The sequence below is a fragment of the Heptranchias perlo genome, chromosome 7 (genome assembly GCF_035084215.1).
Source record: "Heptranchias perlo isolate sHepPer1 chromosome 7, sHepPer1.hap1, whole genome shotgun sequence".
NCBI classification, from domain to species: domain Eukaryota; kingdom Metazoa; phylum Chordata; class Chondrichthyes; order Hexanchiformes; family Hexanchidae; genus Heptranchias; species Heptranchias perlo.
Genome location: NC_090331.1, coordinates 54,174,345 through 54,462,702, shown reverse-complemented (window position 1 = coordinate 54,462,702; position 288,358 = coordinate 54,174,345). Strand labels below are relative to the sequence as shown.

At 41.5% G+C, this 288,358-nt stretch overlaps 3 protein-coding genes across 9 annotated transcripts; 2 read left to right on the top strand and 1 right to left on the bottom strand.

Annotated features, from left to right (window-relative positions):
- Window positions 1-23,101: 23,101 nt before the first annotated feature.
- On the bottom strand, window positions 23,102-134,765 carry LOC137323728 (juxtaposed with another zinc finger protein 1-like). Of its 2 annotated transcripts, XM_067987589.1 has the most exons (6): window positions 134,394-134,765; window positions 93,055-93,108; window positions 39,927-39,999; window positions 33,608-33,804; window positions 29,966-30,135; window positions 23,102-23,513 (listed from the first exon to the last, which is right to left on the bottom strand). In XM_067987589.1, the coding sequence occupies exons 1-6, from the start codon at window positions 134,506-134,508 to the stop codon at window positions 23,337-23,339; spliced, it is 786 nt and encodes a 261-aa protein (XP_067843690.1). In that variant the 5' UTR covers window positions 134,509-134,765; the 3' UTR covers window positions 23,102-23,336. The 2 variants fall into 2 exon arrangements, with proteins under 2 accessions (XP_067843690.1, XP_067843691.1); XM_067987590.1 differs by lacking the exon at window positions 93,055-93,108.
- A 22,860-nt stretch (window positions 134,766-157,625) lies between these two features.
- On the top strand, window positions 157,626-188,006 carry LOC137323727 (ATP synthase F(0) complex subunit C3, mitochondrial-like). Its single transcript, XM_067987587.1, has 5 exons — window positions 157,626-157,701; window positions 157,878-157,960; window positions 160,384-160,461; window positions 171,119-171,321; window positions 187,747-188,006. Exons 2-5 carry the CDS (start codon window positions 157,922-157,924, stop codon window positions 187,859-187,861), a joined length of 435 nt encoding a protein of 144 aa, XP_067843688.1. The 5' UTR covers window positions 157,626-157,701; window positions 157,878-157,921; the 3' UTR covers window positions 187,862-188,006.
- A 9,735-nt stretch (window positions 188,007-197,741) lies between these two features.
- Window positions 197,742-273,508, top strand: atf2 (activating transcription factor 2). 6 transcript variants are annotated; one of them, XM_067987586.1, is made up of 14 exons: window positions 197,742-197,817; window positions 199,227-199,474; window positions 204,878-204,904; window positions 221,499-221,568; window positions 222,334-222,430; window positions 225,704-225,822; window positions 227,375-227,503; window positions 234,438-234,502; window positions 235,465-235,579; window positions 237,109-237,216; window positions 255,848-255,997; window positions 262,050-262,256; window positions 264,397-264,502; window positions 271,378-273,508. In XM_067987586.1, exons 4-14 carry the CDS (start codon window positions 221,521-221,523, stop codon window positions 271,611-271,613), a joined length of 1,380 nt encoding a protein of 459 aa, XP_067843687.1. In that variant the 5' UTR covers window positions 197,742-197,817; window positions 199,227-199,474; window positions 204,878-204,904; window positions 221,499-221,520; the 3' UTR covers window positions 271,614-273,508. The 6 variants fall into 6 exon arrangements, with proteins under 6 accessions (XP_067843687.1, XP_067843682.1, XP_067843683.1 ...); XM_067987581.1 differs by having other exon boundaries at window positions 234,327-234,502; XM_067987584.1 differs by lacking the exon at window positions 197,742-197,817 and adding an exon at window positions 197,836-197,928 and having other exon boundaries at window positions 234,327-234,502.
- Window positions 273,509-288,358: the final 14,850 nt, after the last annotated feature.

Sequence of the window (288,358 nt, the reverse complement as noted above, 5' to 3'; positions counted from 1 at the left end):
CAACAGCATTATCGCTGCAAGGAGCCAGGCAAAATGCCATCAATGTGTTAATTGAAGCTAGATGTGTAAACTGTCACTTCTCATCTTTTTTAACACCACCTTTGCCAATATCATCCACATAATTTCTGTATGTTACAAAAACAGAATTATGTCATGTCTGGTGGGGTGATTTCCCCCCATTTGTTGAATGATATGCATTTTATTGGTGCTGCATTGCATACCTTTAAAAATGGTTAATTTTATGCTTCGGGATATTATAGTGGCCAATCCACTGTTTATACTGGTTGTAAAATCACACTCACTTATCTAAAATGTAATAACTGCATTGATTTTACATTATGCAGATATCCCCAGACTGCATGTGAAGTTGTAAAGTTACCTCCATGCACCCCCTATTATGCTAACAGTTAATATTTCTTTATGAACATATTTGATGTCGGTTTTACGTTCTTTCTGTATATAATAATGTTGATATGCATAACAGGAGTTGCAAACTGCCAATTGCTTTGTACATACTCAACAACTGTACCAAAAATCATGTGTTCCGTCCACCCAATGAGGAGGCCTGATCAATTTTCATGGTCGGGCCTGATTTGAGTGCAATGCGCAAGTGATGAGTTGCATGTACAATTTAACTATCAGGCAGCCGCTGTCCAATCCTTCACCTGGGAGGCCCACCCATTTTGAGGATACACGCGGCAAGCTGCACGTCCTGAACGGGCGCCCTGATGCAGCATGCTGGCTCTTGGCCAGATTGCCGCAGGGGAATCAATAATATTAGCGTGTCTGCATGCTTGCATTAAGCAGATGACTAACGCCATATTTACTAAAAGCAAACATTTTCACCACCTTCTCCATGGGCAACCGGAAGAGACAGGATAAGTCACTAGGTTTTGCACAGATTGCAGGCGCCACTCATAGGCCCAGAGGGAGTGGTGTTGAAATATGCAGAGACCAAAATAAGAGGTATAGTTAATTCTTTACAAAAGCAAAGGAAGCTGCAATGGGATATTGATAAGATGGGCCAATGAGATAAAAAGTGTTAGATGGAATTCAAGGTCAGTATGACGTGATGCATTTTTGATTTAAAAAAGCAGTAATTATACTCAATGGAGATAGGCTCAATGCTGTGGAAGAGCAGGGGGATTTGGGGATACAGGTTCACAGAGCATTAAAGGCAGCACTTCCTGTTGATAAGGCTGCTAAAAAAAGCTAATGGAATTCTAGGTTTTAGCAGCTAGATAGTTAAAATCCATCCTTAAGTATGTTGTCCTGGGCCTATAAAGGTTTCCTGTGAGCATGATTCCTTCTATTTGGTCTCTCTGCAAATGCAATTCTGTTTGCTCTTCCTCCTGTTACTGCTCCTTTTCGTTCTCCTCCTCTTGCCAGAGTGGAATTGCCAGAAGGACCCCGATGAAGAATAAGTGCGTTGCCAGATGCCCCTTAAGAGTTGAGAATGTTGAACAGACACTACAAGCATTTCAAAATACAGCCCCTAATTAAAATGATGGCAGATGAAACAATGGCAGTAAATTCTGCACTCTAATTTTGAGTACACTACTGCCCCATTCTGAAGTGTCAGCTGTGGATCAGTAGTCAAAAGGATGTGGGTTCAAACACCACTTGAAAGACTTCACCACATAATCTAGGCTGACACTTCAGTGTAGTAATGAGGCAGTGCTGCATTGTCTGTGGTGCTGTCTGATTCCTGGGATGGCAGGACTGTCGTATGAGGAGAGACTGGGTCGACTCGGCCTGTATTCACTCTAGAGTTTAGAAGAATGAGAGGGGATCTCATTGAAACATATAAAATTCTGACAGGGCTAGACAGGCTAGATGCAGGGAGGATGTTTCCCCTGGCTGGGGGGGGACCAGAACGAGGGGTCACAGTCTCAGGATACAGGGTAGCACATTTAGGACTGAGATGAGGAGAAATTTCTTCATTCAGAGGGTGGTGAACCTGTGGAATTCTCTACTACAGAAGGCTGTGGAGGCTAAGTCACTGAATATATTTAAGAAGGAGCTAGATAGATTTCCAGACACAAAAGGCATCAAGGGGTATGGGGAGAGAGCGGGAATATGGTATTGAGATAGAGGATCAGCTATGATCATATTGAATGGCGGAGCAGGCTCAAAGGGCCGAATGGCGTACTCCTGCTCCTGCTATTTTCTATGTTTCTATGTCTTTTGGATGAGATGTTAAACCAAGAATCCGCTTGCCCTCTCCGGTGGGTGTAAAAGTTCCGAAGAGCAGGGGTGTTCTCAGCGTGTCCGAACCAATAATTATCCTTCAGCCGATACCTAAAACAGATGATCTGGTCATTTATCTAATTGATGTTTGTGGGACCTTGCTGAGTGCAAATTGGCTGTCGCGTTTCCTACGTTACAACAGTGACTACACTTCAGTAGTACTTGGCTGTAAAGCACTTTGGGACATGCTGAGGTAATGAAAGGTACAAGTCTTTCAGGCCAAAAGCAGGAATGAAAATTGCAGTCATAGTGTCTTTGAAATGATGGGAGCAGGTGGAGCTGGGAACCAAGCATATAAACGAAGGAAGCAGAGAGTGAGATTGGACCTCTGCGAAATTGGACTTTTCGCAGAGAGTGATTGACCAGTGGAACAGGATTCCAGAGGAGATAGTGAAGTTTGATTCTTTACAGTCCTTAAAGAAAGTGATGCATGTCTAGAAAAAAAGGTAATCACCTGTACATATGAAACAGTAAAACATTCTGGAAAATAATTAATAGATTAGGAACTTTTGGGACTTGCCTGGTCAACCATGAGGGGTCAGAGAGGAGCTTTTGACAGAGAACTCCTTAATTAGGCTACAGGTCTCTGTTTTTATCCCTCCAAGGAGGTTGAGGGAAGGGATGAGGGCTCCCAGGAACTTGAAGGAAGCAAGGGTTTGTATTTGGGGATGCAATCAGTCGAAGGATGGGGTGACCATGTATGGGCCTTTTCTTACACTGGATGCATAAACATAAAAGAAAAAGAACCATTTAGAATCCTCCAGTTCATAGAAGCAGCTCAAAAGTGAAATAATGCAACATTACAAACTCAGCATTTTTACTTGTAATACCTGAAAAATAGAATTCTTTAATTCAGCCATTCTGAAACGTGTGGAAATAATACTGGCCTAGAAATGGAGCACACTAATGAGTCTCTGGAAGTGTGCATTAGGATGGGGAATTGGCTTCTGCATGTCAAGATTCCTTTATCACACAATACTGCTAACAAGGTTTTTTTTAAAATGTCCATCAGTACTCGCCACAACAATGCCACCATCCAAGTGCCAGTGTATATCTGTAACTGAGATTCACTACAGCCCTCAAGCAAGATTTTACTCCTATTATCTGGTTGCTAAATGATGTTAGTACCATGGTAAGTGGCACTGACTATTTAATGGTAATTCCCCTCCAAGCAGCAACGCTAATGGTATTTAGCAGGGTTTTTGCATTGTTACACTAGGGATGTTGATTAGCAGTCTTCTGCAATGCTGTGTTACAGGCAGTGCCAATGGTATTCGAAAGCTTTTGCACTAATATACTATTTTCAGGTTGGTGTCTTAGAGCAACATAGGCAGTGGCCTGGGAGCAGGTTAGACGCTGTCTGTCCAGTCTTCCTTTTGGCCAAAAGGTGACACTAGCTCAGGGAGAAAATACCTCAAAAAGAGAGTTGATGCCACAGTGGACCAGTGGATGAATGCACTTTGTGGTGTAGTACTGAGTCACAATTACCAGGAATGTCCTGGAGCTACTCTGGGTTAGCTAATGTTTGCCTTGATCTTGATGGTTAGAACATGCAATAAGATACAGCATTAGTTTAGTAATAATTAGTATTACAGCATTTTTTTGGTGAGTTAGTTAAGGCACTGATGGTGCAATACACTCGTCTTCAGTGTATGCATGCTAGGAAAATATATGTATTTTTTTCAAATAAACCTGCTGGAAAGCACGTGTGCAGACATTGGGTTGAAGAGGATCAAGCTTGGTCACAATATCCTTCTTGTAGCTGAATAGTCTACTAACATTCACCGTCTAGGTGCACAGTTGAAGGCAGCTAATTAAACAGTACTTTATTCCTAACAAAGATTTTTTTAAATGCCCTTCAGGACTCACTACGACAATGCTGCTGTTCATCTGACAAGCAGGGCTGCTTGTACTCATAGAACCATACCCCAGCTTGAGCTTGAGCCATCAAAAATTGGGGGGAGGGGGTGGGTGGGGAAGTGAGAATCTATGGGGTAGATTTTAACTTCCACCGCCGGATGTAAAATTGGTGGTAATAGATCGGCCGCTTGTTAAACACCCTGCCACATTTTCCTTTCCTATAAGGGTGGATTTTAACTACTGGGCGGCGGACCAAAAGGGAAAGTGGGCCAGCCACCTGATCCCCCACCCAGGTGGCCCAGTCCATTTCAAGGGCCAGATCTCATTAACATACCGCTGGTGAGCTGAATAGGCATCCAGCTGCAGATCGCCAGCTTGGGTGGCCTGGAGGCTGGCAGGAAGATAAGTCTGGGGGAGGGGTTGCGTTTGCTGCCGGGTGGGGGAGAAGCCCGGGGTGGGGGTTGGGGGGGGGGTGGAGGCAGCAGCCCATATTATTTTTTGTAGACCAGAGATGCTATTTTGCTACTCCTGGTCGGCAAAAATAGCTTTAACACTTTTTGGGCTTCTTCTGTTGTATCGCTAGGTTTTACTTGGCGGAACAGCCATCCAGTGCACCGTTAAAACTGCATCAAGATCCTATGTACATCATAGGTCCCTGATTAATGGGACTTCTGTTTGATTCAGGCAAGTGCCTTGGCCGCCCAATGGAAGACCCTGGGAAAAATGGCAGCAGAGTTTGAACTGGGCGGCAAGTCCAGCACCTCCATTTTAACTGTTATGACCGCATTTCTGCAATGCAGAGGGAGGTAAATTCTCCCCTCTAAAATCGACTATAATTTCTATTCCAAACCCTAGTAAAGGATTCAACTTGCATTAAATCCTAGCTTCCAGCATAATTTTGAGTATATATTCAAGTGAATACAATTTTGAGGTAATTTAACAATGTACAATGCTTATTCTATCAACAACCGATAGATTGCTGAGATACCGACAGTTTGGAATCTATCCCTTTACTTTTAAATAATCTTGGCATGAAATCTACCCAATGAAAGGACAAATTCAGAGGACAAAATTTATAGCTGTTTACAGTGTGCGGGTTCAAGTAGATTCTAGCAGATGTACACCAACTTGTAGTCAGGAAAAACAGAAATACTGAATTTATGGGGAAGACACATGAAGCTGCCTACAAGAGCTTCACAGGAGGCACGATGAAATTGGGCAACGGCCTCCATGAGCTGTGACCGCCTCGATCTTGAGAGTTAGAATATGTGGCAAGATCTTGTATTAACCATTTAAAAGTGATCAGAATTTTAGGGGGTAGGTTTTAACCTCCAGTGGGTTTTGGGCAGGTAGCGGGGTGGCAAATGCGAAATGTACTCACAGGCCTAAGTTTGAGGCCCGAGATATTTACATCCAGTCACTTGTCTGCAGTGGCAGGTCAGTTACCCGTGCAAAATAGACAGAAAGGAGCAGCTGGCCGGCAGACAGGAATGGAAGTCCAGGCAGCTGCAGCCCGCCGGCTGGCATCAAAGGAAGGCTCACTGGCAAGCAGGGGGTTTTGAGATGGCCTCGGAGGAGGGAATGGGGAGAGTCTGGGGCAGGAGGTGACCCAATTTCCAGGTCTTCGTCCTCCTGACAGCTGCAGACTTGGTTAAAATGAAATCATTGACGTCATGTGATCCCCATTTTCACTAATTCATGAGGCATCTGCCTGACTCCAGATTTATACTAACTCCATGGCAAACATTACTTCCCTCTTGACATTTTATTACTGTAAAATTATCTCTTTCCTGTAGATTATATTGTTGCATTGCACTTCCCCACCTCCCCCCAGCCCTCCCATTGGCTTCAAAGTGCTTCAAACTAACCCTCATGTCCCTCACCTTTGTCTGCCTGACAATAGGTTGCATCCACTTCTGTCCACCTTCTCCATCTCAGCAGGCAGTCCTACCCATCCTTAAATCATGTTGAGGCTAGGAGTGGGAGATGGGTAGCGGGCACTCAGGAAAATCCACGATTATGTGGCCTAATACCAAGTGACAGCTAAATAAGAATGAGGACATCAGGTTGTCCTTTGCAGAGATTCAGGAACAGTCCATCCACACTTGTCAAAGATTTTCTGGGGAAAAAGTTTACAAGAAAAAAAATCGAAACCTTCAAAATCAACAGAAAATCCCCAGTCTCTGCTCCAGCCCCGAGTCCATCCAACCAGAGAAAATGGGAAAAAAATTAGATGCACTGGATTCAATATTTTACATTTTATTCAGGTGTCAAATTGATCTTTAAGTGACTTATACATGCAAACTAAAATACATTAAGAGGGAAGGTCCAGCTAGACAAAGTAAGCTCCAGAAAAGGAACAAAAATCAACCCCAAGGCTCTCTCTCTCTAGGATAAGTCTTTGTGAGTTAAAGGCATTGGACAGATTTGCAACAGGACATGAGCAATTTTATGGGCAAGTTTAAAGATTTTATGCATTCATTTAGTTTTTGTATGTTGTTATAAATTTTACTTTTAAGGTGGATAGAATGTGCTGAATGAGGAATCAAAATGGTCGCCTCAAAGAAATTGGGGGGGAAAAAAATTGTACAATTTAATTGGCTGCTTTTGTGGTAGTTGCTGGTCGCTGATTGGCAGCTACTGAGTGAATGTACGTCTTTGAAGAGATAGTGTTTTTTTCAAATGGCTACAGGTTTTTGATTGGTGCATTTTTTAAAAAAAAGTCAATAGTGGTTTGCGACTCATTGATTTTTTTTTGCCCCATGGGCATTTACTCAGCCTATGGGGACTTTTGAGGCAAAATGCAGAGCTTTTAATTATATAGGTTTGTCACACAGAGTTTGCATTAAGGCTCTTACAACCTAATTTGAAACCTTCTTTTACTGTATAATTCTACTTGCATGAAGAACACTAAATAAAAGTCATTAGAAAATCCAGATCATACAAGATTGAGATTTGACATTAGTTCAGAATGTCTCTGATACTTCAGGTGTACAAACTTATTTAAAAAGATCAAAAAGGAAAAGAAAACCAAATGCTTGAAATCTGACCTAAAAACAGAAAATGCTGGAATTTTTCTGGTCAGAAAGGGAAAGAGTTTGATGAAGGGTTCTACCCAAAATGTTAATCTGCCCGTCATTCAAATGCTGACCATTTGACTGAATATTTCCAGCACTTTTGTTTTTATTTCAGATTTTTATGCAGTTTGGTGACGATCTATATGAATTCAATTTTATAAAATATAAAACCTTTTTGTATCAAAACTTTTCTGCTTTGAGTAATTCTAAACGAACGTTTTGAAAAGTAGGATAACATTAGATGTTAACTTTAAGAGTTTGTTAGACATACAAAAAATATTTCAAATGCCTACAACCTATAGAAAGCAGTTTCTATAAATTGTGTACTTATTATGTCACACTGACAAGAAATGCAGACTGTAACTCAATAAAAAATAGCTTCAAAAGTGAATAAAAAAGCTGGCAATGATAAATAATGCACTTAGATTGAAGTTCAAACAATATCACTTTTTAAAAACTGCTTCATTTAATACTTTTATCCACACCTGATCATTTCAGATAATGGAAGCTCACAAGGGAATAAGAAATAAAGTAAATGTAGACTAATTATAAAGATGGAGTTTGGTGAAATTATTGAAACCCGCTCAGTTTAAATAAATTTATTAGCAAAATATTTTTGGTCGGGGAAATATCTGGAACAGTCATTGTGTGGTATAATCTATACACATACACACATATGGTTAAATTCAGAATATAGAAATAATATTCATCAGTACAAGGGAATTTCAACCCTTTAGCATCCTGGGCCCTCTATTGGTAGGACAAAGGCAGGAGCCAGCATCAAGAATTGTTTACCAAGACTGCACAAAATAACATGGCCCCTTTCAGCCTTACTATGCTATCCAGTCTTGATCCTTTATTGTGTAAGTTTGAATACAACAACTTGTATTTATTTAGCACCTTTAATGTAGTAAAACATCCCACAGATAAAAGTCAAGTTTCAAAATAAGTTTATCCATTATTAATCAGGTGCACAAAGAAGGATTCAGTGTTAGTCGCTATCCTTATTAGGTTACACCAACCTTCATGTATATAGCAACTTTAACATAAAAAACATTCCAAGGTGGGAGGGGCAAAAAGTAAAAATAAACAAAATAAATAGATTGTTCTTGAAGCATCACTTAAAACAGTGAGACGAAAGTTTTAAACTGTCCACGGTAGCAGGACAGCAGATTATCACGTTCACGTACAAGCTGAGCTATTGGTCACCTTATGGGGCTGCATTAGTGAAACTAGGTGAACAAACCTGAAGTACCAATGTGGGGCTGCTGATACCCAACTAGGTGTCATCATTTAGCAGGGTGTGCACTATTGTCAGGAACTATACTTAAATGGCTCAACTGATTTAGTTTTTGTGTGAACTGGATTTTTTCGCAGAATGTATTAGAGGTCTGCTTGTTATCAAGCAATTCATATAGTGTCCAAATTTTTCAATTTTCATGGCAATATACATTTAAGGTTAATGCTGATCAAAATTTTAATAAACTGCCTAAAATAAAATTTTGAACATTTGTAACCTATTTAAATCACTTATGACGCAATTGAATAAAAATTAAAACATACAAAATGGGAACTTAATTTGGGTGGTTACTGTGTAAAAGATGATTGGCATATGCTGGGCTGACAATATACAGTGTGTTGAGCAAAGCAAATCTAAATAATTGGAACATTTTATGCATGGATCAGGATAGTATATTTAAATACTATATTCTGCCTGGATCAGGAATTCTATACAAGAAGACTGAATAGGAAGGGTCTGGTAAACAGTAGAATTCTATGGTGGGATAAGGTGTGTACCTATCAGGAGTAAATTTGCATTTAAATTTTGATAAAATACTTTCATAAAACCTTCAAAGATTATAGCCTAGAAATTCAGCAGCACAGCGCCAATTTTTCAAGCACTTAACAGCCTCTTAAGCCACCAACATAGTGGGCAGGAAGCAGATGCTCATTACGAGCCGGAAGGGCGCCGCCTGCCATATTGGTAAAAGCCAAAAAATTGGCATGCAGTGCCCATGTCTGAAACAGAAGTTAGCCCTTTTGGATATGCAAATATTTGTTTGCTGAGGCAGCCAGCTCTAGCTACAATCAGGAAAACCAGGTCTACATGTGGCCTAACAGCCGGGCCTTAAAAGGGACCGCTGCAGGCCGCAATCAACAAGGTAAGATTTTAAAATATACTTACCTGAATGCGGAGCTGGGAGGAGCTCACATTCAAAAAACGCAGACTACTGATGGCCATTGCTGTCTTCTCCCCACCCCGCCCCTCCCCACCCTTCTCAGGATTGTCCCCCTACGCCCCTCCCTTCCCGATCACCGTTACCTCCCCACCCCCCTCCCCTGGCCACCGCTTCGTTACAGACCTGATCAGTCCCCTTCATCACTTACCTGAGGGCCGCTGCTGGCATTGCAGCAGCTGGATCTTCAATCCTGCTCTTCCGGTGAGCTGCCCGTTACTGTCTTGCTGGCTCGATGGTAATGAGGTCCGAGACCTAATATCAGTTGTGCTTCAGGACTCACTGTTCAGACACAGTGATCATTCCCTGCACCTCCGCACATCCAATTTCTAGGCCTATATACCTAAAGGTGTCAGTCAGTACAGCATGTTAATGGGATGAAATAGCTTCCGGCCTCAATTTCGCACGTAGAAAGTTCTCATCTTGGGCAGCCTGAAAAGGTACAAATGGAAATATAGGGCACGTCAGTACAACTCGTTTTTTTGACAGGACAGCAGGGTGGAAGGATGTGTGTTTTTACTTAAAGTAACATTTTACAACTTAAAGCATTTCATATTGAATGCATTATAGAGAAAAGTACTCCCAAGCAATTTATAATAGTTTATTGTATGCCATCTATCAAATCCCCAATCCAGAGAATTACTGGAATTTATCTTTGTTTACTCTGCCATTGCTAGTAAACTTACCATGTAATCATCACCTGACCTGTAGATAGGGCATTTTACAAATGCCAGACAATAGGTACAATAGGGGAGGAGGGGTCAGCTTGTTTTAATGAGAAACAAACAATTAGTTTTACAAAGTTAAAACACTAGCAGAACAGATGGCTGGGAATTGGAACAAGTTTATATACAATATACAGTGAAAGATTTATCTCCTTGGAGACAAGTTACAAAACCAGTCTAAATTGGAAAATTAAACTTAAGTGAAAAATTCAAAATCCAACTCACTTACAAGAATTTTATTAAACATGTAAAAAGGTGTTACATAGACCATGTACAATATGTATAAACAGAAGCATCCTTTAAGGCTTTATGTTTCTAGGTCTCATTTGACCACACATTGACATTTCATTGGCAATCATAATTTTTTTTTGGAAATAAATCTGGTGCAAGTTCTTGATACAGGTAAACACTGTAATAAGGCTTGACCATAAATTTCTGCCAAAAGTTTTAAAAAGTTACAATAAAGGAATTGTATGACAACATAAGAGCAGCATTCAAACAAAAGTTTTTTTTAGCAGCAACAAAACAAAGTTATTTCACTCAGTTTGGTCTATACTGAACAATTAACTGTACAAGTGAAACACTCTGTTTGGTACATTACAGCTCACAAACACTGGTATATAAATGTCTGCATGCTTCCCTGATTTTTTTTGAACTGTCAATGTGCAGGAATAGAAATTTAGCAGGACATTAGCCTGCATCTTGCCTTGTCTAGCATCAAAAATCTTGACGCTTCATTTGACAGTTAAACAGAATTAATTAGCTGTATTAAAATGCCAACATTTAGATTGATTGTAGATTTGTACTTTAAAATTTCAAAATATTGTTAAGCCCTGTTTATGACTAAAAAGAAAATTTAAACTGAAGTAGGTTTATGATTAATATTCCTATTTTTCCTGTAAAATGCTCATGGAAGAGATCTGCACCAAATAGAAATGTTCAGCCTAGTTTAGTGACTGACACAGGAGGAACAAAATTAAAAACAGAAGCATAAAAATGCAGAGTTTAAGGTTTACAAGCACAATTTACATAGGCATTGCATTGTCCCATCTTCATAATAGATTTCAGTGCAGTTAATATTCGGGTGATAAGTTTGTGGAGTGAAGAAACATGTAAATCAATATGCTAGAATAAGTATTTCATACACATATTGTACAGGAAATCTGTGCAATACTGGAAGACAACCTTGCAGTAGTATAATGCATGGATGTTAGCTTTTTAAACATTTTTTAAAAAGAAACTGTCTAAAATGTCAGCATGCAGGAACTCTAAAATGATTCACATAATTGACTATTGCTGAAAAGCTAACTTAAATAAAAGCAGGTCAAACAGAAAGCACTTATTATTTAAAATGCACCTGTAGTAAGTACCTTTAAACAATATGCAGTATAAAAATGCTTCCAGGCAGAAATTCATCTTAAATGGCATGATTACTTGGAGAAAATGTCCATTAATGTCAGTGTAGAGATTGCAACACAACATAAAAACATCTTTTTAGTCTCTTTAAAGTCATCCATTAACTAAACTATAGAGAAAAAATGCACACAAAAGACTCACTGTAAACACACACACACACTCCTCGCCCAATATACAATCATCTCAAAAATAACATTATAAGGGTGTTCTCCCATTATCCTAACCAACATTTATTTCTCAACCACCACCACCAAAAACAGATTAACTGGTTATTTAATCAAACTCATTGCTGTTTGTGAGATCTTGCTATGCAAAAATTGGCTTGCTGCATTTGCCAACAAAACAACAGTGACCACATTTCAAAAGTAATTCATTAGCTGTAATGTGTTTGAGATGTGGTGGATATGAAAGACGCTATATATGGACGTTCTTTCTTTAGTTCTTTTATTAAGAAAATAAACTTCCTCTCCAACATATTCTCACTATAACACTTCAAAAGAGATTCCAGAGGAAAATATGTACTGCATTATGAATTAGATGTCAGCCTTGGTTCAGTGGTAGCGCTCTCGCTCGAGTCAGAAGGTTGTGGGTTCAAATACCACTCCAGAAACTTGAGTGCATAATCTAGGCTGACACCTCAGTGCAGTACTGAGGGAGTGCTGCACTGTCAGGAGTGCCCTCTTTCGGAAGAGACATTAAACCAAGAATGCTCTCTTAGGTGGACGTAAAATATCCCATGGCACTATTCGAAGAAGAGCAGGGGAGTTATCCCCGGTGTCCTGGCCAATATTTATCCCTCAACCAACATCACTAAAAAAAAAATTATCTGGTCAATATCTCATCGCTGTTTGTGGGACCTCGCTACTGCGTTCCCCAACATTACGAGTGACTACGCTTCAAAAAGTACTTCATTGGCTGTAACGTGCTTTGGGGTGTCCTGAAGTTGTGAAAGGCCCTATATAAATGCAAGTCATTTCTTCTTTCTATTTTAACTTTTTTATTCATGGTTTCTATAAACCTTTAAAAAGGATACAAATAGCTGTTGCCAAAATGATATACTTTCAAATGGTAAATGTCCATAACTTCATGCAAGAATTTAATGACTATTTGTTCACTGCTACACTAGAGACAATTTGATCACTAAACATTACAAATACAACAGCTGCACCTGGTTAAGTGAAATCTCTACCCACATTTTGGGATGATGTGGAGATGCCGGTGATGGACTGGGGACTACACGTTTTGGGAGTTATTTTCTCAAGTTCCTTCCTTCTTCCCAACACCCTAAAGGGCACAAGGAGGCAACTTTTTCCCAAGCCTATGCCAGCTACTGAGGTGTGCATTGACTTTCCCTCCATTTCTTTTTAGAAAATATCCTACATTCATTTGGCATTTGTACAGACATCCAGGGAACTCAGTATGTGGGAAACATGAAGGGGCTAAGAGGGAAAGCCTAAACACATTACTAGGCAATTGTTGTGCATCAATGAACTACACTACCAGGATATGAATGCCATCTAAATTCTTAAAATTCAAATACTATTTCAAAACATCTTTCACAAAACAGACTCCCTGGTTAAGGCATATTTTCAAGAGTATCTGAAAAAAAAAAGTTCTGCTCGAATGGATCTCTTCTCTGCTTTTAAGGACTTGATACCATAGATTTTCTTGGGCAAACCTGGTACTTCCAACAGTGATTTTGTGCTTCTTGAATTAACAGCAGTTGTACTACTACTCAGTGACGGTTTTTATAGTGTTAAACAACATTATTGCACCAATTAATTTAATCTGTGCAGATCATACCGTATTGGCACATTTATGTTATTTACAGATTGACACCACTCACTGAATAAATTTGGTAATTTTTTTAAAAAGCTATGAAATAAAGCACTTTTGAATGCCAATTTATGAAAACCAAGTCAAGCAGAAGCAATCTTTAGCAATATCTCAAAGTTTTCACAGAGACTAAATAGACTTGTTTCATTTAAAACCCAAACTAACATTTCAAGATACAGACTACCCAAGTATACCACAAATGCTCATTTCTTCAATATTTGTCTATACTTATAAAAAGTAGAAATACATGTCATTGGTCCAGAGATAACATTTTGTGAATGTTTTTATGACATGCAAACACAGGAGTGAAATTTATACACTGATATGATTGAAATTTTATTGGCCAGTGGATAAGTTATAGAAGTGACTAATACACTGAAATTTTCACAATGCATACTTAATATTTTTGTGCAATTGAACATACTACCTGAAATGACAAAACAGAATATTTAACACAGGTGGGATTTAAGTATGGCTTGCAGGGTTACCCTTTCAATTATTTGAATTTTACTCTATATTCTGTGTATAAGTCATCTAACAGTATTCATTACTGTAGACATCATGAAGGAAATTTGCTCAGGTACTCAACTAGATACTCCTGACTGACTGATCTGTTTATCTGATTGAATAAAGTATGTCATGTACATCAGAAAATCTGGCATTGACAAGATTTGCAGCTGTAGCTGCAAGTTTATTAATACGGCAGTATTTAAGGTGAAGTGCATTGTACAAGTGTTTCCATATTTTTTTTTTAAAGTCTGCATTAAATTAAGCAGCTTAATTCCCTCAGACAGGTGAACTACTGTGCTTAATAGCAAACTTGTTTCCACAACAGCTGGTACCTTATTTAATAGGATACTTTCCTAGTATTCAGTCAAACAGAAAAACTTGATATATTAGCCTGCAATAAATATGTATCTCACATTTGAGAGACGTTCAGAACCCCATGCACTGCAGTTTGAAAGTTTGTCGGGATTATTTGCATTTAATGAAGTTCAGCATATAATCTTCAAGAAACTTGTAAAACTGTCATTATCTGAGCTATTTAATTTTTTTAAAATGCTCTTTGGTTTATTTCTAATTTAAAAATATATTTATCAATGAGTACTGACTACATTGGACGAATTGAACAGTTTGATAAAGTGCCGCATGGTAGGCTTATCATCAAGATTGCAGTCCATGGAATAAAGGGGCCAGTAGCAACATGGATACAGAACTGGCTAAGTGACAGGAAAGAGAGAGTAGTGGTGAATGGTTGTTTTTCGGACTGGAGGGAGGTGTACGGTGGCGTTCCCAGGGGTCGGTGCTGGGTCCACTGCTTTTCTTGATGTATATTAATAACTTGGACTTGGGCGTACAGATCACAATTTCAAAATATGCAGATGACATAAAACTTTGAAGAGTAGTGAACAGAGGGGAGGATAGTGATAGACTTCAAGAGGACATAGACAGGCTGGTGGCATGGGCAGACACGTGGCAGATGAAATTTAACACAGAAAGATGCAAACTGATACATTTCAGTAGGAAGAACGAGGAGAGGCAATATAAACTAGAGGGCATAATTCTAAAAGGGATACAAGAACAGAGAGATCTGGGGGTATGTGCGCACAAATCGTTGAAGGTGGCAGGGCAGGTTGAGAAAGCAGTTAAAAAAGCATACGGGATCCTGGGCTTTATAAATAGAGGCATAGAGTACGAAGGGTCTAGACAGAGTAGATAGAGAGAAACTGTTCCCATTGGCGGAAGGGTCAAGAACCACAGGGCATAGATTTAAGGAGATTGGCAAAAGAACCAAAGGTGACATGAGGAAAAACTTTTTTTTTTAAACACAGCGAGTGGTTAGGATCTGGAATGCACTGCCCGAGGGGGTGGTGGAGGCAGATTCAATCATGGCCTTCAAAAGGGAACTGGATAAGTACTTGAAAGGAAAAAATTTGCAGGGCCACGGGGATAGGGCAGGGGAGTGGGACTAGCTGGATTGCTCTTGCATAAAGCCGGCGTGGACTTGATGGTCTGAATGAGCTCCTTCTATGCTGTAACCTTTGTATGATTCTATAAAATGAGTGGACCATGCAAGGCTGCTGAAGTATCACTGATTTAAGGATTCTCTCTACTTCTGTTAACTCAGCTCCCTTATACCAATGAGCTCCAAGAGCTACTCATGATGTTATCAACGCTCACTATTTAAATATATTTAAAAACTAAAAAAAGGAGTAAAGGAAGTTAATTCTGTGCAACTAATTTCTAGAAAGGGATCTGGATGTTATTGTGGCCCTTCAACAATTGCATGATGCAGGTTTGTCCCCACAACTGCCTACATATTAAGAATTTTCAGTCTCATCTGTGCTTTGGCAATGGTGCCAATGAACTTTTAATCAACCTACATTGAAGCAGGAATTCTTCACTGCCTCATATGCTATGGGGAGATTAAGAGCAGGATATACCTTAAACAGAGAGTCTCCAGAAAACTGAAACATGCACACATAAAATCACCTGTCAAAGTTAAACTTAAACTTGTAATATCCAGATTGGAACCAAGAACTCAAAAACATTTAAGCTATTATACCATCTCCAGTTAATAGAGCTAGAATGTTTACATACAACTTTTGTGTTTAAAAGATTCAGAAAGCTTGAGCGAAAAGATTACAATCTTCGAAAATCTGAATGAAAAAATAGCATTCTGATCACGTATTGGATTTTTTTTTCCTCCTCAAGGTATGGAATGAATATTTACACTTTTGGCACTCAGTGTCAGCATCAGTCATCAGGTCAAGTACAGCATGGGTTAGATGCAGAGTGAAGACCCGTGTATTCTGCCCAACTTCAGTACAGCATCATTTCCCATGCCAACCATCCTTATAACCTTTGAGTGAGATTGCTTATGATTTGGCACTAAACTGGCAGTTTTGTGCTGTGGACCCATACCAACTAGGAACTGGATTTAAACTTGGTAATAAAATTTAATTTAGGATCTTTACAGCTTGTACAGAGGAAAATTTCATTAGCTCACCAGACTAGATTTAACCCAAATTGCAGACATGAAAAGGCAGTGTGCTACTCTAGTAAATCACTCACACAATAAAGAAAAATATTCAAAACTATACAATAAAATTAAAATTAAATATGTATATTAACAAGCAATCAAAAATGTGCTGGTACAGACAGTAAAGGGTCATCATGAACTAAAAAGGTCCATTTTACAGTTTTAAACCTACACAGTAGGTTTCTCCTTTTCTGGTGCTTGCAGATCATGATGCATTTGTATTGGGGGTACACAATGGGCTGGAATTTGCTGAAAAAATAATGACATGTGAACAGACACACACCATTATTAATGTGCAAATCGTCCAGCAACTTGTGGCGGGTAAGAGATACCTCGTGAATTATGAATTGCCACAAGTTGCTGGACGATTTGCGCTGCTCCGCCGTTAGCTTCGCGAAAACGGCATCTCGGCCTTAACCTCCCCGTGAGTTTCATGAAGTTGCTGCATTTGCACATTAATTGTCCTTTAAACTCGCCACAGAAAGTTAAGTTTAGTAATTAAGAGTGCAAGTACCCTTTTAACATGAAAATTGTTAATGACTGCCAATCAACTTCTCTGGCCCAGAAAATGAACAATTAAAACTGTGGAGTCTCATTCCTTCAGGTAGTGAATTGCTCTTGGAGATTTTAAAAATGTCAAATTTAAAATTTTTCTTACTTTTCCTTTCTTTCTCTTTTTCTCTCTCTCTTAATCCAATCTTTCTTTCCCTCTCTTTATTTCTCTTTCTGTACCTGATTTGACAGTGAATTCACCCACTCTAATTCACCCTCCTCCTCAGTCCTTCCTGTTTATTTCTCAATCCTTAAATCTCATCGGTTAAGGAGATACACTGTTGGTCCCATCGTTCATTAAGGTCCCAGGTGCCCTGCTGCCGTTATCAGCAACTTACAGGGCAAAAAATATTTGAGCTGAAAGGTGCAGGTAAAAGTCTAACTAACTGCCCTGCTCCAGCAAATTCTGGCCCAATAGCATTTTTGGAATTACACATTTAATATTGTGCAGAAAGTGAAAGTTGCCACTATAATTGTTTTTCAAATGATTTGAGTGTCCAAGTCACTAAAAACTTGATTAAAATTTGCTGAATTCTAACTTAATATTAAAATTAAATATTCATGGCTACAGTAACATATGTCATTGTTTCGAGCTTAGTATCAAAGGGAAGCAACAATCAAGTGAGAAATAAAGTTCCTTATTGATTTTAACTCAATATTTGACCATAAACACTGCCTTAGAGGAGCAACTCCTTTGCCATTGGTCTGCCCACCAGTGGATAAATGGGGCATAGTATGGTATGGTATTCTAGCCCACAAAAATATTGAATTGAGTTCCCCATGTTAGCACAAGATTTGTAAATTCATCCCCCTCCCCCACTCCAATCTGACGATTCACGTTCTTGGGATACCTGGTGTAGGACTAGGGTATGTCATATATGCATACTTTAGTCTTTTAGCACGTCTCAGTGCTGCCTGTCTAGCACACATGTAATCTATTCCTGTCTCAGCAGCATGTCATGGCCAACTGCGTCATGACAGGTGCTGCAGCAGTAAACATACTTTAGACACTACAGGTTTGGGTGGGATTAGCTGTATTGTTCCTACCTGGTGTCTTTGGCTGTCAATTAACAATGTGAAATGAAGTTCAGCACCTTGCTGAGAAACAGAAAGAAGAATCTACGTACAATATCACAGGAGTGAATTTCCGTAAGGGTTCTCCTGATTGTCCGCTGTAGCTTCAGCGTTTACGTTGTTTTTCCAGGGTTCCGCAGCTCTTCCGCCAAAGTTACAGCAGGGATCGGAAGAACCCCCACGGAAATTCAACCCCCAACTCATTGGCTCTGAGGGTTGCTCAGTCCTGCTCCCTCAATGTTATACTTAAGTTGGTGTAACATAGAAAATGCAGGAAGACGGCCGTACATTTATGTAGTTGATCATGTTAAGTAAAAAAAACACTAAAATAATTGAGTGCTATGCATTCAACATTAAATTCAGATGATTCATTAATGTTTACAAATGGATGGGGGTCACGTGTTCAATGAGAATTATTCCAGTAATTAGTAGCTAACAATCTAGCAAAAAGTAGGAAATTTATTCACCAGATAAACATTGTTTAGCACATTCGTAGTTTGTGTTACGGGCTGCCGTTGTACTAGATACATTATACTACAGCTATGCATTGGAAACCACTTTAAATCATTGCAAAAATGAATTCATAACAGCAGCCATAAATATAACTGCACTTTAAATCAACCCTTAGAATACCACAGAGCATTTTTTTTATTATTCGTTTTTGGGACGTGGGTGTTGCTGGTTAGGCCGGTATTTATTACCCAATCCTAGTTGCTCCGAGAAGATGGTGATGGACCTTCTTCTTGAACCATTGCAGTCCATGTAGTGAAGGTGCTCCCACAACGTTGTTAGGTAAGGAGTTCTCGTTATTCTTTGTAGTGGTACAACTGAGTGGCTTGCTAGTCCATTTCAGAGGTCAGTTAAAAGTCAACCACGTTGGTTTGGGACTGGAATCACATATAGGCCAGATTGGGTAAGGACGACATGTTTCCTTCCCTAAAGGACATTAGTGAACCTGTTGGCTTTTTACGACAATCCGACAGCTTCATCACTTTTACTGATTGATACCAGTATTTTTATTTCCAATTTTTAAAAAAAAACAAATTCAAATTCTCAAAATGTTATGGTGGGTTTTGAACTCGGGATTATTAGTCCCGGCCTCTCAATTACTAGTCCAGTAACATAACCACTACACTACCGTGGCCCTATCTTTAGATTGGTTTGGTTGCTTGAGAACACTGCAAATAAATATTCAGTGGTTCTTTATATTTTGCTTTTTCTACCACATGTGCAGAAATGGGGAGCATCAGATTGAATAAAAATATTTTGAACACAGCAAAAGGCATTCAAATACTTAAGGATCATCAACCTGCACTAAAAGTCTTGGACACCTTTAAATAATAAAGTTCACCAGTTTTTGCATCAAATACAATTATTTTAGTGCTTTTTAAAAAAAATTTAATCTGCTCAACTGCATAAATGTACAGTTTGAGGAAAGGTCATCGACCTGAAAGATTAATTCTGTTTCTCTCTCCACAGATGCTGCCTGATCTGCTGAGTGTTTCCAGCATTTTCTGTTTTCATTGCATAAATGTACAGCTGACTTCCTGCATTTGCTATATTATATCAACTGTTACTGAGAACCTGTTATGTGGCTGGAAAATTATGTTCAAAGTTGTTGTTAAACTATATTTTAACGATAAGCATCTTCATTTTTGTATACTAATTTAGCAAATAATCAGAGTCCCTGGTAGTTTTTCTAATGGTTTAAAGCTCTAGGTTACTTCTTTAAAAACCACAAACTAGGAACATTTGCCCTAGGCTCCACAAAGCAAACTCCTTACATATTTTTCAGTGAACTTATATTGCCATCATTCCAGATACTGCCGTTGATAACTGGAGATGTAACATTAGATAATTAATTCTTTAAACCTTGGGATAAATACATTTACATTCCATTAAAAAAAAGCTCATTCATAATCCAACCCTTCCCACCCCCCAAAAGAGACCAAATTATTTTTATCAATAGAAATTGGCACAAGAGCTCAAACACAAATTGTGCTTTTATCAGATTTGTTTCATGGATAGTCATATTTAAAGTTTTCAGAATTGAAATAAAAACAATGGTTTCTATGTTGTTCCACATTCCAGCCTGATAATTGAGAAGGTCTTTTTTTTTTGGGGGGGGGGGGGGGGGGGAGGCTGGTGGGGAGAGAGGTCCAATGCACACTTCACAACCTGAGTATACTGCACATATTCCAAGGTTCAAGGTTTTGTGACCCTTCCAACTACTGGAGGGGGGGGGAACTATTTTGGGAAAAAATTATGATAAATTTGACCTAACAATGTAAGCTTTTAACTCTGACAGTTAAGATGACCTTATCAAAATCACGAATTTGAATCATTAATTGTATTGCTCAAGTTATGTTGGTCCTCGAATTGCTTTCTACTTGATCAGGTCAGTAGACTAGATGATTGTTTGGGATTAAATCCAGATCAGTAACCAGTCCATTTGGACTGGAAACAATACCCAAAATATTTAGATAATTTAAATATATTTTAATTTAAATGATATGTTAAGTTTATGACTGTCTAAAATCCCATTGTATGCAAATTTTCAAATATTTGCTATTTATAGTTTAACTTGGGAATTTACTTCAGTCCTGATTTGGTTAATGTTTAACAGTGATTTTACCAGCTATAAATATGGGAGTCCTGCAGTGTTCAGCCATCTGTTGCTCAATACATAATATGCATATTTTACAATTCGGACCACCTCTACTCATCTTACCCCTTAGAGGATCTCAGTAATATTCTAGCATCAGAATTAATGTTGGGATTTTTCAAAGGACTGAATTACAAAAAATTACAGTATAAAATCTAAATGCCAAAGATATGTACATTTTTGAAGTTGACTGAATTAATAAGGTTTTTGCACAACTATAATGTTTCGCCTGACTGCATCTCTCCACAGTTTCTGTGCAGCCTTTATTAAAGAACTGCATTTTACCAAGATGGAAAAAAAGATTCATCTTAGCAGGGATTTGAATCATAGATCTAAAGCAAGTTCTTTGTGATAAGAATTTCTCAACCCAGTGATTGACTGGAAATTAGAATATTCTAAGTCAGTATTTCTGCTAATATATAAGTGATTTCGCTATTTAATATATATATTTATGATACAAGGCCTTAATTTTTAAAACATATATCTTTCACATTTTTATTAAAAATGACAAATTGTTGCGTATCTTTATTAAAGGGCAAGGGCGGGATGCACTGCATAGAGAGTCTATCAATACTTATCTTTTATACTGGTTTTAGTCCATATAGAAAAGATGTGGAATTGGAATGCTGAAGTTAGGTTTTCTGGTTCAGGTAACAGTAGTTGTACAAAGCTGAACACCCTTTCAGAAGAGAGTTTCAAACCCCAGCCTTGACTGTCTTTTGACCTCTGCTACCCTCTATGGGTGGGTTCTGCCAAATGTCAGCAGAGCTGTTTCAGAGCACTTTGCAGCAGTGGTGAATTCCATTTCCAGCATAGGTGGAAGGAAGAAAGTCAAAAGACAAATACAGTCCCTACTAACTCCCAGAGTCACATGATTGCATCTATAAAAGTACTCGATCTAAACTGATCAACTCTTCCCAGTTGGAAAAACGTGAAAAGGGGAGGGAAAACAGCAAATAAGGCATAGAAATTCAGGTCAGTTTTTATTCTATAGGCCGTATTTAGTACACGCAAAATACTTACCAGTCAGCAGTAGCACACAGTGTTTTAGAATTTGAAGGTGCAGTTTCAATTCTTCTGAGAGGTGCCTTCACAAAATCTCATCAGTGGCTAGATTTTAGGTATTGACTTGTGAAATATCATAATTCGTAAGTGATATTACAGTAAAGAAAGCTATAGTATGGCTGTGGCAATCTGAACAGTTGTTGGTCAGTCCTTTTTATTTTTAAGAGAAAGAAAGAAGAGCAAGAGTTATATATCTTTTCCTGCCAGGGTCAGAATTCATTCTGTAAAATAAGTTGGGGCACATCTCTATTTTCTAAACTATGGAATAGAGTTTTTAAACCTCTCAAAGTGCACAGTACTGTAATACTGCATTATAAAAGCAGAACTAGGTCAGTATTGCCTCTTAGGCAGGCATCCAAAAAAACTAACCAAATTGCCATGGCTTAACTTGCTGACAACAGAATTTTTTTAATGCAGCTGTACATTATTTATTTCAAACAGACTAACCTTATGTAGAAGCATATGATGCATATTCTTCTTTAATTAAATACATAACTGATTTAGCAGACTAAAGACCAAATACGTCTCAAGAAATGAAGTATCTTCTAAGCTGGGAACAATGATTATTACATTCAGTTTTACACATCTTTATGAACTACATAACTAGTGCAGTCATTCCTTCTCTACTTTCAAGACAAAAACTACTAACAATGATGTCCTGCGTCAGAATACCAGATCAAGTAAATCTAATTTCCAATCTTAGGTTCTGACATTAAAGTAACCTATCTAACCATGTTTCAAATTTAGATTGTTCATTGAGACTTGTTGAATATTTTTTTCTTCAAACTGAGGAAAGATGAATTTGGGCTAGAGGTGACTTTGTAACAACTGTCAATGCCACCTGTGGATTGATTTATAGAAAGTATCTTATTGCAAGATGACAGGATTACTTCCTCCAACCCCCCCTCACCCTCCCCAAAAAAAAACTTTCATTCCAACATAGCATGGCACTCAATCTAGTGATATATGACAAAAGGGTCTGTTAGGGTGATTCCCCCACCAAAATAGGCTGCTACTCTGCAAATTACAATGACATATGCAGCTTGCCTTTATTAGGAGCGCATTGACCTGTAAGTTTGTAACATCTAAGTTTAAAGTATAGCAGCACTGTAGTATACAACTGATGACATTTTTCAAAAACTTCGAGATACAGTAAAAAAATAAAACTATTGTATAGTCAATTTTAAGTTGTGACCTAAAATTGCATATTGTAGAGTAATAAAGAAAACGTGCTTTTAGAAGCAGTGAAATCATTCAAAGTACTTTCCTTGGAATTCAAAATTAATATTTAAAATACTGTATCTAATTTGTTAGCAGCATTTGATGCCATTATGGGAACACAATTTTCCAACTAAAGAAAAGAATTTATTTCATACAGAAACAATTCATTTAAAAATAAACAATAAGGAACATTTTCCCAAGACCAAGACCTGTAACAGTGAATCTTGAGAAAAAATTGATTCTCTTCACACACTCCTGCTAGCAGAACATTGGAGTCTGCAATTAGCAGATCAATCAGGTGCAGGGGATAATGCCTCACAACTGCATCTTTCTAAGCATATCAACTGATACTGGTGGATGGAAGGTGATGGTGTGGTGACGAAGCCCATGAGCAGTCTTGTAGCTTTTTCCACAACGGCACTTGAAAGGCTTCCGGACACGGGTTTGAGTACGATGGCCATTCTTGGCATGGTACTTGATTCCATTAACATTCTAACAAAAATACAGAATGGTTAGAATTATCTCGAAAAATGTGTTCAGGTATTTCATTAAGTACATATTTTCAAACAGAATTTGCATAATTACTTATTTTTGAACAGAATTTGGTTGACATTTCTATTTTTGTGTTTTTAGTATAAAACAAGACCAATACTTGCAGCCAATAAACCGCTGTTACACTAAATTGGAGACTATTAGCTTATAATACCAACAAGAGGTTAAAAATTACACATTTACCTATTATGCACAACGCAAATGTCAGCTGCTTTGGGCCTCACTTGCATAGTTTGTATTAAATTATATGGTTACTTTCATTTTAGAGATCAGCATTTCAAACATTTCTCCAAGTAAAATTTAAATGCATTGGCAGATATGGGAGTCGAGAAATTTCTATTAATTGTAGCTTACCTTTATGATTCTAGCACAATAAAATGCTGATGAAGTCCTAAACCTTGTGATTAACCAACTCAACTACGAGTACTATTAGTTCAAAAAGCATAATAAAGTTCACAAAAACAAGCTGAATGAAAAGTAATTAGCTGATATAAAAGCTAATTAAGATATTTTTTTAATATTGTTTCCACAACCTGTCTGAAACAGTCCACCTCACTGTGCACTTGAAACAAAGTTTCAAAACTGACATTTGTCATTTTTTGCTTCCCATTCCCAAAAATGTCAATTTCTAATACCCTATATCACTCCTTCAGACAGTGGAGTAATCATTACCAGTCTCACAAGAAATCTAAAGTTGCAGGAAAAATGCAAAACGCATGTTATAGAAAAGGCAATTAATCAAAATATGATCCTTTCACAATGGTTTGCAGGTTAAATGGCTTTGTTTTTTGTTTTTCATTTGTATTTTTTTCCATGGGTAGATTTCTTTCTCACTTGCCCTTCCCCTCCCCAGGTATGTTTTGTGTTTAATATATTTAACAAGCAGTAACCCTGTCAACTCCGCAACACAGGGTTCTAATAGATCTAACTGCAGTTGTGGGTGGGCTAAGCTCTGCCTCCAACTGCCATAAAATACTTGGAATTCTAAGCACCTCTTAACAATTATATCGTCCAGGAACCAGACGAAAGGATTAGGTTTCTCTGCTGTCAAAAAGGTATTCCAATTAACAAATTAATGAAAAATTGTAGTGGTTTTGATTTCCTTCCCCCGACAAAAGTATATATTTATAAATGGACAGGAAACCAGTGAAATTTGCAGTCAGTTAGTGAACACTAGGTTAAATGGAATTTTCTAGTCTGAGAAAAAAATAGAAATGAAATCAAATGGTGGGCATTATAAGCAAGGCCCCAAATGTATAATAATGGACATAGTTTGAACTTCAGATATTAGATTTTTTTTTGTTAACAGATTGCAAAAAGTTAAATGTTCCTTTGTCATTACTGGACTATATAGTAGGTGGTACCAAGCTAGAAATAAGTGTAGCAAGAACTTGCCAAAGGCTCTGCTGCCCATTAGGTTTCAGTTACCTTTGGGTTTTAAGTAGGAGTAAAGTCATTGCTAAGCAGTGTTCACTTGAGTTGATATAACTCATTACAGATACTGACCATCTCTACAGAATCACGTTCATAACCAACTATTCTGGTGCTGCAGTTACATCGAGTCTACAGCAATGAAATAGGCCATTTGGCCCAACTAGTCTATGCCACCGTTTATGCTCCACATGAGCCTCCTCCCACCCTACTTCATCTAACCCTATCAACATATCCTTCCATGTGTTTCTTCCTCATATGCATATCTAGCTTCCCCTTAAATGCATCTATGCTATTTGTCTCAACTACTCCTTGTTGTAGCGCATTCCACATTCATACCACTTTGGGTAAAAGGTTTCTCCTGAATTCCCTATTGGATTTATCAGTGACTATCCTATACTTATGGCCCCTAGTTTTGAACTCCTTCAGAAGTAGAAACATTTTCTCTACGTTCTCCCTATCAAACCCTTTCATTATTTTAAAGACCTCCATCAGGTCACCCCTTAGCCTTCTCCTTTCTAGAGAAAAGAGCCCCAGCCTGTTCTGCCTTTCCTGCTAAGTGTATGCTCTCAGTTCTGGTATCATCGTTGTGAATCTTTTTTGCACCTACTCCAGTGCCTCTATATCCTTTTTATAATATGGCAACCAGAACTGTGCACAGTACTCCAAGTGTGGTCTAAGCAAGGTTCTATACAAGTCGGACATAACTTCTCTACTTTTCAATTCTAACCCTCTAGAAATGAACCCCAGTGCTTGGTTTGCTTTTTTCATGGTCTTATTAACCTGCGTCGCTATTTTTAGTGACTTGTGTATCTGTACCCCAAGATCCCTTTGCTCCTCTATTCCATTCAGACTCTTATTATCCAAGCAGTATGTGGCCTCCTTATTCTTCTTACCAAAATGCACCACCTTACACTTATCTATATCGAAATTCAATGCCAATTAATGGAAGTTCATTAATGTCGACTTGTATTTTGTCGCATTCTTCCATTGTATTAATTACACCCCCGAATTTGGTGTCATCTGCAAATTTTGAAAATATACTTCCGATTCCCAAGTCCAAATCGTTAATATAAAATGTGAACAACTATGGTCCCAGTACCGATCCCAGTGGAACACCACTTCCCACCTTTTGCCAGCCTGAGTAGCTACCCTTAACCCTTACTCTCTGTTTTCTGTTTTATGGCCAGCTTGCTCTACATTTTGAAACCTGTTCCCTGACACCACATGCTCCAACCTTAGTCATGAATCTACAAAGCAGTACCTTATTGAAGGCCTTTTGAAAATCCAAAATATATTACATCTATTGCATTACCCTTGCCTACTCTTTCTGTTACTTCTTCAAAGAATTCAATAAGGTTGGTCAAGCATGACGTTCCCTTTTGAAATCTATGCTGACATCTCTGTTATATTTTCGGTTTCTAGATGTTTTTCTATTAGATCTATGAGTAAAGATTCCATTACCTTTCCCACCATTGACATTAAGTTAACTGGTCTATAGTTCCCTGGACTTGTTCTATCTCCCTTTTTAAATATAGGAATAATATTAGTTCTTGCACTACATAACTCATGAGCTGCTACACATTCCTACACATCAAAATATTATTGTTTCAAATGGTTATATCATGGCAGATATTTATCCACACTTCAAGTTAAATATATGTAAAATATGTATAAACACACCCTTTCTGCACAATTTAGTGCATTTTTTAGCATGGGAATCAAAGTCTTTAGCAAAGGGAGGAGAGAAAATTGAGGGAAAATGAAAAGATGAAAGAACAAGGCATACTAATTTCTGTAAGAGTTGTGTCTGACCTTATTAAAATAACTTAACAACATTTGATAACTGATGCATTTCATTCTCCTTGAAATAAAAGCTCAATGGAGAAATTAGTTTTCTAATTTAAGTACAAGTTGCTATTACAACGGGTCATGTTTTAGAAACCAATTCAAAACAAATCCAGATCATCAGCAAGTCTTGTACATGAATGGCATTCCTGCAGTAAAAATTATTGTAATAATGTAGGTACTTGGACCTTTTCACAGTGTCAGAAATATTTTCAACTGTTTTTTTTTAAATTCGTTCACGGGATGTGGGCGTCGCTGGCAAGGCCGGCATTTATTGCCCATCCCTAATTGCCATCGAGAAGGTGGTGGTGAGCCGCCTTCTTGAACCGCTGCAGTCCGTGTGGTGACGGTTCTCCCACAGTGCTGTTAGGAAGGGAGTTCCAGGATTTTGACCCAGCGACAATGAAGGAACGGCGATATATTTCCAAGTCGGGATGGTGTGTGACTTGGAGGGGAACGTGCAGGTGGTGTTGTTCCCATGCGCCTGCTGCCCTTGTCCTTCTAGGTGGTAGAGGTCGCGGGTTTGGGAGGTGCTGTCGAAGAAGCCTTGGCGAGTTGCTGCAGTGCATCCTGTGGATGGTGCACACTGCAGCCACAGTGCGCCAGTGGTGAAGGGAGTGAATGTTTAGGGTGGTGGATGGGGTGCCAATCAAGCGGGCTGCTTTATCTTGGATGGTGTCGAGCTTCTTGAGTGTTGTTGGAGCTGCACTCATCCAGGCAAGTGGAGAGTATTCCTTCACACTCCTGACTTGTGCCTTGTAGATGGTGGAAAGGCTTTGGGGAGTCAGGAGGTGAGTCACTCGCCGCAGAATACCCAGCCTCTGACCTGCTCTCGTAGCCACAGTATTTATATGGCTGCTCCAGTTAAGTTTCTGGTCAATGGTGACCCCCAGGATGTTGATGGTGGGGGATTCAGCGATGGTAATGCCGTTGAATGTCATGGGGAGGTGGTTAGACTCTCTCTTGTTGGAGATGGTCATTGCCTGGCACTTATCTGGCGCGAATGTTACTTGCCACTTATCAGCCCAAGCCTGGATGTTGTCCAGGTCTTGCTGCATGCAGGCTCGGACTGCTTCATTATCTGAGGGGTTGCGAATGGAACTGAACACTGTGCAGTCATCAGCGAACATCCCCATTTCTGACCTTATGATGGAGGGAAGGTCATTGATGAAGCAGCTGAAGATGGTTGGGCCTAGGACACTGCCCTGAGGAACTCCTGCCGCAATGCCCTGGGGCTGAGATGATTGGCCTCCAACAACCACTACCATCTTCCTTTGTGCTAGGTATGACTCCAGCCACTGGAGAGTTTTCCCCCTGATTCCCATTGACTTCAATTTTACTAGGGCTCCTTGGTGCCACACTCGGTCAAATGCTGCCTTGATGTCAAGGGCAGTCACTCTCACCTCACCTCTGGAATTCAGCTCTTTTGTCCATGTTTGGACCAAGGCTGTAATGAGGTCTGGAGCCGAGTGGTCCTGGCGGAACCCAAACTGAGCATCGGTGAGCAGGTTATTGGTGAGTAAGTGCCGCTTGATAGCACTGTCGATGACACCTTCCATCACTTTGCTGATGATTGAGAGTAGACTGATGGGGCGGTAATTGGCCGGATTGGATTTGTCCTGCTTTTTGTGGACAGGACATACCTGGGCAATTTTCCACATTGTCGGGTGGATGCCAGTGTTGTAGCTGTACTGGAACAGCTTGGCTAGAGGCGCAGCTAGTTCTGGAGCACAAGTCTTCAGCACTACAGCTGGGATGTTGTCAGGGCCCATAGCCTTTGCTGTATCCAGTGCACTCAGCCGTTTCTTGATATCACGTGGAGTGAATCGAATTGGCCGAAGACTGGCTTCCGTGATGGTGGGGATATCGGGAGGAGGCTGAGATGGATTATCCACTCGGCACTTCTGGCTGAAGATGGTTGCAAACGCTTCAGCCTTGTCTTTTGCACTCACGTGCTGGACTCCGCCATCATTGAGAATGGGGATGTTGTTTATAAACCAAAATTCAGACTAATATTAGCAGCACTAACCAAAAGGAAGTGTGCAATTATGACATTTAATAATAATAGCTACCACCACTTGAAAGACAGCCACCAGTATCCATTAAACAAAGGGGAAAAACAACTGTGAAGCTGTGATCCAAGGAGCAGGTTATTAACATGGAAATTATCTATAGGCAAGATTTCAGTGTTACATGGGATCTCCCTCAAATGTGTATACTGATAAGGTGGTAACAAATGAAGATAAAAAGTCACACTTAACTAAATATTGAATCAGAAATTTAGACAAAACATAAATCAGAATTGAAATTGGGAAAGTTAGCTTTTTGAAATATTGCAGTTTAGAAGTAATCAATTTCCAACATATTTAACGATTCAGTTCTTTTTACTCCAGTTTACCAAAATCAAAACTCAGAAGCCTAATGCAAAAAATCTGCTAAATTAGTTAAGCCTAGCTCCATACCACTACTTCCTTCTCAGTCACATAATAGCAGCTCATCAAAAACAGCAAGTTTGCCTTGTATTATCCCCTACAGAGGATCTGGTTTAGGCTTCCGTCTAAACCATTACCCTTTATTTGTTGTTCACTCCATCGTACCAGGCATTCCAGTGACTATTAATCTGCCGAGTCTGCCTGCTCTTTCAATAATGATGTTTGAGCAATTCAGCTGGACGGCTCTCGTGCATCAGACATGGAGCCAGAAAGATTTCAGAATAACATAGAATAGCTTTGTTATACTGGTAATTAAGACAGGACTGACATTCAAACAGGACCTGGACAGGATGTGGCAAATTACTGTATTCTTTGTGTGAAAAGCTGTTCCCACTATGGTTTGTCTGGCCTCCAGGGAACTCATCATCTTCACTAACAGTCAGAATGGGATTTTGTACCCTCTATTCCCTCTCCAAAACCTCATTCTAATACACATTTCTGATTCATAGCAACACCGTGAGCAAAAACTTGTTAATTTGTAAACTTGTGAAAAATGAAATCTCTGATCTTGGCTTCTATTATGCATTGCGGAACAGTGTAAATAGAAAGGCATCATCTTTTGTTTAAGTGCATTTTATTAACATCTCCAAGGACAGCTAGTTTGCTTGACACAATACATACCTTGTACCTCTTTTTACAGCCAGGTACAGGGCAAGCAAATGGCTTCTCATCATCCCCATTCAAGCACATTGAGCTTAGAATAGTCTCAGAGCTAATAGCACTTTCTGTTGTCCATGATTCGTCACTGTCGGAATCTTCACATTCCATTTCTTCTTCATCTAATTCACTGCCTAAAGATTCAGGACAAAAGGTAAACACATGGAAAAGGTTAAGAATTTTTTTAATATAAAAGATCCATATTTAGCTGAATTGCTTTAAACCAAGATTCTTGTCCACTTCACTGCCCCTTTGAAACCATTATAAATAAATGGCATTCACAACAACTCTCAATATACCCATAGCAAACACACTTGTGTTTTGAACTGCCAAAAGCATCCTGGGTAATTAGCCATTACAGTTTTGTCACAGAGGGTTCCACAGTCAATACAGAGATAATTTGGGCAATGGTGAATGACAGTGCTGTCCAGACTTTTGGGATGATCAAGGACACATCCAGCTGTACCAGACATCTGTCAGGGCCATGAATCATTTCAACTAGCAGCACACTAACCAAGCAACTGAAGCAAGAATAAACATTCAACAAGCACCACAGACAGAGGAAAGAGAAATCTACAATGATGTGCAAGAAAAAGAGGGAAGTGGAAAAAGGAAGAGCATGAGCAAAAGAACAAATGGGAAACAGCAGTTTTCGTTTTAAACTGAAAAACAGATACTGTGTTACAAAACGTTAACTGGGAGCATAAAGATGCAAGGGACACAAGCAGGTACATACTTCTGCTTCACTCAGAAAAACCTCAATCTCCTGAAATGTTGTAAGATAGTAACAACCAAGTTATCTGGAAATAGAGAATTCTATAGCATTCTACTTTACATTTCACTATCTGATAATTCAGAACCTCAGTAACAACCTGTAAACAAAAACTACCATTGAAAGCCTTGCTTTATGCAGAAGGGTGCATTGAAAATATTGTAATTATGAAAACTACCCACTTAACATTATAATGCAGTCTGTAAATGTTATTGCTGCAAACAGCCAATATCCAACTTAAATTTATGTAGAACGTTGTTAAGGTCCTATTGGCAGCGTAGTGCAATCTTGTTTTTAACACCAACCAAATGCGGAACTGAATCATCATGTTCAGTCACATAACTGTGCAAAGTGTCTGCTAACATTTCCTTTAATTAAAAGATACATAGGGGCTGTTTCAGCTTTGCATATTCTGATGGTAGAACATTGATACTCATTATTTTCAGACTCTAAACACGGAAACAGTGTCAAGAATGCATCCATCACAAGAAGGCTACTGATAGCGAAATTTTCAACCGCATCAGCAAATTTTGCATTTACAATTTCTGTAAGTGACATGTTTTTTATTGGATGGAGATCATTTTCAAACAACAAGATCATGAGTCTGATGCTTTGTTGCACCTCTTAGCAGCCTACCTAATGACAGTAATTAACAGTCTGCAATTAGCATCCACTTCAGAAGACATTCAAATGTTAATTTGCCTTCTCTAATGTGCTGCACAGCTGTGCAACAAGATGCATGCCATGAATTGTACATGAAACGGGGAATCTGATCTTTCGGCTTGAATTTGCCTGGCAAAATCTAGCTATTGTGAGTATAAACAGATTTTTTTCTACCAACACAGATTTAAAAATAACCAGATATTATCACAAACATAGCTACATTAACAGGTTATGCTGATACTGTATTTTTTACCCAAAATCGTTCTGGCAAAACAATTGATTCATTAACTCTTTGTATTCCGTTAAAAATCACATAATTTTTACATTGGAAACTTCACTGCTCAGAAAATGTTAAACATTACAGTACCTCATGTATAGCTTTGCGTGCGAGCAATTGTGGCTGCAGCTCTCAGCATGGCGATCAGATTACAACCTTATTAAACTACTATACAGCAGCACCAGGTCACCCCCAGGGCTCCCATCTGCCCCACACAGTGCACCTCCCTCCAGGAAAACACTTCACTACAACCTTGTGCTGAATCAAAATGGTCTGCTTTAAATGATCAGATTATATAAAACAAGTTTATTAAAACATTACTTTCATGCTTTAGCTGTTGTGATCAATCATGGATCACAGCGGCATGTGATCTACATATTATGCTGAGAATCTGAATACACCGTACTTTACTTGAATGGTTAATACCTCAGGTTGATGTTACTTTCTTCAGATGACTAGCTACACATTCACTGAAATGTATTTTATGGAGAAGGAAGAGAGTGTCTAAATTTGTATTGATTCTGCCTAAAGTTTATGACTTGGAAGTTTAAAAACTGGAATACTGCGAAGCAGGCATCTGATAACAAGCATTTTTCTCACCCCCACCAAGAAACTTATATAATAGAAAATAAAACTTGGGATTACTATTATGACTCCATAAATCCTGCAGGAATATCTGCCATAAACACAGGCAATATAATAGTTGCTAGGCTCTGATTTGAGATTGCAATGGTTAGTAAACAGTGGGTTAACACCAGGAATGAACTGTTGCCATATATGCATTATTTGCATAAAGAGAACTGCACAAACCAACATACTTCAGCTGTGGTAAAACTTCCATTTTCCTACATTGGATTAAAAATGGCTCCAATGCAAGTCCAGGGCCAGCCCAATTTGTATAGATGCCTCCCTGTTGCACAGTCATTATTAAAATATGCTACAACCAACACCCTAATTCAATAATCATTTTATTTTTGGCTCAGTTCCTTCAATATTTCTTGCTTGGTTTCTCACCCCGACAGTAATTACCTCAAATTTAAAATCTTTCTCCTTAAATCTATCAATGGCCTTGCCCGTCCCTTTCTCCATACCTCCTCCAGTTCTAAAATACCCCCTCTCCGAACTCTCAGTTCCTGGATCCAGCCTCTTGTCATCTTCCACTCCTTTCACCCCACTGAATGCTTTCAACTTCCTAGATCCCACTCTCTTAAGTTCCCTTCCTAAATCCCTCCACCCCCCTCTCTCCTCCTTTAAGATCCTCCTTAAAACCCATCTCTTTCACCAAGGCTTTGGTTCCCCATCTAACCTCCTTTTCTCTAGTTCGGCGTCCGTTTTCCTATCTCTGTAAAGCATCTTGGGACATTTTTTAAATGTTAAAGGCACTCTATTAATACAAATTATAGTTGTTGTTTCCCTGTGCCTTCCATTTTGTTTTTTTGACTAAAGGCCAAACTGTAATTCCTCTGAAATCACATTAAAGTCAAAAGGTCATCTAATCACCAGCTCTACCGGCATTCATTAGATTCCATTGCTAGCAAGACAGGATATTTAGTTCAAATTACTTTTGTCAAAATAAATAAATCTACCATCATTTACAGCTGCCTAGCACCATATTGCTGGTAGAATTCAGCCATGTTAGAATTTAAAGAAATCAAAATGTGTTTTGCATTGTATACAGCTTTTGCTGATTTTTCATAATTTGTTGCTTCAGTAAGTAAGCTCCACTTGCTCAGCACATAGATATCCTGTATAAACTTGAATTAAAATGTATATTTATAAAACACTGAAGAACATTTATTGACAAAATTACCCAAATCTGGCTGCTATAAGACTACTGCACATTTATTTTATTGAATTACATATATATATATATATTTTTTTTTAAAGTACCTACCAGTTGGTGTTCCACTGCACGCAGAAGAGGATGGTGTAACTGGTGGCGTCCCTGGAAAAGCTGAGCTCCCATTGCCAGGGTGAGGTGATGCGGGTGTGCCCCCTCTTCCCACAGGACTGGATAGGGCTGGTGTTAACTTAGCCTGATGTCTTTTTCTCGTCTGCTCACGTTCACGGCGGGCAGCATCAGTCATAAACCTGAATTGGTTCAGAAATGTGAAAAAGAAAAAGAAAAATGGCTACATGGTTACTGATCCTGGAGACCAGACCACAAATTCCATGATAACTACATGCTACTTGTTGCTGGTCACTTTTAATATTAAGGCATTTACTGCATCTACAAATAGGAGTTAAACTTGAAAGATCTGATTACAAGCCTGTGGGGGGCTTCTAGCCTTACTCGGTGAATCTGGGGATCACCACTTTCAAGGCAAGATGAAACAAAACAAGTTCCAAAACACCCATAAGCTGTGTGCAAGAGTTCTGACTGGATTAACATTTATTGACGGTTTAAGCTTCCCAATCTTTTTTTTGCTCGAGGACAAAAATACACAAGTTTAAGCTAGAATTGTAGTGCAGATAACAGAGCCACAAAAGTAAGCATCAAAATTTAAACTACTGTAATCTCTTTTCTTGATGTTTGACTGAGAATTGTTATGTTTCTATAACAATGCAAATTAAAATATTTCTGATCTTATGCAACCAACGAGTCTGTTTTGATCTGAAGTTTAAACTGTTAGATCCTTGTAAGAGAAAAAAAAATACTTATTAAGGATTTACGCTGACTTGGCATGTTGTATTGATTTTATGATACACAGGTATTATGATTTATGGAGCGGCCATGTCAGTTTAACAAGCTGAAGGACACACAATATCTCCAACATCATTAAAATTCAGAAGCCTCTAGAGCTAACTTGGTACACAGTCATGCACTATATTTGGACAGCAAGGGCCCTGGGCACATGAGATATCACCATTTCCTTAGATAAACTTACAATAAATAAGGCTAAGCTTTGCTCTAGGTATAAGAATGCAAAACAGAAGGAAAAACAGTTTTTTGCCATTTATAACTGATGAGATCCCTTATCCTTGAGGTAAAAATATGATTTTAATTACAGGAACTCATCATAAATGGATAAAAGGCCATTCAGTGATGTACCAGAGACCCCTATGGGTTATTGTGAATAATGACAAATATGCACTTAATACATTCAACAGTACAGTCCAACTGGTTATTTTTCTGATATCCTGTAAAATGATACTTAGAAAAAAAGGGGGTTCATAATGAGCTGCTTAACATTTAAACATAATTTTTTACTTGTGCAGGTAGTGAGAATTGTATTTCAATAAGTTATTGGAAATCAATAATTAAAGCACTACCTATTCTCTTTCCAGGTGATATTGAACTCTCACCAATGGTAGAATGGGGGAAAAGGCTGATGTGCAGTATAGAAAGACTTTAGGCCATAGGCTGCGACATAGCAGTGGGAGGGATTGCACAGATAGGCTTAGTAAGGTCATGCAGGAATTGTAAACAAGGATAGGGGACTTTGAATGTATTGGGGGATGGTGAGATAATGCACATCTGTAAGTACTGGAATGATGAGCGGGTGGAACTTAGTGTGGGACAGGGTGCGGGTGGGGAGTTTTAGATGAGTTGCAGTTTATGCAGGATAGAGTCTGGCATGCCAGCAAAGAGAGCATTGGAGTAGTCAAGCCCGGAGGTAATGATAGCATGGATAAAGGTTCCGGCTGCAGTGGGGGTGAAGTGGTGAAAACAGGCAATGTTATGGAAGTGGAATTAAGCAGTCCTGTTGATGGATAACATTTGGGGATTTAAAGCTCATCTATGTCACAAACAAGACACTGAGGCAGCACACAGTTGGGTTTAGCCTGAGTGAACAGCTAGAGACGGATGCAGCTGGGACTAAGGATAGAGAGTTTTTGGTGGGAGCTGAACAAGGTGGCTTCAATCTTGTCAAGTGAGTTGGAGAAAGTCTGGCTCACCCATGATTTGATGCCACACATGCCATCTGATGATAGTGATTGCTGTGGGGTCGTGGTTAGTAATGGATTGTTAGAGCTGGGCATTGTCCATGAAAAGGGACAACATGTAAATGAGAAATAAAAGGTGGCAAAGGATGGAACTTTAAGGACAGTGGAGAATACCATGCTGTGGCAGGAAGAAAATACGCTGTGGGTAGATGTGTCGGCTACCACAGAACACAAAAAGCTTTCCAGTTCCAAAACATTGTGGGGCCGAAAATCCATGGGATGGGGCCACCGCCAGCCATAAGTCCTGGTATCTGCAAAGTGGCAGGGTCAAGAGAGGTCCCTTAATTTGCATGGCCAAGTTAGCTGCCTATGCCACTATGGGTACATCTCAGGCGCCACCTTCCCCGGAAGACTGCAATTTGTACTGGAAGTGTGCTTGTCCAGGAGGTGGGGAATAAACTTTGATCTGCTGCCAGCGGCCCTCTTTGTAAGGGGGCTGCATTTAAACAAAAAGTAAAATTGAACTGACTTTTTTTAAAATTGGGGTGGGGGGTGAAAAAGTCCAGGCCACAATCTCATGAGCCCTTTGGTACAAATGAGCCCACTAGGTGCACGGGCTCCAATCGTGCCCCTGTTGTGCACCCCCTCGCCTATGCCACTGGCATTGTTTTGGACAGCCGGCTGCTCTGTCCCCAACAAGGCCAAATAAGAACTCCCGTGCAAGGCTGGGACCTAGTGTAAGTGGCGTAAATCCAGCCTTTCTGGCACATTCCCATTGAAGCTCCGATGGGACTGTACTGTAGGAGCTGCAGATTTCCAGCCCCTTTTTTTAAGCAAACAAAACCCCTCCAAATGACGTGATAATGCATCAAACACAATCTATGTCAAATACCAAAGATTTGAGATGATTTATTTAAGAGGTTTTATTTCCCCCAAATTAAGATTGTTCCCCCAAAGGCTACCACTAGGTAAGTAAAAGTAATTAAGATTTTATAAGATCTAATAATAATAAACCTCGTGTTACATAAGTGAAACTAAAAGATACTTTACTTGCAGAATTTTGCAAGACAAAGACAAGTGTTACAGGGCATTCCCCCTAATTTTTTTCTAAGCTTTCAAATTCAAAACAAAAGTGAATTATTACAAGCAACAGAGTAGGTATTTTAAGCATCCAAGAATTATGAAAGAGCTTCCTTTTCCAAAGTTGGTTTTGGTGTACATTTTGAACTTTAAAATTCTGTGTGAAATCCCAATAGTGCTCTGTAGTAAAAGTTTCCATCAACAGTTAAACTATGTGGGAAATGTAGGATGCAGTCATTCTCACTAGACAGCCAGCACAGTACTTGAATCTCCAGCAAACTAAGAGAGCTGGCCACGACAGCATTAATGCAAAAAAAAAATTAATGCCAAAATGCCCCCTGCTGAGTTTTGGCTGGTCTACCCATCTCTGAATACATACTGCAAAACGTCCATAAAACCCAATGCCACAAATAAATACATACACTTCTCAGGTCCTACTGTGATTGGCGTACCCAATGGACAGTTGGAGAATATATGAGAAACATTTGGTGCCAAAAGCTGGCTGCACCGTGTCCCATTGTTTTTGCAACTGGAAAAATAGCACCCCAACCCCAATTATAGGACACTGAAATCTAAACAGGTGGATGGTTAACTTTTTTTGCTTCACCCTTCTTTAATGTTCTATGCAGAAAAAGAGTCAGATTTCATAAGCAAATTAAATGAGAATAGCAGAAAAAATAAAGGAGGAAGAGAGTGGAAATAAGCAAAATAAAGGGGTCTTTTTTTTGATAAGAATGATTACTGTGTTCAACATTTAGGGACTAGAGCTATTTTCCAAAATATCAAATTAGCACTGTAAACATTGAAATCAGACCTTTCAAAATTCAACCTATGGCCCAATTTTCTCTTCGATCTTAGCTTAATCTCAATTCATCAATAATGTACACTTATTATAGGATTCTGACAGCAAGCTACAGCTTTTGATAAATTATACATCTCAAGCCAGATTTAAAATTTGAAGCACAAGTGCTAATTATCTATACAGGCCTAGTTAATAACGAGATTTCTTGTTGAGTATCTGATCACAGCATGGGTGTCATTTGTCAAGAATGTTCAAGTCTACCTTAGAGACCAGTTTCTGTAATTCTCCCATGCCTACCATATGTAAAATTGGGATCTTTGTTTCTATAATAACCTTTTATTAGGGAACTGACATAATGATTAAGCTCACGGAAGACACATACAATGAATTAGACGATTACCCTTGCTGCTTTAAGCTACTCAGAATTGCAGCAAGACAAAATAATTAATATTGAATTTTAATTTGATGTGTTCCACATTTAAACCCCAATTTGCAAAGTACACCTGGAAAGCTGCCACTGTTCACTTGCAGTTTAAGCTGATGAAAGAAAGGCTCCTGCAGTTTGAAGTACAAGAGCGCATAAGGCACGATGCTTCTCTGTGGAGCAAAGAATATGGGCAAGGTAATTACTGAGCCCTGATTTTACAGTCTTACCACAACACACACACACAGATTTTAAAAATGAGCCACTGGTCTTTCAAAAAAAAAGTTATACACCAACTGGTTTAGAGAAATAAAATAAAATTCCTTGCATTACTATTTGATGTTGATATGATGAAATTGTTAATGTGATAAAATCATTAGGATACATTTATAAGTTCAATGTTATTGTTGCAAATATTTCACACATTTTACTAATTCTATTTTAAAACTATAGATATGATGTTAGTCTAGCTGAATTGAATAGTATATCGATTTCAAAACTTCAGTTTAAAAAGTGCTTGTTTTTTTGTAAAAAAGCTATTCAAAATGTGTGTGTGTGCAGCCAAATTCTAATCTAGTACAGCTTCCAGTTCACCCTACGAAACTGGATCAGCCCTGAGCATTCTAACAGCTAGCTTAAAAATACAACACTTGTTGTTCAATACATATCTGCACTCCTCCCGCACCAATTATTGAACTAGCGATTTCCAGACATTGATTTTAAAAAATGCATAACCATGCTTCACGCTCACTGAAACCTTCAATTCAACGCTTATTTTTAAGCGGGCAATTCTCCTCTAAAACTGCAATATCAACAATGCTAAATTTTAAGAATCAGATGCTAAAAAATTACATTCCAGGTCACTTGGGGTTTATTGTTTACAGATATAAAAAATCTAACTTATATTTCTTGCCAAAAATGGTTAAGAATCAGTCGGCATGCACCGTTAAGAACTCTCACAATGCCATTTGTGAAAGAACATGTTTTGAAACAGCACAATATGCTTTTTCCCTGAAATTTATGGGCCGAGTGTGTCAAGTACCTCCAAATAAGAACTACAGGAGGGAACAGTAGAAATCATATCTGATTGTTCTCACACACCTTATATCTCCCAGTTCAAGAACATCATTAGCAGAGACCTGGGAGAAGGCTGTATGCCCGAAACATGGTCTGAAGACAAATACCACATGGGACACTTGGAGTTGTGAAAAACAAAGAGAAAGATACAGCGGTTACATCTTGTACTGCACATATGAAGCAACATTCCCTTCCAAATTATATTCTTATCAAACTGCTTTTCCTTTCATGTGGAGGAGCTAGATTCCCTCACTAACCTACTCAAGAGTGAAAAATAAACATTGTCCTTTGTGCCAACTTGTTTACAAAGAATAAACAGGTAGGAAAATATCCCCTTCTCCATTCGTCCTCCCAAACAGCAGGGATGCACTTGTAACAATTTTCCTCTATGCAAAAATCAGTCTCCAGTTTCACCACCATTAGCTCTCTTTTCAGTTATAATTCAAATAAGAAGCCAAAATAGCAGTTGTGAGTGTTTTCTCAAGCAAATATCAACTGTCTCCAAGTCTGATATATCACTAGCACAATAGGAATATGTACATTTCAACACAGGAGCAAAGGTAGCTGAAGCCTATGGAAAGGAAAATGCTGTAAGTCAGGTTTAGGGAACACACGATATTAGATATTAGCTATTAGGATGGAAGTCTCAGTGCATAAATTTGAAATTAAACTTATGCTGAAAACATTGGAACATTATTTAACAAAAAGCTGTTGAAATGAATGGACTGCAGCAATATAAAACTGCATGTTATTTTTATTTGCATATTATATAAGCAAACCAAGTTATTACATGCAAATATATTGGTTCTTTCTTCTTTTAAGTATATTCACAAAGCATTTGAAATATTTAATAAGCTACTTTTTATAATACATCCTGCAAAGCTATGTGCTGCTCAGTACAGATTCAAAATTCTGTTTAAGGGTAAAATCTAAAATTTATACCTGTTGATATAACTTAGTGCGATATATGATGGCTGCTGCTGTTCTTGCCTTTCCAAAACCTTGGGGTCGTTTTCTGTTGAAAGAATGCACCATAAACAACTAGTTTATTAACAAGAATCTTACTGTCGTATAATTTTAAAAGCAGCTATTAAATAGTTGGTTTGAACTGAGATAGCAGATTTATTTTACCTGGAGTTTACATTCACACAATGTATTCAACTCTGAGGGGATGTCTGCCTCACTACACCCTGTTTATCATGTAAACAGGGGGGGTAGCAAGACATTTTTTTAAAAAAACATACCGTTTTCTTCTAGTCAGAGGCCCACCTGATCAACTTTTGAGTGGGCCTTGAAATAGGTGCTCAGCACTACCACTCTGATGCAGGCTGGAGTCTCATTAAAATATTTGAATCACAATCCTACGCTGTATTTAGGACCCTGATGCAATTTTGATCTACCACTGGGTGAAGTGTATGATCTGCCCGGTGGAACTGAGCACTGAGCAGCGGACTGCAGGCCACTCAGGAAAACTCAACAATCTACTAATGATTATTGTACGGCCAGCAGGAGTATGAATGCTCCTCTTGGCCAATAAAATCTTCCTGCCCTTTGCCTTTTCTGCTGTGCCCTCCCACTTCTCGAATTGCCTCACCCCTCCCCATAATGCATCACTTCCACTTGGCCATGTGGATGAGCCACCAGATTTCCCACTTCCCCAAATCGGTAAGCTGCCTATCAGCGCTCGTTCAGCGCCGGCAGCTCACTGATATTATTCTAATGAGGTCCAACCAAAAAAACAGTTTAGGCTTCCAGTCAGCTTCATCAGGCAAGCGGTAAGATTGCTCCGACCACTGCACATCCCATTAACATCGAAAATGGAAATCTATGTGTTCATATCTGATACATAAATGGAAAATTAAAATATGAAACCACTTCCATTCATTGATATTCACTTTCATCAACCAAAATTATAGGTGTTTGCTGCAGTTAAGTGAATATGTTACCTAAGTTACATGTTTTATTCAGGTTTACAAACAACTTACTTGTTGCAGTCCAAAATAACAATATGTGCAAATTTCATAATAATTTTCTACAATTTAAAAATACGTCTTATGAATTTCAGAAATTGGACTAGCACCAGCACTTTCAATATATTACTTCTACCTCTCTTCTGTTCTCTTCCCACCCACCCCCACAAAAAAACATTTACATACATTAAATTCTTGACAATGCCCATTCAAAAGAGTAAGGAAAACAGTTTGCAGCTGAAAGGTTGAAACAGAGCTTCCTGTACGAGAAAGAATATTTTTTAATGAAAGCTGCAGCACTATTTAATTCCTTGTTTAACTTCAGGTTCAGTTTTTCACAGCTGGAGAATTAGACATTTGTAAAGTTATTTTTAATAATCAGCTTACTTCAGAGAAACATTTATGCTGAATTCCCCCAGTGTGCAGGTTATAATTTAGTGTTACTGCATATCATATTCTTGCAAGACTATGAAGTCTGTCATTCTCAGTCATCATCAAATCCAGTAGGGCTTTTTATTGCTTTAGTGAGTAATCAGTCGTAGTCACCTGTTTTTTTCAAGCTCCAACATAAAATTGCCCAGAAATTGTCCAGTTTTGCTTCCTCTTCACAAAATGTTAGTACTCCTTAAAAGATTTCTTCTTAAAACATTCCAGTTAAGACCACTTTTGCTGTGATTTTATTCCTAATGCCCAAGGAAAGCCCATTACATTAGTATTGATTTGTTTTTATTATGCCAGAGAAACAACCTTCTGTAAAAAAAAATACATCAGGCATCTCTCAGTTGGGCCTCAAGCAGCACCGACATTTACATGTAGATTAGTTACCTCACCAAACAACAAGACGACATAAATACCGTGGAGTGTTCTATATCAATAGATTTTAGCAATGTCCCCATTTCCCAAGGAATTGGGTTACATAGTGGACTAGACACTGGCCATTCATATCTAGGACCTGAGTTAAAATACAACCCATATTGATGGGATGAAAGAGTTATCTATTTGTTGGCACTAAAGGCTCAATGTGAAATGAGTTTTGACACCCTCAACCCAGTTTCTAATAAGCATGAACCCACGGCACAGAACTGTCCCCTAATTTATGGTCTAAATTGGTAATTCACTTGTATTCATAAACTGGTACAGGAGTGAATTAAAAAAATCACTCTGCTGCATTAGAGAATGTATTCTGAGATTTGTTGGGACAGAGTATAGTTTTGCTTTACATCTGCAGTAGATTATCTGACCTGGGAAACACAGGGCAGTGAAAGTATTCCATTCTTCAGCACTGACAACCTTCACGTTGATGAACACAATTTTTTTTTTGTTAAGTCGGCGCTGCTTGAGGCCCAACTGAGAGATGCCTGATGTATTTGCCTCTGTCTCAAACTTCTACATAGTACTCCATTTCATCCTTCAAATGAGACTGTGACATAAACAGAAGACATTTCAAGATTTATGCTCATTATTTGAGAAAATCCAATATTGTAGCCATTGGCTTGTATTGTGCAATATACATATCTATATAATTAAAAGTCTTTTGAAGAGCACCCATCCATAGGATGAGAGAAAACTGTCCGTCACATTGCGTCACACCCCCAGAATGTCCATCACATTTGGCAAGTCCAATGAGACCAAAAAAATCCTAATATAATGAAATATGTTCAGAAGAAAAATAACAAATGACTTAATTCAATGATTCTGAATGCCTGAAATTTGACTAACCAGGTAGGAATGCTACCAATGAACAACCAGCAAGGGGGAAGAATAGTTACAAACTATTAGCAACCAGGAGAAACAGCTCAAAATGCTTCTTGAAAGTGCTTTCAGCTGTCATCTTGGTTTCTTCATGACCCAAGGATGTAATGTTAACACAATAAATGCATAAAAAATTAAATAATTCACAACAAGATCATTAAATTTACCCATATTGAGTTACCTTTTCTGTATTTGAGATATTTTCAACGTTTCCCTCCATAGGCCTGCCTAACTCAGGTGCTCCAGTTTGAATTTTAGCTATTTCCTGCATTGCCCTTTTTGTTTTGGGCTTTTTCACCCATTTTTTGCCTAAAAATTATCATGCACAGATTCTGACTCCAAGATGCATGCATACACTATTGCATCTTATTTTTCATCAAACCTGAGTTTTTAAAAAATGTTTTATACCAACTCAGTTTTCTTCTACATTTATTTCTTATTTATATTTTTCCCTCAACCATTTGACTTTTAAAAAAAAAGCAAAGGGGACTGATCCCGAATGTCTGATCAATTGATCCCCATTTTCCATTAGATTTTTGTTTCATAATAGCAACACAGCTTTCCTGTGTATTTAGCTGTTCATTTCATTTTAAAGCATTGGCAGTATATTTTCTGCCTCCTCCCCACATATATGTGATCCACTGAACTTGTGACCTGACCTTGGATGGCCTGTGCTCCACATGGATCTTTATATTAGTTTGAAACAAATAAAGTTTGTTGTACTTCTAATTGGTGGAAATATCATTATTTTGACATTTTTTTTGGGAAGTGTTTTAGACTTAATTTTTAACTATTACTGGACTGAAAATCTGTGTTTATAGTTCCTTAACATAGCTGTTTGCTTGCTGTCTGATTTGCAGGGATCACACACTTAGGGTCTGCACATGTGCAACTGGCCCCATCATTACAAAACTGTGTATCTTTCTTTAATACATTCGACCTGTGGTCCTCAGTAGCCCCTTTCCCCTCTATGCCACCCAATCAAAAGGAAAGCAGTAAACAACAGACAGAAAAGGCCAAAGAGAGAAATTGAAAGGCAGAGAGAAGCAAAAGACACAGGGGGAGGAGGAGAAGATAATAATTGGGATATGCAAAATGTAGGGAAGTGAGGGGGATAAGAGAGTGAGAAAGAAAGAAAAAGAGAAAGTGAAAAAGAGAACGAGCAACCCAAAGACGACAGTCAAGTAAGAGGGACATTGTAGTTATGTTTTTGGGTCTTTTCTACCCTTCTTCGCTAGATTTTGTTGGCTCCTGTATCTCAGATCACTCTCATATGCAAGTCCCAATTCTTTATGCCTTTGAGAATATCTTCACTAGTCTTGATATCTAGGTAAACTTTCCTTAATGAGCCCACAATAACAAATAGAAGTATCTTTCCATTAATTATTTTAGCTATTTGAAGTATCCTATGCATTCACAGGATCTATCGCCCGTCTTCCATATGCGGAGGATTATAGTAGCATTTGACCTTTAGATTGTAAATAAATTCACTTATTAGTTTCAAATGCTGAACGAAATTTTGTCCTATGTCAAATAGGGAAAATTTCTGTATTGTATCTTTTGAGAACACGTAAGACTGCCATTTTCTTTATTTTCCATTTTTATAAACTATTTTTAGCATTTTCTCTTTACCAGCTGCAAGGGGGTGGGTAGTCTAGGCCACAAACTGCCCCAGCACATCTTCCCAATACTTTCAGCCAATTTACATTTACCTTCTTAAATAATTAGTTGACTGTGAAAAAATAAATCAGTTATCAGCAGAAGACTGCTGGATGGCTTTAATTCTAAAGTGAAGAAAAACTTAACTTTAAGGGCTATACTTTTACAAACAATTCAGCAATCTGTGCAATGGCTGGTAAGCAGTGAATATACGGCATGAAGAAATGCTCTTGCTCACCCCAACCAAAGGGGTACAGTCTGATTCACTGTTTGTTTGATTGACCTGACTAAAAATTGGGCAAATGACAGCCGGCAAGTTTAAATGTTAGTTAAACCTGGGACTCTCTAGTAATTGTTTTACTATTAAAGATATAAAAAATATCCTTATTGCAAGTGTTTATTGGAATGGAGAACATAAACTCTGAGAAACTAAAACTTTCCTACAAGCAGAAAGAAAATGTATAGTTTCAACATTAAATTCTTATCAGGAAGTTAGCCCTATTGTTTGTACTGGAACTACATCTGGAAATACTATCTTGGCTGGCCTTATCTTCAAATGTACTACGTTATTATGTGTGTAGCATTCAGCTGCATAATTTTGTAGTATTAGCATCAATCATTTCTTTCTCTTTTCTATAAATATATAGTTTATGTAAAACTCCTGAAATAAGTTGCTCAATAATCATGCATACTGGGTTTTACAGATGAAGCTTCTTGATATTTCTCTTGATGAAATATTTGCTGACTTCAATCACCTAGGGGACTTCTGTACTGATGAAGTCACTGATATGTGCTCCATTAGTCTCTGTGGATTTCCCCTATCCCACTTCTCACCTCGTTCTTGCCAATTAAGGAGCCGAATTATGTATAATAGTTGGAGTCACTTTTAGTTTTGAGTCCTAGTATGCAGTGGAAGCTTTGACAGAAACATACTGGTGAATAATTAGAGCGAATTTTTAAAGCCCTGGAAACTCCATCTTTCTTCTGCCTATTTTTATCTGAATCTTTTAACAGCACAAGAACAATGAGCACTGCACTCCTAAAAGCAACTGAAATATTATATCTTTGAGTATACAATTACATAGTGGGAAAATAGTCAAGTAGACACATTTATTAAATTAGTTTTAATGATTACTAATGCAACCTTCTATTCATTTTTAAATATGCAGCTTCCTATTGAAAGGGAAGGCAGCCACAAAAATTCTGCTTTTAAATGATCTATTAAGGTATCCTCTTCAAAAAGCAGAGTTTATAATCAATTCTCCATCAAACTTTGTTATGCTAAATGCACATTCTGTACCTAGCACTGCAGAAGTGGTATCAACCAATTATGCACACAAGTGTAATCACCCATTACCCTCTTATTCCAGATGGATGTACTTGTAGTTTAAAGAAAACACCAGTAGTAGTAATGATGCTTTGGAATTCTTGTTATCTCAATTATACCCATAATACATTTAATAATTATTTTGCTCTACAAATGTGGTTACTGTTAATTTGGGGCGGGGGAAACATAGTGACTGCACAACGCAACAATGTACTATTGCTTATTGAAGAGAACTGAAGCTTCAGTTGCTGCCCGTAGAACAAAGTGGCTGCTCAGTTTTTGAATATGTGCCTTTTTACAGAATTGGGGCAGGAATTTACATACAATCTGCTCTTAATTCCAAGTTGCTATATTCAAATTATCTGATAATTCAATTTTTAGCATAAAATGTTCACTTTGCTGTGTCACTTATATTGCTTAATTCAAATCATTGGATAATTCAACATTTTTTCACACAAAAAATGACTTTGAATCATAACATTGTACATACTCGATATTTTTAACAGCAGCCACTAAAATCCAACCAAAACTAGCCATTCCATTCAAACAGAACAAAATAAAATGGTAAAAATGGTTAACATCAGAGTGGTTTGGCTGCTAATCTTCAAAAAGAGCAATAATGTTTAACCACATACAACTGTGTCATTAGGCTTAGTGCATCAATGTGCGCAAAATATAGGCCAATAAAATATACACTGACTCAACTAATATGTAAACCAAAGTAAAACTCTGAAAACTAATGAAAAAAAAAGAATGTTGTCTCAACAGAATTGTATCTGAAAGAAGACTACATAAACCTTGATTTAGAAAAAATGTAAATCAGAGCAAATGGCCGGAACGGCAACAGTTTTCTGAAACACCAGATGAATCACCTACAGTTACTAGAGGTATTTGGTTGTTTAATTGAATTTTTCAGAATGGAATATTAATGTTTTAATTTAACTGCAACCTATTTCAATGCTGGAAATGTTTACTCTACAAGTAATAAATCTCATTTAAATCAGTTTCTTACCCCTGTCCTTAAACCAGTAATGATTTTATTTGTGCTGGTAAGTAATGGAATATTCTCCCATTTCAGATATTTAGTATAGGCAATAAGTACCAGATGAAGTCTAGCATAACTGGTTGCAGAGTAATCTTTCTTTTACTCTACTTTGCCCTATAAATGGTGTTAACATGAACCTCATGAAAGCATTCCCTCTCAGACTGATTCCGACAAGTTGGTATCAAATTAGGGACGGTTTTATGCTGTAGGCTTACATCCACTCAGAACTCAGTTAGTTAATTTCACATGGGGCCCATACACCTAGCAAAGAGAATAGATCTTCATGTCTTCTGTCTAGTCCAGATCTGAACTAGGATTTTTCTCTGCAGCTAAAAATACACTACTGAATTGAGAGTCAGTCTACTTTAGCCCACGGTCGTGTTGGGCAGCAGCTTGTGTGAGCTGCCATTTTTATCTGGAAGCACTGGTCCACATACAATGCAACTGACTAGAAATTGACATTGGACGTGATTACTTCAAATCATTTTGCTCCTGCACGTGTTCATCAATGCCTTAAATAAATTGATCACTCTTCTTTCCCTTAAACACGTCCCAAACCGAATTTCAGTGAGAATTCTAATATCTGGAGCAACCACTGGTGATGGTGTGGAGCCTCACAGTGAATGAGCACAGGATGGGAACTGGACACGGACACATACACTCAATTTGCAGCAAAGAAAAATATCAGGCAACAGTTAAGGTGCACTGTTGGCCAGTGCAAGCCTCACTGTGAAGCAATTGTATGAGGTCACGTGTAAATTTATTTTATGGCAAGCTGCCACCTTGCCTCTATAAATTGTATGCTGGCTTGCCCTGCTGAAGTTAGGTTTCAGCTCTAAAGAGCATTCCAAACTTGCACTTTTTTTTAAGAAGTAGTATCGCTTTGCTTCCTACATTAGTTTCTTCTGCAATTCAGGGTATCACTTTTGCATATTTATATTGTTTCTTTACCAAACTTACTACAGTATTGTTGCATGTTGCTGCAAATGAACTTGTAATAAACAAAGTCCTGAGGATGGGAATTCCTTTGTGTCTTCCTATTACACTCCATGACTTAGATGAGGAGACAGCAAAGGCATGTAATAACAACAGTCACTGCCCCAGGAGCCATATTTACATACTCAGACATTCCAACTTGTTAGAAAGATCTGTCTTGGCTGATTCTGCTTCAGAAGAGGGATGGTTACCAAGAAGTGCCATCTGCTCTAGCCTGATCAGCAGACAACTTATAAAACAGGGATGGCTTGCCCCATACTTGTGAAGGTTATCATAGCATTCTTTGCTATGGATCCAGCTGGAGAAGTACCATCCTATGGATCCTTCCAAGTCACCAAAGGGGGCAACTGCCAAATCAGCTAGTTTGCAGTCCATAGATGTATCAAGCAAGTGGCAGGTGAAATATATGCAAGAAGCAACAACTTCAATATTTTCACAATGAAAAGTAGCCATCAGCTGAATAGAACACAAAGCTTTCAACGGGTAATAGGATTCCAAAAAGTACATGATGTAGTGGATGATACCCACGTGGGCATCAGGGCTTCCATTCAATTAACCAGACACATCATAATGCAAGTCAATGTGTTATCCAGGAAGCAGCCATGATCCCTTCATTATGTGACAATCCATATTATTTGAAGGCTTACATAGTTTGGATGGATAACTGCTGGAAGAGCAGGGCTGTTGTCTGCTAAGCAAAGATTCTGCTATTTCCATCACTCAGGTTGGGTTCAGCTCTTCAGCTCAATAAAGATGTCCAGAATAATCACATTCTGTTCCATAATTATTCAATACAAAGAACAAGCATACAGCAGGACAAAGAGGAGGAAGATGAAGAGGAAATGGAGGAAGCAGATATGCAACCAGGAGGATTAGCGCTGCAGTCACTCATGATAATTGTGTGCAGTAATTCCCAATTCTGGCCCATGCATGAGTATTGCAGATGAATGAAACATTATAGACTGTATCCAGAACTAGCATAATGACGTACTATCAATGCCTATCACCATGGTGACCCTATAAGATGTGTTTTGTTTACAGCCTAACCAAATACTTCCTGAATGGGTGGAGCAAGCATGGTGGCAGGCTGCTGTTGGTCAGTACAGGCTTCAAGGGATGTAGATGGATTTTCACCTATGCTTGTAGTGTCATGAGATGGTACTTCTCCAGCTGGAGCCACATTTGAGAAGGCAGTAGCTGCCAATGCCTGCCTATTAACTAGCACCTCAATACTTTGCAGTGGCTGACTGGTTTGGATGAATGTGGAGTTGTCCCAAGTAGAAGCTGCCTCATCTGTCTATTTTCCCTGTAGGGTGACCAGTGATCTGCATGAGAACAGACTGTAGGTCATTACCAAGTATATGAAGCTGTCATGGCTGTTTTGATCATTTGGTGTCATAAGGGAGAAAATGTTAAATAAACTTAAGGATCTTATAGAAAGAATTCATACAAATGGTTGGTACTGAAGTTGTTTTATGGCCTCATTGAGCATCAAAAGGTTGTCTACGCTTCTCTGGTTTTCAGTTGAAACTGCTCTTAATATTGCTACAAATGCATGACTGAGTACAAATAGTTCATACAATTTCCCTAGATCAAATCATTTATGATTTTGGCAATTTCTCAGGACACAAGATTGGAAACAAGCTGGAGATCATTGGCAACTCTGCTTTCTGAACATGTATGCTGTGAAATATTCAGGATGGAATTTCTCTCCTCTGAGCTTTTCATTGTTTTGTAACTGGCTACTTCAAGGTGTGGTAATTGTATGGTAGTGCTTTGTCACAGGAGCAATGTGACAAAAGCACAACCAAACAATATTATATATAAATGGATCTGTGCTGAGATAGAGTTGAACTTGTTTTCAGCAGCTGTAATTCAGGTATGATGCAATAAAAACGGGTTTTCCAATAGATTCACAAAAGTATCTTAGGAGTAGGAAAGGAATTAAGTAAAGCCTGCAGGAAAAATTACTACCCTACTAGGAACAGACCAGACAAATTCTTCAAGGTTCAGTATGTCCATTCCTGCAAAGTGTTCAGGATCTCTCCCTCTCTCTGTAGTGTCTCAGCTCTGGCAGTTGGTGACCACTGCGCTACTCACTTTACAGTCTCTGCACAGCTAGACTGCATCAAATCTTGATGTTGCATTTGCTCATTCAATGACATAATCTTGCCATATTGTTCTTTGCCTACTACTGGATCTATTGATATAATTTTTTTCAAACAGTAACATCCTCAGTAATGCACAAATAATAGGACCAATTCTGCTATGGATCGCTGACAGAGTGTACTTTGCATTCTGGGAGTTGGGCGAATAGACACGAGCACCTAATTTGCAGGGAGCTGAATTCCCGGATATTAAAATTTAGTTGAAGTTTGCAGGCCTCACACAGAGCATGCAAAAGCCTTATTAGAGAACTGAAATTAATGCTAATGGGTCCCATAATGAGTTTAACGATGTTTCTCACCTCATCACTCTTTGGCGCTGTTTGCCCGTTTAAAATGAGCACTGCTGGGATTTTCTAGTCTGCCTTAGAGAAGTTGAATTCTTAAAGTGATTGTTGACAGTTTAGGACAGGTTTTCAAATTATTATTTTTTTTGTGGTTTTCAAATACCTCAATCTGCATTATACTTCTTCTCTAACTTGCTGATGCGTTGCTGGCACTTGCAGCTGGATTGTTGCATTTTCAAGATGATTTTGCACAAACGTTTTCCCATTGCACAGTTGCTTACAGCAGCTGCTTCATTAGCATTAACCACAGTGTTAAGCAGGGCACTTTTATTGCACACTCCAATGGCTGTTCTGGATTTGGAGGAGGAAGAGGATTGCATGCAGAGGGAACAAAATGCACGTCCAATTGCACCTCAAGCTTACAACAGCTACTTGGCTTGATCGCAGGAGTCAAGTTTTAAGACCTAGGCAAATCTACTTGCATACAGATGAAGAGACCTGCCTTCCTCATCGACACTTCATGAGGGAGGCTGTCACAGAGTTATACTGTTATCTGGAACGCAACCTGCAGACAAGTTTGACCACAGGGAAAGCGGTGCTGGTGAAGGTTACCATAGTATGAAGTTTTTACGTTATCAAATTTTTGCTAGCCACCACAGGTGATATTAGTCGTGTCAGTCAGTCATCAGTGCAGCAATGCATCAATCAAGTGAAAGAAGCCTTCTTTGGTTGGAGAAAATTTTCATCACTTTCCTTATGGAAAGGAGGCAAAAGCACAAAAGGACGCAGCATTTTTACTACGGGGCAGATTTTCGTTAGGTGCAGGAGCACACATATAGCTATCAGAATCCTTAGTAACTACTCCATGGCCTAGATCAATAGGAAACAATTCCATTCCATTACTGCCCAGGTTACGTCAGAACACTGAAAAAGAATAATGCAAGTAAACGTGCAATATCCTGGCAGCAGCTAAGATGCCTTCATTTTGCACAAGTCCATTATTTGGAGAACCAGGCAGGCTGGACAGCTGGCTGCTAGGAAACCAGAATACCCACTGCAGTCGTGGTTAATGATCTCATTGAGAAAGCCCCCATACAGGGGCAGACAAAAATACAATAAAGCTCATGCCTCATATGAACAGTGACAGACAGGCTTTCCAACACAATTGTGATACCTTGTGTATCACAATATAGACACTCCCCAACCCACCCAAAAACATGTGATCTCCTGGGAGAGGTGAAAAAACAATTTGGGGGGAAAAAAATCTGGGAAATTCCTCTCCAACCACTTTGACGATCGAAGCTAGTCCAGGAGATCACTCTGGCCCTGATAATTCTGTGCATTACCTACCGCATGAGCCAGCAGCCTGTTCCAGAGGTCCACTATTCTCTGGGAAAAGAACCACCTCCTGACATCTAACCCATATCTGCCTTGTACAACTTAAAATTGTGGTCCCTGGTCCTCCCTAATCTATTTAATTGGAACAATCTGTCAATTTGAAATCAATCTAGTCATCGTCTTATAAACCTCGATTAGATCACCCCTTAGTCTACACTTCTCTAAAGTGTAGAGTCCCAGCTATTTTATCCAATCTTGATAACCAAGATACTTTAAACTGGGAATTAGTCTAGTGGCCCTCCTCTGCACCCTTTCCAAAGCTTCAATATCACCCACCATGTGAGGAGACCAAAACTGGATACTGAGGCCTGACCAAGGTCTTGTACAAGGATAAAATAGTATGCTTAGTCTTATAGTCAATTGTCCTATAAATGCACCCCAACACCCTATTCGCTTTAACTACCGCTTCACAGCATTGCTCATGAACCTTTAGAGATCTGTGCACTAGAACACCCAAATCTCTTTCTTATTCCATCTGCATTAATACTGTTCCCTGAAGGGTGTATGCATTTTGAGCGTTTGCCCTGCGCGCATGCATAACACTGCACTTTTCCAAATCAAACATAATTTGCCAGTTCACGAGCCCCATCCCCCAATTCATCAAAATCCAACTGAAGCAGTCGAGCATCAGGTACAGTCCTGACATTCGCACAGATCTTGGTATCATCTGCAAATTTGCAGATCATACCCCCAACACCTACATCTAGATCATTAATAAAAGTGGTAAAGAGCAACGGTCCCAACACCGATCCCTGTGGGACCCTCTGGGGTCCAAACAGATCCAAATCCATCTACAACTACTTTTTGCCTACAGCCTTCCAGCCAGTTCTCAATCCAGCACAGCATATTACCCTAATACCAGAGGCTTCGATCTTGTAGAGAAGCCTCATGTGCGGTACCTTATCAAAAGCTTCTTGGAAGTCTAAGTAGGCAATGTCTACTGGGCATTCTTCATCCACCATCTTGGTGACTTCTTCAAAAAATATAATCAAATTTGTTAGACATGACCTTTTTATGAAGCCATACTGGGTGTCCCTAATATGTCCCTCTCTATCCAAGTAATCATATATTACATTGACTAATGATTCCCTCAAGCATCTTTCCTATTGTTGCTGTTAAACCAATGGGCCGATAGTTAACCTCCTTCCCAATTCTGTTGGAACATGGAATTAGCATTTTAAGCAGAGGGTCAGATGTTTGGACAGGTCAAGTGGAGCTGATTCTACTCTATAGCTCAGTCACCATATCTAAAATTAGGTGGATATGATGCATATTGCACAATTTTGCCATACAGAGAGGTTACAGAGGACATGCTCGAGGATGACCGCACCCAGGGAGACTGGTGTTTCCCACATTACATCAGTGACTACATTTCAAACGTGATTAATTGGCTGTAAAGTACTTTGGATGTCCCGAGAAAAATAGCTAGAAACCGAAAATATAATAAAAAAAGAGTAGTCAGCATGGATTTCAAAAGGGAAAGTCATACTTGACCAACCTTATTGAATTTTTTTGAAGAAGCAACAGAAAGAGTAGACAAGGGTAATGCAGTAGATGTGATATATTTTGATTTTCAAAAGGCCTTCAATAAGGTAACATATTGTAGACTCATGACTAAGGTCAGAGCACATGGAGTCAGAAGACAGGTAGCAGAATGGATAGCAAGCTGGTTACAAAACAGAAAACAAGTAGTAAGGGTTAAGTACTCAGACTGGCAAAAGGTAGGAAATGGTGCTCTACAGGGATCAGTGCTGGGACCACTGTTGTTCACAATTTACATTAAAGATTTGGATATTGGAATCGGAAGTACAATTTCAAAATTTGCGGACGACATCAATTTGGGGGGTGTAGTTAATACAAAGAAAGAATGCGACAAAATACAAGACAACATTAATAAACTTTCAGAATAGACGTGTAATTGGCAAATGAATTTCAATATAGATAAGTATGAGGTGGTGCATTTTGGTAGGAAGAATAAGGAGGCCATATACTGCTTGGATAATAAGTGTCTAAATTGGGTAGAGGAGCAAATGGATCTTGGAGTACAGATACACAAATCACTAAAAATAACGACGCAGGTTAATAAGGTCAGGAAAAAAGCCAACCAAGCACTCGTGTTCATTTCTAGAAGGATAGAATTGAAAAGCAGAGATGTTATGTTACACTTGGACAGAACCTTGCTTAGACCATATTTGGAGTAGTGTGCACAGTTCTGGTCTCCGTATTATAAAAAAGCTATAGTGGCATTGGAGAAGGTGCAAAAAAGATTCACAAGGATGATACCAGAACTGAGAGGATATACTTAGCAGGAAAGGCAAAACGGGCTAGGGCTCTTTTCTCTAGAAAGGAGAAGGCTGAGGGGTGACCTGATAGAGGTCTTTAGATAATGAAAGGGTTGATAGGGTAGACGTAGAGAAAATGTTTCCGCTTGTGGGGATATCCAAAACTGGAGGTCATAAATATAAGATAGTCACTAATAAATCCAATAGGGAATTCAGGAGAAACAACTTTACCCATAAAGTGGTATGAATGTGGAACGTGCTACCACAAAGAGTAGCTGAGGCAAATAGCATAGATGCATTTAAGGGAAAGCTAGATAAGCACATGAAGGAGAAACAAATAGAAGGATATGAAGATAGGGTTAGATGAAGAGAGGTGGTAGGAGGCTCGTGTGCAGCATAAACGCCAGCATAGACTAGTTGGACCGAATGGTCTGTTTCTGTGCTGTAGACTCTATGGACGTGATTTTAACTTGGAGCCGGGAACCCAGCCTGTTTCTAGATATTCACGTGGGGAACCCGGAAGGCAAATCTGTGCGTTGCAAGCTGCAATCGCAACTTAATTGAAGGTGAGTATTTGAGGGTGGGTTTCCCATGCACCAGACAGCCAGATTAACAGGCTGGCTGCCTGTCAGAAGGGAAAGGAGTGGCGAATCAGAGAGGGGAGGCAGGAGGGAGAGATCAATCATGGGCCCTGGAACAAATTGGAGGAGGGGGGTGAAAGGAGGGAGTCCAGCATCAATAGGGAGAGGGGCGCAGGGGCGGTGGTTGGCTGATTGCAGGATTATGTTTCACCATATGAGCTTGTTCGGTCTGGAAGAAGCACTTCTGCTTCTCTGGGACCACAAGTAATGCAAATAAAGGCACTCGCCTCATGGATCCGGCCCTTCTCACCGGCTTTCACCTAACTTGAATCAGAAGCAATGGGAAAACTGAACAGGTAAGGTTAAATTCATTTTACTTTTGTAATACACAAAAACTTAAGTATCTCAACTATTTCAATGAGGTACACTGCCCCTTTAAATATCAGCCCGCCAGCTTTAAGTGGGGGCAGGACTTCCGGGTGTCTGTTGTGCAACGCATCCAAACACCCTGCAAATTAGTCCTCTTCAAGTACATGTCCAATTGCCTTTTGATAGTTCCTATAAAATCTGCTTCCACCACCCTTTCAGGTAGTGCGTTCCAGATCTTAACCCTCTGTGTGAAAAAAATTCTCCTCATTTCTTCTCTAGTTCTTTTGCCAATTATTTTAAATCTATGACCTTTGGTTACCGGCCCACTTGCCAGAGGAAACAGTTATAGGTATGTGTTTCTTCCCTTTCCCTTTGTTCCGTTATTTGTCAAATGTTGTATTTTTCCCGTTGTATTGAAGCTTTATATATGAACGGTTAACTTGTCTGTTCTATCCACAGACGCTGACTGATCTGCTGTTTGTATCGGATTTCCTGTCACAATGTTGTGACATCCCAAGTGATGGCACTAGCCTGACTTTAGGGTATTCCACTTCTATTTTACCGTGGATTTGAGAATTCAATATGCAATAATCCCTTCTCTAACAATTTGACACTTGCCACATTCAAATATTCCCCCTACCAAACATGACGGGAATGTTCCTGGCTTCCTCCAGTTTTTTTTCAGATCTGTAGCCGCTTAACAATACAAGCAAACCCATGCCAACAACTCAGTACAGAACACTGCACCATTAGTTGGAGGTGCAATGTTTTGTAAAATATTTTTACCAAGAGTCAGTGTCGCAAAAGCTGGACACAAAATGGTTTTCAAAGGTACAACGTGGAAATAAGATGATAAAATGCTGCTTTCACCCATCGACACCACCTAACAACGAGACTGTGTTTCCTTTCTGAATTGATACATTTAAAACTTATCAAAAGATTGTTACCGTGTACAGGGCTGAGGGATCTTGCTGCATGGTTACCTGAGCTCGTCCACTGCTGCTCCGAACACTGCTTCCTTTTCCGCCTCTTCGTTCAACTTCAGCTCAATCAAACTTCTCCAATCTCCCCACATAACTGAAGTCCCCCATCCTTGGTATCATCCTGGTAAACCTCCTCTGTCTCCAAGGCCTTGACAGCCTTCCTAAAGTGTGGTGCCCAGAATTGTACACAATACTCCAGCTGAGGCCTAACCAGTGCTTTGTTTTTGTATTCAGTGCCCCTATTTACAAAGCCAAGTACCCCATACGCATTCTTAACCAACTTATCAACTTGCCCTGCCACCTTCAAAGATTTGTGAATATGCACCCCCAGGTCCCTCTGCTCTTGCACCCTCCTCAAAATAGCATCATTTAGATTAGACTGCCTCTCCATGTTGTTCTCCCCAAAGTGCAACACTTCACACTTATATGCATTAAATTACATCTGCCACATGTCTGCCCGTTTCACCAGTCTGTTTATGTCCTCCTGAGGTCTGCTACTATCCTCTTCACTCTATACTACGTTGCCAAGTTTTGTATCATCTGCAAAGTTCAAAATTGTAGTCTCTACACCCAAGTCCAGGTCATTTATATATAACAAGAAAAGCAATGGTCTTATTACCGATCCCTGGGGGACCGCACTGCATACTTCTCTCCAGTCAGAAAAACATCGGTTCACCACTACTCTCTGCCTCCTATCCCTTAGCCAATTATGTACCCAAGTTACCACCATCCCTTTAATCTTATGTGCTTCTATTTTCCGAATAAGTCTGTAATGTGGTACTTTATCAAATGCCTTTTAAAAGTCCATATATACAACATCTACTACACTACCTTCATCAACCCTCTCTGATACTTCATCAAACATCAACATAGTATAAGATATGCGATTTGAGAACCTTTTCATTCATTCATCTGACGAAGGAGATAATCTCCGAAAGCTTGTGATTTTAAAATAAATTTGTTGGACTATAACCTGGTGTTGTAAGATTCCTTACATTTGTCCACCCCAGTCCATCACCGGCATCTCCACATCATGGCTACTATCGACACCACAAACTGCCGGCTCACAGTGTTAAGGATCTCCATGAAGATTGCGCATATCGACACAGACATCAAGTTTTTACAGAGCTGCAAGAAAGCAGACAAGATCCCGAAAGGACTACAGATCAAGAACCCACTCAAGTCCACATACAACTCGGATTACGCTGAGAGACTCTGCCGCCGTACCTCTCGCACACTCTGCAACCATCTCATACACCAACTCTACAGCAGACGCCACAACCTCGAAACCAAGATAGAGTCCATACTCTCAACCTGTACTCAGGACACAGCAGACCAGCTACGATATACCGCCAAACAGACGAGGCAACGGAACTACACTGCCTACATGAAAACCAAGAGCAGGAAGCTTGAGAAACTCGGCATCACCACCAGCATCAACCAAGCCTCCCCCGGTACCACGGTTACAACCACAGGGAAGTCTATCATCAATTTGTCCGACCACACCCTTCAACCAGACGAAATCGAGGTTCTCAGCCGAGGGCTCAATTTCTGCCCCACCACCAAAATGGACCGCATCGGTCTCGCGGCGGACACAGAGGAATTCATCAGGAGAATGAGGCTCCGGGAATTCTACCACAAACCCCAAGATTTCAACAGCGAACCCAATGAGACAATCAATGATCCAGAACAGCAGACAGAGGGATCCACGGTACAGCAACCGAAGAGGAAAGAGTCAAACTGGACTCCTCCGGAGGGTCGCTACCCTCAGCTTGACATGTATGCCCAAGCTGTCAGGAAATGCGTCAATGCCAGATTCATCAGGCGCACTCAGAAGACAGTCCAGAATGTCACCCGAGCACAACGCAACGCCATCAACGCTCTCAAGACCAACCGAAGCATCGTCATCAAACCAGCGGACAAAGGAGGAGCCATTGTCATACAGAACAGAACGGACTATTGCAAAGAAACATACCGACAACTGGACAACCAGGAACACTACAGACAGTTACCCGCAGATCCGACCAAAGAACACACCCACCAGCTCAACAAACTGATCAAGACCTTCGATCCGGACCTTCAAAGCATCCTACGCACTCTCATCCCACGTACTCCCCGGGTGGGAGACTTCTACTGCCTCCCAAAGATACACAAAGCCAACACACCCGGACGTCCTATCGTATCAGGCAACGGAACCCTGTGTGAGAACCTCTCTGGATACATCGAGGGCATCCTGAAACCCATCGTACAGGGAACCCCCAGCTTCTGTCGCGACACTACAGACTTCCTACAAAAACTCAGCACCCACGGACCAGTTGAACCAGGAACACTTCTCACCACGATGGACGTCTCGGCACTCTACACCAGTATCCCCCACGATGACGGCATCGCTGCAACAGCCTCAGTACTCAACACCAACAACAGCCAATCTCCAGACGCCATCCTACAACTCATCCGCTTCATCCTGGATCACAATGTCTTCACCTTCGATAACCAGTTCTTTACCCAAACACACGGAACAGCCATGGACACCAAATTCGCACCCCAATACGCCAACATTTTCATGCACAAGTTCGAGCACGACTTCTTCACTGCACAGGACCTCCAACCAACGCTATACACCAGATACATCGACGACATTTTCTTCCTATGGACCCACGGCGAAGAATCACTGGAGACTACACGATAACATCAACAAGTTCCATCCCACCATCAAACTCACCATGGACTACTCCTCAGAATCGGTTTCTTTCTTGGACACACAAATCTCCATCAAAGACGGGCACCTCAGCACCTCACTCTACCGCAAGCCCACGGACAACCTCACGATGCTCCACTTTTCCAGCTTCCACCCCAACCACGTCAAAGAGGCCATCTCCTATGGACAGGCCCTACGAATACACAGGATCTGCTCAGACGAGGAGGAACGCGATGGACACCTACAGACGCTGAAAGACGCCCTCGTAAGAACGGGATATGACGCTCGACTTGTCGATCGACAGTTCCGACGGGCCACAGCGAAGAATCGCATAGACCTCCTCAGAAGACTAACACGGGACGCAACCAACAGAGTACCCTTCGTCGTCCAGTACTTCCCTGGAGCGGAGAAACTACACCATGTTCTCCGCAGCCTTCAACATGTCATCGATGACGACGAACACCTCGCTAAGGCCATCCCCACGCCTCCACTGCTCGCCTTTAAACAGCCACCCAACCTCAAACAGACCATCGTTCGCAGCAAGTTACCCAGTTTTCAGGAGAACAGCGTCCACGACACCACACAACCCTGCCACGGCAACCTCTGCAAGACATGCCAGATCATCGACACGGATACCACCATCACACGAGAGGACACCACCCACCAGGTACATGGTTCATACTCCTGTGACTCGGCCAACGTTGTTTACCTCATACGTTGCAGGAAAGGATGCCCCGGAGCATGGTACATTGGCGAGACCATGCAGACGCTGCGACAACGGATGAACGGACACCGCGCAACAATCGCCAAACAGGAGGGTTCCCTCCCAGTCGGGGAACACTTTAGCAGTCAAGGACATTCAGCCACCGATCTTCGGGTAAGCGTTCTCCAAGGCGGCCTTCGAGACACACAACGCAAAATCGTCGAGCAGAAGTTGATAGCCAAGTTCCGCACCCATGAGGACGGCCTCAACCGGGATCTTGGGTTCATGTCACGCTACACGTAACCCCACCAGCAAAAAGGGGGGGGGAAAATTATATGTTTTTTAAAATTCTCTCTCTCTCTCTCTGCCATTTTGAGTTTCTTTCTGCCTGCCTGTGTAATAGACACAATGTATATCTAGTGTACTGGGACGTGCTGTTCTCCGTGACTGGCCTGTTTGAATAACAACGACACCTTTTGATTGGTGTGATGCTGTCCCAACATAGTATAAGATATGCGATTTGAGAACCTTTTCATTCATTCATCTGACGAAGGAGATAATCTCCGAAAGCTTGTGATTTTAAAATAAATTTGTTGGACTATAACCTGGTGTTGTAAGATTCCTTACATTTGTCCACCCCAGTCCATCACCGGCATCTCCACATCAATCAGGTTAGTCAGACACGATTTGCCTTTAATATTTCCATGCTGGCTCTCCCTTGTTAACCCATGCTTCTCCTAGTGGTCTCTAGAAGTTTTCCCAACACTGACGTTAGACGGATCGGCCTCCAGTTACCAGGTTTATCCCTTGCCCTTTTTTGAAGAGGTATATAATTTGCAATCCTCCATTCCTCTAGAACCACTCCCATATCCAAGGAGGATTGAAAGACTGGTCAGAGCTTCTGTTATCTCCACCCTTGCTTCCCTCAACAACCTAGGATGCATCCCATCTGGACCGGGTGACTTGTTAACTTTGAGCGATGCCAACCTATTTAGCACCTCCTTGCTATCTATTTTTATCCTATCCAATATCTCTACTCCCTCCTCCTTTACTGTGACATTAACTTCATCCTCTTCTTTTGTGAAGACAGATGCAAAGTATTCATTCAGTACCTCAATCATGCCCTCTGTCTCCACAAGAAGATTTCCTTCTTTGTCCCTAATCGGCCCCACCATTCCTTTAACTATCCTTTTACTTTTTATACGTTTATTAAAAAAAAATGGATTCCCTTTTATGTTACTCGCTAATCTTTTCTCATGTTCTCTCTTTGCCCTTCCTAGATACTTTTTCAATTTCCCCCTGCACTCTCTGTATTTTGCTTGGTTTTCTACTGTATTCTGTACCTGACATTTGTCAAAACTCTCCTTTTTCTGTTTTATTTTAAGCTCTATTTTCTTTGTCATCCAGGCAGCTCTAGCTTTGGATGCCCTATCTTTCCTCCTTATGGAAGGATGCTTGGCAGTGCTTCCCATGCTCCTTTGTTGAGGCTGCAGCATGTTCAGCCAATGGTGCTTGTGATATGCATATTATGACCGTGGACTTAGAATTTCACACAGCGGGCAAACTTACCTTGGCACTCTTCCTCAGCCTGAAAATTTATTTTGCATCCGCTCCTATGATCTATGGACATTAGGCACAAAGTTGATTATATGACACCTCCTGCCATGCTTGCTGTCCACTCACCAAAACAGGAGACTTCTCCTCCTCATCAAAGTCCACTAGCCTCCTGCATTGAGTCTCTTCAAGCAGCTCTTAAGACTTCAAAGTGGATAGTTTGACCCACTTGTCCTTATCAACTGTGCATTCATCCGCTCCAAGAAACCAGAATAAACACCAATGTTTTCATGGAGTAGCAGCCTGTTAAAAGCTGCTGAACTCCCGATTTCCTATCCTCTTTAATTCAATGTACTCATGAAAAATACACAGAGCATATGCTAATTATTAAAATATGAGCTGACCTTGCTGAATTCAGTGAAATCAACTCCCCAAGTATGAAACATTGTGCTCATTTTTGCTTGGATCATAGAATAAATTCTAACGTGCTTCATGCTCATAATAATCAGGATAACTAATTCTATCTTCTCATGCTTCTTCAAGGACCCTCTCATTAGTCATTCTACTGCAAAGCCTGGAGTGTGCTTTGAGGGGGAAATCCCAGGGGTGGGAAGGGAAGGAGGGGGCCAGCATTAACTGAGGGGGAGTGGGGAAGGGGAGGGCCAGCATTAACTGAGGGGGAGTGGGGAAGGAGAGGGCCAGCATTAACTGAGGGGGAGTGGGGAAGGAGAGGGCCAGCATTAACTGAGGGGGTAAGGTAGAGAATGAGTTCCAGCATGGGAGGGAATTAGAATTTCAGCTTTAATTAAGGGGGCTGGAAGGGGAGAAGAGTACTAGCTTTAGCTAGGGGGAAGAAAAAGGGAAGTGTCAACTTAAACACAGTAGGGGGAGGACGGAAGAAAAGTTGCAGCACAAAACTGGAGAGGTGTGGAGTAGAAGAACAGCTCCAAGTTGCGATTGAGGGGGTGGGGGGGGGGAAAGAAGAAATTGTGTCAGGTTGAATTGAGCGGTGAAGAGCGGAGAGTGTGCTGGCATAAACAGAGGCAGCTGAAGAATAGAGCATCTTTAAACTGGGTGGGGATTTGGAGAAATTGCAGTATGTCTCAATTGGGTTTAGAAGAGGTAGAGTGCATCGATGATTTAGGGCAGGGAGTTGCAGGTTAGAGAGACACTATTGAGGTAGCTTTCAGGGAAGTGATGGTCTGATGAAAACTCAAATGTCACTTTGTTTTACATTTTTGAGATTAAAAATAGATTTGGGTGAAGGCATTGAGATTTAGTGTGCACAATTCTAAGTTTGTTGCCTTTAGCCCTGACTGAAATGATCCAATGACCAACAAGATGGGGTTCACCTCTACTATATGCCATTAGGCTTTTTTTTTGAAGAAAATTAATTAAAACCTTTTTCTCCTCCCAGTAATTGTTTATCTGCCACTATTGGCAAAAAGTAGTTTTAAGATACAAGAAAATTAATTCATTCCCAAATGGGAGAGAGAGATTAGTTTTCAATAAAATTAAGCAAATGTTCCTTCCTTTTTAGATGGAAAAATGCATTGTTCATTGTAGATTCCTAAATACCAGAGAATGCATCAAATAAATTGTCAAAACTCAAATTTTTAGGGTCCAAATCCCCTAGGAAATTAAACCTTGTATCTTCAATATTTATATCCCACCTCAGTTTTACATGTACTTAGATTCAATTTGAAGGCATTTTGGGTATCCTACAGCTTAAGTAACATCTCCCTGCTCTACTGCATTTTCAGTGTAATTACTTGTTTTCAAATGACCTGGTCTACAATTGGGACTGGTCGGTATGTTTTGAAGCTATTGGTCAGTTTCTGCTAGTTTTCTAGGTTGGTATGTATGCTCTAACTTTCTTATTACAGCATTCAAGATCCAATTTTCACATCTATGTAATGCCATTAATCTCACACTTCAGCATCCTCAATCTTATCAGTGGCTTCATTTTATAGTTGTGCAGAAACTCCATGTTGTAAAATTGCTATCTTCCATTTAACTTGTTCATTACTTCAGCCATCTGATGTTAGTAGTCTTTCAAAGTAAAACAATTTCCTTGCTCTATTTCCATATTGTTCACTAAGATCAATTTTTGGGAGGTCCTCTTCCTCTACAATTGCCATTGACTTCATCATTCTAGCATTTATTGTCAATCTATATTCCAAACTGGTCTGATCTATCTTGTAATCTCTCTTTCGTATATGCAGTTAGTACCGTATCAATTTTCCGTTGATCTTAAACTCAACTTCTAAATCATCCAGTGTGTGTTTCAATGAGTTCAGGGTGTAAGTTGAAATGTTTGGGTGAGGATACACTTTATCTCACTCCAATTCTAATCATCATACATGACTTTGATTTAAAATATTTACATTCTTTCCATCTCTTCTATAGATTTTGTATGTTGCCCTTCTGATTTAAGCTTCCCATATTTGTGTTCCAATTTTTAGGCATTTCTCCTGAGTTATCAGAGACAATCTCAGCTGGTTGATTTTTCTTTGAGCTCACCTACATCCCACATCCCCATGTCTGCTCTCGCTTATATCTATTTACAGTCCATGAAACCACCACAGGGAGCCCAGTGTTCCCCAGTTCATTATCTTCATTATTAATTTGTGGCATCATGAATGCTCTGCTTAACAAGGGTGAAATATATATATGTTCCTTTAAAATCCCACTGCAGTGCCCAGCCACAACCTACTTCAAGTCAAACTTATGTCCTTTGTATTTCACAAATTTTGCTGTGATGACTTTGCTGCCATTGACCAACTGGACTGGTTTCTCTGCCAGCTCCACCTCACTCAATTTTTATGCAATGTAGATTATTCAAACCCTCTGCTCTCACCTAGTTTAGCCCATCAAAATAGCTTCTAGAGTGTGGCTACTGTTGTACACCAAAAGTTCAAAGGAGCCAGAGTGAAGTCTAGGTATAGTAAGGGGACCAATGTTCATAGGAACATAGAAAAAGTAGGCCAGCAAGCCCCTCGAGCCTGTCCGCCATTCAATTAGATCATGGCTGATCTGTATCTTAACTCCATCTATCCTAGCTCCTTGGTTCCGTAACCCTCAATACCCTTGCCTAACAAAAATCTAGCCTCAACAGCTTTTTGGGGAAGAGAGTTCCAGATTTCCACTACCCTTTGTGTGAAGAAGTGCTTCCTGACATCACACTTGAACACCTAGCTCTATTTTTAAGATTATGTCCCCTTGTTCTGGACTCCTCCACCAGAGGAAAGAGTTTCTCTCTACCTACCCTATCAACTAGATCACCCATTAATTTTCTATACTCAAGAGAACATAAGCGTAGTCTATTGCAACCTGTCCTCATAATTTAACTCTTTTAGTTCAGGTGTCATTCTGGTCAATATGCGCTGTAACCCTTCCAAGGCCAATATATCCTTCCTGAGGTGCGTTGTCCAGAACTGAATGCAGTACTCTAAATGGGGTCCAATCAGAGCTTTATGTAACTGTAACAAAACTTCTACCCCATTGCATTGCAGCCCCCTTGAGATAAAAGCCAACATTCCATTGGCCTTTTTAATTATTTTTTGTACCCGTCCACTAGCTTTTAGTCATTTCTGTACTTGGACCCCTAAATCTCTTTGTTCCTCTACAGTTCCTAGCTTCTCACCATTTAGAAAATACTCTGATCTATCTTTCTTAGGCCCAAAGTGGATGACTTTGCCACTCATTTAATCTATCAATGTTCCTTTGCAATTTTCTGCTCCCATTTACAATGCCACCTAACTTGGTGTCATCAGCAAACTTGGATATATAGCTCTCTATTCCTTCATCAAATTCATTTGTAAATATAGCAAAAAGCTGAGGCCACAGTACAGATCCATGGGGGACACCACTAGTCACATCCTGCCATTGGAGTACATACCCATTATTCCTACTCTGTCTCCTGCCTCCTAACCAATTCCCTACCCATGTCAATAGGTTGCTTCCAATTCCATGTGCTCTCACTTTTATTAGCAGTCTCTTATGTGGAACCTTATTGAATGCCTTCTGGAAGTCCATATAAACAACATCCATAGACACTCCCTTATCTAACACATTGGTTGCTTCCCCAAAAAAACTCAACTAGGTTCATTAAACATGACTTAACAGTTACAAATTCATGTGGCTCTCTCTGATCAGTTCATGTTTGTCCAAGTGCTCAGTCACTCTATCCCTAATAACAGATTCTAGCAACTTCTCCACAACAGACGTTAGATTAATAGGCCTATAATTTCCCAGTTTATCTCTCTTACCCTTCTTAAATAAAGTGACATTGGCAATTTTCCAATCCGAGGGGACAAGTCCTGAATCAAGAGTGTTTTAAAAGATCATGACTAGAACATCTACAATTTCTTCAGTTACTTCTTTTAATAGCCTGGGGTGGAATCCAGCAGGTCCTGGAGATTTGTCTATCGTTAGTCTTGCTATTTTCTCCATTTCCTTTTTTAAAAAAAACTTATATTAAATCTAGTAAGTTACTCCCCTTGATTTATTTTTTACTTTTCCTCGTATCTCTGGTACTTTATCTCCATCTTCTATTGTAAAGACCGATACAAAAGTAAGTATTTACCAAGTCTGCCATTTCCTGATTTTCAATTACAATATCAATATCCTTCAGTGCTTGTGTAGGAGTATTAATTCCCAGTTACTGAAACTCAAGTTGAAGTAACCCATAAGAGGGGAAAATCAGTTCTGGAATGAAATACCACTACCTATGCATGACAAACTTCTGAGAACTTATGCAATTTTATACTAAGAACATACGTAATTTCGACAGGCATTAAAAGTGGATCCAGGGTATGGATCCCACATGCAGCCAATTACACATAGCTAAGTGCTGGTCATTGGAGACTCAACAGTAGAGAAAGCCTCCCCAACTAGCACAACACCAACAAAAGCTTCAACAAAAAATGAGCCGGGCTTTCTGTTCCTGATTACCATCTAGTGACCTCTGTTGAATAGTAAGATTATGGATATCAGGTGAGAAGTTCAGCCTTGCCTGCAATGCCCTCTCCCCACAGTCAAATATCTGCAAACATTCATTGTACCAGTTCTGCCACTACTCATTCTAAAGTCACACAAGAAGATATCCACTTGAGCCATCAGCTGGCTAATAACACCCTGGATCCACACCCCCAGAATGAGTTATCACATGCAGAAAAGGAGGGAAATAAATTGTGTAATGCAAAAAATATCCTCAACCATACAAGAATACACAGGCTTCTTTCCACCAGTGGTCAGCTAAGCCACAGAGCAAGGACCAGTTACAATCTCCTCCATGCCCAAGTCTTTCTCTGATCTTTTTAAGATATTCACATCTGAGCTTTTTAAATATGGATGAATTTGATTCAGAGATCTCAATACAGAATGAGAATTGAGAGGCACCAGATTAAGGAAGTTTGTTGAGAAGTTGATCAGGTGTTTGAAATGAGTTCTTCAACAAACATAAGCAGGTTTCATCACTGCTGAAAACACATCGGAGTCGAGTTTCCGTTTGTTTCTGCTAGTTACATCAGGGCAATCTGGGCAGAATCAGCTGAATCAGTGCAAAAGATTGCAGAATTTAAAACTTAAGTGAATTACGCCCAAAACCACTTACCCTCGTGTTTTCTGCGACCTTTTACACTAGTTCAAAAATCACTTTGCCCGAAGCAGGCAAAATTAGCTAAGCCCCCAGGTTGAAATAGTGGGAATGGCGAGTTTCCGCTGATTGCGCCCGTTCGGAGGGGTTGTCAAATTACGCTCAGTTCTTTTGGCGCACAGGCACCAGTAGGCACCCGCTACTCTTAAAACTTATGCATTAATAAATTAAAATTAATTTAAATCAATCAGATCAATGCTCTTAAGGCAGGGCACATGGCAGTAAAATGTTTGCTGAGAGAGAGAGAGAAAAATATCCTTACCTTTTGATCTTCAGCTTCACCCTGAAGGAAATTTTGTTTCAGTGGCTTCTATAGGACCTCTCCCCAGATATCTGAGGCCTGATTGGCTCTGTCCCCGGTCACTAATCGATTATGCTCATTCACACTGCTCGGTTGTGCTGATACACGGGAAATTTTACATTCGGGATTATGCAAATGAGTTTGGAAGGAAACTTGAAGCATAACGTCAAATTGGAAAAACAGCACAATTTCAAGCGCCCAAAGCAGAAACTTGACCTCATGATATGGCGAATGGGTGAATCTTGATATTGGCAATCAAAATAAGCTTTAAGGCAAACTGGACAGAAGCTTGACTGGAAAAGTGCAACCAATACAAGTTCTGGACAAAGAATGCAAATACTTTTAATTTTTTTTAAAAAAAAGTTCAATTGGAAAAGATTGGGATGAAACAGAAATAGCCCAGATGCAGAGAATTTGGAAGAAAAAATTTCATGTAACGCAAAAGTTCGGTATTTTTCCTCTGGACAGTGTGGCTGCTGCCAATGAAAACAGCAAGAACTGACAGAAGATTAGAACCATGCATACATGTTAGGAACAGGCAAAATCAAGGAGTCTTGCAAGCCTATCAAAAGCTAAAAGTCTTGATGGGACAGGGATCCATAATTTCCCTACTCCAATAGTAATGTTATATTCTAATATATAACAAATGAGTAAGAATGAAAGAAAGTTTCAGCAAGACTTGAATATGTCATCTATAACCAGCCAGCATGGTGTGCAGAACTGCAGATGTTAATTACAACTCAGTCTTCTAGGGTGGGACTGGGACTCCTAAGTGCTGCATACCTTATTTCTTATCCTGTTGGAAAGATGGCACACAATCAATACACCTAAAGTATAATTTTGGGGGGAGGGGAGAATTGAATGATATTGTTGAAATCTACTGTTGATAAGGGCTTTACAGGATGCCAATTACAGAATCACCTTAAAGCTAATAATTCAATTTAATTAAAAGGACAGGCCTACTACTGAACTCAGCTACAAATCACAAAAAGGATTTACAATGAAAAATACCCTAAGCAATTACACTGATAATTAAGGGCTTAAGTGCAGAACAGAGATCAAAGCACTTATCATGTGCAATAAAATTCATATAGTTTTAAAGATTCAAAAGCTTTAGCTTGTGCTTTATTGCACCAGCCATTTGCTGTGTACCCATGATACCCGCAAACATGTTTTCCCTGTGGAAGGCAAGATGTGAAACTGCAACAGCTGTTCTTTCATTAGACTGCTGCTATGGACACTGATTGCTGCAACAACTATCTCAAATACAATAATATTTGGATGCATTAAGTATTGTTATCAATAAACCTTAAAACCTAACAATTAATGATCTCTAAGGATGGACAAAGACTGATTAAAACACATCAGAGCAATACAATTATTGCTATTTTAATCATTAAAATGGATTCATATCATGCAATTAAAATTTCAGGGGTAAGATGTTTCCTAGAGCTTGTCGGCATCTTTGTATTTATCACTTCTAACTACAGTAGTTAGGAAAGTAATGAACTAGCTGCAGCTGTTAATTATTTCTCTTTGGGACATTGTGCGTTTGTAATTGCATTTTGTCACCTACAGAGGGTGTTAATCCCTATTAAAGGTAGTAGGAATGGTCCAGAGACATCTCACAGCAGCCATTATTGTACTACAAATTACTGGGTACAGCAATATAGAAGCTGTCAGACAAGGTTAGTGAGAAATTGTGTGAGGAAATGAACCATTCAGCAATTCATCACAGTATAATCCACTGACTCTGAATTGAAACCACAAAACAACATTAATATTCTAATGCATTGATGTTACCTTTGGTTATAGCATTAGCTGAAAAGGGACAAGTTTAAATAACTGCTGTAGAAGGTTGTATACAATAAGAAATATATTCTACATTAAATAAGGATATTAATCCTAAACTGCCTCCTACTTAATCTGTATAGTACAAGGCGTTAAGAAAATTAAATGAGATTTTTTTTACAGCAAAACAGATTTAAACTGAGCATATTTTCTGACCTGCCCAAACTGGTTTCAGTCCTATTATATTTAAGCAATAATGGCAATAGCTACTTTTTGAAATTTTCATATTGTTTTGCCCAGAACAGTCTACAGAACAGTATTGTCATGAAATAACTAATTTGACAAGACCTGGCAAGTATCTGTGAATACTATTAGAAATCAAAATCATTTCTATTGTCACCAACTGATAAAATATTAATTTTCAGTTCAATATAGAAGAGACCCATCCCATATCACAGCCCTACTCCCCCAATCTCCATTTTCTACTCCCTTCTCAAGTGGAACAACCACAACAACATGCATTTATATAGTGGCCTTTAACGTAGTAAATCGTTCCAAGGCGCTTCACAGGAGCATTATCAAACAAAATTTGACACCGAGCCACATAAGGACAGGGCTTGGTCAAAAAGGTAGGTTTTAAGGAGCATCTTAAAGGAGGAGAGAGAGGTAGAGGCTGAGAGGTTTAGGGAGGGGATCCAGAGCTCAGGCCCTAGGCAGCTGAAAGCACAGCCACCAATGGTGGAGCGATTAAAATCGGGGATGCGCAAGGGGCAAGAATTAGAGGAGCGCAGAGATCTCGGAGGGTTGTAGGGCTGGAGGACGTTATAGAGATAGGGAGGGGCGAGGCAGTTTTGAAAACAGTTTTGAGAATTTTAAAATCAAGGCGCTCCCACACCGGGAGCCAATGTACGACAGTGAGCACAAGGGTGATGGGTGAACGGGACTTGGTGCAAGTTAGGATATGGGCAGCAGAATTTTGAATGAGCTCAAATAATGAAGGGTGGAAGATGGGAGGCCAGCCAGGAGAGCATTGGAATAGTCCAGGCTGGCGGTTACAAAGGCATGGATGAGGGTTTCAGCAGCAGGTGAGCTGAGGCAGGGGCGGAGACGGACGATGTTACGGAGGTGGAAGTAGGCCGTCTTGGTGATGGAGCGGATCTGTGGTCGGAAGCTCACCTCAGGGTCAAATAGGACACCAAGTTTGTGAACGGTCTGGTTAAGCCTCAGACAGTGGCCAGGGAGAGGGATGGAGTTGGTAGCTAGGGAACGGAGTTTGCGGTGGGGACCAAAGACAATGGCATCAGTCTTCCCAATATTCAGGAAGGTCGTACTTCAAGAAAAAGGGTGTGAAGGAGAAATTCTGCAAGTTGGACCGCAACAGTCATTGGCCCGGATTTTGCTGGGGCAGGGAATCTAAAGACATCTACCATTAATTTGACTTGCCCTTGCACATTTAGGTTTTTAAAATTTTTGTATGGCAAGTTGCTGAAAGTGCGAGCTGATAACATCGCAGCGAGGGAAACAGGGCATTTGGAACCTGAGTGAACAGGGCAAGCAACTGTATATCTCCTTAACGAATCAGATTGAAGGATTGTGACGTTAACAGCACAAGGACTGAGAAGGAAGTGTAAATTAGAGCGGGTGAATTCAGTATCAAATTAGGTACAGAAAGAGAAATAATGAGAGGGAAAGAAAGATTGGATTAAGAGAAAGAGAAAGAGAGACAGAAAGGAAAAGGAAAAAAAAATTAAATTCAAAATTTTAGATTTTTTAAATCTCCAACAATTAAAACCTGAAGGAATGAGACTCCACACTTCTAACAGTTAATTTTCAGTCCCAGAGAGGTTGATTGGTAATAATTAACACTTATCGTGTCATTAAAAGGGTACTTACACTTGAAATGGCTTAACTTTCTGTGGCGAGTTTAGTTCGTATCTAACGCACAAATACAGCAACTTCATGCCATTCAATGCATTTCGATGGTGAGGCAGCCAGCGAAATGCAGTTTTCACAAAGCTAACAGTGGAGCGGCGCAACTTTTGGATATTGATCTTTAACCACGCATCTGCTCCTAGCCCAAAGTTGCTGTACCATTTACACATAAATAACATACCATTAGCCTCACCGTTATTTTAATAGCAAATTCTGGCCCATGGAGACTGGCTTATCTTGTTCAGTTATAAATTTAAGAAAGGTCTCTATTGGTCCATTATAGTGCAGAACATAACATACATAAACACAAATTCATTCAATTGCAAAATTAAGAGATTCTCCAGGAAACAACTTTAAAATGAACACAGATGAAAATATGCCTTATAACAACAATTCCCCAATCATCAATTGTGTTCTCTAAAGTCTTTGGGGTGGCTTTTGAAGTTGAAGGCAGTATTTAATCATAAAGGACAGTAGTTTCAGTAATATGAGCTGGTACAATTTAGTGACAGCTCTGATTGAATAATAACAGAAATGTAATTGTTCACTAAATTAATTCATCTTTTCCAAGCAAATTGCCAATATTTATGGAGTGTTTTTTAACTATAGGACGAAGTAATCAAATAGCTCAGTAACTACCAATAAAATTACTTTTTAAGATCTGTAACAGCATTTACATTCCACTAAATCCTGGTTTGTCACAACTTACAAAGGACTGCCTAGAAAGTAGGTATGCTTTTTGAAAGTGCGGTGACTAACTATACATTCCATGCAGCCACAAAAAAAATGTTTGCTCCCTTTCCGTTTTCAATGTCAATAGGTTTTGTGAACTAATTATCTTAAAAATGTGGAAAGCTGCTTTTGACCTCAGTTTAATAAGGGATGGTGTCGCTTTAGTTTTGGCAGACCTTAAGCACAGAAGTGAGCTTAAATGTTGCAGTCAGAGATGGAGTGTGATTACAAAGCCTTAAAACTGTCTTGAGAAAGTTCAAATATATGGCATTATAGTTCTTGCTGCAGCACAAAACTGCCATGCAGCCAGCATAACTCTTCACTGGTGGAGCAGGCTGTTCTAGAAATTAAACCTGCCTACCCAAAATATTCCTTACTAGGCAATTCCTCCTTAAGTACCACTGCTTTTAACCAATTGGATTATCACTGTATGCATCTTCTCTCTGAATATCTAAGTTACAAAGCAATGTGCATCTAATATCACATCCTTTATGGTAAATGTTTTAAAAATCTACTTTGCAGTACAGATCTGACGTGGTTTTGGTTTGAAATGGTTTAATTGAATTCATAATTTTTGTTGGTGATTTCATGGTGATCCAACATACTTTGTTAATACAATTAACAAAATTTGGCTAGTTGATGTGGAATTCTTTATGACTTTGCACAACGGTTATACAAGCAGCTAATTCATGAGATAATGAATATTTCAGAATTTTACTTTTAAAAATCATCTCTAAACAATTTATTCCCCCTCCCCTGAAGGCACCTCACGCAAGTGATAATGGGCCAGATTTTTCTGTGAGCGGCAAACCAACACGCTAACACTTGCCCATAGACTTAATATGAGCTTTTGCATGGCAAGTTCCTGGAAATTAGAGATCCAAAAAGCACGGTGCCCTCTACAGGGCATCTAGGACCTATGTGAACAGGGCAAGCAGCTGGATAACTCCTTAACCAATCAGATAGAAGCATTGTTAATAACAGTGCAGTCAGAACCAGGAAGTGTAAGTCAGAATAGTGGATTCAATGTCAAATCAGGTACAGTAAGTAAAATAAAGAGAGGGCAAGAAAGACTGAATTAAGAGATAGAGATAAAAGAGACAGAAAGAAAAAAGTTTTCAAAAATTTATTTAGATTTTTTTTAAATGTCCAACAATAAATAAAATCTGAAGGAATGAGAATCTACACTTGCAAAAGTTAATTTTCAGTGCCAGAGAGGTTGTTTGGCAGTAATTGAGACTTACCATGCCATTAAATGGGTACTTAAGATTTGAAATGACAACTTTCTTGACGAGTTTAGTTTGTATGTATCAGGTAAATACAGGAACTTCATGCGGTTGAATACATTTGAAAGGGGAGCCAGCCAGCGAGATGCCATTTTCGCGCAGCTTTTGGTGGAATGTCGCATTTCGACCAGCAACTTCTGGACTTCCACGTTTAACTGTACATGTGCAGTCGACAGAAGTTACTGTCTTTGCACACGAATAACAGTGAACACTGTTGGGCTCACCGTTATTTTTACAGCAAAATCTGGCCCATTGCTTACTTTCTGAAATTTGACAGTGTAAGCAGGGGGCCCTAAGTGAACCTAACTGTATCCTCTCCCATTATCTAAACACATGCACCTCTAGCAAGAGTCAGTGGCTAACTATGTAGGGTGGGAACTCTGGATGACCTTCTCCTCCCTATCTCAGGGACACTATGGACAGCTACCGCACCAGCTGAAATTAGGTAACAGCACTGACCTGACACCTTCCTGGTTTGTAGGGTTCAACCACTCACTGCATAAATGCACTGACCCATCATTTCATTTTTTAAATGTATTTTTTACTGCAAAGTGTTAATGCTGACTAGGACTGGTATCCATGCAGCCTGGGATTCTTAGTTATAAACTCAGTAAGTCTCCAGATCTTGAACCTTTCTGTGTCTCATTTATTACTACATACAATAAACTTTATGACAACAAAGCTCCACATCCTTATCGGTACACAAATTGTGTTTACAGTAGCACAAATCCTAAAAATGCTTCAGAGTACAGTATATAATTCCTCAAATCACAGCACTCATGTTCACCACAATGTTGCATAACAGTACAGCAAAATCTGTAAATTAGGGCCACCTAAGGGACTTGCATCAGGTGTCCTTTATTTGGAGGTGTCCTTATTTTCAAAATGATCGTTGTATGTACAGTAAACCAGATGAACCAAATTTCCCGGGACTGTCTGTATCTCCTGCAGCGTTCATTCTTTTTTTCACGTGACTAATTCTGGAGCCCTGCCAACAGGATGTGATTTCAGTTCATTGGGTTTCCCAGTTCATTGCCATCCTGGGGTCCTTTTCCATTGAAGGAGGTATGTCCTGATCCTGGAATCTGCTACGTTGGGAGCCTGTACACGGCGAGATGGCTGCTGATGCTGTTATGGCTGGGGTGGCCTGGGAGATGCCAACCAAATTGGGGAAGGGGAATTAATATCCTGCATATCGCTTTCCGGGACCATTCGCTCCTAGGGTTGCCAACTCTGGTTGGAGGCATTTCTGGAGGTTTGATCATGTGACATTCTGACCACGTGACACCCAATTGCATGACATTCGATCACATGACTTCTACAAATGTTACTGTGTTTACCTTATAAAGGTTGGGTCCCCTGTATTTTTGCTTGTGGTTTTGCACCAACAGTTGTTGTGCGACAAGTTTCAAGAACCAAGAGGTGACCCATAAGCAGGCGAAGAGGGGAAAATCAAGGAACCCCCCGCCCCCCCGAGACTTCCCGATTCCCAACTCTTTAGCCTCCTGCCAAGCGTGCTCACGCGGTCCTAGCTCTCTGCGGTTGACGACACCGAGCCGCAGGGCTCTCCAACAGCAGCCGGTGATATCATGGAACGGGGTGGGGGAATGCACTGCGGCGGGAAATTTAAATCTTTAAGACTCCCGGGCTGCTGGAGGCAGCGCTCAAAGGAGGAACCCCCAATTCCAGGAAACTCCGTCATTTCAGAAAGCGTTGGGAACCCTACTCCAGCTGAGTGCTGCAGCTACTAATGTTTGAAGTGCTGGAGGGTGGGAAGGGGGCTTTTAGCAGCTGGAGGGAGCTGTGATGTCACCCAGTGGAGTTACCGGCTTTTGTGGAATGAGGAGTACTTCACCCAGCATCCATAGCCACAGAGAAACCGCTCGATCCCTGAAAGTGCCGTGCAAGCATTCAATCCCAGATATAGAGCGGTTTCTCTGCCGCTTTAGTTACATTGAAGACTGTTCATAGTTTGAGCGTGTCTGTGGTTTCAAGGTGCAGCTTGTGTCTATTACAATATAAGTTATTTAGGACTGTCAGTAATATCCGCTTTTGCAGGTGTCCATTTGTACAGGTTTCACTATACTTGAAAAACAACAGCACTGTTAAGGATGGTCAAAAGGAAGCTTTGTTGCAAGTTGGATTCTCAACCCAACAGTCAATACAATTTTTTAAAATGGACATTACTTGAACAGCTAACCAAACACCTTCTCAACAAATTTGGGTTTAAGAGTATGGTAAGTTTCTCAGCAGACAGGAGTACAAGTTCAAATGGAAGTTCACTCAGTTACTTTCTATTGTATACACAATGTAATTTGCAGATTTTAAGTGAAAAATTGAAAGGTGTTCAATCTTATTCGTTTAAATCTATATAGTAGTAAGTGCATACACTTTATTGCGATAATCACTTTGAGTTAAGACAATTGCGGAAATGGATTCCATCAGATTAAAAGAATTACAAAGATTAAGTATTTTCTATATAAAAATGGAATTCAAGACTGCACAATACAAAACTATACTAGAATCTGAATGTTTAATCCAGATTGCATCTCTATTTCCAACACAATTTATACAAAATTTAAGACCTCAAAAATGTAATAAACATTTTGTTTTTGACAGCACCTATAATTACCCTGACAATGACTTAAATTTAGGAATTTAAAAAGGCATCTACCTTTCATGAATTACTGTTTGTATAAATAAACAAAAAGGTTTGACAAACAAATGACAAAAGGGCCTCAAAATGCATAAATACAAAAATGACAACCAGCTCTTCTGTGTCTTGTTGCTCCACAAAAAGTGTTTTGCCAAATAGTTTTTCCATGGAGACACTGCCACTTTAAGCTAGTCATTTAATAAAAATGATTTTCACTAGGCATATATAGAAAATTTGCCAAAGTAGATCCACATAAATTGTGTTATTCCTTAATCACAACAGAGTCAGTCAAATGTTGGCAGTGTGCACGATTGTATTTATTTTTTGCGACAGTGCGTTAGACATAATTAGTCGATGAGTTCTTCAAAAATAAAATTGATGTGGCATACATCAGGTTGTACAAATGAAAATTTCCACTGTGAAAACATATCAGAAGAAAGTTTCATATTATGGTTAGTGTTTCTAAATACAAATTGAATTATTCAGTAACCTAGTACTAGTGCATTCCAGAATCTGTTAAGCTTTATTTAATTAGTCGCTATTGACATAGTGCAGTTACAGGACTTACAAAGACCAAATTTTATTAGCCATTTGAACTAAAAAAGGTCAGGCAATCAAGGTCAAAGCAGAAAAATTGCAGACACTGTTGGCAGTGCTTTTGTCACAAATATAGAAAGAAACCTCTCGACACAAAGGGATTCAAAGGCAGTATGTATTTTAAATATTTATGGAAACCAAAAAGTGAAAGCAGAATTTACAGATCTATTACAAACTGTGCAAATTATTGCAAAGGTCAGACACGTTTTATTAACAAGTTTAAAACCATTTTTTAAAAAATCTGTTCTAACACATCCTATTAAGGAACCATAAGTGATTTTATTGTAAATCTGGATGACCTTGAAGACTATTAAGGAAGCACAGGGCTGTAAAGCAATCACCACATTGCCATGCCAGTCATCCACACATTTTTACAGGTGCTGTGAAAATGTATTCTCCAGAATTGATTGAAGAATCATAAAGATTGCAGCAAATGAACAAAAACCATTTGGATACTTGATGGTTTTTGATGTTGTATTTTAGCAATCTTGGCTGATTATGGTTCTGTCTTTATTATTAAAATTGTTTTACATCATATACATTTTATGAAAAATGTATTCTGTTTGAGAAAATACTGTGCACTTTTGCAGATACATTTTATATTCACACACAAAAGACAGTAAATAAATGCCAACAACTCCCCTCTTTAAAAGGGGGAAATCTAAACTAAGCTACTTTGGATAAGTGGATAACTTTCAAGTACTTTAGGCGTGCAATTTTTCAGTCAGAGATTACATTTCCTGCCAGATAAAGCTGATGAAATCTACAGTTACATAGAGCCTGGTGTGTGGTCATATAATATCAATAACAGTTTCATGGCAGGTTGTCATATCCAAGAGAATTTTAGTATTTGGGAGGAGGTGTTTGAGAGTCAAGGTACTGTAAGATTTACAAGTACTTAAACTGAAAAACAGCACATTTCTTCCCTTCCTCCATACTACTGCAGGGTTTCAAATAGGAGGTTTTTTTTAGAAACCCAAAACTTTGGGATGGCAGGGAGTTTCTCCACACACACATTTCCCAAGCTCACGTGTATTTTGCACATTTATTGAGTTGAGCACAATCACTTAATTCATTCACTACTTCTAACTAATAATACCTGACTTCAGTCCAAGTGACTATAACGCATCTCACCACAGTTTGAATTTCAAATCTTTACATTTCTTTTATATAAATAATTGCAAAGATAAGGCACTACAACATAGTAGAGTACTGCACAAACCAGTTTTCTTTAAACCTATCCTAACAATGATGAAATGCTGCTACTGTCCTTACTATATGGCATTGACTAATCATGATTTTTAAATTTAAAACTTAATCTCCACCATGTTACTATACTCTAAGTGAAGCAACACTGTGAATAGTAGTTCTGAGTTCCCATTGCCCTGTCTGCATCTCATACCCCATTTATACTAGAGGTTTGACATCATTGTCCTTGGCACCAAATTTATATGATGTAACAAGCAATGCAGTGGAAGTCAACAAGCATCCATTGGTTTCCAGCTGTGCATGGAACAGTGGTGCCACTTCCAGTTTGTCCTTCTGCTGTCTAAAACAGAAATCAATCCAAGTTTCCCAGAATAAGTTTTCAAATTCCACATTATATTCTGAAAATTAAAAGTATAATTTAACACAGAAGTGAGGGCAACGACAAACATCACTCATTTTCTGAACTAATTTGTAACAAAATGGGCTAATGCTTGTAGTTTGGGTTGGGGGTGGGGGGATTCTAATCCAACAAATTATATTTAGTTATTGATTTTCAGAACATCTTTATTTTTAAAAAGATAGAGTAAGAGACTCAAGAAGTAAGGATTCATTTGATCCTGCTTCACACATTGTACCTCACAGGAGTTAATACTAAATAGTTAATATAGTGCAGCCTAATAAACCCCCATGTCCTAAAATCATTTCAATTTTCTCTTCACTATTTTATAAAGCACTTTTATGATAGTGGTATTTATTTCATAGCAATGGTAAAGCTGCAATGTAACACTGGAGTCAAACACAACCCTAATCCTAAGTCCAATGCTATGAAACCCCTGGAGGAGGTAGTCTCACATAGCTTGGCTTTAACATCACATGGAGTTTAACTCTGTCAAACCTGGTTTACCTGGTCCGAGGAGCTCCGGAACTCCTGAACATTTAGATTTTAACGTCTGGCACGGGAACTCCGTGCATACATGTAAGCAGCATGTGCACAGCTTTCTCTTGGGGAGGGGAAATGCAATGGAAGCGAGGCTGTATCAATGGGCTATCATGTAGCTAAAGCTGCCATTGCAGCTACCAGTCTCACCATTAGCTGCAGTGTAAATGCAGCACTAACATGATTTGAACTCTAATAGGATCACTGTCTTTAATATAATTTGTTCCCCTCCCCCATTAAACTGATTCACCTTTACCAGAATTTGATATTTAAGATAAACTTCAGAAATATGCAACTCTGCTGCAAAGGGTGTAACACAATTTGCTTGATTCTGTTCCGACAGTTATTTCCTATTGTTATTATATTTGAATGTCTTGACATTAGTTCAAGATGTATATATACTTGTGGACACAGACTGTATAGTCCAGTGTATTATTATTATAATACTCATTTTACTATGAGAAAACTTTCCATAGCTTCACATTTGATACAGATCCACCAAAGCGCAAAATTGGAAAAGAGCATACAGAATATGGGGGAGATCAATCCTTCAGAGAAGAAATAATATCTGGCCTCAGTGGTTAGCAAAAATAGCAAAGCAGAATTCAAGTTAAAAATCTGCACAGAAAATATCCAGTGTAACATCTATAACTAGTACAATCATTATATTTAAAGTTGCAGCAGTCACCAGCACAGGAACCCGATACGTTCTGTAAGAAAAGGCGAATAAGCTAAGAAATGAAGAAATATGAAATTAACTGTAGACGGATTAAAGAAACTAAGATTAAGCAGCCAAATCAGGAGTGTGCAAAAAAACCATGAACCAGCAGCCTCATTAACCCTGCTAAAAGGAGAGAGTGTGTAAAACATTATGAATCAACAGCCATTAAGCCTGCTGAAAAGGGGTGTGAAGGCTTCAGAAATTAGCAGGCCATCAACTCACTGGAAGAAAGAATGCAGACACACAATGGGTCTGCCACCTGGGGAAACATTAAAACATTAAAAGAGGAATGTGGTTGTGTATCAAAAACATGCAATGGGGACAGCCAAGATCAGCTTAACACAGGCTGAGAGGGAACACCCTCTACCTGGCCAAATCACCTGCGAGACAGAACATGCAGGACTGGGCATGTCCCAGGCAGAAAACAGTGTATAAAGATTGACCAATAACTACCAGAAGCACAGATGGAATATTGAAGGGATCAGATATTTCCAGGGGATGTGAATGCTGGCAAAACAGCCTAACCCTGTGTGGTCCTAAAAGGGGAAACATAACGGAAGCAGATGTAACGAGGAATATAGAAGTGCCACCCGCGCTGGCTGTCCAGTCCTAGACGGGTAACATATTTCCAGTCTGGGGCTATTAGTTATCGTTCGATGATGTGTGTATCATTTGCTGTCTGTGAACAATAAAGCCTCAATTCTTTACCAATACGGTTTGGGTCGAATTGATTAAAATGAACTATCGTACCTCGTTACAGGATTCCAACAGTTAGCTAAACCTGGTGTATTGTTGGCTGAAATGATCCTTACAGAAAAGGGATGGGGTAGTTCAAAGTGCAGCTTTTTTGAGGAAAAAAAAATAAGATGCATTCCAGTTTTCCATTTATTAATAGCCTTAGAAATGGGGTTACCCAAGTTGAAAGGAAAAAAACTAGTTGCTTAGAAGTACACTGTGATCCTTAGTTTCATGGTGTAGCACAACTAGAATTTTATTAACACAAAATCTCTATTTGAATGCTGCAACGCAAGATAGAGTTTTAGTACCATATTCTAAATAGATGAAATTTTGACATGATCTTGAGCAGAAATTTGACAGGGTCAAGAACAGGCCCATCTGTGTGCCATAAGTATTATGGTGGGATTCACAATATCCCAAGACCTGAGCATAAAGTGCACCTGTTTAACAGAAACTTGTGAACAAGATTAAAGCCCCAAACTAACGTAAGGCCCGGATAAAATCTCCACACAATCTATTGTGAAATCACTATCAGGTTGTGTAATCCCTGTTAAACAATTCACCAATCTCAATGAGGAAATTGACAACTATAAGCATAAGACACAATTTAGCTTTGAGGACGTTATATAATTTAATCTGGAGAAGGGAAGCGAGCCATTAGTATCGCCTACAATTATTTGCTTTGTTCAATAGCTCATTTACAGTGCATTTACACTACAAATGTAGCACAACGGTCTTCACCAATACTATAGTTATAATGCCTCAATTTTATAAATTCTCATGCTCGTGTTCAAATCCCTCCATGGCCTCGCCCCTCACGATCTCTAACGTCCTCCAGCCTACAACCCTCCAAGAACTCTACATTCCTCCAACTCTGGCTTCTTGTGCATTCCCCACTTACTTCGCTACACCATTTGCAGTCATGCCTTCAGCCGTCTAGGCCTTATGTTCTGGAATCCCCTCTCTAAACCTCTGACTCACCATCGTGCTCTCCTCCTTTAAGATGCTCCTTAAAACCTACCTCCTTGACCAAGCTTTTAGTCACCCATCCTAATATCTCCTTTTTTGGCTCGGTGCCCATTTTTGTCTGATTGAAGAGCCTGTGAAGTGCCTTGGGATATTTTACTACATTAAAGGTGCTATATAAATGTAAGTTGTATGTGTAGCCTGGATCCAGTGTCAGCGCTTTGCTGATTTTCCTTTATTCTGTGGGAAGACAAAACACTTGGGAGCTGATGAAATTCGGCTGTTAACTCCTCAAATGTCTGGAGGTGACTTTTGGAGATTCTAACAGAAGTCAAAAAGATGCAAACCAACAAAATACTGGAAGGCATTAAATGTGACCAGAGTACAAGAGAAAGATTTTCTTATAGCTAAATGTTGATGTGAACTGGCTTAAGATCATATCATGGGGAGTGTTAAGATGCCATCGTTCCTTTGAGGGTGAGGAAAAGGGAAAAGGCAGCCAGGTTCTCCCTTCTTTTAAAAACTGTGTACTTTTGTAGCTAAGAAAATATCCAGTCAAAACAAACTTTGCTACTAACAAAAGTTTGCTAGGTGCGACATTTTCTAATCCACTAGATTAATTAAAATACATGAAGTTATAATACTAGTTGTAAACATTACTGAGCAAGATTTTGGCAATATGAAATACTCACACTGATAAATATTTTTGTGCTAAGGATTCCATTGGGATAAAACATTTACAAACACCTTATACTTTAAAATCTTACCAGTGCAGTACCTATACTATAATCAGATCATAAAATTTCTTTGTTAGATGACGGGATTGTCTGAAGGTATTAAACAAAACCATCAGCATCAGCAATCTGATGTTTCCTAAAGCATTTAAAAACTGTGAGCTCCAAACTGCTGTATTCAAAACATTAGACAACTTTCAGTGGGCTCCACCTACTGGCAACAAAAATGTTTTCTGCCAAAATTACAATTGCATACCTCCAACACTAAACCAGTAGCATTATAAGTCCAGTATCCACAATGTTAGTACAGTGAATGTAATTTACATTAAAAAAATAATTCTCAAGTGTTACCACACACAACTCGTGTTTAAATTCTACCAACCATTTACTTTTGTAATTTACTATTTTAAGACTTAGAACTGCAGCTCATTCAGCAAGATGTTGCTGTGCAAGATGCAGTCAATAGCATAAGAGAATAAGTTAATTTGGACTTTCCCCATAATAAATACATATTTGGCAGCAACAACATAAATGCCAAGCTAGAAACACATTTAAGCATTTGCTGAAGAGTCTTCCACAGAAGACACTACACAGTACAGTGAAGCCTGTACATTAAGGACACCTAAAGGACCTGCATTTGCAGAGGTCCTTTATTAGCAGGTGTCCTTATTTTCAAAATGGTCATTGTATGTACAGTAAACCGGGTAAGCCAAATATCCCGTAATGCAGTAGATGTAATATATTTGGATTTTCAAAACGCCTTCGATAAGGTACCACATTGTAGACTCATGACTAAGGTCAGAGCACATGGAGTTGGGACAGGTAGCAGAATGGATAGCAAGCTGACTACAAAACAGAAGAGAGTAGGGGTTAAGGGTAGCTACTCAGACTGGCAAAAGGGAAGCGGTGTTACACAGGGATCGGTGCTGGGACTATTGTTGTTCACAATTTACATTAATGATTTGGATTCGGAAATTTCAAAATTTGCAGACACCAAATTGGGGGGTGTAGTTAATACAAAAGGAAGAAAGCATCAAAATGCAAGATGACATTAATAACCTTGCAGAATGGGTTTATAATTGGCAAATGGATTTCAATATACATAAGTGGGAGGTGGTGCATTTTGGTAGGGAGAATGAGACGGCCACATACTGCTTGGATATTAAGAGTCTAAATGGGGGTAGAGGAACAAATTACTAAAAGTAGCAATGCAGGTTAATTTTTTAAAAAAGCAAACCAAAACTAGGATTCATTTCTAGAGGGATAGAACTAAAAATCAGAGAAGTTATGTTAAACTTGTATGGAACCTTGGTTAGACCACACTTGGGAGTACTGTGCACAATTCTGGTCTCCATATTATAAAAAGGATACAGAGGCATTTGGAGAATGTACAAAAAAACATTTACAAGGATGACACCAGAACTGAGAGGATATACTTATCAGGAAAGGCTGAACAGGCTGGGGCTCTTTTCTCCAGAAAAAGAAAAGGCTGAGGGGTGACCTGATAGAAGGCTTTAAGCTGTTGAAAGGGTTGGATAGGGTAGATACGTGGGGGAGTTTAAAACTAGATGTCATAAATATAAGATAGTCTCTAATAAATCAAATAGGAAATTCAGGAGAAACTTCTCTACCCAAAGAGTGGTAAGAATTTGGAATGTGCTACCACAAGGAGTAGTTGAGACAAATAGCATAGAAGCATTTAAGGGGAAGCTAGATAGGCACATGAGGGAGAAAGGGGTACATGGGGGTATGCTGACAGGGTTAGATGAAGTAGGGAGGGAGGAGGCTCGGGTGGAGCATAAACGTCGGCATAAACCAGTTGGGCTGAGTGGCCTGTTTTTGTGCTGTAGACGCAATGTAATATTCAAATGCCTTTAGGATTCTAGAGTTCAACAACTTTTTTTTCAAATGTACTACTCAATAAAAAAAATGAGTGGTTCCCTCATCCACACGTTTGACAGGAAGGTTCAACACAGCTACTGTTGGAAGCGGAGTACATAACATCTCTAGGATATGACAAAACCAAAACTCTAGTGGTTCTGCTTTGATGAATGCAAGTAAATTCTCTGTACTGGAAGAATTTTTGTACCAGGTAAATCTCCAGTTTAAATCTTTGTCAATGCCAAGGATAGCAAGTTACATTAAACATTACAGTCTGCAACTCAAAATACCTTACAGCAAGAAAAATATCCAAACAAGAAACTACTGGTTATTTAGCAGTTTTTTTTCATAAATATATCTTGTGAACATTTATGCCCAATCAAGGTGAAGGACTTCAGGCAGTTTGTCAGCATCAAGGATTCCCAGGTCAGATATAGCACAGCTAGATCTCAAAAAGATATTATTTGGAAGGTACAAGTGACATTTATCCCCATTGTTGATTCCTATCTCCACACTGGAATAAGTTCTTTGGGACTGATTTGAAAAAGGAACAAAGAATGCTTTGATCTTTCTCATTTCTCTTCAATGGCAGTCTTCTCTTCAAGTCCCAATACAAGTTAAGCTTGAGGTATATAATATGGAAGACCAAACAGTTTACTGCTATGGTTCAGAGCTCCTAGATATACAATAGGAGGACTTGCTGCAGTCCACATGGAAGACCCAGGGTCAATCAGTGGAGAAGATTTGCTACAAACAGGGGAAACAACTACAGGGAAGGAAGGTTTAACCTGCACCGACCTATCATTGAACAACCAGGAGGAGGAAATTAGCATCACATCAGGAAAATCTTCTTAGAGAGCCTAGATTGAGGAGTTGATGACATGGCCTGCAGAATTGGATTTGGACATCAAAGCAGCTGGCACATCACAAACTGTCCAGTATAAACTGTTATCTAAGATTAGAATTTATATTCCTGTTTGGGGCTCAAAATGATTAATCATGATATACAGAGATCATAAATTTCCACCTAGCAAAGCAGACTCACCAAAGACAGTAAACCCAGCATTTCATTATACCAGTGCTTTCCTATCAGGTATTCTTCCACTCCAATAGCACAGTGATGCCAACCGTCTCTCCCAACTCCAATCTAAGGACCCAAACAACCTTACTCATTAATGAGATCTACAGGGATAGACTGATCACTGGAGCTGGGATTCTTCTGACTCAGCTCCACATATATCATAATAGGTAGGATGGTTCTATAGTTGACAAGCTCCATATCAGACAAAAGCTTTAAAATCGGAGACAGCCCAGCAGGGACAAGAGATTTAAAATCAGCAGTAGGAGCCAGAACTGAAATCAGTAGGGAGAGCTAGCATTTAAATATCACAATGGTGGAAGAGTGAAGCAACAGGATTAGCCTGGATGAAATAAGAAAATGCATTTGATGATGCCTGTCTATGAAAGTGTGAATCTTGGTGAACAGAAGCTTTTTAATATTGACCATCGTCTTATAGGAGGATAATGGAATTTTTTGGATGTAATTCTTATATAAATGTAAATCTTGCATGCAAGTTGCTTTATAAATAGTAGGGTCTTCCTTTCCAAGGCGGAAGCCTGGCATAGTGGTAGCACTCTCATCTGCGTCAGAAGGTTGTGGGTTCAAGCACCAATCCAGAGACTTGAGCACAAAATCTAGGCTGACACTTCAGTGCAGTACTGAGGGATTGCTGCACTGTTGGAGGTGCCATCTTTCAGATGAGATGTTAAATCGAGGCCCTGTCTGCCCTCAGGTAGGCACAAGAGAGCCCATGGCACTATTCGAATAGCAGGGGCGTTCTCCCCAGTGTCCTGGCCAACATTTACTCTCCAATCAACATCACAAACAGATTATCTGGTCATTATCACATTGCTGACTTGGGACCTTGCAGTGTGCAAATTGGATGCCACATTTCCTGCATTACAAGTGACTACAGCCAATGAAGTACTTTTTTGAAGTGTAAAGAGCCTTGGGATGTCCTGAGGTAGTGAAAGGCGCTCCATAAATGCAAGTCTTTTTCTTTCTTTCAGTGATTTGGGCACATAATTTAGGCTGACCCAGTGCTGCACTATCAAGAGGTGCCATCTTTTAGATAAGGCATTAAACTTCAGACCTATTTGCTCCCACAGGTGGATGTAAAATATTCTATGGCACTATTCAAAAAACAGGGAAGTTCTCCTGGTGTCTTGGCCAACATTTATCCTTCAACCAATCCCATTAAAAACAGATGATCTGGTCATTTATATTAATGCAAGATCTTGCTGTATATAAATTTGCTGCTGCATTTGCCCAATTACAACTGTGACTACACTTAAGTACTTCATTGGCTGAAGTGCATTGGGACAGCCTGAGGATGTAACAGGTACAATACAAGTTCTTTCTTTATCATTTTAAGGCAGATAGCTCGAGTATCCCACGAGAAAACGAAAACTTGGGGCAACATGCCCATGTTATCCAGAGGGACGGTATAGGAACATATGCTGATATATCCAGGGTTTAATAGCTACTTTGATTAGGTGTTAGAGAAGCAAGCAGTTGATGCTGAAACTATGCACTTTCAACTGATGAATTCACTATTCAAAGGGGGCACGGTGTTTGCCCATGCGGTGAATGTACTTACATTTCACAATGAATTATGCTGGACAGAAGTCATCCCTGTGGCCAGCTGTCCACACAGCAAGAGCTAGAAGCATACACTTGTTAGTTCACTAATGACCAATTTCTGACTATATCTTCCCAGGTGGAGAGGGTGTGCAGGGAAACTGACTCCAAGGTGAGATTCCCAGCAATGGGAGATGGGAACCAAGATAATCCTCAGGTGATGGATTCAATAATCCAATATCGGAGTCAGAGAGACCCACACTACTCCAGGGCACCACTGTTGACTGACCAGCCAACCTTCTTCATTGATGGGATCTGGAGGGGCAGAGTGGTCACTGGAACTGGATGAGGATAATGGATTTTTGGGGAAAATATTCCTGATGTAATTCAGTGGAAGGGACATCTTATATACAAATTGGTTTATATATAGTAGGGCCTTCCATCGGAAGGTGTCGGCTTTGGATCAGTAGTAGCACTCATCTGAGCCAAAACGTTGTGCGTTCAAACTCCACTCGAGACTTGAGCGCATAATTTAAGGTGACACTTCAGTGTTGAGGGAGTCAGCTCCAGATATATCTTAACTGGTAGGGCTATCCTATTGTTAGTAGCAGGAAGCTTACCAGTACTCTGTACTGTTAAGCTTTACAGTTGTAGCCACTTAAACTCCAGCATTACTTGTGGGTCCCTGAACCCTGGCTATTGCCCATCTGTCCCTCTGGACTTAGGCAAGTAAGGTCTCCACAAAGAAAGTGAATGTCCACTCCATATCAGGCAGATGCTCTGCCACAACTATGTGCCTAATCTCAGAAGGGCAACCCGTAGTGCACCAGTGTGACATTTCTATTACCCACATCAACCATCCTTTTAGCCTTGGGATGAGAGTGCCAATTTTAGTATCAATATTTTGTTATTATTATTCATTCTTGGGATGTGGGCATGGCTGGGAAGGCTGGCATTTATGCCCATCCCTAGTTGCCTTGAAGGTGGTAATGGGCCTTCTTGAACTGCCACAGTCCATATGGTGAAGGTAGGGAGCTATAGTGACTTGATACAATTGAGGGACTTGCTAGGCCACTTCAGAGGGCAGTTAAGAGTCAACCACCTTGGTGTCAGACTGGAGTCATATGTATGCCAGATCAGTTGGTCTTCCCTAAAAGACATTAATGAACCAGCTAGGTTTTTACGACAATTTCCAAGCTTTTTATTTCAAGATTTGTTCACAACCGAATTCAAAAATTCTCAAACAAACAGTCACGTTCTCTGGATTATTAATCCAAGGCTCTAGATTACTAGTCCAATAACATGACCACTACAATATTAGGGGTGGGCTTACACTGTAGGCTATGCCAACTGAGCACTAGTTGAAACTGCCCAAATGCACTGGCCTCAAACCTAGGAGCCAAAGGTGAAAGGACAGCCCAACTCACTCCAACATTTTAAACAGAGTATGTACAATTGTCACTAGACTGTTAGTTCATTTTCTTTTCAGATTGTGTCAATTCTTAAACATAAAAAATTCTTAGTATCAAGCATTTATAAAAGGTAGCTACTTTATCATAGAACTACATATTGATCCTGCAGGTCAGTAAGCTTGAACAAATTTTCAATAGAAAATCAATCACTTTTAAATGACAGTTAATTAAACTTGGCACAAAAACATAATCTCTGGTGTGCCTTTACAATATAAATTGGTAAATTTCTCAACATTTAATTATGGTAGAAAAAAGATTTAACACTATAATACTAACACTTCCAACCAAGTTAGTATCAAAAGAAAGTTAGTTTGATGCTGGAAGTGCTCCAATTCAAATTTTGGAGAAATTTACTCTTTGAACCTCATAGTATCATTAAGGGATAGATCAGTTCTACATCTAACATTTCTCACAGTACTCATTGCCTTTCTGCCCTAGTAGTTGGCATGTAATAAATCAAGCAAATAAAGTTCTTCATATGAATTGTTGCACCTTGCACCACAGATGTGGACAAAGATTTGTTTACTTGAGATATTAACTTATTGCAAGAATCATAAATGCCAATGTAATTACAACTTTAACCTCCTCTGAAGAGGAGATACAAATATTAAGTAAATACATGTTTTTTTGCCAGACTGTTATTCTTTTGATCCACAGTTGCAGAGTTAATTTTAGACTTGGCTTTGGTCTGTGTTATCCTTGTCCTCTACAGGTCAATCTTTGGATTCCCATCTTTTGTAAAGGAAAGTTATATTTATTGTAGGGCTGTTACTTCAATTACGGCCCTATATTGAGAATTTGCAAATGTTGCAAGTTTAATATCAAGCTTCTAATACAATTTAATATTCCCACAGTCTTAATAAAACCAGAATGAAAACACAAAATTCTCTCCATTTCTGCAACATTAAAATCTTAGAAGTAGAACACAGTGCTAAAAGGATCTATTGAATTTTTGTCCCCAGAGGTAAGGGAGGTCAATGCTTGGGAATGAATTTTTCCCACTTTTGCACCCAGCATCAAAATCAAGCAATCCCTGGTGAGATACAACACAGGCAAGATGCAAAGCTCTCTCCACACAGCGCCAGGGTTTAACCTCAACCTCAGAGCAGTATATCCATTGTACTGTGAATTCTCTTATTCCCCCTCCCCTTTGTCAGTTCCAACATCAGCCATCCTCATGGCCACAGGTGAGTCAAGTTAGGTCACAAACAAACAAGGAACTGGACCAAGATCATACAAAGGCTGGGCTGGAATCAAAGCCAGGTCCTAGGAGGTGAACAGCCAGCTTGCTCATCCAATTCACCTCCCTGTTTCCCTACACAGCAGATCTTAATCCAACATCACCCACTGAGAGTGGGTGGGAAAGGGAGAAAACAAAAAAAAAACCTAGATGTTTCAAAACATGAGATTTTAGAATAATTTATTTTATATGTAAATTACACTTTCCTGAAAAAAAGCAAAGTATTGCAGTGTTAACCAACTTATAGTTAGTGCTTGTCTAAGAAATGATGACAGTTTCAGGTTAAAATAATCAAAAATTTATGCTGAATAGCAATTTCAAAAAATCTATTAACAAATTTGCTTGTTAAGTTGTGCCTTTTAAGATAGTCGCTTGTTAAGATAGATAGGATCAGCTGGAGTACTGCATCAGTTTTTGCTGCAGCAGAGCTGTGTTGCTATGCTACACCTGACACAGTACAGTACTCCAGCTGATTCCTGCATTCAAGGCTACTATCTCAAAAGGCCTGGTCGGGGCAAAATCATGCTGGGCACTAGTATATTACAAAAATCAGAGACTTGCTAAAGTGTCACAGCATAACAAATAACCAACCTCAATCATAGTCTAGTCTAATTTTACTCAAGATCATGGCTAGAAATATTCAATCAGCCAATTCTAAACCTGGTTCCATGTTGGTACTTGAACCCAAGATCTGGCATTTACTAGAGAAGTGTTTTAGCCAAGTAAGCATGGCACGAATACTTAAGATAAATAAATAAGGAAATTGCTCATGAAATAACAGCAAGGCTAAAAGAGCTCACCATGATTTCAGGGCAAATGGATGAGCAAGTTCCAGTGAGCATGAATACACAGTCCAACATAGAAATCCAGAAATTGCTCTTCTATTTGCCCAGCTCGTTTGAAAGCTTCATGTTAAAGAGATCTCAATGGCTGAATGAATGGACCAGTACAAGCTTGCTGCTCTGCCTAGTTGGAAATGAATTAATCTCTCCTTAAAGTACGCCGGGCTTTTTAGGTCTAAACTAACTTTTAACGGCGTGGTAAGTATTAATGACGGTCAAACAACCTCTCTGGCACTGAAAATTAACTTTTAAAAATGTGGAGTCTCATTCCTCCTGATATTAATTGTTGTTGGGGACATTTAAAAAAATATATAAATTAAATTTTTTTAAAACGTATTCTTTGTCGCTTTTACCTCTGTCTTTTAATCTTACCCTCTCTATATTTCGCTATCTGTAACTAATCTTAGAGAATTTACTAATCCATCTGACACTTCCTGGTTTTTAGTCTATGTGGCCTGTGAAGGAGTCTCTCACTTCCTGGTTCTGACTACACTGCTTGTCAATGCTTCCAGCTGATTGTTGGGGGTGGGGGGGGGGGCGGGGGGGAGGGGGAGAAAGAGAGAGATATCCTTCTCCTCTCAGCTCTGATAAGCCCAGGAAAGACCGCTGCACATCCTGCAGGTCTCAATGAAAGCAAGTTGGCGCCCAAAAGCCTGCGAAAAGTTTGTGGGTAAGTTAGTTACTTACGAGTGGCAGGTGACGTCCGTTTGCCACTCTGCGCAATTTCCGGGCCATAGTATTTTTGAAATGATACAAACACCACGTTACATTGATGTGTAAAGTAAGATCCACGCGAGACAAGAGGGACACATGCAAGATGTGATTCCAGAAGCTCTTGGACCTGCACCTGAATTTGCAGTGCCAATTTGTGGCTATGTCACATACAACTTATACTGTAAATGTAACTGAAAATTCTATCATAACCCAAGATTTTCTAAAAATAAAAACTTAAGATTTTTTTTACTGCCAACAAAAAAATCTATTAGCATATAAAACAGCTACAATACTAATCAAACAGGGGGATTTCACAGAAAGAAGTTTTTTTTTTTAAACTATTATTAAATACAGCCAGTTGTCCAAGTCATCTCAAATAACAAGTTTTGAACTAGTTCATGAAAGTTTAAACAGCTGTTACAAATTTAGATATTCTCTCAGGCTAGTCATTTCCAAAAGCAATACCAGTATCTTACATTCAGGAGTGTTCCTGTAATGCTTAATATCTAATTGTACAATAGCATAACCCAGGGGCTTACTGAAAGGACCTCCTTGTAATCGGAACTGGATATTGTGGCTTTCACACATGCCCTCCAATCGTTCTAAAGGTGGACCGCCAAACAGTGACTGAGACAAAGCCAGATATGAATTGTTGAGCTGCTTTATCTTACAGACAGCAAATGAATGTACAGAATAACAGGTGTAATCAATGCTCACCTTCATCCCACTAACTACAATAGCCTCCTTGAGAACAGTGAATATAGTAAAAAAAACCTACACTATCCTTGTTATTGGGCTCACTTAATTTTTCCTGGTCAACCTTTCTCATTCTGACTAGCTCTGGGCAAGATTCCCTTCACGAGACTTCCTCCATCTTCAATGCCTGCAGCCTATGGCTTTTTTTTTAAAAAAATGAAAATTCACTGTGCTTTAAAATACTTCAAACATTTCTTATTCTCAAATCCATGAAGTAAAAAAATCAAAAATCTTGACAATGGTTATACCAGTCAGTTGAACTCCTGTGAATGGCTTTTCAAGTAATAGTGATGTATACGTAGTTAACATCTTGCCTCCATGTCTGTTGCAGCTAGATCAAAATCCTAAGTAACTAGAATATCAAATATCCTAACCTTACTCTTCTTGCACTCTGATGTATAGCATTGCCAATCTGTGAGATTAAGGCAACTTCTCATACAATCGACCAACAGCTACATTAACACATACACAAAGGCCTATTGAAAACCATTGTAAACAATTTTACAACACCAAGTTATAGTCCAACAAATTTATTTTAAATTCCACAAGCTTTCGGAGGCTTCCTCCTTCCTCAGGTGAACGGTATGGAAATGACATGTTAGTAATAAAAAGTTTGACTGGCTGGTTTATTGATATGCTTCAGGCAAAGCCAGAGCAACATGGCCAATTTTCCAGTATGCAGTGATAAAAGCTTTTTTTTTTAAAAAAAGCGATATAATGTGGCAACTACAGACAATAATATTCATTTTGTCACATCAGCATCAACCAACCCCAGGAAAGGCATAGCAGTTAGATGTAGAATAAAGTTCCCTTCAAGTTACATTTCATGATTGCTATCGTTTGTCACAGAAGAGTGTGGGTATGATTATACTGAAGTGTTACTTTTCAGTTAAATTTTGCTCACACAGGTTTGAAATCCACATTGTAGCTAAAATCTTAGGAGAGTAACTGCATACTGGAAAATTGGCCAAGTTGCTCTGGCTTTGTCTGAAGCATATCAAAAAACTAGCCAGTCAAGCTTTTCATTACTAACAGACAAAGCATCTAAGGAAAGTAATGATCTGAATTCTAGAAACATGTGTATTCAAGCTAAACCAGACAGGTCTGTGGAATATTGTCCATTGTTCAGCTCAATGAAAACCCATTTATACCTTCCTTTGAACCATCCAGACCCAGTGCGCGCGGATGAACCTATTAATTTTGAGAGCAGCAGGGAATCATTTCTAGGACGTTCTATCCTAGGGAAGTGGGGGGGGCAGTTGTCGGATGATTGGCAGCTCTACTGGTCAACTCCTGGACAGGGAGGGAGTCTAGAATAACTACTCTGTTGAATCATAAGTAATCTGTAAAGTAAACCAGCTTTCTGATTTTTCATTGAGCTCATCTCACCACAGCATTCATCACTTCCACCTCTTGGGAGATTGCAGAAACCCATGCAGTCGTGCACGTGAGATTACAGTTACTTCATACAACACTTTTACTGTTATAGCCCCAGAACATACTATTGCAATACTAGATAACTGGGCAAGCAAGGTAAACTCTCGATCATAAGGGACGTGGGACCTGCTTACAGGAAAGATCAGTGATGCTGAACTCAAGAAAATATCAAGAATAGACCAAAAATTTGTACACGCCATTATGGTCCAACCTCAGAAAATTACCCCTACCAAATGGGTTTCATTTTTCCATTTCCTACAACAGCCTCTATGAGACCGTCAATTTAGTATCAATTGTTGTCAAATTAGGGGTAATTTTGTGCTATGAGCTCACGCTAAGGAACTGGATTTCTACTGCCAAAGTTCATTTCATTAAGGGCCTTTACAATCAGGATATCAATGAAAACAATCAATGCATGCAGTAAGGTGCTAAAATAATTCAAAATGATACAAATTGAAGGTAATATAAACACAGTAAACTTCCAAAGTGGACAATTTATTAGAATTCTGTTGGCTGATGAGCTGTATACATTATATATTTATTGGTGTTCCACAACACTAGATGAAAAACCTCAAGAGGAATCCTTAACAAAGACACACTCCAAAGAAGCCAACCTCAAGATGAGTAGCACATCAGCCAAATGTTAAACTGGCATTCCACATCTAACTGCAGATTTGAATGGCGACATGCTGGCATCTCACTTGTGCGTGCATCAAGTCAACTACAAACAACTGGATTCCACAATACAATAAACATTTTGCAACATGCTTATGCATTTGACTGAAGCCAAGTTTTAATGACCAGCAACATATCTAGCCTCTGACATATGGGGGTAACATCAAATCCTGTCCACTCTGGAAAAATAGACGACAACACGAAGAGGCATTCGTGTGGATCCCCTTCGTTTGCAAGGGTCCTGTGGAATCTATCTCCAAAATCGACCGACTTGAACCACCTTCCCCTCCCTTCCAAAACACACAGTCAGGCATTTGTTCCCCACAAGGACTTTGTTGTAATATCTTGTGTTTTCAAGCCTTCTTCAGTCATAACAGGTTTTACCTCCAATAGTTTGCTGTTTTTCTGATCCAGGGCATGAAGATTTGGCTAATTCCTCTGTTGAGACACAAGAAGAAGGTTTGTCTTTGTTAATGACGTAATGCACATAAACTTGAGCTATATAGAAAAAACACACTTTACAGACATTTGAACCAAAGAATTCGACTGTCTTGAACTTAAACAACTAATTAAAAACCAAAGATTTTACATACACTTTAAATGATTTGCATGATACAATAATAAATACTGGGACTGCATTACACAAAAAGAAATAATTTTAATAAAAAATAAAAACTTACCACAATTGTTGAAGTAAGATGACTAGTCAGGTCCTTGTTCCACAAGCTGAAAAGCTGGGCCACCCTCAATTCAGCCCAAGTCATTTGAATTTTTATCTTTTTGGCCATGACTGGGTCTTTTGAATTTACTGTTTTACTGTTAAACTCAACTTTTTTTTTTGCTCCACCATACCTACAGTCTTCTGGTGCTCTACTAACTCCAGAAACTTCCCTAGAGGGGGGGGGGGGGGTGGTGAGAAAGAATTTACCTGAGCCGTTTCAACACATCTTCTAGTGGCCAACATTAGTGACATTGACAAAGACCCAAGAGGAAGTTGCCTTTTATTTATGTGAAATGCCACATAGCTAGACATAACCTACACGAGGGAGGGGGAAACAAAGAGGGAATTGTATATTTTTTTCAACTGCACTGTAGAAAATTATGAGGAAGTTATGCACACGATAGCTTTTTTTTAAAAACCATCTTTACAACCTGGTTGAGTTCTTGAGCACAAAGAGTAAACTTAAATAATAATGAATGTATTAAATGGATCTTTCATATTGGATGAGGTCTCTGCAAAAAATAATCCGATACTGGTTTATGAAGAAGGGCATCCATTCTACATGCAATCCAAAATAAGTTTCTCAGTGTATTGGAATCCAGTAGAGTTTGCTCACTTAGGTCATGGTCTAATGAAAGTTGACTTCAATGGCCACTGAAAAGTTTTTAATTTCACCCATCATGGATTCCTAGTACTACTGCTGCAGTCAAACTAAGATTTCCAATATTGCACCATAATTTGATAATTATGGGACTAAACTGTATGTTACAGGTACGGATGAGGCACAGTTGAAATCACTCTACGATGTTTCAATTTAAATAAAAGAAACAATCTCACATTTGAGACCATCATCCAGCCAACTAGCTACATTTGTAAGATGATCCTTCAGTTCACTTAGCCATAGAGGGCCAAACATCAGCCCATGCTGTAATAGAGAGTGTAAAACAGTCACTTTGGGAGTATCATAAAGTGAGCCTCAGCACAGACTTAAAATTCTCCCTGCCTTGGTCTTTTGAATCTAGATATACGAGAATCTTTGTCCCTCAAAGAACGACCATTAACTTCAAAAGTTGAAAGCCTTTTGAGGCCACAGTTGAGGTAACTGGGGTTTGCAGGTATTTCTTACAAGAGCTCCAGTATCTCTAAAAATAGTACACTTCCCTTATTTGGTGACATTAAAAGAGTTTCAATATAGACTTGAGATTTGTAACCAAGCATGCCTGCGCAACAAGAATCCCTGGAGAGCAGTTTCTGAAGCCAAGTCATTAGTATAAACGCACAAAGCGTAGTAAACAAGGTTGGTGAGCGACAGACGCAAATAGCCACATGGGAATATGACGACGTGGTGATAACGGAACCTGGCTCAAAAAAGGGCATGTTTGGATACAAAATATTCCTGAATACAAGGTGTTCAGAAAAGATAGGGGAGGAAAGAGTGTGGGGGGGGGGGGGGGTCGGTGGCAGTATTGATTAAGGAGAATATTGCAGTGCTGGAGAGAGAGGGTGTTCTGGAGGGGGCAAGGACAGAATCTATTTGGTTACAGTTAAGAAACAATAGAGGGGCCATTACACTACTGGGTGTATTCTATAGGCCACCAACTAGTGGAAAGGATATAGAGGAGCAAATTTGCAGGGAGATTACAGAGAGGTGCAAGAACCGCAGAGTTGTGATAATAGGGGACTTCAACTATCCTAATATAAACTTTTTTTTTTAATATTCATTCATGGGATGTGGGCGAGGCCAGCATTTAAGGGAGGCAAAACTGTAATTGAACAATGGGCGGCATTTAAGGAGGAGATCGTTCAGGTACAGTCTAGGTGCATTCCCACAAGGGGGAAGGGTAGGACAACAAAAGCCAGAGCTCCCTGGATGACAGAAGAGATAGAGATAGAGATAGAGAGTAAGATGAAGCAGAAAAAAGCAGTGTATGACAGATGTCAGGTTGATAACACAAGTGAGAACCAGGCTGAATATAGAAAGTTGAGAGGGGAAGTGAAAAAGGAAATAAAAAGGGGAAAGAGTCTGAGAATAGACTGGCAGCCAACATAAAAGGGAATCCAAAAGTCTTCTGTAGGCATATAAACAATAAACGGGTAGGACCGATTAGGCACCAAAAAGGAGATCTACGCATGGAGGCAGAGGACATGGCTGAGGTACTAAATGAGTACTTTGCATCTGCCTTTACCAAGAAGATGCTGCCAAAGTCACAGTAAAAGAAGAGGTAGTTGAGATACTGGATAGGCTAAAAATTGATAAAGAGGAGGTATTAGAAAGGCTAGCTGTACTTAAAGGAGATAAGTCACCCGGGTCCAGATGAGATGTATCCTAGGTTGCTGAAGGAAATAAGGGTGGAAATTGCAGAGGTACTGGCCATAATCTTCCAATCATTCTCAGATACGGGGGTGGTGCCGGAGGACTGGAGAATTGCAAATATGGATAAACCCAGCAACTACAGGCCAGTCAGTTTAACCTCGTTCAGAAATGATAATCCGGGACAAAGTTAATAGTCACTTGGACTAGTGTGGATTAATTAAGGAAAGCCGGCACCGATTTGTTAAAGGCAAATCGTGTTTAACTAACTTGGGAGTTTTTTGATGAGGTAACGGAGAGAGTCGATGAGGGCATGTGGTTGATGTGGTGTATATGGACTTCCAAAAGAGGTTTGATAAAGTGCCACATAAGAGGCTGGTCATCAAAGTTCAAGCCCATGGAATAAAAGGGGCAGTAGCAATATGGATACAAAATTGGCTAAGTGATAGGAAACAGAGAGTAGTGGTGAACGGCTGTTTTTCGGACTAGAGGAAGGTATACCCCGGTATACCCCAGGGGTCAGTACCAGAATCACTGCTTCTCTTGATAGATATTAATGACTTAGACCTGGGTGTACAGGGCACAATTTCAAAATATGCAGATGACACAAAACTTGGAAGTGCAGTGAACAGTGAGGAGAATAGTGATAGACTTCAAGAGGACATATTCAGGCTGGTGAAGTGGGCCGACACGTGGCAGATCAAATTTAATGCAGAGAAGTGCAAAGTGATACATCTCGGTAGTAAGAACGAGGAGAGGCAATATAAACTAAACGGTACAATTCTAAAGGGGGTGCAGGAACAGAGAGGCCTGGGGTATACGTGCAAAAATCGTTGAAGGTGACAGGGCAGGTTGAGAAAGCAGTTTAAAAAAGCATACAGGATCCTGGGCTTTATAAATAGAGGCATAAAGTACTAAAGCATGTAAGTTATGATGAAATTTTATAAAACACTGGTTCAGCCACAACTGGAGTAGTGTGTCCAGTTCTGGGCACCGCACTTTCAGAAGGTTGTAAAGGCCTGAGAGAGGGGGCAGAAGAGATTTACTAGAATGATTCCAGGGACGAAGGACTTCAGTTACGTGGATAGACTGCAGAAGCTGGGGTCGCTCTCCTTAGAGCAGAGAAGTTGTGAGGAGATTTGATAGAGGTATTCAAAATCATGAAGGGTCTAGACAGAGAAGATAGAGAGAAACTGTTCCCACTGGCGAGAGGGTCAAGAACCAGAGGACACAGATTTAAGGTGATTAGCAAAAGAACCAAAGGTGACATGAGGAAAAACCTTTTTACACAGCACTTGGTTAAGATCAGGAATGCACTGCCAGAGGGGATGGTGGAGGCAGATTCAATCGTGGTTTCAAAAGGGAACAGGATAAGTACTTCAAGGGAAAAAATTTGCAGAGCTACGGGAAAAGGACGAGGGAGTGGGACTAGTTGGATTGCTCTTGGAGAGCCAACATGGACTCGATAGGCCGAATGGCCTCCTTTCACGCTGTAACCATTCTATGCTTAATGTAAATTCAGGAGGTGGAATAGTCTGCAGGGCAATTTTGTTGGACTGAAAAGTATGAAAGATTTGTCCTATTAGTATGATTTCAGTCATTTTGTTATCCTGATGACCAATCTATATAGGACTCAAGAACGTAGCCAAATGCTCACAAGCTTTTTCCTATGGCAGGTAGCTATGACTGGTGTTCCAGTGCCTTTCCAACATTCAGCCTCGACCAAATGTAGACCCTGTGCAGTGGAATCCAATTATCTGTATTTCTACTTGAGATGTTAATGTGTGTGCAATCCTTTATAATCTTGCACTGTATTCTTCTTGAACTGCTAAAATCTTATTCATTTCAATTGCAAACAAAAGATGCAGATTTATTTGTTTAAAAAGCAGCACTGCATTTGGTGTAAACATTTTATCAATTTGGCCCATCTAACTGCAAAGTACACCTGTTTCATTCCAAAAAAATCAGTTACATCTTCCACATTTTTAAAGAGATGTTAGCTTAGTTTAGTATGGGGGGGGGGGGGGGGGGGGGAGAAAGAGACACAGCTGAAACCTGTTGATGTGCAGTACCTGTTTACTGTGGGAGGCTCTGGATGTTGTGTGTGTCTGGGATGACGACACATGTGGAAAGTTACTCGAACTCAAGATTTCAGAGTTTGAGGATCAGCTGGGGACACTCCCATCACTTACTGGATGCTGAAAGGTTCCTGGAAAGAACATTTCATAAAGTGGTGGGAAGAGGAAACAAAAAGGAAGTGCGGGGAGCTCCTGAGAATGTTGAATCCGGTATTGGGCCAGATTTTGCTGTAACAATAACGGTGAGGCTAACAATGCTCAGTTATTTACGTTGAGAGGTTGTAAGAGCTTATAGAGATACGGAGAAAATTAAACGGAAGGATGAAAATTTTAAATTAGAGATGTTGAGGGTCTGGGAGCCAATGTAGGTCAGCGAGGACAGCAATGATGGGTTAGCAGGACCTAATGCAGGATAGGATATGGGCAGCAGAGCTTTGGATGAGTTAAAGTTTACAGGACTGGAGGCTTGGATGTTGGCAAGGTGATCATTGGAGTACTCGAGTATGGATGTGACAAAGATGAGAATAAAAATTTCAGCTGGAAGAAGACTGAGGTGGGGCGAAGGCAGGCGATGTTATGGAGGTGCAAATGGTTGGTCTTTGTGATTAAAAGAATCATGAAAAACTAGTCAATCGCCAATGGTGTGGCACTCAGATAGTGAAGATGAAGTGCAATCTTCAAGTGAAACGGGATTCTAGAGCAGGCGTAATACAGACCCCATTTTGAAGTCATACATTCTGTCCTTATTTTTATATACCTCAAATTGATATAATTTTACATCAAATCAGAAAACTGATACAAATGGGAAGTGGCACAATCTATAACCTCATGGCCCAGCATATTCCTCACTCTACCATTACCAACAAGCCAGGGGGTCAACCCTGGTTCAATGAGGAGTCTAGAAGAGCATGCCAGGAGCAGCAACAGGCGTACCTAAAAATGAGGTGCCAACCTGGTGAAGCTACAACTCAGGACTACATGCATGCTAAACAGCGGAAGCAACATGCAATAGACCGAGCTAAGTGATTCCACAACCAACGGATCAGATCCTGCCACATCCAGTCGTGAACGGTGGTGGGCAATTGAACAACGAACGGGAAGAGGAGGCTCTGTAAACATCCCCATCCTTAATGATGGTGGAGTCCAGCACGTGAGTGTTTGCAACAATCTTCAGCCAGAAGTGCCGAGTGGATGATCCATCTCTGCCTCCTCCAGATATCCCCAACATCACAGAAGCCAGTCTTCAGCCAATTCGATTCACTCCACGTGATATCAAGAAATGGCTGAGTGCACTGGATACAGCAAAGGCTATGGGCCCCGACAGCATCCTGGCTGTAGTGCTGAAGACTTGTGCTCCAGAACTAGCCACGTCTCTAGCCAAACTGTTCCAATACAGCTACAACACTGGCATCTACTAGACAATGTGGAAAATTGCCCAGCTATGTTCTGTCCACAAAAAGCAGGACAAATCCAATCACCACCCCATCAGCCTACTCTCAATCATCACCAAAGTGATGAAAGGTATCAGCGACAGTGCTATCAAGCGGCACTTACTCACCAATACTCAGTTTGGGTTCCGTCAGGGCCACTCAGCTCCAGACCTCATTACAGCCTTGGTCCAAACATAGACAAAAGAGCTGAATTCCAGAGGTGAGGTGAGAGTGACTGCCCTTGACATCAAGGCAGCATTTGACCGAATGTGGCACCAAGGAGCCCTAGTAAAATTGAAGTCAATGGGAATCAGGGGGAAAACTCTCCAGTGGCTGGAGTCATACCTAGCACAAAGGAAGATGGTAGTGGTTGTTGGAGGCCAATCATCTCAGCCCCAGGACATTGCTGCAGGACTTCCTCAGGGCAGTGTCCTAGGCCTAACCATCTTCAGCTGCTTCATCAATGACCTTCCCTCCACCATGAGGTCAGAAATGGGGATGTTCACTGATGATTGCACAGCGTTCAGTTCCATTCGCAACCCCTCAAATAATGAAGCAGTCCGTGCCCGCATGCAGCAAGACCTGAACAACATCCAGGCTTGGGCTGATGTCTGGCATGAATGTTACTTGCCACTTAAGTGCCAGGCAATGACCATCTCCAACAAGAGAGAGTCTAACCACCTCCCCTTGACATTCAATGGCGAATCCCCCACCATCAACATCCTGGGGGTCACCATTGACCACAAACTTAACTGGACCAGCCACATAAATACTGTGGCGGCAAGAGCAGGTCAGAGGCTGGGTATTCTGCGGCGAGTGACTCGCCTCCTGACTCCCCAAAGCCTTTCCACCATCTACAAGGCACAAGTCAGGAGTGCGATGGAACACTCTCCAGTTGCCTGGATGAGTGCAGCTCCAACAACGCTCAAGAAGCTCGACACCATCCAGAACAAAGCAGCCCGCTTGATTAGTGCTCCATCCACCACCCTAAACATTCACTCCCTTCACCACCGGTGCACTGTGGCTGCAGTGTGTGCCATCCACAGGATGCACTGCAGCAACTCACCAAGGCTTCTTCGACAGCACCTCCCAAACCAGTGACCTCTATCACCTAGAAGGACAAGGGCAGCAGGCACATAGGAACAACATCCCCTGCACGTTCCCCTCCAAGTCACACACCATCCCAACTTGGAAATATATTGCCGTTCCTTCATCGTCGCTGGGTCAAAATCCTAGAACTCCCTTCCTAACAGCACTGTGGGAGAACCTTCACCACACGGACTGCAGCGGTTCAAGAAGGCGGCTCACCACCACCTTCTCAAGGGAATTAGGGACGGGCAATAAATGCTGGCCTTGCCAGCGACGCCCACATCCCATGAATTAAAAAAAAAGTTGGTTGGAGCGTAGGAATTTCTTTGCAGCACATGCTGAGGAGCTGGGAGACATAGAACTGAAGTGCTACAGCACTACCAGTGCAGGAAGATGTCATTATTGCATTAACAGGTTTACACAGGCAGCTTCTAGGAGTATAGGAACATAGTAAGTGAAGGCCATTCAGCCCCTCAAGCCATTCTTTTAAATCATGGCTGATCTGTACCTCAACTCCATTCACCCACATTTGATCTATATTTCGTGGTACTCTTACCTAATAAAGATCTGTCAATCTCAGTCTTGAAAATTTCAATTGATCCAACATCCAGTGTCTTTTGGGGGAGTTCAACATTTCCATTATCTTATGTGCGAAAAAGTGCTTCCCGATTTCACTGCTGAATGGCCTAGCTCTAATTTTAAGATTGCACCCCCTTGTTCTGGATTCCTCCACCAGATGAAAGATTCTCTGGCCCCGATATTACCAGGAGGTGGGATGGCAGTGTTGGGGGGGGGGGGGGGGGGGGGGGGGGGGGGGGGGGGGGGGGGGGGGGGGGGGGGGGGGGGGGTGGGGGCAAGACTGGGCACGTGGGTAACCAGCCTAGTAAAATCCGTCCGTTCCCCACGCAATCGCGGGTACATTGAAGCCACTTACTGTGGCTTCCGGGTTTCCAGTCGTCAACCTGCGCAATGGGCGGACTGTGCACCCGCATCACAGGCTGTCAGCTGGAGGACCCTATTTAAAGGGGCACTCCTCCGATGCTGCTCCTGGACCAAACAACCAACGTTATGGACTGGGGCAGACCAGGGGAACGGCTGCTCCCAGATGTACTAATGCCTCGCACCAGGTCCTACTGGAGGAGGTGGAGGTGGAGTATTTTCTACCCGGCGGGTAGGAGGAAGTAGCCTGCTTCTGCCACCAAGAAGGCCTGGCTCGAGGTGGCAGAAGAGGTCAGCAGCAGCGTCTCCCGCACCTGGATACAATGCAGGAAGCACTTCAATGACCTAACTAGGTCAGCCAAAGTGAGTACACTTACTCATTCTCCTACACTCAGTCTTCCACATCACCACTCCCACCCCACAACTCCTTCTGCACTGCCAACACTACTCTATCACATCACTCCTCACACCCACTCAAACCTCATCCCCAACTTACCTGCACTTACTCACCTCCCCAATATTCATCCCACCACTACCACTCGATCCAATCCTCGTACAATGTCATGGCTCTGTCTCATACTCACCCTCTGATGCATCTCTTTCATGGTCAGCCTCACCCAAACCAATGCATTCAGCAGTTGGCCATGTCACCATCCCTCACTCACGCCTCTCTACTTTCTCCCCTTATAGGAAAAGTGAGCCCAGAATGCACAGGAGAGGGCAAAGACCAGAGCGGGGGCCGCAACATCTGGTCATCCTCACAGACACTGAGCAGGAGGCTCTGGAACCAAGTCACACCCACGAGTGACTGTCCGTCGGGAACGCCGAGACTGCCATCCGACAAACGGCTGGTGACAGAATTTTAACATTCAGCATTCACAATTGCAAATTATGTTAACATGCCTTGCCATCTTCAGCAACTCAACATCTGTCATCATGCTTAAGATTGCCTTCTGGTCTCTGACCGGGCCTTCAGCGACTGCCATGACGGCGGAGGGCGATTCCTCAGATGACCTGCCGGCCTCTGAGGGGGCACCGTCACATCTGAGTGAGCCATCCACCAGCGCAGATACACACACCTCAAGTAGGTCCCCGTCCTCACTTAGTTGGGGTCACACATGGCAAGTCACCACACATGAGCACGAGTAGATACCGGTGGCAGGAGCAGCTGTGGAGAGTCCGCGTCGGTGGGAGCACTCTTCTCCAGGCTCTGCTCAGCTGGACGCAGATGCTGAACCTTGGGGCCCATCCATAAAGAGGAGAATGATCGACCGACAGCAGCACATTTGCAAGGTACTGGAACAAGTGCCACGCACACTCTCCACAATAGCGCAGAGAATGGAGGAGTCCAACTCCTGCATGAGTGGAATGGTGGCACAGGGACGTGAGGGCATCTCAGATAGTGTCGCGGGTAAGTGCGGGAATGTCCGCGACGGAAGGAAGGCTAGCCTCCATGAAGCTTCAAGCACGGCTCACCAATGAGTCCATTCAGGCCCTGACAACGGCCCATCGGATTCAGGGTGAGCAACATTCTGCCACCTTAAACAGGCAGGCAGATACTCTGCCACTGGCCTTACAAGGCTTCACACATGTCCTCCAAACTGTCGTCCAGCTGAGTGGTAGGAGTGGTGTGGGCCTGGCCCAGGGGAAGGAAGATGGCGAAAGGGGTTATGGAAGTGGGGACGCCACTCAAAGCGCCCCCACGTCTCATCCGTTGTGCCCCTCTCAACCAGTACCCACAATACTACCTCCTATCCAGGTGACCAAGTCTGCCCCTGCACAGGTGCAGGTGGAGCAGTTTTTGGAGGGGCTCCTCACGGGCACCGAAACCCAGAGGGCGTAGGCCCAAAGCATCTAATCGGTCAGGGCATGAAGAGCAACCTGTCACTACCTCTGCTGCAGCCACAGGGAAGGCACCACGTAGAAGTACTCGTAAGTGTAATGCGAAGGTTTTGTAAGCACAAAAGGTGTTTGACGGTTTGTCATGTTTTTTATTTATATTTGATTTTAGTTTATGGCACAGTAAATATTATTTTCTCCACTACGGCCACGTCTTGGCCATTCTTGACTGGCTTGTGTAATAAGTCCCTTTCATGAGGTTCAACATGAACACCCACACTTGATGCCACGCATTGGGTCACTCTACAGTGGGCGTATGTGTAGTTTTTTAAAAATTTGTTCATGGGATGTGGGTGTTGCTGGCGAGGCCAGCATTTATTGCCCATTCCTAATTGCCTGAGAAGGTGGTGGCGAGCTGCCTTCTTGAACCGCTGCAGTCCGTGTGGTGAAAGTTCTCCCACAGTGCTGTTAGGAAGGGAGTTCCAGGATTTTGACCCAGCGACGATGAAGGAATGACGATATATTTCCAAGTCGGAATGATGTGTGACTTGCAGGGGAACGTGCAGGGGGTGTTGTTCCCATGTGCCTGCTGCTCTTGTCCTTCTAGGTGGTAGAGGTCGCGGGTTTGGGAGGTGCTGTCGAAGAAGCCTTGGCGAGTTGCTGCAGTGCATCCTGTGGATGGCACACACTGCAGCCACTGTGCGCCGGTGGTGAAGGGAGTGATTGTTTAGGGTGGTGGATGGGGTGCCACTCAAGAGGGTTGCTTTGTCCTGGCTGGTGTCGAGCTTCTTGAGTGTTGTCGGAGCTGCACTCATCCAGGCAAGTGGACAGTATTCCATGACACTCCTGACTCGTGCCTTGTAGATGGTGGAAAGGCTTTGGGGAGTTAGGAAGTGAGTCACTCGCCGCAGAATACCCAGCCTCTGACCTGCTCTTGTAGCCACAGTATTTATGTGGCTGGTCCAGTTAAGTTTGTGGTCAATGGTGACCCCCAGGATGTTGATGGTGGGGGATTCGGCGATGGTAATGCCATTGAATGTCAAGGGGAGGTGGTTAGACTCTTTCTTGTTGGAGATGGTCATTGCCTGGCACGAATGTTACTTGCCACTCATGAGCCCAAGCCTGGATGTTGTCCAGGTCTTGCTGCATGCGGGCTCTGACGGCTCCATTATTTGAAGGGTTGCGAATGGAGCCGAGCACTGTGCAATCATCAGCGAACATCCCCATTCCTGACCTTATGATGGAGGGAAGGTCATTGATGAAGCAGCTGAAGATGGTTAGGCCTAGGACACTGCCCTGAGGAACTCCTGCAGCAATGTCCTGGGGCGGAGATGATTGGCCTCCAACAACCACTACCATCTTCCTTTGTGCTAGGTATGACTCCAGCCACTGGAGAGTTTTCCCCGATTCCCATTGATTTCAGTTTTACTAGGGCTCCTTGGTGCCACACTCGGTCAAATGCTGCCGTGATGTCAAGGGCAGTCACTCTCCCCTCACCTCTGGAATTCAGCTCTCTTGTCCATGTTTGGACCAAGGCTGTAATGAGGTCTGGAGTCAAGTGGTCCTGGCGGAACCCAAACTGAGTATTGATGAGTAAGTGCCGCTTGATGAAGGTGTCGTCGACACCTTCCATCACTTTGCTGATGATGGAGGGTAGACTGATGGGGCGGTAATTGGCTGGATTGGATTTGTCCTGCTTTTTGTGGACAGCACATAGCTGGGCAATTTTCCACATTGTCGGGTGGATGCCAGTGTTGTAGCTGTACTGGAACAGCTTGGCTAGAGGCGCAGCTAATTCTGGAGCACAAGTCTTCAGCACTACAGCCAGGATGTTGTCGGGGCCCATAGCCTTTGCTGTATCCAGTGCACTCAGCCGTTTCTCGATATCACGTGGAGTGAATTGAATTGGCTGAAGACTGGCTTCTGTGACGGTGGGGATATCAGGAGGAGGCCGAGATGGATCATCCACTCGGCACTTCTGGCTGAAGATGGTTGCAAACGCTTCGGCCTTGTCTTTTGCACTCACGTGCTGGACTCTGCCATCATTGAGGATGGGGATGTTTACAGAGCCTCCTCCTCCCGTTAGTTGTTTAATTGTTCACCACCATTCACGACTGGATGTGGCAGGACTGCAGAGCTTTGATCTGATCTGTTGGTTTGTGGAATCGCTTAGCCCTGTCTATAGCATGTTGCTTCCGCTGGTTTAGCATGCATGTAGTCCTGAGTTGTAGCTTCACCAGGTTGGCACCTCATTTTTAGGTACTCCTGGCATGCTCTTCTACACTCCTCATTGAACCAGAATTGATCCCCTGGCTTGTTGGTAATGGTAGAGTGAGGAATATGCCGGGCCATGAGGTTACAGATTGTGCTGGAATACAATTCTGCTGCTGCTGATGGCCCACAGTGCCTCATGGATGCCCAGTTTTGAGCTGCTAGATCTGTTCTGAATCTATCCCATTTAGCACGGCGGTAGTGCCACACAACACGTTGGATGGTGTCCTCAGTGCAAAGTCGGGACTTCGTCTCAGAGGACTGTGCGGTGGTCACTCCTACCAATACTGTCATGGACAGGTGCATTTGCAACAGGTAGATTGGTGAGGACGAGGTCAAGTAGGTTTTTCCCTCGTGTTGGTTTGCTCACCATCTGCCGCAGGCCTAGTCTGGCAGCTATGTCCTTCAGGACTCGGCCAGCTCGGTCAGTAGTGGTGCTACCGAGCCACTCTTGGTGATGGACATTGAAGTCCCCCAACCAGAGTACATTCTGTGCCCTTGCTACCCTCAGTGCTTCCTCCAAGTGGTGTTCAACATGGAGGAGGACTGATTCATCAGCTGAGGGAGGGCGGTAGGTGGTAATCAGCAGGAGGCTTCCTTGCCCATGTTTGACCTGATGCCATGAGATTTCATGGGTCCAGAGTCAATGTTGAGGACTCCCAGGGCCACGCCCTCCTGACTGTATATCACTGTACCACCACCTCTGGTGGGTCTGTCCTGCCGGTGGGACAGGACATACCCAGGGATGGTGATGGAAGAGTCTGGGATGTTGGCTGAAAAGGTATGATTCTGTGAGCATGGCTATATCGGGCTATTGCTTGACTAGTCTGTGGGGTAGCTCTCCCAATTTTGGCACAAGTCCCCGGATGTTAGTGAGGAGGACTTTGCAGGGTCGACTGGGCTTGGTTTGCCTTTGTCGTGTCCGGTGCCTCGTGGTCCGATGCCGGGTGGTCCGTCTGGTTTTTTTCTTATTATGACTTTTTTTAAGCGAGATTTTACAACTGAGTGGCTTGCTAGGCCATTTCAGAGGGCAATTAAGAATCAACCACATTGCTGTGGGTCTGGAGTCACATATAGGCCAGACCGGGTAAGCACAGCAGGTTTCCTTCCCTTAAGGTAATTAGTGAATCAGATAGGTTTTTACGACAATCCGGTAGTTTCATGACCATCATTACTGATACTAGTATTTTAATTCCAGATTTTATTTAATTAATTGAATTTAAATTCCCCAGCTGCCATGGCGGGATTTGAACTCATGACTCCGGATTATTAGTCCAGGCCTCTGGATTACTAGTCCAGTAACAACCACTATGCTACCGTACCGCACAACTATTTTGTGCAGGGGGCGGGGGGTGCTGGTATGGCTGTTGCTCTGTCCAGGTGGCGAGGACTGGACTCTTCACACTGTCTGATGTTAGGAGAACCGTTCACATATCAGTGACTCCCTGGCCTCATGAGCAGCCAAATGAGCCACTGTTCTGCCCATGGGTTGCTCCTCCTCTGCCTCCTCGTCCTCACACAGGCAAATATAATGCATCCCACTCTGTCTGGTGCGTATTGAAGCACACCCCAGAACAATCAAGGCTGAAGCGCATCTTGAGCAGCCCTACAGCATGCTCAATTGTCGACCTGGTAGCGATGTGGCTGCCGTTATATCGACGCTGTTGCTCGGTGGTGGGGTTCCTCAGGAGGTGTCATGAGCCACGTGTGCAGGGGGTATATCCCTTGTCCTGAGGCGCCAGCCCTTGCAGGTGCTCGGTGCATGGAAGAGGGGCAGGATGTTGGACTCCACGGATGAAGGAATCGTGGCAGCTGCCAGGGTATCTGGCATACATGTGAAGGAATCTCTTGCGGCGGTCACAGATGAGCTGAGTGTTGATGAACAGTCTTGGCTCGTGTGGAGGTGCTCATATTGCTATCTGGGTGCAATCGATTACACCCTACACCCGTGGGAAGCTAGCCGCAGCGTGGAATCCCACTGCCCTCTCCATCTGGCTGAGGTCATCCATGGGGAAGTTGACGTAGTGCGAGGCCCTGAGAAACAAGCCGTCGGTGACCTGCCTTATGCACTTGTGTGCAGACGACCGAGACTGAGCACTTGGATGAAGGAACAGAGTGTCCTGTGGCCAAATTTGCTGATGATACAAAGATAGGTGGAAAAGCAAGTTGCGATGAGGACACAAAGTGTCTGCAAAGGGATATTGACAGGTTAAGCAAATGGGCAAAAATCTGGCAGATGGAATATAATGTGGGAAAATGTGAAGTCATCCACTTTGGGAGGAAAAATAAAAAAGCAAAAAATATTATTTGAATGGTAGAGGGATCTGGGTGTCCTCGTACATGAAACACAAAAAGTTAACACAGGTGCAGCAGGTAATCTGGAAGGCAAACTGAATATTGGCCTTTATTTCTAGGGGGATGGAGTATAAAAGCAGGAAAGTCATGCTACAACTGTACAGGGTGCTGGTGAGACCACACCTGGAGTACTGCGTACAGTTCTGGTGCCCTTATTTAAGGAAGGACATACTTGCATTGGAGGCAGTTCAGAGAAGGTTCACTAGGTTCACTAGGTTGATTCCGGATATGGAAGGGTTGTCTTATGAGGAAAGATTGAACAGGTTGGGTCTATACTCATTGGAGTTTAGAAGAGAGGAGATCTTATTGAAACACACAAGATTCTGAGGGGGGGGGGGGGGAGAAAAAAAGAGAAAGAGAGAAGAAAAAACATCGAAAACTAGGGGCAGAGTCTCAGAATAAGAGGTCGCCCGCTTATGACGGAAATGAGGAGGAATATCTTCTCCCAGAAGGTTGTGAATCTTTGGAATTCTTTACCCCAAAAAGCTGTGGAGGCTGGGTCACTGAATACATTCAAGGCTGAGTTAAGACAAATTTCAAAAGGATATGGGGAAAAGGCAGGAAAGTGGAATTGAGATCAAAATCAGATCAGCCACGATCTCATTGAATGGCAGAGCAGGCTCGAGGGGCCAAATGGCCTACTCCTGCTCCTATCTCTTATGGTCTTATGGAGACACCCTGGCGATGTCCCTGGTGGCACCCTGGAACGATCCAGAGGCAAAGAAGTTGAGGGCAGTGGTGACTTTGACAGCGACAGGTAAGAAGATGTTGCTCACGCCCGCCGGGAGCAGATCAGCATGAAGGAGGCCGCAGGTGTCCGCGACTACCTGGCGACTGACTGAGCCTCCATATGCACTACTCCTCAGAGAGGTCCAGGAAGCTGAGCCTCGGTCTGTCGATCCTGTGGCGAGGGTAGTGCTCCCTGCAACGTCGCGCTCTCTGTTGTTGCCCTCCTTGCTGTTGTGCAGGTGCCTGTGGCGCAGCACTGGTGATGTTGCTCGTCCTTGGTTGAAGTGAGGAATGCAGCTATGATGCCCCCCCCATCCTGACTGTGAGAGTTTGAGGGGGTCCGCAAAGTTGGTAAATGTGTTTGCACAGCAGTGTTTAGGGTACAAATTAAGAATTTTGAGTGGAAAGACAAAGATGTTGCAGCCAAAACTTTGTCTGAAGTGACAGTGCCCTGCTGCAATAAATGAGGTTTTCCACCCACCTGTCAAACAATCCTTTGCATCTCCCACTGGCTGAAACACGTCTGCTCCAACAGGGAGTGTTTCCCACAGCATGGGAAACATGCTGAGGATCCTTCAAAATTGCACCCCTGCCAAAATCTTCACTCAATGAGGTCTGTCAAGTACCTCAACTATCTACCTAACTATCTAAAGCAGCATCCCGCTGGCTTTAATTGCCGGTGGGAGTCCTGCATTTGGGAGCTGTGGGGGAACAGGAAGTTACAAAGGGACCTAGACAGATTAAGTGAGTGGGCAATAACACCCGAACGCATCACTGGGGAATGCGGAAGTCAGTGGGTTGGAGCCAGGCTCCCAACCGCTCCGGGATTCCGCCATTTTAGGAGCCCCCCACCCCCAACGCACCCGCTCGGCCATCCGAAAATCTGCCACTCTGTATCTACTCTGTCAAATCCCTTTATCATTTTAAACACCTGGATTGGATCACCCCTCAACCTTCGAAACCCAAGGAAATACAAGCAAAGTTTATGCAACCTGTCCTCAGAATTTAACTCTGGTATCATTCTGGTAAAACTGCACTGTATCCCCTCAAAGGCCAATATATCCTTCTTGAGGTGCAGTGCCCAAAACTGAACACTGTACTCCAGATGGGGGTATGACCAAAGCTTTGCACAACTGAACTATAACTTCCTCCTCTTTGTATACTAACCCCCTTACGATAAAGGCCAACATTCAATTACCTTTTTTTGATTACTTTTTGTACCTGTGCATTAGTTTTTAGTGATTTGTGCGACACCCAAATCCCTTTGCTCCTCCATAGTTCCTAGTTTCTCGCGATTTAAAAAAACTCTGATTTGGCTTTCTTGGATCCAAAGTGGATGACCTCGCATCTGCCACAGTTATTGCCCACTCACATAATCTGTCTAGGTTCCTTTGTAACTTCCTGTTCCCATCTACAGGACTTGCTGTGCCTCATAACTTAGTGTCATCTGCAAACTTGGATATGCAGCTCTCTATTCCTTCATCCAAGTCACAGGTATATATGGTGAAAAGTTGAGGTCCCAGTACAGATCCCTGGGGTCCCGAGGACATGGGAATTTATAATGGGAAAAGTCCTGGTTGATGTGACGTTTTTAATATATTAATGGATATATTTTTAGCAAAATGGGGGAAGAGAAAGAGCGAGAGAGAAACCAAGAACGCGAGAGAGAGAGAGAGAGAGAGAGCATGAACAAGCAAGTGAGCAAACACAAGCGAGAGAACAAAATTATAGTGGAACTGAGAATATAGGTACTAGAAGAGCATATGGAACAACTGTTGAAGACAACTGTAGAAAAGGATTGGTTTCTGACAAAAATTAGACGAACTTAAATTGGACAAGACACCAGGTCCTGATAGCATGCACCCTTAGAGAAGACAGCAGAGGCTCTGACCATAATTTTTCAATCTTCCTTCAGTTATGAAAATTGTACCAGTAGGTAGCCAATGTGTCACCTCTGTTCAAGAAGGTAGTAAAGGATAAATATGAGTTAACTACTGATATCAGTTGTGGATAAATTCTTAAAATTCCCAGAGATCACATTAGTGAGCATTTTGAGATGCGTGGGATAAGTCAAGGACAGCCAGCACAGGTTTGTGGAAAGGGAGACATGAGTCTTTTTGAAGTGATTAATTGTAAAGATAAATGGAATGCAGTAGATGTAGTGTACATGAATTTTCATAAGACATTTCGATAAAGTATCTCACAGGAGACATGTTACAAAAATTCAGGCATATGGTGTAAAGAAATGTAGCAGCAAGTCAGTTGACAGTAAGAAAACTGGGTTTACATGGCAAAACCCAAATTCTATCTGGTCCAGGTGTTGGAAATCATTGAAGGAAGTACGTGTTATACAAGCCAGTATGGCGTAAATATTTACTCTAGGAGTAATTTTAACCTAACCCACCTGGGCGGGAAATGGGCAGGTTTTGGTAGGCAGTCTGTTTTATACCCTGCCCGATTTTACTCTCCATTGAAGTAATGGCACGTTGTAAAATGGGCGTACGACCTGAACCCACCAGTTTCCTGCTTGGCGGATTAGGTTAAAATTACCCCCTCTGATTTGCAGGTTTTATTTTTTCCAGAACTCGGGTAATAAAATCCAGAGAAATTGCTTGAGAATAAATGTGTGCTTTCTTGGATCAAAAAATACAATAATCATCAAAAAACATGGTAACAATGATGAACCAAATTAATAACTGGGGAAAAAAATGCAGAGAGAGGGGCATGCTGAGAGCCATATGATGAGCCATCCTATTTCAATTGTATTTAGCCCAAATATTTAATTCATTTTTTTTGAGGGATAAATGTCACCTTAAATCCAAAAATCAGAACATTTAAGTTTATTATGAGTGACTCTAAAAATCTTCAAAAAGACAAACCTCATAAGTACATGCAGGAGTCTACTTTTTTGAAAGCACAATAGACAGAAAGACTTGCACTTATATAGCACCTTATTACAGCCTAACAACATCTCTAAGCACTTTACTTCTGAAATGTAATCAGTTATAATCAGTAACCTTTATGTAGGCAGCAGCCAATTTGCACACAGCGAGGCTTCACAAACAGCAAATGAATGCTACATTTTTGGTGGTGTCAGTTGAGGGAGGAATGTTGGCTAGGTCACAGGGAGAATATAGGAACAGAAGTAAGCCATTCAGCCCAATGAGCCTGGACTGCCATTCCATTAGATCATAGCTGTGAATGATTTTGGACTTTGATATAAAACCAAAATACCAGTTTTAAGGAAACTAAAAGGATTGACTAGGAACCTGGATTAATTACCTGAAAGTGACTGTTCAAGGTGGCATGCTAGGAAGGCTGGCCGCATTCATAAAGTCTTATTCAGCATACTGTCTGGAAGGTTAAAGATAAGACAGCTGCAAGGCCTTGAATGTTTGTGAGAAGCTGTTGTAAACATCAGACGCTGTAGTATCAACTTCTTTTGAAGTATGGCAAAGTACTAGAAGCTTTTTTTGCACTAGCAAGGGTATAAATCTAGCCATTTAATTAAGTTCGCGGAGACAGTCCACAAGCCCAACCAGAACACAGTCCATGAACTTCCCAATCTCCTGAAGCAGATAAACTCATCATTGAGTTTTGAGTTATACTTCTAATTAAGATTGTATGAATATCTGTAAAAGTTGTTTTATTTTAATGTTAATAAATACCAATAGAAAAGTAATAAACCTTAGTTGATTCTTACCTCTGATTACCCTAAAAATGAGAGTTGAAGATAAATGCCTTACAGCTGATCTGTAACTCAACTCCATTTACCCACCTTTGTTCCATATCCCTCGATACCCTTACCTAACAAAAATATATCTATCTTACTCTTGAAAATTTCAACTGACCCAGCATCCACAGCTTCTTGAGGGAGCAAGTGCCAAATTTCCACTACCTTGTGTGAAAAAGTACTTATTGATTTCACTCCTAAATTGCCTTGCTATCATTTTATTATGCCCCTCCCCCACCACCACGAGAGAAATAACTCTTTGTCCTTCTTCAAATAGCACGAGAGGATCTTTTATACTTACCCAAGATTGGTAGACAGGGCCTCAGTTTAACATTTTATCCGAAAGACAATGCAGCACTCCTTCTGTATACACTGAATTTCAGCCCGGATTATTTACTCAAGTAGTGGGCTTGAACCTACAACCTTCTGACTCAGAGGCAAGAATACTACTGGTTGAATCAAGTTGACACTTGTGCTGCGTCTATTTTCAAATGTACAGTATGGACTACATTTTTAAAAAATCTAATACTCTATAACTAGGATACCAAACAAATAACACCACATAATATAAAACTAATACAATTTACTTATTAATCAAGAACTAAATTACTTCCAAGACACTTTTTTAAAAAATGGATCCTTACCTTTCTCTGTAAAGTTGACGCCAACAGTCTCAGGTAGATAAGCTGCAGAATACTGGTTGCCAAACTAGGCCCTTTTATGCAGCTGAGAACACCCATCATTAGAAAATGGTAGAGGTCTTGTCCCTTGACACATACTATTTCATGCCCAAAATTTAATGGGACTCTTTTCATCAGAAGCAAATTAATATTTGCTAAAAGGGCCAATTTTCAACTGTAACCATTTGGGAGGCAATTATAACATTGAGGGCTCATCATATGCCTTATTGCCAAAGAGAAGCAGCAATAAGATGGAGAGGAATCAATTGAGCTTCCTGTTCAAACCGTACTTGCTCAGGCATGAATAAATCCTGAATAGTTGACTTGCAAAAAGAATTGCTGTAACACTGGGACAAATGCAATTACAAATATGGAGAATGCATTGTTTCTGGGACAAAGGTACAGAACTAGCACAATTACAACCATTCAAAAATAAGTTGAGGAAATCCGTGGTTAACCACTGAATAAATGGAATATCCAACAATTCTATTCTAGCTTGTAGACCTTGAAATGTGACCCATGAAGCATTACCAAACTTATTTTCTAAATGCAATCGTGCTCATCTCCCAAAGGGACAAAGTATAACTACAGATACAATTCCAATTCCCATTAAAATCCAAAACCAGATGGCTTCACAGCTAGTTTTTATTTTTAAAAAACTTCCCGACTGCTAAAAGTTACCAGCCTTATGCGAGAAGAATAAAAAGGTAGAAAGCCAGTACATATTTATGCCAGAATCTTGACAGCAAGATTCTTGAAAACATATTACATCAGATTGTAGGAGGCTTTGCTGCTAATAGCAGTAGGAAATCAGGTAGGATTTGTTAAGGGGGTCAGATTACCAGATGAATGTCTTCAATGTCATCATTCTCAATGCGTTCTGGGGCACAAGTTGCAGTAACTTTCCAGAAAGAAGTCTCTATTACAGTCCATTACAAATTTGGCTCCTTTAAAATAAATCCTTTAAATTATGCAAAAAGATTTGGAATTATACTGACCTATGACAAACCAGCGTATTTTTATATTTTCAAGGGTATGCTTATTCTGCCCGATGAAAACTACTGTGGAAGCAAAGAGCAGGAGGATTGTTATCCTGCCTTTGACCAATTCAAGATTAGTGTTTCATTTATCGTGGAACTATTAGCAACCAATATATAAGTAAACCCATGAATTAAGATTTGCAAGTCAGGGTGGAGGTCTAGAAGATCACCATTAGTACTATCAATATCCTCCAATTTCAATTAGGCATAATACCTGCATGTAGGATCAAGTAATCAAAATAGAATTTGAGAGTGTTACTTGCCAACCTCTTGTAAAGATGTAACTTCTAGACATTAAATTACATTACTAGCCAACTTGAATGGCAAGGACTTACACCATTTGATAGAAGTTAATTTACATCTCCTACAATAACAATTGAAGGCCTCAAGTGATCCCAAGAACTGTTCTCAATGAGACAATCAATCACATCAAAAAGGTAGTTTTCCTGTCTCAAGCTGAAATCCTGGAACAACATAATACATTCATGTCAATACTTGGGATTGCTCATTCAGTAGAAGCTCCATTTTGTACCTGTCTTTGCTATCTTTGTATTGCAGTTTCTCTCTGTCCAGTCAACAGGTTATCCCCAACCAATTATATCCACTCCTCCTTCACCTTCTCCCTTCACCCTCCTCTCCTACCCCATCCTCCCACATCTCATCCCTCTCCCACCTTCTCCCCTCCCCCTTGTATTCTACTTCCTCCAATTACCCCTCCAAATCCACTTGGTATTGACTTCCCATGAGCAAAATCCCAGGAATCAAATAAATTAAAAATCTTGTCACCTTTTCCCCCGTTATAAATTCCTATGTTCAGAGAGACTATGTAAACTTGTTAGTCTATAATAACATCTTCTAGTGTTGGTGCTGTAGCACTCAATTTTGCATCTCTGCTCCACAGCTTGTAGTGCCGAGAAATTCCTATGCTGCAACAACCAGTTTCTCAAATTACGCAGTTTTGCCATGACAAAGTTATAATACAAATCAACGTATTATATAAAATTAAGGACAGAATATATGATTTAAAAAATGGGAACTAAATTATACCTGCATGCATTGGTCCAATTACCCATTTCTCTCTAACCTCACTTCAACTGACGACTACACTTCATCGTCAATCCTGATGGGAGGTTGGTAATGTAATATCCAAACTAGTTGATGTAAGACAGTTCAGTTCAGTGAGCCAAATCTAGCCATCATTAATAACTAGGCATAGACTAGGTGGTAAAATCCAGATGGCCCCTTGAAGAAGAGGTAAAGTGAATGGATGAAGAATTTGTCTGAGGAAAGTTCTTGTCAGGGCATCAACCTCAATGTCTTTACAAGGTATTTAAAATGTGGCATGCAAATTATTTTGCACAGATCCTAGATAATGGCCAATTCATTAGCAATATCAGGCCATTCAGGAAGACATCTAGCAACTTGGTGTTGATAAACACTTTTGATCTCTTCTAGTCTTCAAAGAAATACTTTTAGAAATCAAAACACCAACATCATAAAGTTACTCAATCTGTAGAAAGGTTGCAAAAAGGAAAGTATCACCGCCTGGGCTCAGGAACAGAGCATGGAGAGAGATTGTTCTTTTACATTGAGTAAGAAAACCAAGTGGGCGAGTGCTCACGTGCGTGTTATTTTTGTAACGGTGCGCAAACAGAAATATACCGTTTGGACTCTCATTGTTCTGTGTTTTATCTACTGTGGAACAAATCAGCTTATAATTAGAGCCATATTTCAGCTCATCCAGTATAAACCTTCAGAGAGATTGAAGGAGTACATGTGTGCAAAACAAGGAGATCTAATCTAGAACACAAGTTCCACTCTTTCCTATCCAATCAAAGTCAGATCATCTCCAGCAATGGCTCCTCTTCCTGTCAACGTACCATTACCTCTGGAGTGCCCCAACTATCTATTCTCAGCCTCTACTTCATCTACATGCTGTGCCTTGACGACATCATCCGCAGACACGGGGTCAGCTTCTATATTTACAATGACGATACCAAGTTCGACCTTCTACTACCTAACTTGACCCATCCACTGCATGTGTGTTGTAGGACTGCCTTTTTGACGTCCAGTCCTGAATGAACCACAATTTTCTCCATTGGGAAGAATGAAGCCATTGTCTTCAGTCCTAGCACCAAACTCCTTACCCTCGCCCAGCCACCGCTGAATGGTTGAACCAGACTGTTTGCAATCGCAGCATCCTATTCGACCCTGAGCTGAGCTTCCAACCCCAGATAGTCTCCATCACAAAGACTTTTTGCATCCATCTCCATAACATCTCCCACATCCACTCCAGCCTCAGCCCACATGCTGCCGAGTCCCTCATCCATGCTTATGTCATCTCCAGACTCAACTATTCCAATGCTCTCCGTGCCGGCATCCCAACCTCGACCCATAGTAAACTTTACCTCATCCAAAACTCCGCAGACCACATCCTATGCCGCACCAAGTCCCACTCAACCATGACCCCCGTCTTTGCTAACCTACACTGGTACCAATCCCGATTTAAGATTCTTATCCTTGTGTTTCAATCCCTTTGAGAGCTTGCCTGTGCTTATTGGTTCAACCTCCTCAAACCATACACCCCCCACCCGAACTCTGCGTTCCTCTGGTTCTAGTCTTTTGTGCGTCCCACCCTTTCACCCCACCATTGGCAGCCGTGCTTACAGCTGTCTAGGCCTCATGCTCCGGATTTCCCTCCCTAAACCCCTCTGTCTCTCCACTTCCCTCTCCTTCAAATCCACCACTTTGCCCAAGCTTTGGTCACCCCCCACACCCAATAATTCCTCCTTTGTCTTAGGAGTACATTATTGTCTGATTACATCTCAAGTGCCTTGGGATGTTTTTCTTTGTTAAAGGCACTATATAAATGCAAGTTGTTGTTTTCCTTGAACAGGGGTATTAACATTTTCCATCCTCTAGTCTTCATAACAATTCCTTACTCCAAAGACTTTTGGACGTTTATGATTAGTGCCTCCACTATCTGCTCCCAAACCTGCTTCAGTATTCTGGATGAATGACAACTGCAGCTGAGGGCTTTGCTAAGTTTAGTCCTATTAGCATTTTTAATGCAGTTTCCTTTTCAATATTTATCTCCAGTAGTGTTTTTTTCACATCCTCCTCAGAATTCCTACATTCCACTTTCACCTTACCTCCATAAAAAACTAAGGTCAAATACTTGAGCATTTCTGCCATTCCCTCACTCTCAAGTACAAGATGACCCCCTACACCTCCAAGTCTCAAGACAGCGATCAAAACTACAGCACAGAAATAGGCCAGTCAACCCAATTGGTCCATGCCGACCTTTATGCACCACACGGGCCTCTTCCCTCTCTACTTCATCTAACCCGATCAGCATTCTCTTCGATTCCTTTCTCCCTCATCTGCTTATCTAGCATCCCCTTAAATGTATCTAAGAACATAAGAAATAGGAGCAGGAGTAGGCCAATCGGCCCCTGGAGCCTGCTCCGCCATTCAATAAGATCATGGCTGATCTGATCCTTACCTCAAATCTAAAGAACACAAGTAGGAACAGGACCCGGCCACTCAGCCCCTGGGCCCGCTCCGCCACCCACAGGGCCTTGACCGATCCGAACTCAGCTTCATGTCCAATTTCCTGCCCGCTCCCAGTAACCCCTAATTCCCTTTACTTCTAGGAAACTGTCTATTTCTGTTTTAAATTTATTTAATGATGTAGCTTCCACAGCTTCCTGGGGCAGCAAATTCCACAGACCTACTACCCTCTGATGCTATTTGCCTCAACTACTTCTTGTGGTAGTGCGTTCCCCATTCTTTGGGTGAAGAAGTTTCTCCTGAATTACCTATTGGATTTATTAGCAACTATTTTACATATATGACCTCTAGTTTTGGTCCCCCCTATAAATGCAAACATTTTCTCTTCGTCTACCCCATCAAACCCTTTCATTATCTTAAAGACCTCTATCAGGTCACCCCTTAGCCTTCTCTTTTCTGGAGAAAAGAGCCCCAGCCTGTTCAGCCTTTCCTGATAAGGATATCCTCTCAGTTCCGGTATCATCCTTGTGAATCTTTTTAGCACCCTTTCAGGATTAGGGATGGGCAATAAATGCCTGACTCGCCAGCGACGCCCACTTCCCATGAATGAATAAAAAATGACTCTACATCCTTTCTTTAATATGGAGACCAGAACTGTGCACAAGGGTGGTCTAACCGAGGTTCCACACAAGTTTAACACAACTTCTCTACTTTTCAATTCGATCCCTCTAGAAATGAGCCCTATTGCTTGATTTGCCTTTTTTTTTTAAATGGCCTTATTAACCTGTGTTGCTACTTTTAGTGATTTGTGTATCTGTACTCAGAGATCCCTTTGCTCCTCTATCCCATTCAGACTTATTATTCTTCCTACCAAAATGCATCACCTTACACTTATCTATATTGAAATTAATTTGCCAATTACACACACCCATTCTGCCTGATTATTAATATCCTCTTGCGTTTTGACGCAGTCATCCTTTGTATTAACTACACTCCCCAATTTGGTGTCGTATGCAAATTTTGAAATTGTACTTCCGATTCCCAAATCATTAATGTAAATTGTGAACATTAGTGGTCCTAGCCCCGATCCTTGTGGAACACCACTTCCCACCTTTTTCCAATCTGAGTAGCTACCTTTAACCCCTACTCTCTGTTTTCTGTTTTGTAGCCAACTTGCTATCCATTCTGCTACATATCCCCACTCCACATGCTCTGACTTTAGTCGTGAGTCTACACTGCGGTACCTCATCAAAGGCCTTTTTAAAATGTATTACATCTACTGCTTTACCCTTGTCTACTCTTTATTACTTCTTCAAAGGATTCAATAAGGTTGGTCAGGCATGACTTTCCCTTCCAAAATCAGTGTTGACTATTATTGATTATATTTTTGTTTTCTAGATGTTTTTCTATTACATCTTAGAGTGAAGATTTCATTATCTTTCCTACCACCGACTTTAAACTAATTGGCCTATGGTTCCATGGACATCTTTAACTTTCCTTTTACTAATGTGCTTAAAAAAGCCATTGCTATTTCCTTTTATGCCGACCACGTCTGCTTTGCCCTCCTAATCTCCCTTTTGGTTTCTCTTCTATCTTTAAACTTTAGTTTTTTTCTGTATTATCTTCCCTATGTTTATCACAAGCATTTTTTTTTAAAAACTAATGTTCTGCTGTATTCTCTCTAATTATCGATGGAGCCTCAGCCTTTGACACATACCTTCATTCCTGGTCAGGATATATTTAACCTGTACCTTATCCAACTCATTTAAATATCTCCAACTATTTTTCCACAGTTCGATCACAATTTTTTTTCCAACCATTCAATCCCGGCCCTTTTTCATCCCACTGAAACCAGTCCAATAACTTTACCTTTGATTCTTTATCATCTATCGTTAACATGAACCTAATTATGTTACAATCACTCCCTTTCCTCCATGCTCTCCTACCTTCAGGCTGATTACTTGTCTTGCTTTATTGTCTAGATTAATGTTGTCCAATACGTTAGCCACATGTGGCTAATTGGAAATCTAGATGTGGCTAATTACATTTTTGATTCATAAATAAAAAATTGGAATAGACATGGTCATTGGGCATGTGATCTCAATATTCATTCGCACTGCATATGCATGTGTACTTTAACCTTTTTGTGCATGTTAGTAAAATGGCAAGGCAAAAAGCATGGTATGCAAATTTTTTTTGATCATTGTCCATGCTTTACTTCCTTGGTTACTGCTTATTCACTATCTGCTAAAATGGTGTGTAACATGGTTGAAAATGCTGGACTTCAGCACCATGGAAACACCAGCAAAAACATATAGCTCGACCAATCGGAATAACCACTGCAGGCCAGCAGAAGAAAACAAACCCAACGAATTACAAGCAGCTCCAACAGGGCACATTATGGCAAAGCGTAAGCAGCATCCAGCCACGTCCTGGATGGAGAGCAGTAGCAAGTCTGGCACGTCTCGTTGCGCAAGCCAACATTTTCAGCGATCATTCTGATGAGGTCAAAGTACCACTCGAACGGCTGGACAAAAACCTAGAGGCTGCATTAAGATGTGCTGTGTCTGATAAACTCATATCAGAATTCCAAACTTTGGTGAAAGAAAGATTGCAATGTTTTGCACTGAATTTTGGTAGATGTTTGTGAAGTACATTTACCTGCATTGTGTGCAAGGCGTTTTCTACAAAAATAGTGCACGTGGCTAAAATGGTGTTGGCCTAGCCATTCCTGTGGCTAATCAGCGATTAATTTTAACTTATGTAGATCCAAACCTAGCACTGCATCCTTCCTTGTTAGACATGCAATAAACAATTAAGGAAACACTCTTGGATTCTAGAAACCCCTTCCCATTTTGACCACAAACTTTTGTTTTATTCTAGTTTATCTAAGCTGAAACTGCCCTATTATTACAACTCTTTTTACTGCTATAAACATCTCTAAACTGCCAACAAATCACATCCATAAATTCTTTACCATTATTTGCTGCTCTACACTGTATTCCCAAGATAACAAATTCCTTATTATTTCTTAACTCAACCAAGACAGGCACTATCTGAGCAACACTATTGAAAATATTCCTTTCTATGGATGTAATTATGTTCTTCATTAATGAAGTCACCTCCTGCTCCTTTTTTCTTCCTATATCTTTATTGGAAATTTTATAACCAGCAATATTTAGTTCCTAGTTTCATGCCATATTTTAAGGCTACTCTATTGTGTCCCTCAATTCTAATCAGTGCCTCTAGTTCCTTAATTTTATTTATAATGCTTTGCATTCACATATAAACATCAACCAAAACACATTCTTGACTCTTAGTACCCTTTCCCTTCTATTTTTCTCATTCTTTCCTTCAACATCCTTCTCCTTAATCTCTAGCCTATCAGTCCCAGGGTAGGACTTTCCATAGCCCACCTTCAGCTTGCCATTTTAAACTGCTTTGCTCTAACTTGCTTTAAGGCAAGTCTCCCTATCCAAGCCCCAATGAATTTACAAGTTTAAACTCACACCTATGTGCTATATATTGGTACCAAGCCAGGAGCACCTATGCAGCCACCTGCTGTTTCACAACTGGTCTACACGTCCTAAAAACTTGAAACTCTCAATCTGATTCTACTCTTCAACCATACACTCAGCTGGCTAAGCATCTGTGCTTATCCAGCTGAGTGCGAGTGACATTTAGCAGTCAAGAATATTGACTGACATTTTTCTTTTAAATGTTCTTCCTAGCTACTCATATTCCTTGCACAAGGCACCTTCCTCATTCCTATCAACATGGCTGGTTCCGAAAAGATCTGTGGCCAGTCACTGCTCACTCAATCCTCCCAAAAATCTGTTTGCATACTCCTCGTTACCACCACCCCCAGGAAGACAACATACCATTCTAAACTCATAAGTCATGCCCAGACGTACCTATCTACATAACAGCAAAAACTTCCATTTATATAACACCTTTAACGTAGAAAAACATCCCAAGGTGCTTCACAAAAGCGTAATCAGACAAAAATGGACACCAAGCCAAAAAAGAATATTAGGAGGGGTGACTAAAAGCTTTGTCAAAGAGATGGGTTTTAAGGAGGAATCATAAAGGAGCAATTCCAGAGCATAGTGCCTAGAAGGATTAAGGCACAGCATCAATGGTGGGACAAAGGGAGTAGGTGATGCACAAGAGGCCAGAGTCAGAGGAACTCAAAGTTCTCAGCAGGTTGGAGGAAGTTACAGAGAGGCGATGTTATGGAAGGATTTAAACAGGAGGATGAGAATTTTAAATTTGAAGTGTTAGGACACAGGGAGTCACTGTAAGTCAGCGAGCACGGGGCGGCGGAGGGGGGGGGGGGGGGGGCGTGGAACAGTAATGTTTGAACATGACTTGAAGCGAGATAGGGTACAGGCAGCAGAGTTTTGGGGGTGGATGATGGGAGGCTGGCCAGGAGAGTATTAGCGAGAAAGAGTCGGGAGGTGACAACGGCATGGATGCGACCATCAGCAGAGGGACTGGGACAGGGGTGGAGCTGGGTGATGTTACGGAAGTAGACAGCCTTTGTAATGGAGATGTTTATGAGGTCATAAGCACAGCTCAGGGTCAAATAGGACACTGAGATTACAAACAGTCTGGTACAACCAGAGATGATGGCTTCAGTCTTCCCAGTGTTTAAATGGAGGAAATTGCGGTTCATTCAAGACTGAATGTCAAACAAGCAGTCCAACTACACAGAGGCAATGGAGCAGTCAAGAGATGTGGTGGAGAAAGAGAGCTGGGCGTCATCAGCTTACTGTAACCTGACGCCATGTCTTCAGATGATGTCACTAAAGGCAGCATGCAGATGAGGAAGAGGAGGGGGCCAACAAGAATCTTTTGGAGGACTCCAGAGGCAAGAGATGCTATTGCTGTTGATGCTTTGCCTATGATTGACTAAGTAAGAGTGAAACCAAGTGAGGGCAGACCCACTGAGCTGGTCAATGGAAGAGAGGTGTTGGGGGAAGATGGTATGTTCGACCATGTCAACGGCTGTAGAGAGGCCTAGATGGAATAATGCACCATCGTCATAATCACAAGGGATGTCGCTTGTGATTTTGATTAGGGCCCTTCATTGCTGTGGATTGGAGAGATTTCAACAGGGCGTTGCAGGAAATATGGGCAAGAAATTGGGAGGTGACAACACATTCAATAACTTGAGAGAAAAGAGAGATTGAAGTTGGGGCGGTAGTTTGCAAGGACACAAGGGTCAAGGGTGGGTTATTTGAAGAGGGGGTGACAATAGTGGTTTTGAAAGGGAGAGGACAATACCTGACAAGAGGTAGCCATTTGCAATGTCAGCTAACATGAGGGCCAGGAAGGGAAGTTGGGTGGTCAGCAGTTTAGTGGGAATGGAGTCAAGGGAGCAGGAGATGGGTCTCATGGACAAGATGAGCTCAGAGAGGGCATGAGGGGAGATAGGAGAGAAACTAGAGAAAGATGCGGGTTCAGAGCTAGGGCAGGAGGGAGTCTTGGGGGAGGTTTGGCTTGGTGGACAAGAAGGTGGTGGGGGAGGGGTGGTGGATGCAGCAGAGGCAGCTGAACAAATGGTCTCAATTTTAGTGACAAAGAAGTCCATGAACTCCTCACACTTGCTGGAAGGGGCAAGGGAAAGGGGTTTAAGAAAACAAAGAAGCCAGGAGTTCTTTTTGCTCTCCAGGTGATCCTGAATTTAAGAGTGGTCCTGGCAGCAAGGCCTGATGGTGCTCGATATGAGGCAGCCAGATCAGGGATATCTCAAACAGTTGTATGCAAAATATGCTCAAGCTGAACCCCTTGGACTTGAGGATGCGAAGAACGGGGCCATACCAAGGGGAATGACTCTGAAGAGAGAAAGTAAGGGCTTTACTAGTGACAAGGGCATCAAAGGTGGTTGAGAGGGAATGGTTGAGCAGATCAACAGCTGCAAAAGTATCATGGCGAATGGAGGTCCAAAGGCGAGACAATTGGGATTTTGAAATGCAGTTTTAAGTAACTTGCATGAGAGTTTTTCTCCTCCCCCACCCCCTCCAGGGCAGATGCAAAAGGAAATGGGGTTGGACGAGGGTAGGAGGATGTGGGTGATGACGGATATAAGGAAATGGTCAGAGTTGGCCTTTTGTGTGATTGAGACCATGGGAGCAGAGAGGCCACACGAGATGGCAATGTCGAGGGGACGGTCATATGTGTAGGAGAGTTTATATGGAGAGAGGTTAAGGAAAGACAGGAGGGCAGTGAAATCAGAGGTGGGAATGAGTTGTGAGGAAGATGCAAAGAGACTTCAAGGGTATATAGACAGGCTAAGTGAGTGGGCAAGAACATAGCAGATGGAGTATAATGTGGAAAAATGTGAAGTTATCCACTTTGGGTAGGAAAAGCAGAAATGCAGAGTATTTTTTAAAATGGTGAGAGATTGGGAAATGTTGAAGTTCAAAGGGACCTGGGTGCCCTTGTACATGAGTCACTGAAAGCTAACAAGCAGGTGCAACAAGCAATTAGAAAGGCAAATGGTAACTTGGCCTTTATTGCAAGAGGATTTGAGTACAGGAGTAAAGATGTCTTACTGCAATTATATAGGGCCTTGATGAGACCGCACCTGGAGTATTATATACAATTTTGGTCTCCTTACTTAAGAAAGGATATACTTGCCATAGAGGGAATGCAACGAAGGTTCGCCAGACTGATTCCAGGGATGGCAGGATTGTCGTATGAGTAGACTGGGCCTGTATTCTCTAGAGTTTAGAAGAATGAGAGGTGATCTCATTGAAACAAAAAAAATCTTACAGGGCTCGACAGCAGGGAGGATGTTTCCCCTGGCTGGGGAGTCCAGAACCAGGGGTCACAGTTTCAGAATAAGGGGTAGGCCATTTAGGACTGAGATGAGGAGAAATTTCTTCACTCAGAGGGTGGTGAATCTTTGGAATTCTCTACCCCAGAGGGCTGTGGAGGCTCAGTCATTGGGTACATTCAAAACAGAATGGATAGGTTTCTAGATATTAAAGGCATCAAGGGATATGGTAACGCCATTTTCCTGCACTGAGGTAGAAGATCAGCCATGATCTTGATGACTGGCAGAGTAGGCTCGAGAGGCCAGATGGCCTACCCCTGCTCCTATTTCTCATGTTCTTATGTGAGGGAGATTGAGATTGAAATCACGGAGAATGAAGAGTCAGTCAGAGCAGAGGCTAAGGGAGGGCAGATGGGAGGATATTGGAGTGGGGACAGAGGGGTATACAACGAGAAGTTTTAAAAGAGAGGCAGGAGGGGTGGAACAGGGGCAGGTGCTCAAAGGTCAAGGTACCAGAATAATAAGGGGAGAGATCAAAATGTGATTTGTTGATGTGGGCCACACTGCCACCACAGTGCATTGGACGGGTAGACTATGGAAAGTATAACCAGGTGGGGAAGCTTAAATAAGATGCAAGGTTTGCCAGTGAGCCAAGTTTCTTTCAAAGCCATGATGTCAATGCAATCATCCATATGATCAGGGATAGCAAGGGTGATGCTCATGAGTGAACAGACATTCTGGAGGGAAATGCGGGGATAAGCAGTGATTGTTGATCCGCAGGCAAAATCTGGGGAGGCAGTGGTAAGTGGGATGAATGGGACGGTAAGGTTGACAAGAGTAGGCCCCAGTAGATGCACTGGGCAAACGGGTTAGCAAGAGAGGACAGGACAGTTTAGGTTAATGCTCGTAAGGAGGTAGTGATGGGTGCCTCGATGGTCCCTTTGGAGAATGCCAAGAGGGACACAGAGGGTAGCTGTGGGTTTATCCAAGGCAATTCAATCCTGTCCTGGAAAGTAGGAAGGCAAAGGAGTAATAATAGATTGGAGTACAGTGGGCTGGAACAGGTTACCTTAAAACTTGAACCGAATGAGCTGCAGAGTAAAGTCATGGCAGCCAAATCTTAGTGTAGTCCAGCATAACAGCACAGTCCTGGAAATCAAATTTGAACAGAGTACCAGCCATTGAAAAGAGCACAGTAGAAACACAGAATGAGCAGGGTCAGTGAATGGGCAATGTACTCTATACACGTAGCTTTAAATTTGTAGCTTGGTCTAAAATGCACCTATTAAGGGCAGGGGATCTTAAGCAAAGGTGGAAAGGGCAAAGGATGGCAATAGATGAAGTTGCAAAGGAGAGGAGCTGAAGGAACTGCCAACCTAGGAGCCATCTATACGCCTGACCATTTGAGTCTCCTATGTTCAATCCTCTCCTAGGTAGTGCCATGCTCCACAGGGATGTGGTCCACACAATGTCTGTTGACCTTGTTTCTTCCTTCAGAACCAGCCTCGAGAAATTGATCCTCAATCAATTCCTCACATCCCAAACCAGAGAAGTGACTAGTTTTAGCCCAACTGGGCTCCCAACCTGCCTCCTGGCTATATATTCCGAATCTCCTTCTCCCAGCCAAGCCCTTCCACTCCTTACCAAGCCAGCTCATGTGGTCAATGGTACGGAATACGTTGTCTAAAACTTTCTCCCCAGCCTGCATACTATATTGAAGTGCTTCTTAAGTTCAACAATTCTCTGCTTGAATATAGTAACTTAATGGTTCAGGATAACTTTCTTGACCAGTACGTTTCCTGCCCAACAAGGAAGGAGGCATTGCTGGACTTGGTTCTAGGGAATGAGGTGGGTCAAGTGGAACAAGTGTCAGTGGGGGAGCATTTAGGGAGCAGCGATCGTGGTATCATAAGGTTTAGAATAGCTATGGAAAAGAACATGGACCACTCTAAAGTAAAAATACTCAATTGGAGGAGGGCCAATTTCAACAGGATGAAAACCGATCTGGCCCGGGTAAATAGAAATCAAAGATTGGCAGGCAAAACAGTAATGAACAGTGGGCACCCTTTAAAGAGGAAATGGATCAGGTCCAGTCTAAGCACATTCCCACGAAGCGCAAAGGTAGGGCAACTAAAGCCAGAGCTCCCTGGATGACAAAAGAGATAATGAGTAAGATGAAACGGAAAAAAGGGGCGTATGACAGATGTCAGGTTGATAACACAAGTGAGTACCAGGCAGAATACAGAAAGTTCAGAGGGGAAGTGAAAAAGGAAATAAGAGGGGCAAAGAGTATGAGAATAGACTGGCAGCCAACATAAAAGGGAATCCAAAAGTCTTCTACAGGCACGTAAACAGTAAACGGGTAGTAAGAGGAGGGGTGGGGGCCGATTAGGGACCATAAAGGAGATCTACTTATGGAGGCAGAGGGTATGGCCGAGGTACTAAATGAGTACCTTGCATCTGCCTTAACCAAGGAAGAAGATGCTGCCAGAGTCTCAGTAAAAGGAAGATATAGTTGAGATACTGGATGGGCTAAAAATTGATAAAGAGGTACTAGAAAGGCTAGCTGTTCTTAAAGTAGATAAGTCACCTAGTCCAGATGGGATGCACCCTAGGTTGCTGAGGGAAGGAAGGTGGAGATTGCGGAGGTACTGGCCATAATCTTCCAAACATCCGTAGATACAGGGGTGATGCCAGAGGACTGGAGAATTGCAAATGTTACACCCTTGTTCAAAAAAGGGTGTAAGGATAAACCCAGCAACTACTGCCCAGTCAGTTTAACCTCAGTGGTGGGGAAACTTTTAGAAACGATAATCTGGGACAGAATTAACAGTCACTTGGACAAGTGTGGATTGATTAGGGAAAGCCAACACGGATTTGTTAAAGGCAAATCGTGTTTAACTAAACTGATAGAGTTTTTTGATGAGGGCAATGCAGTTGATGTGTGTATATGGACTTTCAAAAGGCATTTGATAAAGTGCCGCATGGTGGGCTTATCATCAAGATTATGGCCCAAGGAATAAAGGGAGCAGCAGCAACATGGATACAGAATTGGCTAAGAGACAGGAAACAAAGTAGTGGTGAACGGTTGTTTTTCGGACTGGAGGGAGGTGTACAGTGGTGTTCCCCAGGGGTCGTTGCTGGGACCACTGCTTTTCTTGATTATATATTAATGACTTGGACGTGGGTACATAGGCCACAATTACAAAATTTGCAGATGACACAAAACTTGGAAGGGTAGTAAACAGTGAGGAGATTAGTGATAGACTTCAAGAGGATATAGACAGGCTGGTGGCATGGGCGGACACGTGGCAGATAAAATTTAACGCAGAAAAATGCGAAGTGATACATTTTGGTAGGAAGAACGAGGCGAGGCAATATAAACTAGAGGGCACAACTCTAAAAGGGGTACAGGAACAGAGAGATCTGGGGGGTATATGTGCACAAATTGTTGAAGGTGGCAGGGCAAGTTGAGAAAGCGATTAAAAAAGCAGTCAGAACCCTGGGCTTTATAAATAGAGGCATAGAGTACAAAAGTATGGAAGTCATGAACCACCTTTATAAAACACTGGTTTGTCCATAACTGGAGTATTGTGTCCAGTTCTGGGCACCACACTTTAGGAAAGATGTAAAGGCCCTAGACAGGGTGCAGAAGAGATTTACTAGAATGATTCCAGGGATAAGGGACTTCAGTTACGTGGATAGATTGGAGAAGCTGGGGTTGTTCTCCTTGGAACAGACACAGTTGTGAGGAGATTTGTTAGAGGTATTCAAAATCAAGACGGGTCTAGACAGAGTAGATAGAGAGAAACTGTTCCCATTGGCGGAAGGGTCAAGAACCAGAGGGCATAGATTTAAGGTGATTGGCAAAAGAACCAAAGGTGACATGAGGAAAAACTTTTTTTTTTAAAAACACAGTGAGTGGTTAGAATCTGGAATGCAGTGCCCGAGGGGGTGTTTGAAGCAGATTCAATCATGGCCTTCAAAAGGGAACTGGATAAGTACTTGAAAGGAAAAAAATTGCAGGGCTACGGGGATAGGGCAGGGGAGTGGGACTTGCTGGATTGCTCTTGCATAGAGCCGGCGCTGACTCAATGGGCCAGATGGCCTCCTTCCATGCTGCAACCTTTCTATGATTCTATAATGACAGCAAAAGGGATGTACCCTACCACACATTCCTTCCCCTGGTATATAGGTCATAAGAAACTACAGTACAATAAGAGACTGGTAATTATCCACGTAATCCCAAAAGCAAAACTTTCGGAACAATCGTATAAAACTGTAACTGGCAAGATACAAAACACAATATTGTAAATCAAAAATGATCAACATAGCTTACACTATATCACCTGCAAATTACATTTACTGTAAAATGAAATATAGTGAATAAAAATTGATTTATCAATCAGCAGCTGATATGGGAGGATTACATTAGATCCAAAGCCAAGGAGACTCCATCACTGTCTAATTGGAAATCTTATCCAGTCCTCAACACAATCTCTTTACTGCTATGGTAGTGTCACCACAATCCAGCTCTTCTGAATCTTTTCACATAGACTCCCGGGCAATTGTCCAGAAACAAGCTCTGCTATGATAGCCTTGCTCATTCTGCCACCTGCAATCAAGTCTCAAGGTGTGCACATGATTCACAATTTCAAATGGTCGATATAACTGGTTTATGGTTACTTCAGGGCTCCATCATCATCCCACTCCTCTTCATCATTTATGCACTACCTCTTGGCAACATCATCACTAAATACAGGAACAGCATCCACGTGAACGCTAGCAACAATCATTTCTTCGCCTCCTCCATCAACCAGAAGACCATCGGCACTCTCTCCAATTGCATGTTCAACATGTAGACCTGAATAAGCCAAAGCTTCCTCCAGCTAAATGTCAGCAAAAGTGAACCCATCCCCTCTGGCAGCTGCAAACACCTTTGCATCGCTGACTTTGACTCCATCTGCTTCCTCAGTTACCAGCTAAGCTCAGAACCTTGGTGTACTGCTCAAACCCAAGCTCAGTTTACTCTTCCATGTGATCAGTCAGAAGAAGCCCTTTATTTCACCTCTGCAGCATCACCTGCCCTTCTCTCAAGCTGCTGAAATCCTTAACCACACCTCCCCACCTCCAAAACAGCACAGCTTGCATCCTCACTGGCACCAAGCCATCATCCCTGTGCTCACAAAGCACAACTGGTTGTCATCCCAGCAAGTTGATTTTAAGATCCTCCTCGTCTTCAAATGCCTTGATCAATCCTACCTCAGCAATCGCCTCCAGGTATATATCTCCACAAACGCTCTCCGCTCTTCCGACACCTGAAACTCCTCATTCCCCGTTCTACCAGTCGACCTAAATAAGCATATTGTGGAACTGACAGTCAACAGGCATGATCAATGATGTCAATGCTGCATATATACACATGTTCACAATCGTAAGCGAGAAGTGAAGCATTAAGAATATAGACGTTATAAATAAAAAATCTTGGTTTTCTTAATGTTACACATCCTTTGCGAGTGAATTAAACAAGTACACTACTATGTGAAAAAAATACATTTTTATTAACAATGTAAGGCAACCAACCTTCTCTGCAGCATCATCTTTTGAAATCACAGTTTCAAAGCCACAATTGGAAAATGCCTATTAAAAACATATACATTTAGATTATGTTTTATATTAGGAACTTTGGCAAAAGTTGGTATGCTCTGTACTTCATAAAATTGCAATCACATAAGAGACCAACAGAAAGTGCTATTTTAAGACTACTGGAACATTTTTGTTCTACTAGATGTCCCATGAAGTTGCTCATGGTGAGTCAGAGGAAATGCTGTTTTATAACAATGGGAAAGGTTATGTCATGTCGGCAATAACACTAGGGCCACCGATTTACATTGACTGAATAAGTAAAATTCCTTTTTTTATATTGGGATTTTACCGGTGCTTTGGGAGGCAAATATAATGAGTCTGATCATTATTCTGTGAACACAGTAAACAAGTGAGATTTAGCTGCATTGGCGTGACCTGCACTTTGGCAGCACTTGGGGTGACACTAGGCTTTGACAGCACTGGAACGGGGTTTGCAAGATCTGCAATCAGATTACTGGGATATAGCAGGATAGAGCGATCCATTGTTCTAGCATCCCTATGGAAGGGAAACACTGAGTTTGGTAGAACATTTTCTAACGATCAACAAAATACAGATGACAAACAGGCGATAATTTAAAGCTCATTTAAAAACTCAAATTAGCTTAAGGAAAGACAATGGATCTCAGCTTAAAATATTGAATTTGGTTTAAGTATCTATACTTCAAAAAGCTGCAACGTGTGTAAAATACATCTGCCATCCTTCTTCTCGCACACATACAGCCTATTTAAAAAAAATTAAATTTTACCTAACTAAAGCTTTTGAAATTAATTCTCAATTTTCTTCAAATAAAACAAGCAACTAAAAGTTATTGAAGACTGAGAAGCATTTTATCATTTGGCTAGCTAACTGCTACTGACATATTCTAGGAAATTTTGCAAACTGCACATGCTTAAAATGTAGGATCTGCCTTCAGCAGAACAGGGTCATTGCTCTAAGCAAAAAAACAAAATCAAACCCAAGCTTTTAGGAGAGGTTGAAGCCTTCAAGTAAAATTTTAAGGAAGGAATTAGAGGTATATATATATATATATATATACCTCTAATTCCTTCCTTAAAATTTATCCTTTTTTTAAATATATATATATATATATATATATATATATATTTAAAAAAAGGATAAATTTAATCCTGGACATTACAAAATATAAATTTCAGAATTTAATACATACATATACATATATATATATATATATATATATATATTAAAAAAAAAGGATAAATTTAATCCTGGACATTACGAAATATAAATTTCAGAATTTTTTGTTCAAAACCTTAATTTTGATATTATAAATTTCAGATACTGAAACAAAAACAGCCAAAAACTTTTTCCAAAAATATTTGGTGATTCAATTGGTCCAACAGCAATAGTGAAATATTTAATTATGGTTTTCCCATTATAAAATGTTGGATATTTAGACGTATTTATAATAGGGAAAAACCCTGACATAAAAAATGTTACAGGAAATGTGCACTGAACATAAGAACATAAGAAATTGGAGCAGGAGTAGGCCAATCGGCCCCTCAAGCCAAATCTTTTCATATACTAGTCAAGACCAAGTGTAGCCTTTAGGTGAAGAGGGATTAGGGGGTAGGGGATATTCAGATCAGGCCACACAGACGTTATTCAATCCTTATTTTAAAGTCATACATCCTGTCTTTTTTTAAAAAAATATTTTGATTTATGGTAATTTATAGTTAAATAGCAAAACATGTAAAATTTGGGAAGCAGAGCAGTTGAGTTGGTTGCAGCACAAGAGTTCCTCTGTGATAGCACTGTAGCATCTCAGTCTATATCACTGGCAGGAGGGTGTAATTACAGTGACAAGTTTACATAGTCAGGGCTGTTATAAATGTGAACACAAATTTATAATGAAATAAGGTTTTACAGACATACGATTTTTATTATCGATGGGCAGGGAGGAGGGAAGTAATCTAAATGGCAGCTGGGATGCTGCATGCAACAGATCATATATAAATGAAGTTTCAAATCAAGCCACTGATTATGTTAGAACTGGAAACAATTACTGTGAAGTAAACCCCATGTCAATGGGAATTTTATTCCTTTTTGCCCAATAAAACAATTTTCTGGTAGTGTAAATATATACAGGTTCCATCACAATCCACACATTTATAGAATTACCATAAATTTTACAATTCACTGGTGAAAATTAGTATAATCGCAATCTACTTCTATCTGTAATATTGTGAGCTACACATCTTTCATACCCATGAAAGAAAAACCATAATGCACCATCAATGGTCAGATATCCTTCTGTTACTTAGCCAATTGTAAACATTTGCTTAATTGAAAAGCATCTCCATAAACAAAACTTGTGATTTAAGTGTTTATGTACTAAACAGAGTGATCAATACATTTCGTATACCAGCTTTGTGAAAATAGAAGTGCTGTTTATAGATTAAAACTAAAACAGAGCATTTAATAGAATGCAAATCCACCTGGAGTTTCAAACATTGTACACCTTAAACGATTCCCCAATAGTTTTAACAAAATAATGAATAGCGGGATCATAAATAGAAACATTCATACCACATACTCCCACCACAATTCCTCCCCTTTTTAAAATGGGAAACAATTGACAATTCCCAACCTGAACATACGTCGCACACCCCACCCCCAGAAATCCATCACAACTAATGACAGGGTGGGGAAAAGATATATGCATATATTCCCACTTACAACTGTTGATACATGTGGATTATATTTTGAAAGTGCTCATCTGCAATGCCCTCCACAGTTATACAACCAATCACGGCCTAGGTTCATGAATGAAGAATAATGATGTGGGGTGGACACTGCTTTGGAACTATACTAAAACATAAACCATTACTTTCAGAAGTGGAAAACAATGGAAGAAAGTTAAGTGAATTAGCATGAGGGATGTTGATGCTGGGGAATAGAGCATTTTGGCAGTTTAAGCACCCAATGCTAGCAAATGCTCCCAAGTTTCAGACAGCATAGATCATTCAAAGGAGCAAGCTCCCTTTACTATTCAACAATGTGGCTTTACCCTTAATTCTAGCCTCAGAAAAGTACCTTATTATATGCAAAGTTTTGCTCTGGGCCTGCACAAAGATCAAAGTGGAATGAAACTACACAAACTCATTGCACACAGGACCTTAACAGCTGAGGACAGTGTCATTTTTTCCATCTATGGTGGCTCAATTCAAAGCTAGGTTCTAGGCAATATTCTATCCAGAACAACTGAAGCACTTCCTTGCATGCAAATTCAAACTTGCTGGTGACGATAAATAACTGTGAAATACTATATGAACAGAGCTCAAAAAAAAAATCAATTCTGAAAAATCCAGACAGGCTAATTAACAATATGGAAACATTAAATGTTTGCCCACAAGAAAACGCACTCTTGTGCCATTACAAAAAGTGTCGCCATACAGAGACCCTGAAATAAACATACCAAAATCCTTACAGTTTTTCATCTTATAAAAATATTCATCAGGCCACCACTCCTACAGGTTTTTGTAGAAGCATTAGACTTTAAAAATCACAAAAGCAGCTAGCATTTGTTGAATTACTGTCATCACCGAGTTCACAAATGTAAAGATGAGCAACACACTACTTTTATGGTGATGTGGAGATGCCGGTTACTTGGACACTTTTATGGTGTCCAAGTAACATTGTAAGACAGTAAAGTCTCTATGTTGCCAATAGACTGGAAGTACGATGCTAACTCAAATAGATTAGAGAGAGATCAGATTTAAGCCAGAAAATTAAACTAATTTGGGGGGGGGGGGGGGGGGAGGGATGCTTCTCATTAAATATACCAACAATGGAAAAGCAATTATAATTTTAATGTTCAACATAAAATTATGTATATAATAAACATTAACAGGGTATTAAAATATTTTTGCATTATCAAAAGTACAGTTATATTATAACTACCATATTTATTTTAAACTTCCTGGCCATCTTCAAATGGAAGGTAAAGATTAAGTTTGTACAGTGAGAAAACCACAACCGACCAAAACCATCCTGCTCTAGCTACTGAAAGCAATCATTAAAACAACGAGAAAAGCTAACCGTGCATCGTTATAATGCAGGCGTACAGTAAGCAAATTGGCACTTTGAAGGAGGAAAGCAAGAGGCAACAAATTAGGGATTAAACAAAATGTGTGGTTTCACCCCTCCCCCTTCTATAGAAGCATCGCCTTCCCCTCCTACTTTTGCCCTGCATCAGGTGAGAAAGATGCGGTGATCGGAGATGCAGAAAGGGAGAGGCAGAGTGTCAATCTCCCGACTCCAGTTTATTCCCCATGTCCGCGCCCTGAGGCCACCCAGGGACAATGCTCCCTCCGTCCCGCCCGCCCGCCCGGCGAGACCCCGCTCACGGCTGCAGCTTTGTCGTAGCATTTACCTATTAATTAAATGTCAGTAAAATCTGGACTGAGGAGGCTGATGTCGTGAGCCACCCCCGGCCACCCCCGGCCCCCTCTCCCTCCCTCCCCAAACCCATAGGCCAGGCCTGGTTCAGTCCGCTCTGACAGCTCAAGTGCAGGCTGCAATGGCAACGAGGGCCGGCACCTACCTATGTGGGTGTCTTCTATATGCTCGATAAGTTCTGCCAGAGTGTTAAAGGTGAGGCCGCACCCGCCGAAATTACAAACGTTGGAGAAGAAGGAGGCGGCGGCTAATGCTGTCATGATAAACCGCGCCTGGGTGCGTCGGCGCCGGCTCTTGCTCCTGCTCCAGCCCGGGCTCGCTCCCCCACCAACCGCCGCTCGACTCCCCGCTGCCAGGCCGCCGACCTGTCCACATACACACCCCTTCCCCGGCTCTCGCTTTTACTCTTGCACCTTCATGGTGACCCGTGTTTTGGTATTAAACAGAGGCCGGACATCACAGCGGCAGAGCCGGCGTCAGGAGGTGCGAAAAGCCGCCTTCATTTAATTGAGGCTCGGTTCGCTGCTCACGTGACCAAAATAAGCATGTGCGCTCACTATAGAAACGGCTTGTGGCTGAGAAGATGCTGAGCAAGGACAGGAAGGATGCTTTGAATATCTCATATAGACATTAAAGTCTGTAAGGACAAAAAAAATGCAAACAGTATCCAATGAGAAATGCCATCTCTTCCATTACACTTCTGGCTAGAATTCAAAACATAATCAAGAAGTCAAATCTGCCTCCAAGTTTTCCAATCTTCTTGAAACTGTTACTCAAGAGTCATTCCCAGACGTTAACGAATCACTCACACTTACATTTGAGAGCCCTTTGTTTTCTTGGTCATCTTTAGTTTGAGCTATAAATAATTGTAATTTCACAAATAACGTGGATGTTGACAAAAAAGTTGCATTTTGCAAATAGTAGTAGACATGTTAAATATAACAAAGTCTTAAAACGTAGTTGAGAGCACGATAGTCATATTTGGCCCAGAATTTGCGGAAATGGGGCATCTTGCGGCGTGCCTCGTTAGTTAGACCCTCACCCTTCAGCTTGAAATTTTTTTGTGCTGGAAGTGCGAGCTGATAACAGCGCGGCGAGCTCAATGGGGCATCTGGGACCTTGGTGAACAACAGTCTATCCCCCTAACCAATTAGATTTAAGGACTGAGAAAGAAATAGGGTCGAGGGAGAAGGAAATAGGGTGAATTAGAGTCAAATCAGGTACAGAAAGAGAAATAAAGAGGAAAAAAAGATTGGATTAAGAGAGAGAGAGAGAGAGAGAAAGAAGAGACAGAAAGGAAAAGCAAGAAAGAAAATAATTTCAAACTTAAAATTTTAAAAATTTCTAACAACAATTTACTACCTGTAGGAATAAGACTGCAGTTTCAGTTGTTCCCTTTCTGGACTGGAGAGATTAAGTAGCATTGCAGGAACATAAATCTAATCAATCAAAAGGTGCTTACTATTAAGTATCAGCCCTAACTTCCTGCAGTGAATTTAATTGGCAATTAATGTGCAAGTCCAGCAATTTTTTGAAACTCACGTGAAGGTTATGAGCGAGCTGCCATTTTCGTGGGACTAACAGCAGAGCGACACAAATTGTCCAGCAACTTGTGCCGAATCACAATTCACAGGGTATCTCTGCCTCACCACAGGTTGCTGGACGATTTACACATTAACAACAGCGTGCACATTAAACTTGCTGTTATTTCGGCAGCAAATTCTGGCCCAATAACAAGGTTGGACAGTGTGTGAACCCAGGAAACATAAACATAGAAAATAGGAGCAGGAGCAGGAGTAGGCCATTCAGCCCTTCGAGCCTGCCCCACCATTCAATATAATCATGGCTGATCCTCTACCTCAATACCATATTCACATTCTCTCCCCATACCCCTTGATGCCTTTTGTGTCCAGAAACCTATCTAGCTCCTTCTTAAATATATTCAGTGACTTGGCCTCCACAGCCTTCTGTGGTAGAGAACTCCACAGGTTCACCACCCTCCGAGTGAAGAAGTTTCTCCTCATCTCAGTCCTAAATGTCCTACCCCGTATCCTGAGACTGTGACCCCTCATTCTGGACCCTCCAGCCAGAGGAAACATCCTCCCTCCATCCAGTGTGTCTAGCCCTGTTAGAATTTTATGTGTTTCAACAAGATCCCCTCTCATTCTTCTAAACTCGAGTGAATACAGGCCGAGTCGACCCAATCTCTTCCCATACGACAGTCCTGCCATCCCAGGAGAACCTTTTGTGTTGTGAGCTAACACTTGGATTGGTTGTACAAGATCACAACAAGCAAAGTGAGTAGATTGGCAAAGAAGTCAGAAACACAGATTGATATCCATAACTGGTTTGACAGTCTAGGAAATCCAGATCAATTTCCCAAATTGTGGTTACACTTAGCAGCCAACCATTAATGTGTTTGCACTGTCTGCTGGAAAGCAAGATTTTCTGTTTACATTATAATCAAATTATAGAAAACAGAACTGAAAAATAATCTTCAAATGTTTATGCAAGTAATTCACTTGCGCACAAAACAAAATTATTCAAAAGAAACTGAAATACCAAGAAAATGTATTGAAACATTGATGAAAACATGTAAATATAGTGTAAATTTACTGTTTTTTGTCACTGCTGCAGACTTGAGGTGGAAATGCACAAGCACTATTGCAGACTTCCTACACTCATTATTTCCATCATGTAAGTTTTATCACAAATGAAGTTAAAGTTATTGAATCCAAAGTTGTTGATTACCATGTCATAATCTGCATTAGATGAAATTAGCTTCCTTCGGAATCAAGGTAGCATTCATCCCAAAATGGCACAAAGAAGCCCAAGCAAAGCTGAGATCAATATGACTGAAGAGAAAACCCTCCAGTAGCTGAAGTCAAATCTGACATAAAGAAAGGTAGGTGTGGTTGTTGGAGGCCAGTCATTATAGCCACAGGGCATCACTGCTAAGTGTTGATTGTATGATTTATGTCAATTGTATTCAGGTGGTGGGTATCAATTGGGTACTCTTTTGTATCCTTTTTATAATGTGGAGATGCCAGTGATGGACTGGGGTGGACAAATGTAAGGAATTGCACAACATCAGGTTATAGTCCAACAGCTTCATTTGAAATCACAAGCTTTCGGAGCTTTGCTCCTTTGTCAGGTGAGTGAAGAGTTGCATAAAGGCACAGCATATATAGTCAGAGAACAATGCCTGGTGATTACAGATAATCTTTCTAACTGCTCTTTATCACACCTCGGCAGAGAGATAATCACAGCAATCAAAGGAGTGAATGGTGTTCAGACAGGTTAGTCAGGGAAACATTACATCCAAGAATCCAAAGAGTTTCTACAAATACATAAAGGGCAAAAGAGTAACTAGGGAGAGAGTAGGGCCTCTGAAGGATCAACAAGGTCATCTATGTGCGGAACCACAAAAGATGGGTGAGATCCTGAATGAATATTTCACATCGGTATTTACGGTTGAGAAAGGCATGGATGTTAGGGAACTTGGGGAAATAAATAGTGATGTCTTGAGGAGTGTACATATTAGAGAGGGAGGTGCTGGAAGTCTTAACGCGCATCAAGGTAGATAAATCTCCGGGACCTGATGAAATGTATCCCAGGACGTTAAGGGAGGTTAGGGAGGAAATTGCGGGTCCCCTAGCAGAGATATTTGAATCATCGACAGCTACAGGTGAGGTGCCTGAAGATTGGAGGGTAGCAAATGTTGTGCCTTTGTTTAAGAAGGGTGGCAGGGAAAAGCCTGGGAACTACAGACCGGTGAGCCTGACATCTGTAGTGGGTAAGTTGTTAGAGGGTATTCTGAGAGACAGGATCTACGGGCATTTGGAGAGGCAGGGACTGATTACGAACAGTCAGCATGGTTTTGTGAGAGGAAAATCATGTCTCACGAATTTGATTGAGTTTTTTGAAGGGGTAACCAAGAAGATAGATGAGGGCTGTGCAGTAGACGTGGTCTACATGGACTTTAGCAAAGTCTTTGACAAGGTACCGCATGGTAGGTTGTTACATAAGGTTAAATCTCATGGGATCCAAGGTGAGGTAGCCAATTGGATACAAAATTGGATTGACAACAAAAGACAGAGGGTGGTTGTAGAGGGTTGTTTTTCAAACTGGAGGCCAGTGACCAGCGGTGTGCCTCAGGGATCGGTGCTGGGTCCGCTGTTATTTGTTATTTATATTAATGATTTGGATGAGAATTTAGGAGGCATAGTTAGTAAGTTTGCAGATGACACCAAGATTGGTGGCATTGTGGACAGTGAAGAAGGTTATCTAGGATTGCAACGGGATCTTGATAAATTGGGCCAGTGGGCCGATGAATGGCAGATGGAGTTTAATTTAGATAAATGTGAGGTGATGCATTTTGGTAGATCGAATCGGGCCAGGACCTACTCCATTAATGGTAGGGCGTTGGGGAGAGTTATAGAACAAAGAGATCTAGGAGTACAGGTTCATAGCTCCTTGAAAGTGGAGTCACAGGTGGATAGGGTGGTGAAGAAGGCATTCGGCATGCTTGGTTTCATTGGTCAGAACATTGAATACAGGAGTTGGGATGTCTTGTTGAAGTTGTACAAGACATTAGTAAGGCCACACTTGGAATACTGTGTACAGTTCTGGTCACCCTATTATAGAAAGGATATTATTAAACTAGAAAGAGTGCAGAAAAGATTTACTAGGATGCTTCCGGGACTTGATGGTTTGACTTATTGGGAGAGGTTGGATAGACTGAGACTTTTTTCCCTGGAGAGTAGGAGGTTAAGGGGTGATCTTATAGAAGTCTATAAAATAATGAGGGGCATAGATAAGGTGGATAGTCAAGATCTTTTCCCAAAGGTAGGGGAGTCTATAACGAGGGGGCATAGATTTAAGGTGAGAGGGGAGAGATACAAAAGGGTCCAGAGGGGCAATTTTTTCACTCAAAGGGTGGTGAGTGTCTGGAACGAGCTGCCAGAGGCAGTAGTAGAGGCGGGTACAATTTTGTCTTTTAAAAAGCATTTGGACAGTTACATGGGTAAGATGGGTATAGAGGGATATGGGCCAAGTGCAGGCAATTGGGACCAGCTTAGTGGTATAAACTAGGCGACATGGACATGTTGGGCCGAAGGGCCTGTTTCCATGTTGTAAACTTCTATGATTCTAATACTGAGGTAGGATCACAAGGGGTCAAATCAGAAAGACAGACAGACAGAGAGAGAGAGAATGACCAGTTGTATTAAAACATAACTTTTTTTCGCTGGAAATCGTAGCAGATCCAGCCGCATCTGTGTATGGAGAACAAGCCAACTACGACTTGAGTCTGGATGACTCTACGTCAGGTGGGGTTACACGTAGCGTGACATGAACCCAAGATCCCGGTTGAGGCCGTCCTCATGGGTGCGGAACTTGGCTATCAATTTCTGCTTGATAATTTTGCGTTGTCGTGTGTCTCGAAGGCCGCCTTGGAGAACGCTTACCCGAAGATCGGTGGCTGAATGTCCTTGACTGCTGAAGTGTTCCCCGACTGGGAGGGAACCCTCCTGTTTGGCAATTGTTGCGCGGTGTCCGTTCATCCGTTGTCGCAGTGTCTGCATGGTCTCGCCAATGTACCATGCTCCGGGGCATCCTTTCCTGCAACATATGATGCAGACAACGTTGGCCGAGTCACAGGAGTATGAACCATGTACCTGGTGGGTGGTGTCTTCTCGTGTGATGGTGGTATCTGTGTGGATGATCTGGCATGTCTTGCAGAGGTTGCCGTGGCAGGGTTGTGTGGTGTCGTGGACGCTGTTCTCCTGAAAGTTGGGTAATTTGCTGCGAACGATGGTCTGTTTGAGGTAAGGTGGCTGTTTGAAGGCGAGTAGTGGAGGTGTGGGGAGCGCCTTCGCGAGGTGTTCGTCGTCATCGATGACATGTTGAAAGCTGCGAAGAACATGGCATAGTTTCTCCGCTCCGGGGAAGCACTGGACGACGAAGGGTACTCTGTTTGTGTCCCGTGTTTGTCTTCTGAGGAGGCCTATGCGATTTTTCGCTGTGGCCCGTCAGAATTGTCGATCGACGAGTCGAGCATCATATCCCGTTCTTACGAGGGCATCTTTCAGCGTCTGTAGGTGTCCATCACATTCCTCCTCGTCTCAACAGATCCTGTGTATTCGCAGGGCCTGACCATAGGGGATGGCCTCTTTGACGTGGTTAGCGTGGAAGTTGGAGAAGTGGAACATCGTGAGGTTGTCCGTGGGCTTGCGGTAGTGAGGTGCTGAGGTGCCCGTCTTTGATGGAGATTCGTGTGTCCAAGAATGAAACCGATTCTGAGGAGTAGTCCATGGTGAGTTTGATGGTGGGATGGAACTTGTTGATGTTATCGTGTAGTCTCTTCAGTGATTCTTCGCCATGGGTCCATAGGAAGAAAATGTCATCAATTTATCAGGTGTATAGCGTTGATTGAAGGTCCTGTGCAGTGAAGAAGTCGTGCTCGAACTTGTGCATGAAAATGTTGGCATATTAGGGTGCGAATTTGGTCCCCATGGCTGTTCCGTGTGTTTGGTTAAAGAATGGTTGTCGAAGCGAAAAATTGCATAGGCCTCCTCAGAAGACTAACACGGGACACGACCAACAGAGTACCCTTCGTCGTCCAGTACTTCCCCGGAGCGGAGAAGCTTTCAACATGTCATCGATGACGACGAACACCTCGCGAAGGCGCTCCCCACACCTCCACTACTCGCCTTCAAACAGCCACCCAACCTCAAACAGACCATCGTTCGCAGCAAATTACCCAGCTTTCAGGAGAACAGCATCCACGACACCACACAACCCTGCCACGGCAACCTCTGCAAGACATGCCAGATCATCCACACAGATACTACCATCACACGAGAGGACACCACCCTCCAGGTACATGGTTCATACTCCTGCGACTCGGCCAATGTTGTCTGCATCATACGTTGCCGGAATGGATGCCCCGAAGCATGGCACATTGGCGAGACCATGCAGACACTGTGACAACGGATGAACGGACACCACGCAACAATTGCCAGACAGGAGGGTTCCCTCCCAGTCGGGGAACACTTCAGCAGTCAAGGACATTCAGCCTCCGATCTTCGGGTAAGCGTTCTTCAAGGCGGCCTTCGAGACACACGACAATGCAAAATCGTCGAGCAGAAATTGATAGCCAAGTTCCGCACCCATGAGGACGGCCTCAACCGGGATCTTGGGTTCATGTCACGCTACATGTAACCCCACCTGACGTAGAGTCATCCAGACTCAAGTCGTAGTTGGCTTGTTCTCCATACACAGATGCGGACGGATCTGCTACGATTTCCAGCGAAAAAAAGTTATGTTTTAATACAACTGGTCGGTCTCTGTCTCTGTGATTTGACCCCTTGTGATCCTACCTCAGTATTCTTGGATATAATGTTTCCCTGACTAACCTGTCTGAACACCATTCACTCCTTTGATTGCTGTGATTATCTCTCTGCCGAGGTGTGATAAAGGGCAGTTAGAAAGATTATCTGTAATCACCAGGCATTGTTCTCTGACTGTGCCTTTATGCAACTCTTCACTCACCTGACGAAAGAGCAAAGCTCCGAAAGCTTGTGATTTCAAATAAAGCTGTTGGACTATATCCTGGTGTTGTGCGACACCTTACATTTATCCTTTTAATAGGAGAGCTTAGGTCGGGTGTGGTGTGTATGTAAAGGGGAATCTATATGAATAGAGACTAGGAAGCAACTAAAGCCCAGGCTCTAATTCTATCCTTCACCACATGGCTATCCAATTTTTTAACACTAAGGAAAATGTCTTTGGCCCACCCATATTCAGCTGTTGCATCTGTCATAAGGTCAGGAGTGGTGCTGTTCACTGACAATTCCACATTGTTCAGCTCCATTCACAACTCCTCTAGTAATGAAGCAGCCCATGTCAGCCTATAGCAGGACCTGGATAACGTCCAGGATTTAGCTGACAAATGGCAGGTAACATTCACGCCACATAAATGCTAGGTAATGACCACATCGAACAAGAGAGAACGCAGCCATCCCACTTTGACTTTCCACATCAATATCTCAGGATTACGAATGACTATAAGCTTAATTGGGCCAGCCATATCAACACCTTACCTACACGGTGGACGTCCTCCTGGGCCTGTCCAAGGTGGCTATCCACAGGTCTAGGTTAGACGGGGCCCGTGGGGGCGGTCGCTCCGACTGTCTGCCTCTCTTCCATGACATTCTCCGCACCCGGGTGGCCCTGGAGAGGGAACATGTGGTGTCTGCCGGTACGCTTGAGGCTTTCTGCGACCGGTGGGCACCGCAGGGACTGGAGTGCATCCTGGACCGATATAATAAAATTATAATTTGACATTTATTTTGGGTTTATTGGTTTTCTGCACATGAACACACCCTAACCCCCCTTCTTATAAAAAGGGGGCCTAAAACAAAACAAAAAATCCTTACTTACAAGAACAGGGCAGAGGCTAGGTACTTTGCAATCCATGGCTCACCTCCTGACCTCCAAAAGCCATCTACAACCCTCAAGTCAGGATTGTGATGGAATATTCACCATTCGCCTGGATGGGTGCGGCCACAATAACAAATTGCATTTACTTGATTTTAAAGAGATGGAGGTTGGAGAGGGGGCAGTAGTCTCCAAGGGCGCAATGGTTGAGCATGATGATGAGGATTTTGAAAGGGAAGGAGACAGTGCAGAGGAGAAAGAACAATATCAGCTATCATGGGATCAGGAAGGGAAGTTGGATGGCCAGCAGTTTAATGGGAATGGGTTCAAGGAAGCATCACCCAAGAAGTGTGGAACCATCCAAATTAGAGCAGTTCACTTGACTCATGCCCCTGCCAATGGACTGAATTTCCACTCCCTCCACTAACATGCTGTGTCTGCAGTATGTACAATCTACAAGATGCACTGCAACAACTCACCAAGGTTACTTCAAAAGCAACTCCCTCTCCTGTGACCTCTACTACGGAAAAGGACAAGAGCAGCAATGTTGTGGAGTACTATTACTTCGAAATTACACACCATTCTATCGTGGACATATACAGTGCCATTCCTTCATCGTCACTAGATTAATATCCTGGAATTCCCTACTTAACACCATTGTGGGAACACCATTACCACAAGGACTGTAATGGTCCAAGGAGAAATCCACCACCACCTTCTCAGGGCAACTAGGGGTGGGCTATAAAATGTGGCCTTGTCAGCATTGCCCACATCTCAAGAACATATTTTTTAAAAGTCAGCTTCTTCATAGCAGCTATGGATTTTTAATAGATTGTTGGTTTGTCACCTGTTCCATAGTGCCCCAGTTGTTGTGGATTAAAGCATGCAAATCACAACTGTGGCAGTTTTTAACCTATGTTGCTTATTTCATCGTACAGTTCTTTAAACCCCATAAGAGCAGTTTTATCTCAACTGATGAACACAAGTAAAAAGTAGGAGATAGATTAAGGAGCAGCACCTCCAGGGTAGTAATCTCAGGATTATTGCCAATGCTGCACACGAGTCAGTCTAGGAATAGTATGTTAAGATTGTAAATGTTCAGGAAATACAGATAAAGATCAAAGTGTGACAGTTGTCCTGTCTGTCTTTCTTACAGTACTTTGTAATATGATACTTCTTCTCAGTGTTCCTTTGCTGTGTCCCTGCACAGATGGAAGACCAAATTTTAGGTAATACATTTTTTAAAAAGGTTTTGAAACCCATACCATTACTGCATTCTTCCCAGACTTAATCTTATTATATCAGTTAATTCTTCTAAATATAATTCCTTATCTAATGCAGCATCACACAGTAGTCTTTTTTCTTCCTATCTCCTAAATTACCCCATGTAAACCTTTAACAGGTGTCATTGAGCAGTATTCAACAATTAGTATTCACTATGGGAGTACCCCCTTGCAACCCTCTGCCTTTTTTATCCTTTTGTTGATTTCAGTTGTTCAATTCAAATTACCTCTTGTTTCCAATCCCTGACTATATACTGCAAACATGCCACCCATATTGTATCATTTATTAATTCATTCAATTCCTCAACATCAATTGAGAAGAACTCTCACTATTTTGGGTCTTTCTTCTTCACGCCTGAATCCCATGTACCTCATTGGTCCATCAGTGCCCATCAAACTTCTACAATTATGGAATAAATTCTCCACATACCGAACATGCCAGAATTTCTAATATGATGGGGGGAATTTTAACCTCCCCACGATTGGCGGGAGAGGCTGAGTGGGGTGGTTAAATTGCTAAAAGTGTTAAACTCGACCTTAATCCGCTGCAAATGCACCGACTTCCGGTTTTACCATGGCACGTTGGGGTCAGCCAGGTGACCCGCTCTGGGGAGGTGGGTCAATGATTTTACTATGCTGCATTCCTGATATTTTGGCAGCCATTTAAATTTAACGATGGCCAGCTGGGTTTCCCAAGGCTCAGCAAACTCGGCAGCTAAAGGGAGGTGGGAACTGCCAGATCCAGCAGACAAATGCTTTTTTTTAATGCATTCATGGGATGTGGGCGTTGCTGGCGAGGCCAGCATTTATTGCCCATCCTAATTGCCCTTGAGAAGGTGGTGGCGAGCTGCCTTCTTGCAGTCCGTGTGGTGAAGGTTCTCCCACAGTGCTGTTAGGTAGGGAGTTCCAGGATTTTGACCCAGCGACGATGAAGGAACGGCGATATATTTCCAAGTCGGAATAGTGTGTGACTTGGAGGGGAGCGTGCAGGTGGTGTTGTTCCCATGTGCCTGCTGCTCTTGTCCTTCTAGGTGGTAGAGGTCGCGGGTTTGGGAGGAGCTGTCGAAGAAGCCAAGGCGAGTTGTTGCAGTGCATCCTGTGGATGGCACATACTGCAGCCACAGTATACTGGTGGTGAAGGGAGTGAATGTTTAGGGTGGTGGATGGGGGGCCAATCAAGCGGGCTGCTTTGTCCTGGATGGTATCGAGCTTCTTGAGTGTTCTTGGAGCTGCACTCATCCAGGCAAGTGGAGAGTATTCTATCACACTCCTGACTCGTGCCTTGTAGATGGTGGAAAGGCTTTGGGGAGTCAGGAGGTGAGTCACTCGCCGCAGAATACCCAGCCTCTGACCTGCTCTTGTAGCCACAGTATTTATATGGCTGGTCCAGTTAAGTTTCTGGTCATTGGTGACCCCCAGGATGTTGATAGTGGGGGATTCGGCGATGGTAATGCCGTTGAATGTCAAGGGGAGGTGGTTAGACTCTATCTTGTTGGAGACAGTCATTGCCTGGAACTTGTTTGGCACGAATGTTACTTGCCACTTATCAGCCGAAGCCTGGATCTTGTCCAAGTCTTGCTGCATGTGGGCACGGACTGCATCATTATCTGAGGGGTTGCGAATGGAACTGAACACTGTGCAATCGTCAGCGAACATCTCCATTTCTGACCTTATGATGGAGGGAAGGTCATTGCTGAAGCAGCTGAAGATGGTTGGGCCAAGGACACTGCCCTGAGCAACTCCTGCAGCAATGTCCTGCGGCTGAGATGATTGGCCTCGAACAACCACTACCATCTTCCTTTGTGCTAGGTATGACTCCAGCCACAGGAGAGTTTTCCCCCTGATTCCCATTGACTTCAATTTTACTAGGGCTCCTTGGTGCCACACTCAGTCTTTTTTTATTATTCGTTCATGGGATGTGGGCGTCACTGGCGAGGCCGGCATTTATTGCCCATCCCTAATTGCCCTTGAGAAGGTGGTGGTGAGCCGCCTTCTTGAACCGCTGCAGTCTGTGTGGTGAAGGTTCTCCCACAGTGCTGTTAGGAAGGGAGTTCCAGGATTTTGACCCAGCGACGATGAAGGAACGACGATATATTTCCAAGTCGGGATGGTGTGTGACTTGGAGGGGAACGTGCAGGTGGTGTTGTTCCCATGTGCCTGCTGCTCTTGTCCTTCTAGGTGGTAGAGGTCGCGGGTTTGGGAGGTGCTGTCGAAGAAGCCAAGGCGAGTTGCTGCAATGCATCCTGTGGATGGTGCACACTGCAGCCACAGTGCGCCGGTGGTGAATGGAGTGAATGTTTAGGGTGGTGGATGGGGTGCCAATCAAACGGGCTGCTTTATCTTGGATGGTGTCGAGCTTCTTGAGTGTTGTTGGAGCTGCACTCATCCAAGCAAGTGGAGAATATTCCATCACACTCCTGACTTGTGCCTTGTAGATGGTGGAAAGGCTTTGGGGAGTCAGGAGGTGAGTCACTCGCCGCAGAATACCCAGCCTCTGACCTGCTCTCGTAGCCACTGTATTTATATGGCTGGTCCAGTTAAGTTTCTGGTCAATGGTGACCCCCAGGATGTTGATGGTGGGGGATTCGGCGATGGTAATGCCGTTGAATGTCAAGGGGAGGTGGTTAGACTCTCTCTTGTTGGAGATGGTCATTGCCTGGCAGTTATCTGGCGCGAATGTTACTTGCCACTTTTGAGTCCAAGCCTGGATGTTGTCCAGGTCTTACTGCATGTGCGCTCGGACTGCTTCATTATTTGAGGGGTTGCGAATGGAAATGAACACTGTGCAGTCATCAGCGAACATCCCCATTTCTGACCTTATGATGGAGGGAAGGTCATTGATGAAGCAGCTGAAGATGGTTGGGCCAAGGACACTGCCCTGAGGAACTCCTGCAGCAATGTCCTGGGGCTGAGATGATTGGCCTCCAACAACCACTACCATCTTCCTTTGTGCTAGGTATGACTCCAGCCACTGGAGAGTTTTCCCCGATTCCCATTGACTTCAATTTTACTCGGGCTCCTTGGTGCCACAATTGGTCAAATGCTGTCTTGATATCAAGGGCAGTCATTCTCACCTCACCTCTGGAATTCAGCTCTTTTCTCCATGTTTGGACCAAGGCTGCAATGAGGTCTGGAGCCGAGTGGTCCTGGCGGAACCCAAACTGAGCATCGGTGAGCAGGTTATTGGTGAGTAAGTGCCGCTTGATAGCACTGTCGACGACACCTTCCATCACTTTGCTGATGATTGAGAGTAGACTAACGGGTCGGTAATTAGCCGGATTGGATTTGTCCTGCTTTTTGTGGACAGGACATATCTGGGCAATTTTCCACATTGTCGGGTAGATGCCAGTGTTGTAGCTGTACTGGAACAGTTTGGCTAGAGGCGCGGCTAGTTCTGGAGCACAAGTCTTCAGCACTACAGCCTGGATGTTGTTGGGGCCCAGAGCCTTTGTTGTATCCCGTGCACTCAGCCGTTTCTTGATATCACGTGGAGTGAATCGAATTGGCCGAAGACTGCCTTCTATGATGGTGTGGATATCAGGATGAGGCAGAGATGGATCATCCACTCGGCACTTCTGGCTGAAGATGGTTGCAAACGCTTCAGACTTGTCTTTTGCACTCACGTGCTGGACTCCGCCATCATTGAGGATGGGGATGTTTACAGAGCTTCCTCCTCCCGTTAGTTGTTTAATTGTCCACCACCATTCATAACTGGATGTGGCAGGACTGCAGAGCTTCGATCTGATCCGTTGGTTGTGGAATCGCTTTGCTCTGTCTATAGCATGTTGCTTCCGCTGTTTCGTATGCATGTAGTCCTGAGTTGTAGCTTCTCCAGGTTGGCACCTCATTTTTACATTCGCCTTGTGCTGCTCCTGGCATGCACTTCTACACTCCTCATTGAACCAGGGTTGATCCGTTGGTTTGTTGGTAATGGTAGAGTGAGGAATATGCTGGGCCATGAGGTTACAGATTGTGCTGGAATACAATTCTGTTGCTGCTGATGGCCCACAGTGCCTCATGGATGCCCAGTTTTGAGCTGCTAGATCTGTTCTGAATCTATCCCATTTAGCATGGTGGTTGTGCCACACAACACGTTGGATGGTGTCCTCAGTGCGAAGTCGGGACTTCGTCTCCACGAGGGCTGTGCGGTGGTCACTCCTACCAATACTGTCATGGACAGATGCATTTGCAACAGGTGGATTGGTGAGGATGAGGTCAAGTAAGGTTTTCCCTCGTGTTGGCTCGCTCACCACCTGCCGCAGGCCCAATCTGGCAGCTATGTCCTTCAGGACTCAGCCAGCTCGGTCAGTAGTGGTGCTACCGAGCCACTCTTGGTGATGGACATTGAAGTCCCCCACCCAGAGTACATTCTGTGCCCTTGCTACCCTCAGTGTTTCCTCCAAGTGGTGTTCAACATGGAGGAGGACTGATTCATCAGCTGAGGGAGGACGGTCGGTGGTAATCAGCAGGAGGTTTCCTTGCCCATGTTTGACCTGATGCCATGAGATTTCATGGGGTCCAGAGTCAATGTTGAGGACTCCCAGGGCCACACCCTCCTGACTGTACCACCACCTTTGGTGGGTTTGTCCTGCCAGTGGGACAGGACATACCCAGGGATGGTGATGGAAGAGTCTGGGACTGGTCAAATGCTGCCTTGATGTCACGGGCAGTCATTCTCACCTCACCTCTGGAATTCAGCTCTTTTCTCCATATTTGGATCAATGTTGTAATGAGGTCTGGAGCCGAGTGGTCCTGGCGGAAACCAAACTGAGCATCGGTGAGCAGGTTATTGGTGAGTAAGTGCCGTTTGATAGCACTGTCGACGACTTTGTTGATGATTGAGAGTAGACTGATGGGGCGGTAATTGGCCGGATTGGATTTGTCCTGCTTTTTGTGGACAGGACATAGCTGGGCAATTTTCCACATTGTCGGGTAGATGCCAGTGTTGTAGCTGTACTGGAACAGCTTGGCTAGAGGCGCAGCTAGTTCTGGAGCACAAGTCTTCAGCACTACAGCCCGGATGTTGTCAGGGCCCATAGCCTTTGCTGTATCCAGTGCACTCAGCCGTTTCTTGTTATCACGTGGAGTGAATCGAATTGGTTGAAGTCTGGCCTCTGTGATGGTGGGGATATCGGGAGGAGGCCGAGATGGATCATCCACTCGGCACTTCTGGCTGAAGATGGTTGCAAAAGCTTCAGCCTTGTCTTTTGCACTCACGCGCTGGACTCCGCCACCACTTATGATGGGGATGTTTACAGAGCCTCCTCCTCCTGTTAGTTGTTTAATTGTCCACCACCATTCACGACTGGATGTGGCAGGATTGCAGAGCTTTGATCTGATCCGTAGGTTGTGGAATCGCTTAGCTCTGTCTACAGCATGTTGCTTCCGCTGTTTAGCATGCATGTAGTCCTGAGTTGTAGGTTCACCAGGTTGGCACCTCATTTTTACGTACGCCTGGTGCTGCTCCTGGCATGCTCTTCTACACTCCTCATTGAACCAAGGTTGATCCCCTGGCTTGTTGGTAATGGCAGAGTGAGGAATATGCTGGGCCATGAGGTTACAGATTGTGCTGGAATACAATTCTGCTGCTGCTGATGGCCCACAGCGCCTCATGGATGCCCAGTTTTGAGCTGCTAGATCTGTTCTGAATCTAACCCATTTAGCACAGTGATAGTGCCACACAACACGTTGGATGGTGTCCTCAGTGCGAAGTACTGCTGTGGGCCAGGAGGAGGAGGAGTGCTTCACCAGCCCCACAAGCAAACCTGCCTAGATCTTCCGACCCCCACCACAGCGATCGGCCGACCCATCCCCCCTCCTCCTACGATGTCTCCCTCCCTCCTCGCTTCTGCGCTTCCAGCCCCACCCGCCCCAAGATCCCCAATCTTCCTGATTGCCGGGGACCGTGCCCAGCAATCCCCAGCTGCTGCCTTTTACAGCAAGCTTTCCCGCCTGGCAGTTGGCCAGTCTCTCAATCTGGCAGGCTGCCAGGCGAGAAGTGGAGTAAAAATATTCTAATAAGATCCTGCTATTAAATTCAGCAGGACCTCCACCTTCCCGTATTTCCGGGTTTCCCTGCCACTGACACACACCCCCGCTCTCTCCCCACAAATATCAAAAGCAGTAAACCTGGACCTTCACTTGATTGGTATGACTGAGATTTTAAAGATCCCAGTTCTGTGTTGATATGTAGCAATTACTGGTGCACATTGATGCAAAACTGAATAATAGCATGACACAGGGATCATGAGACCCCTTGCTCCATATACCAGTTATTGAAATGCTGCACAGTTCACTACATGCAATCTTCTCTCTTTACAGGAGGTGGTCTGAAAAGTACTCTTATTGAGAAGAGGCACAAATTCAAACCAACAGCTGGTTTATTTTACAAAAAATAAATGAAGAGTATAGTTTTCACAGTGAGAACAGTCAATTTTTGATGCTCCTCAGTTATCGAAAAATAATAAAGATGCAACTTACGAACTTCATAAAACATAGGTTAACCTTTCTAGCCAAGTATTCAAAGCTAACTGATCCAGACTTGCTGCTCAGGCACAGCTCCTGTATTGGAGAGAACACAAAGAGAGAGGGAAAAAACACCAGCTTTTTATGTGGGAGCAGGCGGTTCTCCCACACGTCTGTCTTAGCTAAGCCCCTGCCTTTGCAAATGGAATGGAATGACACCAGGCCTGTCAGGTGTGGCAAGGGGGCACACTTCTTGCAATGGTGTGAAATGCTTGAGATTGTACATAATCTTTGTTGAATATTTCAAATCACTATGGTAACCAGCCTGGTTTTAAACTGCTGGCTTATTGTGAATAAAATGCTGAATTTAACCGTAACCTTACAGAAATATTATTTAAAATTCAGCTCAGGCAACACAGGCATAAATCCAATTCATTGTACACAGTTAAGGTAGCCACGTGGATAGTCTCAATTTTTGAGATGAAGAAGTCTATAAACTCCTTGGCAGTGGATGTCTTAAAAACAGTCTGGCATTGTTCTTACTCTCGAGAAAGATCTTGGAATAGTGGGATGATTTGGAGGTGGAGAGGAAAGTGTATTTGCACCATCTTCCTAACCAACAAATGAACAGATACCATAACCCATTAAGAACAAAAGAAATAGGAGCAGGAGTAGGCCAATCGGCCCCTCGAGCCTGCTCCGCCATTCAATAAGATCATGGCTGATCTGATCCTAACCTCAAATCTAAATTCATGTCCAATTTCCTGCCCACTCCCCATAACCCCTAATTCCCTTTACTTCTAGGAAACTGTCTATTTCTGTTTTAAATTTATTTAATGATGTAGCTTCCACAGCTTCCTGGGGCAGCAAATTCCACAGACCTACTACCCTCTGAGTGAAGAAGTTTCTCCTCATCTCAGTTTTGAAAGAGCAGCCCCTTATTCTAAGATTATGCCCCCTAGTTCTAGTTTCACCCATCCTTGGGAACATCCTTACCGCATCCACCCGATCAAGCCCCATCACAATCTGATATGTTTCAATAAGATCGCCTCTCATTCTTCTGAACTCCAATGAGTAGAGTCCCAATCTACTCAACCTCTCCTCATACGTCCGCCCCCTCATCCCCGGGATTAACCAAGTGAACCTTCTTTCTACTGCCTCGAGAGCAAGTATGTCTTTTCTTAAGTATGGACACCAAAATTGTATGCAGTATTCCAGGTGCGGTCTCACCAATACCTTATATAACTGCAGCAATACCTCCCTGTTTTTATATTCTATCCCCCTAGCAATAAAAGCCAACATTCTGTTGGCCTTCTTGATCACCTGCTGCACCTGCATACTAACTTTTTGATTTTCTTGCACGAGGACCCCCAGATCCCTTTGTACTGCAGTACTTTCCAGTTTCTCACCATTAAGATAATAACTTGCTCTCTGATTTTTCCTGCCAAAGTGCATAACCTCACATTTTCCAATATTGTATTGCATCTGCCAAATCTCCGCCCACTCACCCAGCCTGTCTGTATCCCCTTGTAGGTTTTTTATGTCCTCCTCACTCTCTACTTTCCCTCCCATCTTTGTATCATCTGCAAACTTTGATATGTTACACTCGGTCCCCTCCTCCAAATCGTTAATATAGATTGTAAAGAGTTGGGGACCCAGCACCGACCCCTGCGGAACACCACTGGCTACTGGTTGCCAGTCCGAGAATGAACCATTTATCCCAACTCTCTGCTTCCTGTTAGATAACCAAACCTCCACCCATGCCAGAACATTACCCTCAATCCAGTGATTCTTTATCTTGAGCAATAATCTTTTATGTGGCACCTTGTCGAAAGCCTTCTGGGAGTCTAAATACACTACGTCCACTGGTTCCCCTTTATCCACCCTGTACGTTATGTCCTCAAAGAACATTGAATGGTGGTGACACTATTTGGAGCTGCAGAGCTTTGGAAGCAGTTGCCTACCTCTCTACAATCTAAATATGGTGGGTTATGTGCTTCTACAATTACACAAAAATGATCCTAAATCATTTTTATATTTTTATACTCCTTACCTCAGATATTTTCCTTGTGTTCCATGCCAGAGAATACTCCCATAGGTGTTCTCTATCAACTGTAGTGTGTCTTTATCTGCCGTAATATCGAGGTAATGGTAGCAAACCTAGGAATCTATCCAAAACTGTTGTCCCTGTATTTCAGCTTACTGGATATATTGCATGCCCTTGATTTTGGAAAACAGTAGGATAAACATTCTATCAGACTCTGGCTGAGCCTATAAACTACCAAACAGATTTATTAACAGCAAACATATAAACGGTAGCTATAGCAAACAATAGATTTAGAGTCATTACTATTCTTCCTCAGCAAAAAACAAGCAGTCCCTTTTCCTGTGCTAGTTCTCAATGTAAAGGTGGACCTGAAGCATGGTTTCTCACCATAACCTTAAACGGGTTGCAATATGCTTGTCTCATTGATACCTATAGCAGATATAGCAACTGTTCTAGAAATGTTTTGTATTAACAACCTGGGTTATTTACTTTAAGTGAATTTGTTTTAAACTCATTGTAGCAAATTGTAATTACATGTACTTCATTGATTGTAAAGCACTTTGGGATGTCCCAAGGTCATGAAAGGCGCTATATAAATACAAAATCTTTCTTCTTCTTTCTCTCTGTAAGTATCGTGGTAAGAAAGAAAGGAACCAACATAATACAACAGAGAAAAATGCTTCATGTTTGTCACATTACTTTCTTGTTGAAAATGGGTTCCTCTGGGCTAGTCCAGTGCTCACCAACAAACCAGCAAGGGCATTCTCAGTGTCTGGAGATAGCACTATATGGAGTTGGCATCTGACCCCAGGCCGTAATAAGCACTCCTCTGCACAAAGGTTGGAGAAGCTAATGGGAGCGTTCTACATGCACTAGAAAGCCTTAATGAACCAGGTTGCTCAGAGGAAGTAGACTCTGCACTAAATTGTAGGGCAGCAGGGAAGAACAGCATTCATACTGAATTGCTAAAAGCTACTCAGGGGAGGAGCTGAATTCCTGAAAGCTGCTCGGTAAGGCAAGAATGGCAACGATCTTGGAGATCAGTGCCAAGAACTGGAGCATGGGGTGGACTGACCATATGGGAAATCGGAAGATTTCCCACGTGCCTCATGAATGGTTCCATAGCACTGTATTATCGGCGAGCCCTTTTTTTGAGAATCCTGAAAAAATGTGAAGAATCCCCTTTCAGGGGAGCGAGTCCACCTGCCTGCAGCTTCCCTTTTGAGGCTGGGAAATAAGATTCTGTTAGAGGTATTCGTATCCTTGATATTCCAGGGCTCAGTTGTAGTTTCCATCCAGAAAAAAGATTCTGATAAAACCAAAAACTGCTGAGGGATCTCGGATATTAATGGTTTTTTAGGTGACTTTTTGGGTTGTCATGGCACGTATATTAAATGCTTTTAAGTTTCACAATCAGAATAAAATAAGCTGGATTTTCCTCTTCTGTAGAATGTGTAGAATAGGTTATGGATTCATACAACACTGTAGAATATTGTGAAGCTCAGGGGAAAACAACTTACACAGCTTTTAGTGATTTAGCAAGGCTTTTGACAGTGCCTTATGTGGCCCTCATGAAGAGGCTGGAACTATTGCTGCATCTTGAATTTCATTTCGGATGTGTACTCTAGCTCCAAGATCCATATAAAGGTGGATGGGAGTCTCATTGAACCTATTCTTCTCAAAAGAAGAATGAGGCAAGATTGTTCATTTACTCAATGTGTTCAATGTCTTCATCATGGATGTGTTGAATGGCATTGTAAGGTACGGTCTTGAAATGTCGGTTCTGGGCTTTCTGAAAGAAGTGAAGCACAGTTTTTTTTTACAGATGATACAATGTTGTAGGGGAGTTCACCTGGAGATCTAATGCTCTCTACTCATCGTCTTGAACAATGGACAGTGAGTTATAGTGATGAGTGTCCCTGAGTATGACTTTGTAAATTGGGGATTTGAAAAATTATTACTTGGAACAGGTACAGGGGCAGCTGACCCAATTGTTGATTCATATTAGTACTTGAAAGTCCTGGTGAATGCTAACTTTAGCCTGGACATGGTCCTTTGGGATTGCACTGCAAAGAGCACTTTGGTCTTCCTAAATGATGTGAAAATTCCAATAGAGGCTAATTTTGCCCAAAGAGTTCTTCTTTATGGTTTGCAACTCCTAGGCAATGCATTGGAAGGGCTTCCTTTGGCCCATGTGAAATCCAGGACCAAGCTGTTAGAATCATAGAATCATGGAAAATTTACAGCACAGAAGGAGGAAATTCAGCCCATCATGTCCGTGCTGGCCAAAAATCAGCCACCCAGCCAAATATCACTTTCCAGCACCTGGTCCATAAGCCTTGGAGGTTATGGCACTCCAGGTGCTTTTTAAAATGAGTTGAGGGTGTCTGCCTCTTCCACCCGTTCAGGCAGTGAGTTCCAGACCCCTACCACCCTCTGGGTGAAAAAGTTTTCCTCAGCTCCCCTCTAATCCTTCTACAAATTACTTTAAATCTATGCCCCCTGGTTATTGACCTCTCTGCTAAGGGAAATAGGTCCTTCCTATCCACTCTATCTAGGCCCCTCATAATTTTGTACACCTCAATTAAATCACTCCCTCAGCCTCCTCTGTTTTAAAGAGAACACCCCCAGACTATCCAATCTTTCCTCATATCTAAAATTCTCCAGTCCTGGCAACATCCTCATAAGTCTCCTCTGTACCCTCTCTCGTACAATTACATCCTTCCTGTAATGTGGTGACCAGAACTGTACGCAGTACTCAAGCTGTGGCCTAACTAGTGTTTTATACAGTTCTAGCATAACCTCTCTGCTCTTACATTCTATGCCTCGGCTAATAAAGGAAAGTATTCCATATGCCTTCTTAACCACTTTATCTACCTGTCCTGCTATCTTCAGGGATCTGTGGACAGGCACTCCAAGGTCCCTCACTTCCTCTACACTTCTCAGTATCCTCCCATTTATTGTGTATTCCCTTGCCTTGTTTGCCCTCCCCAAATGCATTACCTCACACTTCTCTGGACTGAACTCCATTTGCCACTTTTCTGCCCACCTGACCAGTCCACTGATATCTTCCTGCAGTCTACAACTTTCCTCCTCACTATCAACCACATGGCCAATTTTTGTATCATCTGGAAATATCTTAATCATGCCCCCTACATTTAAGTCCAAATCATTAATATTTATCACAAAAAGCAAGGGAAACAGCCTTCCAGTCATAAAAATACCCGTTGGCCATTACCCTTTGCTTCCTGCCACTGAGCCAATTTTAGATCCAACTTGCCACTCTCCCTTGGATCCCATGGGCTTGTTAGGTGGATTTGATGCCAAAAGAGGAAACACATCTGGTATTTTTTTTGTCCAAGCTCCTCACAGAAGAACTTGGATTACACAGTCAGTGATGAGTAAGCCCGGTACATATATCAAGATATCAAGAACATCAAAGTGGCTCCCACGCTGCAAATTATACTGTTTTGGTCCTTCCACCATGCTGAAGGCAGGTGTCCATCATATTGCAGATGAGAAAACTGAGACTTGGGTTGACAGTTGTTGGAGTAAGATACGGTAGGCCAGGTATGAGAACGTACACTGAACTATTCAGGAAACAAACACAGAAAAGGATGGAAATACTCAGGCAGCATCTGTGGAGAACAGAAACAGAAGTCAGTCAATCGATGTTTCAGGTCTAAGACGCTTCCTCAAGTGATGCTCAGTGTGTACCATCAACAAGGCGCACTGCAGCAACTTGCCAAGGCTTCTTCGTCAGCACCTTCCAAACCCGTGGCCTCTATCACCTAGAAGGACAAGGGCAGCAGGCGCATGGGAACAACACCACCTGCACATTCCCCTCCAAGTCACACACCATCCCGACTTGGGACTATATCGCCGTTCCTTCATCGTCGCTGGGTCAAAATCCTGGAACTCCCTACCTAACAGCACTGTGGGAGAACCTTCACCACACGGACTGCAGGGGTTCAAGAAGGCGGCTCACCGCCACCTTCTCAAGGGCAATTAGGGATGGTCATTAAATGCTGGCCTTGCCAGTGACGCCCACATCCCATGAATGAATAAGTGGGGTTATGGTCCAGGGGGAGGTAGGACGAGTTTTTGAAGGGTTGGCATACAACTACTCACCTATTAAGGGTTTGGAATAAGAGATAATACTTAAAATATGAATGAGAATAAGACAGTATAAATTAAAGAAAGTATTAAGAATTGGGGTGCTATAACATGCAAATGCACAACACGCAAAATTAAAATATTCAAAATGGAACAGGTTAGCACAATTTGGAATTGCAAGCCATCCATAACTCTCCTGGATTGTCCATACATTATTACTTTCCAAACAGCATGCTTCTAAATAGAATAACAGAATCTACAGCACAGAAATAGGCCATTCTTCCTCACTGGTCCTACCTACATCCTTGACATGACTATCATACATTTATGCCCCCTTGTTCTGGACTCACCAACAATGGAAACAGTTTCTCCACATCCACCCTATCGAACTCCTTCCTAATTTTAAAGGCCTCTATAAGCTCTTCTCTTTTCCAGAAAAAAGAACCCCAAGCCTGCTCAATTTTTCCTGATAACAGATTTGAGAGGATGCAGCTAACATACTTGTAAATTTTTTCTGCACTTTCTCCAGTACTTCAATATCCTTCTTGTAGTATGGAGACCAGAACTACACACAGTACTTCAAGTATGGTCTAACCAAATAAACTACAGTATTTTTCTGAGTTTTTACAAATCTTTTAGGGGGCTGGCTCCTTTATTCTGAGGAAAAAAATATAAAACATATCTATCCTTGGTCTGCAGGGACGTGGATTTTTAACCAGTAGTCCTCTGTGACAAACCTACCTAAAATACAAAGCAGAAAAAGTGAGTTGAGGGAAAGGATTTTACACTTTGTTTAGAAACATTGTTTATTTCTTTAAAATTCAGTAAATTGTTTTAATTTTAAATCTCCAAAAACCTAAGGATTTAGCTACCCCGTTCACCCTGATCAATACTACATTTCAAAGTAATTCACCGTCTGTGACCCCCCCTTTGAGCTTTTTGTGAGCGATGCATGTGATAAGGAATCATATTAACATAATTATTTGTGACAATAATGCACAACTGAGCAGCTGACCTTGGATAGTCCTTCTCCCATCCGGGTGGTTTTCTGAGTGCACTAGCACGCGTGCGCGGCCGCTGCTGTGGATCTTTGCTGGCAGGTAAGGCAGGAGTGACGCCGATTTGTGGCATTAAATCTAAATGTAGCTCGGGCGGTCAAATGGTCTCCGCTCCGAAAACACCAATCCTCCCACCCACTAAAATGCTGTTTATTTATGTGACTTTCAAATGAACGTCGTGCTACAGAACTTAAAGCCAGCTTGTCCTTTCCCCGCAGGTCTCAGCTGGTGACTGTCCGGATTTGACCGTTTCGCAGCCGCGATGTTCGCTTGCGCTAAAGTGGTATCGGCCGCAGCTGCGGTAAGTGGTCGTCGGACAGACAAATGCCCTGTCTGCCTCACAAGAGTGTGAATGTTAGTCCCGTCCGTGTAGGAAGAAATTCAGATGGGGAGTGCTGCTCCCCCTCCGAGAGAAGTACTAGGCCCAAGGATTTGTATTTATCGCTTTTCTTTTCGGTCTGCAATCTTGGTCTGAAAAGTAATATTTCTTGGAAGCTGAAAGCACCTTGTTCAATCAATACTGGACAGGGCCCAGCAATACTAAGGGTTAGATTTAGGTTAATTACCCTGGCAATAACAAAATACACTGAGATTGTAGTTGTTAGTGATTAATGTATTTGGAAATATTAATTGTAAAACTGTCTGCCGACTGAAGTGGCACTTCAAACTGGTGTATCTCATTTCTACTGTCTGTCACCTGAAAGTGTCTGTCCTTGCAAATGGTTACAAAAGCCGGGTAAACTGAAATGTATTTTGCAATACGATCTATTATAGCAGCCCTGGACGCTTGGACTTGTCTGTGAAATTGATTTGATTGCAGTTTGCCCTTATTCTTTGACTTTGATCACTGGGTTTTGCAGTCAAGGTTAGTCCAACGTGACAGATTGTAGCAGGTGGACCCTATCAGTTAGGCATATGTGTGTGAAATAGTCACTCAAAACTGGGTATGTACTTTTGGGATCAGACAAAACTGTCCTGCACTATTATTATGACTGCTACCAGAGTAACCATTGGCTGTGTTCTTTAAACTCTGTCTTTGCATCCCACCCCCCCCCCCCCCCCCCCAAAAAAAATACAGATAGTAGTTTTATTCTCATTTTTGGTATGCTTCAATGACAAGAAAAGTTGTTTTGGTGCAAAACTTCAAAAAAATGCTATACCAAGATGTTACATGTGGTATGCATGACATGTGATGTGTAGTTTCATTTTTTTGTTAAATTTTGCCTTGAAAATGTTCCTCCAGCTACAAGAGTACCCTCCTAATGATGTAGGTGAAACCACTGCTCTTAGAGCAGTACTTTTACCTGCATTACCATTATGAGTGAAGGGGGTATGGACAAGTGGACTGCAACTAATCGGGATAGTAGCAGCTACTTTTTTGGCCACAGTTATCTTTCTTTTTGGCATTACTATTGTACAGTGATAAGCAAGCAAAAGAAGAGAATTTTCTTTTGTGCCTCCCAGTTTTTAGACTGGGGAGTAGCTTTTTCAAATGTCAAACTATACCAAGTCATACCATTTACAATGGTTGATGGGAGTCAGAATCTGTTATTTTGGCTCCTTGTAAATGGCATGTTAGGATTCTTGATCTCTCTACAGTTACCTAGATGTAATGATGTTAGGAAATTATGCTAATCCTTTAGAAATCACTGGCTAGGTCTCAGTTGGAGTATTTGTCCAATTCTGGGCACCACACTTTAGGAAGGATGTTAAGGCCCTTTTCTTTTCTGGCTCTTGTCATAAAATCATAGAAGGTGGCTATTTATCCAATTTTCCATTACAAGATCCAATAGTCTCTGCTTGTTTCCTAGCATTTTATGCTCCAGTAATTCTCTGTGCAAAGAAATTTTCCTGGACATTCTCCTCACTCTTCATGGTGACAATTTAAATTGACTCCTCAACCAGAGGAAATAGACTTTATTCAATCTATCAATACTCTTAATTTTAAAAACCACTTTCAAATCTTGTCTGCACCAGTGACAATAGTCCCAGTATTTCAAGTTTCTCCTCATAACTATGATTTCCCATCCCTGGCATCACACAGGTGAACCCACGCTACACTCTCTCTCTGGCTTTGATGTCCTTTCTATAATGGGACATCCAAAACTGCACACAGTGCTCAACTGCGGCCTAACCAATGTTTGGTATAAATTTATCATTACTACTTTGCTGTTGTATTCTATGCCCATATTTATAAAACAGAAAATGCTTTTAACCTTTTTATGACTTACTTCTCTGAAAGTATAAGTGCAGGTACGTAATGTATCTGTTCATCTACAGCCGTCAGCATCTTTCCTTCCTTTCTCCTCCCAAAATATATTACCTCTCACTTGTCCACATTAAATTACATCTGCCATGTCTACATACTCCATTATGTCTTCCTGAAGGAAAATGTGTTCACAGTAAAAATAATTAAATGTGTGCACTTTCTTCCCCGCTTCTATCCTCACCTTTCCGTCCACTATGCACTGACCTGATAGTGAGGAAAATGGGTAACTTTCTTTCTAGTTACTGTTCTTGAATTGACCACCTGTGCTCCAATTTTTCTCTCCTTTTGAGAAAGTATTAGATTTGGCAGCTTCAGCTTGGCCAAGATGAGAACTTGTGGAAGGGGGCCTGCATTCTACCCATGTATGTTCTAGTGCTTAGAAGTGAACCTATTATTTCACTGGGTCACCTAAAGATGGTTGACAAATGTGTTGATATGTGACTTTTCTTAACTAGGTTCGCAATGGATCTGGAGCTCTTTATAGACCGCTTTCTGTGTCAGTAATGTTCACACCAGAGACTTGGACTGGAAAGGTAGGTTAAGGAACTTTTTTGTTTCTTAAACCATATGACAATTTTTTTAAGCATCATACTTGAAAAGTCTTGTCCCTCCCCTTTTTTCCCCGCTATCTACTTTGGTTGTTCATCCATGCACCATCTGTATCCATGGGATGGGTTACCGGGTGTTTCCCAGTGCCATCCAGCCTGCGCAAGCTGTTATATTTCCAAGAATGGCCCAAGCATAGCTTGCTATGACTTTTACTTGCCATAGGAGTGTGTCTGAGATCGTGGAGTCGGTTTGATCTGGTATCAGTAAAAGTGACAGTGAAGCTGTCAGATTGTCCTAAAAACCCAACAGTTCATTAATGTTCTTTACGGAAGGAAAGTTGCAATCCTTACCTTGTCTAACCTATATATGGCTCCAGTCTCACACCAATGTGGTTGACTCTTAACTGCCCTCTAAAGTGGCCTAGCACTTCTCCGCTGTATCACATCGCTTTCAAGAAGGCACACCACCACCTACTCGGAGCAACAAGGGATGGGCAATAAATGTTGGCCTTGCCAGCGATGCTGACATCCAGTGTAGCTGCAATTCATCACTCTGCCACTAAATGCTTCGTGATTTTTGGAAAGAATTTTCAGTCTCAATTAAATACGATTTCTGGAACTATACAAATTAGTTATTGGACAGCAAACCCTTTCAGTTTTCAAAAACTATGTCTATTCGTTGTGGTTTATTGATCAGGCATTGCATTGCAGAAGACTGAACAATTAGTGCTTTGTATGTATTGGATTCCGGTAAAAACTGCTGCCGATGATCAAGCTGCTCTTTCTGCTCTGATAGACTCAGAGTTGGACGGTTTAGTGTCTGTGGTACAATTCAATATAGACTTCAGAAGCACCAGACAGGAGATGCAGCTGAATAAATTATGAGTCTACCAATATAATGTGAGCTAAATTGTACTTGCTGTACTTGTACACAAATGTTTGAAGGTAATGAGTGGCCTGTTAGCACAAGAAGTTTCCTGTGTGAGAGAATAACACAGTGAGCACAAATTGCCAGTAGAATGATGCACTGATCCTTTGGACAAGACACATTGGTCTGACTGAATTGTTCCAACATGTAGATATCTTGTTCCAACAGACCAATATAAATTCAATTACTTGGTTTATTCTGGGACCATTAATATTTCAGATAGTCCCATAGTGGTGTAGATAGATCCTCTACTTCCTTATAACATTTTATGTTGCCTGCAGATTGATTCAAGCACCTTTTATTTCAAGGTTTTAATAAAACAGCAAAAGCTTCAAAATATAGTCCTCAAGTACTTTAGTGTTATTTCTTAGTCATTTTTTTAATCTCTCCTAAGCCCTTTCTCACATGCCTATTGTCAGGCCACTTATTGCATGTCTTCTGACAATGCTATTCTATAACCAGACACTAGAATGGGGTAGATAGAGTTGTCCTTATTTCTTTTATTCATGCCTTCAGCCACCAACATCCCACCCCCACCCACTCAAGAAGCATTTCATGACTGTCAAAAGGTGAGAGGAGAGAGCTGTAACCCATTATGACACCCATTCCCCTCTAATAGTATCGGGGATGAGGGATTTCAGTTATCCTGGCCTTGCTGAAGTATCTAGGGTCACTGTGGGATCACTTAACAAAAAAAAATTGGGTGGGTGCTTTCACTAGAATGTGCCCATCATGGGCGACCACTGGTAGACCTAATAGAGGCATTTAAAATTCTGGAGAGGTTTGATAAGGTAGATGTCGAGAAGATGTTTCCACTTGGGGAGTTCAAAACTAGGGGTCATAAATGTAAGATAGTCGCTAATAAATCTAATAAGAAATTCAGGAGAAACTTCTTTACCCAGAAAGTGGTTAGAATGTGGAACTTGCTACCACATGGAGTAGTTGAGGCAAGTAGCATAGATGCGCTTCAGGGGAAACTAGATAAGTACATGAGGGACAAAGGAATAGGAAGATATGCTGATAAGGTTAGATGAAGTAGAGTGGGAGGAGACTCCTGTGGAACATAAACACCGACATAGACCAGTTGGGTCGAATGGCCTGTTGCTGTGCTATAAATTCTTTGTACTTCTATGTGGAGAGACTAGAGAAGGTGGGATTGTTCTCCTTGGAGCAGAGAAAGTTAAGGGGAGATTTAATAGGTGTTCAAAATTACGATGGGTTTTGATACAGTAAATAAGGGGAAACTGTTTCCATTGGCAAGAGGGTTGGTATCCAGAGGGCACAGATTTAAAATAATTGGCAAAAAATCCAGGGGGGAAATGAGGAGAAATTTTTTTATGCAACGAGTAGTTATGATCTGGAATGCACTACCTGAAAAGATGGTGGAAGCAGATAAGTAGTAACTTTCAAGAGGGAATTGGATATATACTTGAAAAAGAGAAATGTACAGGGCCATGGAGAAAGCGCAGGGGAGTGGGACTAATTGGATAACTCTTTCAAAGAGCTGTCACAGACACGATGGGCCGAACGGCCGCCTCCTGTGCTGTATGATTCTACGACTGCCAAAAGCTTCCATCAGTGATTTTGATGTTACAATCATGTGGATGGAAAATTGTAATTGCAGATCTGTATACTAACCTAAATTATGTGGCATGCAAGCTGTTAGATCAGGCCCATGAAGTCCCTTCTTTTGTGCCTTTGGATGCAAAGATGATCTCAACTACAGTTCTGGGAGGAGGACTGGAAAAGGCTGATCCCTAATTTTAATTTTGATCAAGCAGGGAGCAATATTTTTGCACTAGCAGGAATCTGCCTATAGCAGTTCCCCAGGTCCAGTAATTGAGATGCAGCTTTCTCTCCCATCATCCTTGAAAACTTAATTGGAAAAAGTAGTTCTGCATCTTCAAGTAGGTCTGAAAGCATAAGAGACTACAATTCCAGTTACCCACTTGATTCATCCTCCTACCTCAAACACCTTACTGGTAAAGGCAGAATATAACCGAGGTGTATAAACTAGAAAGTCAGATTCAATTCCCAGTGTGAGTTGAGTTAGCTGATCTTGGGTAGATAATAGGGATGGTCCAGTTCACCTCAGTGCCCGTTGGGGAGGAGATTCAGGGTTCTTGCTCCTGCTTCTGCTTGTGATCCAGTGCCGACTGCTGGAAATTGTCTGCGTGGATGTTGGATGAAGACAATATCTAGCTCAATTATTGCCCGTGGAACCCTACCCCCAGTAATAGGGAGAGGGGAGAAAATTGGCAGACCTGGATATATGTGGTCAAAAAAGATCCTTCCTATTAGCTTCCTGATTCAGATATCATCCAGTTGATTCACTCTCATAAATAGTTCTAGCTGTAAGAAGATTTCAAGCTAATTGTACACAGTGGATTAAAAATGGCATAATAGTGTTTTTAAATGTGCGAGGGGGTAGGTTCTTGCTTTCCTTACTTTGGTCCTGTGGTGCTGAAATGGTCTGTGGTCTGATGCAGCGATAAATATAATAGATTATTGTATTTGCCACTGTACCATAAACTAAGGAGTGGAAACTGGCTTTAGAGGAAGAATCCATAGTTGCTGAACACCACTGCTGGTACAGGCCCAAACTCACAGACTTGCCAGTGTCAAGGATTGCTACTTTTAATGCATATGCCTAGTTTTTAGACGTTAGCAACAGAATCTTTTTATTAGCGTTTTCTACTGATAAATCCTTAACCGTTGCTTTGGGGGCCACCAGAACATGAAATCTGACCGTATTCTTTGAAAATGTTTTCATTGCCATTTTATTTTTTTTTAGTATGAATTCCCTATATATTCTCTCTAGTATCCTCCAGTTCCACTGAGCCTTGCACCATCTGAAAGTGGGTGACCGACTATCAGTCCTCGCTGTTGCTGTTGTAAGGTACTCCAGTGCGATGTGGTTAGTGCTATAAACTATCAGCTCCTTCATAACTTCCATATAGTTAACTTTTTTATGAGCAAAAAGTGGAGTTAAAAGGAGACTTACTGCAATCTTTGTGTTCAGATTCATCATGAAGCTGTTATCAGCTTCCAGTATGGCACCAACTCAGTTCTTAGAAGATTAATTGATATTTGAATTTCTCAAGTATTGAAAGATTGTGTATTTGAAGAAAAAATAAAAGTTCAGAGTTTGCATTTAATTGATTTCTCCTCATCTGATATCTATAATAATAATTCAGATTCATAGAAATCACAGCTACACTAAGCATGATTTCATTTATTTCTATCCATAGTGGCAATTGAAATTTCAGGTTGGAGTTGAGTTTTAAATCCCAAAAAACACCCTAGTTCTTTACAATCCTTTACTTTGCATCACTGGTTAACTTTGAGGGAACATTTTAATGCTGTTTAATATAGATATTTGTTTGGGTGGAGGTCTGGTGTTTTATAAATTTATGAACAATTGTTTTTGAGCACTATAGTGTTCGGAAACAATTGTTCATTGGTTTAGTCCAGTTCCTGATGATCTATACGCCCAACTAAATTTATTTGGTCTGTATGGTACATTGGTTCAGTTTTTGAATTCCTGAACTAGAATTGAATTTGAAAGACTAAAACCGTATCAAAGGATGTGTTTTGACAGGCAGAAGATAATGATGAAACAGGCTGAGAGGTTACAGCACCACTTCTAGATTAAATAGCAATAACAGGCACTGCTGTTAATGTTATCCACTGATTTCAGTGTACTAGGCTACTACAGGGATAACAACTCAAGGATTTCAATATCTTATTAAAAATATTGCACCTGCATGCACTTCCTCTACACTATTTGAATTTCTGTTGTCACATTTTTGTAAAACTTCTCCGGTCAACTTTTTCCCATTATAAATTCCTGTGTCCACATTTACAATGGAATTTGTTTATGTAAACTTGTAAGATTATAATTACACAGTTTGACTGCTGGGTGGGCTTGTGCCCAGACTGTAAATGTCACTCTGGAAATTTTCAGAGCCTGGGGCTGCCATTTTGGTTTTTCAGCAACTGTAATTTCAATACAAGTTTTTTTTTCATGGCATGATTTCAGTTCTATTAAAATCTTATACTCTGTGGTGGAGTTAATTATCCTCCTGCTTGTATGCCACTGTATCAATGTTTAAAAATAATTGAATGTCTCTCACTTCATTACCACAGTCTCTGATCCAAAATAGGAATAAATTGAGTACACTCCCGAAGATCCCTCTAGAAGCAAGGCGTGCCTTTTATTTTAATCAAGAAATCATGTTCTTCAGTTTATCTTTAATGCCAGATCAATGTTACTGGCACTTACTCACCAATAACCTGCTCACTGATGCTCAGTTTTGGTTCCGCCAGGACCACTCTGCTCCAGACCTCATTACAGCCTTGGTCCAAACATGGACAAAAGAGCTGAATTCCAGAGGTGAGGTGAGAGTGACTGCCCTTGACATCAAGGCAGCATTTGACCGAGTGTGGCACCAAGGAGCCCTAATAAAATTGAAGTCAGTGGGAATCAGGGGGAAAGCTCTCCAGTGGCTGGAGTCATACCTAGCACAAAGGAAGATGGTAGTGGTTGTTGGAGGCCAATCATCAGCCCCAGGACATCGCTGCAGGAGTTCCTCAGGGCAGTGTCCTAGGCCCAACCATCTTCAGCTGCTTCATCAATGACCTTCCCTCCATCATAAAGTCAGAAATGGGGATGTTCGCTGATGACTGCACAGTGTTCAGTTCCATTCGCAACCCCGCAGATAATGAAGCAGTCCGAGCCCGCATGCAGCAAGACCTGGACAACATCGAGGCTTGGGCTCATAAGTGGCAAGTAACATTCGCGCCAGATAAGTGCCAGGCAATGACCATCTCCAACAAGAGAGAGTCTAACCACCTCCCCTTGACATTCAACGGCATTACCATCGCCGAATCCCCCACCATCAACATCCTGGGGGTCACCATTGACCAGAAATTTAACTGGACCAGCCATATAAATACTGTGGCTACGAGAGCAGGTCAGAGGCTGGGTATTCTGCGGCGTGTGACTCACCTCCTGACTCCCCAAAGCCTTTCCACCATCTACAAGGCACAAGTCAGGAGTGTGATGGAATACTCTGCACTTGCCTGGATGAGTGCAGCTCCAACAACACTCAAGAAGCTCTACACCATCCAAGATAAAGCAGCCCGCTTGATTGGCACCCCATCCACCACCCTAAACATTCACTCCCTTCACCACCGGCGCACTGTGGCTGCAGTGTGCACCATCCACAGGATGCACTGCAGCAACTCGCCTTGGCTTCTTCGACAGCACCTCCCAAACCCGCGACCTCTACCACCTAGAAGGACAAGAGCAGCAGGCGCATGGGAACAACACCACCTGCACGTTCCCCTCCAAGTCACACACCATCCCGACTTGGAAATATATCGCCGTTCCTTCATTGTCACTGGGTCAAAATCCTGGAACTCCCTTCCTAACAGCACTGTGGGAGAACCGTCACCACACGGACTGCAGCGGTTCAAGAAGGCGGCTCACCACCACGTTCTCGAGGGCAATTAGGGATAGGCAATAAATGCTGGCCTCGCCAGCGACGCCCACATCCCGTGAACGAATGGAAAAAAAACACCACCTGCACGTTCCCCTCCAAGTCACACACCATCCCGACTTGGAAATATATCGCCGTTCCTTCACCGTCGCTGGGTCAAAATCCTGGAGCTCCCTTCCTAACAGCACTGTGGGAGAACCTTCGCCACATGGACTGCAGCAGTTCAAGAAGGCGGCTCACCACCACCTTCTCAAGGGCAATTAGGGATGGGCAATAAATGCCGGCTTCGCCAGCGACGCCCACATCCCAGGAACGAATTTTTAAAAAATCAATAGATGGGGACAGGGAAAATAGAGAAACTAGGGAGAGAAGGGGACCAGGTCTAGGGTAGGGTACCAAGGGTATTCGATATTTAGGAAGGACAGTCAAAATGGAAAAGGAGGTGGGGTGGCGTTGTTCGTAAAGGATGAAATCGGAGCAATAGTGAGAAAGGATATTGGCTCAGAAAATCAAGATGTAGAATCAGTCTGGGTGGAGTTAAGAAGCACCAAGGAGCAGAAAACACTGGTGGGAATTGTCTATCGGCCTCCAAACAGCAGTGGTAATGTAGGCGACGGCATCAAACAGGAAATTAGAGATGCATGTAACGAGTACTACAGTAGTCAAGGGCAATTAGGGATGGGCAATAAATGCTGGCCTCGCCAGCGACGCCCACATCCCGTGAACGAATAAAAAAAAAATCAAGGGTGACTTTAATCTACGTATAGACTGGCCAAACCAAATTATCAATAATACTGTGGAGGGTGAATTCCTGGAGTGTGTATGAGATGGTTTTTTTTTAGACCAGTATGTTGAGTCAACCAGGGAACAGGCTATCCCAAATTGGATATTGTGCAATGAGAAGGGGTTAATTAATAACCTTGTTGTGCGGGGTCCTTTAGGGAAGAGTGACCATAACATGATAGAATTCTTCACTAAGATGGAAAGTGAAGTAGTCCAACCTGAAACTAGGGTCCTAAATCTGAACAAAGGAAACTACGAAGGTATGAGGAGTAAGTTGGCTATGATAGGGAAGCTTCATTAAAAGGCATTACGGTGGATAGGCAATGGCTAACATTTAAGGAACGAATGCATGAATTGCAACAATTATACATTCCTTTCTGGCACAAAAACACAAAAGGAAGAGCGGTCCAACCATGGCTAACGAAAGAAATTAAGGATAGTATTAGATCCAAAGAGGAGTCATATAAAGTTGCCAGAAAAAGTAGCAAGCCTGAGGATTGGGAGCAGTTTAGAATTCAGCAAAAAAGCACCAAGAGATAGATTAAGAGAGGAAAAATAGAGTATGAGAGTAAACTTGCAAGGAACATAAAAGTGGACTGTAAAAGCTTCTACAATTTATGTAAAAAGAAAAAGATTAGTAAAGACAAATGTAGGTCCCTCACAGTCTGAAACAGGAGAATTTATAATGGAGAACAAGGAAATGGCAGAGCAATTAAACAAATACTATGGTTCAGTCTTCACGGAAGAGGACAAAAATAACTTCCCAGAAATGCTAGGGAACCAAGGGACTAGTGAGAAGGAGGAATTAAAGGAAATTAGTATTAGTAAAAAAATTGTGCTGGAGAAATTAAGGGGACTGAAAGCCGATAAATCCCAGGGCTTGATGATCTGCATCCCAGAGTACTAAAAGAGGGTGCCATGGAAATAGTGGATGCATTAATTGTCATCTTCCAAAATTCTATAGATTATGGAACAGTTCCTGCAGATTGGAGGGTGGCAAATGCAACCCCACTACTTAAAAAAGGAGGGAGAGAGAGAACAGGGAACTACAGACCGGTTAGCCTAACATCAGGATAAGGGAAAATGCTAGAGTCTATTATGAAGGATGTGCTATCAGGACACTTAGAAAATATCAACAGGATTAGACAAAGTCAACATGGATTTATGAAAGGGAAATCGTGTTTGACAAACCTACTGAAGTTTTTTGAGGCTGTAACTGGTAGAATAGATAAGGGAGAACCAGTGGATGCGGTTTATTTGGATTTTCAGAAGGCCTTTGATAAAGTACCACGTAAGAGGCTAGTGTGCAAAATTTAAGCACATGGGATTGGTGATAATATACTGGCATGGATTGAAAATTGGTTAACAGACAGGAAACAGAGTAGGAATGAATGGGTCTTTTTCAGGGTGGCAGGCAGTGACTAGTGGGGTACCGCAAGGATCAATGCTTGGGCCCCAGCTATTCACAATATATATCAATGATTTGGATGAGGGAACCAAATGTAATATTTCCAAGTTTGCTGACGACACAAAACTAGGTGGGGTTGTGAGGAGGATGCAAAGAGGCTTCAAGGCGATTTAGACAAGTTGAGTGAGTGGGCAAATACGTGGCAGATGCAGTATAATGTGGATAAATGTGAAGTTATCCACTTTGGAAGGAAAAACAGAGAGGCAGAGTATTATTTAAATGTTGATAGATTGGGGAATGTTGATGTACAAAGGGACCTGGGTGTCCTTGTACATCAGTCACTGAAAGCAAACATGCAGGTGCAGCAAGCAGTTAGGAAGGCAAATGGTATGTTGGCCTTCATTGCAAGAGGATTTGAGTATAGGAGCAAGGATGTCTTACTGCAATTATACAGGGCCTTGGTGAGACCACACCTGGAGTATTGTGCGCAGTTTTGGTCTTCTTACCTAAGAAAGGATATACTTGCCATAGAGGGAGTGCAGTGAAGGTTCACCGGACTGATTCCTGGGATGGTAGGACTGTCGTATGAGGAGAGATTGGGTCAACTCGGTCTGCATTCACTCGAGTTTAGAAGAATGAGAGGGGATTTTGTTGAAACACATAAAATTCTGACAGGGCTAGACAGATTGTATGTAAGGAGGATGTTTCCCCTGGCTGGGGGGTCCAGAAGGAGGGGTCATAGTCTCAGGATACGGGACATTTAGGACTGAGATGAGGAGAAATTTCTTCACTCGGAGGGTGGTGAACCTGTGGAATTCCCTACCACAGAAAGCTGTGGAGGCCAAGTCACTTAATATATTTAAGAAGGAGCTAGATAGATTTCTAGACACAAAAGGCATCAAGGCGTATGGGGAGAGAGCGGAATATGGTATTGAGATAGAGGATCAGTCATGATCATGTTGAATGGCGGAGCAGGCTCGAATGGCCTACTCCTGCTCCTATTTTCTATGTAGGGAGGATCTGGAAGCAGGTTTGGCGTCCTCGGCCAGGGGAAGGGGAGGAAGCAGCTGATGTGGAAGATCTCTATCTTGGTGACAAAAAAGTTCATAAGCTCCTCTCACTTGTTATAGATGAGGGTGGAAGGGGCAGGGGAGAGGCATTAAGGAAGTGGTTGTGTTTGTTCGCCAGCGTTCTACTGGAGAAGTTGGTGACAAAGAAGAGCAAAGCCCATTGGAAATTGATGTGGTCCAGCTGGATCCTGCAGTGGATGGTAAAGGCAGTTGTGCACCAGGCACGTTCAAGGTTGCAACCCTTAGAATCGAAGGAGTGAAGATGGGGGCTGTACCAAAGGGAATGACTGGAATCGGACAAGGGCACCAGAGGTGGGAGCGAGGGATAGGTTGAGCAAATCACCTCCTGAAAGCTTCTTTCCTCTTTGCTGGTTTCCTGGCAGTGGGACCAACAATTTGTTTTTAAAACTTTCATAGCAATATAAATAGAATAGAGCGCTTTTTAAAAAAAAAAATTGGCCGTTTACAGTGCTGCAGAAGAAGCAGCTCACTTTGGGAATCCAAGGAGAACAAGGATAGGATGATCATAAAGGAACGGGTGTGGAATGGAGAGGCAAGGCGTGAGGCTAGAGGTCTGACAGGTGAACAACCTGAGGCAGCAACGGGGCTTTGGAAAACAGGGCAGTGCAGCTGGCAAGTCCAAGGAAAATGGAACAGAGGCCGAAGTAAAGTGTGGGCAACAGAGATAGAGACTTGCAGAGGCTAAGGAGAGGGGCAAGGTAAGTGTAGCATGCCACCTAATGTAAGGAGGCTGATCAAACTGTAACGACAGGCAAGTGGTAACAGGATTTTGCCGTTATAAATGTTGACATAAAAGTGTTCCTCAAAAATTATGACACAAGGGTAATGTTGACAGCAAGTGTATGTCAAATGCAAGATTTTTTTAAAATATTGGAGATATATGTAAAAACATTGTTTTTATAAATGCCTTTTTCTGAATTCATTCTAGGGCAACACAGCACTTCTGAGAAGGACCCAGGCCAAGAATTCATTTGCTCAAGAAGTGCTCAGAGAGTTCCAGACGAGTGCTACAAGGCAGGATATTGACACCGCTGCAAAGTTTATTGGTGCTGGAGCTGCTACAGTAGGAGTGGCTGGTTCTGGTGCTGGTATTGGAACAGTTTTTGGTAGCCTTATTATTGGCTATGCCAGGTAATCCTTAATAATCAACAAAATGCTCAGACTTCAGATAATTCTCTTGAAAGTAACCTGCACTATAATATGACCTTCATGCACACTACCAATCTGTTTTTTTTTAAAAACTCACCTATTGCATATACTGTACAGGTAATGATATTATTGAAAAGCAGACATCACCTAAACAAGTGATTTTTTGGGGAGCGGTTAAACAACTGTTGAACATTGGTGCACAACAGTAATAGTATATTGCTGGTTTATTGCACAATCCTGAGTAGACATTCAATTTCTTACAGGATCTATATATTGTATAAAATTCTGCTGCTTGCAGAAACATTCATTAGCCAACACAAAATTGCATTGTTTACATAAAACAATCTTGTCTAAAGTGCTTTCCAAAATAGGATGCAAGAAAATAGATAATCAATTTGTGTTCCCTAATCAAATTAAGTATTGTACTTCAACAACTGAACTGACCAACACTCTATGCTGAAAGATCTAGGAAAGTATAATGTACCGCATAGTGTTTTTTTTGGGGATGCAGGATCTGTTTTAGTGCTGTCTGTCCTTGAATTTTAACTTGTTCCCTAAAACTTAATAACTGACCCACTTATCAGACCGTGTTTCCACTTGCGGGGGAGACCAGAACTAGAAACCATAAATATAAGATAGTCTCCAATAAATTCAATAGGGAACTCAGGAGAAACTTCTTTACCCAAGAGAGTGGTAAGAATGTGGAATGCACTACCACAAGGAGTAATTGAGAAAATTGCATAGATGCATTTAAGGGGAAGGTAGATAAGCACATGAGGGAGAAAGGAATAGAAGGGTATGCTAATAGGGTTATATGAAGTAGGGAGGGAGGAGGCTCGTGTGGAGCATAAACACCGGCATGGACCTGTTGGCCGAATGGCCAGTTTCTACGCTGTATATTCTAAGTAATTCTATTCCTAACAAACAGATATGCTGGACTAGATGTGCATATGCAGTTCAACTGGTCAGTAACTTGTACATATTTATATGAGAGTCTTAGCTAGATGTAATCAGTAGCTGTCACTAAGCTGCTGGTTTCTTCAAGTATCTTATTATGGTAACCCTTATTTAAAAATAAGAGTAACTTAATATAAGACGGTACCTCTGACAATGCACCACTCTTTCAGTACTGCACTTGAGTATCTGCTTAGATTATAGGCACAAAACACTTGGTAAGGCACTTGAACCATAACTGTCCAATCTAAATGTGAAAGCATTACCAACAAAGCAAAACTGACACACAAATTGGTGGAAGAAAAGAGAGTAAAATAAAAAATGTCTTGAATGTAAAATACACAACTGAAAACTTGACAAAATATGAAACAAATTAAATATTATAGGTAGCAAATGTGTTAAACAGTAGGGCTTAATTGCTGCTATAAGTAAAATGGTCCATATTGTCGTTTTTAAGAAGATTTATATGATACAGATTCAAAGTAGAATTTGAATAGTTTTTTTAAAAAAAAATGAATTATAGTTGTAGAGCAACGATTTGGTCTCACCTGAAGTGAACCGTAATAAGACAGAGCATTGATTTAACTAAATAATGCTGTCCTTACAAAATTTCATGAATAAATGAAGTCTCATTGACAGCAGTAAATACTACTACAGTACCCTTATCTAGGCTACGTTCTGTAGACAACTCCAGCAAAAAATTACTGTTTTCTTTACTAATCAATGCTCCAAAGCAGAATAAACCATCTATTCTATTAAGACATTGAGGAACTTGATCAAGTTTTCAATTGTGTAATTTACATTCTCATAACTTAATTTTTATTTTACTCTCTTCCACCAATTTGCGTGTCAGCTTTGCTTTATTGGTAACGCTTTCACATTAGTTCAAGTGCCTTACCAAGTGTTTGAACCTATAATCTAAGCAGACACTCTAGTGCAGTACTGAAAGAGTGGTGCATTGTCAGAGGTATGGTCCTTACAATGAGCTGTTAGACTGAGGATCTTTCAACCTGGTCAGTGGTTCAAGTCGAGGCTAAAGGTCCCATGACACTGTTTGAAGAGCAGTGAATTCTCTTGGTATCCTGGATAACACTTCTTCCTAAACCAATACCACCAAAAATAGATTAACTGGTTATTCAACTTAATACAATTTGTGGGATCTTGTGCAAAGTGAATGCTGCACTTGACGACACTTGCTGCACTTTAAAGTACTTTATTATGTAGGAAACACTTTGAGATGTTTGAGACAAGGTGCTATATAAATGCACATCTTTCTTCATCCTTTTTCCTTCACTCCTGAAGGTATTGATGCTTCGCTGGGATATAGTTGACCACAAGGGGCATTGCAGCCGATCCTTTCCTCAGCCAACTTCTATACACAGACACTTTTAACAGAAGCCGCTGGATAGCAATCAGGCTGGGAATCCTGCCTGATTTTCTCCTCCCCCCCCCCCCCCCCCCCCCGCCCCCAACTCCCGAACCCAAAGATGCTGAAACCAATTGTAACGCTTTTGTACCACTCCAGCTGAGATCACCTATCAAATACCCTATTCCTTTCACTGTTGAACTCAACTTGTTGCACTGATTCTTACTTGTAACCCATTCTTTCCCAGAGCCTCAAAACGATAGTGCTCCTTACCTTCCTTCCTCTTCCTTTTCTCCTACAATCTGCAGGCTTTTAAAACTTCAGCTAGGCTACACCTAATTGCTACTTCTCAATTTACCTAGTCTTCTCTCTTCGCCTTAGTGATCGTGGATTGTGTGGATACCATTGAATCCAGGAGAAAGCGCTGGTATGTCAGAGCAGGGAAGAAAGAAATTAAAATAATTAGAAATTGAAGATACTGAAAACAATTTACAGCAGCTGAGGTAAAAAGAAACTGAAGGTTAGAACCTATAACTAAACTACAATATTATGGAAGCGATAAGATGAAAGTCATTTTCACAAGGGTTGATGTCAATTGTAATTGCATCCACGAATATTAGAAGAAATTAGGGAGCAGATAGCAGAGGCACTATTACATATATATAATTCACTAGAAAAGGGAAAAATGCCAGAGGACCAGCAGACAGCTAATGTTATTCCTATATTTAAAAAGGGAGATAGAACAAGTACAGGAAAGTATAGACCAGTTAGCTTAACGTTGGTGGTGGGAAAAATAATGGAATATTTACTCAAAGATGTAATAGAAAAACATCTGGAGAACGAAAGAATAGTTAGCACAGATTTCAGAAGGGAAAGTTATGCTTGACCAAACTTATAATAGAGTGGACAAGGGCAATGCAGTAGATGTAATATATTTGGATTTTCAAAAGGCCTTCGATAAGGTGCCGCATTGTCGACTTATGGTTAAGATCAGAGCATGTGGAGTCAGGGTATGGATAGCAAATTGGCTACAAAACAGAAAACACAGAGTAGGAGTTAAGGGTAGCTACTTAGACTGGCAAAAGGTGGGAAGTGGTGTAACACGGTGATCGGTGCAGGGACCATTGTTGTTCACAATTTACATTAACAATTTGGATTCAGGAATCGGAAGTACAATTTCAAAATTTGCAGATGATGCCAATTTGGGGGGTGTAGTTAAGGAAGCATGCTTCAAAATGCAAGAGGACATTAATAAACTTGCAGAATGGGCATGTAATTGGCAAATGAGTTTCAGTATAGATAAGTGTGAGGTGGTGCATTTTGGTAGGAAAAATAAGGATGCCACATACTGCTTGGATTTTGAGTCTGAACAGGATGGAAGAGCAAAGGGATCATGGGGTACAGATACACATCACTAAAAGTAGTGACACAGGTTAATAAAGCCATAAAGGCGGCAAATCAAGCCATAGGGTTCATTTCTAGAGAAATAGAACTGAAAAGCAAAGAAGTTATGATGAGCTTGCATAGAACCTTGTTTGGACCACGCTTGGAGTATTGTGCACACTTCTGGTCTCCATATTATAGAAAAGATGTAGAGGCATTGGAGAGGGTGCAAAAAAGGATGATACCAGAACTGAGAGGATATCCTTATCAGGAAAGGCTGAATAGGCTGGTGCTCTTTTCTCTAGAAAAGAGAAGGCTGAGGGGTGACCTGATAGAGGTCTTCAAGATAATGATAGGGTAGACGTGGAGAAAATGTTTCCACATGTGGGGAGTCCAAAACTAGAGGTCGTAAATATAAAATAGTCTCGAATAAATCCAATAGGGTTTTCAGGAGAAACCTCTTTACCCAAAAAGTGGTAAGAATGTGGAATGTGCTACCACAAAGAGTAATTGAGACGAATAGCATAGATGCATTTAAGGGGACGCAAGATAAGCACAAGAGGGAGAAAGAAATATGCTGATCGGGTTAGATGAAGTAGGGAGGAGGAGGCTCATGTGGAGCATAAAGGCTGGCATGGACCAGTTGGGCCGAATGCCCTGTTTCTGTGCTGTAGTTTTGATGTAACTCGATATAATATATATTGGTGATGCATCTAGCAATCAACGATTGGGCTGCTTTCTCCCACATCCACTTCTTTTCCAAATTCTGTTGCCTTCTTGCCATATTACATTAATTGACATAGATGTAGTTTTAAGATTGAGGGAACATGATGAATACAAGATAAGTACAGCATAGTTTTCTGCCAGAGATCATTAACTAAACAGACATCAATGTTTTACAAGTCATCTTGGTCAGTTTGAGAAATTAGCTGCCTGATAACAGAAATTGCTTGAAAGATAGCTTTTTAACATGGGAACGGATTAAGAGTTTATAGATCAAGTAGCGAGGTCGCCCAGTGGCTTGAGTCAGTATGTCACTTAGAACATAATAGGTATGCAACTGTGAAAGCTATCCTACTTGGAATAAGTGCACTTTTTATGTCAACTTGCACTTCTATTATTTGTTCCTGGAAGCATGTGCCTGGATGGGTTTTAAATTGCAGTGATTAGATTCTTCAGCCAAATCTAGTCTTTAAAACTTCTGAACAGTGACATTATTAAATAATCAGTGCAGTGCCCTTTACCTGCCCCCAACAAATTATGCATGTTTAAAATATTCTCTGCACTATACTCTCCTCCTGTTTTACATTATGTGCATAATTGCTGCTGCCTCTTTCTCCCAGTCTCTGCCACTCTTGCCCATTCCCACCAACCCTACCCACCAGTGGCTCCTTGTTCCTCAGCCTCATCATCGCTACTTCGTTCACTCTGCCAGCCCAGGCTCTCATCCATCCTGAACAGGCCGACAGCTTCTCTTCCAATCTGGGGCATGCTTACCCTCATCCTTTGTGGCACATGCTGCTGATTATATCCCAGCAGTTACCCAAAGTGCTGCCTTCTCTTCACCCAATGTATTACTTGGCTGCCATGCTCCCATGGGATAAATTTCTCTTAGCCTCATCTTCATTCCCTATCCTCATCTCATGCTCTTTCCCAAAAACTGCAAGTTTCTCTCCATCTTTGTGTCACCCTACAAAGTTTCCACACACTCAAGAACAAGGCCCCTGCTATCCACAGCTTCATCTTGGAAAAGTGCATCAATATCCTGGGCCCAACCAAAACCTGGCATCGCCAATTGTGATATACTTGTCTCTGGGAGGAGGAGGCTCTGTGAACATCCCCACCCTTAATAATGGCAGAGTCCAGCACGTAAGTGCAAAAGACAAGGCTGAAGCATTTACAACCACCTTCAGCCAGAAGTGCCCAGTGGATGATCCATCTCTGCCTCCTCCCGAAATCCCCACCATCACAGAAGCCAATCTTCAGCCAATTCGATTCACTCCATATGATATCAAGAAACGGCTGAGTGCACTGGATACAACAAAGGCTATGGATCCCGACAACATCCCGGCTGTAGTGCTGAAGACTTGTGCTCCAGAACTAGCCGCGCCTCTAGCCAAACTGTTCCAGTACAGCTACAACACTGGCATCTACCCGACAATGTAGAAAATTGCCCAGGTATGTCCTGTCCACAAAAAGCAGGACAAATCCAATCCAGCAAATTACCGCCCCATCAGTCTACTCTCAATCATCAGCAAAGTGATGGAAGGTTTCAACGACAGCGCTACCAAGCAGCACTTACTCACCAGTAACCTGCTTACCAATACTCAGTTTGGGTTCTGCCAGGACCACTCGACTCCAGACCTCATTTCAGCTTTAGTCCAAACATGGACAAAAGAGCTGAATTTCAGAGGTGAGGTGAGAGTGACTGCCCTTGACATCAAGGCAGCATTTGACTGAGTGTGACTCCAAGGAGCCCTAGTAAAATTGAAGTCAAAGGGAATCAGGAGGAAAACTCCAGTGGCTGGAGTCATACCTAGCACAAAGGAAGATGGTAGTGGTTGTTGGAAGCCAATCGTCTCAGCCCCAGGACATTGCTGCAGGACTTCCTCAGGGCAGTGTCCTAGGCCCATCCATCTTCAGCTGCTTCATCGATGACCTTCCCTCCATCATAAGGTGAGAAGTGGGGATGTTCACTGATGATTTCACAGTGTTCAGTTCCATTCGCAACCCCTCAGATAATGAAGCAGTCTGTGCCTGCATGCAGCAAGACCTGGACAATATCCAGGCTTGGGCTGATAAGTGGCAAATAACATCGGCGCCAGGCAATGACCATCTCCAACAAGAGAGAGTCTAACCACCTCCCTTGACATTCAGTGGCATTACCATCACCGAATCATAGAAGTTTACAACATGGAAACAGGCCCTTCGGCCCAACATGTCCATGTCGCCCAGTTTATACCACTAAGCTAGTCCCAATTGCCTGCACTTGGCCCATATCCCTCTATACTCATCTTACCCATGTAACTGTCTAAATGCTTTTTAAAAGACAAAATTGTACCCGCCTCTACTACTGCCTCTGGCAGCTCGTTCCAGACACTCACCACCCTTTGAGTGAAAAAATTGCCCCTCTGGACCCTTTTGTATCTCTCCCCTCTCACCTTAAATCTATGCCCCCTCGTTATAGACTCCCCTACCTTTGGGAAAAGATTTTGACTATCTACCTTATCTATGCCCCTCATTATTTTATAGACTTGTATAAGATCACCCCTCAACCTCCTACTCTCCAGGGAAAAAAGTCCCAGTCTATCTAACCTCTCCCTATAAGTCAAACCATCAAGTCCCGGCAGCATCCTAGTAAATCTTTTCTGCACTCTTTCTAGTTTAATAATATCCTTTCTATAATAGGGTGACCAGAACTGTACACAGTATTCCAAGTGTGGCCTAACTAATGTCTTGTACAACTTCAACAAGACATCCCAACTCCTGTATTCAATGTTCTGACCAATGAAACCAAGCAAGCTGAATGCCTTCTTCACCACCCTATCCACCTGTGACTCCACTTTCAAGGAGCTATGAACCTGTACTCCTAGATCTCTTTATTCTATAACTCCCCCCAACGCCCTACCATTAACGGAGTAGGTCCTGGCCCGATTTGATCTCCCAAAATGCATCACCTCACATTTATCTAAATTAAACTCCATCTGCCATTCATCGGCCCACTGGCCCAATTTATCAAGATCCCGTTGCAATCCTAGATAACCTTCTTCACTGTCCACGATGCCACCAATCTTGGTGTCATCTGCAAACTTACTAACCATGCCTCCTAAATTCTCATCCAAATCTTTAATATAAATAACAAATAACAGTGGACCCAGCACCGATCCCTGAGGCACACCGCTGGTCACAGGCCTCCAATTTGAAAAACAATCCTCTACAACCACCCTCTGTCTTCTGTCGTCAAGCCAATTTTGTATCCAATTGGCTACCTCACCTTGGATCCCGTGAGATTTAACCTTATGTAACAACCTACCATGCGGTACCTTGTCAAAGGCTTTGCTAAAGTCCATGTAGACCACGTCTACTGCACAGCCCTCATCTATCTTCTTGGTTACCCCTTCAAAAAACTCAATCAAATTCGTGAGACATGATTTTCCTCTCACAAAACCATGCTGACTGTTCCTAATCAGTCCCTGCCTCTCCAAATGCCTGTAGATCCTGTCTCTCAGAATACCTTCTAACAACTTACCCACTACAGATGTCAGGCTCACTGGTCTGTAGTTCCCAGGCTTTCCCCTGCCGCCCTTCTTAAACAAAGGCACAACATTTGCTACCCTCCAATCTTCAGGCACCTCACCTGTAGCTGTCGATGATTCAAATATCTCTGCTAGGGGACCCGCAATTTCCTCCCTAACCTCCCATAACGTCCTGGGATACATTTCATCAGGTCCCGGAGATTTATCCACCTTGATGCGCGTTAAGACTTCCAGCACCTCCCTCTCTGTAATATGTACACTCCTCAAGACATCACTATTTATTTCCCCAAGTTCCCTAACATCCATGCCTTTCTCAACCGTAAATACCGATGCGAAATATTCATTTAGGATCTCACCCATCTCTTGTGGTTCCGCACATAGATGACCTTGTTGATCCTTCAGAGGCCCTACTTTCTCCCTAGTTACTCTTTTGCCCTTTATGTATTTGTAGAAGCTCTTTGGATTCACCTTTGCCTTATCTGCCAAAGCAATCTCATGTCCCCTTTTTGCCCTCCTGATTTCTCTCTTAACTCTACTCCGGCAATCTCTATACTCTTCAAGGGATCCACTTGATCCCAGCTGCCTATGCATGTCATATGCCTCCTTCTTCTTTCTGACTTGTGCCTCAATCTCCCGAGTCATCCAAGGTTCCCTACTTCTACCAGCCTTGCCCTTTACTTTATAAGGAATGTGCTTACCCTGAACCCTGGTTAACACATTTTTGAAGGACTCCCACTTACCAGACGTCCCTTTGCCTGCCAACAGACTCTCCCAATCAACTTCTGAAAGTTCCTGTCTAATTCCATCAAAATCCACATACTGAATGAGAAATTCCTCCTGAATACACTCAACAAATTTCTCTCCATCCAAGCCCCTAATGCTGTGGCTGTCCCAGTCAATGTTGGGAAAGTTAAAGTCCCCTGCTATTACCACCCTATTTTTCTTGCAGCTGTCTGTAATCTCCTTACATATTTGCTCCTCAATTTCCCGTTGACTATTTGGGGGTCTGTAGTACAATCCTATCAACGTGATCTCTCCCTTCTGATTTTTCAGTTCTACCCATATCGACTCCGTGGGCGAACCCTCGGATATATCCCCTCTCACTACTGCCGTGATGTTCTCCCTAATCAAGAACGCAACTCCCCCTCCTCTCTTACCTCCTGCTCTATCTTTCCTATGGCATCTGTACCCTGGAATATTTAGCTGCCAGTCCTGCCCCTCCCTTAGCCATGTTTCAGTAATAGCTATAACATCCCAGTCCCATGTACCCATCCATGCCCTGAGTTCATCTGCCTTGCCCATCAGACTTCTTGCATTGAAATAAATGCAGTTTAATCTAGACTTCCCTTGGTCTTTGCCGTGCTTTCTCAGACCATTTGTCCGGTCATGTTTTGTACACTCTCCCTTACTGCCTTTTGTTTCTGTCACCACTTTACTTCCCACTGACTTCCTGCATCGATTCCCATCCCCCTGCCACTTTAGTTTAAACCCTCCCCAACAGCACTAGCAAACACTCCCCCTAGGACATTGGTTCCAGTCCTGCCCAGATGCAGACCGTCCAATTTGTACGGGTCCCACCTCCCCCAGAACCGGTTCCAATGTCCCATGAATTTGAATCCCTCCCTCTTGCACCATCTCTCAAGCCACGTATTCATCCTAGCTATCCTGTCATTTCTACTCTGACTAGCCCGTGGCACTGGTAGCAATCCTGAGATTACTACCTTTGAGGTCCTACTTTTTAGTTTAACTCCTAACTCCCTAAATTCAGCTTGTAGGACCTCATCCCGTTTTTTGCCTATATCGTTGGTACCTATATGCACCACGACAACTGGCTGTTCACCCTCCCCCTCCAGAATGTTCTGCAGCCGCTCCGAGACATCCCTGACCCTTGCACCAGGGAGGCAACATACCATCCTGGAGTCTCGGTTGCGTCCGCAGAAACACCTGTCTATTCCCCTTACAATCGAGTCCCCTATCACTATAGCTCTGCCACTCTTTTTCCTGCCCTCCTGTGCAGCAGAGCCAGCCACGGTGCCATGAACCTGGCCGCTGCCACCTTCCCCTGGTGAGCCACAACAGTATCCAAAACGGTATACCTGTTTGAGAGGGGGATGGCCACAGGGGACCCCTGCACTACCTGCCTGCACCTCTTACTCTTCCTGGTGGTCACCCATTCACTTCCTGCCTGTACTGCCTTTACCTGCGGTGTGACCAACTCGCTAAACGTGCTATCCACGAGTTTCTCTGCATCGCGGATGCTCCACAGTGAGTCCACCCGCAGCTCCAGCTCCGAGATACGATCGGTCAGTAGCTGCAGGTGGACACACTTCCTGCACACATGGTTGGCAGGGACACTGGTAGTGTCCATGACTTCCCACATCTTGCAGGAGGGGCATATCACGGGTGCGAGGTCTGCTGCCATGATTTGCCTTAGCTTAGTTACCCCTTTTAAATTACGTTGAAATTTGAAAATGTTAACTATACCAGGGACCTCGGTTCACTTAAAAAAAAACTACCTGCTATAAAAGCTGCTTAGTTTCCCAGCTCTTAGTTTAAACCAATGCCCTAATTTAGAGAAGAAAAAAAAACAGTAATACTCACCAACCAATCACTTACCTGCTGTCCTGTGACGTCACTCCTTGGTTTTCTGTTGTTGTTTTTGATCCGATCAGGTCCGCCGCCGCTCTGGTCTCGGGCCTCGGTCCGCCGCTCTTTTATCCCCGCTCTCGGTCTCTCTCCTCTGCTCCCGATCAGGTCCGCCGCCGCTCTGGTCTCGGGCCTCGGTCCGCCACTCTTTTATCCCCGCTCTCGGTCTCTCTCCTCTGCTCCCGATCAGGTCCGCCGCCGCTCTGGTCTCGGGCCTCGGTCCGCCGCTCTTTTATCCCCGCTCTCGGTCTCTCTCCTCTGCTCCCGCTCAGGTCCGCCGCCGCTCTGGTCTCGGGCCTCGGTCCGCCGCTCTTTTATCCCCGCTCTCGGTCTCTCTCCTCTGCTCCCGCTCAGGTCCGCCGCCGCTCTGGTCTCGGGCCTCGGTCCGCCGCTCTTTTATCCCCGCTCTCGGTCTCTCTCCTCTGCTCCCGCTCAGGTCCGCCGCCGCTCTGGTCTCGGGCCTCGGTCCGCCGCTCTTTTATCCCCGCTCTCGGTCTCTCTCCTCTGCTCCCGCTCAGGTCCGCCGCCACTCAACATCTTGGGGAGTCACCATTGACCAGAAACTTAACTGGACCAGCCACATAAATACTGTGGCTACAAGAGCAGGTCAGAGGCTGGGTATTCTGCAGCGAGTGACTCCCCAAAGCCTTTCCACCATCCACAAGGCACAAGTCAGGAGTGTGATGGAATACTCTCCACTTGCCTGGATGAGTACAGCTCCAACAACACTCAAGAAGCTCGACACCATCCAGGACAAAGCTGCCCGCATGATTGGTACCCCATCCACCACCCTAAACGTTCACTCCCTTCACCACTGGCGCACCGTGGCAGCAGTGTGTACCATCTTCAGGATGCACTGCAGCAATTCGCCAAGGCTTCTTCGACAGCACCTCCCAAACCCGTGACCTCTGCCACCTAGAAGGACAAGGGTAGCAGGCACATGGGAACACCACCACCTGCACGCTCCCCTCCAAGTCACACACCATCCTGACTTGGAAATGTATTGCCTTTCCTTCATCGTTGCTGGGTCAAAATCCTGGAACTCCCTTCCTAACAGCACTGTGGGAGAACCTTCACCACACGGACTGCAGTGGTTCAAGAAGGCGGCTCACCACCATCTTCTCGAAGGCAATTAGGGAAGGGCAATAAATGCTGGCCTCGCCAGTGACGCCCACATCCCATGAACGAATTAAAAAAAAACTAAAGACCATTGCACCTGGGTTTACGTTACACCACAGTGATGGCTTGGCACTGATTTCCAGGACCTACCGTAGCTTATTCCTGACCCCTCTGGCACCTTGTCCATATTGAAACACCTCATTCTCTATCACTTAAACCAACTTTGCTGTAAAATCTTCCCTAGCTCCTTCCCCAAATCTCTTGCTCAGCAAATTCTCCTCACTGTTGTCTTCCCTCAGTCCCTGCATGAAGTAATTTCTCATCTGAAACACTTGAACTTGCCCTCACCCTTTCTTAGCCTCCTTACTTCCCTCAGTCTTGCTTTCCATATTGACTTCCTCCACCCACATATGGTCAACCTTTGATCACATGAGGCCTCGAGACCTCTGAGGTATCTATCACTGACAATGTCCTCCACAATACTTCCTGGTTTCCTTTCTCCTACACATCTCCCTGTCTGCCTATAGCCCTCTACCCTTAGTTCCTGCCCCTGAAAAAGGCTACGTCCAACTCTATAACAAGTGGCATCTCAAACTCTACCTCTTTTGTCCTACAGTCCGCAACAACATTGACTCCTATCCACAGTTGTCTTGCTTCCACCTTCAATACCCTTGTCCCCACCAAATTGTGGATCTCTCCACCTGGAAATGCAACCTCCACAGTGGCTTTAGATTCACGGGGTCATGTGCCAAGCCATGAGCCTGACTCTCTGCTGCTAGATCTAGCAGCAATCACCGTAAGCAATAATACTGCTCCCTCTCTGTGACCAAATGTTCCTGGAGAATAGGAATAACTCCAAATATTTTTTTCCACCACCTATCATTTCTTCTGCTGTCCTTCTAGACTCCCCTTTAACATTTAATGCAAGGAACTGATGAACTTCTTTGTATCCAAAATCAAGGCTACCCACACAGTTGCCTCTCCTGTCTCTGCACCCTGTAGTATCTCCCCATCTCTCTTTGCTTCGCCCCTACCCACCCCATCCTCATAGCCTTTGTGCAACTCATCACTTCTAGAGGCCCACTACCTGCTCCTTTGATCCATTCCTGCTTCCTCTCAGCCTTACCTACCAACCTGTTCCTATGCTTCAGCACTGACACTACTCCTTCAGACCTGCTGTTAATCCCCATCCCCTTCATCAAAAAGCCCACTCTCAACTCTTCCATTTTCGGTCAAATCCAAGACTGTGCCATTTCCTTGTTTTACCAGGGCTTCTTTTCTCTCCTCAGCCCCCTAATTGTTTTCAATATCATCGACCACCCCATTCTACTCCCAATGCCTTTCTTCCACAGTCCATCTCTGTGGCACTGCTTTCTCATAGTTCCAATCGAAACTTATGCATCAAAGACACTAAACTTCCTCCAATGATTTTTGCTCCCATACCAGTTGGGTAATTTCTGAAGTCCTCAGAACTGTATTCTTTGTGCTTCAATTCTCCATTTGCATGTTGCTTCTTGGTAACATCATCCAAAACCGAAAGTCAATTTCCACATTTGTCCACCTCTGTTGCTAGCCTGATTGTGACCTGCATGAGTCATTATTTTTTCTGGTTTAATGTTGGTAAAGCTCAAATCATCCTTTTCAGCTTCTACCTGTTCCTCTATGCCTCTGACCTAAACTCTATCAACCACATCAATCGCCATCTTGGACTTAGCCCAGAGGTATAAGGTCTAAGCGTCCTGTTTGACCCTGAATTGAGTCTGTTCCCCCAAATCTGATCCATGATCAAGACTGCTTTATTTCACCTCCAAAATATTGCTTAATTCATAGCTATAAGATTTTCTGCAATGTCCTCCTTGCTGGACTCCCAGCCTCCACGAACTAAAGCTTATCCAGAACGATAAAGCCTGCATTTCTTTTCTCCCATCACCACCCCTTTGCCAAGCTCCAGTGGCTTCCTATACCCCAGCAGGCTGATTTAAAAAAAATAAGATCCTCATTTTCAAATCCTTTAAGGGACTCTCGCCATCTTCCCTCTGTAGTGTCCCAATACACACCCTTTACTTTTCATTCCCCATCCTTTTTCACTATTAGCATTAGTAGCCATTGTTTCAGTCACCATTCTCTGGAGCCACCTCCCTGCTTTCAAAAGCCTTTTTAAAACCCTTCCCTTGGACTGTGCATTTGCTCGCCACCCCCCCACCCCTTCCAATTTTCCTTTCTTTTCCCCCTCTTCGATTCAATATCCACCTTTTTCTTCCTTGTGCCCTGCCAATCACTCTGATGTTGTTCTCTACAGGAGGAATGCTATAATAATAGGCCAGATTTTGCTGAAAAAATAACAGCGACTGAATGACGCATGCCGTTATTAATGCACAAATAGACCAGCAACTTGTCGCGAGGAAGAGATACCCCTTGAATTGCGAATCGCCACAAGTTGCTGGCTGATTTGCACCGCTCCACCATTAGCATTGTGAAAATGGTATCTCGCGATTAACCTCCCCGTGATTTTCACAAAGTTGCTGCATTTGCACATTAATTGTCCATTAAACTCACCACAGAAAGTTAAGTCTAGTAATTAACAGCTTAAGTACCCTTTTAATGATGTCATAATTGTTAATGACTGCCAATCAACCTCTCTTGCCCAGAAAGTGAACAGTTCTAAGTGTGTAGTCTCATTCCTTCAGGTTGTGAATTGTTTTAGGAGATTTAAAAAAGTCAAATTTTCAATTAAAAAAATGTTTCTTACTTTTCCTTTGTCTCTCTTTTTCTCTCTCAATGCAATCTTTCCCTCTTTATTTCTCTTTTTGTACCTAATATGACATTGAATTCACCCACTCTAATTCACCCTCCTTCTCAGTCCTTCCTGTTTATTTCTCAATTCTTCAATCTCATTGGTTAAGGAGATAGACTGTTGTCTGACATCCAGTGTCTGATCAGCAAAAATTTCCTCCAACTAAATATGGGGAAGACAGAAGCCATTGTCTTCGGTCCCTGCCACAAAATCCATTCCTAGCCACCAACTCCATCCTTCTCCCTGGCCACTGCCTGAGGCTCAACCATACCGTTTGCAACCTTGGCGTCCTATTTGACCAAGATGAGCTTCTGACCATACATCCACTCCATCACCAAGACTGCTTACTTCCACCGTTACATCGCCCGTCTCAGCTCACCTGCTGCTGAAACCCTCATCCATGCCTTTGTTACCTCTAGACTCGACTGTTCCACGCTCTCCTGGCTGGCCTCCCAGCTTCCACCCTCCATAAACTTGAGCTCATCCAAAACTCTGCCCGTTTCCTAATTTGCACCAAGTCCCATTCTCCCATCACCCCTGTACTCGCTGACCTACATTGGCACCTGGTCCAGGACCGCCTCGATTTTAAAATTCTCATCCTTGTTTTCCAATCCCTCCATGGCCTCTTCCCTGTAACCTCGTGCAGCCCTACAACCCACCGAGATCTCCACGCCTCTCCAATTTTTGCCTCTTGCACATCCCCGATTTTAATTGCTGCACCATCGGTGGCCGTGCCTTCAGCTGCCAAGGCCCCAAGCTCTGGAATTCCCTCCCTAAACCCCTCCACCTCTCTACCTCTGCCTCCTCCTTTTAAAACACTCCTTAAAACCTACCTCTTTGACCAAGCTTTTGGTCCTACTACGTCCTTATAGCTCGGTATCAAATTTTGTTTCAGAACAATCCTATTAAGTGCCTTGGGACATTTTACTACGTTAAAGGCGTGATATAAATGCAAGTTGTTGTTGTTTGTCCCATTTGTTCATCAAGGTTCCAGATGCCCTGTTGCACTCGCTGCACCATTATCAGCTCGTACTTCCAACAACATTGTGGCAAAAAAAAATTAAATGTAAACGTGCATAAACAAGTCTAACTAACAGGGCATGCTGTGAGATGCCCCGCTCAAGCAAAATCTGACTCTATGTAAATTGTGAAAAGCGTTTGAAACACAAATTGCAAAACTAGTGCACAGTGAAACCTATTCTCATCTGTTGACTTCAAATTTTGCTCAAAATGAAGTTATTTTCTTAAGTAATCTTATAATTTTGCATGTAACTTTCATTTGAAGATAAATCGAGAAATAATATTTCATGGCATTTAATTCATTTTTAAAGGAGATATATACACAATTCTGTACTATTGGGAAATTCAAGATCTGCTTCCTTTCCAACCCTCCCATAATTGAATCAGCATCCCCACTTTCTTGAACACAAGTGCAATGCCATATTTTACAGTTTAGGTAAAACAAATCTCTGCCTTAATTTATACATGGGGTATAATAGCTTCCTTTTGGGGACAATCTAATAGAAAACAGCAGAGTTTACTTTCTCCTTTTTTAATGCATATCGTTTCCAATCCTTCCATGCATCATTCCTGGGCCAAGAGGCTGCATGCTCCCAGTTTTTTGTTAATGCCACTGTTTTGTTGCAATCAGGTGTGCAAGAGCAGCGATGATGGAATACCTAAATTTGAGGACAGTCCTCATGCGGAATTTGTATTTGTGTGAACAGATATCCTACCACCTTAGTATAGCATGTTTTTAATGCTTTGGCCACATGCAGCCAATAGTAAATAAACAATAACTTTACTGCTTTCAAGTAAAGGGTACTATGTTGAGACTTCCAGCTGCAAGGTTACAATTTAGCTTTTAACAATGCTTTGTTTTCTTGTAGAAATCCTTCTCTGAAGCAGCAGTTGTTCTCGTATGCTATCCTTGGATTTGCCCTATCCGAAGCTATGGGACTCTTCTGTTTAATGGTCGCTTTCCTGATTTTGTTTGCTATGTAAAATTTGCTGATTAACAGAATAGGCTAATCAAGTACAAATGTAATTAATATTTCACTGGCTCCCACAATTGTTTATGTTGGTGTCATGGAAATGTACATTTCCTAAGTCTGTTGACATGTTCCAATAAATCATAATACAAGTATAATGTGTGATTCATTTTGCAGCTTAAGACTAAAATAATGCCTAATGTACTAGTTGATATAGCCTCTGTATTGACTTGTGTAGCTCTGTAAAATATTAGAATTGATTATCTGAGGTAAATTGAGGATTGTCTGTACAATAATCTAGTAAACAGCAATTAATATGGATTCAAAAGGGAAAAATCTGCATAAAATAGACTCTGATAGTAATATAAGGGGCAAACATGGGAAGGAATTTTTGAAGTGTGTTCAGGAGAACTTTCTTGATCAGTGTTTCCAGCCCAACGAGGAAGGAGGCATTGCTGGATTTGGTTTTGGGGAATGAGGTGGGCCAACTGGAGCAAGTGTCAGTGGGGGAACATTTGGGGAACAGCAATCATAGGATCATAAGGTGTAGAATAGCTATGGAAAAGGACATCGACCACTCTAAAGTAAAAATACTCAATTAGAGGAGGACCAATTTCAGTGGGATGAGAACAGATCTGGCCCGGGTAAATTGGAATCAAAGATTGGCAGGCAAAACTAATTGAACTTTAATTTAAGGAGGCGATGGTTCGGGTACAGTCTAGGTACATTCCCACAAGGGAGAAAAGTAGGGCAACTAAAGCCAGAGCTCCCTGGATGACAAGAGATACAGAGTAAGATGAAGCCAAAAAAAGGGGTGTAATACAGATGTCAGGTTGATAATACAAGTGAGAAACAGGCTGAATATAGAAAGTTCAGAGGGGAAGTCAAAAAGGAAATAAGAGCAGCAAAGAGAGAATATGAGACTAGACTGGCGGCTAACGTAAAAGGGAATCCAAAAGTCTTCTATAGGCACGTAAACAGTAAACAGGTAGTAAGAGGAGGGGTGGGGCCGAGTAGTGACCAAAAAGGAGATCTACTCATGGAGACAGAGAGTATGGGCAAGGTACTAAATGAGTACTTTGCATCTGTCTTTACCAAGGAAGAAGATGCTGCCAGAGTCTCAGTAAAGGAAGATGTAGTTGAGATACTGGATGGGCTAAAAATTGATAGAGGTACTAGAAAGGCTAGCTGTACGTCAAGTAGATAAGTCACCCGGTCCGGATGGGATGCATCCTAGGTTGCTGAGGGAAGTAAGGATGGAAATTGCGGAGGTACTGGCCATAATCTTCCAGACATCCTCAGAAACGGGGGTGGTACCAGAGGACTGGAGAATTGCGAATGTTACACCCCTGTTCAAAAAAGGGTGTAAGGATAAACCCAGCAACTACCACCCAGTCAGCTTAACCTCAGTGGTGGGGAAACTTTTAGAAACGTTAATCTAGGACAGAATTAGCAGTCACTTGGACAAGTGTGGATTGGTTTGGGAAAGCCAGCAGGATTTGTTAAAGGCAAATTGTGTTTTAACTAACTTGATAGAGTTTTTTGATGAGGTAACAGAGAGGGTAGATGAGAGCAATGCAGTTGATGTGTATATGGACTTTCAAAAGGCATTTGATAAAGTGCCACATAATAAGCTTGTCATCAAGATTGGAGCCCATGGAATAAAAGGGGCAGTAGCAGCATAGATACAGAATTGTTTAAGTAACAGGAAACAGAGCAGTGGTGCACATTTGTTTTTCAGACTGGAGGGAGGTGTACAGTGGTGATCCGCAGGGGTCGGTACTAGGACCACTGCTTTTCTTGATTTTTTTTTTATGCATGGGCTGTGGGCATCGCTGGCAAGGCCAGCATTTATTGCCCTTGAGAAGGTGGTGGTGAGTCGCCTGCTTGAACCGCTGCAGTCCGTGTGGTGAAGGTTCTCCCACAGGTCGGGAGTTACAGGATTTTGATCCAGCGACAATGAAGGAATGGCGATATATTTCCAAGTCAGGATGGTGTGTTACTTGGAGGGGAACATGCAGGTGGTGTTGTTCCCATGTGCCTGCTGCCCTTGTCCTTCCAGGTGGTAGAGGTTGCGGGTTTGGGAGATGCTGTCGAAGAAGCCTTGGCGAGTTGTTGCAGTGCATCCTGTGGATGGTACTGCAGCCACGGTACACCGGTGGTGAAGGGATTGAATGGGGTGCCAATCAAACGGGCTGCTTTGTCCTGAATGTTGTCGAGTTTCTTGAGTGTTGTTGGAGCTGCACTCATCCAGGCAAGTGAAGAGTATTCCATCACATGCCTGACTTGTGCCTTGTAGATGTTGGAAAGGCTTTGGGGAGTCAGGAGGTGAGTTACTCACCACAGAATACGCAGCCTCTGACCTGCTCTTGTAGCCACAGTATTTATGTGGCTGGTTCAGTTAAATTTCTAGTCAATGGTGACCCCCAGGATTTTGATGGTGGGAGATTCGGCGATGGTAATGCCGTTGAATGTCAAGGGGAGGTGGTTAGACTCTTTCTTGTTGGAGATGGTCACTGCCTGGCACTTGTTTGGCGGAAATGTTACTTGCCACTTATCAGCCCAAGTTGTCCAGGTCTTGCTGCATGCGGTCACGGACTGCTTCATTATCTGAGGGGTTGTGAATGGAACTGAGCACTGTGCAATCATCAGCGAACATCCCCATTTCTGACCTTTATGATGGAGGGAAGGTCATTGATGAAGCAGCTGAAGATGGTTGGGCCGAGGGCACTGCCCTGAGGAACTCCTGCAGTAATGTCCTGGGGCTGAGATGATTGGCCTCCAACAACCACTACCAACTTCCTTTGTGCTATGTATGACTCCAGCCACTGGAGAGTTTTCCCCCGATTCCCACTGACTTCAATTTTATTAAGGCTCCTTGGTGCCACACTACGTCAAATGCTGCATGATGTCAAGGGCAGTCACTCTCACCTCACCTCTGGAATTCAGCTCTTTTGTCCATGTTTGGACCAAGGCTGTAACGAGGTTTGGAGCCAAGTGGTCCTGGCGGAACCCAAACTGAGCATCGGTGAGCAGGTTATTGGTGAGTAATTGCCGCTTGATAGCACTATCGACGACACCTTCCGTCACTTTGCTGATGATTGAGAGTAGACTGATGGGGCGGTAATTGGCCGGATTAGATTTATCCTGCTTTTTGTGGATAGGACATACCTGGGTAATTTTCCACATTGTCGGGTAGATGCCAGTGTTGTAGCTGTACTGGAACAGTTTGGCTAGAGGCGCGGCTAGTTCTGGAGCACAAGTCATCAGCACTACAGCCGGGATGTTGTCGGGACCCATAGACTTTGTTGTATCCAGTGCACTCAGCCGTTTCTTGATACAACATGGAGTGAATCGAATTGGCTGAAGACTGGCTTCTGAGATGCTGGGGATATTGGGAGGAGGCCGAGATGGATCATCCACTTGGCATTTCTGGCTGAAGATGGTTGCAAATGCTTCAGCCTTGTCTTTTGTACTCACGTGCCATCATTGAGGATTGGGATGTTCATGGAGCCTCCTCCTCCCGTTAGTTATTAGATATATGTTAATGACTTGTAAGGGTAGTGAACAGTGAGGAGGATAGTGATAGATTTCAAGAGGATATAGACAGGCTTGTGGCACAGGCAGACACGTGGCAGATGAAATTTAACAGAAAAATGTGAGGTGATACATTTCGGTAGGAAGAATGAGGAGAAGCAATATAAACTAAAGGGCACAATTCTAAAAGGGGTACAGGAACAGAGAGATCTGGGGGTATATGTACACAAATCTTCAAAGGTGGCAGAGCAGGTTGAGAAAGCGGTTAAAAAAGCAGATGGGATTCTGGGCTTTATAAATAGAGGCATAGAGTACAAAAGCAAGGAAGTCATGATGAACCTTTATAAAACACTGGTTCGGCCACAACTGGAGTATTGTGTCCAGTTCTGGGCACAGCACTTTAGAAAAGTTGTGATGGCCTTAGACAGAGTGCAGGAGAGATTTACTGGAATTATTCCAGGGATGAGGGACTTCAGTTACGTGCATAGACTGGAGAAGTTGGAGTTGTTCTCCTTGGAACAGAGAAGGTTGAGAGAAGATTTGATAGAGGTATTCAAAATCATGAAGGGCCTAGTCAGAGTAGATAGAGAGAAACTGTTCCCATTGGAGGAAGGGTCAAGAACCAGAGGTCATAGGTGATTGGCAAAAGAACCAAAGATGATATGAGGAAAAACTTTTTTCAGCGAGTGGGTTGGATCTGGAATGCACCGCCAGCAGGGTGGAGGCAGTTTCCATCTTGGCTTTCAAAAGGGAACTGGATAAGTACTTAAAAGGAAAATATTTGCAGGGCTACGGGGATTGGGTGGGGGAGTGGGACTCGCTGGATTGCTCTTGCATAGAACTCACAGACTCGATGGGTCAAATGGCCACCTTCCATGCTGTAACCTTTCTTTGATTCTCTATGACCATCCTTGACATTTTTGAGGGAGTGACATCTCAGGTGGACTGTGTGTAGTGTGCCTAGACGTTCAAAAGGCATTTAACAAGGGTCTACACGAAGTAGTGGGGATTCAGGATAAATCATAGAAAGTTACAGCACAGAAGGAGGCCATTTGGCCTATCCTGTCCATGCCGGCCAAAAAAGCTATCCAGCTTAATCCCCCTTTCCAGCTCTTGGTCTGTAGCCCTGTAGGTTACAGCACTTCAAGTGTACATCCAAGTACTTTTTAAATGAGTTGAGGGTTTCTGCCTCTACCACCCTTTCAGGCCGTGAGTTCCAGACTCCCAGCACCCTCTTGGTGAAAAAATTTCCCCTCAGCTCCCCTCTAATCCTTCTACCAATTACTTTTAATCTATGCCCCCTGCTCACTGACCCCTCTGCTACGGGAAATAGGTCCTCCCTATCCACTCTATCTAGTCCCGTCATAATTTTATATACCTCAATTAAATCTCCCCTCAGCCTCTTTTGTTCCAAAAGAAAACCACCCCAGCCGATTCAATCTTTTCTCATAGCTAAAATTCTCCAGCCCTGGCAACATCCTCATAAATCTCCTCTGTACTCTCACTAGTGTAATCAATCTTTCCTGTAATGTGACCAGAACTGTACGCAGTACTCAAGCTGTGGCCTAACCAATGTTTTATACAGTTCTAGCATAACCTCCCTGCTCTTATATTCTATGCCTCGGCTAATAAAGGAATGTTTCCCATATGCCTTTTTAACCACCTCATCTACCTGTCCTACTACCTTCAGGGATCTGTGGACATGCACTCCAAGATCCCTTTGTTCTTCTACACCTCTCAGTATCCTCCCATTTATTGTGTACTCGCTTGCTTTGTTTGCCCTCCCCAAATGCATTACCTCACACTTCTCTGGATTGAATTCCATTTGGCACTTTTCTGCCCACCCGACCAGTCCACTGATATCTTCCTGCAGTCTATAGCTTTCCTCCTATCAACCATACGGCCAATTTTTGTATCATCTGCAAACTTCTTGATCAAGCCCCCTTCATTTATGTCCAAATCATTAATATATACCATAAAAAGCAAACAACCTATTATGAGCCTTTCAGGACCCCACTGGAAACAGCCTTCCAGTCACAAAAACACCTGGGAACCATGACCCTTTGCTTCCTGCCACTGAACCAATTTTGGATCCAACTTGCCACTTTCCCTTGGATCCCATGGGCTTTTACTTTTTTGACCAGTCTGCCATGTGGTAACTTGTCAAAAGACTTGCTAAAATCCACATACACTACATCAAACACATTACCCTCATCGACCCTCCTTGTTACCTCCTCAAAAAATTCAATCAAGACCTTCCCTTAACAAATCCATGCTGACTGTCCTTGATTAACCCATGCCTTTCTAAATGACAATTTATGCTGTCCCTCAGAATTGACTCCAATAATTTGCCCACCACTAAAGTTAAACTGACTGGCCTATAATTACTCAATCTATCTCTCTCCCTTTTTAAACAACGGTACAATGTTTACAGTCCTCCAATCGGCAGTCTTTATGATGTAGAGGATATGGGGTCGGATGCTCAGCTAAAGGTCAAATAGGATGCCATAGTCCTCCAATCCTCCGGCATCACACCTCTGCTATTTCCTCTCTCGCTTCTCTTAGCAGCCTGGGATACATTTCATCCGGGCCTGGCAGTTTATCTGCTTTCAAAGATGCTAAACCCCTTAATACTTCCTCTCTCACTATATTAGTCCCATCCAATATTTCACACTCCTTCTCCTTAACTACAATATCTGCATCGTCCCCCTCTTTTGTGAAGACAGTTGCAAAGTATTCATTAAGAACCATACCCACATTTAGAAATGCAATGCAAATTAGTCAAACATAACAATGGCATATGAAATTTAATACAGACAAATGCATATAGTAAGAAAAATGGTTGACTGATACTCATGAATAGTTTTGAAACAGCTAAGGGGAAGGCTGAGAGACAAAGGAGTTTTAATAGACTCAATGCTCAACATGTTCAACCACTGCAGAGCAGCAACCAACAAAGGAAATACAATAAAAGTAAACTACTGTGGATGCTGGAAATCTGAAATAAAAACATATGCTGGAAACACTCAGCAGGTCAGGCAGCATCTGCGGAGAGAGAAACAGAGTTAACATTTCAGGTTGATGACCTTTCATCAGAACCGTTCTCAAATGTTGGAGGCCTAAGTTTTGAGGAAAGACTAAGGAACCATACTTTTCAGGAAAGATGTACAATTATTGAGAGTTCAGAAGAGGGCTAGAAGATTGATTTCTGAATTCAGAGGGCTGAGTTATGAGAAGAGATTGTCTACTCTGGGACACTACTTGGAAGAGGAGGACTTGATGGAGCTGTTTAAAAATTTTCATAGGAATGGATCATTTAGATTCAAGAAAGTTCCTCTGTTGATTCAAAGACCAAGGGTCAGTCAAGTTTAAGGATGTCAAAAGAAAATAGTAAATATAGGCAACAAAAGAAAAAAAAAAGTGCCCACTCCTCCAAATTATCCATCAATACAGAATGAAGGAAAGCACTTGGTTGATGATCCTGAAGCGTTCCTCTACATTTTATAGCCATTCAATTTGAAATGTAAATGCACTATTCTGCCTTCTTAAACCCCTCTCCCCTGCTCCCTCCACCCTAACTTCCAACAAGTGCAAAGAGCTCATGGACTTCTTTGTCACTAAGATTCAGTCCATTTGTTCAGTTGCCTCTGCTGCAACTTCCCTTACCCTTGCCCATCAAGCCAAACCTCTCCCAGGGTTCCCCACTGCCATAACCCTGAACTCGCTTCTTTCTCTAGTTTCTCTCCCATCTCCCCTTATGCCCTCTCTTGTCGATGAGACCCACCTCCTGCGCTCTCAGTCCTATTCCCACTAAACTGCTGACCACCCAACTTTCCTTCCTGGCCTCCATGCTAGCTGATATTGTAAACAGTTCCCTCTTCTCAAGTATTGTCTTCCCCCCCACCCCCCCTCCCTTTCAAATCTGCCATCGTCACCCCCCTCCTCAATAAAACCACCCTCAACCCTCTTCTTGCAAACCACCACCCCATCTCCAACCTGCCTAACCTCTCCTGTAGTCGCCTCCGTGTTCATCATTCCTGAAACTCCATATTTAAACCTCTTCATCTTTCTGCCCCTACTACAGCACTGAAATGGCCCTAATCAAAGTCATAAATGACATCTTATGTGACTGTGGTGCACTATTCCCCCTTATCCTTCTGGACCTCTCTACAGCCTTTTACATGGTTGACCACACCATCCTCCTCAAACGCCTCTCCTCTGTTGTCCAACTGAGTGGGACTGTCCTCGCCTGATTCTATTCTTACCTATCCAGTCGTAGCCAGAGAATCTCCTGTAATGGCTTCTCTTCCTGCCTCTACCTCTGGAGTCCCCAAAGATCTATCCTTTATCCTTCCTATTTCTCATATACATGCTGCCCCTTGGCGACGTAATCCGAAAACCTCTCAGATTCCACATGTACGCTGACAACACTCAGCGCTACCTCACCACCACCTCTGTGAACCCCTCCATTGCCTGTATTGTCAGGCTGCTTGTGCGACATCCCATCCTCGATGAGCCAAAATTCCTCCAATTAAACATTGGGAAGACCAAAGTCATTGTATTCAACCCCCACCACAAATTCCCCACCCTAAGCACTGATTCCATCCCCCTCTCTAACCACTCTCAGGCTGAACCAGACTGTTCGCAACTATGGCATCCTATTTGACCTTTAGCTGAGTATCCGACCCCATATCCTCTACATAGAATCATAGAATCATAGAAGTTACAACATGGAAACAGGCCCTTCGGCCCAACATGTCCATGTCGCCCAGTTTATACCACTAAGCTAGTCCCAATTGCCTGCACTTGGCCCATATCCCTCTATACCCATCTTACCCATGTAACTGTCCAAATGTCCGATTTCCACCTCTGTATCGTCGCCCACCTCCACCCTTGCCTCAGCCCGTCTGCTGGTGAAACCCTCTTCCATGCCTTTGTCACCTCCAGATTCAACTATTCTAATGCTCTCCTGGCTGGCCTCCCATCTTCCACCCTCCATAAACTCAAGCTCATCCAAAGCTCTGCTGCCCATAGCCTACCTCGCACCAAATCACGTTCACCCATCACCCCTGTGCTTGCTGACCTGCATTGGTTCCCTGTTCACCAACGGCTTCATTTTAAAACTTCTCATGCTCGTGTTCAAATCCCTCCATGGCTTTGCCCCTCCCAATCCCTGTAAAATCCTCCAACCCTTTGAGAACTCTGCGTTCCTCCAACTTTGGCCTCTTGTGAATCCCCCACTTCACCATTGGCAGCTATACCTTCGGCTGCCTCGATCCTAAGCTCTGTAATTCCCTCCCTAAAGATCTCCCTCTCTTTCCCCCCCCCCACCGTGACAATTGGGCGGCACGCATGTGGCTATGTCCCCCCCACCCTGGCCCCTTCTTGTTTTACAGTTCACTTTCCACACTCTGCTCCAAATCCCAGAATTGCCTTTGATATGCCCCCATGCTGAATACCTCCTCAATACAGTCAAAAATTCACACCCTATATTAAATGTGAGGTGGTGCATTTTGGTAGGAATAAAGAGGCCACATACTCCTTGGAAAATAAGTCTAAATGGGGTAGAGGAGCAAAGGGATCTAGGGGTACAGATGCACAAATCACTAAAATAGCAATGCAGGTTAAAAAGGCAAACCAAGCACTAGGATTTATTTCTATAAGGATAGAATTGAAAAGTAGAAAAGTTATGTTAAACTTGTATAGAACTGTGCACAGTTTTGGTCTCCTTATTACAAAAAAGTTTTTAGAGGCATTGGAGGAGGTGCAAAAAAGATTCACAAGGATAGAGGAGATGCGTATCAGGATATACTTATCAGAAAAGGCTAAACAGGCTGGGGCTCTTCTTCAGAAAAGAGAAGGCTGAGGGGGTGACCTGATAGAGGTCTTTAAGATAATTAAAGGTTTTGATAGAGTAGATATAAAGTGTTACTACTTGTGGGGAGTGCAAAACTAGAGGTCATCAATATAAGATAGTCACTAATAAATCCAATAGGGAATTCAGGAGAAACTTCTTTACCCAAATAGTGGTAAGAATGTGGAATGCACTACCACAACTAGTTGAGGCAAAAAGCACAGATACATTTAAGGGGAAGCTAGATAAGCACAGAAGGGAGAGAAGGATATGGTGATGGGGTTAGATGAAGTATGGAGGAGGCTCCTATGGAGCATAAACGCGGGCATGGGCAGAATGGCCTATTTCTGCGCTGTAGACTTGATTTATTTCAAAGCACTATTTGCAGCATCCCTGCACTACCTACTAAGGTACAACAGCCATGCATAAAAGTTGGCCTGGCCTGACCCGACCTGAAAGCAGCTGGCAACGCTGCGCCACGTGACCCCGTGACGTAGGGCGGAGGTTCCCGGGCTGAGCTCTCGCGATTTCTGGCTCGATTTCGTACGATTGGCCGTCAGCAAGAATTAGCCCTTGTGGTAAGTTTGTAAACAACGTTAAACGGTAATCGAGGCGCCTCTTGCTTCTCGTAATAATGATTGGAGCGGCGTTTATTTGCAAAATTAGCCCTCGTCACGGGTGTATTGGCGGTGAGCGGGTGCTGGGTGGGTGTGTTTGCAGACGTTATTTGTTAATATGGCGACGCTCCCCGGCCGCTGGGTCCTGGGCTGGAATTCGTGCTGCTGTCGGCTGGAGGAGGTTTCTTCGGAATCGACCTCACTCCCATTCCGTGAATTTGAGAGTTACACAAATTCACAAGCAGCCGGTTTTGAACAGCAGAGAGTGGCGTGCCTCTGATTTTTGATCATTGTGTTATATTACGGACACATTTGCATCAGTTAAATGGCCTGATCTACTGAGAATCCAGCCTGTATCTCGTTCCCTAGGAAGCAGGCTGTTAGCATCCCTATCATCTGTACTGTTGCATCTTAGGGCGATCTAGACATTCATAGAGAGGTGTTGTTAATGAACGCAATTCATAAAATAGGTTAAACCAAAATTCACCGTGTCTTGTGATTATAAATATTCGAGGTTAAATCCAGCACCTCAAAGCGAAATAATCGCTGTTAATGTTATAACTGGGTTGGGCGTGTGAGGGAATTAAATGTGAGAGTCCACTAGCGAACGTTTGATATGTCGTATAAATGCTATTTTTGTGGGTTTTAATATTGCACAGTTTCAAAAATCCAAAAGCTAAGTCCACATGTTTTATTATTGAGAAGCTCGCGTGTCGGGCAAAGGTCCATAATACAGGACACCACCGCCAAATTTTGAAAAAGGTAAATCAGGAATAGTGGTTCGGTGATGCCAAGCTTGGTCTTTAAAATCTGGGAGATTGTAGAAGGAAGGAAATACAAAGGGTTGAGTGAAGCGCTCCACATTTTTGAGAGCCTTGGAAAGAATGAGTGAGAGCAGGAGGCAGTACAACACGTTGAAGATATAGGGATGAAGAAGAGTATGTAGGACAGTGTATTTGGAGCTTAGAAGGAATAAGAAAGGAAAGTTTGGAGCAACACTGAGCCGGTACCATAATGTAAAATAAAGACAAAAAAGATTGTGACAGAGAGAATGCCTTTTTTGTCCTGCCCAGAAGTGTGGGACAGGTACTAGAAGAATCTCTCCAAGTATGGGAGCAGTATTCAAGTCTTTGATGTATTTGGGCAAGGGGGTTGTTGAGGGGAAGCAGGTTTCTGCAGTTGAAGGGATGTGGGACTGCTATTTGAGATCATAAGCGACAGTGTGGTCCAAGATTGTCCATAGATGAACAAGGACAATGGTTGGAGGCATCAAAGGTGAATGTGGTAGCTGTAGATCATACTTGCCAGAGACATGAGGAAACTGTATCTTTGAAGAATTGAAAAAAACTATTTTTGTTGCTCCATTGAAGGCCTTGGAGGAGATCAAAACAAAATCAACTGTTGGACTGCAAGAGGACTGGAGGTGGCAAGCACTGAGTGTGTACACTCTTAAGGAAAGTTAATGAATGGAATCATCATAAAAACCATGGATAGGGTTGGATGATGAGTGGAAGTCATTGATATGAAGGTGGAACTGAATGGGAGAGAACAGAGCCCTGGGGAACTCTTGCTTTAATGGAAAAGGAGTCAGGATGAGTAATCAACTACAGCACAGATGGTGATTTGAGATGAAACTAGACAACCATGAACATCTTTGATGGGAGACCATATGATGGCAACCCATTTAGAAGTGCATTGTGCCAGATTTTGTCAAAAGCTTTGGAGTTGTCTATTATATGATTTAAAAATTACAGCAGTTGTTAAATGTACCTGTTATGCATGCAGTTGATATAGCTTGATTCAATTCAGGTTGTAAGCTTAGTAGTTGACAAAAATGCACAACATAATAAATATTAGATGTGCTTTGTGCACATGTGATTGTCTTTTTAAAAGTTAAGTTATATGAGAAATCTATTTCGTGGAGGAGGCAAGTGCACTAAGTATTTGTTACTGTGTAAATGCATTTATTGGGCCTCTGATTTTGTCCTGTGCTCACATGCCTTTGGCCAGCAGTTCAAATTGATTTTTCTAACAACTCAGACTACTGGTAACTCAATTGAGTAATGTGATGTAGAAACACATGTGTAAAAGGGAGGGAGAAGAGAAGGAAATAGTTACTTGTCACATTTATTATGATATACTTTATGCTATTGTGTCAATTTAATGGGGAAAAAAAACTTGCTAAACATGTGAAGCTATTTCTCCTTTGAAGAAGCCTATAAAATTAATGTACTTTGGTGTTGGAGAAAAAAACAACTCCCAAGGTGAAGAGGCTTTGAGATCCATTCTGTTAACTTCAGGATCTATTCTGTCCATTTGTTTTGTTGTCATGTACTGGGATACTTGCATGCAGAAGGTAGTAGTGGATCTGAGTCATATTTTCACACAAATGCTATTTTATTTTAATTTCTGTGAAATATCACCGGGGGTATGTGGGGAAAAATAAATCTTTCACTGTTTTGCAGATTCAGCATGCCTGGACGATTAATGTTAAATTGGTTGCTTAACAGTTGGAGTTACATGGTGGCCTGGTCATCCAGACTACTGCTTATCATATTCTTCAGTCCTCAATCTGAACAATTGGAAATCAAGGAAATGTAACCAATATATCTTACCCTGAAATAAGTGCTGATTCTTTCACCTGCACATCGTGACTTTGTTGTCAAGTTTGACCAATTTGATGTTAGTCTGTAAGACTCTGAGCTAAAAAAAAGGCCTTATGGAAATGCAGATCTTGAACAAATAAAATTGGGAGGGTACATACAGATAAGTTAAGATAACGTCAGTGTGTGGTTATCATAAATGTTCTGGTGAAAACAGCCTAATTGGAACAATTAAGCAAAACATTACTTGTATACATTTCACAAATGAAATACACCACTTTTTTTAGTTTTTTTTACCAAGTAACCATATAATGACTGATCTGATAGGGCAGTTCCAAGGCTCAGGTGTGGAAGTGTAATGTTCTGTTGCCTAGCCATGGTTTCCAGCATCCGTACTTTCTCTTCAATGAGTAGTGGGAGATGGGAATTGGTGAGATCAGATATTTGGTGATAAAACATCATGTTAATGTTCCAGGTCTCATTGTTTTAAAAGATGACAATGACCTTACCAGATGGACTGTCATATCTTGATGTGTAGTTTTCAGTGTTTATGCAGTGTGTAGTTAAGCTCTGTAGACCAGGAATGTTCCAATCTTAAATCCTGAGCTGTGTTGAGTTAGCTGATAACAATTGGGATTATGATGAGGGAGAATATAATTAGCATCATTGTCTATCAAAGCTCACAACTGAATAATGGCAACTTGGATGAACTATTGGCATATTAAAACTGTACTCGAGCAAGGAATCAATGCCTTGAGAAAGAGGAAAAATTGGTGGGGGAAATGAGGGTGTGTTTTCTGCTTGCATACTTAACAGCTTCCTGTAGTATAGTCCTTTTAAAATTGCATAAAGTGAGATCCAATAAGTGTATGGGAACTAAGATTATTAACCAATCTATGATTTTGCATAAGGCAGTAAAAGGGTATAAATTGCTCTGTAAAATTTATCATGTGGTTATGTTAACAGGATGTTATGCAAAATGTTTGTAAGCAACTCTATTTTGCTCTCTTGGGGAAGAAATCATATCACAAAACATATACACTGTTTAACTCATTGAACTTAAACTTGCTTTGTTGTAATTCCATCTATAGGGTAATGGCACCATCAAGTCTGGTACGGAGTAATACAAACCCCAGAAAGTCTTGAGCTTCATCCCTAATCTCTATTGAGTTAGCCGATCTCACTTGGGGATTTATAATTGATCTTGGTACCTCTGGGCTAGGTAGGGCAAAAATCAGCCAGCGTTCCCTCTGCTAACATAACAATCATATTTCAAATAAATTCACTGAGGTGCTTTGAAATGTTTCGAAGAAATGTGATAAAGTGCCACATAAATGCAAGTTTGTCTCCTTTTTTTGATTGCTATCCAGTGACTTCTACTGGAAAGTGCCTCAGTGAGTGCTTGGTGAGAGCAATGTCAGACACTTACCTAATGCCTCTCCAGTTAGAGTCTGCCAATTGTCGCTGTCTAGGTTCAACATTGGGAATAGCCACTTGGGTGAAGTATAGGAGTACTCGTGGAGGCTGTGGCGCCATATTCCACAGTGAGTCAATGCCTTGAGAGGAAAGGTGAAAATTAGCACAGGCAAAAAATACTTGCTTTTGTTTACAGTAACATACTTTTATTTGCCACAGTACACATGAAATCCTAGGCTGAAATTAACATGTAAAATCATCAAATTGTGCAAAACTTTGACTCTGTTTTTGTGAAGGTTTTATGTTTTTAAATCTACTAGATAAAACATTTAGATTTTTTAAAAAAGCCCTCTAAAATAGATTAAAGTTAATAAGACATTTTGACAAATTTTAAACCTGGTAAATACCTTGGTACAGAGAAAGAAATACAATGTCAAAGAAATATTGAAAAAAAAATGGAAAATTTCCAAAAGGAACATGGAAAAAAAACTCTAATGAAAAGTTTGTGCTCCACTCGAATTTATGGGGTCTCAACTTTAAAGAGCGAGCATGATGGACTTAAGGCAGAGTTTTTGAACAAATTCTTCCAGAAGTGTCTAACATGCTTAAGAATGGGCCTTTTGATATTTAGCTTTGATTTCTTGAATTTAAGTCAGTTGTGACCAACTGCATGCTTTTTGGGGCAAAAACAAAATGGTCATAATTTTTTAAAAATTCATTCTGATTATGCTCAGTAAAAGATGAACTGAATAATCTATTGAATCTACGGAATCTGTTTGCTACAAATTGGAAGTTGATGTGAGTCATTGTCATGTTTCTAGCAAGGGAGAAATCTTTTCATTCGGCTTGAAGACAGTGCTCTTAAAGGTTTTTATTGGGTTAATCCTAAAGTTTGGAATTCATCTTTTGAGGGGTAACTATTGTGGTTTTATCAGCTGGAGCCCAAAAATCAGACTCTACCTATAGACTCCTATCAGTCCTTTTAACATTATGCTATAACAATCTTTGCTGTCTGAACCATTCTTCCCCCACTGTTCCTGACCCTGCTTTGTTGCCCTTTGGCCCTCCTGACCATTTAATTTTTTTCCCTACAGCTTCCTCTGGTTCTTCCAGCCTGCCTGTTCCATGGGAAATATTAGGTGCAGGATTGCAGATGTCGGGCAGGGGTGCAGAGAAAGCTTGGCTTGAAAAGATATGTTAGGCGGAGGGAAACAGAAGGATGGCACGGAGAGAGAGAGAAATTGAAAGCTGATCAGTTAAAGCTGGACTTTCTGTCCTCAGGGATTTACAACCAGCTTCCAACCTAGAGCAAACCAATTACCTCTCAGCTGTTGTCAGGCTATGCCCGTTTACAGCAAGTAGTTCTTACGACCTTAAAGGGATAATGCTACAGAATACTACATTGTGGGTTACATACTATGCTGCTGTCCTTAGAAAACCGTTTATTGTCTGATACCTGTAAGGAAAATCTGCTGGAATAAAGAAAAATGTTGAAGCTAGCAAATATCTGTCCCACCTCTGGGAAAAACACACTTTGTCACATATGCAAACAGTTGCACCTGGTTGACTGAAATTTACTTATAGAACAGTAACAAATCACAACTGAACAGATAGGGAATTTACAACCGAACTAGTAGCAAATAGGTACAAAACCTCCCAATCGATAATCAGCGGTCAGCAAACCACTGTCAATAAAACAACTAGCAAGGAAAAATGAAATCACTTAAAATGCCTTTAGCTGCCATCTAGCTTTGACAGCAACATGAGGACAAGTACTAAAAATAAGGGGTAGGAATTTTCTCAGGTGTTCTCCCACTCGGCCACTTTAAGTTTAACGGAAAAAATAGATGCGTAAACTGGATTTCCGCTGAAGTTACAGCGGCTGATTGGGAGAGCCTCAAAGGAAATTCTCAGCAAAGATTTCTAACAAGTGTATCAAAAGAATCATTAAACATAGTAATTTTTCAGTATTTTAACTCTCTCCAATAATGTTTTCTTTTGGCATTTGGGACTTAAGCTCTACCCTTCCCACAGCTGTTACTCAACATGGGACTTCTCCAAGCACTCTTTGAGCTACAACTCCTAGAATGAAGACCCCCTTTGAGTCACATAAACAACACTCTTTGTCATAGAGGAACTGCATAAAACACCAGGAATTTTTCATAATTGACAGCAAAACTAATTATTTACAGAGCATGCCAGGAATTGCTGTTTGCAATTGTTGTCTGTTTTGCCCCCTTCCTCTTCCCCACCCCATTTTTGGCCATGGAAAAGGACTGACAACACTAAAACTTAGGGAAGCTTTGTAACATATAGTGCAAACATGCTGTATGTTGTACTGAACCAACTACCACATTCCGCAAACACCGTGCATAGACTTGGGCTCAGGAAGCGCCTCCGCTCATGATCTTAGCACTAGGAACTGTCTCCACCCACCTCAGGTCCTGGATATTTTCACTTCTAATAGCCAAATAAAAGGATGCTGGTCCTGCTCCAACCGTGCTTCGACTCATGCCTCATGTCACGCTCCATTCCAACTCCAGTCCCAGTTAGCTCAACTGCTCTGCGCCCTGGCATTGGCTTTATTTTGCATTCCTAGCTTGACTGTTCCACTTTACTTCCTGACGTGCCCCGCATGGCCCATGGGAAATGCCACTGGATATCTACTAGTAGTATGAGCAAAGCGACAATTATATATAATAAATACAACCAAAACTGCAGCCCAGTAATAATCTATAAAAAAAATAAAAATCTGACAGCTGATGCATGTCTGTTGGGGGTGAGTAATATGCATCGCATTTGAAAGTGTCACATTTGCACATGATTGGTTCAAATAACGACCCTCTGTTAAGTTAACCATGCAAATTTTTTCAAAAATATGCAGGAGAACTTGCCAATCACTAAGCAGCAAACCACATAAAACCAAACAATCAAATTGTAACCAGCAGCTGCAGCAAAACAAAACAGCCAAATCACTGAAATTTGTTTTCAATTTCTTTCAGCTACCTTATCCAGCTGACTCTATACAGGTAAAGATACAATACCTAACTTATACACGTATAAAACTTAAATAATTTGCAAAAAAAATTTAACTAGGCACCAAAAATTCCTCAAGCCATGTGGGAAATTTGATGTTTTGCCCCGAGAGGCCTACCTTCTGTCGGAATTCTGAGGCTTGAGGTTTTCTCCTTTCTGGAGCATTGATTGTTCAGCTGGGTCTTCTACTGTGATATTTTGCAGAACTTTGTGCATGATTGTTTCTCCTGGTTGGTGAATTGGTAACAAGGGGCCATAGCTATGAGATTATCATTACAAGAATGAAGGGGAAAGTTAGAAATGTTTTCATCCAGAGAGTTACTGGAATATGGTTTGCCCCACTACAAGTGGTAATTAAGACAGGAAATAACATGATTTAAAAGAAAATTGGTAAGTATTTGAAAAGGAAGAATATAAAAGGATACAAGGAAAAGGCAGGGAAATTGGATTTTAGCGGCCTAGGATTAAAGAGTCAGTGGCAGCGTGAATACAAAATTGGCTAAGAGATAGAAAGCAGAGAGTAGCGGTAAACGGTTGTTTTTCAGACTGGAGGGAAGTATACAGTGGTGTTCCCCAGAGCTCAGTGTTGGGACCACTGCTGTTTTTGAGATATATTAATGACCTGGACTTGGGTATAAAGGGCATAACTTCAAAGTTTGCAGATGACATAAAATTCGGAAATGTAGAAAACAATGAGGAGGATAGTAGGAGACTTCAGCAGGACATAGACAGACTGGTGAAATGGGCAGACACATTTATATTAAATATAAAGTAGAGAAGTGTGAAGTGATGCATTTTGGAAGGAAGAATGAGGAGAGGCAACATAAACTAAATGATACAATTTTAAATGGGGTACAGGAACAGAGAGACCTGGGGGTGCACATACACAAATCTTTGAAGGTGTCAAGATGCATTTGGGACAGAAAGTGTAACGTAAGTATATTTAAGTGAACTTGTCCCTATAATTAAAAACCTTGCATCTAGTGTCCATCCATAGGGTGTCACACCTTAAAAGTGTATATAGGGTCGCACACTAAAAAGCGATTTGTTTAGAGATCCACAATGTGTTACGTGAATTATGCTGATTTAATGAAATGTTCAATTTACTAAATGTGTGCCTATCAAAAACCCACTTTCATTCAGATAAGAATATCTACAAATCCATAGCCAGCAACCATAATGAAATCAACCAAACAAATAATTCAGTTTTCTTTTTAAAGTTACCAATCAATCAGTCATTCACCTGAAAATAATCTTTAAGTGCTTTGAGTAGTCATCTTCATTACTCATAAAGTCCACTCTATGCCACTAAACTAACATTTGGTGGATAAATGTAATCAGCTAATTTGTTCGCGTGGAGTGTAATTGCCGGTGCAGACTGGTTGGGCCGAATGTTGTAACTTCTATGTATTTCTATTGCCAAACTCCAGGACGACCCCACTCAGTACAACCAAAGCACAGGACCCCACCCCCAACACCCATATATACTCAACATCCAGCACCTATAACTACCCTGGTAAATCTCATTTACCACCTTGCTGCGTATTTTGGGTTTTTAAAAGAAGGCATGATAAGATAAATTGAGTACAAAGGTAAAGGAACATGTAATAATCATTGAAAGCAAATTACAATTTTCATGGAAAAATAGAAGAAAGAACTTGCATTTACATAGTGCCTTTCATGATCTCAGGACATCCCAAAGCACTTTACAATCAATGAAGTGTAGTCACTGGTGTAATGTACAAAATGCATTCAGCAAGTCCCCACAACATCAGCCAATTTGCTTACAGCAAGTTCCCACAAACAGCAGTGAGATGACGACCAGATAATCTGTTTTAGTGATGTTGGTTGAGGGATAAATATTGGCCAGGACATCTGGGATGACTTGCCTGAACTTCTTTGAATAGCGCCTTGGGATCTTTTATGTCCACCTGAGAGGGAAGACGGAGCCTCAGTTTAATGTCTCATCCAAAAGACGGCATCTCCAACACTGTACTCCCTCAGTACTGCACTGAAGTATCAGCCTAGATTATGTTTTTTTAAAATTTCAAAATATACTTTATTTCATTGAACTGTGTGTATCTTTAAATTCTATGTAAATATCACAATTTCAAACCAGTACAATTCAAACAAATACGTTACATATCGTAAATTATGTGCTCAAGTCATTGGAGTGGGGTTCGAACCCACAATCTTCTGACTCAGATGCGAGAGTGCTACCAATGAACTAAGGCAGACACCTAAAAAAGTCATGGCTAGCAGGCGAGCTGGAAGGGAAGAGAGAAGCCAGTCATGGTGGCTTACACGGGAGCCAACAATACAGGAAAGGGAGGGCCTAAAGTCCTTCTAGAAGACTTTAGGAGATTTTACAGTGACTGTACTTTGAAGTACTTCATTAGCTGCACTGAGATCATGAAATGTGCTGTATAAATGCAAGTTCTTTATCTCTTTCTATAATATTTTCCAGTCTTTCTGAAATGTCCCATACCCTAGCACATGGAAGGCAACAAAGCATCCAGGACTTAAGAGTCTGGTCTGATGATGTCCACCCCTCTAACTATCGAGTCTCCTATTACTACTGCATTCATAAGTAAATTGCTACTATGTCACCCCATGCCTCCCCCCCCCCCCACGAGTCATCTTATATTTTTGGTGCCATTGTAATCCATTTAATGGTCCTACCTAGAGTCCTTATCCTCCCCACAGGTAGCCAGTGCTTTAAACTTGTTGGAGAGGATAATTTATTCTAAGCATTCCTGCTCTAGCATGTACCTCCTCACTTTCCCTGACCTGTGGATAGTCACCACTCTTTCCTCTTATCACTGCCAGCTCCTTATCTCTCACTCTTGCCACAAAAATTTCTTTCCCTCCTTAGTGTGTCAGATTGTCTCCAACTCCTCCTCAAGTTCTGAGATCTTGAGCTTAAGTAATTTCAGACAGTTCCCACAGATTTGTCTGTCTAAGTCAATGTTTGCTACTCGGAACTCCCACATCCTGCAGAAACCGCACACCCCGTGCTTCCATTCTTACTATAAGTGTTAAAGTTATTGTTAAGTTCTAAATTTATATTCTTTATCTCCTTATAATTTCCATTAAAGTACTCTGCTACTCATCTTTATTCTTAATTCCCATTGTAGCCAAATTCCTGTTTCAGAAGTACTGTTCTCCCTCTATATTTTAAGTTTTTACAACTTTGTACAAACAACCAACAATACCTATTACAACCAGGAGAAATTTTTTTACACAGAGTTGTTGGAACATGGAATAATTTGCCATGGGGAATAGTTGAGACAAAGACCATTGCATCTTTCAGAGACAAATTGGATAAGTATTTGAAGCAGAGGAAGATGCAAGGCTATGGAAAGAGAATGAAGCAGTGGGATTAGTTTTGGATTGTTCGAGCAAAGAGCCGGCACAGACATGATGGGCAGAATGGCCGCCTTCTGTGCTGTGGAACTAGGCTATGAATTGTGGCTCCTCCCACCCTCAGGGTAAGGCAGAGAGAACTTGAGTATATAAGATAAAACTCAGAAGATTCTATAGAGAAAGAGCAAGAGAAAACAAGCGAGTGATAGAGACAAAAGGCAAAATACTATTGCAGTTGCTGATTTGAATCATTTTTGATATTATTAAATATACTCTTTCTGTATACACAATTGAATTGGAACTTTGTATGGAAGAATTTAAAGACCCTTTTATCTGATACTTATGAGGGTCTTCAAAGTTGGCCCCCAAACAATAATATCTTTAGTCAATGGGGAGAGAAAGCCCACTGGTGAGTTGGATCTGGTCAAGCGGCTCTCCAACTCATGAAGAAGAAGGGAGGCAATTATCTTCTCTGTTGGAATCAAGGGAAGGGTGATTTTGTTCATGTAAGGACTTTGTTTTATTCATTCTTGGGATGTGGGTATTGGCAAGGCCGGCATTTATTGCCCATATATTCTAGTTGCCCTGAAGGTGGTGGGCCGCCTTCTTGAATCATTGTAGTTCAGGTGATGAAGCTCCTGCTGCAGTGCTGTTGGAGGCCGCAGGTTTAGGAGGTGCTGCCAAAGAAGCCTTAGTGACTTGTTGCAGTGCATCCTGTAGATAGTGCGAACTGCAGCCACGGTACATAAGTGGTGGAGGGGTTGGCCATTTAGAATAAGGGATGAAGTGCCGATTAGGGGCTTTCCTGGATAGTGTTGAGTTTCTTGAGTAGTGTTACAGCTGCATCCAACCAAGCAAGTGAGAGTATTCCATCACACTCCTGACATGTGCCTTGTATGTCGGAGAGAGGTTTTGGGGAGTCAGGAGGTGAGACACTCACCGTAGAATACCCAGCCGCTGACCTGCTCTAGTAGCTATGGCATCTGTATGGCCAGTCCAGTTGAGTTTCTGGTCAGTGGTAGCCCCCAGGATGTTTATGGTGGGGGAATTGGCAATGGTAATGCCATTGAATGTCAGGGAGAGGTGGCTAGGCTCTCTCTTGTTGGAGATGGCCATTGCCCATTGCGTGTGGCACAAATGTTACTTGCCACTTATCAGCCCACGCCTTGATGTTGTCCAGGTCTTCCTGCATGCGGACATGGACTGCTTCATTATCTGAGTAACTATGAATGGAGCTGAATACTAGTTATCAACAAACAGCTCCACTTCTGACCTTATGATGGAGGGTAGGTCATTGATGAAGCAGCTGATGTTAGTTAGACTGAGGACACTACCCCAAGGAACTCCTGTAATGCTATCTTGGGGTTGAGGTGATTGGTCTCTAACAACCACAGCCATCTTCCTTTGTGCCAGGTATGGCTCCAGCCACTGGAGAGTTTTCCCCCGATCCCCATTGACTTCAGTTTTACCAGAGTGCCTTGGTGCAGCGGTCGGTTAAATGCTGCCTTGATGTTAAGGGCAGTCACTGTCACCTCACTTTTGGAATTCAGCTCTTGTATCCATGTTTGGACCAAGGCTGTAATGAGGTCTAGAGCCAACTGCTCCTGGAAGACACCAAACTGGGCATTGGTTGGCAGGTTATTGGTAGTAAATGATGTTTGATAACACTGTTGACAACATCTTCCATGACTTAGCTGATGATTGGAGATTATGCTGTTTTTTATAGACAGGGCATAACTGGGCAAGTTTCCATATTGTCAGGTAGATGCCAGTGTTGTAACTATACTGGAACAGCTTGGCTGGTGACGTGACTAATTCTGGAGCAGAATTGGGGCTTATAGCTGTTGCTGTGTCCAGTGCATTCAGCCATTTCTTGATATCACGTGGAGTGAATTGAACTGGCTGAAGGTTACCTTTGATGGTGGGGATTTCAGGAGGAGGCTGAAAAGGATAGGCCACTTGGCACTTTTGGATGAAAACGGTTGTAAATACTTCAGCCATGTCTTTTGCACTTGGGCTGGGCTCCGTCATCGGTGAGGATGGGGGTGTTCAAGGAGCCTCCACCTCCCGTTAGTTGCTTAATTGTTCAACACCATTCAAGTCCCCCACCCAGAGTACATTCTGTACCCTTGTTACCCTCAATGCTTCCTCCAAGTGATGTTCAACATGGAGGAGTACTAATTAACTAGCTGAGGGAGGGTGGTAATCAGCAGGAGGTTTCCTTGCCCCGTTTGACCTGAAGCCATGAGACTTCATGCTGAGGTCTCCCAGGGCCGCTTCCACCTGACTGTATACCACTGTGCCCCCACTTCTGATGGGTCTGCCCAGCCAGTGGGATGGGACATGCCCAGGGATGATGATTGAGGAATCTGGGACAATGCCGGGTAGGTATGATCCTGTGAGTGTATGACTTTCAGGCTGTTGCATGACTAGTCTGTGGGACAGCTCTCCCAATTTAGGCACCAATCCCCAGATGTTAGTGAGGGGGACATTACAGGGCAGACTGGGCTGTTTTCTTATCTCTGTCCATACTGTTAAATCATTTCAGAGTGACTGTTTTGCCCATTTGATATGGAAGATAGAATTTTTTCCACTGTTTAGGAAATGGATACATTTCTGTCAAATTTGTAAAACCTTGCTTTATGAAAGAGGATTAGTGTTTGTTGAAAATATTACATCACTGCAGGCTGAAAATGATTGTTAATTAGACATTAAAATTGAAGGTTGTCATGATGTGGAGATGCCGGTGATGGACTGGGGTTGACAATTGTAAACAATTTTACAACACCAAGTTATAGTCCAGCAATTTTATTTTAAATTCACAAGCTTTCGGAGGCTTCCTCCTTCACATCGTTCACCTGACGAAGGAGGAAGCCTCCGAAAGCTTGTGAATTTAAAATAAAATTGCTGGACTATAACTTGGTGTTGTAAAATTATTTACAATTAAAATTGAAGGCATAGGGTGTTTAAAAATGTGATACATTCGGTACAAGCCAACTTGAGTGGGGACTGAGAAAATGTACCCTATTAAGTTGCTTTGCATCTTAGTTAAATTTTAAATCCAAATAACTGTGACTTTGAGAGCTGAAACTGAATAACTTTTCGATTGTTTAACCTTTGTGTAAAGTTAAGCCTCATAGAGAAATTTAATCGTTCACATTTTACTGTTCTACCTAGTAATTGATACGCAGAAGGGGCTATAAATTGTATTGAGGAGTAGCTGGGTGGGATTTAGAACACAGCCCTACATCCAAGGAAACTCTAGAAAAAGAAATTAAATCAATGTCAGGAGTTAGAGGGTGTTCTATGACAAGTATGCTGAAATGAAATGCTACCAGAAGACAGGTCCAATTTGATACTGGGAACCAGACACACTTGCTGGTACCAACCCATTGTTAGAAATGACAATTACTACTGCGATAGTCTCTGCTCTGTCAGATCTAAGTATAGGCAGGATAAGAAGCCCATTGTGTTTAACAACGATTGAGCATAGCCTCCTTGCAACTGGTTGAATCAGATGTTAGCATATAAGGAAAAGTTGGGAAGATTGACACCTGGATAATTTCCCAATCCCTTATTATTTGGGAAGGGAACCTTGCCGGTGATACACAGTTTTCAAGGGGAAAGTAGGACATGGGAGGAACTCTTCAAATTGTTTAAATTAGCATTCTTACCCCCTGGTAGGGATGACCTATTCTCATGGCAAACACTAGCTGGAAAGCAGTGGTTTGAGGACTCATTGCCCCATTTGTGTGCTGCATGGTACCACAGTTTAGAAATTTGCCATTGCGCCCTGCAGACTCGTATCACATTTCAGTAGTTTTGAGAAGGCTTACATAAATACTGAAGTGCACAGTAGATTGACAGGCAGCCATACTGGGATGGTATTACATGCACGCAAAATATGTCGTAGATTTGGGACGCCAGACATGGGAACAGTCCAGGGAATGTCAGTGTCTCCGGTGGAGGACCAGCAGCTGAAATGTTTTGGCTGTGGTGTACCCAAATGCATAATCCATAACTGCTTGCATTGTAATACAACTTGAATATTTTCCCCCAAGGGGGAAGAGTTAATTAAAGCCAGGGAAACTACAAACATGAAAGAGCAATGAATACCTTTAGGGTTTCTCAGGGAGAGGGGATCAATACAAAACTGCCACTCAATCAGACAGGGCGAAACAACAGAATTATTATGATATTGTTGAGTCAATCTAAGACCCCATGGCATTTCTGTGGCCGTAGTCTCAAAGCCATTGAGAGAGGAAAGATTCTGCATTTCTACAGAAATTGAAAGAGGTGACCTCTAAAGTCAAAAACACAAAGTCCTGAGTGGATGACTATTTAGACTTACTGTCAAATGCCAAGTAATTAGCACAGGAGACCGAGCTTCTGGATATTGGCAAATGCAGTACGTCCTGACAGCAGGCCTGCTACAGTATTTTACTCCAGCTGAGGATTGTTCCTGTTCTAGGTACTATTATTTTGGGTTGTGCAGTGCTCCTGCTGTGTTCCAGCATCTTACAAATAATACGTTGGCTGGTCTGATTTACAGTTCTTGCATAGTATATCTGGACAACATTGTTGTGTTGTCACCTATGATATTTGACCACCTGAAGGATCTGAAGCAAGTGGCTTTAGAAAGCAGGACTGACTGTAAAACTAAAAACCATCTCCATTTTTGAGAAACAAATCAACATTCTGAAGATGAATTGCTTCTCAAGACATTAAACTGAATCCTGGAAAGGTAACAGCTGTAAACACACGTTACAAATTTCAGGTCTGCGCTTGAAATTCTCTTGGGGTCAGTGTCACCGGTCTCTTCCATAAACGGACCTTGCATCCCTTATGATCCAAAGTTTATTGTTACTGCCCAATGTCTAGTCATCCGATAGCATGATTTTGGGAGGGCTATAACAATTGGTTTAATTGTTATGTGAACAGGATACTGTAATCTTGCATATGCCTGCACGTGCACCTCTTCAACTTTTGAAAGGCAGACTGATTAACATTTTAGGGAGACAAGGCCAAATATATATCATCAAGCTATTTTATTTTACAAACAAAAATTAAAGAATAGAGTAACATTTATAGTAAATCTTGGCTCACTTCAACTTATTTCTGATGTGGAGATGCCGGTGATGGACTGGGGTTGACAATTGTAAACAATTTTACAACACCAAGTTATAGTCCAGCAATTTTATTTTAAATTCACAAGCTTTCGGAGATTTTCTCCTTCCTCAGGTAAATGTTTCAAGATCTCCTTGAAGCCTACGCATTTATACATATTGAATAATACATGGTGTTTACAGACTGCCCCTGCAACTGCCCGTTGCCAAGGCAATCACCGTGTTCAGACAGAGAGGTGTCATCTGCAGAACCCCCGAATACACATTCAACAAAAAAACAAACAGGGAAAAAAAACAGAGAAAAAAAAACACAGAGAGAGGCAGAAACATCCGGAAGGCAGAGAGAGCCAGCAAATGACCCATTATATTAAAAACAGATAACATTTGTTCGCTGGTGGGGTAACGTGTAGCGTGACATGAACCCAAGATCCCGGTTGAGGCCGTCCTCATGGGTGCGGAACTTGGCTATCAATTTCTGCTCGACGATTTTGCGTTGTCGTGTGTCTCGAAGGCCGCCTTGGAGTACGCTTACCCGAAGGTCGGTGGATGAATGTCCATGACTGCTGAAGTGTTCCCCGACTGGGAGGGAACCCTCCTGTTTGGCGATTGTTGCGCGGTGTCCGTTCATCCGTTGTCGCAGCGTCTGCATGGTCTCGCCAATGTACCATGCTCTGGGGCATCCTTTCCTGCAACGTATGAGGTAGACAACGTTGGCCGAGTCACAGGAGTATGAACCATGCACCTGGTGGGTGGTGTCATCTCGTGTGATGGTGGTATCTGTGTCGATGATCTGGCATGTCTTGCAGAGGTTACCGTGGCAGGGTTGTGTGGCGTCGTGGACGCTGTTCTCTTGAAAGCTGGGTAGTTTGCTGCGAACGATGGTCTGTTTGAGGTTGGGTGGCTGTTTAAAGGCGAGTAGTGGAGGTGTGGGGATGGCCATAGCGAGGTGTTTGTCCTCATTGATGACATGTTGAAGGCTGCGGAGAACATGGCGTAGTTTCTCCGCTCCGGGGAAGTACTGGACGACAAAGGGTACTCTGTTGGTTGCGTCCCGTGTTAGTCTCCTGAGGAGGTCTATGCGATTTTTTGCTGTGGCCCGTCGGAACTGTCGATCGATGAGTCGAGCGTCATATCCCGTTCTTACTAGGGCGTCTTTCAGCGTCTGTAGGTGTCCATCGCGTTCCTCCTCGTCTGAGCAGACCCTGTGTATTCGCAGGGCCTGTCCATAGGGGATGGCCTCTTTGACGTGGTTAGGGTGGAAGCTGGAAAAGTGGAGCATCGTGAGGTTGTCCGTGGGCTTGCGGTAGAGTGAGGTGCTGAGGTGCCCGTCTTTGATGGAGATTCGTGTGTCCAAGAAAGAAACTGATTCTGAGGAGTAGTCCATGGTGAGCTTGATGGTGGGATGGAACTTGTTGATGTTATCGTGTAGTCTCTTTAGTGATTCCTTGCCGTGGGTCCATAGAAAGAAAATGTCGTCGATGTATCTGGTGTATAGTGTTGGTTGGAGGTCTTGTGCAGTGAAGAAGTCCTGCTCGAACTTGTGCATGAAAATGTTGGCGTATTGGGGTGCGAATTTGGTCCCCATGGCTGTTCCGTGTGTTTGGGTAAAGAACTGGTTATCGAAGGTGAAGACATTGTGATCCAGGATGAAGCGGATGAGTTGTAGGATGGCTTCCGGAGATTGGCTGTTGTTGGTGTTGAGTATTGATGCTGTCGCAGCGATGCCGTCATCGTGGGGGATACTGGTGTATAGTGCCGAGACGTCCATCGTGGTGAGAAGTGTTCCTGGTTCAACTGGTCCGTGGGTACTGAGTTTTTGTAGGAAGTCTGTAGTGTCGCGACAGAAGCTGGGGGTTCCCTGTACGATGGGTTTCAGGATGCCCTCGATGTATCCAGAGAGGTTCTCACACAGGGTTCCGTTGCCTGATACGATGGGACGTCCGGGTGTGTTGGCTTTGTGTATCTTTGGGAGGCAGTAGAAGTCTCCCACGTGGGGATTACGTGGGATGAGAATGCGTAGGATGCTTTGAAGGTCTGGATCGAAGGTCTTGATCAGTTTGTTGAGCTGGTGGGTGTGTTCTTTGGTCGGATCTGCGGGTAACCGTCTGTAGTGTTCCTGGTTGTCCAGTTGTCGGTATGCTTCTTTGCAATAGTCTGTTCTGTTCTGTATGACTATGGCTCCTCCTTTGTCCGCTGGTTTGATGACGATGTTGCGGTTGGTCTTGAGAGCGTTGATGGCGTTGCGTTGTGCTCGGGTGACATTCTGGACTGTCTTCTGAGTGCGGCTGATGAATCTGGCATTGACGCATTTCCTGACAGCTTGAGCATACATGTCCAGCTGAGGGCAGCGACCCTCCGGAGGAGTCCAGTTTGACTCTTTCCTCTTCGGTTGCTGTACCGCGGATCCCTCTGTCTGCTGTTCCGGATCGTCGATTGTCTCATTGGGTTCGCTGCTGAAATCTTGGGGTTTGTGGTAGAATTCCCGGAGCCTCATTCTCCTGATGAATTCCTCTGTGTCCGCCGCGAGACTAGTGGGGTCACCACCAGCAACGACCAAGCTTCCCCTGGTACCACGGTTGCAACCACAGGGAAGTCTATTGTCAATTTATCCGACCACACCCTTCAACCAGACGAAATCGAAGTTCTCAGCCGAGGGCTCAATTTCTGCCCCACTACCAAAATGGACCCCACTAGTCTCGCGGCGGACACAGAGGAATTCATCAGGAGAATGAAGCTCCGGGAATTCTACCACAAACCCCAAGATTTCAGCAGCGAACCCAATGAGACAATCGACGATCCGGAACAGCAGACAGAGGGATCCGCGGTACAGCAACCGAAGAGGAAAGAGTCAAACTGGACTCCTCCGGAGGGTCGCTGCCCTCAGCTGGACATGTATGCTCAAGCTGTCAGGAAATGCGTCAATGCCAGATTCATCAGCCGCACTCAGAAGACAGTCCAGAATGTCACCCGAGCACAACGCAACGCCATCAACGCTCTCAAGACCAACCGCAACATCGTCATCAAACCAGCGGACAAAGGAGGAGCCATAGTCATACAAAACAGAACAGAATATTGCAAAGAAGCATACCGACAACTGGACAACCAGGAACACTACAGACGGTTACCCGCAGATCCGACCAAAGAACACACCCACCAGCTCAACAAACTGATCAAGACCTTCGATCCAAACCTTCAAAGCATCCTACGCACTCTCATCCCACGTAATCCCCGCGTGGGAGACTTCTACTGCCTCCCAAAGATACACAAAGCCAACACACCCGGACGTCCCATCGTATCAGGCAACGGAACCCTGTGTGAGAACCTCTCTGGATACATCGAGGGCATCCTGAAACCCATCGTACAGGGAACCCCCAGCTTCTGTCGCGACACTACAGACTTCCTACAAAAACTCAGTACCCACGGACCAGTTGAACCAGGAACACTTCTCACCACGATGGACGTCTCGGCACTATACACCAGTATCCCCCACGATGACGGCATCGCTGCGACAGCATCAATACTCAACACCAACAACAGCCAATCTCCGGAAGCCATCCTACAACTCATCCGCTTCATCCTGGATCACAATGTCTTCACCTTCGATAACCAGTTCTTTACCCAAACACACGGAACAGCCATGGGGACCAAATTCGCACCCCAATACGCCAACATTTTCATGCACAAGTTCGAGCAGGACTTCTTCACTGCACAAGACCTCCAACCAACACTATACACCAGATACATCGACGACATTTTCTTTCTATGGACCCACGGCAAGGAATCACTAAAGAGACTACACGATAACATCAACAAGTTCCATCCCACCATCAAGCTCACCATGGACTACTCCTCAGAATCAGTTTCTTTCTTGGACACACGAATCTCCATCAAAGACGGGCACCTCAGCACCTCACTCTACCGCAAGCCCACGGACAACCTCACGATGCTCCACTTTTCCAGCTTCCACCCTAACCACGTCAAAGAGGCCATCCCCTATGGACAGGCCCTGCGAATACACAGGGTCTGCTCAGACGAGGAGGAACGCGATGGACACCTACAGACGCTGAAAGACGCCCTAGTAAGAACGGGATATGACGCTCGACTCATCGATCGACAGTTCCGACGGGCCACAGCAAAAAATCGCATAGACCTCCTCAGGAGACTAACACGGGACGCAACCAACAGAGTACCCTTTGTCGTCCAGTACTACCCCGGAGCGGAGAAACTACGCCATGTTCTCCGCAGCCTTCAACATGTCATCAATGAGGACAAACACCTCGCTATGGCCATCCCCACACCTCCACTACTCGCCTTTAAACAGCCACCCAACCTCAAACAGACCATCGTTCGCAGCAAACTACCCAGCTTTCAAGAGAACAGCGTCCACGACGCCACACAACCCTGCCACGGTAACCTCTGCAAGACATGCCAGATCATCGACACAGATACCACCATCACACGAGATGACACCACCCACCAGGTGCATGGTTCATACTCCTGTGACTCGGCCAACGTTGTCTACCTCATACGTTGCAGGAAAGGATGCCCCAGAGCATGGTACATTGGCGAGACCATGCAGACGCTGCGACAACGGATGAACGGACACCGCGCAACAATCGCCAAACAGGAGGGTTCCCTCCCAGTCGGGGAACACTTCAGCAGTCATGGACATTCATCCACCGACCTTCGGGTAAGCGTACTCCAAGGCGGCCTTCGAGACACACGACAACGCAAAATCGTCGAGCAGAAATTGATAGCCAAGTTCCGCACCCATGAGGACGGCCTCAACCGGGATCTTGGGTTCATGTCACGCTACACGTTACCCCACCAGCGAACAAATGTTATCTGTTTTTAATATAATGGGTCATTTGCTGGCTCTCTCTGCCTTCCGGATGTTTCTGCCTCTCTCTGTGTTTTTTTTTCTCTGTTTTTTTTCCCTGTTTGTTTTTTTGTTGAATGTGTATTCGGGGGTTCTGCAGATGACACCTCTCTGTCTGAACACGGTGATTGCCTTGGCAACGGGCAGTTGCAGGGGCAGTCTGTAAACACCATGTATTATTCAATATGTATAAATGCGTAGGCTTCAAGGAGATCTTGAAACATTTACCTGAGGAAGGAGAAAATCTCCGAAAGCTTGTGAATTTAAAATAAAATTGCTGGACTATAACTTGGTGTTGTAAAATTGTTTACAATTGTCAACTTATTTCTGTAACACTTCTTGTAACATACAAAATAACAAAGCAAACCACACTGTCCCCATTAGCAGGCTAGGTGCACTCTTCTGACCAGAGAATTCTCTGAAACAGGTGGGTCCTGAATTTAAATTCGAGATCATTCTCTCTGAGTTCCTTACCAACAGTCCCAGAATATCTCAGATTATGTGTTTCTTTGCCCTTTTGTTTCCTGGCTGGACAGGAAGCCTGACCTCTGATCCTCACCCAGCATCGCATCTCTGGGGAATGACCAACTGAGCTACCAATTATACCAGCTACCACCTCCTAGGTGGGGGATCATTGTGACTATCTCCTGCTGTCCTCAAATGATTAGGCCATCCTAACATAATAGGTGTGGATGCTCACTGGAATGTTTGAATGTACGTGATCCATTGTTTCAGGTTGAAGTGGTATGTGGGAAGCAGCACTTCATTAGCTTGGTTCAGCTGGGAAATATGGATTAGATCCAGACGATAAATATAGTGGATTTAACCTTCTGTGAGTTGAATTGAAGTTATTATCATAATTTTAATATACACCAAGATCCCACCAAGGCCAAATAATCAGAAATCCAAAAATGTGACAACGCGTTTCCACCACTTAAGACAGTGTTGAATGGCAAACAGTTTCTCAGAATATTATAGAAAATTTATTAGAGTTTATGCCACTATTGCAGTGCCATTAATTGCATTTCCATGGTCTACAGAATGCCAAAAGACCCTATTGGTGTTGAAGACAAACCTGCATTCATCACCTATATTAATACAATTTGAGTAACATTTATGTGTCATATTTGGGTCCAGGAGCAGCTGTGGTTCAACAACAAACACATGTAAAGATTTGTTAGTGACATTTACAAGTGAAACTGTGACAAAGATATTCTGCAACTGAAAAAGAGTACCTGGCAGTTATTTGGGTGACGTAGACTTTAGAACCCACCTTGATAGAACTTGATTAGTTTGGCAAATGGGTTGGGAGTTCTGCACTAAGGGGCATGACAGCTAAGCTTGGTTCAGGAAATGCTTCCATATTTCAGGGCTCCTACTTACCTGGTATCTGGCCGGGAGGCACCATTTACAAATGCAGTATTCAAAGAGACGACAGAGGCACCAGCAATGAAACAATATGACGTTGTCTTAGTTAAATCAAACTGAGAGAGTGACTTAAACAATTAAGACAGCCAAAAGAACCACCTGATCCCCGGCCCCTGGTGATTCCCGGACCCTGATCTGACCCCCGGCCCCAATCCTGGACACAATCCCCAGACCCACTTACTTGAGGGCCGCTGCGACACTAGCTCTTCACCGGCAGGCTCTGATACTGCTCCGGCTCCGTTATAATGAGTCCCAATATCCAATATCTGGGGCGCCTCGGACCTCACCATTCTTGGCCAAGGAATGCACCCAGCATCCCCACGCACTCAAAAATGGACGCGCCTGAATTTCTGACCCAGCCTCTGCAACAATAGCACTATTTTTGTTTGGGATGCTGGCAGCTGTCTTAGGAGGTCAGGGTCCCTGTTTGTTGATATTTCCAGGAGTTCTCAGAATGACTGTATTTTTAGGTGTAGGGGGTCCCCAGAAGTGTCAGTATTTGCAGTGAAAGAAGAGATTTTGAGAGACCTGCGGTGACTTTACAGACTTTTAAGTCCTTGGTGTGCGCACCTGATGGCTAATTGAACTTGCAGTGATTGGCAAGCCATGTCTCATGGACAAATATAGGGTTAGATTGGTGGAGCATGCCACCTAACTGCCTGATATTGCCGGTGGGAAGCCCAATCCATTTCAAGGGCTGAACCTCATTAACATGTTTGCAGTGGGCTGCAGGTGCCAAACAGGTGTCCCGATGCTGCTTGCTGGCTCCGGGCTGGTGCAATATTGGGCTGGGAAAAAGGTAGGTCTGAGTGAGGAGGTGTTGGGAGAAGGCCTGGGGCGGCAGCAGATTAGATTGTTCTTGTGGAGCTTGGAGAAGCACTCCTGCTCTTCCTAGCCCCATGTAATTGATTTTAGCACTTGCCTTTTCAGGTCTCTTCTGTTGTACTGCAAGGTTTTACTAAGCACGGCACACGCTCCGCCCAGTACATAGTTAAAACGGTGTCCGGGTCCTGTGTATTTCATAGCACCCCAATTTGCATAGATTAATGAGGTTCCCACCAGATCCAGTCAGGCGCCTTGGCCGCCCAGCAGAAGGTCTGTGAAAAATGGTGGTGGAGCGGGATCAGGACGGCAAGTCTACCACCTCCATTTTAACTCTGCTACTGCCCTGGTTCCACTGGGCGGAAGAAGTTAAAATCTCACCCATAATCTCATGATTGAAATTCAATTCTTACAAATGGGATGAGAAAACTACTGCAATAACCTGGTGGAAAACTTTCAAAGAAAATTTGGCAGTGGTAGCTTAGCTGTTTTAGTGTCACTATAAATGCTCCACATTCAAGTTTAAAGGAAAACAAAAGTAAATGCTGAATTTAACGCAATGCCAAAATAATTCTAGGAGTTTAACTAACCACTTCTCTTCATACCTAAATCAAACAGGAAAACAGGTGCTCGTGAATAATCAGCACTTTTTCCTCAGTTTGCAGAAGAGTAGGCCAGGCTAAGATATGTATTTATGAAAAAATCAATGGATTTGGGGGCATGGGTTTGAGATATACAGTGGGTTAAAATACTGTATTTTCATTCCTGAATGGCTCGTTTAAAATCTAGCGTAGTTTGATGGAATGAAGGTCTCCTCTCTTTGCTAGCTGTAAGACCCTTCTGCAGTTTTGATCTATTTCTTCATTGGCCTGAGTCAGCAGCACAAAAGTGTTTATAATTTGGATTGGGAGGATTTATTTGGATTGTGTTTTAAAAACAAAATTATGTATTTAATTGTTAATGTAGGTGAAGCGAGGATCTACTGAACATGAGTGATGACAAACCTTTTGTTTGTACTGCTCCTGGATGTGGCCAGGTAATATGACAATTTTTCTTCAATTCTATTTTAACGTGCAATTGTATATTAAAGTGTATGGATGATCTTGCAAAATGTAAAAGTAGTTCGACAGAATGTATTTTACTCCCACATGCATAATACTATATTAAATAGGACACTATAGGGCAAAAACAGTGAGGCTTTCCTTTTGATGCAGAGCTTCGTTAAATATGATTGAGGGCCTGCAGATTTGGGGCTCTGATGTAGTCATATCTACGACTCTTGCATGTGCTGGCTGTGACCCTTATCATTTCTACTCTTACCTGTTATAACAAAAAGAGTTTACAATTAACAAGTGGGAACTGAGTTAAAATACTGCTCTTCTGTTTTTGAGACCTAGTTTTGAATGCAACCCAAACAGTTGGGATGGAAATCTTTGCTGTCTGATGATTGCAAGGGTACTGGGGAAGTAACTTTTGGGTAGTGTTAGCCAGTTTCTAATTAACTAAATTACACAAACTACCCATCATTTTAAACTAATTGGTAGGCCTGCTCAGAGATGTCACAGCATGGCTGTTGGAGAAAATAGGAACATCATGCTTGCCTAGTTTTGAAAATTTGAGCATTACTTTCCTGTGTCAAAATTATTGATTTTTCCATTATTCTCTGACACCATTATAGCTTCGAAGAAAAATTATGAAAGAAAAAGTCTGTAATGTTTTACATGCTTAAAATTATTAATAGAGCCTTTTACTGTTAAATGTTTGTGGATTACAATCTAAATAAATTAAACTGTTGTTACAGCGCTTCACAAATGAGGATCACTTGGCTGTTCACAAGCACAAACATGAGATGACATTAAAGTTTGGTCCAGCACGTAATGACAGTGTCATAGTGGCTGGTTAGTACTTATTTCTTTTCTCCCATATCCTGTAATCCAAACTTCAGGAAGGTAATGAAATATTGATGGAATAAATATTTTGAAGAGAAACCTTACCTTATTTAAAATATTACAATATCATGATACTTTGTATGACAAATGATTTAATGACTTCAGGGCTATATGGAAAAGCTTATTTTGCTGATAGTCTGCTTGGCTTAGTTCATTCATGCACACCCTTTTCTGCACCAGAATTATATCCACTAAAATTTATTAAATACATAGGATTTAAAACTTTACCACGTGTTGCTGTGTTATGGAGGACAATGGCCCAGAATTTGCATCTACGGCATTGAGTTTGTTTTCCAGTGCAAAAGTTCCAGAAAATTACGGCGTAAGTGAGTCACGCCAATATCCATGCCACGCCATAATTTCCTGGAACTTTTGCGCCGCTCCGCCAATACCCTCGCCAAAACTGAAAAGTTGATTATTATAGCTCCGCCCCCAATGGCGATTGCCAAACTCCTGGATTTATGCTAGTTTTCTCACTGCAGCCACCAGGACTGAAACATAATGGTGCAGGTCAATGTATTTAAATGAATGAATTCATCTGAATTGATTAAAGTAAACTAAAATCTCTGCCCTTTCATAATATATTTAATTCTCACCTAAAACCGATCAAAACACTTCTTTGTCATTGTGTGTTAGGTTTAGTGTATATTGTGTGCATGGTGTAGGGCACTGAAGTGCCTGCATATGGCATTAATGAAAGAGAGCGGGAGAGAAATTAATTTCAGCCCGAAATGATTGTCGACACACGCGCAGCGCATGCCAGGAGCCAGAGGCCTGAGGCTCATCCGAAATTGGGCCTCGGGCCTGATCTGAATAATTCCAGCAAGTTACAGTGTCTGTCAGGCCACCTCAAACAGCGCACCGGTTTCTTCTGGACCAATTTGGGCTGGCTGTGATGGCAGTAGCAATCCTCAGGTAGGTCCGGGCATGGTGGGGGTGGGGGTGGGGGGGGTGGTGGGTAGGCCAAGCCAAGCCAATGAGAGAGGGTGAGCACAGGCCAGTTGTGCTGTGGAGTCAGGAGAAGCACTCTTGTTCCTCCTGGCTCCACATTAAGGTAAGTTAAACTTACCTTTCTCTTGGCTGCCTCCAGTTAGGCCACAGAAGGAACTGGAAAAACCGACGCATACTCCTCTCAGTTTCTGATCAATTTTGGATGCCTGTTTTAGGAAGCCGCCAGGGATGCCTGAATATTGCCCTAGCCAATACGGTGTCGGATGTATTTCAGGCGCCCTTGGGGCGCGGCTGTAGCCCGTGAAATTAGATCTTTTTGACCCCATGTCGCAACAGGCATAACGTGTTTCAGTTTCGCCCTGGTTTGTTTGATCCGAGACTTTTTAGGGAGCTTAAATTACTGATGTCATCTAAATAAATGGTAAAACAAAAATCTGTAACTTAGAATGTTTCTTAAAACTGAATACAGAAGCTGAGTGTGTCTACAACTTAAACAGTTTTCTGCAAGTGATCATGTTCAGCATAGTGAAAGGATTTGAAATTCATAATTCTATAACTCAGGTCATGTCGATATTGATCTTCTTAATTAGTTCATTGAAGGGGTAAACCATTGGCTACGCCACATCTGAGGTCCCTGATTTGCCATTATGCTCGCTGCGGCGTATTCAAATTACTTTTCCAGGAAAGTTTGGAGTAAGATCACAGCAGGAAGATCAGGGCATGAAACAGCGTAATTAATGGCGTACGTCGCCATTCTAGGACATTTCGGGCCATTATGTCTTTTTTAAACCCAGATAGGCATTCTAGGTAGTATGGTTTGTCTTGTCCTCTGTAGCTGTGCTGTGTAATATTCCACTGAATTGTGATTCAGAAATAAATTAGAAAAGCATCTGATCTGAATTGGACTAACTTTCAATGCATTCCCTCAAATCCCAGTCCTATTATAGCCACGTGAAGTGTCTATCCTTGTGCCACTGTTTCTTTCTGTCATTATCCCATAAAGATGCGTTCAGTGTAAAAAATCACAGGAATTTGTTCTGAGGCATATTTTAGTGTTCCTATCACAAGATTTCAATTAAAAAATTTGCCAGAGAAAATTCACTGAACTTGCCCAAAGCCTAATCTTTCTCATTTGTATGTGTGTCAGTTGGTGTTTTGTTCATTGAAAGATAAGTTAATATGATTTATGCAGAATTTCAGAGTTTGAGCTTATAAATTAAACATTTTTATGTTTGAGTGGCAAGTCCATGGAAAATTGCATATGACAAAAGCTGGTCCTCATAATTTAATAATGCCCTGCCCCACAGGAAGCAAGTGATGGTGTTTCTTTAATAGTGAAAATACGCAGTGTTATACGCCATAATAGAACTGCATGTACTTCTTAGGCTACTAAGTAGATTATATGTTTAGAAAATAGGGTAGCAAACCTTTTAAAGAGTAAAGCATATTGGTGAATAATTGTCCTGGTCTATAAAAACAACATGGGATTGATGCTAATCAGGGCAAAATGTTTGTCAGCGTAATATTCAATTTGCAGGTATCTCAGCAAAGCTTTTAACTGCTGTGTAAATATTTAAAACCATTACATCACAACTTCAGAGTTATGAATACATGATTGTAATTTTTTCATGAGAATCATATTTTTCAACTGAGTTTATGGAGCATTGTACAGTACTTATTTCTAATAACTTCAATTACTTTAATACATTGTTTATTTTTGTGTTTGTTTTTAGTGACATTTCTTTGTTGTATAAGCTGATACTTCAGAAATAGAGGACTCTTCTACTCCCAAGATATCCAGTTATCTTTATCTTTACACATATGAAAATTGTCACATTTTCAAGTATACCTTCTAACTTATTGAAAGAATGTGTTTCCCGTTTACTACTGTAAATCTAACTGAGTAATCACAGGTTTGTGTTCAAGGATAGGAGACAGTGATAAGATTAGCTATTCAAAGGATTTAATAAAGTAAAATAACCTCCGGTTTTCTAAAAAAATAATTCATTAGTGGAACCTTGTAATCACCTAACGGCAGTAGGAGCCTCCTTTTTGATTTGAATTATTTAATTAAATATTGTAATTTTTAATTTTCCTTTTTTATTTGTCCTTCACATCTAAGTTATAAAGTCAGATGGCCAACTTTTCACAAAGATTAAATTGTTAGAGTATTGATGTTTTCTTGAAATAGCTATTATGTAACTTATTAGAGCTAACAAAGTTTAATCTAAAAGTGCCATAATATTGTTTTATTGTTTTGAATCCTTTTAGACCAAACTCCAACTCCAACTCGTTTCCTTAAGAATTGTGAAGAGGTAGGGTTATTTAACGAGCTGGCAAGTCCATTTGAAAATGAATTTAAGAAGGCTTCAGAAGATGACATCAAAAAGGTGAATAATATATTTGTGTCTAGGATTTCTTAATGTTGCAACATGATTACACAGCTTTAGTTGGTATGATTGAACTGTATTTTCATAAGATGCCTTGTTATAATGTTTGCACAATTGATCATTTAGCAGAATGTAAGTGCGTTCTTATTGGAGACAAAAATATATCTTGGAGAACAGATGTTTTGTGACCTCTTTATAGTGTTGTAGATTATCCGAAAGCAACAATCTGAGTTTGTCTGAATGTACTTATTGCTTCTCCTTGAAGTTGCACACAATGTATTTGGCATTAATGAAGATACTAAAAATACGTGTGAGTTTACAGTTTTTGTAATGGATGGACAAAACTCTGGGGAGTTAAATATTGTGCAAAATGCTATAATTGGTAAAATATTAAGGAATCTGTGCAATTCATTGGTATCTATACTGAAGATAATCTTGTGATAACTACATCCTTAATCAAAGCATATAATGTAACTGAACTAAAGCTCTTTCATTTCATGTCCACTAATTATAACACTAAAGTTCACAATCAGATCCAAACATAACATTTTCTACTGTCTTCAATGTACAATCAACTGATTATTTTTAATTAATTCCCTAATTTCACCCAAGGGGAGCAATGCATTTCAGAAATCATGGCCTAGATATTGGGAACAATCGGTGCAGCGCCTGCTACACTCACCTAATGAGGCTGGTGGCAGGATCATGGCAAATGGGTCCGTCTTCCTCGTTAGGATAGTACTGGTGAGCTGCAGGCATCACTGCCCCAGGTGCTGTTGGGAGGAAGCAGCAAGATTGGCTGGCTCAAATGCTGGCTGAGGCCTTTAGGTGAATCTGAGTGAGGTGGGAGATGCAATCGGTAGGGGGCAAGAGGTGGCTGGTAGTGGCCCACGGTTTTAATGTGGAGCTGGGAGGAGCATTCCTGCTCTTCCTGGATCCACAATAAGGGAAATTAAAAAAAAACTTTTAACTTATCTTTTGGGTGGCAGCCTCCAGCAGTCCCTTTAAGGACTGCTGCATTGGTTGTTGAGTGCCTGAAGAAACTGATCACAGCATGCACGGTGCTTGCTGTGATCATTCGCAGTCCAATTTGGCAAAGGGGCCTGAAACCAATTTGCATATGTAGTTGGCCTGACGTCAGTTTCAGTAACAGGACGCGCGGAATGAGTGCTCTGTCGCCGCCCGCCATGTTGGATCCTTGTGCGTACGTTTTCCAATTGTAAATCAGGCGATGCGTCATCAAATTTCTAGGCCTATATCTTTGGCATGTCAGTACTAATGTGTAAAGATTTTTTTATTCATGTTTTTCAGCAGTAATGTGTTTTATTGCTGTGATTAACAGGACTGATCTACAAATTGGTCATCTTTACCTTATGCTAAGAAATTCATAACTGAGGATAATAATTCAAGTGGAATGTTTTCTGGCATTCTCGTTATATATTTATAAAATGTTACTGAACATGAGATTTGCGTAATTCATTAAAATTAAGTGTTGGAAATTAATAGTGATTCTATTTTCACTGAAGTCTACTAATTTGGTCTGATTTCATAGATGCCCTTGGACATGTCACCACTTGCATTACCAGCAGTTAGGACTAAAGTGGAGGAAATGCCTACTGTGGAAACAACTCACCAGAATAGTCCCCTGCCTCACCCAGAGTCGACCACCAGTGATGAAAAGGTACAAAGTCTACATTATCAAATTTCTTAAGTTGCGGTTTGAAACTTTATGAAGAAAGTGAAGGTTAAATTATAGAGGGGAAACTGAAGGCGATATGTTTCTCATTGTGTAGTGCTAAGAATAGTAGAGGGATTAAATAAAACTGATTTATTAAGGTTGAGTAAAAATATGTCGTAAATGATTTTGCAACTAAATTGCTGTATAAAATGGGTATATTTGTAACAATGGAATACATAAACTTCTCAAAGACCACATACAACACATTGACACTGTCCTTCGCAGCAACTTAATTTCCAGATGCGTCTTTGGAAATTAGAATGTTTCATTAGAAAAACCCACATGAAAGAAGTCCTTAGGGATAAAATCATGTACTTCAAGATGTTGCTGACATTAGTAGTAATGGAACAAAGCACATGTTCACCACATGGAAATGTGCCTCAGGAAGGATTTGTCAGAAGAAATAACTTTTGACAGAAACCAGGTTCAGAGGAAGTTGTCATTTAGATTAGTTTGGTTAATATTGTCTGTATTTATATTAAATCTGATTTCCAGTTAGATATTTTGGCAGCTGGTGGAGGAGGATTATTTTAGTCACAACCAGAACAGTGAACATGTTCAAGACCCACTGTCACTCAGACTCAGGTGAATTTTGCCCATTCTCAGCAGGGCCCCAGCTGAAGAACCAAGCAGAAGGGAGATATTCAATATTTTCAGGGAGAGGGAAGAAAAATGGCTCAAAGTTGTTTTGAATCAGAGCTCCTTATAGCTGATCAGGGTGCATTGATGACAGCCATTGAGAGTCGGTACCCCAGACTATCTTACACTCCTAACTGTAGAAGGATGTGTGGTGGGAAGGAACTCAGAAGATGAGAAATAAAATCAGTCACCCTCCAGCTGCAGGAGTTCTGGTCCAGATGAAAGTTCTGTTTTCCTGTAAATGACAGTAGCCACAGGGTTCAAAGTTAAGACAGCCGAACCAGTAGCTGCAAGATCACTATTGTGCAGGAAAATGATTGGCCATTGCAACATTCTAGAAATTGAAGCTTTCTTTATGTTTTGTATTGGCTTTGAGCATGTTTTGTATTTTGTAAGATTATATTCAAGATTTTTTCTTTCAGAAAACAAGCTATAATGAAATGTGCTTTCTGCCATGTATTTTCAACCCTTTTTTTTAAACCAGCTTGTTGGTCTTGTAGACAGTTAAAATATATTAAAAAGACTGATGTTTATGCAATACTATGTATTTGTAACTCAGTAACAACATCATTTTTTAATGAATATTTTGTTTTCTCTCCTGATCTACCTGCAAAACATACTCAACATCCTGGCCAAAAGGATGTAGTTGACCTACTCCCAGCCATTTGCCAATCCGGCTCTATAAGCAGCCACTTAGTAGTCCGAGAAAGCAGGAAGGGAGGGATGATTTTTGCTTCTTTCATATTTTGTCTGATCTTCATTTGATACCTCACTGCAACAGTATACAGAGATAGGGCATTTCATTTTTGGGGAATTGAAAGCATGAACCTATGTTCTGCTACACTGGTGCACAATATTAAAGCGACCAGAACTCGATGCAACTGGACGGTGACTGAGTTTACTTCACACTTTCTGAGTTGCTACCCATCACGCACTGTCCCTCTGAAACAATGCAGTTTTTAATTTCCAACAGGTCTAGTGGGTCAGTCAGAAACATCAACCAAAAGGTAGGAAGGCCTACAATTTTCCTGTTTAAAAAAAAAAGCACTTTTTTATTGTGGTATGAAACATTTCTGCTTTGTAAGAAGATTGTCATACAAAATTTGAATGCTAAAATTCATTGTTAAATTTTAATCTATTGAGGTGTTTATTGAAATTAAAAATGATCAAGCTGTACAGTAAATACATTTTTTTTGTACATAGACTGAGATTTATTACAACATAAATCCATGGAAACATTTGGCAATCATACAGAGGGTTGTGCCTTTCACTTACATTAACTATTGTAATCAGAAAATGAAAATGAATGACTATAATTAGTCTTTTTCATATTTTTATCAGGTGCCCAAGAAAATACTTTCAGTGCAATTGGTATGTTAGCCTTTATTGCAGGGGGGTTGGAGTGTAAGGGTAAGGAGGCCTTGCTGCAATTATATAGGGCTGTGGTGAGACCACACCTGGAGTACTGTGTACAGTTTTGGTTTCCTTATCTAAGGAAGGATATACTTGCCTTAGAGGTGGTGCAATGAAGGTTCACTAGATTGATTCCTGGGATAGGAGGGATGTCCTATGAGGAGAGATTGAGTAGAATGGGCCTATATACTCTGGAGTTTAGAAGAATGAGAGGTGATCTCATTGAAACGTATAAAATTCTTAGAGAGCTTGACAGGGTAGATGCTGAGAGGCTGTTTCCCCTGGCAAGAGAGTCTAGAACTAGGAGTCATAGTCTCAAGATAAGAGGTGGGCCATTTAAGACCAAGATGGGGAAAAATTTCTTCACTCAGAGAGTTGTGAATCTTCAGAATTCTCTACCCCAGAGGGCTGTGGATGCTCAGTCGTTGAGTATATTCAAGCCTGAGGTCGATGGATATTTGGATACTAAGGGAATCAAGGGATATGGGGATAAGGCAGGAAAGTGGAGTTGAGGTAGAAGATCAGCCATGATCTTAATGAATGGCAGAGCAGGCTTGAGGGGCTGTATGACCTTCTCCTGCTCCTATTATGTTCTTATGTTTCCTGGCCATTCTCCTATTTTCCATCCTCCGTAAATTTCAGCTTATCTAAAACTGCTACCCATATCCCACACTGCACCAGTCCTGATCACCTTTCACCCCTATCCTTGCTGACCTAAAATGTTATCCTAGTGTTTAAAACAATTTTCTACGTTAAAGGCGTGACATAATGTCAAGTTGTTGTTAAGCCAAAATCCCACCTCTTTGTGGTGGCTCAAGTGAACACTAAAGAAACAACGGCAATATTCAAAGAAGAGTAAGAAGTTCTCGTGATGCCCTGACCGACATTCCTCCCCAAATATCATCACCAAAAACAGATTAACTGGGCACTGATCTCATTGCTGTTTGTGTGATCTTACTATGTGCAAAATGGCTGGTCACATAACAACAGTGACTGAAAAATGTAATTTGTTTTATGTGAAGGGTTTGGGATGTTTCTGAGAGATGTGATAAAGTGCTGTATTAATTCAAGTTTGTTTGTTCTTTCTTTACTTCTACCGTGAATCACCTAACCTTCTAAAGACAGAAAAGCAGTTTATTTAGTTCTGCAGTAGATATATTTGTAGTGAACTTTTAAAGGAGTACTCCAGAGAAGGCTCACACAAATCATACTGCCAGCCTTCCCTGTCTGTTATTTCCTTAAGCAAAAAAAAAAATGACATTTTATAGGTAATTTCTCCAAGTATGTAAAGCACTCCAGCTGTTTGAGCTATGTGGTGCCTGCAGGTGATGCATAATGTTATGCGACATGTGCATGCACATTCGTAATTATGATGCCGTTCAGTGATTCAGAGGATCCTGGCGTATCGTTATCATCATGCACACATAGTGTGTACTTACCAGCGTATTGTTTTCTGCTTAACCACGGAGTCAGATTTGTCCAAATATGTTTGAAATCAGTATTGAGCTGTGTTATGATTTACTGTGAATTCTGGAGTATCTGTTTGGCTTGTGGTGTTAAACTAGAGCCAAAATGATGGAAATCAACTTCTGAACTCAGCTATCACCTTGAGTAGTCTCTGCCCCACTAATGATTCACTGCCACTAGAAATAGAGTGTTGACCTGACACATTTGCTATTAAAACAACATAAATGCAGCATTCAATAGCTAATACAATGGGGATGATAGATTGGGAGTTTGCAGGTGACAATGAGAATTAACCACTCAAACGGGCATGGTTTAATTTAGTGAACGGAGCCAGTTTCTGGTTGTCGTGTTGGACCGTGTCTATCACCCTGTATAAATGATACATAATCTACATATCAAATAATTACAGCTTTTTTCAGTCAAATTTGACATTTTTGATAAGATTATTCAGACCACTACAGCTATTGTGCCCTAAGGTATTGAATCGATGTACTACATTCTATCATCTATGTGTGCTTTTCACAAGTTTTGTTGCCTGTTATGTAATGAACTTTTAGTAAATAAATCAATACTTATAGTAAAAAAAATGCAGTTAACAGTGCAGTTGTCATCATGTTTGACGAAATTCCCCTGAAACTTATGATAGGATATATTGGCCTTGGAGGGAGTGCAGTGTAGATTTACTAGAATGATACCTGGACTCCAAGGGTTAAATTACGAGGAGAGATTACACAAACTAGGGGTTGTATTCCCTGGAATTTAGAAGATTAAGGGATGATTTGATCAAAGTTTTCAAGATAGTAAGGGGAACTGATAGGGTAGAGAGGGAGAAACTATTTCCACTGGTTGGGGTGTTTAGGACTAGGAGACATAATCTAAAAATTAGAGCCAGGACTTTCAGGAGTGAAGTTAGGAAACACTTCTACATGCAAAGGTTGGTAGAAATTTGGATCTCTGTTCTGCAAACGGCAGTTGATGCTAGCTCAATTGTTAATTTTAAATCTGAGAATGATAGATTTTTGTTAACCAAAGATATTAAGGGATATGGGGCTAAGGCGGGTATATGGAGTTAGGTCACAGATCAACCACGATCTCATTGAATAGTGGAACATGCTCAAGGGGCTAAATGGCCTACTCCTGTTCCTATGTTCCTATAATAATGAGACTGATTTGCTTTGATTGTATGGTTGATTTTAATGGCTTTAAAATTGATGGACCGCAAACCATGGTTCAGCAAAAGGATGCTATATATCTTTAAAAATACGTGGAAAATATATTAAAATTGATCATTGTATCCTGTTAACAAGTTAATCTTTTGCTCCCTATTGGCTACTTCAAAAACTGTTCAGTGTTACCATCTATAATATATTAGTAAAAATCTAACCTAGGATGTGCACTAGAGGTTGTGACTTCAAATCCCATTATGGAAAGTTGTAAAATTGAATTCAATAAATCTGATAATTTATGGGCTAACACCAGGAAAAATTACCTTCAGTGCTGCCAGATTATTGTAAAAACGCAACTCGTTCACTAATGTCCTTCAGGGAAGGGTGGCCTACACATGACTCCAGTCCCACAATATGTGCTTGACCCCTAATGCCCTCTGAAGTGGCCTAGTTATAAACAATCCCACATCCTGTCCACAAACCTTACTTCCTATTGTCCGCATTTTTGGTCACACTTTTGTGTTAACAATTATCATTGTAAATTGCTGACAAGATTTCCCAGTCAATACTGTGTCAACTATCACAATGTAGTTACAGGCTCTGGCCACTAGATGGCTCTGTGGAAAAAGTTTCTGAAGTCTCCCAGCCTGGTTGTCATCAAGTATATGTAAAAAAATAACTTTAATTCATCAACTGATCGTGGACAATGCCACAGGCAATTTACTAGTAGTAATATATTGAAAGTCTTTTATCTTGCACTCACTTCAGTCCTTGTTTTAAAGTCCTACATTCTTTACTTTTATTATAAATTCCTATATACAGATTTATAATGGAAACTGCTTACGTAAATTTGTTATGCTGTAATTACATCCTCTTGCCAGTAGTGGTGCTGCAATTACAGCATGACACATTTGCTTAGACAGTTCCATTATAAATATGGACAAAGGAATTTCTAATGGAAAAAGCTGACAGGAAGTATGCATAGATTTAAGACTTTTGATATATTGATAGCTGAACAAGCATTAATGCTGAGTGGGTCCAACATTCAGTTTCGATATACATTGAACACTCCTATATCAGGCTCTGTCTATGGCAAAATTCATTTTAAAAGCGTCCATATTTGGATGCAGTATCAGGTACATCTGTAGGTGTGATAGGACCATACAGTGTTAAAAAAGACCTGTCATGTATTATTAGGTTGGGAAAGCAAAACCAGGTACTACAAACTGGCCATGTAACTCATCATGCCTTTTCTGACCCTGCAGCAATAGATTTATTATTTTTTTTTAAATGTGTGAAGCTGAATCATTTATTTCAAGTTAATTTTTAATATGGATCTTATTTATCCAAGCATACCTGCACTACAGCTGAAAAGTAGCCCCCATGTAAAAATCCCACGTCCATTATGATCCGCTGCCCCCTCCTGCCTGCCCTAAGACCGCCCCCCCGCCCCCCTCAACACAGAAAGCCCTTCCTAGCCTATGGACTTCACATAGGCATTGAGATCGGGCTCTTTAAACACTCCTCAAGCCTTGACACTTCCTCCACGTAGCCGCTCCCAATGCCACAGTGTCTTGACTTCATCTAATGCTCAAACCCCGACAGCAAAAAAAAAGCACTGGTGGACGGATCCATGGTCTGGTGGAGAGTAGTTGGGAACACACCCCACCTCCCCCCCCCATTCTCCCATGAGGCCTTTGATTCCCTGTCCCTGACCTCCTCCTCCTCCTCCTCCCCATCTCTGTTCACTTTCCCTCCTCTGCCCTCTCTTTTCCTCCTTCTGCCCTTTCCCTGTCCTCCTTCCTGCTCTTCCTACCCCTCCTCTTCTACCCCTCCCCTGTGATTGTCCTCCTCCTTCCCTTTCTCCTCCCCTTCATCCTTCCCCTCCCCCTCTCTCTCCTCCTCCCTCTACTGACATGGATTACCATGAATTAGTGGACCTGATAATATATTGTATGTTACAGGGGATAAAATATCTTATCCTCCAACTCACAATTAACAACAGCATAGGAGAGCTGCTAGTGTTATTAAAACTCAGTTACATATATACTTGTTAATGTCATCTTTCAATTTTGATACAGGATGCCCCATTACAACAGACAGCACAAACTGTATCAACTATTCGTCCGGCATCATTACAAGTTCCTAATGTGCTACTTGCAAATTCTGAAACCAGTGTTGTCATTCAACAGGCTTTGCCATCTCCAACCTCCACTTCTGTCATCACACAAACTCCATCAACAAACAGAAACATAGTGTAAGTGTTGTGGTGATTTATTTTATTACACATTGTTCGTTTTAGGTGTAGAAATGATGGTTTTGTTAAACACTGGTTAATTATGGCCTCAACATCTGATTGTCCATATAAATAAGACTATCCTTGAAAGCCTCTTAATTATAGTGTAACGGAGAATGACCCAATGAGCACCTCACAAATTACTTGAGATAAGAAGAACACAACTGCAAATGTTAGAAATTTGAAATAAAAAATAAAATAAGATGTCAGCTTAACTCAGTTGGTAGCACTGTTGCTTTTGAGTCAGAAAGTTGTGGGCCCAAACTCCATTACAGACTTGAGTGCATAATCTAGACTGACACTTCAGTGCAATACTGAGGGAATGCTGCATTCTCAGAGGTGCTGTCTTTTGGATGAGACCTTAAATTGATGCCCTGTTTGCCTGTTCAATTCGATGTAAAAGATCCCTTGGCAGAGAGTTCTCCTGGTGTCTGACAACAATCTTTGATTGAACACCACTAAAGGCTGGTCACTGATTTCATTTGCTGTTTTGGGGATCTTGCTGTGTGCAATCTAACTGCCATGCTTACAAACATGGCAACAGTGACTGTGCTTTAAAAGTACTAATTTGTTTGTGATGTGCTTGAGGATATCCTGAGGATGTGATAAAGGTACGATATAAATGCAAGTTATTTTTTGGAATTTTGTTTTGAATTTGTCTCTAGTTATAGTTTAAGAGAAAGCTAAAGATTTGAGCAAATGTATGATTTTGTACCTGAACTGATGCTGACATAATTTAGAAATTCTGGGAAGTGAGGGCGAGTAGGTACATCTTTGTTATACTATACAACTGATTTCAGTTAGAATTGAACTGCTTTATCTGTAGAGTTTTAACATTTAAAATCATGTTTTCTAATAATGTTTATTTCCAATGTTCATTAGAATTGCAGTTACAGTCATTCTAAAATTTTGCTTATTTTTAGACCAGTATCTGGTTCAGTTCCTCTCTTGTTACAGCTACCTAATGGACAGACCATGCCTGTCACTATTCCTGCGTCAATCACAAACTCATCTGTCCGTATTCATACAACAGTTCCAGTAAGTGGAAGAAAACGTATTGAATGTTGTTTTAATCTTTTGTATTTCTGCAGTTTATGTTTCATCACACTTGTTAACCAGTTTTAATCTGTACTTCATTGAGGGGTGTGATCTTTGCTTAATCTTTGTGTGTGACTATATGAAGCAAACTAGTTTCATATTTCCCTAATGGCAATAATGTTCTGTAAGCAGCTACATAAGGACATCCTCCACACTAAGTTTAGATACACTGAAGCTATTTTTAAAAAATCTTTAAAACATTAAACAACTGTTTAATCAGAAATTGGCTGTTGTGACTTGACTCAGAAAAATTTGTAACATGAATTAATAAGTGTAATATGTATATATATTTGGACTATGCTTAGACATATAAACATGTTGTAAATATTAACAACAGCAGCGTGAACTTAGATAGAACTGTTAACATTTTAAAAAGTGGCCCAAGGTACTTCACGGATGATGGCCAAGCTGGGAAAAGAGAGACTAGGATAAAACACAGTAAGTTTGGCTGAATGTTTGGGTTTTGAGGTTTTTAAAGGTGGAGAAGCAAAGAAGTCCAGGGAGAGAGTTCTAGAGAATAAGACTGAAGCAGCTGAAGGCTCTACCATTAATGATGGCATGAAGAGAGGGGGGTGGGTGAATAAAAGGCAACAATCAGAGGAATGGAGCATTTGAATATTTTAATATTTAAATAAATAAGTAAATGAATAGTATGAAAACCCACTCACAATCAGTATTTCTATCTTTGCAAGGAAACATTGTGTTGTAAGGCTTATAAAATCAGTGTTGTTGCCATTTACTTATTCTTAAAAAAAAAATAGCCTGAGAGAAGCTGTAGCTGAAAATACCCCACTTCTATCTCTGTAACATTGCCCATTTCCACCCTTGACTCTGCCCATCTGCTGCTGAAACCCTCATCCATCCCTTTGTCACCTCCAGACTCGACTATTCAAATATTCTCCTGGCAGGCCTCCCATCCTGCTCCCCCCATAAACTTCAATTCATCCAAAACTCTGCTGCCCATATCCGCTCCCGCACCAATTCCCACTCACTAATCACCCTTTTGTTCACTGACCTTCACGAGCTCCCAGCTCCCTAATGCCTCATATTTAAAACACACATCATCATGTTTAAATCCTTTCATGGCCTCGCCCACCCTATCTCTGCAAACTTTTTGAGCCATACAACCCTCCAAGAACTCTGCTTCTCCAGCTCTGCCTCTTGTGCATCACATCCTCCACCACCCCCCCCATTTCACCCTACCACTGGTGGCCATGTCTTCAGCTGTCTAGGCCCTATGCTCTGGAATTCTCTCCTTAAATTTCGCTGCTTCTCCGTTTCCCTTGAAATACTTTTAGTTACCTCTTCTAAAATCTCCTTCTTTGGCACGGCAGATGTTTGTGTCTGAAAGTGAAGTGCCGTGGGATATTTTTCTACATTAAAAGCACTGTATAAATGCAAGTTGTTGCTGTTGTTGTTAAAGCATTGTTGACTATTGTATTTATACTGTTCCATTTTCTACTTGTTAGATTATCAGGCCTGTCACCATGGTGCCTAATATCCCTGGAATTCCAGGTCCTCCGGTCAACAACATTGAACCTCCCTCCCCACAACCTCTACAGTCAGAAGCCAAACTGGTAAAAAGAAAAAAATATATATGTAGAACTTATTATGTTACTACTTGTATGAGTTTATAATGTCTTTTTGCAGTACTTCAATGTAAAATCAAGAGTGCAAAGAAACATATTCAGAAACCCAAAAAAGAGTATGATTGAGAATCAGCAACCTTTTTTAATCCCCTTTACAATTGGTTCCCATCATGTAGGACGCTATTTTTTGTGGTTGTTAATGAAATATATATTGGTCACTTTTAATTATTTGCTGGTTATATTCTTCATTTTTTATTTTGATGCATTTTCACGGTCTTTGAAGCCCCATCTCGAGAATTTCCAGGCTGTCAATATGAGGACCTGGCCTGAAACTGGTTTAAACATGAAAACAAGTGCTTTAATTATTATGTGTTGGCATACCAGTTGGCAAACGCAGTGACAGCAAATCTTGTATTTTAAAAATTGGCTTCAGGTTGGGATCTAGGTTGATATGCCTGGCAGAGCTATTTTAATATTCCCCCTTCCTCCTCTCATCTGCCCTTTCCATCTCCTACCCCTCCTCCTCACCTCCCCTTCTCCAGTTCCTTCCCTCCCCTTCTCCTCCCACTCCTCTTTCTCTCTCCTTCCTCTCCCCAACACCTCTTCTTCCTCTGCTCTCCCCTTTCCCTCCTCCTACTATTCTCCCACCCTCCTCCACTCCTCCTCCCCACCTCCATCTTCTCTCTTCCTTTCTCCCCTCTCCCTTCCTCCCCTCCCTTCTTGCTTCCTCACCTACTCTTTCCCTTCCTCCCCTCCCATCCCCTTCCTCCCCTCACCTCCTCACCTCCCCACCTACCCTCCAACTTCATAGAATCATAGAAGTTACAACATGGAAACAGGCCCTTCGGCCCAACATGTCCATGTCGCCCAGTTTATACCACTAAGCTAGTCCCAATTGCCTGCACTTGGCCCATATCCCTCGATACCCATCTTACCCATGTAACTGTCCAAATGCTTTTTAAAAGACAAAATTGTACCCGCCTCTACTACTGCCTCTGGCAGCTCGTTCCAGACACTCACCACCCTTTGAGTGAAAAAATTGCCCCTCTGGACCCTTTTGTATCTCTCCCCTCTCACCTTAAATCTGTGCCCCCTCGTTATAGACTCCCCTACCTTTGGGAAAAGATTTTGACTATCGACCTTATCTATGCCCCTCATTATTTTATAGACTTCTATAAGATCTCCCCTTAACCTCCTACTCTCCAGGGAAAAAAGTCCCAGTCTGTCTAACCTCTCCCTGTAAGTCAAACCTCAAGTCCCGGTAGCATCCTCGTAAATCTTTTCTGCACTCTTTCTAGTTTAATAATATCCTTTCTATAATAGGGTGACCAGAACTGTACACAGTACTCCAAGTGTGGCCTCACCAATGCCCTGTACAACTTCAACAAGACATCCCAACTCCTGCATTCAATGTTCTGACCAATGAAACCAAGCATGCTGAATGCCTTCTTCACCACCCTATCCACCTGTGACTCCACTTTCAAGGAGCTATGAATCTGTACTCCCAGATCTCTTTGTTCTATAACTCTCCCCAATGCCCTACCATTAACGGAGTAGGTCCTGGCCCGATTCGATCTACCAAAATGCATCACCTCACATTTATCTAAATTAAACTCCATCTGCCATTCATCGGCCCACTGGCCCAATTTATCAAGATCCCGTTGCAATCCTAGATAACCTTCTTCACTGTCCACAATGCCACCAATCTTGGTGTCATCTGCAAACTTACTAACCATGCCTCCTAAATTCTCATCCAAATCATTAATATAAATAACAAATAACAGCGGACCCAGCACCGATCCCTGAGGCACACCGCTGGACACAGGCATCCAGTTTGAAAAACAACCCTCTACAACCACCCTCTGTCTTCTGTCGTCAAGCCAATTTTGTATCCAATTGGCTACCTCACCTTGGATCCCATGAGATTTAACCTTATGTAACAACCTACCATGCGGTACCTTGTCAAATGCTTTGCTGAAGTCCATGTAGACCACGTCTACTGCACAGCCCTCATCTATCTTCTTGGTTACCCCTTCAAAAAACTCAATCAAATTCGTGAGACATGATTTTCCTCTCACAAAACCATGCTGACTGTTCCTAATTAGTCCCTGCCTCTCCAAATGCCTGTAGATCCTGTCCCTCAGAATACCCTCTAACAACTTACCCACTACAGATGTCAGGCTCACTGGTCTGTAGTTCCCATGCTTTTCCCTGCCGCCCTTCTTAAACAAAGGCACAACATTTGCTACCCTCCAATCTTCAGGCACCTCACCTGTAGCTGTGGATGATTCAAATATCTCTGCTAGGGGACCCGCAATTTCCTCCCTAACCTCCCATAACGTCCTGGGATACATTTCATCAGGTCCCGGAGATTTATCTACCTTGATGCGCGTTAAGACTTCCAGCACCTCCCTCTCTGTAATATGTACACTCCTCAAGACATCACTATTTATTTCCCCAAGTTCCCTAACATCCATGCCTTTCTCAACCGTAAATACCGATGTGAAATATTCATTCAGGATCTCACCCATCTCTTGTGGTTCCGCACATAGATGACCTTGTTGATCCTTAAGAGGCCCTACTCTCTCCCTAGTTACCCTTTTGCCCTTTATGTATTTGTAGAAGCTCTTTGGATTCACCTTTGCCTGATCTGCCAAAGCAATCTCATATCCCCTTTTTGCCCTCCTGATTTCTCTCTTAACTCTACTCCGGCAATCTCTATACTCTTCAAGGGATCCACTTCCAATCCCATCCTTCCTTTCCCCCTTTCCCTTGCCTGTCCCTACCTTTCCCACTCTCTCCTTCTCTGGCCCTCCCTCCTCTCCTCTCCGCCCTGCCTCTCTCTTCCTCTTCTGATAGATGTTTTCTGCTCCTGAAGAGTTTCCAAGTGACTGCCTTTATTTCCTTATATTTCAATTTGAGTGTGAAACTTTTGTGTGACAGACAGAAAATGAATGCCAGTCATGCTGTTTTTATTATATCGCTTGGATATCTCCCATTGTATTGCTCATGATGATCGTGATGGACGGGTAGACGAGACCTGTGCAGTAGACCTAGCATATGACGGTATTTTGGAGTACATAGATGGAGGAAAGTGAATTCTATCATCCTTCACCCTACCTGCAACATACCCGCATCTGAACCTTAGCCCCCTCGCCCCATCTCCTCTCCTCTTGCTTTCTTACTGCTCCCCACCTCTTCTCTTCCTTTGCCTTCCTGTTCCTGACTCATCTTCTTCCGATATCTTTTTCCTTTATCCTCTGTCTCTGTCCTTTCCGTTCCCAACCGCCACATCTTCCCACATCATCTCCTGCTTTGCTCCTTTCCTTCTCCTTCCCCACCCAACCCCTCTCCATTCTGCATTCCTCCCCCCAATCTTTATTCCGTTCCTCCCCCTTTCCCTCTCCCTTCACCCACACTAGCCTGACCCAAAGGCAGTTTCTCAGCACTAAGCTGGGTCCAAAGTGGATGACCTCACACTTGCCCACATTGAACTCCATTTGCCATAGTTTTCCCCACTTACCTAATCTGTCTATGTCCCCTTGCAACTTCCTGCTTCCATCTGTACTAATTACTGCCCCATCTAATTTAATGTCATCTGCAAACTTGGATATACAACTCTCCAATCCTTCATCTAATTCATTAATCAATCTGGTGAAAAGTTGAAGCCCTAGAACAGATTCCTGGGGAACACCACTTGTCACATCCCGCCAATCAGAGTGCATACCCATTATTCCCAATCTGTTTTCTACCTCCCAACCAATTTCCAACCCAAGTCAAAAGGCTATCTCCAATTCCACGTGCTCTCATTTTTGCTACTAATCTGGAACCTTATCAAATGCTGTCTGGAAGTCCATATAGATAAAATCCATAGACGCCCCCTTATCCACCTTATTAGAGATCGCCTCAAAAAATTCAACTAGATTAGTCAGACATGACTTACACTTAACAAAGCCATGTTGGCTCTCTCTGATCAGTTCATACTTGTTCAAGTGCTCAGTCACTTTATCCCTAATGATAGATTCTAGTAACTTCCCCACAAGTGATATTAAACTGACAGGCCTGTATAGTTAACTGTTTTTCCCTCTCCTGCCCTTCTTAAATAATGGAGTGACATTGGCAAATTTCCAATCCAGTGGCACAATTCCTTAATCAAGAGAGCTCTGAAAGACTATGACTAACACTTCTGCAATTCCTTCACCTGCTTCTTTTAATACCCTGGGGTGGAAGCCATCAGGTCCTAGAGATGTATCTATTTTGAATCCCATAATTTTCTCCATTACCATTTTGTTACCTATATTGAATCTAATAAGTTCCTCCACTTGATTTATTTTTAATTTCCCTTCTATCACTGGTATTTTATCCTATTCCTCTACTGTGAAAATGGATACAAAGTACTCATTTAATAAATCTGCTGGGGCGCCAATGTGTGAGTAATCTATTTTACGGGTTTAGTCTTTAATCAAAAAGGCTGCAAGGTGTTTTGTTCCAAAGTATAATAGTTTTGTTAAGAAGTTATAGTAAGTAACAAAGATGTTAAAATACAAGAGTACAATTAAACATTCTAAGAGGAATACAACCTGACAAAGTTTATCACTGTCCAAGGCCTTGAAGTGCACTTTTCAAGGTCTTGATTAGTCGAGCGGTCCAGCCATGCTCCGAGAACGCTCTAATCAATACGAAGACGTTTTCATCTTGTATACATTTTTAGACACATTAGCTCTATATGGGCCATGTGCAAACATCAACCGCTTTCTCTGTCTCCAAGCCATGACTCAGTCTTTAAAAATTTGTTATTCACATTACTCGAACCCCCTTTATCAAAACTGCTCAGGGTCTATGCATATAAAGACTCCCTGGACATCTCAGATAACAGAATACCTGACATCAATAGCCTCCCTTATGATAAGTTGCCTCCGACCTTTCAAGAACTCTTATCTCTGTCCAAAGCATTTCGCACTAGTACCAAAGTATGGATAACTCCCTTTACCCATGTTATGAACAGGAGATGAGTATGACACCAGATCTCATTACTCAAAGAGGCCCTCTCTTCACAAAGTAACCCAAAAGCTTGTTTTAAATAAGAGAAAGTCTTTGTTCACAGGAAAAACAAACATAATGCTTTTCCCAACAAGGTTAACAATATTATATAGAAAGCTTGTATAATGCTTTTCTTACATCTGCCATTACCTCGTTGGCTATTAGAGTTTTTTTTTAATTCATTCATGGGATGTGGACGTCGTTGGCAAGGCCAGAATTTATTGCCCATCCCCTATTGCCCTTGAGAAGGTGGTGGTGAGCCCCTTCTTGAACCGCTGCAGTTTGTTTGGTGAAAGTTCTCCCATGGTGCTATAAGGTAGGGAGTTCCAAGATTTTGACCCAGCGACGATGAAGGAATGGCGATATATTTCCAAGTCGGGATGGTGTGTGACTTGGAGGGGAACGTGCAAGTGTTGTTGTTTCCATGTGCATGCTGCCCTTGTCCTTCTAGGTGGTAGAGGTCGTGGGTTTGGGAGGTGCTGTCGAAGAAGCCTTGGCGGGTTGCTGCAGTGCATCCTGTAGATGGTACACACTGCAGCCAGGGTGCACCGGTGGTGAAGGGAGTGAACGTTTAGGGTGGTGGATGGGGTGCCAATCAAGCGGGCTGCTTTGTTCTGGATGGTGTCGAGCTTCTTGAGTGTTGTCGGAGCTGCACTCATCCAGGCAAGTGGAGAATATTCCATCACACTCCTGACTTGTGCCATGTAGATGATGGAAAGACTTTGGGGAGTCAGGAGGTGAGTCACACGCCGCAAAATATCCAGCCTCTGACCTGCTCTTGTAGCCACAGTATTTATGTGGCTGGTCCAGTTAAGTTTCTGGTTAATGGTGACCCCTGGGATGTTGATGGTGGGGGATTCGGCGATGGTAATACTGGTGAATGTCAAGGGGAGGTGGTTAGACTCTCTCTTGTTGGAGATGGTCATTGCCTGCCACTTGTCTGGCGCGAATGTAACTTGCCACATTTCAGCCCAAGCCTGGATGTTGCCCAGGTCATGCTGCATGCGGGCACGGACTGCTTCATTATCTGAGGGGTTGCAAATGGAACTGAACACTGTGCACTCATCAGCGAACATCCCCATTTCTGACCTTATGATGGAGGGAAGGTCATTGTTGAAGCAGCTGAAGATGGTTGGGTCAAGGACACTGCCCTGAGGAACTCCTGCAGCAATGTCCTGGGGCTGAGATGATTGGCCTCCAACAATCCCTACCATCTTCCTTTTTGTGCTAGGTATAACTCCAGCCACTGGAGAGTTTTTCCCCTGATTCCCATTGACTTCAATTTTACTAGCGCTCCTTGGTGCCACACTCAGTCAAATGCTGCCTTGATGTCAAGGGCAGTCACTCTCTCCTCACCTCCGGAATTCAGCTCTTTTGTCCATGTTTGGATCAAGACTGTAATGAGGTCTGGAGCCGAGTGGTCCTGGTGGAACCCAAACTGAGCATCGGTGAGCAGGTTATTGGTGAGTAAGTGCTGCTTGATAGCACTGTCGCGACACCTTCCATCACTTTGCTGATGATTGAGAGTAGACTGATGGGGCGGTAATTGGCCGGATTGGATTTGTCCTGCTTTTTGTGGACAGGGCGTACCTGGGCAATTTTCCACATTGTCGGGTAGATGCCAGTGTTGTAGCTGTATTGGAACAGTTTGGCTAGAGGCGCGGCTAGTTCTGGAGCACAAGTCATCAGCACTACAGCCGGGATGTTGTCGGGGCCCATGGCCTTTATTATATCCAGTGCACTCAGCTGTTTCTTGATATCACATGGAGTGAATCGAATTGACTGAAGACTGGCTTCCGTGATGGTGGGGATATCGGGAGGAGGCCGAGATGGATCATCCACTCGGCACTTCTGGCTGAAGATGGTTGGAGTATCACCTACGACAGTCTTTAACGGGTCCACATCGCCCTTAGCCACTCTCTTACTCTTAATATATTTATAAAAACTTTTACTTTTAGCTTTATATTACTTTCAATCTTTTTGCGTATTCCCTTTTTGCAGCTCTGAATATTTTCTGCATCCCTTTGTCGCTTTCTATATTTCTCCCGGTCCGCTGGATTACCACTGTTCTTGGCATTTGTATAAGCCATTTACTTTAATTTTATACTCCATCTTACCTCATATGTTGACCATGGTTGCTGGTGGGGAGCTATGTTTTGAATTTTATATAATGACTAAGCAATGAGATTTGACCTTATATTGATGTTACAAGTCTGGGCACAGTACAAGTCTGGGCACAGTAACTACTTACTGGATTGTAGACGATTTCTTTTATTACCAACCTGTGCCTTGCTACTTTTTTCTTGGCAAGGTGAGTTTATAGTGATAAAGACATTTACATGCCAATTCATGAAATTTCACCCAGGTGTCAGCAGGCATCCAATGGTGAGATTGCTTTCAGTTGCAAGCAAATAGCAATCACCTATTGTGACTACTCTTCATCTCAGCCACTGGGAGAAGGCACAGTGGCGTGGCAGAAAAGGAGAGTGTGTAGGTCACTTGGTGCTGAAACGTAGGGGGACAGCAAACTGCACTATTTTGTGCATTAAACATATGACTTTTAATATATTACAAATGGATGCCAACCTCCAACTTGCCCTTGGTGCATATCTGCCCCCAGCAGGGCATTATACCTGGGAACAGGGGTGGAAATACAGCCGTGGGAATGGCCACTGGCATAGGAGCTTTTGCCAAAAACAACATCCAGAAGCCTCCAATGCTGATCATTGTCCCTGAAAGAAAAAAAAATTCTCAGGTGCTCTGGTCTTAGCTGTCTGCCCTTCTCCAATCGGAGAGGGTCTGAGCAGAGGGTCTAAGGCCCACTTCTTCTCGGCACCACTCAAAATGGGTACATTTCTGGTGTTGGGAGAGGAAAATCAAGTAGATTCATCAAGAAGGTTTGGAAACACTGGGGCAACATAAAGGGGACATCACTGGTCACTGCCTTTTCCCCCTCATTTGAGCCTGACAACTGAGTGTTCCCAGGTGTATTTGAAAGCAAAATTAGCTCTATTGACTCCATAGCACAATAATTCTGTAATGACTTTCTCTTTGCCAGAGAACACTTCACTACTATCTACTTCTCCTGATTTGGCTCAATATTTCCAGCAAACAGTCAAAAAAACATTTTACCACTATCCACAGTCTCTTATCAGCTCTCTCTTCATTTTCACCATATCGCCTGACTCACCATAAGCAATCCATGGTATTAGTATTTATTGGTAATAATAGTATTGATAATTGAATATCGGTCTTTCTGTGTCTGCCCATCCATTTCTATTGACCCGTTTACCTTTGAGAGTCACTTGACCACAAAATCTCCTGTTATTGATCCTCGGTAACCTATTTTCATTGGTTGCTGCTCCCTGGTAATATATTTGGTCACCACTTGTAATGTCTTCCTTTGCAGCTCAGTGTCCATTTTTCCTTACACCCAGTTGTGAAATGTCTTGGACATTTGTATGTTAAAGACACGACATAAATGCAATTTGTTGGTCATTGTTAACACGGGCCTGGTCATGCAGCAGCCATGTTTAACCCCTTAATGATGGCCGATCTTGGAACACTTCGGAACTCAGGCATCCCATTCCCATCCTAACCACTGCCACAAAGGGCAGCCCAGTACAAACCACACTATTCCCACATCTAACTTCAGACTTTTCCCTGGCTTGCACTCTCCCCACACAATCGCAAAGTCCACACTGAACTGAGGCCTAATCTTAGCTGTGGCTTGCACCTTCTTTCCAGACCCACCATTATCTGTATTTGACCCAGTCCTGAGAAGGGTCCTGCCTAACCCTCAACTTTGTTCCCTGTCTGCACCCATGGCTTGCACTTGCCATGCCCAGAACTGATCAGGTCAGACAACCCTTGCTCAAATAATGGAATCCTTAGTCAAAGATGTAACAGAAAAGCAGAATGGACAGCAAGCTGGCTACAAAACAGAAAACAGAGAGTAGGGGTTAAAGGTATTTACTCAGACTGGCAAAAGATGGAAAGTGGTGTTCCACAAGGATCGGTGCTGGGACCACTGTTGTTTACCATTTACATAAACAATTTAGACTCTGGAATCGGAAGTACAATTTCAAAATTTGAGGACGCCACCAAATTAGGGGGTGTAGTTAATACACAGAAGGAATGTGACAACATGCATGAAGACATTAATAGACTTGCAGAATGGGCATATGATTGGCAAATGAATTTCAATATAGGTAAGCGTATGGTGGTGCATTTTGGTAGGAAGAATAAGGAGGCCATATACTGCTTGGATAATAAGAGTTTAAATGGGGTAGAGGAGCAAAGGGATCTCGGGATACAGATATACAAATCACTAAAGGTAGTGACGCAGGTTAATAAGGCTATAAAAAAGGCAAACCAAGCACTGGGGCTCCTTTCTAGAGGGATAGAATTGGCAAGCAGAGGAGTTATGTTAAACTTGCACCGAACCTTGGTTAGACCACACTTGGTGTACTGTGAACAATTCTGGTCTCCATATTATAGAAAGGATGTAGTGACACTGGAGAAGATACAAAAAAGATTTACTAAGATGGTACCAGAACTGAGAGGATACACGTATCAGGAAAGATAGAACAGGCCGGAGCTCTTTTCTCTAGATAAAAGACCAAGGGGTGACCTGATAGAAGGCTTTAAGATTACGAAAGGGTTTGATAGTGTGTATGTAAAGATGTTTCCGCTTGCAGGGGAGACTAGAACTAGGGGCCATAAATATAAGATAGTCACTGATAAATCCAATAGGGAATTCAGGAAAGACTTCTTTACCCAGTGTTCTAAACTGGATAGCTCGTTGTTGAAGGATAGAATACTAGAGCCTGGTCGTCAGTTGCTTCCAAGCCTTTATTCACAGAGCTCCACGTTACCCACACCACACCCTCGATAAGCGCTCTTATTGATACACCACCTGAATACAATTAACACTAATTGATTTAAATCACATGAATACAATTAACAACCAGAGAGTGGTTAGAATGTAGAACTCGCTACTACATGGAGTAGTTGAGGCGACTAGCATAGATGCATTTAAGGGGAAGCTAGATAAACACATGAGGGAGAAAGGAATGGACGGATATCCTGGTAGGATTCGATGAAGTAGGGAGGGAGGAGGCTCATGTGGAGCATGAACACCGGCATGGACCAGTTGGGCCAAATGGCCTGTTTCTGTGCTGTACATTCTATGTAATTCTATGTAACTCAATGTAACCACTGACCGTGGCCTCTTCCTGGGATATCAACTGGTGCTCTTTTTTAAAAAAAAAGTATCCTTGCGCTTAATGAGGTAAAGAACATCAGTGATGGATAATGTTTTCCATCTTGGGCACCAAGTATCAACATTAAGCACTGCCAGGCCATGTACAAAACAGGCTAAATGCATTGTATAAGTCCATTTATTGCGATCCAAAAATATACTTTTACTCTTTAAGAGATTTTGCCCCACTTCAGTAATTTCAATTTTCCACAGCAACCATCCTTATGTGCTCTTTGCATGCGATTATCAATTTAGTGCAAATCTGTCCCAAATTATAATTAGTTTTATGCTGTAGATCTGTGCCGTTAGGAACAGTGTTGAGATAGACATAACTTTTTAAACATAATATTGACAGCTGGCGGAGTGATGAGTTTTGAATTCCGTTAGTCTGGGTTGTATTCAGACCTAGAGGTGAAAGGATAATTTGCTAACTCATTGTGCCATCCAGTTTTGCATAATGTATTCAATGTTCATTGAATTGGATTTACTTATATTTATTTTGCTTACAGCATGCATCAGGATTAATACTTAATATTGTGGCACAGAAAGGATACTGCAAATCCAAATATAGGTTAATGCAACACTGGTATATTATGGATACTTATACATCGCTTTAAGTCACCAAATCTGGTCCGCTGGATAAAATAAAACAATATTCATGGATTTTTAAGAGTAAGAGATTTTAGACAAGTATTGTGCTTGCTTTTATACATACCCTCTTCTAGTGCTATCAGCTGAATTTTTTTACCCCATTAATGTACTGTAGGAGGAATCTTTACAAATACAAACAGTTACTAAATACTGTTTTTTATGTGCTGTTAGTATTTTTAGCTTAATAGTTTTTGCCTAAAATCATGGCCCTGTAATTGTTCTAAATTGGAGCTGAATTTTATTTTTCATACATGGTTGTTGAAGGTGACATTGAGGGCATTTATGCATTCAAGTCAGTTAACTGTTATGTTTGCAATGACAAGGAATATTATGAAGTGAGGTTATCAGACATCTTCAGTGCCAGTGCATCAAGCAGATTGCTTCAAACACGGCCACCAATAGTGGGGCAAAGGGAGAGGGGGATACACAAAGAGCTGGAGTTAGAGGAACAGAGTTATGGGGGTGGGGAGGGGGGAGTTTGTAGGGCTGGAGGAGTTTACAGAGATCAGGAGCGGTGTGGCCATGGAGAAATTTAAATTTGGGAAGCTAAAGTAGGTCAGCAAGGAGAGGTACCACAGCTCAGCAGGAATTGGTGCAGGATAGGATGAACTGGTTTATGGAGGGCGGAGGATGGGAGAGCGGCCAAGAAAACATTGGAGTAATCGAGTCTGGAGATGATCACGGCATGAATGATGGTTTCAGCGAAGTTCAGCTGAGATATGGGTGGAGGTGGGCAATGTTTACAGATAAGGATTAGGGGGTCTCTGTGATGGAGAGGATATGGGATTGGCAACAAAGCTCAGGATTGAACAGCATGCCGAGGTGCAAACATTATGGTTCAGCCTGAGAGAGTTATTGATTTGGTGGCAAAGGTATAAAGTTTGTGCTTGGCCTAAGATGTTGGCTCATCCAAGAATGTTGAGAGGTAGAGCTGGATGTCAAGAAGTTATGAAGGAGCAGAGTGGCAGTCATTTCCTGGCCAGATCCCTTGGGGTAACAAAGCAGCTGTTGCTTCATATGCTCACCAATTTGTCGCCCCGGGGATAAAAAGAGTACACATCTCTGCATAACCTTGCCTTTGACTACACCTCTGGGACAGAGGCAGCTGGAAGAGTAACTCAGGGCTGCTGATTGCACATCATTCTCTTTGGTATAACACCCAAATATTGTAACTATCTCCCATCTCATTCAAAATCCATCTGTTGCCAAACACTACAAAGCATGCCAGAGGTTTGGGGTAGGAGCAAGACAACAGATTTGGTCATGTTTGGAAGGAAGATTAATCTGAAGCAGTTTTACAAGTGTCAAAGTCTGAATGTAGAGCTAGCATTGCGACTGTATTATCAATATACTGAGGACTGAAACACTTCAATTGTTAAGGACTACATTTTTTTATTTTCAAAGGAACAGGAGCAAAACAGATATCATTAACAATTGAAAGTCTTTTAGATAGAGGTAGTTAGCATTGTATTAGTGGTTTATACAATATGTATTTAGGAACGTACATTTAACGTTGCATATGTACGTACTGTGTTGCTATCAACTGTAGACTTTTCATCATCCTTATTAGGTGATTAAGAATTTGCAGATGTAACTGTTAAGCTGCCTAGGGAAATGCTTTGTTATTGTTTTAGTTATAACCAGCTATTGCTCCCCTAGATGTCTATACATAAAGGCTCCTGTGACAAACTGAGGAATTGCTTTGCACACAGTGGGCAGCCAACAGTGTTTGCTGTAGGGTACATTCTAGAGAGAGCTGACAGAGGGCAGCTTGGCAAAGGTTCAAAAACATACATTAAGCAGACTGAGCCCAGTATGGAACCTCATGTTCAGCAGAATTCTTGTGACCTGCTTCCCTGCATGCCGAGCTCATCAGCAAACACCTAATGAGCCTGCTCCAAGGAAACAGACCCTCTCCCAACCTGCTTCATTTACACACATTCTCTGGGGGTGGAGAGACACTGCTTCAGAAGGACTGATGATGCTGCAAAGACCACAATAATGATAATTAACTTGCTGAATTTAGAAGATTATGCTGTTAATTAGTTGCAAAATAAAGATAAGTAATATAGCAGCAGATGGTAGGATAACACCCAAGAGAAGGGGGGGTTATTACACTGATGAGTTTTTATGGCAGATATGAAATATGGATTTGACTTTTCATGGATTGTTTCAGGAGCTTAATATCTTTTTCTGTAAGCTGTCTGGTTAGTGGGGAACTATATACTGAGCAAATTCTGTTGACAGATAGGTTTGTGCCACCAAAAAGAGGCTCTGTTACTCAAGAAAATGGTAGTGTATTCATTTGTGAAGCTTTATAAAAAGGTAAATTAAAATGTGAGGAGCATTTGCGTGGCCTGCTTTCTCATTAGTTATATGATTGGACAGGCGGATAAATATAATGTGTGTTTCACTGACTAGTAATTTACTGACTACTGCTCCTTTTAATTAGGAGACTACTAATAAAAATAGAGGCAAAATATACATAAATGGAAACAAGATAGTGTGAATATATTCATCAATAATTTTATATTATGCATACATTATGCTGTTTTGGCTGCGAGGAAGTGTAAAATCAGCAATTGAGTCCAAAATAGCTGTTAAACTATAGATTTCTTTTCCTGTGTATTTATTTTACCTTTTTAGCTAAATGTTGTCCTAAATCAGAACATTTATAGAATTGCAAGATAATATAAAGAATATTCTGTAGGTCTTCATCACAGCTTTGAAATACAGTCTTATTGCAACAAAACGTTACTATCATTTTAAACCTGAGATCCATATTAAGAATTACTGTTTATTAACTAAGACAAAATGTTTAATTTTTAAAAAATTGTTGAAATTAGTAGCTAATGGTATGTTTTAAGTCCTTCCCTCCCCCAAATTACATTTTGTTAATTTATACAAAATGTGGCAGCTGACTGTGTTCTTTTGACAATTACTAATTTTGCTTTCAGATCTATCCTTCGGAAAATTGTTGCATACTGTGACACTTAGTGTCTATTGTACGATCAGAATTATACACACAGTTGTGGCAAGGGGAGGTGAATGGGTCATTTTTGGGGGATGGGGAGAATTATAAAGCCATGAAGAAGTTTTCAGCGTTCATAATGTACACTATTACATAATAGCAAATATCTGCAGTATGTATTTGTTCTATATGGTAGTTTATTTTTAAAAATATTTTACTTGGTTGAGGCAGTAAAATATTAATATCAAAGTAATCAATGTTTTACTTGTTCAACATTTAGAAATCATATTGCAGTGCAAATCATTTAGCAGAAAACAAGAAAATAAAAACTTGAATAAGTTGTGGCATTTCTATAAATTTCATTTTCCAGTATTCAAATCTGTAATTGTAGAATGATTTTTATAATCCAATGGGAGCGGACACGTGATATTGCTGCTGTCAAAAATGTACAGTGTTGTGACAGTAAAGTATTAGTGAGTGTTAGCAGGTGTTCACAGCGATATCCTTGTATTCCTTTTACAGCTTTCAGTTCCTCTAGGAATTCTACTTCACAAATGAATAAATATGAATAGCTATAGCCAATGGGGGTGGCAGAGGGTGGTAAGAAGATAACAGATCTGACCATGCAAAATCATTGACTACAGTTTGCATGAATCAGAATTTAAACAAACTAATTTAGATTTTCATATTGTTTTAAAATTTTAAAGCTAATCATGCAATTATATTTACCCAGTGATAAAATAAAGTGGGGGTGAAATTGGTCACTGCCAGTAGTGCAAATCAGCAGCAAGTTTTACACCACGCCCGATTTTCTTTTCCATTGAAGTCAATGTAGAAGAAAATCAGGCATGGTGTAAAATGAATTAATTGTTGAACATTTTGAAATATTCATTCATTTACAGAGTTGTTTTCAATTGTTTTCTGGGCATTTCATTCTCATCCATTCCTGAGAACAATCCCTGTAGCTTCGCTTGCAACTCTTAAAGCTTGCTTGCACTGCTGGGCTACACATGACACTGTACAGGGACTACATATGTTAGGTGACATAAGGAAAGTAGGTGAAGCATATCTTTTTTTTTAGTACGTGTATAATGAGCTTTTTTATATCTCCTAGCATTTAAAAGCTTAAATAAATGGATTTGTAGTTTTTTTCTGAGATGTTTTTATTTTTACATTCAATTTGTGCAGCATATCAGGATATATTTCGTAAGAGCTGAAATTCTTTCCAATGCAATGCCACAGCTTTAATTAAATAAAACATTGTTTGCTGACTTGATTTTGACTACCTTTATTCTAATGACAAAATTCTTGGGTAGCTATTCATATTATCTGAATGGGAAAATCCTATGTTGCATATAAATCTGATTTGATCCATGAAATTAAAGAATACTCTGAAATTGGTAAAGTCTATTCAAATGAATAGTTGACAGCTAATACAGCTGTAGTGCAGTGAAGCTTACCGAAGACTGTCATCAGATGTAATGATTGCTGGTACTGCTAGAGCTGATGCTGTGCAGCAACAAAGAACAGAACCAGATTACAGATATAAAAATACGTAGTTCACTGTTCAGTAAGGTTAAGGTATAAATTGACTGATTTGGGGGTGCTTAACAATTTCGCATAACTGACATGTTTTAAATGGCTGATAAAACGTAGGAATTAAAACTTTTAATAGTCAACTTTGTAATAAGAACAAAGACTTTGCAAATCTCTCAAGTGTTTCTATAGAAAGAACAATCAAAATCAACAGTCTTGGACAACCAGGATCTGTTAAACATGATTCAACTGAAAACAGTAGTCTTTTAACTTTTTTTTTACTTTTCGCACTTTAGTTTAATGCTGAAAAATATACGTTTGGGGTCTGGCAAGTACTGCAGGCTTTGTCATTTAAAGCTGCATGACTCCACTTATGCTTTTGAATTTAATTCTAAAGTATTTCCTAAAGTAATCTCAACTTGAATAACACTCTCAAATTCAATTCAATTGCAAGCTTTATTGTTGATACTTGATTTGCAACTCATACTACATGGTGTTGTCCATTCTAGTTTCAAAATAAAGTGCAATTTAAATCCATTTTGTGTTCGAGATATTCGGATGGAACATTTGCTGCAACAAATTTAAAGCTTTTTTTTTGTATAGCTATGCTACATGTTCTAGGCTGTCAATCATTTCACCACTGCTCTGCGCATCAAGGGATAAGAACCCCGTTTTTTTTATTTTAGCACAGATCGCATTTACTAGTGATTTTCCCCCATATTCTCTGTGAGCAGGGCTAAGCGGTTGTAGAAAATCTTCAGTTTCAGTGCTACTCCATTTTTTTTAGAAATGCCTTACTATCATTAGCCACCAGTTGCGATTAGTTGTTTTCCCACTGTTTACTCATTGTAGTAACAAAAAATTAGGAGGTAACAATTTATTTAAAAAGTTTAATTTTATGATGTTTATCACAGGTTTATGTTTAAAAATAAAATTGTTGTACATTATGTGGAATGCCATTTGAATGTGAATTTTTAAATTTAATTTTGACATCCTTTTAAATTCAATGCAGAAAATCTGTTGAGATACAATTTCATGATTATTTTAAGTTCACTTGGATGACATGGTTTTCTTTGTGTGAACAGAATCCTTGATATGACCAATTTAAAAAAGATATCTTATGTGCAAATTTAAATATGCAGCATATAGAATTTTAAAAAAAATCCTTAGACATGTAATATTAAAAACAAGCCATCAACAAATGCCTCATAATAATTAGGTATATATGGTGGGATTTTAGGGCTAATAAACTTTCAACTCTTCTTTCAGTTATCTAATTTACTGAGAAGCTATAAGCTGACAAAGTAATCGCACAAATGATTGCAGTTTAAACTTTTGATATTTCATGTCTCAGTTGTAGAAATAAACAAAATGAATCTTAGTCCAGTATTACATACTTTATCAAACCATAGGTTTTATTTTAAAATCTTCATTACAGACTGTTTCAAGAACAGTACTCTCTTGAAGCTAATGTTCATTATTTTGATTCAAATAGGCACATTGGAAAGGCAAAACCTTCATTGAGCAAAATTATTTTTTATATTTCAAAATTTTGTTTGTTCAAAAGGGAAATCAACTGTACTGGAGCTGGAAATTAACTTTACCTGTAATGCTGATTTAATACTGTTACTTGTTACTAAAGTCAGAAAAAATGGCAGATCAGGGAATATTGCATCTACATTACAATGAATAGAGAATAAACCACGTTACTTAGGAACTAGGTTATAGCTAATATGTACCAGTATTTGAAGACCAGAGCTGTCTGTCACTCAGGTTCACCATTTACACTTGGTTTGGTTGAGGTAGTTCCCAACTAGGTTGAAGCAATGTAGTCCACATTAGGAGGGAAAAATGATACAATCACCTTCCTTTGCTAAAATTGTACCTCTTGTGGACCTGTCGGGCAGTGACTTTGGCAGTAGTCATTAAGATGTATTGTTTAGATTACTTCTGCCCATCTGCCTGAAGAATACAGCAAGATGAGCAGCCATGTGGGGAAACTGAAAGTAAATATAGTGTTTTAGTATTTTAAAAAATTAAACCACATCTGCTTTATGTCCATTTCTTTGCTGAGTACTGTGAAAATAATAAGTTTTATTGATGCCACAAAAATATTTATGCAAACCTAAATATGAATTCCATTATTAAGGCATTGCAAAGGAAGAAATAAACCCTGCCCCTCTGGGTATTCTCAAGTGTTACCTTTTAGAAATACATTTTTGATTTCTTTAGGAAAGTGATAAAGTGTGTATAATGCGGACAACCACCCTGATAAGGTTAGGTTCATGAGTTCATTTTTCCACCCCGTTCAAAATAATGTACTGCTTTAAATCCTTCAAGCTGGAGCTAGGATTATTCTATTTGAATGAAAAAGCCTCTATCGCCGTGCTTTCAGATTTGCAAAAGAAGATGCTGCTACCCTGTAGAAAACAGTTTTTTACTTCTGTGGGTTGCAGATAATGTATATAAAGTAAAAAAAAATCTCTGTTGGTCCCTTGTAAGATTTATGATGGTGAGAAGAAGTAAAGAATGCAGTACAAATAGCTAATTTATCTGAAATTTGGGCCTCCTCTCCCCCACCCCCAATCATTTCAGATGAAATTGATTATCACAGTACAGTCACCTTCATCCAAGTGGGCAGGACACTTTGGGCTGTATTCTGTTTTATGACCACTATCAATGCCACTTCATGATAGGAGGTGTGCTCACATCAAAGTGAGCCAACCAAGCCAATGGTTTTCTCTTGCAGCTGTACTAGCTAAACTAATTTCAAAGTAGTGGCAGATAAGGTACCGTGATAGGCTACTTTTATTCTGAATTGATGACTGTCTGGGTGGGAGTTCGTACCTTGTATAATTTATGGAAATTCTCAGTTTCTATTTTGCTTAACAATGTACAAATAGATTTAAAAATTAAAGTGCAGCACATTCTTTAATACACAAACGGACTCTCTTCATAGTATCATAACAAATGTGTGCAGTACAATATTGTGAACTTAAATAGTTTGTAAAATCATCTTCAGTTGAAGAAGCTTCCAGAGTCTGCCTAGTGTTACCTACAGATTTAGATTTTTCACATTTGTGTATTCTCTTGAATCTTAACTGATATATTTTGGTATACCAGTGAAACTGCTGGTTTGGTTTGATTTTTTTTTGCAGAGACTGAAGGCAGCTTTAACACAACAGCTTCCTCAGGTTACTAATGGTAACACTACCATTGGACAAACAAGTGGTATAGTGAGGATTCAGACAGAGGAAGCTCGTTCACAGTCACTGCAGCAGGCTGCAACTTCCACTACTCGACCAATGGTATGTAAGAAAGAAGATCTTCAACTTAACGCTAATGAATCTACAATAATTTTGACTTATATAAAACAATGTCATGCTCAGATTTTGAGTAGTCCTGAGTATCAACAAAAAAATTGTATTTTTATTCATTAAAATTTTATTCAGGGCATCCTGGATTACCACAATGCCATCTTCAACAGTTTTAACTTTTTAAATCATGTTTTATTAACTCCAATGGTAGAAGCCTAATTAGACAATGGTTAAGATTACTTGTATATATAGAAGCGCATTTAAATTTTTTGGAGAGTACAAGTTAGTTACAGATGAGGAAGACCATTCAGCCTATCTTGGTTATTTCATCCAGAAAACCCTAACAGTCCTCCCATTGCTGCATCCAAATGGTTCTTAAATGATTCCAGGGTTTTTACTTCCAACGATCTATCCAGGAGTCCGTTTCATGTATTCATCGCTCTTTGTGTGAAGAAGATGTTAACTCCTAAATTTACCTTTTACTAATTTAAACCCATGTCCCCTTGTTCTACTCTCGTAATTTACCTTTTCCACATTGTTTACTATCTTATATACCTCTACAGGATCATTTCTCAGACGCCTTCTTCCAAGGCTGAAAAGCCCAAGTTTCTCCAGTCTTTCTACATAACTCAGACCTTTGACACTAGGGAGCAGCCTCGTGGCTCTTCTCAGCATTGCCTCCAACTAGAATGTGAACCTTTGTGTCTCGGTGACCAGAACTAGATACAGTACTTAAGGTGTGGTCTGACCAGAGCACCATACAGTTTGATCATGGCTCCCTTTGACTTCTATTCTACTATTATGGCTAAAGAATCCAACATTCTGTTGGCTTTGTTGATTGCTGCCCAGCATTGGTTGAATTTTGAGTCTACTAAGACTTCTACATCTTTTTCAACTCATCCCTCTTTGACTATTTTGAAACTAAACAGTGTAGTTTGTGTGCCACTACATATGATGAAAGTGGTCCTTTTTAACCAGCCTGTTAAGTTTTTTTTTTTTTTGAGGGGGTTTGGCGGGGGGAGGTGGAAGAGAGGAAGCAGAAGTGGGGGATCCCTCATTGCATTGTCTTTCCACATAGAAAGATACTATACAGGACAGGGAAAGCACTGGAGCTGGCCTTTCTCTAAATGGCAAGGCTCTTAACAGGCATAAGATTGTGTGAAGGTAAGTTCTTTTGAATTGTATGTATGTTGGGGGCAACTAATTCCCTTACCCAGGCCTTAAATAGTTTTTTTTAATTCCTCTCTTTGTATACTCCCTCCAATTCATGAAATTATGTGCTTATAAGACACAAGAAGGCAGTAGATAACAACCTCAAACAAATGCTATAATCATGATAGTACCAATCATGTTTATCTCTTCAGAAATTCAAAATATAATATTTGGCTTGTTACACATGGACTTTTTGTTCATTTTCTTTTCTGTTTACCTGTTCTTTTCGTGACAAATGTCCTCTTGTCAGTAAGGAAGCAGCTTTATTAATCATATCAAGTATGTACTTTGTTGATTTTAGTGTTATTGTTTCCTTCTGGTTGCCAGATGAGAAACTTGTTGAAATCCTGCTGCCATTTCCCTCTTATGGAGCCCCATGCCATTCTGGAATTTTTTTATTTTTATTTCAAAAGACTAAAGCTAAATCAGTCATCAGCTCCAACCACCATATCCAAGAATAACTCCTCCCTATATTAAAAATTCCTGAAACAAAACCAGAGGCTTCGTTAATGGCAGCTTTGTCAGTTGGAAGAATTGCTTCTTAGCTTTTATACTGTATTAAACCTAGGATCCCATATGTGTTCTTTTTACAGCTTTATCAACCTGTCCTCCCATTTTTTAAAGATTAATGTATCTAAATCCCTCTCTCTGTGCTCTCCTACTCCATTTAAGGTTTTACCATTTAGTGTATATTTCATCTCCTTGTTCTTCCTCCTAAAATGTATCACTTCATATTTTTCCACATTGAATTTCAGGCATAACTTTCAACTTGAGCGGGGGCAGAAAATTGGAGGTATCGGATTGGCCCTCCATCATACAACCCACCCGATTTTCCTTTCCATTGAAGTCAGTGGGAAACAAAATCAGGCAGGGTGTGTAACAGGCGGTCAATCCAATACTGCCAGTTTTATGATTCTGCGTATGTTGAAGCTTAGCCCTTAAATTTCATCCACCGTCGATCTGTCCAATCTACTGACGTGTCTTTCTGTACTCCTGAAGTCACTGAAATCTTCAGTTAATCACAGTCCCTATTTTTGTGTCATTTGCAAATTTTGTCATTATGCCCCAATACTGAAGTCTGGATATAACGCCGTTTCCCATCATTAATTCCTGACTCCACATTGATAATGGAAACTGCCAATGTAAATTTGTCGTGCTGTAATTATGCACACCCCAGCCCCCCCCCGCCCCCCCCCCGCCCCCCCCAATTGAGACGCTGCAGCACCACCCACTGGTAGGAGGGTGTATTTCTATTGTGACAAGTTTACAGCAGCAGGTTCCATTATAAATTCCTACGTCCACATTTATAATGGGTATATAAAAAATAGGACAGAAGATATGACTAAGATGGGGACTGAATTACGTCTGTGTGCTTTCGCTCAATTATCCTCTGGCTTCTAACCTCACTTTACCCAAAGGCTACATTTGGTCTTTCCCCATGTGCAATGCCACAGGAGATTAACTGTATGAGAGAGGTACTAAACCTATACAAACTATAGGTTAGGCCCAGTTTTGGACACCTTACTAGAAGGATGTCTAGAAAAAGAAAGACAGAAGCAACGGTCCTAACACTAATCCCTGGAGAACATCACTGTGTACATCCCTGCAGCCCAAATAATGTAAATGAACCTCTACTTTCAGTTTTCTGTCCTGTAGCCAACTTCGAATGAAGACTTTAGTGACTTCAGGAGTGCAGACACATCAGTAGATCAGGCAGATCGACGGTGGATGAAATTTAGGGGCTAAGCTTCAACATCCGCAGAGTCGTAAAACTGGCGGTATTGGATTGACCACCTGTTATATGTTGACCATGCTGCCATATTCCCTTTAATACTGAGGGTCTTAATTTTATTAACAAGCCTCCCATGCTGCACCTTATAAAACAACTTTTTGAAAATCCATATACACAACATCCACTGCATTTCCTTTATCAATGGACTCTTATTTCCTCAAAGAGCTCTATTCAATTTGCCAGCTGTGTCTTGCCATTTACAAATCTGTGATAGATGTCCTTAATTAACCCATGTCTTTCTAAGTGAGTTAATTTTACACTGTATAATGGACTCTAGAAGCTTACCCAAAATCAACGCTAGGCTGACTAGTCTGTAGTTACCTGGTTTATCCCTTTTTCTCCTTCAAAAAATCTAATACGCCCTCCAATATTTCGGCATAATTTCCATATCCAAAGATTTTTGAAAAATTGTGGTCAGAGCTCTCTGGCAACCTTGAGTATTGTAGGATGTATGCCTTTTCCACTTTGAGCTCCATCAACTTCTTCAGTACAGAAATTTCTTGGATTGATGAATATTGATGTATTCCCCTGGATCGACTCAATAGGGGAGGGGGGTTGGAGAAAGAGGAAATGAGTGGAGAGATGGATCCTGGGTTTCTATTATGCCTGATGTGTCTTGTAATTCCTCATTAAATGAAAAGTTAATGACCTGTATATTAGAAAAGAAAAAACCCTTTTCTCCAGGTAAGTGAAGAAATCTCTTTCTTCCCTCTTCTAACATGATAGAAAGTAAACATATTTTGCACAAGGATGTGGAATTATAGAATTTTTTTTATAGCACAGAAGGAGGCCATTTGGTCCATCACTCCTATTACGACTCTCTGAAAGAGTTAGCTACTTAAACCCTTTCCCCGTACCCTTTTACTTTTTTTCTTTTCCAAATATTTATCCACTTCCCTTTTGAAAGCTGTTCTGGATTTTGCTTCCACCAATGTTTTTGATAGGACCTTCCGTGTTCTAATAACCGTCGGTATAAAAAGAACTTTCTGTAAAAAAAACAATTCTCCTAACCTCTCTTTGTTCTGTTATTGATTACCTTACGCTCACGAGTTACCGACTCACTTCCCCATTTCCCTTACCAAAACCATCATAATTTTGAATACCTGCATCAAGTCCCCCCTTAGACTTCTAATAGCTTTTAAGAGTTACAGTTTCTCTCCTCATAACTGAAGTTTTCAATCTTAGTACCATCTTAGTAAATCACTTCTACAACCCATGGCTTTGACATTCTCCCAAAACTGACACAATTTTCTACTGTCAATAAGTTGTATAGATTTAGCATTACCTGTTCGCTTTTACACTTTCTGCTCCTATTTGTATAACCTCGGATCCATATGTTTTTTTAATAACTTTATCAACTTGTCCTCCCACTGTCCAAGATTTGTGTATCTGAGTTCCCTAAGTCTCTGCTCCTCTATTTATTTTAAAGTTTTACCCTGTATGTTTGCATACTTGATCCTGATTTAAACCAGTTTTCCTCATAGTTTTTAAGCTCGTCATAAATGATGCGTATTTTTCACTTAGATAACATTGGAGTAATATATTTTATACCTTTGACAGTCATTTTTTAAATTTGAGATTAAGTTTTAATTTACAATTTCCATATATATATGCCATATATATCAAGGTGCACAACATAAACATCAAATTTAGAGGATTTTTTTTAGTTGAATACCTTTGTGTCCAGTAATATATTAAGTGAGAAACAGAAAAATTACAGAATTTTGTTTTTCCTTTTCCTGTAACAATGAATTATGTTCTGATATACAGCAGAATGCCATCAAGTGTAAATGAGGAAAATTGGAGGGTAGAGGCCAGTGAATTTCTTGTGATGGATATCAGATTAAAATCATATGAATAAAATACTAAATGCAGCACTTATTTATGTATTAATCATCAAGTGTGTCTGTAGGAATGTTAACAATTTGTGTGATTTTGGACACAGATTTTTGTTTGGCACTGATCCAGGTAAGCTTACAAGTATTGGCACCTGGGAGCAAAGCTACGACATGGGTACGGGGATGGATGTTAGGGAATATATCAAAAAATGTTATAGTCTGGTCCAATTACAGTTAGCTGATTTTCAGTTTTCTACCCTCACTCCTGCTGGGGTACACTTCCAATGGTGACAGCCATGCTCATGGACCTCATCCAAGTGTTTAATTTGCATAAGCAGTAATTGCAAGTGGGCTGTTCATGAGGGTGGCATTGCAGTCAAACTGGGGTGCTTTCCTCACCTAACATCTATACACATGTATTTTTCAGCAGGAGTTACTGGAGAGCAATCAGAAGCAGGAACCCTGACTAATTTTCTCATATTCTTCTCACTCTAGCTCAGGAATGCTAAGTCGAAGCATAGCGTCTCTACCATCCACCCAGCTGAAATTATAACTCAATATGGATCAGGAATCAAACTCGGGACATTATATATGTTAATTGTTGAAAATATAATTTAAAATATCTGTGTAATGTCCTTTGCAGTTTCAGAAATAAACTCGTTAGTTTTACATAGGGAACCTATCTGGTCTTTATGGCTCAATTCCACAATGAGCACTAGATTTACCAATTGAGTCATTAGGGGGAGCTACGTGATTTATTTTTTTCTGCAATTTTTTTCCTAGTGTTAATGTTTCTTATTTGTGAACAGCTATATGGATGTTGCCTTGCTAAGGGATAAGGTGTACAATATTACAAGCAGTGGAATAAAATCAGAAAATACTACAAATACACAGCAGATCCACCAGCAAAGAGAAAACATACACGTGTTTTTTTCTCTTTATTTCAGATTTCCAGCATTTCCAGCTTTTGTTCATATTTTAAGCAGTGGATTCTTCTTTTAACCATTAAACCCTTGAAATTTTAATCATTGTTTACAGGCTGAGCCTGAAAATTAATTTTGAGAAGTGTTTTGTCAATTAAAAGCTAAACAAGAGCCAAAATGTACTATGGTTTAAAAATATTTGTTTAATGAGGTTTGAGTTTAAATTTTAGAGAACTGTGATTCTGCAGTAAGCTGATTGAATGGTGGTTTCATTACAGGGCTCCCCAGCCCAGCCTACACATCAGATTCAGAGCAGTGGTGGTAGAAGGCGGCGAGCAATGAATGAAAACCCAGATGAGAAGAGGCGGAAGTTTTTAGAGCGTAACCGAGCAGCTGCTTCAAGGTGCAGACAGAAGAGAAAAGTATGGGTGCAGTCTCTTGAAAAGAAGGCGGAGGACCTCAGTTCAACAAATGTACAACTACAGGTAAGTTGTCATTTTTTTTCCATTTGTGGAATTAACAAGGTACCTATAACATTATGTAACCTGTATCGTAAGTTTCTCATTTCAGCATTATGATCCTGGCAGATTGTTTTGAAAAATGCCTATTTGTCAAACAGTGGATTAATCTAAGCCATAACACCAGTATGATTTTAGCTTCAAATCTAGAAAGAAATATATGGGTTTATTCTGTCTTTATGTGGAGACTTCTAGGCTCCACTTGAACTGATATTAATGGATTTGGAAAATGCATTAACTTCTCTCACTCCTCCTTTGTATCTTAGCCAGAAGCAAAGCCGTTAAGCATGCCACCCATTATGTCTTTTACTGAAAATTGAATGTCAAAGAAATAATTAAACTGTACTTTGTATGAACCCATTAATCAATCTTGAGGTTCTTTTATAATTCCTCAGCTGACATTCAAGCACAGATGATCAGTGCAGTAGGTTATAATGAAGTATCATTGCTTTTACATTATTCTAAACTGTAAGTCTAATAAGTGTGGAGGGTTGTCTTAGGACAGTATTGCAACAAAGAACTTAATGGTTTGTCTTGGCATGCTGCTTATGTTTTTTAAAGTAGTATGGTAAGGACAACAGCAGACTTTTAATCCTGAGAAAATTCTCTGGTCTTTTGATTATTACATACATTTTATATTTTAATTGTAAATGGCAGGTTCATATTAGTTTGCAGTTGTAACTATTTACTGTTCTGCAAGGACTTTAAATTTTTATATCCTTAAACAAGATCCAATTGCTTTACAAACTATATCTAATATACACATTATCTCTGCTAGTGCAATTGAATCTTTAGCATTATTTGTATTTGAATCGTTCATATTTATTCCTCCTCCTCTCCCATTCACTTTTAACTCCAACATGTGGTTTTACTTCGCGTTTTCTGTGCACCACTATGAATGCAAATGACACAATGGTTGCCTTTTGCTCTTGGAACTAAGTTATACTCTCTACCATCACTCCATCTTCTGATTTGAAAATAGCTGATTACCCTTTCAGTTCTTTTCAAAATATAGCTAGAGTACCAAAGGTTAGTAATTTGCATGCTGCATGCAGTTAAGTGTGCGACTGCAAAGCTTTCACGCACACACCCACAGTATAACTAATTTTGCTCTGCTCACCCCACTATACAAATAATCATTAATATAATAGAGTAGCAGAAAAATACCATCGTGCATTAAAATCTAAAGTGCTTAAAAAAATCCTAAATTTCTTTTTATGCTGTTGATAGCTAAAAACTTGTAGACCACTAAATAAAACTTGCAGTGCTTGAAATGAGAAATCATTAGAGTGATATGGGTTATGTTGGAATTTAATTTAGAGTTGCAAAGCGCTTGTTTTGGGAAGTTGTGTTTTCTGCTCATCTGCTAACCACTCCATTGCATTTAGTTGTTGCTTATTTAGGTGTGGTTAAAATAAACATTCCTATGTTTAGATGGTGATATAGCTATTCATTTAAACTAAAAAGCAAATTCAAATTTAAATTTAAAGGTAAATAAAAACAAGACAAAATCACCAATTCCAACATCAATTTTTAGTTCACTAAATAAACATTTTCTACTCATCACCTGCACAATTTCTCAGCAAATAGCACCCTAACTCAGAACCAAGTCATGTATTATATGATTATTTACCTTTGGCCACTGATTGTAACCATAGTCGTTTATTAGTTGGTGAGAGTGGTGTACTAAAAGCATGTTATAAAGATGGGTGTCACACTACAGGATGTTCTGTGCACTCTTCTGTTCAAAGCAGTTCATTAAGAAGACTGTTTTGAATCCTCTAGTTTTATTAAGTTTTGAGATAAACATGGGATTTTGGTAGTACAGCTGCCTTCAGGGTATATTAATGAGATTCAGAGTAGATCCAAGTGGAATGGATATGCATTATTTGTGCAGGCAAATCTTTCTGGCTCCACATCAGTACCAGTTTTCAAAGAGTTAGTTAAAGTAAGGTAGCAAACCTGTTCACAGCACTGAACTGTACTACAGCTGAGTGATGCCAGATCTATCTATCTATAAAATATAAGAATGTTTAAAGCCTCCCCCCTCTTGTGATGGCTGCAGTATTGCTGATGCTTTTTGTGAAAGTTTTTCTTTGTTCCTTAGAATGAAGTCACCCTGCTGAGAAATGAAGTGGCTCAGCTGAAGCAGCTACTTCTGGCTCATAAAGATTGCCCTGTAACAGCCATGCAGAAGAAATCTGGCTATCACAGTGAGTAATGTTCCATTACCTATATCCCCAGGCTATAGAAATGAAATACTGCTGAAATGAACTAAGTTGGCAGTAACAAGGAAGTGCAGTTGGTATTTAAAGTAAAATATTAGAAATTCCATAAGGTTATTGTAGTGCAGCTACAAATGCGTGTCTGTGTAGATAAATTGGAGTATTCATTTGTGCCATGTAAAGTTTTGTATGGTGTTCAATTGGTCTCCCAGTGATAAATAAAGCTGTCGGATTTAATTTTGTCCTAAAATTGTCTTTTAATTTAACTATAGTTGCTATAAATTCCATTCTTTCTGTCTTTTCTTAAAAATTATTACTTGTTTAAATCATGTTCATTATACATGGTGTATGTTCAATGAAACAATTCTTAAAAAGCCCGAGACGGATCGAGTACTGGCTGTTTTGTGTTTGCTTGCTTCTTTTGATGAAAGAGTGAGCAAATGCGTGGGACTAAACTGATCCACTTTGATAACTGCTAAATGTCTTACTGGGTCCAAAAGGTTAGAATAAAATGATACACATATTTCAGTGTACAGGTTCTGCACTGATTATAAAATCATTTTGTGTAGTGCTTCCTCACATTAAAAGACAATTGAATATAGTAACACCTGGACACTTCAGTTGTAATTAAACAGGGTTGTATTAAAAGAAAGAAATTATTTACATCTATAAGCACTTTATGGGGTAGAAATTGGATCTCACTGTGTACATTTTACAGGCGTAAAACCAATTTTGGGGTCCAAAGGACACCTGAAAGATGTCCGACCCAATATTGGCATACAGATTGTTCTATTCGCTGTATTGTACCATTTGATCAGAATATCAAACTTGACCAATTAAAATGCAAGCGCAAGGCATGAAATGGCCTTTCCTCACTGGTGATTAATGGAAAAGGCTATTGTTTTCAGCAGGTGACATTGATTGCAATAAACTAAATTACTATTGAATTCCTGTTGATGTCACAGTGGAATGAAGTTTGGCCTCTCGTGTTACAGTAAAGAAAACTGTCTTCTGTTCAGAACTATTATCCTTATCAATCAGTGAATATATTAAAAGGAATATTGACTACAAACTTGGATAAGGACTTTAAAATATTGACCTGTGGGTTATAGAAATGACTTTGAGTGTGCAATGAAGTGCTTATTCTCACTTCTGGATTAGTTACACAATCGAAAAGCAGTCAATATTAGTATAATATTATTTTATAATTGCAGTTTCGGTGTAGGTTATAATGGCAATATCTATTTCTATCTTACCTCTGCCATATTAGCCACTTTATTGCAGTTTATAAGTGACAGCGATTTAATGGAGTGACAAAGCTTTTTCACTTTCACTTAGACGGGTACGGTTGCCTAGTGGTCATATTACTGGACCAGTAATCCAGAGGCCTGGACAAATAATCCAGAGAACATGGTTTAAAATCCCACCATGGCAGTTTATGAATTTTTAATTTTTAAAAACAACATATCAATTTAGAAGTTACTGTTACTGTTATCAGTAAAAGTGACCTCGGAGCATGAACCTAACTGAAAGGAAATCAGCTGTACTTACCTATATGTGACGCCAGTCCCACACCAACATGGTTCAGTCTTAACTGCTCTCTGAAATGGCCTAGTAAGCCACTCAGTTATTTCAAACCACTACAAAAAAGAAGAATGAAACTGGACGGACCACTCGGCTAGGACTGAGGAATCAAATTTGGTCACGACAAAGGCACATCCAGCGCAATCGACCCTGTAAAGTCCTTCTCTCTAACATCTGGGAACTGGTACCAAAGCTGGGAGAGCTGTTCAGACTAGTCAAATAACAGCCTGTCGTTGTCATACTCGTAGAATCATAGCTAGCAGCCAACGTTCCAAACTCCTTCACCATCCCTGGGTATGTCCTGTCCCACTGACGAGACAGACCCACCAGAGGTGGGGGCACAGTGTTTTACAGTAAGTGGGAGTGGCCCTTGGAGTCCTTAACATTGACTCTGGACCCCATGAAGTCTCATGCCGTCAGGTCAAACATGGTCAAGTAAACTTCCTGCTGATTACCACCTACCACCCTCCCTCAACCAATGAATCAGTATTGCTCCATGTTGAACACCACTTGAAGGAAGTACTGAGTGTAGCAAAGGTACAAAATATATTCTGGGTGGGGGACTTCAATATCCATCACCAAGAGTGGCTTGGTAGTACCACCTCTGACTGAGCAGGCAGAGTCCTGAAGGACATAACCGCCAGACTGGGCTTGCAACAGATGGTGAGAGTACCAACCTGAGGGAATAACCAGTTGACCTCGTCCTCACCAATCTACCTGCCGCAGATGCAGGTCCAGTATTGGTAGGAGTGACCATTGCACAGTCCTTGTGGAGACCAAGTCCCATATTTACAATGAGGACACCTCTGTCATGTTATGTGGCCCTAGTACCGTGCGAAGTGGGATAGATTAAGAACAGATGTAGCAGTTCAAAACACATCAATCCATGAGGCGATGTGGGCCGTCAGCAGCAGCAGAATTGTATTGCACCACAATCTATAACCTCATGGCCGGGCATATGTCTCACTCCTCCGTCACCATGAAGCCAGATGACCAACCCTGGTTCAATGAGGATTGTAGAAGAGTAGGCCAGGAGTGGCACTAGGCGTACCTGAAAATGTTGTGCCAACCTGGTGAAGATACAACAAATGTATGCTAAACAACGGAAGCAACATGCTAGACAGAACTAAGTGACCCCAAAACCAACGGATCAGGTCAAAGTTCTGTAGTTCAGCCACATCCAGTCATGAGTGGTCGTGGACAATTCAGCAACTAACGGGAGGAGATGGCTCCAAGAACATCCCCATCCTCAATAATGGCAGAGCCCAGCACGTGAATGCAAAAGACAAGGCTGAAGCCTTCGCAAGCATCTTCAGCCAGCAGTGCTGAGTGGATGATCCTTCTTGGCCTTCTCCTGAAGACCCCACCATTACAGATGCCAGTCTTCAGCCAATTTGATTCACTCCAAGTGATATCAAGAAATGGCTGAGTGCACTGGACACAGTAAAGGCTATGGGTCCTGACAACATTTCGGCTGTAGTGCTAAAAAACTGTGCTCCAAACTAGCCGCACCTCTAGCCAAAATATTCCAATACAGCTACAACACTGGCATCTACTTGATAATGTGGTATATTGCCCAGGTAGGTCCTGTCCACAAAAAGCAAGACAAATCCAACCCGGCCAAGTGCCGCCCTATCAGCCTATTCTCAATCATCAGCAAAGTGATAGAAGGAGTCGTCGACGGTGCTATCAAGCTGCACTTACTCACCAATAACCTGCTTACCGATGTTAAGTTTGGGCTTTGCCAGGACCACTCGGCTCCAGACCTCATTATAGCCTTGATCCAAATGTGGACAAAAGAGCCGAATTCCAGAGGTGAGGTGACAGTGACTGCCCTTGACATCAAGGCAGCGTTCGACCGAGGGTGGCACCAAGCAGTCCTAGTAAAACAGAAGTCAATGGGAATTAGGGGGAAAATTCTCCAGTGGCTGGAGTCATACCTAGCACAAAGGAAGCTGTTTGTGGTTGTTGGAAGCCAATCATCACAGCACAAAGACATCACTGCAGGAGTTCCTTGGGGCAGCGACCCAGGCCCAACCATCTTCAGCTGCTTCATCAATGACCTTCCCTTCATCAGGTCAGAAATGGGGATGTTCGCTGATGATTGCAGTGTTCAGCTCCATTCAAAATTCCTTAGATAATGAAGCAGCCTATGCCCACATGCAGCAAAACCTGGACAACATCCAGGCTCCGGCTGATAAGTGGCAAGTAACATTTGTGCCATACAAGTGCCAGGTAATGACCATCTCCAACAAGAGAGAGTCCAACCACCTCCCCTTGACATTCAATGGCATTATCATCGCCGAATCCCCCCTAGCGGTTGCCATTGACCAGAAACTCAACTGGACCTGCCACATAAATGCCATGGCTATTAGAACAGAATAGAGACTGGGCATTCTGTGGCGAGTGACTCACCTCCTGACTCCCCAAAGCCTCTCCACCACCTACAAATCAGGAGTGTGATGGATTACTGTCCACTTGCCTGGATGAGTACAGCTGCAACAACACTCAAGAAGCTCAATACCATCCAGGACAAAGCAGTCTGCTTGATCGGCAGCCCATCCACCACCTTAAACATCCACTCCCTCTGCCACCGCGCACCGTGGCTGCAGTGTATACTGTCTACACGATGCACTGCAGCAACTTGCCAAGGCTTCTTCGTGGTCACTTCCTAAACCCGCGACCTCCACCACCTAGAAGGACAAGGGCAGCAGGCGCATGGGAACACCATCACCTCCACGTTTCCCGCCAAGTCACACACCATCCCGACTTGGACATGTGTCAGCGTTTCTTCATCGTCACTGGGTCAAAATCCTGGAACTCCCTATCTAACAGCATAGTGGGAATACCTTCACCACATGGACTACAGCGGTTCAAGAAGAAGGCCCACCACCACCTTCTCAAGGGCAACTAGGGATGTGCAATAAACGCTGGCCTTGCTAGCGACGCTCATATCCCCGGAATGAATATAAAAAAACCCACAAATGGCGGTCACCAAGTTAATCATCTCCAGATAAACCATATGCCTTGACAGTTGAAAATCATTTTCCACCACTACATGATTTGAATTTCCCTTTTGCAACTTGCAAGATAAATGCAGAAATGTACTATCTGTTATGTATAAATGTAATCTGATTTTGTTTGATTTCATTAATGCAAAAATCAACACTAAAACCGGGGAAACTAAAAGTGCTTTTATTCCACTGAGGGTTAATTCAAAAAGAAACAAAATGAAAAAACAATCAATCTATCTAGATTTTATACATAAATTTTATCAGTTCTGGAGCATAACTCAGAGTCCTTTGATCTGCAATCAATTGAGTGCTTTGTGGATTTACACTGTAGCCTGAAGGTACATTATACAAGAAAACTGCAGACCTTTGCTATTGACAGTGATTGCTATGGAGATTAGTCAGTCATAGCTACAACCTGACAGCTCTGCATGTGTTTTCTTATTGATGCGGATAGTGCCTTGCACTGGCATGCATACTGTGCACATATTTTTCCCTAAATCTAAACTCTGTCTTCCTGATGGGCAGCATAATGTTCAGACTCTAACTCCAATGACTGAACTGTTAGGTATATATATATATATATATATATATATATTCCTATGTATATATAAGAAACATATATATTTTACTTTCATCTTCAGATATTTGCCAAACAGTAATGGCAATGATGACAATGTAAAACCATAACACAACAGCTGGAGAAAATATATGAAGAGACTGGATTTCTCTGAGTTACGGGTTAATTATATGTTTGTGCCTATGTGTTACACTGTAATCACCTGCAATGTGAATAATATTAGGTACTAAATTATAAAAAGCATGTTTGGGTGCCTTACATATGTTTTTTAACCATTGTAAATTCAAAACTTTCTGGTTTTCATTTGAATATTTGATGTATGCAAAACATTATCCAGAAGACATTTTTATTAATCTGCTTTTTGGCTTGCATTAAGCACTTTTGGTTTTCATGAAAATATTAATTTAGCTTTCAAGAGAAGCGTGTCATTAGTTGAATTATGAGTCAGATATGGTATAGCTTTTTAGTTTTAAATCTGGATCCAATTAATTCTCTACAACTGTAGAACAGCTGGTGGCATTTAGACTCTAAACAGTGCTTATTCTCCTGTGTGTGCATCATTAGAATCAGGTACAGTAATCATCCATCGCTGCAAGTAGTTGGCAGGTGAGCCTCAGATGAAGAAATCTATGCTATAAATAAAAGGTTTTCAGTACTTCATTCATGTACTGACAATCCTCCATTGAAAGATAATTTTCTTATCAAAGCAAGTTTTCTTTGATTTAAAAATTCAATTCATTTTTTTCCATTTGAGGTCACCCACCACCATGCACCCACGTTCTACAGGGAAGATGGATAGTCCTGATTTTTGACTTATCTATAACTTAATGCTAACAACCAATAGTTATTGCCTCCATCTCCAGTGGAATGCCACATGTGTATCTAGTCTATTCAGCAATCCAATTGAGAACTGATTAAATGTTTCCTAATTTAATCAGGTGGATTCAGGTGACAAGCTACTGTTCTATTTAGGAAGTGAGCTCTACCACTTATGTTACAGTGCTGCCCTGAGGCAGCTTTTCTGAGATCTCTTCAGATGTAATAGCATAGTGTGTCACATTAAGCATAGGAAATCTACTTTGCCCTCTGATACTGAAGGACACTTTCTATGCTTAATGCATGGCAACTGAAAAAGATGGCATCTTATTTGTTGCTGAATTTATAATACAGTTTCACATTTCACAAAGTATTAAATTGGAAGGATAATATTGATCATAATTTGTCACTTATATCACAGGCATTATACTACAAAAAGATAACAGTGGTCAAAACTAAATAATGTTAGTCCTGAAATAAATGCTAATTTTGATGATTTGAATATTTGTTTAGGCAATTATTTCAGTCATTGTGTATTTTAACATTTATGTTTTGAGTATAACTATAAATGTGTTACTTACACAAAATGATTTTTCAGGGCTAAAGTACACATTGTCATGTTACTGAACGGCACAAATAAGCTGTATGCATAGGTGTTTAAAGTTACTTTAAACATGCAAGAAATTTGTTTCTACCAAGCTAGTCTTGGTATAAGTTTCAAATTACAAATATTTAAGTTAGAAATTAAAACCCCTTTTTAAAATGAGTACTGTAAAGTACAGAGTGTGTAAACTGTTCACTGTCAGTTTTAATATATACAGGTTTTTTCATACACTGCTACACAACTTAGTCTCTGATCTGTTTTTCATCAGATGCAGAAAAGGATGAGAGTTCTATAGACAGCCCGCTACCTAGCAGCCCCCAAACCCAAGTCATCCAACATAGTTCCATCAGCACCTCAAATGGCATAAGTTCAACGGCAATGGCAGAGGCTGTTGCTACTTCAGTTCTTACCCAGATGGCAGACCAGAGTTCGGAGATGAACCTACCCGTCCAGTCTCATATTGCCATTGCTCCTTCATCTCCGTCTCAGCCTTCAGGAAGTTGATTGGATAATATGTGCACTACGGAAAATGTCTCAACAGTGACTAAACTGGAAATTTGGGAACTGAGAAAGCCAAATCTCCAAAAACAAGTTGTGTACTCCAAGTTTAGTTGCTTTTATTAGTTGTATTTCAGATATGGCTACTGCAATGTAAGCAAAGTGGACACTTAACTTCAGCCTTGAAAACAGATCTTTTAGTCATTGTTCTCTGGTCCTCAAATGCATTTAGCATTTCTGCAACTAAAACAACATTTAAATGTTTTTCTTTCTGTCTGTCTTTATGGCTGTTGTAAACAATTTTACAACACCAAGTTATAGTCCAGCAATTTTATTTTAAATTTTATGGCTGTTATGGCTGTGGGGTAGGGGAAGAAAAAGGAAGATAAAAGGAGGATAAAAATCAAAATGGTATTTGCTTAGTTTTTTAAAAACTTTAAAAGTTCCTGTATTTTCTGTTCCTATGCAGTTTTTGTGAACAGTGGAATTACTTTAAAAGGGTCACTCTCCTGAGACTATGAAAGAACTATCAAATTTTATTCATACCAAAGCTCCACATGGGCTAACTTGACCTGTGCTACTGTTCATCAGGTCATGATATGCTATCCAGAGGTCCAAGAGAAGTCCAACCTCCAACCTGTGAGAGGCAGACTTAACATTGGAGCAAGTGAATTTTCCAGTGTATCTCTTCAAACAAGTGTCTTTATTCCAAAATAAAATGCTAACTAACATATTAAGTAGTCCCACAAAGCCTATTACTCATCTAAATGAGTAATTATTACTTTATAAATTCTTGGATCCTGTGCAGGCCCTTGAAGAGATTTTTGAGTTCAGACGTAGCAGTGCATTTATTCTTTTTGCCTTTTCTAATTTGCACATTGTGAGGGGAATGAAAGACTGAAAGAATGTTCATTTTTGTTAGTAACTTCCTTTTGTTATGTCACTTTTAATAAGATGTAGTCAATGCATTTAGAAATTATTTTTTTTTACCTTTTGCCTGAAAAACTCAGCAACTATGTTGGGTATCATGATGCATATATCAGTGGGTCTATAGTTTAGACCAACAGTTCTGTGAATGTTGCCTTTAAATGTCTCACTGATTTTTGGTGGAATCCTATTTAAAATGACTATATACAAATGATGAATATTGATGATTAACATTCCATGTGCAGTTTGATTGTTACTGATGAGATTGATTGTACATTATCTATCTTCTCATCAAAATTTCTGTGAAATAATTGATTTTACTAAATGTGCCATGAACACTAGTGACTTCTTGGTCATACTCAGATATTGTTTGAAACGGGAGAAGCTTATGGAACTATGAGGATCTTATGCTTTGACATTGACAACACTGATATAAAGAAATGAAAAGGTGGAAGAAAGATATATTCAGACAACGGAACATCATTTGTTGAAAGATGTCTTCATATGTGTAAATATGTCTACAGGTATGTGTGTATTGTGCTGCCACAAGGAGTAGGGTAGCAAAATTAACAGGACATGGAATGTGACTTCTCCAGTGCAGCTTTACAGTTCTTTTAGTTTATAATTGTGTAATTTGTCAGATTAGAAAGTAGGAGCTGAGACAGCCTGTATGATACAATTGCTTGGGACCTTTTGAAGGAAACTACTCAACACATAGTGGTGGACTAATATTTTATGATGGATATCAGTTACACTATTCGACAGAATCCATTTCGTAAACCTTCTTGTTTTCCAGACTGTATCTGTAGACAAAACTTGTGTCTTTATCTTCCTGATTGCAAGCTTCCATTTCTACAGAGGTAGCTTGAGATGTACTCTTCCTCTTTGTGCAATTTGCATGAGTAAGTTCTCTGAGAGAATAAATAATTTATCTACAAAGAACATGTCAATAAACTGTTTTTAAATGCGTAAAAGGATAACATTTTTATTTCAAAATGCCATCTGTATTTTTAAGTGGTTGTTGAAAATATTGGGCATGCACCCTTTTTACTAGTGCTGCCATCTGCTGAAAAATACTTGTATAGCAGAATTTAATTTTTCATGCTCTGAAATTCAAGCGTTGGATTACAAGTTACTGATAGAAAATATTTCAGCATTAAAGTCTTGGGCTTTCTATAAGCTTATATTGAATTTGATTCCAAAATAAAAACATTTTCCCATTTTAAAAACTTCCTAATTAATTTGATTTTTCTTTTAATTTATGTAGGATAACCATAATCTTATTGATAATCTGAATTCAAAATCAGCCATTGTACACATGCTGTTGGTTGAAAATGACTATTGGTTGTAGTTTAAATCATTTGAATCATTAAATCAGTAACAACTATAGAACAACGTAAATAATGTAAATCTTTTTTGAAGAAAATTTGTTGAATTCCTTTAAAACATGGGTATACTTCTAAAACTATATGCTGTTTCTTGCTGACTTCTACACAATTCATCTTTCAACAATTTATAATTATCTGTCCTTACTTCTGACCCTACATAATATGAATATAACAAGATCACTTTGAATTTCCAGAAGGTTGTGATTGATTGGAAATTTAAATCTTCTTTCTGACTGAAAAGTAATCCATACTAGTGTGCAATTGGTATTGTTATGAAGAAATATGTAACTAAAAAAACCACAGATAATTGCAGTGGCAAGACTCCTAATGTACTTCAACTGTTTAAAAGTTATATTTTTAAACAGCAGGTATGAGAAGAAATGTAATTTAGTGTTTTATTCTTTAAACAATATTTTAGCCCCATTAGTTTCCTTCTGATGCTCTCTGCCAACATGCTTCCAGCTGTTTTATGGTCCATCATCCATCTATGTTCTCCTCGACCTCTCTGCGGCCTTTGACATGGTAATCCACACCATCCTTCTCCAACACCTCTCCCCCCATTGTCCAGTTCAGTGGGACTGCCCTCGCCTGGTTCCATTCTTAACTGTCTGATTATAACCAGAGAATCTCCAGCAATTATTTCTCTTCCCACCCTCACAATGTTATCTCTGGAGATCCCCAAAGATCTGTCCTTGACCCCTTCCTCTTCTACATGCTGCCTCTTGGTGACATAATCAGTAGAAATGGGGTCACCTTCTGCATCTATCCAATGACACCCGACTCTATCTCTTCACCACCTCTCTCGATCCCTCCACTGCTTCTGTTGTCAGACCGCTTGTCCAACATCCAGTCTTGGATGAACTGCAATTATCTCCAGCTAAATATTGGTAAGACTGAAGCCATCATCTTCGTCCCTGCCATAAACTTGCCGCCAATTCCATCCCCTGCCCTGGCCATTGTCTCAGGCTGAACATAAGAACATAAGAAATAGGAGCAGGAGTAGGCCAATCGGCCCCTCGAGCCTGCTCCGCCATTCAATAAGATCATGGCTGATCTGATCCTAACCTCAAATCTAAATTCATGTCCAATTTCCTGCCCGCTCCCGTAACCCCTAATTCCCTTTACTTCTAGGAAACTGTCTATTTCCGTTTTAAATTTATTTAATGATGTAGCTTCCACAGCTTCCTGGGGCAGCAAATTCCACAGACCTACTACCCTCTGAGTGAAGAAGTTTCTCCTCATCTCAGTTTTGAAAGAGCAGCCCCTTATTCTAAGATTATGCCCCCTAGTTCTAGTTTCACCCATCCTTGGGAACATCCTTACCGCATCCACCCGATCAAGCCCCTTCACAATCTGACATGTTTCAATAAGATCGCCTCTCATTCTTCTGAACTCCAATGAGTAGAGTCCCAATCTACTCAACCTCTCCTCATATGTCCGCCCCCTCATCCCCGGGATTAACCGAGTGAACCTTCTTTGCACTGCCTTCTTGAACTAGTCTGTTCACAACCTTGGCGTCCTATTCAATCCTGAGCTGAGTTTGCATCACAAAGACCAACTACTTCCACCTTCATCACATCACCCCCTCGGTCCCTGCCTCAGCCCACCTGCTGCTGAAACTTACATAGAATTGGATAGAATGTATAGCACAGAAACAGGCCATTCGGCCCAACAGCTCCATGCCAGTGTTTATGCTCCACACGAGCCTCCTCCCTCCCTACTTCATCTAACCCTATCAGCATATCCTATTTCTTTCTCCCTCATGTGTTTTATCTAGCTTCCCCTTAAATGCATCTATGCTAGTCGCCTCAACTACTTCTTGGGTAGTGAGTTCCACATTCCAACCACCCTCTGGGTAAAAAAGTTTCTCCTGAATTCCCTCTTGGATTTACTAGTGAATATCTTATATTTATGGCCCCTAGTTCTGGTCTCGCCTGCAAATGGAAACATCTCTACATCGCCCCTATCAGGTCACCCCTCATTCTTCTCTTTTCTATAGAACTCTCATTCATGCCTTTGTCACCAGCCTAATCCATCCTTCTTTGGCTCAGTGTCGATTTTTGTCTGATTACGCTTTTATGAAGTGCCTTGAGGGTTTTTCTATGTTAAGGGTGCTATATAAATGCAAGTAGTTGATGTTTGTCACCTCCAGATTTGACTATTGCAATACTCTACTGGCAGCCTGCACCCTCCATAAACTTCAGCTCATCCAAAACTCTGCCACCCATATAATATCCCACATCAACTTTCACTTACCCATCACCCCTTCCTCACTGACCTACATTGGCTCCATATCCTTGAATGCCTCCTATTTAAAATTCTCATCCTTATGTTTAAATCCTTTCAGGGCCTCGTTAAGCTTCTGACCCCAAATCCTCTCCATCACCAAGACCACCTCAGGAATTTACCTGAGGGCCCCTACCTCACCCTAAGGGGCCCTCAGGTAAATTCAGGGAGAGGGGTTGGAGGTAGCAATGGCAGGGGGAGGGGATGGGGGGAACCGATCGTGACTCCTGTGGAGTTGGAAGAGCACTCCTGCTCCTCCTGTCTCCACAAGACATTTAAAAAAAAATTTAATACCTACCTTTGGTTGGCAGTCATGGGGGCCGCTGAAGAATTTGTAGTGGGGCAGGCCTGATGTCTGCCCTGCTCATGAGGTGACCAATTTGTTAAAGGGGTCCTTTAACAGGCATTGGGCCCCTAGTTTACATATTAAATGGGCCTAACGCCTTAAAAAATATGCCCCACGAAATGGGACCAACACCTGCACAATTTGGGCACCAGCTATCCCACAGCTAAATTGGTATGCTTTGTACCTGTTTTATGCCCAAAAAATGGTGCAATGCATACCAATTTCTACCTAAAGATATAGCAGAGTTCCAATGACAATTTTTAAGTCCTCTTTAATTCTGAAAACTGTTCTTTGGACTGGTAAGTTGCCAATATAATGAGGCAGAAATCACTCACAAAATAATAGAGAGCTCAACAGCACTCTCCATTGTTAGTGGCGAAATGGAGGAGCAAGTTCTGGCGTTTGCACAAGCGCAGTGAATCGCAGAAATCCGGAACTTGTAACTACTGGTTTGCCGGTGATATGTCAGCTTCGAATTAAAGGTATATCGCCGGCTGCAATCGGAGAAATCATTGAAAAAGTACAAACTTGCTTATCTGCCCATCTGGAAAGTAACTAATTATGCCACAAAACAGGTATGCTTAAAAATACCAAGTTTAAACTAAGTTTTAACAGCACAGTCAGCCTTAATGATTGCCAAATGACTCAAAATTAACTTTTAATAATGTGGAGTCTCATTACTGGTTATTTTAATAGTTTTTGTTTAATTCAATTATTTCTTACCCTCTTTTTTCACTGTCTATAACTGTTTTTACATTGATTATAATGTTGTACTTTTCACTTCCTGGTTTAACAATTCAAGCCAGCAGAGACAGTGAATACAGCGTGTCGAAAATGCTGTGATCTGATTGGTCACGGGGAGAGATCGATCCACTCGCTTCTTCCAGGGTCCCATCTTTGCTTGAACTGATGCTGGGCTTTTCACCACTTCCTAATAGAGGAAGTGGCCAACGAAAAGACCGTGGTAAGTTAGTGGGTTAGTATAAATCTATGGAGTGGCAAGCAACATTGGTTCGCCGCTCCAAGCAATTTCTGCCCCAATATCGTTATTCAAGAAAGGAGAGCAAGAAAAATCGGGTAACTATAGATCGGTTAGTGAACCGCCAGGTGTGAGCGAACTCTCACACCAGAAATTTCCTCAGGGCTTCTGCTCCACCACCATAACTTTGAAGATTTCCATTTATGTGTGTAAACAGGGTTTCTGCCAAACTTCCTCCAAAGTTAGGACAGTAGAGTGGGAGAAGCCCTGAGGAAATTCCTGGCATTAAAAATACCTGATTTTGAGGTAAAACTAGTGTGCATTTAGAAATGCATGGATTAATCAAGGACAGTCAGCACAGATTTGTGAAATACAAGTCATGTTTGACAAAAGTAATAATTTTTGAAAAAGTGATTGATTGGATAGATAAAGGGAATGAGATAGATTTAGTGTATATGGATTATCAGAAGACATTCAGTAACATGTATCAAGAGGCTTGTTAGAAAAGTTGAGGTGTATGATATAGGAATAAATTGAGCAGCATGGATAGAAAGTTGGTTGACGGACAAGATGTAGACCTGGGTGAATGGGGGTTGCTCAGATTAGGGAAGGGTGGAAGTGATGTACCACAGGGATCATTGTTGGGTACGCTTTTGTTCACTATACATTGATAATTTGGCCTTGGATATAGGGAGCACAATATTAACATTTTCTGATACAAAAGCAAATAGCAAGGACTGTAGAAGACCGGAAAGATGTAAATAGGTTAGCAGAATGGCAGCTGCAATTTAAGTGTGAAGTAATACATTTTGGGAGGAAAAACAAAGAATGGGAGTATGCACTCAATGGAAAGATGGTGAAGTGTGTAGAAGAACAGAGAGACCTAAGGGTTCAAATACATAATTCCCTGAAAGTGCAAGTCCACGTAGATAAAGCCATAAAAAGGCCATCAACATTTTGATTTGTTTATCAATAACGGCATAGAGTACAAGGTAAAGTGATGATGAATTCATAAAAAACATTAGTTAGGCCACAGTTGGAATAGTGTGTGTCAGTTTGGGCGTCCCATTAGGGGATATTAAGGCCATAGAGACCTTGTTTACTTCACATTTCTCTGTATTGAACTGTACCTACCCACCCTGCTAGCCTATCTCCTGCATTCTTCCTCACAGTTTACCACACCCCCAATTTAGTATCATCAGCAAACTTCATTATCATTCCTCTTGTGCTATGTCCAAATCACTTATACACGTTGAAAAACAGAGGTTCCAGCGCAGACCCATGGAGCGCACCATTATCTACAATCTAAAAATCATCCTGTTACCCCTACTCTCTGCTTTTTATTCCCTACCCATCCCTTTATCCATGTGGATATATTTTCTTTAATATCATTTACCTTAATTTTAGTAACAAGTCTGTTATGTGGTACCTTATCAGACGTTTTTTGAAAATCCATATACAACATCCACCACATTTCCTTTATCTATGCACCCTGTAATTTCACCCTTAAATAAATCAATTAAATTAGTCAAGCAAGATGTACCCTTTACAAATCCATGCTGATTGTCCCTAATTAGCCGATGCTTTTCTAAGTGTTCACAAATTTCATCCTGTATTATGGACTCTAGAAATTTACCCACAAGCAAGGTAAGACTAGTTAGCCCATAATTTCCTGTCTTATCCTTTTGTTGGAGAAGGGTGGAAGTGATGTACCACAGGGTCATTGTTGGCTACACTTTTGTTCACAATATATATTGATGATTTGGCCTTGGGTATAGGGAGAACAAATTAACATTTTCTGATAGAAAAGCAAATAGTAAGGACGGTAGAAGACCAGAAAGACGTAGATAGGTTAGCAGAGTGGCAGCTGCAATTTAAGTGTGAAGTGATACATTTTGGGAGGAAAAAGAAAGAATGGGAGTATGCACTCAATGGAAAGATGCTGAAGTGTGTAGATGAGCAGAGACACCTAAGGGTTCCAATACATAATTCCCTGAAAGTGCAAGTCCAGGTAGATAAAGCCATATAAAAGGCTATAATTTCTATGATATGTAAGGCTATGATATGATTTCCATTTCCAAACATGTTTGGAAAATTGTGGCTGGTGCCTTTGCTATCTCCTTCCAAACTTCCTTCAGTGTTGAAGGTGACTTTTCTATTTGCTGTCCCATTAATAATCTCCTTTTGACTAATTATCTCCAGTAGTGGCTCTTCCCCATCCTTCTTTGGTTACACCGACAATCCTACTTTCTTCTTCGTCTGTAAAAAAAAACAATGGAAAATACTAAATACGCATCATCACTGTTCCCTTCTCTCAAATACATCATGACTATCTTCATCTCCAAATGGTTTTCTGAAACCATCTATTCAAGTCCACCCCACCAGGTTCCATTAGTGAGACAGTTGGGCTGGGCAATCATCAATGGTGCCCTGAAGTACTGCAGACCTACCCGATGCAGGTATCGAATTACAGTTTGCCACAGAGGATTGACATGGTTTCAAAGTTCCATCACCTACCTTCTCATCTTGGAGCCATCTCATTCCTTAAGTGTATCTTCCTCCTGCAGAGGAGGATAATCTCTGATAGTCACTAAGAGGTGTACTTCTGCTAAGTGGGATTGGTCCTGCTAGATCTCGAGCCCCCTGTAGTGGACTCTTTTTGGCCAATTTTAAGTGTAAATGGGGTAGTAGCAGCCTGAAAATGGCATTGGGTCAGTTACTGCCTATTTAGGTGTTCCTCCTCCTGAGCCTAGCCTGTGCCACCGCCACCACCCCTCCTCCCCCCGACAACCGGGTTCGTTCTCCCCCTAGGCTTGTGTCCTTCCAACCCCCCAGGCTCCAATTGTTGCCCACTCTCACCTGTGAGCATCATTTCATTGCTGGCAGCTTGCCAGCTTCATGTACATGATGCCCAGGCATCAAAATGACTTGGGCCTCAAGGCAGTAACAACAGCCAAGTGGCAGGTGCACTACACCCGCCAACCGCCTCTTGTGTGCCTCAAATTAAAATCAGCCACTTTATTATCACAGCATAATACTTTATAAGCATTTTTACCTTGTGTGAGGCTATCTATTGCCAACGCATGCTCCCCCTTCAATTGACAAGACAATTCATAGTAAATTGAAGAACTACATTTGGCCAACAGTAGCAGAAACCCACGTCTTTTGGAGATTCCCCATCTTCCGGCATGCTGCAATGGCAGCGGATAATCGGCAGGGTGAGACATCCAGCCACCAGTCTGGAGTGCCCCAAACCTTGTCCCAAATCCCAGAGATGGGCATTTGTATAATAGTATTGTACGACAGCTGCACAATTTTCGGCACTACTGCGGTGTCCGTCTCAGTGGGAGGTAAGGAAGGAGTATTGGATTAGCACCGTGCCACAATATTAAAGGGCTGGCTGTGCCAGGAGAAGATGCCCCAAAACTAACAATGGGATGGGACCTACCTACAATGGGGTTCCGTCCCTTTTTTTGTGCACTCCCAAGTTCCACAAAACGTTTTTTTCAGAACAAACCTGCCATTGGGTAACTGGCATTTCACAAACTTGTGGGCTCCACGTGCACAAGAATCTGATCCTGGCATGTTCTGTCCACCCTCAGGTATACTTGCCGTTAGAGATGGAACTGGTAGGAATTCCAGTAGATAATATTATCCCAACAGACCCGCCACTTCTGGTGATGTCCGCACGGTGGAGGGTGGGGGGAAGGTGCAAAAAGTGACCACTCTCACTTCCAGTGGAAATTGGGAGTGCACAAAAAAAAGGACAGAACCCCATTGTAGATGGGTCCCACCTGAAATTCCTCATCAGCCCACCCAGATAGAATTGCTTCACATCACCAAGGCCCAGGAATTTCAGGTCTCAGATCTTTTCAAACTACTTGGCCTACCAAACTCAAAGATACTAACTTGACAAGTCCGATGGACCCATCCTGCAAAGGCACAATCATGGCTCTCAGCAGGAATAAGCTTGTTCTGAGGCCTGAGGCAGGATATGTCATTTCACACTGTAACTGCAATGCAGTTGCTTCTAAAGCAGTGCCTATAGTTTATGGTACACCTATATATTTTCTTATCAGTTAGGATTATGTGTCGATTCAGTAGAATACCCTTCCCTTTAAATTGGAGGCGGGAGGTAAGGCTGCCACTTATATAACCTTGTAAAATAGAATACAGTACATTCATTTCAGTTTACTATAAATCATAAACTTATTGAATTATTCATTCTGTGCACTACTTTCTCACAAGAAAAATTCTGATTAAATACAATACCTGCTTTCCAAACAAGGTACCATGGTATCACTACCTTTAAATTTTTTTTCTTCATAGCTTTGTAGATCTAAAATAATAACATCATAATCCCTGAATAATAACCGGAATTAATGGATTGTAAAAACTCTCATTCCTGCATCTTTTTATGTTGCTTGATGTATAGTTAATCAAAAGTGAGAAGAAACTGATGATAAAGTGTATATGTGCATGAAAATACTGCAGTAAAATTGTTACAAAGAGCAAGAATTGACAATAAAATGTTGATGACTCAAAAATCTTAAGAGTCTATTGATATAATTTGACTTTCACAAAAGTGACAAACGAAATGATGTAAATTTGTTTCATTGAATATTTTATTTCTTTTGCACGTCCATGCTAATTTTCTCCCTCTTTGTCTCCTTCCTGGGCATTGACTCCTTCCTGGGGTAAGAATTTGTTGATGACCATAATTGTGCATCAGCTTTGACAGTGAGAATCAGCAGGCTATTGAATCTTGCGGGGGTGGGGGGGGAGTGACATAACAGTCAAGCCTGCTCATGTACCCACAGGATTTGCTACATAGTGATTAGGAACCCCCCTTTAACCCAGGAACACTGAGGCTAATTGCTTAGCCCCTGGCACCATTCACCTGAGATCAGCTAACATGGTAGAGACTGAAATCGCAGTTGTGATCTTCCTGGTCTGTGTGTCTCATTTGCTTTCTGGTTAAACTCACGGCCATTAGGGAAACTTAATATTTTCAATGTACTTCAGTACCAGGAGCTTACTCTGCATTTGAAGTCGTACCTGTACTTTTCCTGCTTTTAGAAAGGTGGTGGTGGCTATGGGGAGAACTATGTTCTACAAAACAAAGTAGTTTAACTCATTCATACAATCATTAGAAATAATCAGAAGACAGATAAATGAAAAGAAAACACTGCAAATGATGGAAGTACTTAGTTAATAGACAACTGAAGAATCAAACTAGAAATAAAAAGCGCAATAAAAAAGTCTGAATATTAGTATGGGTACCTGGTTGTTCTTCGAGCCGGTGCGGACGCGATGGGCCGATTGGCCCCCGCCTGTGCTGTATCTTTTCTATGGTTCTATTAGTAAGAGAAAGGTAATGGGAAAAAATTAACCACAGAGAAAAGAGAAACAGAAGAATAAAAAAGAATAGAGAGCTATAAAAGGCCATCCAAAAGAAATGTACAAAACATGTTTGAAGAAAAACATTCTTGTATTAAAAACTTTGAAAGAATTTAAATAAAATTAATGAAGAATTGGGAAAGAAATCAGAGACTGAAAATATGTTTTAAATGCAAAAGGATTCACCATGAGAAGATGGTATTAAAGAAAAAGGTGATCTGAAGTTTCAATGTTTTGGTGCACCATCATACCTTGTAGCTTGGTGGGATTTATGTTGCAACTACAATTCCCCACATATAGCAAGTTCAGCATCTCAGCTGAGAATTCAAAGAAAGCAATTTTTCCTAGTGTGAAAGCAACATAATTGGTAACTTATTTTCCTTGCTTCTTTCTGTGCACTTCAATAGTTGGCTGCATACTGATATTAGTAAAGCAGGCTATCTGCCTATCATCTTGCCACGGGAATGGTGTACAAAATAGGGTGCCTAAAGCAATAATTTATACTTGTGCTGAAGTAAATAGTACATATTGCAGCCACAGTGCACTGATGGTGGAGGGGTGGATATTGAGTCTAGTGGCATAGGCTCTGATCAAGTAGAATGTTCCGTCCTGAATGGTGTTGAGGTTCTTGAGTGTTGCAGCTGCATCCATCAGGTGAGTGATGAATATTGCATCACGCTCCTTACATGTGCCTTGTAAATGGTGGAGCATCTACTGAGGGGTCAGGAAGTGAACCACTCATGGCACAGTGTCCAGCCTCTGCTCCGCTCTTGTAGCCATTGGTGGGAATGAATTTCCTCGAGGCTTCATTCGCTGCATAACTGTAACTTCAGTAGAAATTCAGAGGCTGCTGAACTTCCGCCAAATTTCTGGGAGCAGACTGGGAGAAGCGCCGAGGAAGTTCACCCCATTGTGTTGGATTAGTTGGTCTAGTAAAGCTACTGGTCAATAGTGAACCCTCAAGGATACCATAGAAAGAAGGAATTGACATATTTATTTTTGCACCAATTATTGTGATAATGAATAATTATTAAAAATCACAGTTTTCTAGTAAAAGTAAACATATAATATATTGTAGCATTCACTCCTGTGTTGATGGGGTTTATCTGTCTGATAAGTTGCCTCTGTTAAGGGCTCTGTGAACCATTCATAATTTGGATGAAGATTCATTGGGTACTACATTCTTAATTGCACTATTAGCAAGTTCCAAAGCAGTCACAGTCTATAAACTTAATATAATCCATCGGCCACATCAGCAACTGAACAGAAATATTTGTACCTGCCAAAGGAATGTCTCTGTGACACATTGGAAAAATTCCCATTTTTCACCACATTAAGAATTCAAATATCTGATGATATCCTACTTCCAAAACAAATATTTGAAAAACTAAAGGGTATGTTAAAGACAATAAAATGAAATTGAATGTAGTTTCTCAAAAGTAGTTGAAATAATCATGCTTTTAAATATAGACATCAAAACATATACACACACATACTTACAGAAAAACTTAAATAAGCTTTAAGTTAAATAAACGTTACTGCTGCTTGAAGATTTTTCAATATTTTATTATCTAAATTTTAAATAAGGAGTGGGCCACACATGGGATATAAGACCTGCACCTATTTTAAGAGTTAATGTTCGTGTTTATTTCCTATTTATTCCTTGATGTTATTCACTGCTTCCTGTTTGCAACCAAATCATTTCAAGTAACAGCCCTAAAGGTCAGAGTTTACAGATTGAAAAACTGAGCAAAAGCAAGAAAGGTTTAAATGAATGACAGACCGGAAGCATAAACTCAGATTTCTAGTTGTAAATTGTTACTAAAATGGCCTCTGGATATAAAACTCTGGCAAAACCTTGCTTTTTGACAGATGGAAATTTAAACAATGAAGACATTTCTTTGGACTGGCTGAAAACAGACTCAATTTTGCATTTATAAATTCTAAGATTGTTCCATGATGAAAGATTTAATTTCAGGCTTGGGCTGCACAGTAAGTTCACAAATCAGCATGATCTAGACTGATAATGTTATTACTGGTCATGCTGACAAACCTGAAATCAAAAATGCAAATTTGCCAAGGTCCTATGCTGCTCAGCACTTCACATAATTCAAGTTTGGGTGTTACTCATTTGAATAAATGCATGTTCTTACTGAGTAATAGTTACGATGCTTATTATTTTTATTTAAGGAATACAACTCCTTGAAGCTCTAATTTGCAACAAACCATATAATTGAACCATTCATTTCAGACAGAAATAGATAACTTCCAGTAGAAAAGAAAACCCACACTCTGAGTAACTCAAATGATAAAGTACATCTGTTGTTTATATGCCCCAAATACCACAATCTCTGGGAACAGATGTTCTTGTCTCTCCCACTGAGCACCAACTTCTATCCCTTGTAAACTAGTTAGGTTGCTATCTTCAAATCAGTATGGTTTTAAATTATTATTGGTGCAGTCGAGTTCAAGTCTGTAGTAAAGTAAACAACAGTATCATAAGTTAAGCTGTATGTAAGCCATTTGGGTTCCTTTCTCTTGTCTCTTTATTTTTACTTTGCCTCTGTAAGAGAGCGAGGAGCAGCAGAAGCAAAATAATGTTGCCTTCAACAGTTCATCCATCCAGAAAGATGCTAAAGTCTACCCACCCCCCCCCCCCCCGCCCCCGCAGCATCCAGCTGTTTCTTAAACGATTTCAGGGTTTTTGACTCCACTGCTCTATTCGGAAGTGCATTCCATGATTTGATCACTCTTTGTGTGAGAAACTAATTTACTTTTTATTAGTTTAAACATGTGTCCTCTTGTCCTACTCTCACAATATAATTTGATTTTCTAGATTTACCTTTTCTGTACCATTTACTATCTTACATACCTCTATAAGATCTCCTCTCAGTCACCTCCCTTCTAAGCTGAAAAGCCCAGACTTATCCAATCTTTCTTCATAATCAGACCTTTAGTGTTAGGGAGCAGCCTTGTGGCTCTTCTCTGCACTGCTTCCAGCACCTGAATGTCTTCCTTGTGTCTCAGTGACCAAAAATGGACACAATACTCCAGGTCAAAATGACCAAAGTAAGCTACAATTTAATCCCTCAGACTTGTAGTTTATGTGGTTTAACATTCTATGGGGTTTATTGATTGCTGCTCTGCATTGGTTGGACATGTTAAGCAATGAATCTATTAAGACTCTTAGGTCTCATTTAACTTCAGCCGTAGCTATTTCATGGAATACATATGTTGCCCATTAGATAGATGTAACAATTATAGGGTTAATAGGCTCAAATCTTAACTCAAGAGACTACGTTGGTGAAACCGAGAATCCTGTGGGGAAGGAATGTTAAGTGGTGGACAGATGCCAAATTGTCTGTGAAAAGGTGATAAGGAGTCAGGGATGAATGAAGATTCAAGCATGAGAAATGTCCTAAGAGATAAGAAAGTGCAGACTCACAAGGCCATCTTGACCAACCAAGTGTGTGAAACGTAAGGAACAATGAACAGATAAAATCACAGTGCGCGTGCAAGAAAAAGGAGGATGGGAAATGCTCTGCGTGCTTACGTATTACCCCTACATACGGATGGCGATAACGTTTTAACCTTGCCTACTACAGGTGTGCTTTTGTACTCACCCTACGTTAACCTATGTATTGAACGATATAAAGGTGGGATACACCAGGAAACTGTAGGAACTCGAATAGTTTTGTATAGGGTTACTGTGAGTGGTCAAGAGGGAGTCGTTTGTGAATCCCCGATGAGTTCTTTACTCATGAGTATAAATGGTACTGATCTCATGGATACTGCATATGTTGGGTTTGTATTGATTTGTTAAATATAGAGTATTGATCAGACAACTCTCTGTCTCAGTTGACCAGCCTGCATTGAATTAAAAATATAAAGATTGCCGTAACACTCCAAAGCACTAATGTAAATTGGAAACAGTCGTGCCCCCAACACTGAGCCTTGGGGCACCCCACTCAGTACTTCTCCCCACCCCAAATAACTCCTCTAATGAGTGTATGTTGTTTTCTACATTTAACCAATGTCTTCCACTATGCACCTGCTGCCCTTGTCCTCAGGTCTCAGATTTGAGAGATGCTGCCGAAGAAGCCATGGTGACTTGTTGCAGTGCGTCCTGTACATAATACATACTGCAGGCACGGTACGCTGGTGGTGGAGGGAGTAAGAAAATAAGAACATAAAAGTAGGAGTAGGCCATATGGCCCCTCAAGCCTGCTCTGCCATTCAATAAGATCACGGCTGATCTTCAACCTCAACTCCACTTTTCTGCCTGATCCCCATATCCCTTGATTCCCCTAGAGTCCAAAAATCTATCTATCTCAGCCTTGAATATACTGAATATACTATACTGGATATAGTGGATGTTTAAGCTTGGATTGCTTCAATATCTGAGAAATTTCAAATGGATTAGAACACTACAAACATCAGCGAACAGCTGCACTTCTAACCTTATGATGGAGGGAAGGTCATTGATGAAGCAGCTGAAGATAGTTGGGCCTAGGACAATGTCCTAAGGAAACGCTGCAGTGATATCATGGGGCTGACATGATTGGCCTCCAACAACCATAACCATCTTCCTTTGTGCCTGGTATGACTCCAGCCACTGGAGAGTTTTTCCCCTGATTCTCATTGACTTGTTTTACTAGGGCCTCTTGGTGCCAACACTTGGTCGAATGCTGCCTTGAAGTCAAAGGCAGTCACTGTCACCTCACCTCTGGAATTCAGCTCGTGTCCATGTTTGGACCAAAGCTTTAATGAGGTCTGGAGCCGAGTGGTCCTGGCGGAACCCAAACTGAGCAGGTTATTGGTGAGACAATGCTGCATGATAGCACTGTTGACAGCTCCTTCTATCACTTTGCAGTAATTGGCTAGTTTAAATTTGTTCTGCTTTTTGTGGATAGGACATATCTAGTTAATTTTCCACATTGTCGTGTAGATGCCAGTGTTGTAGCTGTACTGGAACAGGTTGGTTAGAGACCCTTCTAGTTCTGGAGCACAGGTCTTGACTATAATGGGGGCAAACAGAAGGGAAATGGTGCAGGAGGCCTGGAAAAGGTCCCGGGCCATCATTTGCATGCCGCAGGTGGGGAAGGAGTGGCCTCCGATGGTCTTAGTGGGGGTGTGTGGAAAGAAATTAAGGTTGGGTCACCACCTCATTTCCTGCCACTATCCCGTCCGATTTTGAGTGGACTAGTGGAGGAACATCCAGCCCCAAATGTCAGTGTCTTTTTTTATGATTAGTTAAATGTCGGCCAGTTATATCCTACAAAAAAAGTACATCATATTCTACCCAAAAATTCAGCCGTTTCTTGATATCATGTGGAGTGACTTGAATTAGCAGAAGACTGGCATCTGTGATGGTGGAGACCTCAGGAGGAGGCCGAGAAGGATCATCCACTTGGCACTTCCGGCT

Bases quoted from the DNA above. Each gene is read 5' to 3' on its own strand.
- LOC137323728 (XM_067987589.1), bottom strand. From the start codon at position 134,508: ATGACAGCATTAGCCGCCGCCTCCTTCTTCTCCAACGTTTGTAATTTC. The intron at 40,000-93,054 runs GTAAAACCTGTT...TTCTTTCAACAG, and splicing joins AAAACAGCAAACTATTGGAG to AAAACGACCCCAAGGTTTTG. The intron at 33,805-39,926 runs GTATAAATTTTA...GAACCAATTCAG, and splicing joins GCACTAAGTTATATCAACAG to GTTTATGACTGATGCTGCCC.
- LOC137323727 (XM_067987587.1), top strand. From the start codon at position 157,922: ATGTTCGCTTGCGCTAAAGTGGTATCGGCCGCAGCTGCG. The intron at 157,961-160,383 runs GTAAGTGGTCGT...TTTCTTAACTAG, and splicing joins TGGTATCGGCCGCAGCTGCG to GTTCGCAATGGATCTGGAGC. The intron at 160,462-171,118 runs GTAGGTTAAGGA...AATTCATTCTAG, and splicing joins CAGAGACTTGGACTGGAAAG to GGCAACACAGCACTTCTGAG.
- atf2 (XM_067987582.1), top strand. From the start codon at position 221,521: ATGAGTGATGACAAACCTTTTGTTTGTACTGCTCCTGGATGTGGCCAG. The intron at 235,580-237,108 runs GTAAGTGGAAGA...TCTACTTGTTAG, and splicing joins GTATTCATACAACAGTTCCA to ATTATCAGGCCTGTCACCAT. The intron at 237,217-255,847 runs GTAAAAAGAAAA...TTTTTTTTGCAG, and splicing joins TACAGTCAGAAGCCAAACTG to AGACTGAAGGCAGCTTTAAC.